At 42.0% G+C, this 234,468-nt stretch overlaps 3 protein-coding genes across 17 annotated transcripts; 1 reads left to right on the top strand and 2 right to left on the bottom strand.

The window, feature by feature from the left end:
• Positions 1-11,648: 11,648 nt before the first annotated feature.
• Positions 11,649-55,303, bottom strand: KIAA0895 (KIAA0895 ortholog). Of its 6 annotated transcripts, XM_027828175.3 has the most exons (9): positions 54,859-55,303; positions 53,722-53,790; positions 41,945-42,026; positions 39,799-40,487; positions 26,640-26,783; positions 25,430-25,562; positions 24,024-24,329; positions 23,307-23,404; positions 11,649-11,963 (listed from the first exon to the last, which is right to left on the bottom strand). In XM_027828175.3, exons 2-9 carry the CDS (start codon positions 53,734-53,736, stop codon positions 11,802-11,804), a joined length of 1,629 nt encoding a protein of 542 aa, XP_027683976.1. In that variant the 5' UTR covers positions 53,737-53,790; positions 54,859-55,303; the 3' UTR covers positions 11,649-11,801. The 6 variants fall into 6 exon arrangements, with proteins under 6 accessions (XP_027683976.1, XP_043396538.1, XP_043396539.1 ...); XM_043540603.1 differs by lacking the exon at positions 41,945-42,026 and having other exon boundaries at positions 54,859-55,302; XM_043540604.1 differs by lacking the exon at positions 53,722-53,790 and having other exon boundaries at positions 54,859-55,302.
• A 16,001-nt stretch (positions 55,304-71,304) lies between these two features.
• On the bottom strand, positions 71,305-234,176 carry AOAH (acyloxyacyl hydrolase). Of its 6 annotated transcripts, none has more exons than XM_037890054.2 (22): positions 233,975-234,131; positions 233,025-233,176; positions 217,183-217,278; positions 209,548-209,614; positions 207,841-207,940; positions 193,514-193,573; positions 184,796-184,866; positions 183,055-183,115; positions 182,501-182,571; positions 180,336-180,384; positions 179,402-179,450; positions 178,096-178,190; positions 166,262-166,353; positions 162,649-162,731; positions 154,038-154,074; positions 151,661-151,735; positions 143,634-143,806; positions 141,481-141,539; positions 141,336-141,395; positions 138,636-138,732; positions 132,188-132,264; positions 71,305-71,673 (listed from the first exon to the last, which is right to left on the bottom strand). In XM_037890054.2, the coding sequence occupies exons 2-22, from the start codon at positions 233,173-233,175 to the stop codon at positions 71,626-71,628; spliced, it is 1,671 nt and encodes a 556-aa protein (XP_037745982.1). In that variant the 5' UTR covers position 233,176; positions 233,975-234,131; the 3' UTR covers positions 71,305-71,625. The 6 variants fall into 6 exon arrangements, with proteins under 6 accessions (XP_037745982.1, XP_007065951.2, XP_007065952.2 ...); XM_007065889.4 differs by lacking the exon at positions 71,305-71,673 and adding an exon at positions 121,382-121,976 and having other exon boundaries at positions 233,975-234,176; XM_007065890.4 differs by lacking the exons at positions 71,305-71,673; positions 233,975-234,131 and adding exons at positions 121,382-121,976; positions 233,635-233,806.
• On the top strand, positions 74,810-117,614 carry ANLN (anillin actin binding protein). 5 transcript variants are annotated; one of them, XM_037890051.2, is made up of 25 exons: positions 74,897-75,195; positions 83,023-83,176; positions 83,760-84,056; positions 84,514-84,854; positions 85,616-85,835; positions 87,466-87,659; positions 87,794-87,901; positions 88,490-88,610; positions 89,622-89,738; positions 90,269-90,504; positions 92,319-92,470; positions 93,119-93,266; positions 94,566-94,701; positions 95,100-95,282; positions 98,621-98,747; positions 100,374-100,422; positions 100,504-100,563; positions 103,176-103,214; positions 103,574-103,595; positions 104,330-104,442; positions 106,083-106,136; positions 109,120-109,206; positions 112,408-112,515; positions 114,814-114,986; positions 115,434-117,614. In XM_037890051.2, the coding sequence occupies exons 1-25, from the start codon at positions 75,178-75,180 to the stop codon at positions 115,555-115,557; spliced, it is 3,381 nt and encodes a 1,126-aa protein (XP_037745979.1). In that variant the 5' UTR covers positions 74,897-75,177; the 3' UTR covers positions 115,558-117,614. The 5 variants fall into 5 exon arrangements, with proteins under 5 accessions (XP_037745980.1, XP_043396534.1, XP_037745979.1 ...); XM_037890052.2 differs by lacking the exon at positions 106,083-106,136 and having other exon boundaries at positions 74,810-75,195; XM_037890053.2 differs by lacking the exon at positions 89,622-89,738.
• Positions 234,177-234,468: the final 292 nt, after the last annotated feature.

The raw sequence follows: 234,468 nt of genomic DNA, 5'->3' as shown, positions 1-234,468 counted from the left end.
TGAAGTGTGCGGCAGTTTGGGGAAAATTTGTTTCCCTCGCCTGTCTTGTGGCGAGAGGACTTCAGTCAACAGGCTGTCAATCCAGTGGCTGGAGCCAAGCACGACATTTGCACATATGCACAATTCTCAAAGTAATTATTGAAAAGCAAGAGACACAAAGCCAACCAGGATATGAAAGAGCAAATCAGCATTTACCAAAGGAATGTGTTGAGTTTGAAAGGAGCCGTAGCCCTGCCAAATGGCCTGCTAAGGTGCACTCTGTTCTAGGCTCTAACAGATGATCCAGAACATTTTCACGATGAATTAAAAGAAAAGGTTTATAACATTGTGCTATGGAGAAAAAATAAATCACAGCTTTATATCTGAGTGGGTTATTATAGGCGAGTGCTTAAAAGCAAAATACATCAATCTCCCCACACTACTTTATTTCCAAAAGCCAGTACAATGAAAGTCTGAACGCTTAGTTAGGAGTAACTGAGTGATACCACTCACACATACACATTGTTATTTTGCAGAAACAATCATTTTGAACAGATTTTCTTAAATTTAAAAAAAAAAAAAGGAAACTGGAATAAAATAACCCTGTTTGGACCTGATTCTGAACTCACACTGCTATAAATCCTGGGCTAACGCCATTGAAGACCATGAGAGGTATGTCTGCCCTTCCCGCAGGCCCCGTTGGCCCGGAGTGGCGAACCATGGCCAGCAGGAGCCGCAATCAGCCAAACCTGTGGACGCGGCAGGTAAACAAACCGGCCCAACCCGCCAGGGGCTTTCCCTGAACAAGCGGTGCCCCTAGTTTGGGAACCACTTCTGTAGTTTAACCATTTTCTAAATGCTTCACAGAGCAAGAGATTTAATATATAGTTTACATTTATATCACATCTTCCATTCATAGACATCCTGGTTCTGGAAACCCTGAGCATCTGCTAAACTTTCAGCACAGGGATAATCCCACTGACTTCTCATGTGCTTAAGTGCATGCATGAATGTTTACAGGATTGGGGCCATAGATCTCAAAGAATTTTACAAAGATATGTCCTTTGATTCCCATTTTCACACATACAGAGAAACTGAGGCACAGTGACTTGCCCAAAGTCACAAAGTGAGTAACCAGCAGAGCTTGGAATAGCATCCAGGAGGTTTGCTAATGCCTAGTGCTGCATGGACCTGATTCTGGGATCTTTACTCATGGTGAGTGGCATCTAATTCCTCCAGTAATCCCACTGAAATCAGCTGATCACTTGCAGAGTCAGGTATTACTCAACATGAGTAAGGGTGGCAGAATCCAGGCCTGTATGAACAACCTATCATCAGAAAAAGATTCATAGAGTTTTTCCTGCTTTTTTTTAGTTCCTAATATTTTCCTCCTGTAAAAACGGCTGGAGACTGAATTAACCTTTTAGCTAATGAAATAAAAGCTAAATAAGCCAGATCCCCAGCTGGTGTGAACAGTGGAGCTATGTAGATATGTAGCTATGAAAGTCAATGAAGCTATGTAGATTTATACCAGCTGAGGATCTGGCCTAGCGTGTTGATGGCAGCCTTTAAACGGTGGTGGGTACAATCAGAAAAGTGGCTATAAAATGGCATGGGGGAATCTCTAGAGATTGCTGGCAGAGCAGGTTAATAACTCTAGCTGAATATTAGCCTTCCTGCTGTACAGGTGCTCTGGGGAAGGTTGGTGAAGCAGGGATGAAGGCTGCAGGCCAGTGAGGTTCCCCAGGAGAAAGGCAGGAAACTGCACAGAGTAGCTGTTTGGTAAGCAGAAAGAGGAGCTTTGGAGCAAGAAGTCTACAGTGTGGAGGAAACAGCCCTGATGCTTTTGATTCCTGGCTATGTAGAGTAAGTGAATTTAACCTCTGTGTGAGGGGGAGTGTAAGGCATAGGCCCCTATTATGTCCCATTGGGACTCACGGAGATATAAATGGTGCATAGGCCTCTTGCTTGCCCTGTGCACAAGGGACTGTAGCAGCCATTAAGGGGAGTTTGCTCCGTTTCTTGTATATGGTGCTCTCTGAACATGGTGAAGGGGGGACATTAATAGCTCTTGTTTGGAGTGGGGGCCTTGGGATGTTTTGCTTTCCAACACTCTCACAGCCTGCTCTCATGTCGTTATCCTCTCGATAGTGTCTCCATCATGTTTTACTTCGCTTTCAAGCCAAACCAAATCCTGCAAATGCAGCCGGCTGTTTCCAACTCACGCTGTGCTCCTTCCCTCTGCATTCCTCTCCACCAGAAACTCCGAGGAGAAAAGCAAAACTTAGGCAGCTTTTGTGTGTGTGTGTGCGCCTAAAGCAGAAGCAAAAGTAGTTCACCTTTCCATAGCCATGTTCGCTCCGCAGTGCTGACAGTAACACAAACTTGGGCCTGTCAGCAAACTTAGTAGATGGGATTCAGCCAGTGCAGAGAGGGGCTGGAACATGATGGCATCTTTACAAGCCACTTTTTATATTACAGGTCCGTCCAAGCTACAAACTTGACTCAAGATCTGGGTTTTGAACACGTACACCCCAACACCTATTCAGGATGTTTAGATCTGGGGTGGGAGCGTTTGAGCTCTTAGGGATACACAGGTCAGATAAGACATTCAGATCTGGAGCCAGGTGTAGATTCTGAATCCATCCAGCCTTAGGGGGTGTTTTGTGGATCTGGGTTTGGTTGGAGCCTATCACTAATTGTTAATAATTATAACCACACACTAATTCAGTTAGTGTCTGAGATGCTGTGCTTTCCAAGTGACCAGCTCATATGACTCTGCGTTTTACCCTTTCAAAGGAGGCACTATTCTCAGAGCAAGTTGTGAAAACTGACAAGGCTGCTTACTATATACGTAAATCTAGAGTAACTCCGGAGCCACTCTGCATTTACACCAGCAAGTGAGGTCACAAGTGACTGGAATTAGTCACACCAATGTAAATACAGAGTAAGAGATAAAGTTGGTCTACACTTTTCTTCCATGCTCAGGAAACACAATCCATGTAGTGGTGAGACCAAGATTCTCAAGGTCTCTGTTCACTTTTAATTGAACAAATGAAAGCAAGATTTTTTTTTTTAAGGCAGCTATGAAAATGACCCATCTAGAGTAAAGGTATGTGGATAGCTATAGCTCAGAGCTATTCACCTCAGTTAATTCTATCTGACACCAACCATTAGATAGGGGGCCTAGTAAAGTTGTCTATCTTGCAGGCAAGTTTGCTTTGTGTTAGACACTAGTATTTTCCTTTTGGTTCCACTTTAGTGTGTGTCTATTTTTTTGTGAACCTAGTTTATACCCAGCTTCAGATCAGTTAAGAAGAATTTCACTAGATAAGACTGAATTAGTGAGATGTTTAGTTCTCTATAGTATCATTTCTCTCCATCTCCTTCCCCTGCACCACATACCCAAATTGACAGACTTCTTAGAACACACAGGACTAAATCCTCCTTGATTTCTTCAGCTGCCTTGTCCTGTTGACTTCAGGATCTGGCCTATGCTGTGTACCAACTACCTGGTTACCAGCTTGTACAATTAGGAGAGTGTGTATAATATGCGTCAACTGGTCGGAGGACTTCAGTGACTTATTTAACAACACAGTGTTCTAAATGGTCTGCAGAAATAGTCTGGCTCTGCGCAGAATGTTTCCTGAAAGGTCTCTGAGGCCAATATAGCCTAAAAGAGTGAATGCCAAAAAGTGATTAAATGGGTAATTCTGTCCCAGAGATGGGTTTCATCAAGCTGATTGAGTGATCAGTGGCTAGGGGTGAATCATACCTAGACAAAGATCTAATGTTAATCTATCAAGCATATCCTCACTCTCTCAAACATAACATCAGATTTAGTGTCCTTTCAAGAGGCTTGACCATGGAACTGGCCTTCTGATTATGTGATGTACTGCTATGTGGCAGATTCAGGTTTGATACCGACCATCACCTGGGCAGGGGATATGGGAGGGATGCAAATATTTACTAAATAAATCAAAAGTAGCCCGATGGATTTTAAGGCTCTTGTGGGCAACGTGTATATTTCCCCCTTGAGAGAAATGAAATATTTTTGATCTATGTATCTCGTAGGACTTGAATGACAGTGCAAGAGAGTGAAATTCTCCATGCAGAGAATAGGTAAAGTGTGGCTAGTGCAAACTCCTCCACAGTACTGAAACTTTAAAACTAATGTTTTTTGGTCACTGCCAACCTTACTATATACTACATCAAAAAATAGCCTGTGTTAAAAGACCATTAAAGTTGTAAAGTCAAGCACTCAAAAATAGTAAGCGATCATGTTAATTAAGACTGTATCCTCATGCGTAGTCACAAGGGGGGCAAATTGATGTTGCATGGGCAACCTTAATGTTGGTATTTCCTGCCTTTGGAATACTTAACTTTTGGGTCATCAGCACAAACCTCTACCACTGCTAGCTGGCAGAAGTAGCAGGTATTCATCCTGAATGTGGACATGTCACTACAGGAGCATGAGACATACACGTTACCAGTGGGTCTCCCAGCTTTGTGGGGCGGATGTGAGGATATGTATGCTGTGTCTTTAGATCTGTAGCAGGAAGCCAGGCCAGAGGGGCCTAAGGAAGGTTCTAGGCAGAAGCTCTGCAGTGACACTGAGTAAGTGCAGCTTTAGGGACAATTTCCCATCTTCTAACCATGTTCCTTGTTCAGTATTAGAAGAAAGTGACTCTGATTCTCGTTCTCATGACAGTTGGCAGCAAAGATGGAGATTAGTGCAAGGAGGGGTGGGGGAAGGAGACTTAAGAAGGGCTGGAAATGGATGGAGGGTAGAAAGATAGACGGGGGACAGGGAGAAAAGGGTGTAGCGAGGGGTTGGGAGATGTGGAGGTGTAACTGAGGGCAAGAAATGAGGATTGGAGGTAGGATATAGCTTCAAGGTAATACGGAGTGTAGAGTGGGAAGATGAAAAGAGATGAGATTGCAAAGGAAGAGGGGGAGGACAGATGAATTTAAGAGACAGCGGCAGGAGGGAAGATTAGCAAAGAACAGGTGGGGCAGGACAAGAGACTGGGAGGGGAGGACATGGGAAGTGGGCAGGAGAATGGAAGCTGAGCTGGATGGAGTGGGGCAGAATGACAGGGGTGTCTAGGGCAGAGAACCAGGTGTGTCTCCCATTGCACTCATGGTAGGACACCCACAACATGTTTCCACTGACGAATCAGAGACCTACTGGGGTTGGAACAGCTTCCTTCCTAAAAGCTCCAGAATCAGAAGGCAGGGCAAAAACCAAGGTGATTTAAAAACACACAAACCCCAACATGGTATTAAGCCAGTTTTAAGCCGGCGTTTTGGATCTGGCTCATAATTTTGGAATACTGGGGATTAGCAATCCTGCAGGGGCATGGAAGTGAGCATGTTTCTGGGGGCAGGGGTGGCAAAAGATTGGGAATGAAGAAGTGCAGCACATGGTGTGACAGGAGGGTAGCAGGGAGAAAGGAAGGGAGGGAAGAGAAAAGAGTGAGGCACAGGGAGTGAGCAGAAACAGGGGTCCTGATAATTCACTTCAGAAATCTAATTGCCCTAACTGCAGTGGAAATTTGGCTACAGCAGGCAGCATGGAATTACCTGAATTGGAATCAGGCCAGGACATTGGGGCAGTATTCCTAATCTTGTGACAGGGATCTCAAATAACCACCAGTGACAGACTTCAGTTATACGTCTCCTCAGAGAGATGGCACCTCGCTCCAACAGTGTGCCCAAGATCATGCTGGGGAATTGATACAGTACTGACTTGGAGAAGAGCGCCATCTGCTGAACCGCTAGCATCGATTCCTGCATCACTCGTCTTTTTCTTGCTGTTTTCCTATTCAGACAGATCCTTATGCAGCCTGATCCTGCATGCATCATTCCTATGATGGCTTGTTCTCTCACTGTATCATCACAATGGTGCCAGGGACCTCTGTATTTTCATCCCAAATGCTTTGAAGAGCCTGCAGATCCCCTGGACATTTGGGACACCATCTAGTTACAAATAATAGATTAAAAAGAACCCTTTAATTTGGTATTACCATTTTATGAAAAGTGACAATTTTTAAACTCCAACTTACTTTTCAACTCTTTATGCCATTCGTGTACTCTTTTTTGCCTTTCTCTAAGTTTAGGCAATGAATGTCTGTTTCACTTCTGTTTAGATTTTTGTTTGTAGCCTTCCATTATGGGTGTTTTGTTTTGTTTTTTCCAATGCTACAATGCACCACCTGGGACTATTTAAATCAGAACCAAACTTGGTTCAATTAACTCTTTTTTTATATATTTATTTCTTAAAAATATTCCCCTTTGTCTTTCTTTCTCTTCCTCCTTTCCCCTCCCCGCCATCCTAAACTTGGTAACGATGACCCTTCAAATATCTTTTGCAAGAGGCTAACTGAGTTAGTCTTGTGACGTGATCCACTTCAATCCAGTATCATGCCAAATATGTGGCAATGAGTATTTACTGTGTTTACATTATAATATAAAGTGTCCACTTAATTAGCAGGGTTTTTTTTTGCATTCTGTGATTTTTGATGTTTCAATTCTCTTTGGTTTGCCTTAAAAATATTGATACTATTTGTATGGTTTTTTGCAGTGCTACTAATCTGTGAAGGTCTCCTCCTTATAGCAGGTCCAACCTGTAGAGCTGCTTAGATTAGGTTCAATGGGCAAGATTTTTAAAAGTAACTAGTGATTCTTGGATGCCTTGGTATTTACGTGTTCAGACTGAGACATCTTACAGGGACCTTGTCTGGCTCTGGCCGGGCAGCGCGGTTGCCAAACTTGCTGCTCAGAGCAGCACAGTAAGGGGCAGAGGGTCCCGGGGGGCAGTCAGGGGACAGGGAGCAGGGAGCGGTAGGATGGGGCAGAGGTTCTGGGGGGCGGGGGCAGAGAACGGGGCTGGGGTTAGATAGGGAGGTCCCACGGGGTGGTTATGGGCGGGGGTCCCGGGAGGGGGCGGTCAGGGGACAAGGAGCGGGGGGGGGGCTTCTGAGGGGAGCAGTCAGGGGGTGGGAAGTGGGATGGAGTGGATAGGGGGCGGGGGGCCAGGTTGTTTGGGGAGGCACAGCCTTCCCTACCCAGCCCTCCATACAGTTTCACACCCCGATGTGGACCTTGGGCCAAAAAGTTTGCCCACCCCTGCTCTAAGGTGTCCAGTGTGGTGTAAATGCTCCTTAGAGGGATCCTAGAGTCTTCCCCCTTATGCCTTTCCTCCTTCATGTCACTTTGGACCTTGTTCTCCTCTCACATACGTACCCCAGCTTCACACTGACTTCATCTGAGTTACTCCTGATTTACACAATTTTATGTGAGTGGAGGATCAGGCTCTTTGTTTTTATTTTTAAACTTGCTGGCTGTCCCCCTGTACCACTCAGCTCCGTGATTGCTATCCCCTCTCACAAGCTAAACAGGATTGGGCCAGCTCAGTACTTGGATTGGAGACCTCCCCAAGCAAACCCGACGTGTTCCAGAAAGTGGTGGCGGTGTTGATTCAATAGGGGACACACTACTCTTAAGAGTTCCCACTGAACCAAGACCCCAGCCAGCTAAAAGCTATTTCCTGTATAAGGCATTTTCCATACAAGCTGTTTGCATACCCAGAGCTGTTTCTGTTATTGACAAAGGGGGTGGGAGGGACTGCAGTGCTGCCTGCAAAAAATAATTAGTATAAATTTAGGGCTGGTCAAAAATTTTCCATCAGAATAGTTTTTTCAAGGGAAAACTGGGTTGTCAAGTAAATGAAATTTTTGGTGAAAAGTGTCTGCGATGGGCTTTTTGTCTATATATTTAGAATTTCGACATTGTAGTGCCTCATGGGTGTTGTAGTTTGCCTCTCCAGAGCAACATTGGTCCTTCAGTGCGGAGAAGTTTGCATTGCCGCTGCCCATGCTGTATCTGTTGTGTGAATGAAGAATGATCGTTTATAAAGCTGCCTAACTGATGACTTGCACCAACACAACTCAAATGCTGTAAAAGAGATCTAAGGTATGTTCTTGTCGTACGTCTGCCACTGCAGTGGGTCTAATGAATTTCAGATTGGTACTGAGAGCAAATGGGAAACGTTCCATCAGCTATGTTCTATCACCCTGAATTAGAGTTGGTAACGTATACACGGCTATTTCATGAGAGTACAGTACGGAGGAGAGAGAGGGAGGAGAAACCTCAACTACAACTCCCGTGAGACAGAGTGGCAGCATTTGGCAACTGAAGTTATGGAGAAAAACTCTTGGGTTTCAATTTTTGCCAAAAAGTCAGAATTTTCCATGGAAAATTTTGATAACTTTTTTTATTATTCATTTTTGCCAAAATTGTTCACAGTCTAAAAAAAAAAAATCTGACTTGCTCTAGAGCTAACAGGGCAGTGAACCCCACAACTCTTTCACATCCTAACTTGTGTGTTTACATTTGAAACATTTTTTTGCATCAAAGGTCTTAAAAGTGATTTTAAGTTAAAGAGGTGTGACTTTTCTGATGAAGATCAGGCTCTGAGTGGTGGTGGTGAGGGGGGCGGGGGAGATGGAAGCGCACGTGGGACACTTTGGTGGTATTCTTCACTTTTCAACTTAAACAATTACTAAAGACCAGAAGTCTGTTTTCACATTAGAGACATTGTGAGACTTTCTGATCATGTGAGTTTCTATGCCGTATCATCCACATACTTTATTACAGAACTTCAATACTATGACAATAACAAGGTCCATCACAATAAAAATTTCAAAAAGTTTACAAAACTACCATTACAAATCTGAAACACTGTTACAAAAGAGGCAGGACGAGTTCGGTGCTGAAAAATAGAGGTTGACATTTGTGCCTGCTTCAGTACGACTGTTATGCTGAGACATCCATGCTGACACTTCTAGAATCTAAGCTTGTACTGGAGTAGACCTAGTCGCATAATGGAGAATGGTAGAAGTGGAATGGCAGCAACTTCCGTGGGGAAAATAAACCCCAGGTCTCTTAAAGAAGAAAAATAAGCCCCTGGAGTTCACATCTGCAAACCCACAGAGCGGTAATGGAGTATCAACAGGCAGTTGAGAAGGGGCTGTAACCATCATATTCTGTAGTAAGGCAACACATAAATGTAATGTTTTCAGGGACACCATTATTGTAAATATAAAACGCAAGATTATTCTCATGACTACTATTGGGTTGCTTACGCATATGTTTGTATTGACTACAGAAGTGACTGGAGAAATGCAGGGGGTATTTCAGTTAAGAAAAGTTCACCTCTAACGTATGGCCCTTTCGCAAAGAACGGGACATATGGAACTCTTCTTCAACACGGTGGGCCAAATTCATCCCTGGTGTAATTCCACAGACCTCAATCCAATTACCCCCAAGGATACATTTTTACCTGGAATTTTCACATTCAACCTTTGACATGTGAAAAGTCTGATCTGCACTTCTGCTGCTCACAGCAAAATAGCTGAGCTGACACATTCTGAATGTCTGGGTGCATTACCGGACACTGACGTGCAAATATTTCCAGCAGCTTGATGCAATTGTACAGCACCTCCCCAGGTCGCCTGAAGGGCTTTGAAACAAAGCTAGGCAGGCAAGGCTAAGACTGATATTTTGGGGGCAGAAGGGAAGATTCACCCACTAGAATTCAGAGATTAAGAGTCTGAAGCTGTTAAACAATACAAAATTAAGGCTATTCTGAGGTTCTTGGTCCATGTTTTATAAAACACTCAGATCAGCAAATTTGCTCATTGAATTCGTGGAGCAGTTCAAATGTTTTTCTTTTCTTTTTTTTTCAAGCAGGCAGCCACCATGGCACACACACGTAATAGTACCTTAAAGGCAGCTGGTTTTATGGGTTATTCAAAAACTTCAAAACCTCTAGGCTAGGTGAGATCCCCACTGGTCACAAAATGTGGTGGTTAAACTTTAAATCTGGAATGGACACCATCGTACTTGGTGTAAAGTCAGAGGCTTTGGGAGTTATTCCATTCCTTAATCAAAAGCCACTAAGTTCCACACAACTGGATGCCAGGGGCTGGATTGTCATTCAGCCGGATGCAGCCATGCTGGGGAGTAAGACCTCCCTACCCCCAAGGTGTGTCCGCATTAATGTTCCACATATCGCAGGCAGCTCCTGCTGTACAGGAGGAGGGGAAGATTGTGGCCAGTATTCCCTCTGCAAAGCAGGCCATTTTGGCTCCAGTTCTCTTCCCCCACCTGACGACCCACTGACCAGCAGAGCTGAGCCAGCGTGGGGGTGGGAAAGCAAGCTGAACCCTTTTCACGGCGGCAGTACGCTGCTCCTGTCCCCACTCCCCACAGGCGCAAGGGAAGGAATTGTGAGTCTGGGACTCTTCCAGAGGCACAAGGGACTAACAGCTGCGTTTAGCCTTGGTAAAATGATCTGAACTAAAAGTAAGCCCAATACTTTAGGTGCAAAGCTCAATTCAGCATGTGCTGTGGAGCCACGATTCGCGCTTTTCTAATACCCTGGACTCAGAAAATGTGGTCTCTGTAGTGAACAACCCTCTTGCCTTGCCTAAGTTATCCCTTTGAATAGATGACCCTACACTGAGGTGTTTTCGCTACTTGTTTTGTATGGCACCCACATTTAAAACAGAGCTCAGGATGCTTCAGATGCACCAGAGCTCTTCAGTTGCTTTGAATAGTGGAATAGGGCACTTGTGAATTTTGTCATTCCCCCCGGCCCCCATTAAAGTTCCCAATCTGGCAGTGAGCTCCATGAGGGCTGAGCTCCTTGCAGCATTAGGGCCGAAACCACTCCAAGTAACCAAACACACACAGGGTTCAGGTGCTAGAGCGAAGGGGTGCTTTTGCTTTTTGAAATGAAATATGGCTCCGTATCTGGATTAATTACGTACGTTAGTCAGAAAACTCAGTTCAGCCCAGTCCTTCTTCCGAACCACTAGCACATTTGATTTGCTAAACCTGCTAACTGGGTCCTTAAGGGCAAAAAAAGGCCCTTTCCTGCAACTCCTCCTCTTGAAACCTGTACTGTACAAGCCAGAGGAGGACAGTCACTTCAGGGAAAGGCATATAGACAATGCTGCAACAGTATATCCCCTCTTGGGATTAAGAGGGCAACTTTCTAGCCTGTTTACACCCATTTAAACAGCAACCTCAGCTGCTGCTATTTGACACATGAAGTGTGGAAATCACTTCTTTCTAACATATCCAGACTACAGCACTGTTGTGCAAGGGAGAGCGTCTGTGCATTGTGACCTTACAATGAGGGAAGCAGTATACAATGGGGTAGAGTTAAGAAGATGGTGGCATAGTCTACAGCAGTTCCGCAATTTTGCTGCTGTGGGGGTTTGTTGCGAAGGCCGTGACCAGAAATGAGGCCAATGCGAGTGAGCCAAGGGGAAAAATTACAAAACACAGACTTTAGAAAGAATAAAAAGCAGTATATCATAAAAGCAAGACATTTCAAACGATCCTCCTCAGTGTACAGAACATTTAAGGGACAATGGGACTGACCAGTTACAAGGGAAGTCCTAAATGATAGTCACTCCATAATTTAATTTGGAAGAGGCACCAAACCTTTTAAAAAAAAAAAACAAAAAAACCCACCAATATATATTATGGGAGTGAGGAAAGAATCTCAAAGAACTCTTTTTTTCCCCTCTTTTTTCCTTCAAATAAACATTTCTGAATCGATAGTCTGAGGTTTGTATTTTTTTCTTTAAAAAAAAAAAAAATTAACAAATCTGAATAGTCAAGATTTTTGCCAGACAACAAAACAAAAGTTGATTCATTCTAGTTTTGCAAGCTGTGGTGAAGTCTAGTTCTGTATAACCAGCTGCATACAGAATAGATTTCAGGTAAAAGAGACTGACTGACTGTTACACTATGAGATCCTGGAGCTCTTGGTCAGTCAGCTCATTCACCTCCATGATCTTTTCCAAGTGTTCCATGTATCTGACATGGTCTTGCAAGAAGTGTGGTACTCTCACGTTCTCGATCACCGCAAATTCCTTCAAGTGATCCACATCCTCGTAAGAGACCTAGAGGAGAGGACAGGGGGTTAAGTCAAAGCTGTACCCATTTTGCAAACTGACATGTCTAAAACACCCAATTTAATTCCCCTCCCATAAGTGACAAAAGGATTCCAGGGCACAGGTGTTTTAAAGCAGCTTGTCAGAATCCTTCTCTCGAAGGGATGGTAGGGTCTGGCTTTATGCATGGTCCAATAAAGTGTGCATTAGAACATGAGCCCGGGGAATTACTAAATCCTTTCGAAGGAGGCCTGGTTCTGCTTCCACTGAAGTCAATGAACAGACTCTCAGGGCATGTCTATGTTACAAAATTAAGTCGACTTAAGTTAGGTCGACCTACAGCCACCACAGTAATTAAATCGACCATTTGTGTCCACATTATGCTCCTTCTGTCAGCGGTGTGTGTCCTCACCACAAACGCTTGCACTGACTTAAGTGGGGCATTTCGGGGCACTGACAGCCAAAGCCCCCTACCGCTCCAAGGCCAACAGCTGTCAAAGGCAGCAGCAGACAATGTAAGTAACGCAGTGTCTGCATGGACACTGCATCAACTTAACTATATCGACCTAAGCGCTAAGCCTCTAGCAGAGGTGGAGTTGTTAGGTTGGCATAGTGGGGAAGTTAAATCAGCAGGAGGAACACTGTAGTGTAGATGCTTACACAGTCTACTTGGTCTGTAGTGTAGACCAGGTCTTAGTGACGTCAATGGGAGCAGGACTGGCGGCTGTTAAGGATGAATGAACTGGTCCGCAAAAACTGATTTCCTTCCCATCCACAAGGATGGCCTTTCTTCTTCTTTTTTGACATTCCTGTTGTACGTGCCAGCAGACAACCAGTTCCTTACACTGGGGCAGATTTCTCCTTGCAAACCTTACATGCTCTGGAGCTTTCCTGACAGAGATGCACAGTGCAATTGGGTCAGGGGTGCTCTGACACAGAAGCCACCATGTGAGCAAGATGTGAAAGACAGAATGAGCTTGCGCACATGAAGGATCAGAGCTGTTGCAGGCCTCTTAGGTGACGGGGAAGGGATGGAAAATCTGCTCTTACACATGTTCACATGCAAGGGGAGGGGCAAGCCCGATGGGAGATGTGAGGAGGGAAGGGGGGCTGTTGTGGCCAAGGTTTGGGAAACTACAAAGGGATATGAAAGGCTCTGTGGATGTATGCAGACTGCAGGGATGGGAGGAGTCCTCATATGGTTCATAAAAGTTTTGGGGAAGCAGCCAAACTGTCAGTGCTAACATGACCCAAGCTTCCAAAGCTTTAGTTTCACCCCCAATAATTCATTTGTGCTTGTGCAAAGTGAAACAAAAATGTGTCATTCTAGTCGGAGGGCTGCCACCTCTGAGTTACAAAATATCTGGGACATACAGGATGATTTGGGGCCCACAAAACTGGACAGCTAGCAGTGTGTACTTAGCTGTCTTAGGAAATCAGTATCTCCAAAAAGGAATGATACTCGGAAAACTTGCATAGGTGGCAACCCAATTAGTAAGTAATTTGTTACAAATTATGATTGCAGTATTGGCAATCTAAGCATTCCAAAATGATGAGTAAGGTCTCAACAATCATGAGATTGTTACAAAAATAATAAATTATGGGTTTATTTTCTTAGCCTTTTGAGCCTTCAGAGTGCAGGTGGATGATTTTCAAGCATTTCTCCGCTACCATACAGACTATATAGTTACTTTTTAAATGACAGCTGAGATTCTCACATCATTACTACACTCCAGGAGCTGGGGCTTTAAGAAAAACTCCCAATATCCCAAGACTCCTGATAAAATTGTGAGAGTTGGCAGCACTATGATTGAATCGTGCAGGGAGGAAGAGTGGAGGAGTGCTGGCTTGGGTGTTAGCTACAAGAGCCATTCCCCCAGCAATGTCCAGTGTGATTGGACCTGCACTGTTCTGCCACAGGCAGGCCTGAGGCATGGATGTTTCTACTAACTGGCACGCCACATTTCTCTGAGGCTGTGTTGTGCCAGATCCTCTTCCCTAGAAGTCTCTTAAGTACAAGGCTGTAATCCTGCTCTGCTCCTGCATGGGGATGGGGAATGCTCTCATGAGTACTTTTGCAAGCTCTTACCCTACACAACTGCCTGCTTCTCTTTGCTAATCGATAGGGCCCTACCAATTCATGGTCCATTTTGATCAATTTCACGGTCATAGGATTTTAAAAATCGTAAATTTCATGATTTCAGCTATTTAAATCTGAAATTTCAGGGTGCTGTAATTGTAGGGGTCCTGACCCAAAAAAAAGTTTTGGGGGGTCACAAGGTTATTGTAGGGGGGGACTGCAGTACTGCTACCCTTGCTTTTACACTGCTGCTGGCCATGGCGCTGCCTTCAGAGCTGGGCAGTTGGAGAGCGGTGGCTGCTGGCCTGGAGCCCAGCTCTAAAGGCAGAGCCACGGCCAGCAGCAGCCGTGCAGAAGTAAGGCTGGCAGGATATGGTGTGGCCACCCTTACTTCTGCGCTGCTGCCTGCAGAGCTGGGCCCTCAGTCAGCAGCTGCCACTTTCTGGCCGCCCAGCTCTGCAGGCAGCAGCGCAGAAGTAAGGGTGGCCACACCATACCCTGCTAGCCTTACTTCTGCGCGGCTGCTGGTGGGTGCTTCCTTCAGAGCTGGGCGCTTGGCCAACAGCTGCCGCTTTCCAGCCACCCAGCTCTGAAGGCAGCGGAGAAGTAAGGGTAGCAATACCGTGACCCCCGTAAAATAATCTTGCGACTTCCCCCCTTCCCCCGCCCACTGCAACTCCCTTTTGGGTCAGGCCCCTCAATTTGAGAAGGGCTGGTCTCCCCCATGAAATCTGTATAGTATAGGTTAAAAGTACACTAAAAACCAGATTCATGGTCTGTGACATGTTTTTCATGACTGTGAATTTGGTAGGGCCCTACTAATCGAGCATGTGCAGTTACTAAGTTAAAAAAACAACAACTGTCTTTATAAAATTAAAACAACCTTAGAAATGAAAATGTTTCTGCAACAAGGGATTTCAGCTAGAGCTTTTTGTTCATTTTTAAATAAGGAACAAATACAGTACGTACCATTTGTTTTTACAAAATGTGGAAGGGTGGCCAGAGAGTTTTGTAATATTGCATAGGTTTCTCCCACCCCCACAATTCTCCCATATGCTATTGCAGGGCTGGAAAGAAATGTAGCTTCTCTAGGATATAGCTTTAGTCACAGTGTAACAGGCTGGCAGTGATATAGCAGATTGGGGAAAGAGTTAAAGAAAGTTCTGCTGACTCCCTGAGGCAGGTGGCTTGTCAATCCATCTATACATAAGTGGGTGGGGTGGAAAGAGAGGATGTAGGGTTTAGACTGAGCAGTCTGGAGGAAGATTAGAAGCAGCCAAGTCTGGGGAGCTGCTCTTATGTTATCGTGTCATTGTTACTTAACAACTCCACGCTCCAGGAAAGGGGTGAGATTGGACTTCATATAGTGTGCAGACTGTGTTCGTAGAGCATCTTGGGAAAGACACCTGCTTGTGCACAGATAAGTCTTCTGAGCTACAGTGGAAAAATAAATCCTGATAAAAGAGAACAAGCACAGGCTAATCCAAGTCAAATGGGAGACTTACTGTTTAAAAGGACCATAAAAAGGGAAGATCTGCATTACAGCCTGACTAGTGTAAATATGGAAACATCTAAAAAGCCAAACACTGGCTCAAGTTAACTGGCTGTGTGCAGGGAAGCTATGTGGAAAGTTGCAGGAAATGGACTCTTTCCCCTAACTCTGGGGACACGGCCCTGAGCACTGCTGTGTACAAGGTAGGACGGCTGAGGTTAGATGCCTACAAGATGTCACAAGTTGAGTGGCCCCTTTTAAGAGGAAGTGGTGTCCAGTGCACCTGTGATTCATCAGCTACCTCCCACATGAGTTTAAGTGAAGGCCTTGGGCCTGAGAGGGTTCCAGTCAGGAAAGAACCAGGTGAGAGGTGCCCGACAGCCTGAGGGTACAGCTACGCCGCAATAAAAAAACCTGCAGCGCCAAGTCTCACAGCCTGGGTCAACTGGCTCAGGCTTATAGAGCTTGGGCTGTGGGGCTAAAAACCGCAGTGTAGACGTTCAGGCTCGGACAGGAGCCTGGGTTCTGAGATTCATCCCCCTTGTGCGGTTTCAGAGCCTGGGATCCAGAAATTTTTAGTCCCACCGCCTGAGCCCAGCAAGCCCAAGTGTGACCCAGCCCAGCAGCGGCCACGCTGCAGTTCTTTTACTGCTGTGTATACATACCCTGAGAGAGCCAGGCAATCAGTAGGTGAGAGCTGCCAGAGACCAGGCAACTGAGAGGTCCCTGAAGGAAGCTTTAGGTTGTTCCTGGGGGAAGGCTAAAGACAGGGGAGCAAGAAGGGTTTGCTGGCTGGTCTTCCCAAGCCAGAGGGCTGAGGGTCCATGGGGTATTAGGGATGTTCCCTATGTGAGGATGAACTCCCAGCACAGAGGCTGTGGGGGATCCAGAAAGAGCCTGGGTGTGGTGAAGATGCTGGCGTGTGGTATGTGCTATGTTGATGGACCCAAGGATGTGGCATTTTACAGACTACACACACTGGCTGTGAGAAATGGACCATGCTTGGGACTTTGGTTGTGGATTTGAAACTATGTTTTGGCAATATTCTGCCCCCTGCCCCCCGCCCCAGGAGGGTATCAGTGAGTCAAGAAAGCTTGTGTGGAGTTACTGGGGACTCCGAAGGAGGGAGACTGAAGCAGGCGCACCTGTCATGCAGTGACCTCCCGCTGGAGAGCGCTGAAGGCAGGGCCACTCTATGAGGCCGCCCTTTCAACACCCTGCCTTCAAATTTCAACCTCCTCCCTCCACAGGACAAGGAAGTCTTTATTTTTGTTTCTTACAAAAGGTCAGATTCCTATCTGACCTGAATCTACCCAGGTGCTCAATAGCTGTGATCAAACTATGCCCCAATCAAGCTGCATTTCCCCCAGCCACTGCCATCACTAAAAATGGTATTTGGCAACATTTTAGGAGGGAAAGATATGACTCACTACATAGCTCTCTCTTAATGTACTTTCACCACTTTGTGCAAGCAAATCTATTGTACTGGGTAAAAAAAAGAGATTTTTGCTTTTGAGTTTATTTTGAGGCTGATTTTTCTGTCACGCTCGCCAGATTGCTTTCCAAAAATGTGTACTTGTGACATTTTACATTCTGACTTTAAAAATTCTTGGATTTAATGCATTTAGGAATTATGTGCAATGTACGAGCTCTATTTCTGTTGTCTAGCTTAATTTGTACATGATTATCACATTCTGGGCTGTAAGGATTCTAAGATTTAATTCCTAGCTAACCACTGCAAATCTCTAAAATGGCTACTTCTCAATATTATTTCTCTCCGGGCTTCAGCCTCTTTCATCTGTTTCTCCCCTCTGGGCAGGCCAAGCGGCTTGCACCAGCACATTAGTCTTACTCTATGCATTCCTACACACTGCTGTCTTCAAAATACCAAGTAAAATGAGAAGTAGCAAAAGAGAGGACTTTTCCTGGGATTGACAAGGCTTTCAGCACTGGGGAAGGGAAGAAGATATAGAAACTCCTCAATGAGCATCATACTAAACACATTCCCATGATAAATCAGGGATTGATTTTACAGACACATTAATTTAACTATCAATAAACTGTACAAAGCAGTTATTCCATTTTGGACCCACATAGAACTTTGTATTCATGGTAGAAAAATGCCAGAGGAAAATGCATATCTTGTGATCTGTCATCTGCTCAGAATAATCCGTACATTTGCTGCAATAAGCCATGAGAACATTTTCTGATTTGCAGTGAGAATTTCCCAAGTGGATGGCAATCTTCACTATGATTGGATCCTTTACTTTTCCAAGCTCTTTCAGCAAAGCTTAATATTCTTTTTGGAACATCAATATCCTCTTTTCTTTTTTTTTTAAGTTGGTCTCATCATAACACTTCTTTATCATTTGTCAAATTCCAGTGGGAGCTTTCTGTTCATATCTGAAGGCAGAATTTGACTTTCTAAGAATAGCCACTGCTCTTACATGCCTCAGACTTAGTTTTCTTGCAAAAGATACATGTAACGAAATGTATTAAAACTATATTAAAAACCCACATTAAAAGAACACTAAAGTTGCAAATGCCAGAATGAAGGGCGTCTGTGTAACTGTACTTTGGCCCTCTTGTGTGCATACATTATGATACACTCTAATAATAATTGCATGCTCCCATGCTATGTTTTCCACAGGACCTCTGCCTCTTTCAGTGCACAGGATAGGGACAGTGCTTACTGATTCAAGATTTCTTTTAATCCTCCTCATCACTCCATGTGTAGTAGCCACAGACTACATTTATTGCACACCATATAAACCCTGCACCAACACAAAATTATTAATTTCCTCAAGGGCTTTTTTATTACATTTAATCAGTGTTATATCTCAGTGTTTCACAAACAATAATGAATTTATCTTCACAAGATCCCTGTGACATAAGGTGGTGGTACTGCCATTTTACAGATGGAGAAAAGGCACAGAGATTAAAGCCAAAATTGTCAAATGTGTTGACAAATTTTTGGTGCCCAATTTGAGGAATCTAGTGCTTGATTTTTTTTTTCCAGAGTACTTAGCATTTTTATAGCAGTTTATATGTTCAAAGCACAGCTTCCACTGACTTCATTTGCAGCTGGACGTGCTCAGTTCTTCTGCAAATCAGACCTCAGGATCTCTAGTTGGGCACCCAGAAAATGAGGAACACACAGTTAGTGATCGTGTGTGAAAAGTTTGGCTTAAAAGACTTGCATAGCATCATATATGAGTTCTATGGCAGAGACATGGATAGAATCTAATTTTCCAGGGTAGCATTCAGCTGCCTTAACCATGAGACTCTCCTTTCTTTTCCTGCAACTCCCTGCCTCATTCATTACACACCTTCCAACAGCAAATGTGGGAGGGGTCCTCCAGGAACACTACAGCTTCACACATACACCAACTCCTTTCATTCCCTGAGCCTAACCCATCCTGTGCACTATATGAGGCTGGGTCCCGTGAGAAAAATAGTATGTGATTATGTAATTGTATCCAAATGCATGCACACAAGGGGTTGCACAGGAAACCTTAATTCTGGCAGCTCCTAACTTTTTGAGCACTTGATTTTGAAACCTTATTGTTCTTTTAAAGTAGTTTTTATTCTATGTAATTTCCTAAAGTTTTAATAAAACAAAACTGCAAAATCAGAATTTAGATCATATAGAATTACGTGGGTCATTGGCATGGGACCTTTGGATCCACAGCCCAGATTTTCACCACTTTAATAGAGTATGTGGTAGCAGAAGTCGGCTATTATCCTCTATGTGGACCAGCCACTAGACACATAGGACCCTAAATAATTTTGAGAATCTGGGCCTAACTTCCACTGAAATCAATGAAATGTGGGAGCCTGTGGTGGGGCGGTGCCCCACCCCCATGCCAGATTGGGCTTCAACAGGCCAGAGCAGCTGTGCAAGGCGGCAGCCAATCAGGGAGGGCCTGTTAGAGCCAATCAGGGCTAGGCTAGGTCCTATATAAAGGCTGCCAGGAAGGGAACAGGCAGTCTCTCCCAGGCTTTCAGAGGGTGAAGTTTTGTCTCCTGTGTGAGGGCACTCGCACTCCTCCTGCCTGGTATCTGCCGGTCTGTGAACCCTGAGAAAAAGGGCCTAGCCGGTGCAAAGGGGCTGAAGGGGAAATGGCCCAGGGAGAGAGACTGACAAAAGGAGAGAAGGAGGGCAGGCAGGAAGGCTGCTGCCAAAGGGTCCCTGGGTTGGGACCCAGGGTAGAGGGTGGGCCTAGGTCCCCCCCACTTGCACTTCCACCTGGCTGTTAGGAGTGGCCATCATAGACTGCACCAGACCCCTGCCAAAAGGGGTTAGACTTTGGGGTGTAGTTGGCTATTGTGGCTGGGGCAAAGAGAAGGACTGCTGATAACACCAAACCCCAGGAAGGAGGTGAGACCAGAGCAGGGGGCACTGCTGGAGGGCAGTGTCCTGAAGAGGATGCTGGGAGCAATGTGGGTCGATGGGATTAGCTGGGATGCTAATCTAGGGTGAGAGACGGACGGGCCACCACTGGTGAGGGTGCTCTGCATGAACTGAGCTAATTCCCAGAGTGAACAGCAGGAGGTGCTGCGGTGGTGAGTCCCAACCCTGTCACAGAACCTAAATATCTTTGAGGGTCTGGGCCACAGTTTGCAAGTGGGTTTCACACCTATTTGCTGACAGCAGAGGAATGCTGAACTCGGGACTCCTGGGTTCAGGTCTAGGTTCTGAAGGGGAGTGTGTTCAAAATGGTTATAGATCTTTCAGCCCCCACCCCCCAATGCCCCATTCCTCCTATCCCCCTCTGCTTGTCTTCCCTCACCCTTTTCCATTCAAGCTAGTCTACTTCCTCCAACTCTTCTTTGTTGCCTGGGTGCCAATAAGCGGAACACTGAGTGCAAAGGGAAAATAGTAGCGCTGCTCTCAGTTCCAGTGCCTGATGCCACAGTGGCCCCTGGCAACCAGAAGGAGTGATTGCAGGAAAACACCCTGGTCAGCCCCAGCAATGCTATGACAGCGCATGCTCAGCTGCAGCCTTACCAATACCCACAATTTGATTATTTTAAAGACCCAGCTACTGGAGTCCGCTTATTACCTGAAAAATCTCAGTTTTCATTAAAATAAAAATACGTTTCTAGCCCAAAGAAAACCACTAACCTTAAATAATCCAACACCAGAAGACAAAAGGAACAAAATTTATTATTTTAAACATCTCATCATTTTTAAGCCAATGTCCTGATTTTTGAGGGGCTTGACTTGTGGATATTTTTTTTTGTTAAACACTGAGGGTTAGTAGTACTGCAGTCATTCTGCAGGGATGGCACATGATCAGTTCGCCTGGCACACAGGAACTCTGGGGATTGAAGTCCACAGAAAGAACCTTCAGAAAATAATGCTGCCAGCCTCTAAAACACATCTGTTGAGTATGTGTGAACTGTGATTTTTTTTTTCCAGAGGCTTATAACTTAACAGGGAAATCACAAAGGCATCAAAAAGCACATCCTTGATACCAGAGTGACTTCCTGTCAAATTTCACATCTCTGCTCCAAACCATGGAAGCACGGCAGCTGTAAGAATTTTTTAATATGGGCAAAACAACATATTTTCCCCTAACCAACAGCTGACCTGTTTTGATGGAAACTTTCCCAAAAAAGTCAGCCTAAGGTAGACCCTCACTGTGGACAATTTTAGCCCAAATGGTAAGGTCCAGCAGTTAGAAACAACTGAAAATAGATTCTTATCATGGAAAATGTTAGACAACCTTGACTACAGATATTGCTACCACGGACACCTATAAATAAAGTCCATTTGTCACATGTCCACCCAATGTGACACATTATTTATATAGCTTAATATAATATGGATCAAATGTAACTCCAGTGGATTTGGCCCATTGTGTATTTCTGAAATGGTTTGCAAACAAGAAAGCCAAACCACTTGGTAACATCTATATGTCAATGACTTCTCTGTTATAGTTTCCTTGTTGGTTGTATACTACTAACCACATCTGCTTTCTCTCCATATAAAGTACTTCCCTATAATTTTCTCTGGAGGGCAGGAAGCAATTTATGACCTGAGTCAAATATTCCTGACCATGCTTCTGAAATGGAGCAAAGGCCTTGGGTAGACCAAGGTCATTCACTGGCTCTCCTAGACATCAGTCCCTGACGTTTCCAGCCCCTTCAAATACGAGGAATTCGTTCTAGCCTTCCTGAAGCTATGTAGAGAATGAGGTAACATCAAATTAAGTTTTCAAGTGCACAGCAAGAAGCCTGCCAGCGGTTATCACTGAAACTGTGGTGAAACCACTACATGGAAATATTACCAGTGTGCCCCACTACTGCAGGGTCCAGACAATGGACCACATGGCTAGCGGCAGCTAAGAGAGAGGAACCTTGCTTGCAGAGGACTCTGCTTAAAGTGGAACTCAGTAGATTTTGTGGGAAAGTCTGTTTTAGTGGTTTCTGCAAAACTTGTACATTGAGGCAATTTCTACAATTTCATGTAATTCCTCCCCCTGCCCGCCCCCAGCTGACACCCAAAGGGCCAACGCATTGGTCTGTATGTCTACAGTGCATCTGGGAGCAAGCCTCCCAGACCAGGTAGACAGATTCATGCTAACACGCTGAACGTAGCAGTGTGGACGTTGCTGCATGGCCAGACACTTGAGCTCGCCACCTGAGCTCTGGCCAGGGGGCCAGGTGGGTCCTGAATGTGGCTGGGGCTCTAGGTGCTAATATAATACAAGCAATAATAGCACCCATTTATAGATAACTTCTGTGTCTCAGTATGCTCATGTCTACACTGCAGCTGGAAATGAGCCTTCTAGCCCAGGTAGACTGATCTAAGCTAGCTTTACGTGAGCTAATGAACTAAAAATAGCGGTGTGGATGCTGTGACACCAGCAGATGCTCAGTATAGCCGCCCCCCCAGCTCAGACCCAGGCAGTTGGGTGGGCTTAAGAGCCCAAGTTTCCACTGGTGCTGCAACACTCATACTGCTCTTTTTAGCACGGTAGCTTGAACCCCGCTAGTGCAGTCTGTCTAGCCAGGATGGGGGGCTCGCTCCCAGCTGGAGTGTAGACTTACCCAGAGATGTTAAGTGACTTGCCAAGTTGGGAGCAGAGCCCAGGATTCCTGACCCTGTGTCCTCCTTCAGCTACTAGATCACACTTCCTACTCTCATCTGAAAGTCAAATCTCACATTGGGGTTATGAACTGGTGGCTACTTCCCTGTATGTGCAGTTAACGCTGCAACTGGGCTAAAGGAAACTTCTGTCTGCAAATACGTTACCTGCCATTGTTACAAACACCTAAGATAAAAATGATTTCAAGAGAGAGAGAGACATTATTTCTTTTTTATTTCATTTGTGTACTTTGTAGATTTGACAGCACTTTGTGTAAGTCTGCCCATTGCTCCTGTTGTTGCAGTGCAAAAGGCCCATGCAAACAGGGAGGAGAAAAACATTTTTAAAAAACAGAGAAATGTGACTGTAAAACCACAATCTGTCAGGTATAGGGTGGTAGGAACCTGACAGGAAGGTATAGGTCCTGAAAGTACTTCTGACTTACTATTTGAAATTGACTATATTTCAAGTTGGTAGTGTCTCTTTACTATAATGTACAGTGATGTCTGATTTTACACACAGTGGAGATTCAAAATCAAGGTGATGCAAAGGGCACAGCACATTTTAAGACAACACCTACAGGAAGTGATCCTATCATGTTCATGCAATTTAACAACTATTTAGGAAAGTGCTTATTAAAATGATACTACTATTGCTTCTGTTCGGAGATCGATTCCACTCACCTTTCCAAGAGCCATCAGCAAGTGGAAATCGATAGACTCCCTGTATCTTAGGATTTGGAGGATGCCATCCAAGTATACCTGATCCTTACTGAAGCAGCCTAAAGGAATCAGAGTCATGGTATTGTTTTCACAATTTTTCAAAGCAATGCATTTGCCAAAAGTAATTGTACCCAAAATTACTTTACTTCCTGCCATAGGTATTTTTGTCCCAGGACTTGCAAAATTTACCTGACACCCATTGGCTAAAGGATTAAGCCTACTTGAAAGACACTAAGCAAAGGCACCGACCGTTAGGCAGACTGGCTTACTGGGAATCTCACCGTGTAAGGCAGGGAGCTGAGCAGCTTTAAAACCCCGGGTCACATAAATTTGCAGCACTATCATAACAAGCTCTGCCCAGGGCATAAAAAACAAGGGAGGGCAAACTGTGAACCTAAAGGTCTTGACAGTGCCTTCTTTAACATCCATTAAAAATTCCTTTACCAAATCACTTTGAAAGTAGTGGGGAAAAATACTGTTTTTCATCTCAATCATTGTTTTAAATGAAGGATCCTTGCCACTTTATAGAATCCATTTTAGAAAACAAAGAGTTTAACTTTTCCACAATCCTTTGCATAAATCCTATCACCTGCCACCAGAGCTGCAGAGGCCCCTTATTTTGAGCACAGCTTTTAGAGAATGAGGATGGAATGTGCTCAAGCTACACAGGAAACCAACCTGGCTGGGAAGTATCAGTCCACCCTCTCTTGGCTCGTACACAGTAATCCCACCTAGTGTTGGGGTCCTTGACAAATCTCCCCACATCCTGGAAGAGTTGACTGAAGGACATTTGGCTAGCTTGATAGACAGTGTAGTAGAGAAGGGCAGCCCTCCATAGAAAGGGGTCTTTTCGGAACAGGACACTGTGAATACTCGCCAGGCCTTCTTCAGTAGGGTTGATTGGCTTTAACCCAAGCTTTTTACGTCCATTCCAATTGCACCAAGGCTGGCTGTTGTTGTTAATACCTCGAAAATAATGAGTTCCTAAAAGGAAAGAAGCAGAGAGCTTAGAACAGTAACAACCAGTGTCTCAAATAATAGTACAATAGCTACCACAGGAGCTAACTAAGTTTAGGACCCAACTTCAGGATTCTCACCTATTGGGACAATGGGGGACTGGGAAAGGAGGTAACTTTGGCCTTGATAACTGTGGAGAACGTAATCAATGGTAATTAAACGAGTGGAATCACAATCATCTAAGTGCCAACAGTGTAGGGTGTCCACTGGGTGATTCCAGCAGAGATTTTCAAAAGGATCTACGGGATTTAGAAGCAAAAAACCCATTGAACATTGGTGGAACTTTATGCTCCTAAATCCCTACAGGGAGATTTTTCAGAAGCGTCTAACCCACCCACATTTCTCTAGTGTAGAGAAGGCCTTGCTGTGGATGGGAAGTGGTGAGAACAGAGGAGGGAAGATTCAACATGCACTAGTATTTCTTTCCCCTTGAGGCTGATCATAGAGCATTACTGCAGTTGTAGAGGAGGCTGTTGCCCTGGAATAAGAGAGTAGTTATACCAGTGGTGCAGGGCATTCACAGGCATAAAACCTAAAAGAGTAACTTGGTCAAAGCCATTGGATTTCATCTGGGTTTGGTCTACTAAACTGGGGCAGGTTCACCCAAAACCTAGAAAAAGTTTGAGAAACTTTCTGCTATCCTGAGCTAAATGTTTGTAACTATTCTATGTTATAGAGGTTTTTATACCATGCTCATCACTGTAGTGTCTGAGTGCCCTTCCAGCAGTGCATTAAGCAATATGACTACTACACATATGTTGTATTGTTTGTTCTCTCATCCTCTCCCCAGATAACTCAAAAAGGGGGATTTGCACAGATTTGGGGTTCACTGGCAACATTTCTCACATCTACATCTCTCAAGGTACTAGTTGGGTGTTTTAGTTCTGCTGTATACTACAATTATAAATAGTCCTTTCTTATGCTTTACCACGTCTACGTAACAGGAGCCAGAACTCCTTTTGGGTTTGTACAACGCCTAGCACATTGTCCGTGTTACTGAAAACAAGTAATAAATAGGAATGCACATATTCACTCTGGCATGAAGAATTCAAAACATGTGTCCATACCTATTTCATGCCTCAGCATCCCTTCTAGCCAGTGCTCACGTGCAGTGGAAACATTGATAGTCAGAGTTGGGCGGCCATTCACCACTGTCATTGAGGCACGAGAAAGCAGGTCCTCAGTGAGATGAACTACAATCTAAGGAGAAAGGAAAGCCTGAGGCATAAAAAAGTTCTTTTCCTTTCCCGCTTTTTGCCGCTTCTATTCTCCCTCTCACTCCCCCAGCGCTCTGTCTGGACTCGGTCATATGCTGCTCAAGGCTCTTCCCAACAAGAGGCAAATTACCCGTGTTAAGGTTTTGTGTCTCTAGAAAGGTTCTGTTCCCCTGTGCCTGTGTGAAGCCTCACTGACTTCAGTGGGACTTCGCATGAATATAAGGGTTCAGACATGCAAATTAGATGGCAGAATTGGAACCTAACTGTCCTAGAGGGGAAACAGTGAAACTGACTGAACAAAAAGTGCGGTCAAATGCGCGAAGTTAACAGACTAAGAAAAGAGAAAATAAATTCTCTTTTAAGTCATTTATTGGAAACTTGTATATTACTAGTAGCAATAGAAGGTAAATTTAAAAAAAAACAACCTTGACAAACAGGTACTTGTTTGTCAGAGGTTTTTTTTTTTAATTATAATTATATATACCAATGAGGTCTATCCGGTAAAATTCAAAATCCAGCACAGCTCTCCTGTTTAAACCTAATTCAGCATAAATGTATACAACAGGAATAAGAAATATAGGAAGCAGCAAAAAAAAGCTTTGCAATATAAGATGACTGCAAATTAGAGGAGTTTGTGCTGTGATACGGCATTAGAAAAACTCAGCGCAGGTTAGGGCAGACATACACAGTAGTGACTAAATGGGGATGTGCTACGCTACAACTAACTGAAAGGATAAGGGAGGAGAGTTGTTATGTCAGGTTCACCTCCAAGTAATAGAATGAAATTAAGAATGGGAACACATAATTCAAATAGCAGGAAAGCTTCCTGATGTACTCTATTCCACAGTGTAATAATCTCCCAAGAGAAGTAGTTGGAAGCCACATTGTTTAGATCATTTAAAACTAGAATGGACAAACCCATTAGAAAATATATTGTAAGGAACAAGTCTATATTGACAAGGGATGCACTACTAGATAACCTTATAGGTCTTTTCAATCTCTAATTTCTGATTCTGTGATTAAAGGGGAAGCTTTTTCATTGATCCTGTGTGCATCCTACCTCACCAAGGCAGCCTTCTTTCACCATGTACTTCCTGACATGATTCCAAATGCGACTTTTTGGTAGCAGGCTGCCTCCAGTAGCCTGCTCAAACTTTTCATAGCTTCCATATTTCTGCAATGTCCGTTCCATAATATTGACAGACTGTAAAAGACAAAAGCATAGCAGACATAAGTGCAATAAGATTCCAGATGCAGACTAGCAATTGTATTACCTCTGTAGCTATGGGACAAATGTTTGTTTGTTCCCTTTCACTCTTACGGGATGCATTACTGAACTCCTGTAGTTACATATAAGCTATTACCCTCAGTAATCAACTTCTGTCATCTTCAGAGTCACGTATGAATGCAAATTATAGAAACATAATATATGAATGCAAATCATAGAAACATTAAGAAAAAGTTGCAGGAACCTGGTTTACTAGTCTTAGACCACCATGCCCCACACACCTAGTATTAGCTCAGTAAATGGCAACCAATTCCCTCTATGACTTTGGGAAAAGTCACTTAAACCCAGATACTCAATGGGAGTTAGGCACCTAAATACCTTTGAGGATCTGGGCCTCTTTGTCTCAATGTCCCCATCTGTAAACCAGAGATGAAAATACATCCTTCCCTACTCACAGGGATGTTCTGAGGGTTAAGGAGTTAGCACTTCTCTCATTCAATGTACAAATGTGAAGCATTATTACAATCTCTCTGTTTATTTTTTGGTATTTTTTAACTTAGAAGTGCTGAATCATGACAGAGCATTCCTGATGATGACTGATATTTTAACCCCTCTGTACAATGGATGCATGTGTTTGGAGAGATGAAATGTGAAGGACTGGGAAATCTGTTCACAGTTTTCCCATTTAAATATAGAACTATTTTTTCTTACAAGCACAAGAAAGGAGGCAAGAACACTTGGCACACAAACTGATATTAAGTGTATTTATCTGGAAATGCTTACACTTTGTTGCTGAAAACAGAACTGAATATATCTAGCACTGCACAGTGTTCAGCCCTGTATGATGGGAACTGAGGTTACTGTGGCTGAAGATCTTATAGGAGAGATGGGGATAGCCCAATTTATTTTCAAATATGTCATTTAGTGCACTCCAAAGACAATAAAATACTTATAAGGATCAATTTTATGATATCCAGAGATATGTCAACTTTAGTAGGAATGCTTTAGCAGTAGCAAAGCAGGGAAGAGAACTCCTTCAGAGACAGGATGACGGAGGAGAATTAAATTTGTTGGGAGAATTTTTACAAAGAGCTCCCAGGAACTCCATCCAGCATATCACTGCCAGTATTGCCAACCACAAATGTTAAAAAATCATGAAATTGACTTAACAATCATGAGATTTTTAAAAATGGTTTGAGTTCTTTTTATTTCCCTGCTGATTTTTGAGCCTTTAGGGTTCGTTTGGGTCACATTTTCAAGCTTTTCTCTACAACCATCAGACCTAGAAATCTCCTTTTTTTTAAAAAAAAAGCTGAGATTCTCATATGTTCACAAGACTCCCAGAGCTGGAGCTTTCAGACAAACATGAAATATGAGACTTGCTATAAAACTATGAGAGGTGACAATGTTGCACTGGACTGTTTATAGAAAGCTACCCGTCTAAGATGATGTGACATCATTTCAAATATATTCCTCCAATATTTCTTGTTGCTCCCTTATTTCAGGCCTGATCCTAGTGCCCTCAAATACAGGTAATATGAATGGGATTTCCGGGTCTGCACCATTTTACAGGACTTGGCCTTGAGTAAGTATCACTGAGGCTAGGATTAGACTGCAGTCACTGGGCGTGATTGTAGTTTGTATAGACATACCCCAAGCTAGCTTTAATCTAACTTACTCAGGTCCCAGAGTAGTGAAGTGTAGCAGTGCACACTTCAACGTGGGCTAGCCCCGCAAGTAATTACCCATGCTTTCAACTGACGTGCATGCTGCCACAGCTTCACTGTTCCATGACCTGAGCTAGCTAGATTAAAGCTAGCTTGGGTATGTTGACTCGAGCTGCAATCTTGAAGTGTAGACATAGCCTTAGTTTCTTGCAAAAATGAGATTTTAATGTTTTAATTATGAGAACTGCATCTGCAAACTGTGTTGCTGGTTATAGGTCTGCTCCTTCAAGATGCTGGAACCTCCCTGAAGAATAGCTGAATGTCTTCTGTTCACACTGAAGTTAGGAGGAACTCAGCACCTTCCCTTGGGGAGAGGATCAAAGCGAGAAGGAACCATACTTTACCAATGTTAGTCACATTGCTAAGCCTTAGTGTATTACTGGAAGGTGCCCAGATGCTACAATGATAAGGGCACTATAAGAACCTATATAAAATAGATTAGAACAGGACTGAGCCTTACCACATGAATACTGCAAATATACCACTAATAATAATGGGAAACTCAAGACTTTTTTTAAAATGCTCTGACTCCCAGTACACTGAGCTAATAAGGTGACCATGCACACCATTTGCGACTAGATTGTTCTGATATTTGGGGAACTTGGTGGGTAGACTTACTGTCCACAAAATATGATTAATTTAGAAACTTACACAGGTACAGATAGTCTTGTTTTGTTTTAACTAAAACTGAGCAATGCCAAACAATCATCATTGGAACACACTATAATGTTATACATGAGACACTCTTTAAGTATTGTAGCTCTTGGCTGAACAAGAGAGAGATTCTCTGAATGCTGAACAAATATTCCACACCATTTCCGATATTTTCCTATGATGAAGCTTAGAATGCTGCCTCTCACACTTATTACAGTATCCGAAGGGCCTCCTGTAAGATCTGAAGGCTCTAGTCAACTATGGCTATCAGCAGCATAGTTTACTAAATTTAGCTCTAACGAAGCCATTCTTTTATTTCTATACAAAATAATAGAAATATTTTTTGTATAGGTTCAGGGGCAAAGGATATATCTGTGTATTATGTGTACAGTAATTAGCATGACCTTTCCTCCCTAACAGACATCAGCGCCTGATTTGCCAAATCAAGTTATTTACTGAACTGTTTTATAAGTGACGTGAGTGGAGTGAATAATAATCTGGACAGCATAGGAGTACGTGAGATAAAAAGGAAGTTTTCATTATCGTTGGAGCAACCTGGCCAGATCCTCAGGTACATGCAGCTACGTTGTGCAGCACTGCCAGCACAATCCGTCCCCAAGGTCAGAGTATCTGGCCTTGGAAAGCTCACTCCAGTATAAGCAGGATCTTTAGTGCTTTAAAGCCATGTAGAGGCTTTTACACCATCCCCAACTCCCTCCTGCTGCTGGAGCAGAGCAAAGTGGCCAGAAGGCCCCATACCATATTAATGGCCCATACAAGCTGCAGTTTCAGCCCACTGAGGCCATCTGCAGCTGGCACACATTAGAGAAACCCTCAGCTGTTCTAACTTACATTGGATAACTGGCCCTGCTCTGGACAGTCCCAGGATCAGGGGACTGCAAAGGTGAGCCTTAAGTCACCGTTGCCCTCCCCTTCAGACAAGAGACCCCTGGATCTGGCCAATAACCAGCAATAGAACACTTAGAGTTTTCTCCTGTGCCCCCTTCAGCCAATGGGATTTCTGTCATTGATTTCAGTGGGAACTGGATCAGGTCCCATTACCAACAAACACACCAGTGAGTAGCAGTAGTTCATGTGTTTTAATTTTTAAAAAGATTTTCTTGTAAAACCTGAGGTGATTATATATGTGTGTGTGAGCATATATACAGCATAAAATCATGCATACGTCTCAGGTTTATGATGGCATCACAAACCACTTTACTTTGGCTCTTGTGGTTACTGAGATGTTGTTCGACCCCTGGAATGTGTGTGTAGAGCTGTACAGTTCAGTGCTCAACAGAGGGTGAAGCTTCTCTTTTGAAATGATGGTATGGAAAATAAATCCTACAGATAGGAAAACCATGAAGCTATGGAAACACTGCCTCAGCTGTAGTAAACTGGAGTAACTCTGACTTCAACGGAGTTACACCAGTTTGCACCAAATGAGGATAATTTTGAACATTCAAATAAAGTTTAGTTAGTTCTGTTGTTTTCACTCGTATGTTCATTGGCTTATTTGAGAGGTATAGGACTGAGTGACGAGAACTATGACTGGATGTGTGTACCAAAAGTCTGATCCAAAACCTACTGAAGTCAGTGGGAATCTTTTCAGTGATTTCTGTGGAGTTTGGATCAGACCTATATAGATGCCCAGTTGTGAGTGGGTCTAACGGGTAAGCGAAGTTTAGAGGAATTGCCCTACATTAATAACTGAGTTATTTCTCTTGCAACAGATCAGGTCAATTCACCTTATTTAAAAATGACCTCAGACAGATTATGTGCTAGTTTGTTTTTAAGGGAGGAATATGAGTTCCTTAAAGGTGGAATAATTTGCTTGCTTCTCACAGACCAAATCTTTATTATTAGACCCTATTCTTCCTGGGTAAAACCCTTGTGCGGAAGGGCAAGCACAAGGCCTATACATCAATGAAGTAGAGCGATCACCTTTTCAGAAGGCAAAAGCAGGACACAAGCAGGAGCCCCCTGCTCCACCTCTTTCCCCTGAGGGCCTGCCCTGTGGCCAGCCCAGAAGCTGGAGTCAGGCCATGGTAAGAGGAGCCTGGGCCACTGTGGGGAGCCTCGGACCCTCCACCAGCCCTGGGTGGGGGGAACACAGTGTCTGAGAGCAGCTCCTGGCCCATGTCCCCCACCAGATGTACTGCCCACGGCAGGTGGAGGGTTCAGGGCTCCCCACAGCAGCCCAGGGTCCCTGGGTGTCTCTTACCATTGCCAAGCTGGCCACAGGGGAGGGGCTTAGGGGTTGAAAGAAGAAGCAGGGGTGGGACATCGTGGAAAGGGGGGGCTAAGGCTCACCTCAGCACTCCCCCCACTGGGAAGAGGCTGGCACTTAGGGTTGCCAACTTTCTAATTGCAGAAAACCGAACTCGCTTGTCCCGCCCCTTCCCAGAGCCCCGCCCCTACCTCACCCCTGCTCACTCCATCCTCCCTCCCTCCCTCCGTCACTCACTCTCCCCTTGCTCACTCGCTCATTTTCACCGGGCTGGGGCGGGTGGTTGGGGTGTAGGAGGGGGTGAGGGCTCCATCTGGGAGTGCCGGCTCTGGGGTGGGGCCGCGGATGAGGGGTTTGGGGTGCGGGAAGGGGCTCCAGGCTGGAGCCAAGGGGTTTGGAGTGTGGGAGGGGGCTCCAGGTTGGGTCAGGGGATTGGGGTGGAGGAGGGGGTGAGTTCTGGGAGTGTGGGCTTTGAGGTGGGGCCAGGGATGAGGGGTTTAGAGAGCAGGAGGGGGCTCCAGGCTGAAGCAAGGGATTGGGGTGTGGGAGGGGGTATGGGCTCTGGGCTGGAGGTGCGGGTTCCGGGGTGGGGCCAGAAATGAGGGATGCAAGATGAGGGAGGGGGCTCCGGGCTGGGGCAGGGGGCTGAGTGAGGGAGGGGGTGAGGGCTCCAGCTGGGGGTGCAGGTTCCAGGGTGGGGCTGGGAATGAGGGGTTTGGGGTGCAGGAGGGGGCTCTGTGCTGGGGCCAAGGGGTTTGGAGTGCGGGAAGGGGCTCCGGACTGGGGCAGGGGGTTGGGGTGTGGGAGAGGGTGTGGGGTGCGGATGGTGCTGAATTCAGATGGCTCCCAGGAAGCAGCGACATGTCTCTCTAGCTCATATGTGGAAGGGCGGCCAAAGGGCTCTGCGTGCTTCCCCTGCCCGCGAGTGCTACTCCCACAGCTCCCATTGACCATGGTTCCTGGCCAATGGGAGCCTGTGGAGCCCCTATGGATGCCTAGAAGCCAGAGGGACATGCCGGCCACTTCCCAGGGGCCGCGCAGAGCTGGACCGGGAGCCTGCCTGCCCCGCTGGCACAGCAGCCAATTGGACGTTTAGCGGCCCGCCAGGATCCCTTTGCGACTGGGTGTTCCGGTCGAAAATTGCTGGCTGTTAGCAATTCTCAGGATCAGGGGATAAAAGCAAAAAAGAAATCTAATACTCCTGAGGGCATTCTGCACCAAAAAATTAAAAATTCTGCACACAATATTTTAAAATTCTGCAAAGTTTATTTGTCAAATAAATGTGGAGGCGCAAGGATGACCCTTCCCCAGAAACACCCCAGGGCCCTGCCCCTCCATGCCAGGTGCACCAGGTGTGTGCAGGCAGGCACAGCAAGGGAGGATCCAAGTGTGGAGGGGCTCAGTGTGGGGGGATCCAGGTGTGGGTTGAGAGGGTTCTGTGTGGGGCAATCTGGGTGTGGGCAGCTCAGTGGTGGATCCGGGTGCAGGGATGGGTGGGTCTGGATACACAGGGGCTTGTTAGGGGGTTCTGGGTGCAATGGTAATGGGACTCAGCAGGGGAGTCCAGGTGAAGATGGCTGGGGCTCAGTGGGGGGGTCTGGGTGTGGGGGGATAGAGCTTGGCAGGGGGGTTTGGGTTTGGGGAGCTCAGTGAGGGGGTCCAGATGCTGGGGAAGTGGGGTTCAGTGGAATGGGATCCAGGTGAAGCTGGTTGGCGATCGGTGGGGGGATCTGGGTGCAGGTGGATCATTGGGGGGCCCAGGTGCGGGGAGGGGGGAGGCTCAGTGGGAGAGTTTCAGTATGAGGGGGTCTGGATGCACAAGGGATGGGTGGATGGGGGAGCAGCTACCTGTACAGTGATCCCTCCCCTTGCAACTGAGGAGTGATGGGTGCAGGAAGCACGGAAGGGGAGAGTTTGCAGAGCTTCCTACAGCCAGGGGAGAAATCTGGATACCGTGCAGGGGAAGAGGGAGTCCCATCCTCCCCAGCACAGCCAGGACTCTGAGCTGAGCCTGGCGCAGGGTAGGAGCCACCAGCTGAGTCTTCCCCAGTCCCACTCCCCGCCCCACAGTGATTTTCCTCTCTGCTGGCTGCCCCAAGCACCCGAAACATCCTGCTGGGGAGGGTCACGTGACCACTCTTGTGGTTTCCCTTTGCTTCCCCGTCAGAAAGTCATTTTTCTGCAGGGAAGCAAAGAAATATATGGGGGACATAGATTCTGTGCATGTACAGTGGTGCAGAATTCCCCCAGGAGTAACCTAAGCAACATTTCATTCTTAGTTTATAGTCCAGTTTGTTTATTAGTCAGAGAACCTGTGTGCTTTTTCCAAGTTTTTTTAAAGGCTGAATTATCAACTTGTTCTAGCCATCTTCTGATATTCATTTTAAATAGATGTTTTCCTGTCACTGTGTAGATTCTGATATGTACTCTCATGCTTGTATACATCACTTATAAGAAAAATAAGTTTCCTACCTAGTTACAGGAGTGCAGTTTACTTTCACTGAATAACCTGAATAATTCAGTATAACAGTTCTTCAGTTTCTCTTATAGTGTACCAGATCTTTTAAGATATTCATGTTACCTATTAGTTGCTATATATATCTGGATTCACTGACCAATCAATTTAATTTCACTCTTTCATTTAAACAGAATGTCTCCTTTAGTATTTTATCCTTTGGCATAGACTTCTCTTCACTGCCTTTGAAACAAGGACATTCAAGGAAGTCTGTAGGGGAAGCACCTAATATGCTAAGAACTGGGCACTTATTTATCGTCTCTGAGGCTCAAATCCCTTTGAACATGCCATAGATATCTGCATTCACAATGAAACTTAATTGACCAATAGTCTCTTATTCTGATTCCCAGCCCTCTTTTCTTCTCTCTTTCTTGTCCCCACATCTATTCAATTCCACCTCTTAAAAATGAATAGTGGATAGGTTTTACCAAAATGTATTAAGATGCTGAAAATAAGAATTTAAATGAAATTTAACAGACAGTTCTGATAGGAGAAATTACTGCACTAATTGATCAGTAAAGGCCCAACTCTCCCATCCTTACTCACACTGAATGAACTCCCTGCAGATTATAGTACTACTCAGCATAAGGGTAGCAGAATCTGTCCCTGTGCGTAAAAGCCAGTTCTCATAAATGCCAATGAGAGCTTCTCAACTGAGAGTAGATCAGGCCCTAAAACTTTCTGTCACAACTATGTTAAACTTCATAATTTAACCACAACAATAATACATTAATTATATAATAATCAGTAATAGTTTAAGCAAGAATGAACAATAGGGAGTGTTCCAGGCTAGGATCCTGCCACACCTTGAAGGGGTTGTTAGTCATGAGGCCAAAGGCAGAGCAATTCAACTCCCCAAGAAGCCGTAATATGTTGTATCAGCAAGATCCATGTATCTTTTTATCCTTGTAAGTCTAAAGTTACTCTGTGCAATTATTTATTATGACACTGCCTTTAAAAAGCTCTTAAATAATTTGATCAAAACTGTAATAAATCCTTTGTGAAAAAAGTTTCATATTTTCAATTCTGTAAATAGAAAAAAATGTTAAAATCATTCCTTTAAAAGTCAAGTCAAAGTGCTTCACACACATTGCTAAAATTGGCCTCTCTACACTCTTGTGGGGACTCGGGGAGGTAATAAATGTCCCTATTTACTAGCTGGGAAACTGATGCACAGATAGGTTACGGCCAACATTTTCAGAAGTTGCCGCTGGTTTTGAGAGCCTCAGTTTTTGGAAGTCCAATTTAAGATACCTCAGGCAGGACTCTCAGAAAGTACTGAACACCCACAACTCCCACTGACCTCACTTGTAGTTGTGGGTGCCCTGCACTTTCAAGCCCTAGAAGTCTCAAGACGAGCACACCAAGAATGGAGGCAAACAAATTAGTAGCCACTTTGGAAAATTTGGTGGTAAGTAACTAGCTCAAAGTCACACAGCAACTCAGTAACAGAGTCAGGAATGAAATCCAGGAATCCTGACTCCTGTCCCCTACTTCGATCACTCAATTTATCTTAAATAAAAATAAAAACTTTACAAAAATCTTTATTTTACATGTTTCAAGTGGCTTCCTACTCCCAAGGCTTTCCCCAATTCCTTTTTTTCTCCTCTTTTTCCACCCTAGCCACCACTTGAGGACCTTCTTTTTCATTTAATTTTTACTAGATGCTGAGTCGGAAGCAGCATGTGGCATTAGCATCATCTCTGTTGTTGGGGTGTGGAAGTGGGAGTAAGAAGGCAGTCCTCCCGCATGCTAAGGGCTGCTGAGAGATGGGTCCCAGCAATGGCTTCAACATACTGTTTCTGTCAGAACCACGTATCTCATCAGGGCTTCAGAGAGATGCTTCAAACACGAAGGGCAACGGTTCAACTTTTTTTAAAAATTAAATGAAAAAACAGCTCTCATTGGTGGGGACTAAGCCTTGTTAAGAAACAGAGATGAATAAGGAGGAGGGAGAGCTGGAAGGAATCTTAAGAGCGAAGTTGGGCAAAAGGAGTGGCAAAGATGACGAGAATAAGAACTAATCTCTAAAGCTAGGGAAGGGATGGTATCTGAAAAGAGCACGATAAATTAGAGTGATGACAAAGGGATTGAGAAGAGATTTGAGGATGTGAATGAAAATATATGTAATGCCTGGCGCTGAGTAAGTTTGTTCACAACATGAAAGCTCATAGATAAAGGAAAATAAAGAGGTTCAGTAAATGCAATTACAGGTAATCTTTAGTAGATAATCCTGCATTTTGACATGGTTTAGAGAGGAATGTTGATACTACCTGTGATGCAGTTTAGCAATAGAAGCAGCTCTGACATATGGCACTGTCCCAGAAGAATGCTCTGCCATTTAACTAATCAGAATGCAGTATTTTCTAATACTACTTCATTATAAATAGCAGTGAGGAAATTTCTTTAGAACACTGAACACAAATGAAGCTCTTGGTGACAGGAAACTCCGATCACTAATGCTAGGCTAGGAGTCTCTGTAAACCAGTGGATAGAGCACTGGCCTCAGAGTCAGGAGACCTGGGTGCTATTGCTTGTTGTGTGACCTTGAGCAAGTCACTGAACCCCTCTGTACCTCTATTCCCTATCTGAAAATGGGGTTTGTGATACTTACTAGCCATTGTAAAGTGCTTTGAAACCTATGGATCAAAAGCACTATGTAAATATTAGGTCCTCATTCCTGTGAAGAGGTGGACAGAATCCTTTGAGGATCATGAGATGAACCCTTCTTAGCTAGATGAATTCGACTCCAATGGAGAATAACCTATTAAAATATGTAAAAGTGTTGGGATAGATTGAGGACACTAACAGCAGCCTAAGCCATCCACAGTGCAAATACAACCATTTTTATGCTCTCGCCTGATCCAATTATAATAAACATGGTTGAACTGTGTTCATGACACAGCCATGTGTCAACTGAGTTTGTGTGTCCACAACTATTACACTATCTGTGCAGTCTGAGGAAAACCTGGGCAGTTATCCCAGTGCCAAAGTAAGGTACAGAGAGCCTGAGCATAGGCAGTACCTGCAAAGATGGGACAATGCACTGTTCTTCTGCACAGAGCTGAAAGAAAGGAAAACTAGCCAAACCAGTTACAAAGACATAGTCAGGGGATCAAGTCAGCAGTGTTACATTCCAGGAAGCCAATCATGGGTAAGTTGTTAGAAATTTATTTGGATTCTCTTGTAGAAAGAAAGCTCTTCCAGAATAATTATGGTAACCAATCAAAGCCTGAGAATGTTGCAAAAACATTGAGGCCTATGTCCTGTTATAGGGAAAATGCTTTATGTACTGTATATAGCAGTGTTTGACTACAAACTACTTGACATACTGGGTACTGTTTGTTAACTAGTTCCAAGAGTTGAACTGTCTCTTCAGAATGTATCAGTCACTATAAAAGGCTATAGAGTGTTCCCCCTTCTCTTCCCAAATTCTTTTTTCAGTTCAGACTTTCAGTTCACACTGAAGTGAGGCAACAACTTATATGGCCCACATCTTAGCAAGAATATACAAGTTACTGATTGTCATTTTGGATAATATGTTGGTTCATCTGGACAAAATCTGTAAGAGTCTAAATTCAAATCTGCAGGAAGATGAGGTTTTCTACAGTTAATGAAAAAAAATAGTGCCATCTGCTGAGATTGGTATTATTTGAGTTATGACTACTGATATTTTGTTTATTTTAAGTCCAGAATCTGTTTATTCAATCCTTAACAAGTCAGACTTTGAGATGTTATTTCTTATAATTTCAATCACTTAAAATAATGAATTTGATCAGCCACTTGCAGCTCTATCTGGGAAGAGAAGTTTTCCCTTGTTACGTGCCTGACTAAAGAGAAAACATCAGAAATATCAGAGTTCACTGGACAGAAGACAAACGTGCTGCATTACTTTTATATTATGATATTAAAAATTGTGATTCTCTGCATTTAATTCTAAAGTAGAAAAGCTTAAAGTGACACACCAGACCTAAAATCAGACAGCATATTGCTGAGGAACCATTCACTATTAGAAAAGGCATGCATTCATTATTACAGTGTTTTGGTTTACTGAAATAGGCTGAAAGAAATCAAACCTTTAAACAGATATTTCACAGGTTTTTGTATATGCGATCTTCACATAAAATCTTTTTAAGGTCTCATTTTTTAAAAAAATTCCAACATACCAGGCTGAATTGTTTGTTTTTTCATATCACTAGCTGTTTTTTAATTTAAGTGCAATCTGCAAAATTCAGTTTAACAATAAAACTATTGAATTAGTTATAGACGGAAAAGAGGACCTGAATTTAAAATCATCTATTTTTTTAATGCTTCTAAAATTATCCAAAGAGCAAAAGGACATTTGTTTAAAAAAAAAAAAAAAAAAAGACAGAAAGAGAAAATAAAAACCAAATACATATGCTCCTCAATAGAGGATTTTTTTGCCACTTTTTAGGACAGAGTAGATAAATTATAAATTCTGTTTTTCATAATGGTAATAATAAAACCAACCTAGTGGGTTATATTAATATATATATTTTAATATAAATCTGCAAACTACACATTTGAATATCATAAGATAGCTATGTGAATCATGAAAAAATGGATCTCTGAGCATGTCAGTGGCCATAAAATTCTCCCTAAAGCAGATGTTAGAATCATGGGTGCTTGTTTTTTTGTTTTAAATTTTTGCACTGAGCTTCTTTGTTGTTTTGAAGTGAAATAATTTGCCTTTTCATGCTCACAAAACCAGAACCTACTACACAATGACAGGGCTTGTAACTAGGGCATCACTTACAATATTGGATTCTTTGTTAAACACATTTTCCAAACACCCTTTATTCCCTAGGCTAGTCAAGGACCGTACCAAAAAAGCACTAGTGGAAAGAGGGTCACTTCTGAAACTGGGTAGATAAGCACTGACTGTGTCTTATTTTGTTTACAGTTAAAATAGTTTAAAATAAAAATAAAAACATTTTGAGCCTGAGAATACATAGGTAGGAAGCCACATTACTAAAACAAATGGAAAACTCTGCAGATTTGTGAACAGACAAACAACATCATCCCAGTAACCCACAATAATCCACACTGAAATTAGGCCATGTATCATAGGAAAACTGATTTATGCAGCTTTACCTGTCCCTGGAACAGAATTTCAGTCACAGTCAAGGGCATGGGCACTGATTTGCTGCCTGACTGAGCCGGATACAATGTGAAAATCCTTCCAAAGCAAATTAAACCAAATGAAATCAACACATGCTTATCCAATAATCGTGACCTTAAGACAAGCAATAATGAATGTATGATTGCCCCCTAAATCCCTGTGTCATCAAGAGGACTGGCAGGTTTTCTAGGCTCTTTCTCTCCGGCGCCCCCTTGAAACATATACAAAAAAAGCCTACTTTATTCACTGTATTTTTCTTGGATTAGATCCCATGTAATTACTATGTGGTCCCTTTCATGCTTTAAAATAATGTCTCTTAGAGCCACAAAATGTTATAGTAAAACCTTTATCCATAGAGCAAACTACTCAAAGAAAACAAGAAATAAAGAAAGACATCTAGTAATTAACAGTTTGTGGACAAATCCTTATAGATTATGATAGTATGTTTTAGGTGCTTTAGTCCTGAAAAAGATTTTTAAAATCAAATCACGTTCAAAGTGAAAAGGCTGCTATAATACAGATGTGCATTCAGTACTTCTAATGTAGCATATAATTTGTATTCTGTCAGATGCCGTATTTTCATACTCTATTTTAATGTAGCCTGTTATGAGATAATGAAGACTGTTCTCACCTCAGCAAACAAAACCAAATGCTGTCTTTATAAGTGGGAAAAGGTACTACAAAGAGGAGTGAACAAAGAACATGTGTAACAATAACTATACCTGTTTAAGAAACTTGTTGGATGCTTGGCTGTGCTTAGCTAACACATTTGGCAATGCAGGATTTGCGTATTCAAATTGAGGATTATAGGTAAAATCAGACTTGAAGAATTTAATCTTCTCTTTTTCCACATTGGAAGGCTTGATAGCAGTTAGTATACAGAGTTTTCGGCCAGAGACATCTACCTCTTTACCATGGCTTTTTGACAATTGAGGATGCTTTGGCTTTGGTAGACTAGAAAAATAATGTCTCTTAGCCTTGCTTTTGGGTCGAGGTGGCAGTCCTATGCTGTTCCCTGCAACAGAAATACTGTGTGTAAACTTTACACTGCTGGACACTGGGCTAGCGATAAAGACGGATGGCTGCCTCTTCATGCAATACCAGCCACTGCTGAGCAAAGGTAGTGGGACTTTGATCTTGCGGTGCTCGTTGCTTCGCGAGGTAGTAGAAGACTTGGTGGACTTTCTGTTCCTCTTGTGGTGGGCAGATGACAGCTTTTGAGAGTGGTGTTTTTTCTCCTCTTTGCTTTGCAGAAGGACATTGTAGCTACTGGTTCCTGTTGTGAAAATATCCTTAAGGATTCCAGAGGACAGGTGCTGAAGACTGCTTTCATTCTTAATGATCAGCTTATGTTCTTCTGAATTTAAGACTGATTTTTTAGAGAGCTCTTGCTCAGGCCAGTGAAGTTTTTCTGCATTTAAAAAAAAGAAGAAAATAGAAAGCTAGAACAAATCTGACTGTTCTGTGATGACACAATAAACAATACACAATTCTTAGGACCTAACAGAATAACAAGTATGAAACAGAATCTGAATACAAAGTAACTTTTTACATGACTACAACTACCTTAAGACAATCTTGATTTTAAGATAAAAGGAAACGCTTTTAGCTACACACAGCCATATGGCTGCTGTCTGCTTTTCACTGTGGTATGTAGCTACATGTACCCTACATGTCACTGCCAGTGTAGACAAGACCTTAGACACAGTTCCTCAGGGACTCCTCTTTTGTGCCGGAGCGGAAAATAATGTGTAAAGTCCTTTAAGAGTGTGATTTATTCTCCCACATGCATCTAGTCTGCGCTGCAAGACACTGAATAGTAGGGGCAGAACCACAGATCTCATCTACCTGCTACTCTCAGCCCAGTTGCTCCTGGTATGAGAAAGCCACAAGTGTCCAGGCTCTAATGCAAGCAGCCCTAATGTTACCACACAATGGAATGAGGGATACCTTAGTACTCCCTTCTCCTCTGAGCTGCTGTGTTATCTAGCCTATAAATAAGCCCCTTCATTTTCAGTTTAAACTGATTTTGACTGAAAAAATCCCACGTTTTAAAAAAAGTATTATTTGTTTTTTTCTGATTTTCACCCTATTTTTGTATCATTCAAATATATAAAAAATAACTTGTTTTAGTAGGAAAATACAATACATTGCGTGAGATATATGTATTACGATAACACATTAGTCTGTATGTATATGCAAAGCTACCTGCTGAAGTATGGCTACATGTATTAGTCTGGAAGATACATACAATAAACAAACAGGCATGCACGCAAGCTCTGAAGTGCATGCACCTCTGAACGTACTGATGAATCTCACACCCATCACATACACATTTCAAGCTGTTAACAGATAATGGTTTAAATATTTGACACACTAAAATGAGAAGAAAAGAAAAATCTGTAGCAGAATACCTTTCAGAACACAAGGAAGTATTAGAAATTAAAAAAAAAAAAACAGGAGAAAAGGGTGAAGTTAAGTGTATGTGCTGCAAATGGTGTGGCCCAATTATTAAATGCAAATATTTATAGGCTGATAGTTCTAAGTCTACAGCAGTAAACTGTTTATTCAAATTAACATTTTTATTTGGGGCTTAGATATGCATTGCTTTTTAAACTCAGAGGTGGCATTGTGTTTTTAGTTCTGTTTTAGTTCTGCAGCAAACCACACTGAATTCCATTAATCAAAGAATTAATCTACTGAATACTTTTTTTCCCTATCCTTCTGTCCACCAAAATAAACCCCAATATTTACCCAGAAAAAATATTAAGATTTTTCCACCAATTTTCACCTGTTTTTATTGTTGTAGTAATAAACACCAATAAATTCCTGGCAAAAATTAAAATAGCCAAAAATGAAGGGCCCTACCTATAAAGAAACTGTCCCTCTCCAGAAAACTCCCCAGAATAAGGTCCCAGAGAAGTGAGGAATATCTAGGATGTGCCAGCCCCTGCGAACAAATTTCAACATGACAAAAATGGTAGGATATATTCAGGTATTTAGTATATTTCCCCAAACTCACATTTTTAGTTGCCGGGGGTTTATCAGCTAACACTTAAAACCCTCCATTAATTAAGACTATTAAGAAAAGAGAGCAATTAGTACCAAAGCCATTTCTAAGGAACTTAACCCCATATTTTCAAAACATCTACTCAAAGCTGTATAATATCAACACTCAGCCGGGTTTAAAAAAATGTGCTTTAAAGTATAAAAATGATGAACTAAACTAAATTCAACAGGCAAATAAAGTTCCTTAAGGTCTGCGTAGCAAAGAAGTGTGGCCTCCCTCTGAGATTGACAGTAAGGGAGGCCCACACACCCCTTGATGGGCGGAACCAGGAAGTCCATGCCAGAAGCAGAGAGGCGGGACAAGAATAGGAAGCATAAAAGGAGGGCCCTGTAATGCAGTTGAGTGGGAATTGCTGAGGGAGATAGACATGTTGTGTTTGCTGCTGGAGCCTGAGTGAGATCTCTGTGCAGGAGGCCCCTTATCTACCCGAACAGTCAGGCATGTCTGATGCTGAGGAGCTGCTGGGACTGCTACTTGCAGTGTACCCTGGGGAGATGGAGGATGACCCTTGAATGCAGATATGCCTGATGGGGAGTACAGGAAGCAGCCATGGGGAACTAGACCACTGTCTGGCAATGGTGCTGCTGGAGACATAGTCACTGTTTTGTGGGTGGAATCCTTGCTGACTCAGTGACAGAACACTCTGTCCTGGGCTGGGACATGGTGGTGTTGGGTGGGCCTGTATCCCCCCTGAAAGCCCACCCCTGGGGTGGAGGGCAGTACTCCCTATCTTTAGGCTGGGAGGCCTGCATTCCTCAGACACCACAGACTCTGCTTGGTGCTTGTCCCTTGCTGGAGCCCCTAGACTGGTTGGTGCTTGCCCCTTGTGTGGGTCCCTTGACTGCTTGGTGCTCACCCCTGCCTGAGGGCTAGAGTATTAGACTGCAAGGTGCCTTGCCCTGCCCAAGCGCCTGGGCCCCTGAACGGTCCCTCACTACTTTACTGTCCTTGAGGGTGGGAACTCTAAACTGGGGCTCTGCCTCAACCTATGGGCTTAGGCCCTGAAATCATTTGCTGCTCTCCCTTGCCTGAGGTTGAGCCCAAGAGACTGCTAATCCCTGGCCCCTCCCCCCCTTTGATAGACTGCTACTCCAGGGGATGACAGCAAGAGGTGTGGCCTCCCTCAGGGATTGACTGTGAGAGACAGCCACACACCCCTACAGGCCTACCGACAGTGTTAAATCCACTTTTGCAAAGCCAGTCCCTTGTTCCCCTGCTGGGCTGTGTGGTAGGGCAGCTCTAATGGCTTGGAGCCCTGCTGGCTTCAACTCTGCAGCTGGTTCCTTCCCCTGCAACATCCCTCAGGGAGGAGGGAATCTCTACAGTGCCAAGCAGTGGCACATAAAAGTTAATACAGTCTCCATCCATATGTAGCATCTGTGCTGATTCCTCATGGAGTTAGTGGAAGAATGATGTGCATTTCACTGGCCGTATCTACTCCTCCCAAGCAGATCCTCAGCACTACAGTTGGGCTTCTGCAGGGCCTAAGGGACTAAGAGGGTAGGGTTGCCAATTTTGGTTAGACATATTCCTTGAGGTTTATCACATGACAGACAATAGAACATTAACAAAGGGATCATTAAATCCCTCCCAGGTAACTGAATCAATAGTTTAATTCCAGCTTTGTTTTCCTAGTAAAATTAGACTTGGCTCTCAGAACAAATGAGACCAAAAACACCATACCACTATGTAAGTTTTCATGCTTTATGAATTCATTTTCATTTTTCACACTGTACAAACTCATGTTGTTCAGTGCTACTGGGGATACTGGTGCAAGCAGTAAACTGATCAAGATACTGTGGTCTCACATTTTGCATGAATGTATGCATCTAGAAATGGGGAAAATACCACACATCTTGGAGCGTCCTTCCAACACTGAAAGGATGGAGTTAGAAGTACAGTAGAACTTCAGAGTTACGAACTCCAGAGTTACAAATTGACTGATCAACCATGCACCTATTTGGAACCAGAAGTACACAATCAGGCAGCATCAGAGCCAAAAATAATAATAAAGCAAATACAGTACTGTGTTAAACATAAATTACTAAAAAAGAAAGGGAAAGTTTAAAATTTTTTTGACAAGGTAAGAAAACTGTTTCTGTTTCAATTAAATGAAGATGGTTAAAAGCAGTATTTTTCTTCTGCCTAGCAAAGTTTCAAGGCTGTATTAAGTCAATGTTCACTTGTAAACTTTTGAAAGAACAACCACAATGTTTTGTTCTGAGTTAAGAACACTTCAGAGTTATGAACAACCTCCATTCCTGAAGTGTTCGTAACTCCTGAGGCTCTACTGTATTTTCCCTGCTCTGACAAGCAGATATTATGTAAGATTAGTTTTGCTTTATGGTCAATTTGAGAGACTTCCTTTAGGCTCGGCACAGAGATGGCTTCAGGGCATTACAGTTCAAGTTTAATAAAATCAGTTTAATTAACGCAGGACAGATTGCTTACCTAGCTTATTTTGCTTTGGCGTATACTGTAGTGGTGTGCAAAATCACAATTCCCAGCATAAAGAAAACAATATCAAGTATCTGTCCCACAGAGTATGGTGCAGTCAGGATACTCTCCAGTGGGTTAAAGTTCACAAGCCACATTAGTATACATATATTGCTACACAATGAAAGGTCCTTTTGGCAACAAGAAAAGGATTGCTCTCATCTCTTTCTTGGGGAGAGGGTGAAAGGAGGAAGGTAGGGAAACCTACCTTCAGGCATTTATTAAATCTAACAATGTGAGGCTCTTTGCCTTTAAGAAAGGTGGATGCTTGAAAACTTGCCCTTTAACAAGTGACCTCAACCTAGTCTCTAAATGTTGGAGTGCCAATCTGATTGCCGGATCATGTGAAATCTTACACAAAATTTTGGGCACACAGTTTTGGTTGTGCATGCAAAACTGGAAGTGTATATTTACTGACCACCTTTGAAAATTTAGCCACAGTATTTACAAAACAATTAAATTCCAGCTATCTAACAGTGGAAATTTGTCACCTTTACTATGAACCTAACCAAAACAGTGTTGAGGTAGAGAAGGGTTTTCTATTGCTACAATGTAAGCAATTCTTTGGAACTGAAGAAGCATGTCACAAGCATATCTAAGAAATGATAAAAGTGAAATAGAAGTAAAATGCAAAAAAAACCCAGTCCAAAATAAAATACAATCCCAGAGATTCTTGCATAGGGTGACCACATCGCAAGTGTGAAAAATCGAGACGCTTTTATTTTCAGGGGCATAGTTGCCTATAGAAGACAAAGCCCCTAATACCAGGACAGTTCTGATGATGATAATAGGATGTCTGGTCACCCTACCGTTGCATCAATCTAATATCATGTACCTATTTGGGGATGCACGTGCCAATGGAGCTTTTGGGTCGAAGTACTACTGTCATGGCAATCCATGAATGGATCACGCAATTATCTGCCAATCTCTGCATGACACAGGGCAGCAGCAGCAGCAGCAAACAATCCGAATCCTGTTGTGACTATCATGCATATGTGGGTGTTGCGGTCTGGCCTGTAGATTCCCAGATCCACGCAGCTCAAATATATGGTAAATGTTCCACCAACTGCCACCTCCAAATCTGTAGTTAGATTTAAATGTGCATTCTGCAAGAAAAAGCCTTACAACCATCTGCCAAACACCGTATGGGCTCTTTAAACGTTCTCCAACCTAAATTTACACAGAATATGACCAGGATTAATATTGCGTGAGACACATTTGTGTTGGAAGATAAGGGTCAATGGATGAGCCAAAAGATTTGAATAATTATAACAGATATTATTTTCCATAGATTATACAAAGGTCAAAAATCGTGTAACTGTTGTGCTGAATCCTCTGATACTGTAATCTTCACTACTTTATTTTCCAAAATAAAGTGGAAGGGACTGACATTCTGAGACATAATGGCAAAGTATCCTTGAAAAAGTGTTGTGAAAATTCAATTGTTTTGGCATATAATCAATTAAACTGGTGACTGATAATGATTAAAACATTTATGATATTTTACTTGCCCTGGGCCAGTGACAGGTGTATATAAATCTGATTTTTATCAGTGACCTCTCACCTCGGTTGTGCCATGTCACTGCCAACCTGTGGCACTGTATATTTTTGGTGTCATGACACAACTGAATGGTAGGCATGAGACCAGCCTGTCAGTTCACTGCTATACATGCAAACAGGCCTCAAAATGGTACAGTCCTTCTTGCAAAATAAATGATTGATTTGCTGTTTTTTCACATTGTTTTCAACAATGATACAAAGAAAAGCATATCCATTTTACTTCAGAAGTCCGAAATATCAAAAGATGATGCTAAACAATACTCTCATATACCTGAATTTATTCCGCTTGAAACACATTAATGTTTTGAAATGTCATTATGATTGTTTTAAGACATGGCTACAATGTCCCTTGAAGACCTCCATGTGGAAGCAGGATTATATCTGTCCCAAACGGTCAAACAAAATTCTTAATGGCACTAAAAGCCTCTCGAGGATTGTTCCCAAATCCACAGGATGTTCTTAAGTGCTAATCTTAGAGCCTTCACCAGATGTGCAGCCATACATGCAGTAGGCCTGGTTTCCCGCTTACTTACACCAGTGTGCATTAGAGTAGCTCAACTGAAATCTCTGAAGTAGATGAGAGGAGACTCAGGTGCAATAATCTTATCTTCTGCCTAATGCCTCTACATCTGCAGAGGCTGACACACTTCAGTTGCTCCATCTAAGAGATAGAACATTATTTGGGCCTGAAATGTCCTTCACTGCAGCAAATATCAGAAAAGTCAGTTTTGCAGATCTGTTAGACTGACTGAGGACATGGTGCACAGCCATATTTGCTCTATATTTTGTGTGAGCAGTGCCATTAGGTGTGCAAACAAAAATGTACAAGCTACACACAAAACACTGTCCTTGACCCATATGCTCCCAAATCTAATACACTGCAATGGGAGTTTTTTCCATACAGGGCAGTATCAGATCTTAAAGGAAAACTGTCCACTTGAAATCTAGTATACTTTTTAATGTTAGATACAAGTAGTTGCAGGCCCTCTACCACCCCCCAAATCCTTCTGCCAATTGTTACAACCACTTCTTCTTTTTTTTTTTTTAATTTCCCTCCCCTATTACTGCATTACTACACAATTAACAGGGAAAACTGACAGGGAAACAATGAAAGTGATTTGAAACATTGCTATCAAATGCACACAGTGAGTAAACTAATGTTATTTTCCTCTTTTTTTTTTTTTTCATTTTTAGTTAGCCTAAGAACTACAAGTAGCAAAATAGGCCAAATAAATTTAGACAATGATTTTTTCCTTAGTTTGATGGTGTCCCTTTTAAGTGCACAGTTTATATATACACCATTAAAGACATCCCTCTTTCTTTTCCTGACTGCTAAGAGGGAACCTTCCATTAGGGCTGCCACCCTACCAGGTCTTACCCAGAACAGTCTGGTTTTTGGCTTCTGTGTTTGGGTGCCATTTAGGGTTGCCTGGTGTCCAATTTTTGACAGGATAGTTCAGTCAAAAAGGGGACTTGGCAACCCTAAATGGCACCTGAATGAAAAGTTTGGTTACCGCGGGGTGGCGGAAAGGCGCCAGGTCATTAACCCACAGTAGCCACTGCTCAGCCGGAGCTGCCTCCTACCTGCAGGCAGGCTCTTTCAGATGACCCAGCAAGTGATGGGAAGAAGAGCGACTTATGGGGGCAGGGCCTTGGGGAAAGATGCTGAGCATGAGCAGCGCCTTGAGGGAAGAGGCAGAGCAGAGCGTGGCCTTGGGGGAAGAGGCGGGGCAGGGCCTTGGGGCTCCAGTTACCAATGATTGGAAAGGTGGCAACCCTACCTTCCACCTTCTTGATTGCTAGGAAGGACTGGGAGCCCCCTCCCCTATTTGATTCTGAGATCTTGTCCACACTTACAGTGCTGCTGTAGCATTTAGTAAAGATGCTACCTGCGATGATGGGAGAGCTTCCCCTATCAGTGTAGGTACTCCACCTCTCTGAGAGATGGTAGCTATGTTGACAAGAGAAGCCCTCCTGTTGCCATGGCACAGTCTACACCGGGAGTTCATTTAATATAACTGCAGGATTACTATTGAGATCAGTGTGAGTTTTGGGTTTAAAAAATTATATGTAGCATATGGCTGTGATACTTTGGGGTTCAATCCAAGCCAGTAGGGCAGAGGTGGGCAAACTATGGCCTGTGGGCCATTTCTGGCCCGTGGGACCGTCTTGCCCAGCCCCTGAGCTCCTGGTCAGGGAGGCGAGCCCCCGGCCCTTCCCCTGCTTTCCCTCCCCCCAGCAGTTACACCGCCGCGTGGGCAGTGCTCTGGCCCGCCGCTCCTGTCAGGCAGTGTGGTGGCGTGGCTGGCTCCAGCATGGTAAGGGGGCGGGGAGCAGGGGGGTTGGCTAAGGGGCAAAGGGTCCCAAAGGGCAGTCAGGGGACAGGGAGCACAGGGCAGTTGGATGGGGCGGAAGTTCTGGGGGAGGGGGGCAGTCCGGGAATGGGGAGCAGGGGGAGTTGTATAGGAGGTGGGGTCCTGGGGGGTGGTTGGGGGCGCGGGTGTGGATAGGGGTCATGGCAGTCAGGGGACAGGGAGGGGGGGGAGGGGGCGGGGTCCTGGGGGGGCGGTTAGGAGCGGGGTGTCCTGGGAGGGGGCGGTCAGGGGTCAAGGAGCAGGGGGGTTGGATGGGTCGGAGGTTCTGAGGGGGTCGGGAAGTGGGAAGGGGTGGATTTCTGACTTAATTTTATTTATTTCAATTTATACAACAGAAAATAAAAGTAAAAAGAGCACCTGTTCCAGACTCTGGGCAGCTCTGATGACCTCTCTAAAACTATGTGATATACACACAGGTTCTCTCAGTTGATCCCACTACATAATACCCAGCAACTGCAACTGTATCACAAAAACACAATACCTCTGACAAAAAAATCATTAGAGTTCCTTAAAACCACATTATCCCAGTTTGGCTTTCTCCATATCTTTTGCTCCCCTCTGCAACACACACACAGAAGCTGCGAACACTGAGGCCCTACCCAAGTGTGCAGTCCCTTTCTAACACCTGTGGATTAGCTTGTACACTGACTAGGTAGTTTTCTCCTTATTCCCCTTTTCCTGCAATTAAATATGAAATACTTTCTGCAATATTATGGCTGAGTTCTTAACACTCACAAGTCAGGAAATTGTCAGGATTCCTACAGCAGCTAAAGCTCAGGCACACTGAAAGTTCATAGAACAGCATGAAAACCAACACCATACACTGTACAGCAATAGAAAATATAAGGGACTTGATTCTGATTTCTCTTACAATGGTTTTATACTACTATAACTCCATTTACTTAAGTGGAGTTACATCTGATCTATGCCACTGCAAAAGGAGACTCAGGCCCAAGACTGGGGATGAGTTGTGGTTGTTGTGGGAGCCATAATTCTGCCTTTTGTTATTTGTGTATGTGGAACCGCATCAAAATGTTGTATTAACATATATTTTGCATTTATAAACTGCATTTATTTTAGCCTATGCCTAGCTTCAGATCATGTAGAAACACAGTGGCAGCAAATATTTGTTGGAGGTTATTAAAATTATTACTATAGATTTAAATTTCATATAATTTCTTACTGAAATTATTTGCTTTCAGCATCTAGAAACTGGCATGTTAATACCATTATTTATTACATTGTAACTAAGCGCCTGATCTGAAGTTCATTGAAGGGTTTTTTTTTTTCCATTGACTTCAGTGGGCTTGTGATCAGCACTTAGGATCAAATCCTGGCCCAGTGTACAGCTTAAAGATTGAACACCATACCAGGGATCTCTAAAAAGGTTTGGTGGAAGAAAACTTCTCCCACGTAGGCCACTTGTGGTCATTCTTGCACCCCCCAAGGACTGGGTAATTCCCAAGGCTCTTAAATCTTGCTCTGCAGGTGGAGACAATGGAGTGAATGGTTTGATGGATCTTTGTAGTCGCAAATCTCCCTGGCCGTTCCATTTCCTGCTCTCAGCACATAGGGAGCCCCTGTGGAGTTAGGCTGCATAGCACACAAGGAGAGTGGCCTTTGCTGCATTAGGGGCAAATCCTGTCCCTCTCACTGTACTGATTTTGGGGAGAATCTTTGCACGGAGGTCCTCAGAAAGATTTCTTCCCCAGCCCACCCCCCCGTGTGTTTAATTGTGGGAAGGTAAAGATATGGCTGTGATTTTTTAGTTTTGTGGCTGTCATTTTAGAGCATGACTCTCAATAAGTTACCCTAATATGATTTTTTTTTTCTATTCAATAACAGCGACCACACACAATAACATCATGTGTTTGGCTATTTTGCAGGAAGGCCAAGTAGTTTACAGCATTTCATGTACAAAATAATAAAGTAGCAAAAGTCTAAAATGGAAAGTTGTAGGGAAGATATCTCACTAATTTCTTTAGGACTGATGTCCTCCCTCTGACTCATCCCACAAATTTGCAGTTATGTTTTTTTGGGTATTTTTAAACTTGTAAACAATTCAGTATTTGTCATGAATATTTAATAGATGGTACATGCTCTGACTGTATTGAAGACTCAAGCTAATGTGCATTGTTTGTGCAGATGGCTGCAGAATCAAAATTCTGATGGTTATGCAATATCATAAATGTGTATGTGCACCAGATTCTTATTTAGCGCAAATGACAAAGGCCAGTGCTTTTGAAGCCTCAGCTTCAGACTCCTAAACCCTCTTTCACTGTGGTGCTAAGTGACCATGGTTTGCAGCACAGTGACAACAAAAAAATCCTGTCTGGCCAGCCTTTTCTTATAATGATAAACATATTCCAGCTGACTCATTATTTAAAAATTATATTGCAGTAGCAACCAGTCTCTGCAGTAAGCAAGGAGGCGACCGATCCAAGGATGGGTGCAATAAACAAAGTGTGTTTGGCTCTGTAAAAGCACATATGAAGGCACAGGATGTGAGTCACTGCCCTAGGGCAAGTATAAGGCCTCTCTGGGGAACAGCCCCAGTACTAGGGAACCCTGTGCAAAGCATAGAGTGACCTGGTGCCCCCCACTATAGAGAGCATTCTGAGGTGGAACAGCGATGTATTGGGTGAGTATGGCTAAGGCAGACCTGCATTCTGGTGATTCTGTATCCGTGCAAAAGCTTACAGGGGCTGCTGAAACAGGGTCGTATCTACACAGGGTCCGTGCAGGACTCTGGTTGACCATGAATAGGGTAGGCTTCAGCCACCTCCACTTATTCCCTGTCCTGGTGATGAAGCTGGTCCATGGTCCCTACCTGAAGAATTTACAATCTACAGAGACTTCATATGTATAGGTGCATATATAGTACATATGACACGGGTGGCGGTGGGGGAAGTATGTTAGAATGATTGGATTGCAAAGTAAAGAACTCAAAAGATGCCTGTGCAACCTTAATTCAGCCTCCGTGTGCATCTGCATTATTATACAGTCTTTATAAATGTGAATTATGTGTATAATTATGGGTATTTAGTCAATATTTCTTTTTACACTCCTCATTCAGTAAGCCTCAGGAATTATTTAATGCACACCATCCTAACCCTGCACTTAATACCAAATTATCCATTTCCTCCTAGGCATTTCTATAGTGCTCTCACAATGGTAGTATCCGGGTGCTTACAGACATTAATGAATTTCCCTTCACAATACTACTGTGAGATTAGATGGTGGTATTATCCCCATTTTACAGCTGGGGAACTGTGTCACAGAGAAATTAAAGCCAAAATTGTCAAGTGTCCACTAATTTTGGGTGCACAATCTGAGACACCTAGGACCACATTTTTCAGATACTTAGCATTTTTAGACAACTTTAAAAGTTTCCAAGACACTCTCATGTCTGCTAAGTCTCTATCTGTGTGAAGTGAGATTTTTCAGAGGCTCATAACGTGGGTCTTACAATGGGAAAGTGTCGGGAAACCTCAGCCATATAGGCGGTGTGACCAGCTCTGCCATTGACTGAAAATGGTTTTTAATTGTACAGCTTGTCAGTAAGCTCAATAAAAAGAATAATAGCTAATTTTCATGCCATCCCAATAGCTCATACATTAAAACAGATAATTGCCTATCTACAGGGTCTACTCTGTTTTATGAAATGCCTGCAAAATTAAATTTTAGAAGTCAACACTGGTTGTAAGATTCTTTAAAAATTCCACTTAACATTTGTATCTTGCAACCTAATATCTGCTATTCAAAGTGTATTTTTTATATTAAAACTATAAATTTAGCTGAAAGGGTAAGTTTCAGCCCACTGGCTTCAACTGGGTTCCAAGAATGATTACTCTGGGTAAGAACCAATGGTCCATCTGGTCCAGCATTAGTGGCCAGTGCCAGATGCTTCAGAGGAAATGAACAGAATAGGGCGATTTATCGAGCGTTATTCAGACTCAACTTCTGGCACTCATAGGCAGAGCATCAGATTGCATCCCTGAAATCTTGGCTAATAGCCATTGATGGACCTATTCTCCATGAACTCATCTAGTTCTTTTTTAAACTCATATATACTTTTGCCTTGACAACATCCCTTGACAATGAATTCCACAGGTTGACTGTGCGTTGTATGAAGTACTTTCTTTTGTTTTAAACCTACTGGCCTAGGTTTTGGGAGACCCCTGAGACTTGTTATGTGTGAAAGGGTAAATAACACCTCTTTATTCACTTTCTCCCCACCATTCCTGAGTTTATAGACCTCTATGTATACCCCTTAGTGATCTCTTTTTTAAGTTGAACAGTTCCAGACTTTTAAATCTCTCCTCATATGGAGGCTGTTCCACTCCCGTAATCGTTTTTATTTCCCTTCTCTATAGTTTCTCCTATTCTAATATATCTTTTGGAGATGGGTGCCCAGAACTGCACATAGTATTCAACGTGTGAGCATACCATGGATTTATATAGTGGCAGTATGATATATTCTGTCCTATTATCTATCCCTTTCCAAATGGTTCTTAACATTCTGTTAGCTGTTGTGACTGCTGCTGCACATTATGCAGAAGTTTTCAGAGAACAACCCACAATGACTCCAAGATCTCTTTCTTAAGTGGCAACAGCTAATTTAGACCCCATCATTTGGATTATGTTTTTCCCATGTGCATTGCTTTGCATTTAACAACACTGAATTTCATCTGCCATTTTCTTGCCCAGTCACCCAGTTTTGTGAGATTCCTTTGTAACCCTTTGCAGTCAGCTTTGAATTTAACTATCTTGAGTAATTTTATATCACCTGCAAACTTTGTCACTTCACTTTTTACCCATTTTTCCAGATCATTTATGATATTATTCAGATTCAGTAGCAGAATCAGAACCCAAAATTAATACCTTCACGGTTAACTATAATTTAAGATTATTATTATTACTGTACATTTCTAGGGGAGACTTCATCTACTCTCCCCTCTAGTTCTTATTTCTGTTCCTTTAACTTCCCCAAGTACTGACATTTTCACCATCACTCAACTGACAGTGCCACTACCAATCTGAAGCCATACACATTTTAAAAGCCGATAAAGCTACTCAGGTTAATGCTAATTAAAAGCAATCCTAATAATGAGCATAACGATGTCTTGTGACAGTGCACTTACAATCAGCTCCATCATGCCCCCTCATTGCTGGACAGGCTTCCCAGTGGTGGGCTGTATTGGCCAGAAGCACTTTAAGAAATTATGTACAAAAATCTTTTAACAAAGGAATTGTATGGGGAAAAACAAAACAAAACTGGTTTCAAGCTACAGGAAGTTAATGGGATATCCCTGTAGTTTAAAAGTAATTATATACAGTACTGTACATATATTTATTCCTATATCATGCATTTATTATGTAGTGGTACTTTTTAATTGGTATTTATAGTCTATGCTGCTTTCTCTATTATTGTTGTTGTTATATGGTAACTTTGCACAGTTCTCTAAGCATATTAGTGGCAAAGGGGTAGGAAAGATACTGAAGAAATAATTGTCAATACTTTTCACTACTATTATTTTATGCTTTATTTACTTTTGTTACCTCTCTTTTGTGTTTTCATTAAAATGCTGTAGTTACATTTAAATTCTACAACTTCTTAGGATCGAAGGGTGCCTCATAATCAAAATTATTAGCATTCTTGTTTAGTGTTTTATTTGATTTTTATATTGCCTCTTTTGTTCTCTCCTTTTTTCATTAAATTTAAGCTGTTTAGGTATGCAGTACTCCAAGTCACCTTGTCAATGAACACCTGGGAAGCGAGGGGCTTATAAACTAAGTGAGGTCATTTAGTATTTTATTTGGTTGCCATTTTACTGTTTTTTTTTCTGTTTTGATATCATTTTTATTGATGTTGCTAGGAAATGTTTGTATTTTTGCAAGGCTGTGCCCTAGAACATATATCAGCAGGTGGGAGATGGCCACTTCATGAACAAAATTATGAGTCATTTAATATTTAATTCGTGATTTGGTTTTTTTACTATGGCTTTATTCCAATGTGATCGTTATTCATTATAATCATTATAACAGTGCAGCATCCCAACTTCATCAGGGGACAGAAGACACCTCAGAAACGAAATATTATCAGTTTAATAATTTAATGGGGAGGGGGGTATTTAAAGTCCATTTTATGCCATTTTTTTTTTCATTTTACTGCTTAAACTGTTGCTTTCCTGCTGTAGCTGGCAACTGCAGGAATAGGATGGGAAGGGAAGGATTGAAATCGAATGGTAATAATGATAATAATGAATAGTAATACTCACCAGTGACACGGATGGATTCAAGCATCATTCCTCTTGCAGTCTGTGTGTGTCTACCTCTCCTGCCCTAACACCCTAAATGTGCCCCCTCTGCATGGAGAGCTGTGAGACACAGGCAAGGAGCAGGGTGGAGATAGTATCTCCTTTTCTTTATCCACAGGCTGGTGAAAGGGGGAGGCAGGGGAGGAGAGGGCTGAGGTGGCTGCAGCAGTGGGGAGGGTGCAGGGCTCTGTGCAGCCTGTCCCCCACCCAGACCTAGCAGCAGCTGCTACCTCCCCTACTCCCTGCTTCAGGGACCGCAGGAAAAGGGCTGGCTAGGCTCTGTTGCCAGGACACCCGCCAGCCTTCCATGGCACGGCACAGCCCTAGGGCGAGAAGGACGGAACAACAAAACGCAGCACCCGCGCAAAGAGGCAGACAATGCGGTTTTCTGCATGGAGACTACAAGTCCCAGCATGCAATGCGCTACAACGGTTCCCAGCAGTCCTATGCACAGCCGGGAGCAAGGTGGAGCATTGCATCCTGGGATTTGTAGTCTGGGAGGGAGGTTAAGCAGCGTTGCCAACCCCAGATATGAGGCAGAGTTATGTATGCCATAGCCGGCGTGGAGATCTTGCACAGTGGACTGTGGCTGACACCTCTCCGTGCCATTGTAGGCAGAGTTGGGCCAGTACGCCTACTTTTTATTTTTCCAGTTTGATCTCTTGTAATTTTACTCTAGTTGATGTAAATGCAAGTACTGGACCAAATTCAGCAATGAAATAAATTATAGTGTAAGTTACACCTCGGGTATAATGTAGGAAAATGGATATAAGTGCCCCAGTAATGTGACTTGTGCCAGTTTAACATTCAGTGCATGTGCAAACTGAGTGTGGCTTATACCACTATGAGTTCTCTGGGGCCCGAATTGAATCTTAGCATAAGCAGTGTCAACTCTCACTGAAGTTACTGCAAGTATCCACTTACACTAGGGCTGCATTTGGCATCTGAGAGTTTAGGTGATGCTGTGGATGCAATTCAAAGCAGGGAGGTTGTTTGCATTTCTTGCTATGACACCCATCCATCCCTTGACATGTAAGTTACCCAAATTTTAAATATCCACTAAATGTCAAATAGCAGCAAATTACACTGCCTTGACACATACGTTTGTTTGACCAACTAACATACATTTGTTCTGGGAGGTTTTTGGTTTTTTTCAGACTTCAGAATATTACAGAGATAAATATTTTTGAATCCAACTCTGTTGGAATACACTTGGTACAGTAATACATTTTGATTTTTCTAAATGGTCAGCACTTTGTTGACACTTTCAGTCCCTGTTTTCCAATTATGTACAATGTCCAGTATTTGAATTAACCATTTAACAAAAATATACAACATACTGTATATAACTTTTTTCGTATAAATCATAATAATACAAAGTCATGACATCTGATTGTATTAGGATGTAACAGAAAATGAATGTCCATAAGCCCCAATTCTACAGAAGTTAAAAATCTCATTCTGAGTCCTACCTGATAATGTTTCATGGAGCTCCATGAATCCTCCTACTGGATATCTTTAAATATAGAATACAATGGCTGAGTAACTGGGCTCTCCCCACATAATGCTCATCATATAGATTTTTATCTTCTTTCTATCCCTGTTTATAGGCCATGAATCTAGATAGCAATATGTCACCCATCCATTTTTGGTAGTTTTCTAAATGCTTGAAGCCCCCAGGCTATGTACAAGGAACCTAAGGAGAACAATAGGATACAAAAGCAATGTTTAAAAACTAGGCTTCAGATTGTACTACAATACAAGCAGTCACAGTTCAAAAAAAATGGCCTTATGCTTTTCATTATCATCACCACAGCTTCATATGTACTCAAAAGCAGGGGTATTAAACTCATTCTGTGAAGAGGGCTAAATGACATTTTCAGAATCTATACTAATGTGAGAGCTAGTACTGAAATACAATTATACATAGTTGAAGGCTGACAGACTTTAGGTCATTTTTAACTTGAATTCTAGGAGTAGAAAGGATTTGCACTCTGTCCAAAGCAAATCTAAGCTTAACCTATAAACAAATGGATCTAATCTGTATATTTATAATAAATCTTGATAACACTGGAGTATCCAAACCCACAGGCTTCACTACAAGTTAAAAAATCATAGGAAATTAATAAACACGTTGTTTAAATATAGATAGACCAAGCTATCTGTGGTAGGATAGAATCTGTTCACAAGCCAGTTATCTCTTCACATGATATCTGGCAGTTATAATAAAAACAGCAAATCAGTTCAAGCAATGCAAATAATCAGAATAAGAGAATAAATTGATTGGTGTTCACCAGTGCACTCAGGTAACATGCTAATTTAGCACATCTTCCATGTGGTGTTTGCTGGTGGAGCTCCTACACAGCCACGTCAAAAGTTTAGAGCCGTCCTCCCCCTCGCAGAACCCTGAGGGCCAGGGGGAGCAGAGAAGCAGACCTTGCCTTCTCTTCATCAAGGGTGAACTTCCATGGGTGCAGCAGCCCCCACTGGCATGGGTACAGTTTTCAGCAAATACCAGTGCAATGTGTACCCACTAAGGAATCTAGCCCACTCTCAGGAGATATGAATGAGTTCTGGATGTAGTCAGCCAAGTGCTAAGCTTGCTAAGCTTGAGTCAGGTTCATTTTGGAGAAGAACACAGGTCCTGCAAGTGGTAAGATAAAGCCCTCAGTGGTAGGTAGTGGATATCTGTCTGATAAAGTAACTTCATTAACTGTCTGCAGACTGATGTAGACTCAGAGTTTCCTGATTTTTCTCTGTTTTACTGTGAAGTTGGGGATGAAGGGAGAGTCCTGAATTGGTTCAGTGGATCCTGAAGGTAGCTTAGATCCTAGAGGTAGCTTAATTCAGTGGAGTCTTGGGGCCATAGCCCAGAGTCACTGGAAGCCAGAGCATTTGAAAAAATTAAATAGTTGCAGTTCACCTTCCTCCCCCAACTCCCACTAGACATCTTCCTATCCTTTTTTGGCTACCTGCCATCCACTTTTCCATGGTTGTTACCTCTCCCTCATGTCTCATTTCTCTCACATTCACACTCACTCTTGCATTCAGTCATCTCAGTGTAAACAGAATGAAGGACTACATAGGGTCCCAGTGGTTTCCGGAGGTGGGGAGCCCCTGAGAATTCAGTGCCAGTTTTCCTGTTGATAACAGGAGGTGGGAAGTGGGGAAAGCTGCTCAAGGAAATTTTCCCTGGCAGCAATAGCAAGCAGCAGTGAGGAAGCAGGGTGCTCAGTCAAGTGCCTGGATCACCTCTGGAGTGGCACTGATTGTATTCTGTGCAGTGTCTATTGAGCAGGGGGGTCATTGCTGCACATGAGCTCACCCTAGAGGGAAATCTGGCTCACGTAGTCATAACAAGAATCTAGTGCATTTAAAAAGGTACCTGAAACCTGGTACAGCACCGCAAAAAGACTCTGCTCTCCCTGGAAAGTCAGTACAGTTGGAGAGTGGGTAAAACACTGCAGGGCTCCCCTACTTCCACAGAAAAGACAAGTCTAGATAAACCGGGGATGCAGCTAGCATCTGTTTGGGAGGATGGATGTTACTGTGGGGAAGGGTGGGGAAGTCTTGTACTCTGGGGGCTGATGTTTGGGATCAGATGATAGTTTCCTAGAGTATGAATATATTAAATAGCAGGATTCCTGAAAACAAACAAATCTAAATCCCAATTTCAACCTATTCACCCATTGTTAGGAGATAGAATGAAAACTAAGATGGGAACAGAACCTGGGATTTAAAATCTGCACTTCAACATTGCATTCATTCCAGAGATAATTTCACTTTCTTTGGTCAGAAATATAATTATTTGACCTACTTGCATATAGAAAAATATCCTTACAGGAGTATTATTGTCTGTATGTGTATGATCCAGAAGAACAGAAAGATATTATGTGGTTCCCTACTCTTTAGCAATTTAAGTAATGCTGCCAAATCACAAGCTGTTTTATTTTTTAAAAATAATCTCTGCTTTATTTTGTTCCTCTCGCTGTGTTGGTCCCTGTGTTCGGGCTAATTTCTGTCATCCATGAGATCCTACTCTGTTCAGAAAGATTAGTACAGACCCAGGGTAGCTGAAATAAAAAGTTCACATTATTTGGCCCAGACTCAGAGCAGTCGCAGTGGAAGGGTCATCCCCCATTATCTGGTTTAGTGGTTCTGCTAACTGCTTGACTAGTTTCTGACCAAACAACTTCACTAACAATCTGCCTCTAATTGATTCTCTTGTCTGTTGCACCTTTTCTAGAACCTTCTCCTAAAGTCTCTATGACATCGCTGTCTGACTGGATTCTAAAGTTCTCCCTGTAAACAGTGACTATGCGACGTGTTTAGAGAGGCCCAAATCACCTTACTTGTGCAAACCGCCCTATTCAATGGGACTACACCTTTAAGGCAAGCAGGTACTGTCCAGATTTTTCTGAAAGAGTAAGACCTGATGCAGGGCCTAATTAGCCTGAATTCAGGAGCTAAATTCAGTGCTGGTGTATGCGAAGGAACTGCATACAGCCAGCACAGCCTGGAGTTAGTGGCACAGCCCGAGAGCAATCTGGTAGTAAAGCTGTTTCCTGATGGAATCATGAGGGATGGTGGCACTGGAAATACTTCCTGCCCCACCTGATTGTGAATCCCTGGAATGTGGCAGCCATTAGTCATACAAAATTCACCTTCCTACATCTTCAAGAGTGGATCTCATCCAGGGACGAGTTTAATTGACTGAAGAATTTGGATTTATGTCTTTTTCCTTCCCATTGAACTTAGATCACTAAGTTTTACCAACTCTGGACCAAATCCTGAAGTCCTTCCTTGGTTTTTGTTCAGTCTTTACTCAGGCAAAACTCTCACGGAAGGCGGAGGTAGTTTTCATTAAGTAAAAACAGAGATAAGAGTTCAGGATTTGGGACTAAAGAAACCTCTATTCTTTTCATTTATCATACGGATTTCCCCAGTGCTCTTCAATCTTGTTGGAGAGCAATAGTTCAAATCCCATTTTGGCTACTTTTAACAAATCAGATATTTTAAAGAGGAAGGGATTTTGTAATAGATGACCAAGAAGAGCCCCTGAAGCTTTCTTTGCATGTGGATCTCAGTGCTCTCGTAGAGCTTGGTCTTGCACTATGGAAGCTTTGCATTGACTTCAGAGGCCACTGCCTCAAGCAACTCTGGCAGGAAGGGTCAGCTGCCTCTGCAGCTTTGTCTCATTTACGGGGAGCCAGTCACCAGGGTCAGGATCTGCCCTTTGTCTAGCCTGGCCAGGGTTGTCTCCTCACCAGTCCTGTGGAGTTCCTCAAGGTCAGGCAGTACAGCCTGGGAGCTCTGACCTTTTCAATGAAGGCCCTCCAAGGCGGGGTATCCCCCTTTCACAGGGTCTCAGAGGCAGGTGCGGCAAGGGCAAGTGTTCAGCATTCAAACATAAGCTCAGAGGGAGAGAGAGAACCAAGACAGTGCAACACTCAAGCTTTGTTTCCTGCTCCACATATATATTCCTCTTTAATCTAGCACTTTTTGAAAGTAGACTTCCTTAAGAGTCTGGATATTACTCTATACATAAGCCTACATACTATAGCACCCCCCTGTTGGGAATCTATCTTTCATAATAGGAAGCCCTGGTAGCAAGACAGTAGTGTGGAGCTACAGGGCCTCTGCATAAGTAACACTGGCCTCCTGTGGATCCCCCCAGATCTTCAGGGCTTTTGGACCAGACTTGTAGAAGGACAAGCAGCCCCTCTCCTCCCCTCACCCAAAACAGCACCACCAAAATGATGAGAATCCTCTGAGGGAATCTTTTTGGTGTTTTCTTCCTTTGGGTTTTACTGCAGGAGGCGGTGATCCTGCCCATAGTCCATGGATTATATACTACTGCATTTGTATTACACCCACACATTCTATAACACTGTATTTGTATTAGACCCATACAATACATAACACTGCATTTATGTTAATATTAGTATTTTATGTATTATTTTCAGAGGCTTTTGCGCCTCATCGATGTGCATGCCAAAATCTCCGTTCCATGTCCCTTTAGTTATAGTTAATCTACTCAATAATATTTATAAAAGCAGGGCTGAAATGTTTGGGATATTTAGTCATCTCTTGCAATGCCTTCTTGTGTTTATCTGAGTAGCTTAATACTGCAGCAGAGATGGCTATGTTAATAAAGTCTCTGCAATGTAGTATGTGAAAAATATTTTCTACATTATATTTAGATTAGATTTGCTCACAGCACGGTAGCAGTTTACCCTCTTACACAGCCTCTTGTTAATTTCAGCAGTGCTTATATATTTTAATGTAAAAATAGATTTCCAGTTGCAAAACGTTTTAAATAGTCTTAAAATCCATTAGTTGTTTAAGTCATGCCCTCTAGTGTAAACATGTTGTTATTGCATAAACGATTTCTGGGGTCACTGCACCCACTTGTTAGAGTACAAAATGCAAAAGAAATGGTAGAGAAAGCAAGGTCATAAGCCAATATTCTATCCATAAGATGCAGTTTTTAGGCCATGATTCAGCAAAGCTGTTAAGCTCATGCTTGTGTGCTTGGTATTCAGCAGAGCACTTAAGCACATGTTTATTGTGTACTGTCAAACAGTAATTCAACATGACAAGAATCAGTCCTTGGCAGCAATAGAGTACTGAAAATTATTAGCTTTTGAATTTACTGCATGTTGCGTCACCAAATTGTAATTGGTTTAATTTTTTTATCAAAACAAATTTTCAATTAAAAATAGCTTTTCAAATAAAATCTTCCAGGTTTTAAAGAGTTATTGTCTCAGTTTTTCAAAAACTCCTTCCAAAATACAAAATATGATACTATGTTATGTGGGATATAATTAATGATGTGATTTTGTCATTTATTGAGTCATTTCACATAACCAGCAACCACCGTTTTGTGCACATTTGAAGCCAGATCCTCAGTTAGCATAAATAAGCACAATTCCATTGAAATACTTCCATTTTTGCCATCTGGCCGTTGGTCTTTGTCAGGAGTTTTGTGTCAGCAAAATGTCTCAGCTGTATTGAATGGCAAAAGATAGAAGAGAAAGTATTTAATAAATTAGACACAAATGAAAGCGGTCTTTGTCTTCTCCCCCTCCTCTGTCTTTCTACATCAATGATGAAGTCAGAAGACTCAATTCAGAGAGGTCCTGGGAAACCTTCTATGATTTTGTGATACAATATTACACTGAAAAGATTAAGAATGGGGCAAGGTTTTCAAATTCCAGGGAAATGTTTCTTAACCTACATGGCCCTGGAAAGATGCAAAGTTGGATTGCTCAGACAATGTTTTTCTTCAGCAGATTTCAGTTTTGAAAGCCTGCTGTTGAGTTGCATGTAAAGTACATTTCAGCAATTTGGGATGGTGCTCCAACAATGACAGAGAATTTGAAAAGTATATATCTTTTTGGTTTCCTTACCTTAGGTTAAATGTTTCAGCCCCTACTCCTCTAGAGCAGGGGTCTCAAACACGTGGCCCACAGAGTTATTTCCTGCGGCCTGCCATAGCTCCCCCACCCCCCAAGTGTACCACGTCCTGCTCCTCCGCCTACCTCCCAGTGCTTCCTGCCGCCAAACAGCTGTTTGCTGGCACTTAGGGCTTTCCAGTAGGGAGGGGTGGGAACGTGTTGCACTCAGGGAAGGAGGCAGAGAAGAGGCCGGGGATGGGGCGGGGATTTGGGGAAGGGGTTGGAATAGGGGCAGGAAGGTGGCGGAGTTGGGGCGGGGACTTTGGGGAAGGGGTTGGAATGGGGGTGAGGAAGGGGTGGGAAGAGGTGGGGCAGGGGCGGGGCTTTGTGGAAGGGGTGGGGTGGGGGCAAGGCCAGGGGCAGAGGGAGCGGCTTTTGTATCTTTGTATGCAAAGGTGTCAGTGATATGGCCCTCGGCCAATGTACTAGTCCTTCTGTGGCCCTCGTGGTGATTTGAGTTTGAGATCCCTGCTCTAGAGTAACTGGGTGGGTATTAAACTAATATCAAAACAGGAGGGTAAAAAGAGGGAAGATATGAGCACTCAGCACAAAATCGAGATGTTGAGAACAAAATTAATCAGGGACTCAAAAGGAAGAAAAAAAATTCTTGGATTGCTTATACCCAAAATTTAGGAGTCTGGGTAACAAGCAAAAAGAATTGGAATTGCTCATTTATGAGCATAAATTTGATCTAGCTGGTATTACTGAAACTTGGTGGGATGATTCATACTATTGGACTGCAACAATAAATGGTTATAATCTATTTAGGAAGGATCGAGGGAACAAAAGCAGAGAGGGAGTGGCACTCTGTCAAAAATAGCATTACCTGTTTCTGAGTCACTGGTAACTCAGAAGACAATGATCTCGAATGCTTATGGATCAATATCCTAACAGATAAAGCACAAGTTGGGGTATGAGGTGGTGTCTGCTACAGATCATTAAACCGCACAAGGGAACAGGATGAATGTCACCTTATACACCTATCTATAATATGTATGATAATATAATATGGCAAAATTTTATGATGAGAGTAGTCAACCATTGGAAAAATTTGCCAGCGGCTGTGGTGGATTTTCCATCACTGACAATTTTTAAGTCAAGATTGGATATTTTTCTAACAGATACGCTCCAGGAATTATTTTGGGGAAGCTTAATGGCCTGTACTATGTACAGGAGGTGAGACTAGTTGACCACAATTGCCCCTTACTAACTGTGGCATGTAACCTGTCATTTAAATCAGCTTATGTACCAGATGACTAGAGGATAGTTAATGTGATACCAATTTTTTAAAAAAGCTCCGGAGGCAATCTTGACAATTACAGGCTGGTAAACCTAACTTCAGTACCAGGCAAATTTGTTGAAACTGTAGTAAAGAACAGAATTATCAGACACGCAGAGGAACACAATTTGTTGAGGAAGAGTCAACATGGCTTTTGTAAAGAGATATCATGCCTCACAAATCTATTAGAATTCTCTGAGGGGGTCAACAAACATATGGACAAAGGTGATCCAATGGACATAGTATACTTGGACTTGCAGAAGGCCCTTGACAAGGTCTCTCACCAAAGATAAGCAAAGTAAGCAGTCATGGGATAAGAGGGAGAGTCCTCTCCTGGATCAGTAACTTGTTAAAAGACAGGAAACAAAAGGTAGGAATAAATTTTTTCAAGAAAAAAAAAGTTTTCAGAATAGAGAGAGGTAAATAGTGGGGTCCTCCAGGTATCTGTACTGGGACCAGTACTGTTCAACATATTCATATATGATCTGGAAAAATGGGTAAACAGTGAGGTGGCAAAATTTGCAGAAGATGCAATATTACTCAAGATAGTTAAATCTGAAGGAGCTGAGTGCAAAGAGTTACAAAGGAATCACACAAAACTGGGTGACTGGGCAAGAAAGTGGCAGATGAAACTCAGTGTTGAGAAATGCAAAGTAATGCACACTGGAAAATATAATCCCAACTATACATACAAAATGATGGGATCTAAATTAGCTGTTACCATTCAAGAAAGAGATCTTTGAGCAGAGGTGCTGACTTTGTGATTTCCCCAGGGGTACTCGACTCCCACTCTGCGCCAGGCCCACCACCCCCTTCACCCAGGCCCTCAACCCCACCCACCTCTTCCTGCTCTTGCTCCACCCCAGGCCCCACCCCCACCCGCCTCTTCCCGCCCCTGTTCCACTCCACCCTTTCCTCCAAGCTGCCACCCCTTTCTTCCCCCTCCCCCCGCCTCTTCCTGCTCGCAGTCCTTCCCCTCCCCTCCCAGTGTCTCCTGCACTCTGCAGAACAGCTGATCAAGGTGAGTGGGAGGCGCAGGGAGGAAAGGGAGGAGCTGATCAGTGGGCCCGCTGGCAGGCAGGAGGCGCTGGGGGTGGGGGTGGAGCTGATCTTCAGGACTGCCAGTAGCTGCTGAACACCACACTCGTGGAGTTAGTGACTATGTCTTAGAGTCATTGTGGATAGTTCTGTGAAAACATCTGCTCAATGCACAACGGCAGTCAAAAAAGCTAACAATGTTCGGAAACATTTGGAAAGGGATAGATAATAAGACAGAAAATATCATAATGCTACTATATAAATTCATGGTACACCCCCCTCTTGAATACTATGTGCAATTCTCACCCCATCTCAAAAGGCAAGGTTGGGGGGAGCAGCTCTCGGCCCCTGGAAGGGGCAGGGCTGGGGGCAGACTCCTCCAGCCGGCCCTTCAGCGCTGCCCGGCCCGCACTGGCTGGGGCTCCGGCGGCGATTTAAAGGGCCCGGGGCTCCGGCTGCTGCCGGGAGCCCCGTGCCCTTTTAAATGACCAGGCTCCGGGGCAGCTGCCCCTTTTGCCATCCTCCACCCCCCCCCTTCCCCCCCGCATCAGCGGCCCTGCTGGTATGGTCCTTAAAGCGCTGCCACAGCAGCGCTTTAACATCGGCTGTGTACCGGCCCCTACCAGCGGCCGCTTTCTTACCGGTACGCTGTACCGGCCCATACCGGCTTACTTTCACCTCTGACTATTAACCAAGGTCATCGGGGTGCACACCCATGCTCTAAGTGTTCCTAGCCTCTAATTTCCAGAAACTGGGAGTGGACGACAGGGGATGGATCACTCGATGACTGCCTGTTCTGTTCATTCCCTCTGAAGCATCTAGCACTGGCCACTGTCGGAAGACAGGATACTGGACTAGATGGACATTGCTCTGACCCAGTATGGCCATTCTTATGTTCTTTGGGCCTTGGAATCTATTAATCTTGGTCCTGCCACTTCCTTACACCTAAATTGTCTTTCTGAAGGTTTTTCTGGAATCTAGCCTGTCTGACAAGAGGCTCTTTTTGTTGGTGGAATGCATTATTTTTGTCTCCTTCCATGTTACACTACCTCTTATTCTATTTTGTCTTCTGATTTCTTCTTTTCCTTTTTCTCTTCCTGTTCTTCCACTTCCTTCTTCTTATCTCCTCAGAGGTATTCACAATTCTCCATTCTTCATCATCTCCTCTTATTCCCCACCACACAACCTTCTGTTGTTTTTATCTTCCAGCCTCTGTTTCCTCACCACTTTCTCCTAACCATTCTTAGTGTTAGATGATGCATCTGACCTCTAACCATAGCAGTGCTCATCTATCTAGATGCTTATATGGCCCCCATCTACGCAGACTATCAGCATTTATGTGGTGCTTATAATGCAGGGGCAGGCAAACTTTTTGGCCTGAGGGCTGCATCAGGTTTCAAAAATTGTATGGAGAGCCAGTTAGGGGAGGGGGGCTTGGCCCTGCTCCACCCCGTCTCCCCCTCCCCACTTCTCGCCTCCTGATAGCCTCCCCCTGGGGACTCCTGCCCCATCCAACCCCCCCTCATTCCCTGACGGCCCTCCCGGGACCCCTGCCCCATCCAACCACCCTTTCTCCCTGTCCCCTGACTGCCCCCGGAATCCCTGCCCCTGACTGCCCCCTGCCGCCCCATCCAATCCCCCCTCTCCTCCCTGACTGCCCTCCTAGGATCCCTGCCCCCATTCAATCACCCCCCGACCACCACCCTGAACTCTCCTGCCCTCTATCCAACCCGCCCTGTCCCCTTACCACGCAGCACAGAGCACCAGGTCAGGCCAGGATCTGCAGTTGCGCTGCCCTAGGAGCTCAGAGCCCCGCCTCGCCGGCGGTGCAGTGAGCTTAGGCTGCAGGGCAGGGGGAACAGCGGGGGAGGGGTTGGGGACGAGTCTCCTGGGCCAGGGGCTCGGGGGCTGGGCAGGAGGGTCTTGCGGGCCGGATGTGGCCTGCGGGCCATAGTTTGCCCACCTCTGTTCTAATGTGTAATATGAGTGGTGCTACCAGTGATACTTGATGAGATAGCTTTGCCAGAGGCCAGGAGTTTGGGGATGGGGGTATAAACCTATGTGGTCCCCTAGGTGCAGTCCCAAAGTCTAAAATGAACTCTGTGCATTTTACCAATTTTGAAAATGCAATATATTTTTCCTTTTTTGCAAAGATCAGATTGAAAGAGTATTTTATTCTTTTGATACTCATCAGGCTGGACTAATAAATGGATGCTGAGTTTCAAATCGTAAAACAAAGTCTCAACAATACTGAACATTATATTGCAAGAGTTAGGGACCTCATGTTCTCTTACTGTGGTTGTGCTGATCACATATCTCCCACTAAGGTTAATGAGAATTATTTCTGTGCTCCGAGCATAGATAGTTTAAAGCCGTGCAATGTGTGAACTTGCACAGGTTGCTTATTCACATTCCCTCACCGTTGTCATAAGTAAATTTCCTTTCTGCCAAATTTGCCAATATATAATGCCGAGATGATTTTCACATATATTCAGAAAAGTTGTATGATCAGCTCTGGTTCTGCAGAGAGAACAGGTCCTAAGGCCTTGGCTACACTGGTGGTGGCATGGAGGGCAGGCCTAAACTACAGTGAAAAGCAGACTACCTCCAAATCTCAATATCTAGCTACATGCAGCAGTTGAAGGTTCTGGCAGGCTGTAAGGAAAGGCTCTAGTAGCAGGGAGCTTCTAGCAAGGGTGAAAGTAAGGAGGTACGAGCCGGTACGGTGTACCGGTAAAATGTGGCCGCCGGTACCGGCCGCTACCGCCTTACTTTAAAGCACTGACATGGCAGTGCTTTAAGTACCCTTAAAGGAGCTTTTGCGCCCCCCCCCCCCATTGGTGGCCCTGTCTTTTCTTCATTATTTGAAGACTGTTCAGCCACGTTGCTGAGGTATAACCATCTTTTTTAACCTATTTTGGTTTTCTGAGCCCTATACTCTGTTGACCTACAACCTCTTTTGAGCAACTCCACTGGCACAGAAGGTTGCAAACTTGGTGATCTGGGGAATTTCCTATGGAAAGGGGATTCCTGGGATGGCATGAAAGCAATGTACTACCAGCTTGGAGACAGCAGAACTGTAGGATGATTTGGGAATAAAGTTAAGATCCCAACTGCTTTAGAAAATTGAGCCATTTATTAACATGGTTGTGAGTGATCCCCTGATACGCTCATGTTTGTAGCGTTATGAGTTAGTCTACACTGCGATTTGTATAGATCTCTCAAAATTAAACCTGTCTGTACTGGAGAGGCGGAAACCATGTTCCAGGGCAGAAGCCACACTTGGTGGAACAATCCCAAATAAACTCTGCAAAGGATCCTCCCTCTTAGCTCCCTCACCTAGGCTAAGTAACTTGCCCAATTTTGGAATAAATATCAGAGCTGGGCCCATTTAGAAGATTGTGTCTCCCAGTCCTGTGCACTAGACAATGGTCTGATTCTCCTCTGCCTTGCGCCTTGAGCAAATGTAAAACACTGGCAGATCAGAGGGGGAGTGTTTTGCACCCATTTAGCACAGATGTAAATGATGGCACAAGGTGCAATGCTGTGGAGAATTAATCTTTGTGTATTTCAGCTCCTCAGTTCCAGAAGCTGTTTCAAGCACTGTGCTGATTAGACTAGCTCTTAATGGGATTAATTGATGGCAGTTTTAATTGACAGTACTGAGAACAGCAGCCTGAGTATAAGAGCCATCTATATTAGAGCTCTCACTACAGCAGCTGACCCAGCATGAATTTTTGTGAAAATGACTTAGTGTAGACAAAATTCTACTGCATGTAAACATTATACGAAATCTTTTTGAAATGTCCTCATTACTTAGATGCAAAGGCAAATAACTTCAGTGTAAGCTTTCACTTTGAATTGTGTGTGTTGTATCTATTGTATAGAAAGGGAACTGTTCTGTACTGTTTGGAAGTAGGCAGCGGGCTAGGATTTGTCTCTCTAATGCATGGTTCCTCTAAGTTTGTCCACAGAGCTAGGAACGCACTTTGCATGCATAGTACCTCCCAATTGTCTTTGCTGGTGAACCACCATGATTGTAGACACCATCCTGTCAGCAAAGGGCAAGGTTTAGGTCCTCTTAGGATTAGAGTAGTGCTTCATAGGTGAGTAGTAGGGTTGGGTTGCACAGTCTGGCTAGCTCCACACTGTGGACCATAATAAGGCAAGGATTTTGTCTTCAGTGTTTAACGCACAAGTTAAAGTTTAACGCACCAGTATCTTTAAGGAAGAAAGCCCGAGCTAGGCAGCATTTGGCCCAAACTTTCCAAGTGAGATAAGAAGGTGCTCCACTTTATTAGTCATTAGATACATGCTTGTCCAGCTCTTTGAAAATGGAAACATTCCATATGACCTGTGCAAGTAATTTTTGTAGGGGAAATGGACAATTCGGGTATTTATTTTAATTATTTATTATCATGGTAAAAGCAAGTGACTAGTTTCTGTGTCTGGGCTGCTAGTTTTCATGACAAATTTTCAAAGCTGCAGAAAGTATTCTATATCTACTTTGCATTTTATTGTTTATTACCCACAGGATTCTCTTTCACCACTCCTAGGTGACAATTGCCAGCTGGCAAAATGGAAAATCTGATGGTCTCCCAAATTGATCTCTCAAACGAATCTTATGATATTTGGGTGCCTAACTCATGATATTTGAATCCCTGAGAGTGACAATACGTTGAGTCCAGTGCATAGTGCTGGGCATTGTTTCACCTATCCCCAAAACAGAATTCCTTGCTCTCTTTCAGTTTTTCAAATTTGTAAAAGATTATTTGATGTCTGTCTTTTGATTCCTTTTTAGGCCCTATGGAATACTAAAACTTAGTATTAATTGACTTGGAGAAAAAAGTGTGCCATTGTGATGAAACCTAGTAACTTTAGGTCCCTTGGCCACTGTTGTGCTCACAAGCCTTTCTGTAGCATTGTTCCAGAAGACTTGACCACCTTTGAAGCCTTTGACTGATAAAAAGACATCATGTTAGCAGGATGGTCTAGCGGTTCTGCCACTAGCCTGGAACTTGAGAGACCCAGGTCCAATTCCCTGCTCTGCTACAAACTCTCTGTGTAACCTTGGGCAAGTCACTTAGTCCTTCCATGCCTCAGTTCCCAATCTGTATAATGGGGATAATAGCACTTCCACCCTGTGTGTTATGAGGATAAACGCATTAAAGATTGTAAAAGATTTTGATATCTAACTATGAAAAGTGCTATGTATTATTAGCGATAACAGGTAATTTCCTTTGAGAATGCCGGTATATAAATTTTCCCAGTCACATCAGCCAAATCAAATCACGTCAATCAAATTGATAAGGCATTTATTAACTACATACTGAACAAAGAAAATAAACATATTAAGATTTCTCTAAGTCAGGGGTCTCCAAACTTTGAGACGAGGACCATATTAGATTTTTGAAGGGGCTTCGTGGGCTGAAGCGACTGTGAAAGAAATTAAATATATGCAAAATATATGCAAAATTGTTTAAAAAACAACATTACTCTATTGTGTCACTGTTGCATTAAACTCTAAATCAGGTATAAAAATTAATCAATGCAGGTACTATAAGTTGGCTCCACTTTTTGGGTCTGCTCTGCCCCGTACCTGCTCCCTTCTCCCTGTGCCTGCTAGGCATGCCTGCTCTGCTGAAGAAAATGACAAAGGACTGAAAGTTTGGCTGTACTTTGGTAAGAGAAGCTCCAGGTTCCCATTGTTGGTTGGGATTGTTTGGTTCGATTAGTGCTGTAGTTAAAATTTAACCATTATGAAATTGTTCATTTCCATCTTCTTTACTCTATTTATTGGAGATGTAATTAAGCATCTGGCTTGTATTTTTACTCTTAGGCAGGGGTCCGTGCCTGCTCGGCTGCAGCAGCAACTCTCCCCTAAGTTGGCTCCCCTTCTGGGGGGACACTGGCTCCCGGGGGCATTCACCCATCCGCACAGCTCAGCTGAGCTACCCTCCCCCACCCCCGAACCCGCGTGAGCTGCTGCCGGCGGCCCCTCCCCCTGCCTGCTCGGTGTGCCTACTCAGCTGTTCGCTTCTCCCCTGTTGGTTGGAGGGCCGGACAAATGCAAGCCCCAGGCTGGATTCGGCCCGCGGGCCATAGTTTGGAGACCCCTGCTCTAAGTGTATCTTAATTTCATTTTAAAGACTAAACTCAGGGGGTTAATTATTAACTATTTGCACCACACACAGTTGATCAAAATTGTGTACAATATACTAATGCAGCTTGACAATGTCTAAAGGGGAATGGATGGACTTGCCAAAATGATGCCAGTATTCACCACTGTCATGTAATTAGGATATGTTTTGTACAAAGTATGCCTTGTCAGGTATCATTCTAAAAGTCTTGATCTGCTAGACAACATCTTGTTGGATTGTATGTGCTATCGCTGTATGTGAAGTTAAAAGCTGTGTTTGTGTTACTGAAACATGTTGTGAGGTTGAAAGCACCCACAAGCAGCCTTTCAGGTACAACAGTAAAAAGGCTAAACAATATTAATGGCTTCTTGAGGAAATGCACACAAGCACAAGGATTACCCCAGGAACTGTGTACAATAGAAACCTCCCAGAGGTAGCACTGTACAATGGGAACTGCTTGACCCAGTGAAGGACAGTAATTCACACCGTGTAGAGTCAAGCACAGGAATTTATTATGCACAGCGCTGGCGGAGTGTCACTTTGCTTATTAGGCTCAGAGACACTGCAGAACAATTAATTACAATGGATTATATATGGTGCTCATTGGGCAGAGAGAAGCAACGGGGATGGGTTCTCCCACGCCCCTGGAGAGGTTCTAGCAGCAAGACAAGATAAGCACAATAAGCCAAAGGTCTAAAAGATTACATAATGGTTCCGTCCATGGCCCCAAATTAACATATTGTTGACACACAGGTAATTACCCCCAAACTATGTCTATTAAAGTATATAGGTTAAAGCATAATTTTGGGGTTCAGGGGAATGAGGTAGCAGCTCTCTCGGTTGACCAACAGGTACATTCCTAGAGATTTAAAGCAAAAAAGATAGTAATTAGTATTTAACAATGACAATTGTTTAGAGGTTTACCCTTGAATTTCTGTGGGCTAGGATTGGCATACATCTGTGAGGGGAGGGTGTCATAACTCATTTCAGTCATATTAGGCCTCTCCCTAACTCTGTCTAGAATCTGAGGGGTATTGTCCCACTATCTTCTCCTTGCATTAGGGAGTTAACTTTGAGGCCTTTCTTAGCGCTTCGTGTGCCTATAACTCATGATAAGGACGCCCAATTACATTTGGAGTTAAGCTGACTCCGCTCACTGACTTTAAACACACAAAGTTGTCTGTTTACCCCAGCTTTCTCTTAGCCATGTATTGTTCTTTGTTAGCTATCCCTCATTGGGCCTATATGAAAAGTTCTTATCAGAAATTGTAGTTAAGATCTTACATCCACAGCAAATGGATTTTGGCCCTTCACCCAGCTCACAGCAAAAGAGCTTTCTAGCAAGTGGGAAGAAGATATAAAAGGGGGAAAATGAGATAATGAAGGAACCTCACTCTCCCTACAACAACACACCTGGAAACACCTGAGGAACAAGGGATGAACTGTGGAAAGGAATTTCTGGCCTGTATATGAAAACCTGGAATTCTCAAGCTGCAGAGCCACGGCAGCTTGTGCCTTAAGAATCTGCAGCCTGTTTATCACTCAGGGTGAGAATTTGCTAATTCATATCCTACCTATCTAGTGTGTTAAGCTCAGTTTGTGGTTTTGTTTATTTACTAGGTAATCAGCAAACGGATCAAAGCAATCACTTAAAATCTATCCTTTTGTAGTTAATAAACTTATTTTATATTTTAATCTATACCAGTGAGCTTTGATTGGAGTTCTTGGGGAAAATCTCTACTTGGTTATCACAAGTGTGCATTGTTCTCTTTACACTGAGGGAGAGGCAGACCGGGTGTTATACTGGCCAGATTTGACTGGCCAGATTTGACTAGGGCAGGACAGTACTGCTCTGGGTTCCTCAGCTAGGAAGCAGGATGTGAATGCTGGTGAAATTGGAAGCTTGGAGGGCTTTGCAATTTGTTACAGCAGCACAGTATGAGAGGGAGCCCATGCTAGTGGGTCAGAAGGCTCAGTGGCACCCCAGTTCCAGGTGGCGCCCCGGGGGGAACCCGTCACAGTGCCCCTAGGTGCAGTATAGTGCAGTATGGTACTGTATATACATTTGAAAGAGTGCAGTGGCAGGACGGAGTGCTTGCATGGCGGTGCAGAAATACAGGCTAGAGCAGCACTGCATGATCCCACTGAGTCTGCATATGTAACAGAAGATGTAGTAAGTCAAACTGGAGCAGTTCTAAAATTGCATTCCAGGGAGCTGAAGACCTCTTGTGCATGCACCAGGTGTTTCATGGGGATGTCTGATGATACAGCCTGCTGGTTCTTGATCCATCTTCCCTTTGCTGTGATTGCTGTGGACTGCATGTTGGATGTCCTGCTTTCTATACCTCTTCTATCATTTATGGAGTCTTCTAATACTACAGCTAAAGAAATTGATCTTTTACCCCCACAAGTAGTGGCTTGTTCTTTGGGAGAAGGAAATGAAGTCTCACCCTTCTTATAGTTGTGAATGCTTGTGTGGTCATAGAGCATATTATAAGTGATATGTCTCTATGGGGGCTCCAATGCTGCTCACCTCCCATGAGCACGTTCTAACCTCTGGATTGAGAGCTGCTGCAACCCCCATTACATGTGCCAGACTAAGGCAGATTCTCATCAAATACAAAATCAGTGACCATAAGCTAGAGGAGGAGGCTGGGAGAATCGTAGCATGGGATAGGGTACATCTAAAGAGGAACGGAGAGTCTACTTTCTACTCCAACTATAGCACAGTACAAAAGACATCTCCATACATGTCATCTGAAGTGACAATGGACTTCCCATTTCAGCGCAACAAGGAAATGCTGTGCGTGACCTTGGGGAAAGATGGCAGCAGAGCTGGAATAAAGTCTGGGCATTATTGTCTAAGTATTTCAAAATCTCAGCTTTTGAAGTGTAGTAATGGCTCTTGTGGGTCTGAAGAAAAGTTTGAAAACATGAAGTGTGTTTAAGCGCAGCAGCACTAGTGGCCTGAGGCTGCAGAAAGCCTGAAACAATTGCTCTGAGAGGGAAGAGTCCATGCAACCTATCAGGGTGGCGATGCCAAGATGCTGTGCTTTGTTCAGCAGAACGCTGCTCTGACCCCAACCACTAGACAGGGCGGGTGGAGGGCAAGGGTCAGGGCTAGGGTTGCCAACGCTCCCGGTTTTGCCAGGAGTCTCCCAGAATCGGGCTCTATCTCCTGGAGGCTACGGAAGCATTCTGAGAGATGTTAGGCTGCTAAAAGTCCGGTGGCGCAGTGGGACTGAGGCAGGCTTCCTGCATGCCCTGGCCCCACACCGCTCCCGGAAGTGGTCGGCATGTCCCTGTAGCCCCTAAGGTGTCTCTGCGCACTCCTTGTGCACCCAGTAATTACTCCGCAGCTCCCGTTGGCTAGGAACTGTGGCCAATGGGAGCTGCAGCGGCAGTGCCTGCAGGCAGGGGCAGCGCGCGGAGCCCCCCTCCTACCCCCAAGTCCCAGGGTCTGCAGGGATGTGACGGCTGCTTCCGGGAGTGGTGCAGGACCAGGGCAGGCAGAGAGCCCTGCTGTGCCACCACCCGGGAGCTGCCCGAGGTAAGGGCCTCCTGGCCAGAGCCTGCACCCCACATCCCCTACCACATCCCAACCCCCTGCCCCAGCCCTGAGCCCTCTCCATCACCCAAACTCCCTCCCGGAGCCTGCACCCCTCACACCCTGCACCCAACCCCCTGCCTGAGCCCCCTCCAGCACACAAACTCCCTCCCAGAGCTTGCACCTTGCACCCCCTCCTGCACCCCAACCCCCTGCCCCAGGCTCAGTCTGGAGCCTCCTCCCGCACTGTAAAGCCCTCCGCCGGAAGCCTGCACCCCCCGCCCCGCCCTAGCCTGGTGAAAGACAGCGAGTGAGGGTGGAGGAGAGCGAGCGACAGAGGGAGGGGGCACGGAGTGCGCGGGGCAGGGACTCGGAGAAGGGGCGGGACAGAGGCAGGGCAAGGGTGTTTGGGTTTGTGTGATTGGAGCGTTGGCAACCCTGGTCCCTCACACTTCCTTCGGCTCCCCTTTGCCGGACGGCCAGTGCCTATGTCAATCACCGCTTTTAACCCGCCCCTTCCCCACTCCTCCACAAGCAAGGAGCATCGGGATTCAATCGGTGGGTTAGGTTGCGCTGAGATTTCTGAGTGTACATGCGCAAGAGGGAGGCTGGGGGTGCCCGAGCCCAGCTATCACGTGACCGCGCCTGCTGGCCCGAGGGCGGAATTGTCTCCTGCGGCGCGTGCGCCGTGGAGGCGGGCGCTGAAATTCAAAATCCGAAGAGCGGTTTGGGGTGGTGGTTTAGCCACTCCCGGGGCAGCGCGAGAGGGGACGGAGTCGGGGGTGCCGGGCGGTAGCAGCAGCAGCAGCAGCAGCAATGGACCCCTTCACCGAGGTGAGCGGCCGGTCCCTCCCCCACGGCGGGGGAGCGAAGGACCGGGCTTGGAACGGCCCCCGCGGGAGGGCAGATGGGGGCGCTGGGATGTCGGACCCCGTGGGGGGAGGGTAACGCTCAGGGCGGCGGCGGGGGGATCGGGGCGCGGGCGGTCGCTGCTGTACGCGAGCTCGGTGTGAATCGATTCTTCCCCGCCCGCTGCCCAAACCGTTGCTCTTTCAACACGCTCCTGGGCTGCGCCGTGCCCGCTGAGGGGTGGCCTTGGCAGTGTCTGTGGGGTGGGCGGCCGGTGGGGGTGAGATACCCCCCCCCCCGCGCTGCTCCCGCAGCAAAGCTGGCAGAGAACGGTAAGGTGCCACCCCCTGCTGCTGCCGAAGCTGCCCTTTCTTGCGCCGTTGGCTGCCTGATGCTTCCCGCTGTCCAGCCTGTAGAAAGTGGCTGGCTCCCGCCCGGTGTGTAGGGGTGCGCAATGGGCGGCTGGCCTGTAGCACGGGAGAGACTAGAGCAGTGGCTCTCAAACTTCTGTACTGGTGAGCCCCTTTCACAGAGCAAGCCTCTGAGTGCAACCCTCCCTTATAAATTAAAAACACTTCAGAATATATTTAACACCATTATAAATGGTGGAGGCAAAGCGGGGTTAGGGGTAGAGGATGACAGCTCCCCGGCCCCCCCGTGTAATAACCAATCAGGGGGTCTCAACCCCAGGTTTGAGAACCACTGGCCTAGAGGCCATTGGGCAGGGCGCTCCCACTTAGCGCGTCCAGCAGATGTAGCCACCCGTGTGGAATTTTTCCCTTTCCTGACTTTATCATATGGTCAAGGCTGGTCAAGGCGGCGGCTGCTTCTAGGATGATTGTTAGAAGTGGCAGTGCTTAGGTGATGTGTGGTTTCTAAATACAAAATGTGAAGTCAAGGTGAACTGAGTGAGGTTGAACAGAGTCTGAGGCTGTATGGTGGGTGCAACTGATCTAAACATGCTACTTGCAGAAAATAAAACATCTGAAGAATTGTCCTAACTCCAAAGAGATGACACTGAGGTACTAACGTGGAGCTGACTTGTGTGGCTTGTTGATATGTTGTACTGAACACTAATGGCCTTAAGAAGTCTAATTTACCCTTTTTTAACTGAAAACATTTGACTCTCTTATCAATTAGTGTATATATACATTTAAAATGAATGGAGATGATCAGATTTTCTGCTGTGATAAAATTTAAAATCTTAACTGAGACTGGTCTAAACAGCTTGTGCACTGATGTAACTGAAGCTTAAAAACGAATTCTATACTGATTTTAGTTAAGTTATTGCAGCCTCCCCCACATACACTCTTAAACTGGTTGAAGAGTATCTGAATGTTTTATTGTGATTTAATTTAAATGATTGAAGAGAACCTGCACAAAGAGGTAGCACTCATTTAATTAAACTGGAGCACAAACTGTAGCTCTGCCCTTAGTTTATGTTAAAACGGAGTCCATCTAGTTTCTATGTATGTAACGTTTGTTATATATAAACAACGTAACGTTGCTTCCTTAATTGGTAATGGGTGACCTGATGAGACTTGTATTAAATTCCTTTTCAAGTCTAAACTACTGAACTGAATTTAAAATTGTTTTGCATGGTGGGAAGTATTCCAATATGCACACAACCTTCTTGTACATAACTGAATTTTGAGAAGTACAAGCTGGAACTGTTAGGTTGTTCCTTAGAGTAAACTTTATTCAAATATTTCACAATACTAATGGGTACCTCTCTCCAGTGCTTCAAGAGAAGAAGCGTCCTTCAAGTAACAACTTTTTGGAGGAACTGATTCCACTATTTCTGGAAAGGAGTATGATATGCTAATATTGGTCAGCCTTCAAGCCTAACAGAACTGTCCTTGAACTAAAATTAAATACTAAGCAACATCTGTTTAATATTTTAGATACATGAGTTGTATAACATATCTCTTGATAAGCCTCAGGCTATGCCTACACCGCGTACCTTACAGCAGCCCTGGTACGCAGTGTAGCTGATCTTTGTCAGCAGGAGACAACTCTCCTGCTGACAAAATAAAGCCACCCCCAATGAGGGGCAGTAGCTTTGTCGGCGGGAAAGTATCTTCCGCTGACAAATCGCTGTCCACGCTGGCGCTTTTCATCAGTAAAACTTTTGTTGGCTGGGGTGTGCGGGCTTTTTTTTCTTTCCTTCAGGCTCCTGACTGACAAAAGGCTTACTGACGAAAGTGCAGTGTAGGCGTAGCCTTAGATACAAAAACTAACGCAGATCTTGACTTCTGAACGTCAGCTAACAATTTATCACTGTGTCTTGTCTACACTACAGACCTATATCGCTGTAACTACATCACTTAGGGGTGTGAAAAATCCACACCCCTGAGCGACATGGTTATGCCAACCTAACCCCCTGTGTAGATAGTACTATGTTGGCAGGAGAGCTGCTCCTGCTGACATAGCTACCACCTCTCTCCCATCAGCTTAGTGTCTTCATAAAAGTGCTACAGTGACGCAGTTACGCCTATGCAGTGTTCTAAGGCCTGGTCTACACTGGGGGGGATTGATCTAAGTTACACAACTTCAGCTATGTGAATAACTGAGTTGACATACTTAGACCTACTCACTGCGGTGCCTTCACTGCGGTGAGTCGACTGCTGCCGCTCCCCCGTCAACTCTGCCTGCGCCTCTCACGGCAGTGGAGTACAGGACTCGTTGGGAGAGCGCTTGGGGGTCGATTTATCGTGTCTAGATGCAATAAATCAACCCCTGCTGGAGGGATCCCTGCCCGCCGATCCGGCAGGTAGTACAGACATACGCTTAGTGTAGACATGCTGTCAAGGTTCCTTCCCCACTCTGAACTCTAGGGTACAGATGTGGGGACCTGCATGAAAGACCCCCTAATCTTATTCTTACCAGCTTAGGTTAAACACTGCCACCACCAAAGTGTTACACAAAGAACGGGAAGTGCCCACTTGGAAACGTCTCCCCCCTGCCCCCCCACAAATATCCCCCCAAGCACTACACCCCCTTTCCTGGGGAAGGCTTGATAAAAAACCTCACCAATTTGCATAGGTGAACTTAAGATCCAAGGGTTTGGGTCTGTGAACAATGAAAAGCAATCAGGTTCTTAAAAGAAGAATTTTAATTAAAGAAAAAGTAAAAGAATCACCTCTGTAAAATCAGGATGGTAAATATCTTACAGGGTAATCGTATTCAAAACACAGAGAATCCCTCTAGGCAAAACCTTACGTTACAAAAAGACACAAAAACAGGAATGTACATTCCATTCAGCACAACTTATTTTAACAGCCATTTAAACAAAACAGAATCTAACTAGATTGCTTACTGACTTTACAGGAGTTTTGACCTGCATTCCTGCTCTGGTCCCGGCAAAAGCGTCACACAGACAGAGAGAACCCTTTGTTTCTCCCCCCCAGCTTTGAAAGTATATTGTCTCCTCATTGGTCACTTTGGTCAGGCGCCAGCGAGGTTATCTTAGCTTCTTAACCCTTTACAGGTGAAAGGGTTAAAGGTGTTTACCCTTCCCGTTATATTTATGACACATGCCCTTAACAATGTTTGGCTGTGTAGGGGAGAAGTGGAATAACTTGGAACCCAACACCTGTATGCACCTTTAAGATATGATAATAGATCATGCATGCACTGTGTATACATTTAGTTTATTATATATTTAGGAAGTATGTTTTTATGGCAAGTACTAAAAACTGCGAACATTCTAATTAAACTTCTAGCCCTTGGCAAAACCCTTACACAACACGGTAAGACTCTTCCCCCCCCCCCCCCCATTCCCCCAAATGCCAGTGGGCTTCAAAACTAATTCTAACGGTCACTTCAAAGTGTGGCTTATTCATCAAGTGTGTGAGAGCAGAATTTGAGTTATGACTATTACTTGGAAAACTTGAGTATGCTGCAAACCAGTAAAAGTTTGAGCTCAACAATGGAGCTGCACATTCTTGTGAAATGACATCCTAGCAGCAGCAACTGAAATTTAGCTCATGCTGGGCTAACGAAACAGAATGGAATGTAGATGTGTATTTGAATTACTCTGAGTGTCCCACCTTACACATGCTATTTAACTATTCCTTTGCTGCATATTTATTACTTAGTCTCTGCATCTGAAAATTTTCTCTCACATGCATGGTTCCCTGTGCACTTCACTTTTTTTGTGGGGGAAGTGGGGTAGAGCAAGGGAACAGGGTGGAGTCCAAAACTGACATGCAATTTGTCAGTATAGGCGCTCCTGGCTTCATGTAGTTTCCCAGAGTCCTCCTTTGTTAGTTACAGAAATCAGAGTCAGTATTTCGCTTTTACACAGAACTGCTGAGATTGACATTCCATTAGTCATACAACAAGAACATAAGAATGGCCATACTGGGTCAGACCAGTGGTCCATATAGCCCGGTATCCTGTCTTCTGACATTGGCCAGTGGTAGATGCTTCAAAGGGAATGAACAGAAAACAGGGCAATTATCAAGTGCTCCATCCCCTCTCACCCAGTCCGGCCGTCAGAGGCGTGGGGACACCTGAGCATGGGATTGCATCCCTGACCATCTTGGCTAATAGTCATCGATGGACATATTCTCCATGAACTTAACTAATTCTTCTTTTGACCTCAATTTTACTTTTGGCCTTCACAACATGCCCTGGCAACGAGTTCCAGGTTGACTATCGGTGGATAAAAATCCATTATTTAAAAAAAAAACTTTTTTCTATTTAAATCGGGTTTTTTATTTAAATAGGATTTTTTTTTGATAAAATGCTTTTTTGAGGAAAACAACTTGTCTAAAGATAGTTTTAATTAAGATATATTATAACTCAAAGATATCTCATCATGTAATAGGGATTATAAATTCTAATTCTATAGTATGAGACAATATATTCACATAATGTTTAAGAAAAGTTTTGTAAATGAGTTCCAATAGTTCACGGATTAGGGACTCAATTTTATGGGGCCCCAGAGGCTTCTGTATAGATTATTTAGGTTAATCTTTCTATCTACCCAATGGGACTCAGTGCTGAGTCTAGAAGATACCATCAGAGATGCTTAGTTTTGCGGTTCTCAGACTGTGGATTTGTGTCTCCAGAGATAACATGCTTTAACAGCAAAAATGTTTTTAAATAAATAAAATAGAGGTGAGAAATAACACACCTCACCCTGTTGTCCCTCTGCAAATTTGTGTACACAGAGTCAATCCCTTAACTCTCTCTAAAAGTGTAAAGTTTCAAAAAGTTCAGTGAATAGAAGATTGTTGTGGGTGGAATAGATCTGGACAAGGAGAAGAAGTCTGGAGATAAATGTGAGAAGGGAGGGACAGGCACTAGAAACAAAAGTGAAACTGTTTGAGCAGCATATTCCAGAAGTCTTGAGGTCTTTGAGCGTAGCCTTCATTGGTTTGAGCTCTACCATACCAGTCTCTCACTAGAAGGGAAAACCTACAATGGCAGCAGGCCGTAAAAGAGACCCAGTTTGGGTCTCATCTCTCTGAGTTGTGAAGAATATGTATTAAGGTATAACAACCAACAAGAACGCACTTTTATATAGAAATCCATGATTAAATCGAGTCTTCCTGACTAGTGATTTAAATCAAATCCACCCTGTTGACTATACATTGAGTGAAGAAGTACTTTATTTTGTTAGTTTTAAACCTGCTGCTTATTAATTTCCCTGGGTATGAACCTGGTTCTTGTATTAAATGGAGGGGGTAAATAACACTTCCTTATTCACTTTCTCCACATTATTATTGATTTTTATGAACCTCTATCATATCTTCCCCCCCCGTCCCCCGCTTAATTGTCTCTATTTTCCAGGCTGAAAAATCCCAGTCTTTTTAATCTCTCCTCAGATGAAAGATGTTCCATACAACTAATCACTTTTGTTGTTGAGTTGGGGCGATCAGAACTGTACACAGTATTCAAAGTGTGGGCATATCATGCATTTATATAATGTCATTATGATATTTTCTATCTTATTATCAATCTCTTTCCTAATAGTTCCTAACATTGTTAGCTTTTTTTGACTGCCGCTGCACATTGAGCAAATGAAACTTTGTCTAAGACTCTGAAGTCTTTTAGACAGTTAAACTCTTAAATTTAAATTTGACTGCCATGCATCAGGGAGGATAATGGGTTACAACAGCTCACAGAATTTAACTACTTTGTGCCATCACCACAACACAGTGCTCAGTGCTGCCTTTTCAAAGTGAATTAGAACTTTCATAACTGAACTTTATGTCTCAAAGTGCTTAATTTAGCTCAACGGAGTTTGTCACACTTAAAAATTGATTAAATCAAGCAGTACTGTATTCCTTAAGCAATATCTGATACAAATACTTTAATTTTAAATAGTACTTGAAGGCAGAGTAACTCCAAATATCACTTGTTACAACTTCTAAACTTTCATTGAAGTGATTTATAAGTAATGAAGTAGGTCAGTACACCCAAAATGGAATGTGAACTATAACAATCAGATCAGTTGATCAGAAGAAATATCCCATATATTTGGGGACGTAACTGATATATCTTTGTTTAAATCTTTCCTCTTTTAAATGGAATACTTTTGTCAGTATAAAGACAAATTTTGTGGTTTTGTTTTTTTCTGTCTAGACATGGTAGTGCAGATCTCTTTTTTTTTTTTTAATGGCATCCTCTGCATCCATGATATCTTCAAAATGCTCTTCTTTCATCTCTCTAATTCCTACATCCCTTTGGCCATGCTCACTTCAGAACCTGTTAATGGTGCACCTCAGTCAGCTAGAAGGGTTGCTGTAGAGCAGAGGTCAGCAACCTTTCAAAAGTGGTGTGCCGAGTCTTCATGTATTCACTCTAATTTAATGTTTCGCGTGCCAGTAATACATTTTAACGTTTTTAGAAGGTCTCTTTCTATAAGTCTATAATATAACTAAACTATTGTTGTATATAAAGTAAATAAGGTTTTTTAAATGTTTAAGAAGCTTCCTTTAAAATTAAATTAAAATGCAGAGACCCGCCCCCAGACCGGTGGCCAGGACCCGGGCAGTGTGAGTGCCACTGAAAATCAGCTCGTGTGCCACAGGTTGCCTACCCCTGCTGTAGAGAATGCACATCTGCAATACAGCTGGCATGTACACCAATTTTGGCAACTTTGTTTAAAAAACAAACAAACTAGTAACCAAATACTTGGCTGTTTTTAGCAATGCTACTGTCACAGTTTAGAAGTCAATTGTCACTAATTCACTGTTAGTCACTGTCACTACTTATGAATTTCTTTATTTAGAAGGATAGTGTAATTAGTAAGCTTGCAACATCTGATAGATGTACAGTCTTTTGTTTCCATAGTGGGGAATTTTTTGCATAGGACAGTGGTCCCCAAACTTTTCAGCGTCGTGCCCCTCATGCCCCTGTCCACGTCTCCTCCACACACCTGTCCGTGGATCCTGGGGAAGGGTGGAGATACTGTGGACAGGAGTAAAGGGGCTGGGGCCATAGCTGGGGGTGGGTCTGTGGCCGGAAATGGAGCTGCGGCCAGGGGCTGAGGCTGGGGGCAGTGTCGGGAGCTGTGGCTGTGGCCAGAGCAGAGCAGAGCTGGGAGCGTAGTGGGGCTGAGTGGCGCTCTCTCCGCACTCTCTGTGGGGCCCCGCCACACGCCCTGAACGTTCCTCTGTGCCCCCCTGGCGGGCACACCTGACAGTTTGGGGACCTCTGGCGTAGGACGTTAGAAACATGTAACTGAGAACTTACTGTAAAAATTCAGGGTTTCAGTAATTTATACTTTATTAGTAACATGCGTTTCCACTAGAATACTGAAGTATGTAACAATCTGTGCCTTTCTAAATATTTTAGAAACTTCTTGAACGAACCCGTGCCAGGCGAGAGAACTTGCAGAAGAAAATGGCTGAGCGACCCACAGCAGGAATGAGGCCCTCGATACAGACAAAGAGAACTAGAGAACCTTTGTCAGAAACTAGTAACCAGTCACCTTTGTCCGGTGAAGAAGGTATCTTGAATAGGCATAGTACAGAATAAGAAACCTCTGGAAAAATCATATGGATCATTGTTTCTATGTGAAAATTCCCATTTATTTCTTTCGACGCATACTACTTCGGCTAAAAAAATACTACTTTTTAGCACCAAAGTTTAACCCTCTTCTTTCTAAACTCAGCAGTAAGGGATGCTATTGCCTGCCTTTTTAATTAGGTCCAAAATGTGACTAGCCTCTAAACTGGTGGCAAATGTCTTGCAGATGACTAAGTAACTTTAAATTAGTGCCCACTTAATAGTTCAAACTCATCACTGCTATGAAAGTCGCTCGCCTTAGTTAGTAATAGTGAAACACATTGGGGAATGCAGAGTTTAAAGGGACAATCAAGATTTGATGATGGACATAAAGACTGGCAACTATTCTCTTCTCTCTTCCCCCCCCCCCTTTTTTTTTAAACGAACTCTTACATAAGACATAGTGGAGGGCTTAAAAATTAAAAAGCTGTTTCAGAAAGATGGAGTATGTCAGTACTTTTAATTGCAGGCTGTGAAGATTATGGCTGATAACTGACTAGTTCAAATACTTTTAACTTTTACAGTGAAACCTAGTACAAAGCCATCCCCATCAAAAAGGCTGTGTTCTGACAGCATGGAGGTTCCTGTTTCTAGTGCCGAGAATAGACAGCCAGTTAATTCAACTTCCATGAAACCTCTTCCTCCTGAGATGAGGGCACAGCCACAAGCAACTGCAAATAACAGCGCTCCCTCAGTTCAGCCTGTTCCACTGCTCGTTGAAAAGGAAGAACAGAACTTGAAATCTGAAGTACCTGTAGCCCTTACAGTCAAAACACGTATGCAGAAACTGGCACAACAGCGACGTTGCTGGGATGATAATGGTATGTCCCACTTCATAGAATTTTAAAAATTAAACCATTTTGTCGTGACAGTGGTGTAAGCAAGCACTAGAAAAAAATTTTCTCAGTGACTGTTCGTGACACAGGATTTCTTTACAAAAAAATATAAAAGTCAGGAATTTAATGTTAATACTGTAGGAAAAGAAATGGGTGTCCAAAAAAATGAGAAATCATTGAGAATACACCTTCTGTACACTCTCTAATAAACCTCATCTGATTTTTACATCATTGTTAAAATTGGTGTAATCAGGTTTTAGAAATTTAACATTTCTTGGGTTCTAGTGAAATAATCTGCTATTGTCTTTGCAAAATAACCTAACTCGTTAACAATTGTAATTGAGTTGCTTAGGAACTCTATTTTTACAAAAGGTTGACTTTTTCTAGTGTCTTATGTTTCAAAAAGTGTGTGTAGCTCTTAACTACCTGTCTTAATTTTCAGATTCATCTGAAAGTTCTCGCCTATCTCCCCTCCTATCAAAAGAACAGGCCGTTTCCCCACCCAAACAGCCATCTCTCACGAGTGATACCCCAGTGGGGAGAAAAGGCCGTTTAGCTAACCTTGCTGCTACAATTGGTTCCTGGGAAAATGATCTAAGTCATCCATCTGCAAAGCAAAACAATACACAAGAACAGCCTGGCACTACTTGTTTATCCAAATTGTCCACTACAAGTGAAGCATCTGCTCGAATCAATAGTGGCAGTGTAAAGCAGGAAGCTGCATCCTGTTCTCAAAGGGCTGTTGAGGTATCTGTAAATAAACCAGCAACCTCTAAGATATCGGTGAGTGATCAAATTTAACAACTAACCTGATGTCTTTTTTTGTGGGATGGATGTTAACCCTTACATGTCTAATCTGAATGTTAGTGACAAATGATCATGACCATTTTAAAATGAGTAGCCTTTATTTCTTGCTTTATTATTTCAATCTTAATACCATTGATCATCTGACACTTAAATGGTATCATAAGCTTCTCTTTTCATTGCAAAAATTAAGATGGGCCATATGAGCAAGAGAGGGGAGCGATGGCTTCCAAATGTATGTGAATTGCACTTCTTTTTAGCCACCAATGGGGATTTGTAAGAGTGGCACACTCCTTGAGTAAATTTGACAGGCAGGAATTATGCGGGTATGGCTTTTAGAAATCAATTGTTCATGTGGCTAATTGCGACTCTCAACTGTAAATGTAGACATTTTTATAAAATGCAACTCAGACATCTGAAAGTAGTAGCATCTGTTAAGAAAATTATCCCATTCATGAACTTGCCGTGTTCCACTGAACTTAGAATTAAGGCTAGATGAATAATAAATAATATGTGCAACAGGTGGCAAATTATGGTATCAAATATTGAAAAACTGATATATTTGATCTAAATGCTTTAAAGGCATCATGTAACTTGTTCTGCCTTTTCTGTTGTTCTATTGGGAAATAAGAGCTATGTGCAAAATTTCTTCATCTCGCCTTTTCTGGGTGAGTGAAGAATGTGTGGTCTTCCCATTTAACTAAGATCATATCCATATGTATATTTCTTTTCCTCTTTAGGGACCAAGTTACTTAGGAAAAGCCTCTAGAGTAACCAATCCCAATCCTAAGGAACCTGAGGTACTACAACTATTAAAAAAGAAGCCGTGCAGCCCCCAGAAAACAGAGGAACTTAAGCCAACAGTAAAACCAATCTTATCCGAGCCAGTTCAGTCCAAAGAAGAGCCAATCAAAAGAACACATGTGCAACCTGAACATAAGGATAAGCCTACAACACCAGGTAAGTGACTGTGTTTGTTTTTTAAAGCAATGAGTGATACAGTTGATTTTTAACCCTTACCTTCAGTTTTAAATTTAACTTATTGTAAATGTTTCCAACAAACTGTACTAATCTTTTTTTCCTGCGGTCCAAAACTACGTTCCAGCTAATGCTGGTCTATACCATGTAATGGTTAGCTGTTCATATTCTGAATTATGGCTTAGAATTTCTTGTAACTTTCTACTAATAGAATTCTAATCAAGCATCCTACTAGTAATTTAAGAGAACTTCCATAAATATAGCTTCCATATTCTCATCTTTTTCTGAACATAGTTCTCAGTAGAACCATTTTAAACTGTGAGCTAACTTCTTTGTAGATAAAGAAATATTTCAATCCCTTTAAAACCACGTTTCAAAATTTTGGTGTTTTTTGAGCCCTTTCTGTGGTCTGCTGAAGGAATGCTCTTTTAGGCCTTTAGCAGTTGCCACTCTGGGTTGGGATCAACATCCCTTTCCCTTCTGACCAGGGGTTTAGGCTTACAGCACTTTTGACCGTTGGGATCATAATGAATTGAATCAGTTCAAGCTGGCCTTTTATTCCCCAAGTTCTTTCTTTGTCTCCTGTGTCTTTTGAGCCAGTCCCTAACCAGTATATCCAAACCACCCCAATGGATGGTACTTTTCTGGAGCTATTAATAGTCCCAGTCACTGCAAGAATTACCCCCACTGTTTCTAGTTCTTGGCGGAGCTGCAGTAACCCTCCATTATGGAGTGGAACATAATCCCTGGCCTGCAACTATACATATTAACTTTATGGCAGTTATACAATACTTTCCAAAGACACTGCATATGGTTGTGATATGTCACACTAGCCAACTTGGTACATTTAAAGTGATTTGCAAATTATTAAATCCTATAGGTTCTTGCTGCATATGGACCAAAGAGGTGTTCGGTTGATATCTTACACGGGAGTTACAGCATGAAACTTTCATCCATTCCTCAGTTTCTAAAGATATGTGTATAATGTCTGGATTTTTATGAGAGCTCTTCTAGTGACTCTTAATGATGTGACACTAGAAGATCTGGGAAGACTGCTTGAAAGTAATCAAACAGTCTCAGCTACCTAGCTGATCAGCTTTACGAAGAAATGAGCTGGACTGGCAAACTGAACTTTATTTATTTTTAAGGATAGCTCTGCAGTTTTGCTTCACTAAGTTTCTCTTTCCAAGACTCACTTAAAGTAGAAGACAAATCTATGCTATTATACCCAACAATGCTATTTTAAAGTAAGGTAAATGCCAAACCGCTTCTCCACCTTGTATTTCTCAGCCATGTTGTACAGACTTGTGAGTGAGATCTGGTTCTGGAGAGAGTAGGTGAGGAAGCAAACCATTTTAACTATCAGCTGATGGACCTTTGTTTGCATTGAGAGACATCTCACACTCTAAACTTTGATTTGCACTGCTGTAATGTCCATTAGTCTTCTGTTTGGAGCCAGAGCAACAATTACATGCTGAGCATGTTCAAAAGATAGTGGAGTAAGATATGTAAAGCCTTCAATGTTTTGCAAGAAAGCAACTAATGTGTCTATGGTCTAAAAAATGGTAGAAGTGTATGACTCTTACAAAGTTTAAAACCACTGTTTTTGTAGGGGGATCAGGAATCAAACCCTTTCTGGAACGTTTTGGAGATCGCTTTCAAGAGAATAGCACTCAAAGTCCTGCTACAACTACTACTGGATACAGAACACCCATTATTACCCCAAACACAAAGACAATCCAGGAAAGACTTTTCAAACAGAATGAAACATCCTCCACTGCCAGTCTAGCACAACAGCTCAAGCAGGTATGGTTTGCTAAATTTTAATAGCTTACTTCAGGAATGTTTCTTAATGCTCTAAAACTGCCTAGGGATTAAAAAACAACAAATAGCTACAGCCTACAGTATGTTCTTGTATAACATATTTCTCTTCTGCTTAGGAACGTGAAAAAGAACTTGCTTGTATTCGTGGCCGGTTTGACAAGGGCAGTCTGTGGAGTGCTGAGAGAGGTGAAAATTCAAAAAGCAAACATCCAGAAACTAAAATGGTAATATATGTCGGAGTGTATTTTTGACGTGCCCATCTATAAATTGTCAGGGAACCCAGAACATATGGATAAGCATGTAAATGTACAATAATCTATATTAATCTTTGCTTGCTACAAAATCTTAACTTTTTTTTAAAATACTTGAAAGGAACAACTTATAGTGTATCTACTCTTGAGTATATTTATATCTGCCAATATTTTAAAGGAGAATTTCACTTATTTATTACTGAAATTCTAATAATATCTCAACAGTAGGTTTGCCTCACCTTCAAGGTGCTATTTTGCAATGTTAAAAATTTGCCATTCTGGATATATAGTGGTGTGTTTTTTTTTTTTGTTTGTTTTTTTTTTTTTTAAATAAAATACTTCTCTCCATGGAATCTGACTTGCTGGGTCATTGCATCTGAGTAGGAGCCTCATAGCTGTAACTTTTATTTTCTAGTCTTTGAAAATAAGACTATTTTTATAAAATTTGTTTTGAATAAGTAATAAGGTTGTGCCTCGAATGTTCAAATATCATTTAGTTTTACAAGCCACAAGTTACAGTACATTCTGAGACTGACTTTAGTGTAATTTTTTCTTATTCAGGAAAGCCAAGCTCAAGCTAGTTCAAAACAGCTCGCTAGTTCAGATGCTACTTCGTTTGTAGCAGCAGAAAAGACCACAGCATCTGAGATATCAGTAAAATCTCTGCCCTCAGAATCTTCAGGTGAGAACAGTCCTCCTTGAGTTGATATGATTAATACTGGTGTAAAGGGTTTTGTGTTCATACTTTGTTATGAACGTTTGGGACTCACAGCACTGGTTACAACTGGGCATAGTGTATAGGCATACCACTTCCCCATGTGCTGCCAATGCATCTTGATTCTGACACGTAACATCATTGCACTTCCAGTCCTAGGCGTCTTTAACAGACTGTCAACCAGGTAATAGCATTTATGATATAGGCAGATGTGAACTAAAATCACAAAAACTGACATTAAAATATTAATCTGACTTTTGTATGTAGGGAGTGGAGACAATATATGTGAGTGCTGTAACTACCCACACTGGAATAATAAAACTGGGGAGCAACTCAATTGAGTGTAAGACTTCCTTCCTGACTTCTGAGAAGCGTCCCCTTTCCTTCAATGTGATAGGCATCATGAAGCAGCCAAGTGTCTATCACCGTAGGGGAGGAGGAGTAGCAGCAAGAGTGGGCTCCCTGAATCCAGCAGGATCTGGGAGGCTTATAGGACACTCCACCAAATACTTAACATTCAGGGAATGAGAACCTAGGTGCCCTGCCCCATAGAGGAAAAAGGGACAGAGTTCCCCTTTAACACCCTTGTGCGTAGAGATGCTAGGCTGGCTCTGCATGCCCAAACACAGCTGTTGAGGGCCAGGTGATCTTCTGCCCCAGTTTTTTTTGTAGTGGGGTGGCTCCTGTGTCTTCCTTCGGAGCAGAGTGGCAGTCTGTCAGTACTGTTCCCATCCAAGTGTCTCTCCATTCAGGGAGTGGGGGAAAGAGTCTTCCCCAGTGTCCCATGATGTTCAAAATATTTCAGATTTAAAATTTTAAAAACAAAACAAAAAAGACTTATAGTAATATTTTGTGGATTATTCTTTTCTTCCACTTGTAGGTTTATGGACTTTTTAAGAATTAGAAATCAGACACAGTGGATAGTTCTGACCATACCTGTAGAAATTTTACCTTATTCCTTTTTTTTAAACTTCCCAGACACTTCAAAATGTGAAGAGACTGAAAAACTCAGTCCTCTGAAGACCACGTTGCTAAAGAATCCACTAAAAGTAGTATCTGTCTCAAAGCTTGAGCAACTTACAGAGAAAGAGAATGGTTTGTAACACTTCATTAGCTAGTCCTAAATGAGCTTGTTCACTATTATTTTGTCCAACAAAACATCAATTTCCCGCAAATTAAGTGGGCTTCTAGTTCAGCAAGTGTCTTTTGCTATCAAAGCATATATTTGAGATCAAATTCATATGAACATTACTGGGTTTCTTTAATTATTTTATTGTAATTGGAAAATAGAAATATATTGTGATATTCAGACTTCAAAGGAACACAAGAAGGCTGGTGTGTGAACTTATTGCAATGAAAAAATAACTGGTCCTACAGTGATGAAACACTCATTTAATTTTAAGACCTCAATTCAAAGTTGGGATTTGTTCGCTAAGTGCACCTTTAACTGATTTCAAGTGCCAATACTTTATGAAGTTATAGAAAGAAGCCAGCAGAGAACCACTTGGAAAATATTATTGCATCTTCTATTTAATTACTTCCTCCTCTTTTTTTAATAAAGATAAGTGCTTTAAATGTACTACAGGATATGCTCATAAGTAATCTTGGGATCTCTGACTTTTCAGATGCAGTATGTGAAATTGAGATGAGTGTGAATGATGAAATGAATAGCTCAAAGGTAATAAATGACATCTTTGATGAAGTTCTTCAAGAGGATGGGCCAGACATAGAAAAACTTAAAAAAGAAATGAGTATGAACCTGGAAGCTGAGAGTGATGATGAGCAGGAAGAGTCACTGAATATTTCATCAATGTCTCTGCTAACTCCGTTAGCAGAGTCTGTTGGTGTTGTAAGTCCAGAGGTAAGAACAGATATTAAATACAGGGATCTACAATTTGACTGTACACCAAAAATGTTATTTCATAAATGTTTGTATTATGTATTGTAGTCCCTGAACAAATATGAATAAAATGTGAGACTTTTCTATTAAATCAGTGAAATACTTACATTCTTGTCCTCCACATTCTCACCAAAATCCCTCCAGTTTAAGCCACTGTGCCTAAACATTTGTTAAAATAGCATGCAATCCTGTTTAACCTCTTTTCATAAGAGAAGCATCATATGCCTTGGGCAGTATGACTATCCCCACTTATTCCATGACCTAATCACTGATGCAGAATTTTTTTTCACAGGGTTTGCTTCCTACTTTTAACACTCCCAAAGCAGCTCTGTGAGATCTCCTCGAAACAAACAGCGTCAGCTTGAAAGTTTAACTCGGGTACCTGCTATTCACTGCTGATAGTGCGAAGGCAAGGGGAAAATAGTAGTTATCCTCCTCTTTCCCTCTTTCTATTTTAGCATACTTCACCCATGATAAACTGTGCTCTGTGGCTTGAAAGAGGTGCACACCAGCTTCTTTATTTTTCCTATGACTGTCAGTTAGAAAGAACTGCAGTTTTCCCTGGTACTTGCCCTTCTGTGGTGGTGTGTGGTTGCAGGGAGGAGAGTCAACTAAATCACTCTGGCAACATTGTAGCAACTGTCTGCAACCCCTCCCCAGTTTAACAGCTGTTGTTTTATTTGTGAAGTGGCTGCATTTCAGTAATATAAAGCTTTCCTTTTACTTCTTAACTTTCATTTCTTCATAACGATCAACTTTCTAGAAATGGAACAGCTGAAAGATTATTCATGTTACTTCTTGTTTTCTAAAGAAATCATAGGGCTTTGCCGGTCAGAGATGGTGGGGACAAAACTATATGTAATCTACTTTTTTTTTTTTTTTCCATCTGCACTTCATACTGAACCCTGGACTTCCTCAAACTTTCATCTAGTGAAATCACTGTGTAGTGGTGGAAGAATCATAAGAAACATTTTGGCAAATCTTCCTGCTATGTGATTCTGGGGTTATAGCTTACAAGATAGTTGCAGCTTGGTGTTTGCTTACATAACAAAAATGCTAAAGAAAGATTAAACTCTTATTTTATATAGGGTTTAAAAGTACAACTAGAAAAGGAACATTTTGACTCACTGCTTCCAAGAAGTTATTGTTAAATCACATTACTAGTCAAATACTTGCCTTTCCTTGGAGATGATGTTTCTATCTTGAAGTCTTTACTTAGCCAGAACTCCCATTAATGTCAGTGGGAACACTTGCTGCATAAGGATTGCTGACTCTCGTTCTTGGCCATCAGTCAGAATCTAGTAAATTTGTTTCTGGTCCTAGATACAGTGCTGTCTCTTAGAATAAAATATAACAGAACTAATTATGCAATAAGATACTTCATCATCTTCCCTTAAGATATTTTAAGGGTTTGTGTTTCCTGCTAGTGGATCTCAACTTAATGTCAAGCTGACAGCATCGTGTTCTTAAAGACTAACTACGTTCAAGTTTCAACCCACCTGTCAAAGTACCTAAAGGGGAAGGCAAGGAACAATCAATTAAACTGTCATTGTATATCCTAAGAGTATTTGCAAAGTACAGTATAAATAGTTCTTCTGACTTTTTTATGGAAATGTAAATATAGGCAAGAGGTTGCTTACTCAAAGGGAATGTCTGGGAAGAGTAAATAAGGGTGGAGAGAGAAGTAGAGGTGGTGGGAGCAGAATAAGCCACATTTAACTGGCTAGTTATTTATGATGCATACCTCCTTCTCTTCCCTCCCCCCTCCCCCCAAGGTTTTTGTTTCCCCTAATAGGTCAGTTGCTGAAAGCAGCAGTATAAGTGATGAAAGTCCAAAGTCTGGCAAATTCCAAAGGACACGCGTCCCTAGAGCAGAATCTGGAGACAGTATTGGCTCCTTGTCAGAAGATCACAACCTTCTATATAGGTAACAAATTTTCAGAGGCTTTGGCTTAAACATGCAAATCAAGTCACTGTGGAAATATTTGGCTTTATTAAACTGGGTACCCCCTGGAGAGGGGAAAGACAAGCTTGAAAAAGCTTCAGTCTTTTGGCCCCCAACAACAGACTATTTCAGTGGTGTAGCTGTGACAGGTCTTCATCAAGAATTTCTCTCACTTTCATAGAGTTTAAGGCTAATAGTGTAGGCCATTAAATTCACCCAGATACATCTGTTAAGACTCTAGTTAGACCAAAACATTTCAGTCCTCAGGGAAATTAAACTGTGTGCCAAAAGTAGAGAACAGGGGAAAGCCAGATGCCACCAATGCCAGAGGCCCCTGCAATGGCAGTGAACTGATAAGGTGAAATGCCCAGATGATCCCAGCTGGCAATTCAGCGTTCACCAAAGGCTTCTTCTCTACATCTTTATTTAAAAAAAAAAAAAAAAAAGTCATCTTTATATTGCCACAACCTTAGTCTGGACAGGAGGTCGCAATAAAATTGCTCCCATCTAAATGTGTTGACTTGGGCATTCTTCAGAATGTGTGGGCCAAAGCATCAATGCTTTAATGTAAAAAGCTGTGCTGGACCCTAAAATGTTAAATGTATCTAACACTTGATTTCTTTTAAAAAGCATTGATGCTTATCGATCTCAAAGATTTAAAGAAACAGATCGTCCTTCAATAAAGCAAGTGATTGTTCGCAAAGAAGATGTTGCTTCAAAACTAGAAGTAAAAAGGAATGGAACTTCTAATCAAGTTAATATTAAACAGAAAATGCAGGTATGTGTAACTTTAAAAAGAAACAAAAAACACCTAGTCTCCCATTTACTGCTTTCTTGTGGGTGTTTTTTGTTTTTTGTTTTTGTTCTGTATGTGCCACAGGCAATAAATGTTGCGTAGACTGGCAAAATTAAGGTATTTTGTCCAAATTTAGGACTCTTTTATATTAGACAGGACAAATGTAGCATCATTTCATATGTGCTAAGTACTTTTGGTTCTGTATAAATTTTAATGGAAGCTGTTGTGTGAGGCCATTACCTGTGAGCCAATAGTCTGGAGCAGGGGTGGGCAAACTTTTTGGCCCGAGGGCCACATCGGGGTTGTGAAACTGTATGGAGGGCCGGGTAGGGAAGGCTGTGCCTCCCCAAACAGCCTGGGCCCCGCCTCCTTCCACTTCCCGCCCCCTGACTGCCCCCCTCAGAACCCATCCAACCCAAACCCCCCCCCCCCCCCCCCCCCCGGCTCCTTGTCCCCTGACCGCCCCCTCCTGAGACCGACAGCCCCGTCCCCTGACCGCCCTCCCTGCCCACTGACAGCCAGCCCCCACCCCTCGGACTCCCATGCCTATCCAACCCCCTCCCTCCTCCCCCCCCCCCCCCCCCCCCAAACCTCCTGCTCCTTATCCAACCTCCCCACCCCCTTACCATGCTGCTCAGAGCAGCAAGAGTTCGCAGCTCTGCCGCCTGGCTGAAGCCAGCCATGCCACTGTGCTGCCTGGCAGGAGCGGCAGGCCAGAGCGCTGGCGGTGCAGTGAGCTGAGGCTGCGGGCTAGCCACCCCAGCTGGGAACTCAAGGGCTGGGCAGGATGGTCCCGTGGGCCATAATTTGCCCACCTCTGGTCTGGAGAGAACATCTCTTTTATTGGGCACTCTTGCTTGTTCTCACTAATCTACAATACTGCCATTTCCAGGTTTATGTTGGAATTGTAACTGTAGCTTTAATCAGGCTGTGTTCTGACCTTACTCCCTTGCCTACAAATCCATCTGTATCTCTCTCTACCATGTATCTCCTAACTTTTCGTGAGCAGCCCTATTGAAGGTGGTAACTCCTTCTAGAACATTCTCCACTTGTTGCCTTGTCACATCTGTACTGTTGTCAGCAATGGTGGAAGGGAAGAGAAACCCTTGAGAGTAAAACTTCATACTGTAAGATTTATAGTTTGTCTAGCTACGTTTCTACAGATTGGAGGAAAACATTTAAAGAAAATGCTGTTCTGAAGGCTTTCCTCTTGGATATTAGCTCAAAGAGTAAAATTCTTTTGTAACTTCGCTTTTTTTTTTTTAATTATGGGACTGTTAGGAGCTGAATAATGAGATCAGTTTGCAGCAGACTGTGATTCATCAGGCCAGCCAAGCTCTGAACTGCTGTATTGATGAGGAACATGGAAAGGGGTCACAGGAAGAAGCTGAAGCAGAGAGACTTCTCCTTCTTGCAAGTATGTCTTAAAGAATGGCTAAAATTCAGACTCATCCTTTAAATTACGGAACAATTTCGGAATGGTTGAAGTTTTCAAGTTAACAGGCCCAGGAAAATCCAGTTCAGATGGCAGTCTGTTGTTCTCTCTAGTTATTAGGGATTAGTTATAATCCCTCTTCTGAAAGGAAGAAGTGATTAGGTGGGTAAAGGTCACTTGCCCCTCCATTCCCCCACACCCTTCTGTCAGTCCACTATACTTTCTTGCACAATTTCCTCTTGCATATTGGCACTCTGTCCTCAGAAACACTTCATAATGGTACACTTACCCAATAAAGGAATTGATAGCAAATCAATTAGCTACACCCTCTCTCCACTTTTTTTTCCCCTTGTTCCAATTTAAATAATCTCTCTTTACAGCTGAAAAGAGAAAAGCTTTGCTTGAAGAGCTCAACAAATTGAAGAATGAAGGACCTCAGGGCAAAAAAAATAAAGCTGCTTCTACGCCCCGTGAATTTGCTCCGTCCAGGGGATCTGTTACTCTTTCAGAAATGCGACTACCTCTGAAAGCAGACTTTGTTTGCAGTACAGTTCAGAAACCAGGTAAGGTGCTTAGGTGTAACTTAGAAAATATATTTAGTCTGCTTTGCTTGCATTTTAATCATTGATTGTTGGTGTTTCCCACAAATGCCATGGTATTTGAAAAGGAGATTGTAGTGACTGTAATACGAACCTGGTTTTAGCTAAAACTTTATTCTAAGTTCTCTTAACAGCACCTGTCATAGTATCTGAGCACCTCTCAGGAAACAGCCTGACTGCCTTGAAGTAGGGAGGAAAAAATGAGACCTCTGGCCTATTTTGGATATTGTAGTTCTCATTGCATCACCTTTTCTCACCAATTTTTTAAAAGCTAACGTAAGTGACTTAAAAAACCTAAAATGTCCCATGGATGCTCGTCCATGGGGATGTCTACACTGCATAGTAAACCCAAGTCTGTGGGACCCATGCCTGCGGATTGTTCTTTCCAAGCTTTCTCTTGAGGGTCCATGCTGTGTTGCTACATGAGCCTCATATGCATGCTTACACATCCATACTGCGCTGTGCAGACGTGATTCAAGACACTGATTCTGGGGATGTATCCCAGGATTCTTACAACCATAGTTATCTGTAATTGCTCTAGGGCTTGGTTCATGGTGTTTTGTGGGAGAAGTTGTCTGTCCATCCCACAGAACTTGACTGGAAGTGCTCTTAGCCCACCAACACATCCAACTGAGCCATTTTTGTGTCTGCGCAATCACTGTAACTGGGGTCAGCAACATGGATTCAGCACTGATGGAAGAACTTCTCCCGCTTGCATTTTCACTACTATTTCAGCATCAGGTAGAGGATTTGTGAGATGCTAGTGGACATTTCAGAAGTGGTATTTGTCCTATTGTAGGCACGTCTCTGATGGGGGATAAAGACTCTGAAATCAGGGCCTTTGGAAGCATAAGATTTGCTCTAGCTGCGCTACATGTGTCACTGCTGAGTCATCTTAAGACCACAACTCTCCTTTTTGTCTTCCTGGGGTTGTGGCAGAAATATTCCTACGATCAGCGAACAAAAATTCCCAGACCCTCTATAATAAAAGCAGGGATTTAGTATTAAGGAAATGCTATAACACTGATTTCTCACAGGAATAAAGAGGCAATATTATTGAGTACCCAGCTGCTTAGTCTTTGGATGGATTGCTTTCATAGTGTGGTTTCTCAGAGAATAATTTTTGTTCTGAGATGCGGTAATGCCTGGAAATGATTCATAGGAGAAGAAAATCCTGAATGAAACCTGTTGTCAAGCCCTTTACAATAGGTAGAAGTTGCAGATTTAGGTGATCCACTAGCAGTTGGTAAAAATGTGGCAAAAAACCCTTGTCATCAACCTTGAATTTCAGAAAACCTTGATTCTCTTTAGCCGGCTGCCTGCACTGTATTCTTCCAGTGAGGTGCGAATAATATCGTAAAATAAGCCTATTTGGGCCCTGATCATGCAAATTAATTTGACTGCCTATGTGGAATAAATAGGTCCTTAATTAGTATAAATTGATGCATCCAGAACTAGTATAGTGAAAATCCTCTGAACTTCAAGCTGTTCTTATCAATTGACCAAGGAAATGTAAAAGTAAGCTTCCTCCTTTTTGATACGGTACCTCATAACTCACTAAAAATGTTCAAGAAATTCTGACTTCCTCTAAGTCCTGGTGTTTGAAAGAAAGATCTGATCCTGTAGTTTTCCCTGATGTTTTGAGGGGAAACCTTGGATTTTAGTTCTCTACTTTCTGTGCTGTTTAAACTTGCTGTATGAATTTCTGGACTAATAGCTAATATTAGCCTTGTATCAATGTGGATGTTGAGTTATGAGGTTTTTTGTTTTAAATTTGCTCAGTGCATGTTTAACCTAGGGTTGCTGAGGAACAGGAATAGTTACGTTTCAAATTAAATACTCTTTCTGAAAAGTAGTCCTCTGTCTGCTTGGTGTGTCTAAATCAAATGAGTTGAGAAGAGTTAAGATCTGAATTTGTTAAACATGGATCTGAAGGGGCAATATTTCATCTAGCCAAGCTAACTAAAATTGTATCTGCTTAATAACTTTTTGAAGGTTTTTGCGGCAAACACTTGAAAAATTCCTGTGCCCTGTGGTGGTTAAATCTGACCATTTGCAAGCTTGCATTAACCAGCACGCTTTATCCAATGTCAGTGATTTATGTAATACCACCAGAAACTTCAGTGGTTTCTAATGTGTTAACCACTTTTTGCAGCACTAAATTGTGAGGACAAGATTTGGTTTAGTAACTCTTATTGACTGCATGCGATAGCTGTATATCTTTAAACAGCCTGTTTTTACATATATGAATCAAAAAATCTAAAATGTGAATTCTGTTAACGTTCTCCAATGTGAATCTTGGCAGTGGGGATGCACATGTATCTGATGTGATACTTGCTTTCTATCCCCATGTGTTACAAACATACTGCTGTATTTTGTTCCCTTTTTAGCGATTCTGTCAACGGTGTTATATAAATTGGCCAAAACCATTTTTCATTTTGCATCTCATTTGCAGTCAGGTCGCTATGTATTCCACAAATGTGGAATTTGCCATAATTGTGCTTCAAAATCTCAGCTTTCATTTTTTTGGTGGAAGTGTTCTGCTTTTATTGTTGAAGAGAACCTCAAATGTGAACAGTGTAAGCCATTGTCTGTCTGAGTCTAAGTTCCTGAACCAATGCCTGAGAGAACTGTTCCAGTCATCTCATTTTGGGTCCCATGGACTCTAAGCAGCTGTGGAGCTTGGTGTTTTTCTAAGATGCCACAGAACTCAGCACTTTTGCTGTAGTGTTTGTTTGCAACCAGATACCCAGGATTCTTGTTTTGCCTCCTTGCCCTGCTCAGAGATGCCTGCAGCTGCCTCTTACTCTGTACCTTTCCCTGCAAGGGGGAATTAATGAGATGACAGTATATACTCCTTCATTGTTCTACAGATGTAGGCAGGAAGGAGAGGGTTAATGAGCCAGGGAGCATAGGAAGCTGGTATGCAGACTGGGTAGTCAGGCTGTTAAGAGAACAGAGCAGCAGCAGAGGCCTGTAGAGCTAAGATGAGGAACTGCTGAATTTTGACTACAAGCTCCCCTCCATTCTCTGGCATGTAATGGGTCCGGGTAAGACCTAGATGAAGTACCCAGACCACATCTTAACTGATGAAGCCTGGAGAGCTGGACTGCCTGAACGTAGTGAAGAAGAATTAATCGCAATTTAATTCATCAGGTATTTTTGACTGAAATATCTATGGAAGGTGGGAATGAAGGGTATTTTCACGGCCACGCAATAAGCTAACTTTGTAGAATTTGGGGTCCTTGTTCCATGGGGTGCACTGACCCTGCTTACAGTGATCATCTCAAATCTGTCCACAGAAGCAGCAAACTACTACTACATAATATTGTTGAGATCAGGAGCAGAAAACATGGTAGCAACTCCCGTAGCAAGCACCGCAAATTCCCTAAATGGAGATGCTTTTACTTTTACTACAACGTTTACTCTGTAAGTACCAAAAAAACAGTTTCAGAACTCAACTAGCTGGCTTTTGAAGAAAAGCGTACCTGAGAATCTTGTCTAAACTAATTTAAAATGTTAACCTTTCTGTAAGGGTATTATATTCTACAAACATTCACAGGTCTTGTGGCATGAGTATTTTCTTCTAGAAATATTTGGAACAAACATTTTTTCCGTAAAGAACAATTTAATGAATGGATTGTTTTTCTCCCGTCATCTTTTGGATACCTGCAATGGCTGATTAGTCACTATCTCTGAGAGAGTTTTCTGCTGGTTGTAATGACTGACATTCTACTAGGCCATTTTTGGTTTTTGTTGTCTCTGACGACAACACTGTTTTGGACTAAAATTTAACTACGTACCTGTCAAATGTTAGAGGAATAGCTGGCTTAAAGGTATTCTTTACAATAATGTGAGTTTAGTTGGATGATTTAAGATGGGATATATGCTATTTTAAACAGTAGACTTGGAATGATAAAAATTTTTGTGGTAAATGTCATCTTCATTATTCATGCACAAACAAAGAAATGCTGCTTGAGAACTTATTAGTTTGATTTAAGCATATTTATTTTGTGTATATTATTTTGACATGTGATGTTGATGATTTGTTTTAATTGTTATATAGCTTTGACTTTTTGAATCTCAACGTCTGTCATTAAATTGTCCGATCTCTTCCCCTCGCATAATTTCCTTGAATTGAAAACTGACTGAAAAAAATACTTAAACATCAATATCCTTCTAAATTCTGCCAACCCTATTAAAAGTGAATATAATATAAAATTTTAAACCTTGGAAAGTGAGGAGCCATGCAAGGCACTGAAACCTATTTTGAGGTGATGGTAAAGGTAACTACTCTGAAAGGTAGAAGTCTATGTAACTTTTGGTCTGGAGAGATGAATCTGCATTCTGGACATACTCTTGTCCTGCTGTAGGCGGGACACTGTTTGGAGGGAGTGTTTACAACCTAATGTAGTACACACATTACATAAAAACCCTTATCTTATGAACTAGTTGAGGATTGAGAGTTCATAAAATTGAACATCTCAAAATAACAGAAGGTGTGGTGCATAAATTGCAGCACAGTGCATTGCGTCACTTTCTTGTACTTCAAACCACTGCAAAGAGATTTCCAATGCACCGAAGGCTTCAGAATGTGAAGGAATATCAACTTGTTCTTTAACATCACTTAATCTTTTTTCCATTTGGGGGGAAAATGATCATATAATCGAGGTTCTATCGTATTTCACTTTCTTTTGCTTGTGACATCTGGAATCTATCTCAAGATAGCAGTGTATTAGTCTCAAATATTCTAATGTTTCATGTGCTGGAACGCTTTGTTTGTTGAAAACAGGTTTGTAGCAGAGATGGAAAAGACTTGACAGACCACCATGCGTGCCTGGAAGAGCCGTGCTATGGTGTACTGATAAAGAATATCTGCTATTACATTTTATCTTAGATTCACACCCAACACTTTTGACTACTATAGATGTTGCTTTCAGAATAACTAGTTACTGTGAACCCCTCTTCTGTTTTGAGGGGATAACTAACTTTTTTAAAACACTACTGGCATTATTAATGCTTTTAACTATAGTCTACTCTCTTTCTTTATTTTAGGCAAGATGTGTCCAATGACTTTGAAATAAATGTTGAAGTTTACCATTTGGTATGTACTTGTCTTTTTATTAAAAGGCCACTTGGGGGAGCCAGGCACTCTCCATTTCTCAAATGCTTTCTTGTCTTACAGGTACAGAGGAAAGAAGGCACAGGCACTACTGATAAGAGGAAAAAGGCAAATAAGTCAAAGGTAAACACAAGAACTGACACACTAATTCAATAAGAAAGGTACACTAGAAGCAATATAAAGCAAGGAGAGAAGAACTGAGCTACAGTCTGTTTTTAATATTGAAAATATTGAAAGCGGATGCAATTTCCTCTTACTGATTTGGTTACTGGAAAGTTTTCTTCGTTCACAAAAAATCTATATACTTTACCTTTCATCACTTTACCTTTTCTTTTGATCAGTCTGTTTAATGTACTATCTCTCTAAATGTCTTTTTATATTTGAAGTCCTTCAACTGAGTAGAATTGAGACTTGGCCATTTTCATGTGGCACTTAACTACGTCAGGTCTGAAAGTTCGTTGTTTTTCTCTTCTAGCAGTTTTGCAAAGTGGCACGCTTTCCAAGCTTTCATCTAGTACAAGACACTTTTGCCTCTTTGGTAATGATTCTTAGTGTGCTCGTTCCCTTCTCTACTGCCTCACGCTCCCAAACATGTAAACTGTGTGCCAGTGCCCTGTACTGCAGCCAGATGGTTAAAGCCCTGCAAATCTGCAGATATCTGCTTTACATCCGCAGATATCTGCATCCGTGGACCATTTTTGTGGATTGTGGATAGATGTGGATCTAAATTTTGTATCTGCACGAGGCTCTACAGATTGGTCAATGGAAATGTATTAAGCACCTAAAATTAGAAAAAGAATGTTGCCCATGTAGTCATTGGGATAAAGTAAGCAAATGCTATTTTAACAAGATTATCATTTTTTAAAGCAAATTGAAGCTAGTATAGAGTGCAAGCACTAATTACAGGTCTATGCACAGGACTATGACAAGTTACAGTATTTAATAAGAATAATGAGTTAATTTCCCTATTCTTTCAGTAAGTAGAGACACAAATTTTGGCCACTCCTGAAAGCCTATGAGTTTGTTTTTGTTTGTGGGTTTTTTGTTTAAATTTAAAATATTTGCTCTTTTCATATTTAGTAAAATACATACTTCTGTGAGTTAACCTTTTGGTATTTTGAAAATGTGTGTATTGGGGAAAGGGCAGCAGTATATCACTACTATAATGGAACAAAGATTGAAACCTTAACTGTGGTGTTTTTCTATGACTAAACATTGGCAAAGATTACTATAGACTTTCCAGGACAAATGAGACTGGACTTTGTGTGGCTTAAAAAAAAAAATGCTTAAAAAAAGGTTAACTATTTTTTGGGCGGGGGAGCAGGGGACTTTGAACGCTCTAATTTAAAACAAAGAACCAAAAGTTTGTCTCTTCCCCCATCATCCCCGCCTGCCTATGTAAATTAGGCTCCTACAGGACATAGAAGGCTTGCTTGGGCTTAGCTCCTGCAAATGTTGGCCTTTGGATTTCCTTTTCCTTCAACCTTCCACTTCTTTTCCCATATAAAGATGATCTTGAGACCTCTTGTGTGCACTCTTCTCTCCCGCCCCCAACCTACGCTGTGGTAATCTTCAACTGTACAGATCCAGGGTTGGAGGTGTGAAGTACATCCATTCAAAGTACCCAATAGTGCTGGAACTCCTTAGCTCTCACTTCTGCTGAGGAAATTGGTTGCAGCTGGGAGAGGATGAATGGTCATCACAGAACCAAGATCTTACTTTTTAAGATCAGTTTTTGCTCATTGAAGGATTTTCATTGTGTTCATAACTGACTGATTAAAAACATTTTGAGTGTCTTGCCACTTGCCACAGACATCTTGAGCGGAAGGGACTGTCTGATTCTCTCTCCCTTGTCCAGCTGATGCAAGCCTGAGAATCTGAGATCCTGGGTCCACTCCCTCCTATGTGCTGTAGTTTCTGGGGTGCTTCAAAGTTTGCCAGGAACCAGCCTTCTTAGAAGCACTGCATTGATTTGTTAGCTGGAACTGCAGTTTTTCTGTTGTCTAGGGAAGGGAGAACCAGGACCATTCAGTAGGTACTTTTCAGAGCTCAATGAAAGTTTGCAGGGGTCAAGTCATCTAGAAAACTTTCTCCGTTCCAGCCCCCTGGCAATCGGTCTACTGTATCTGCTTTTGATGACAAATTATCTCTTGTGTATCTTTTCCCATCAGTTGCAAGGATGGACTTGTCTTATTCTTAATTACTGTTCATGTATTTTTCTCTTAAACTAAACAAAGCTCCAGGTAATATATTTATGTTCATTTGATAAGTTATAACTTGACACTTGTCAATACACAAGAACACAAACATTAGGCACTCATTTAGTTACAATATATGCATTATTTGATTCTCATTTCAATTAACTGCTAAACTTACTAGAGTAACAGATGCAAGTTGAGCTGCTAAATACACCAAAGATTTGCACGTGAATAGAAGGCTTGGATATTCGTTTTAAAACACCTTCTGTCCAGACCCAATTAATGTAAATGTATGTTTTCTACCTCTTGATCTGTGTATTTTATTACATGCATCAGTGGAATTATTCAACCTTGGGTCTTGGGTATAGGAAAACAAACCTGGCTGACTCAGGACAAGAGTTAATCACTGGTCAGAATTGCTTTAGACCATAAAACTTGAATGGCATTTTTATCATACATATTAAAACTATACTTGGTTTTAACTACAATGTGCAATCTGAAATGTACTTGGCTTTCATGCTGTCTTGTTTTTCGTAGGTTATTACTCCAAAGAGATTATTGACATCTATTACTACTGTAAGTACTGGTGTAATACTCTAATGACTTCTGGAAATTAAATTGCCTTTTCTAAAAGCCATGTTCACACATGCTGAACAACATTGTTTCCCTACTTCAGACAGCTTGTATCTTCTTTCACTTGAAACTCGAAACTACCTAGCTTTCTATCAAGCCTTTTCAGCACATAACCATGTGCTAGTGAGCATTCTAAATACATTAAAAAGGATAAAATTAGTACATATGCTTTATTTTTAAGAGATCTAGAATTTCAAGTGCAGTGTTTGACTTAAGACTGGTCTTAATTTATACAAAGCAAGCTTCTAAAATCTGTTGATTTCTCTATTTTCTTTCCCTAATGAATCTTTCTGTCTTTCCAGAAAAGCACCCTTCTTACACCAGGTAAGCAAAACCTAACCTTTTTGTACCAAAGGGAATGTCTATAATGCGGGGTAGCGAAAGCAATAATAATCTCTCAACAGGATTGTTTTGTACTTAATCCCAAGCTAAATTCTCAATTGGTGTGAGTCATGAAGCTCTGTTAGTTTACACCAGCTGAGAATCTGGCCCCAGGTTTACATGTAAATTATTGCTGTGAATAGCTGAATTTTACTGTACAACTCCAAAACTAACATCTAGCATCAAATATTTATAGCATCCATTTTTTACCTGGAAAAGTGTGTTTTAAGTAGTTATTCTATTTTTAATCCATATATTGGCTCTGTTGCTTTCAACAGATGCAATATCGCATAACACAATTTTGTAACAGTCTTGTTTGTTGGAGACTAACTCTGAGAACCAATGATAAGAATGGATTTCAAAGTATCATCAATGTGCATTTCATTGGCACTTCTCACATGTCTCTAGTCCTAACTTTGAGGAAATAATCTCTGCTGTATGGCTTCTGCCCAACTCTGCATAAATGCCCCGTGTCTCTGCCTTTCGCAGGGATGAGGCACAGCCCATTCATGCAGAATCAGGGGAGAAGTTGCTAGCAGAAAAATCATCCTTCCCTTTCCATTCTTTCCATCTCTTACTTAATATTGTAGTGTATGAGCCCAGCAACACCTCATAATTTTGCATGTGTTATGTTGTCTTAACCTTTTTCTTTTTATTATTTTTTTAACTCATCACAGTCATGGCTAGTCCAGGTGGCCCCAATGCTGTGCGCACTAGTAACTTTGTACTTGTTGGATCTCACAAGATTTCACTGTCTTCAATAGGGAACTCCAAATTTACTTTGGACAAGGTAATGGAACCTATTTTTCACTACTACTTCAAATATATCCGCGTGCTACTGTGAAAGAATGGAATTTTGCCTGGCCTTGTGTTTCTAGGCAATATTGCTCCTTAAAAATAAAATCATTTAAAAATCTTCAGACAATACCACAGGTAGTTTTTAGAGGACTGAAGTACAGGTTTGCAATACAAAAAAATCTAATATTTGGCACTGAGAACCACGGTTACTAGGGCTAAATGTAAGATACAATAGCATATGGCCACCAGTGCATTGGTATCCATTCTAGATCAGCGAAATTTATCAGAAGTAAGCTCATTCATGCAGGTCTTTAAGAATGCTCTATAAACAGCCAATTCTAAAAATATGTTATAACCTGAGAAATAAACCACTTAACTGTTCGATTATTGTCAGAAGATACATTATCTGAATTCCTCTGCACTGAATTTCATTTGGAGTTGACTTAAACAAAAAAAACCACAACAACATTCTTGCCATGTAACTGATACTCCTGACTATATTTATCTTATGCAGATTGAATTCAGGTACTAATTAAAACTTTTGTTAGCCTCCATGTTCTTCATGATGATGGATTTTTAAAAAATGGAGAGCTGTTTTCTGTAGAGCTTGTCTTGTGTAAATATGCCTTTGTCACAGTTGCATTCCACATAAGTGAGTGACTCTAGAATTTGTAAACACTAACTGCATAACAAAGAGAAAAAACAGACCCTTTACAATGTAAATACCTGTTAAACAATTTTATTACTATATGCCAAGAGCTGGTCTAGTCTGTTACTTTTTTATATTTGTGCAAGTTAACTCTTGTTACTTCAAGAATTCTCCAATAAACTTTGAAGTGTCATGCTGAAGTCTGGTAGAGAAGGATTGGACTTAGTGCAATTCAATTCTGGAGTAAGGTATCTTTATAGACCATGACAGGCTAGGGATTTGCAAACAAGCTCCAGATGCCAATTCTGATCCCCTTTGATGCTTCCTTTAATTCTTTATTTAAAAAAAATTAAAAAAATTTTTGTTTCTTTTTTGATTTGGGCCTCTTGTGGGAATTGTTCTTGGATTATTAAGCACTTGATTTGATTATTGGAGTCTTCTGGTTCTTTGGGAAATAGTGTCTTTTTTACCTTTGTGCTCAGTGCTTCATGTTTGAGTATTCTCCTTTTTTGGATGGGAAAAGTAAATTATAAAAGCCATGATGATCATCTGATAGTGTTTGAATGAATTTATGGGCCAAGCTGGGAAATACAGATTTTTTTCCTAGAAATCCTTCTAGGAATATCATTTTAAGATATTTAGTTTCTCAATACCATAAATGCATATTGTTATACAGGAAGAGTGGAGATCTGACACTGCTTACAATCATGTGACTTTTTTTTTTTTTTAAAGCTTTAGCTATGTCCTGCCCCTCAACTGCACTGAACTGCTTTTTAATTTGCTTTATACTTCCCCTTATGGGGGCTTAGATGACCACCACAGTGGTGTTGCAAATGCTTCTGCTCTAATATCTTATAACGCAAGACTGAATGCAGAGAGAGGAATGAAACATTCTCAAATGTAGTTTTATGCTGCTTTTAAAAAAAAACCAACAACTTCATTTCACACCTAGTCACATTCAGCATATTTCTTTTTTTCCCCAGATAAATTATGGAGGGAAGGAAAGAGAGCTACTGGGCTTTATGTTCCAGGACAAGGTTGCTATGTTTACTTGCTTGTGACTAAAACTTAAGACACTCTTTTCCTAGTGCATGTTGCTCATGTCTGTTGCTCTTCTGCAGTAGTTAGAAGTTGAAATCTTTCTAGAAGGACACTTACAAAGATTCTCCTAATAAACTTAGCAAATTGGCAAGTGAAATATAATACAACTGGGTCATTTAAAAAGAAATCTCTGCAGTGTTAGTCTGTCCAGCATGCTAGAACTCAAATTTGTTTAAATGCCACCAAAGCTTCCAAATTTAAACCGTGTTGGTTTTTTTGTTTACAAACTAATGCTGTCAAGTGATCCTACTTCCATTTTTCCACACAATTCCATCAAAGGGTTAAGGTTAACTGTTATACTTCTAGGATAGAAGGGATCAGAAAACACAAAACACTTAGCATCCCACAAATTCTATGGCTTTTTCTCTAAATACTTTTCTCCTACTGTTAAACAGTCTCCACATATGTGTTAGCCTGCTTGGCAAGCTTTTAGGTAACTTCAGACACCTCAGCAGGTGCTTGCATCTTAGTCTAGTTCCCCTGAGGTACTCTCCCACACTTTGAGGTGTATGGGGAAAGGGGTCCCTTCCTGTCCTGGCATTGTCTCTTAAACCCTCAAGTATTTGTGGAGAAGTGGCTTATCTTGAGCCACTCTCTTTTTTTTTTTCTTTCCTTTTTGCTTGGTTTAGCTTAATAGGGTCTATAAGGAAAAACAGTGGATTCCTACAGTCAACATGCCAATATCCATGTCCATATATAGTATTCATAAACTACAGAGAAGCTCCAAGTCCATCAGTGTTAATGGTAGTCCCAGGCTAGGTTACCAAAGGTCATGGACTAGAGTTTTCTCTTCATGCAGTTGTCCAGCACATCTACCTCTCATTCAAGGAAACTTCAAAACTGAAGGAAACTTTGTCAAGAGAAGCATATTTCTCCCACACAAGAGGAGGTCTCCAAGAACCCTTCCACACACAAAATAGCTGGCAGTAATCCCCAACTCTTCTTAGTCACTTGATAAATCTGTGTCAACTTGTTAGTCACATGATCAAGAGCCTTCATTAGCTACCATGCAGCTATATTTAATAACTTTCCTATCATTTACAAAGTAGTTTGTAACTATGATCCTCCCTGGAAATGAGAGGGGAAATAAGGGAGCCAGACTAACTTGCTTAAACTAACTTTTTTAAAGTGGATTTTACTGTAGTTTGATTGAATATAAGTAACTTTCTCTTGGCACATAGTAAACTATGTGGACTTCTTTTGTTGTAAGCAAAAATCCAGCATTAGTCCTTTTTCTCTCCAAACTATAATAGTCTTGCTTTTTTAATTTCTTTGGTACCTGAAGACTTCCTATCTTCTGGTGCTCAAGATACATTTGCCAAGGTTTCTCTATTCCTTTACCTAGTGCAAGAATAAAACCACACACTTCACCTGGGATAGTCTAGTACTCTAAAAATGGGCAGATCTCTTGCCTCTGCAGATGTGCTTTATGTATCTGGGCTAAACATACTTACTACCTAAAAGCTTTTCAATTCAAAGAGTGCTAACATTTCTGACGACTGATAAGTCATCTTATTTAGGGAATTTTCTCCTTGATATTGTACATACCCTTAAGCGATAAATATGGAGGGCCTGATCTTGTTCCCATAGAAGTCACTGACAAAATTTCTATCAATTGTGATGGATGGCATTGGTTCTGTTTGATGCTTCTTCACTCGATATACACATCAAGTCATCTCAAGGAGAAGGGACTCTTCTTCATGTATAGTAGTGAGCACACTGGTGTTTCAATATTGGTGTATCTGCTGGAAGCATGGGCTCTTTTTGCTTTTGGACATTGCATGGCTACAGTGGATCTCATCAGTAACATGAAAAACAAACCCAACATTATGCTTCAAAATAACACTTAGATTCTGAGTTACCAAATCATTCCGATCCTGTGGAGATTCTGTGAACCTCTCACCTTTTATATCACGAAGTTTTTCCCTACTGAAACAGTTTCTACAAGGCAAAATTGAGGTTTAACAGTTGGCTTGTTATAAACACTCCATCTGTCCCTGAAGTGGAGACCTCTGAATGATTTGGGAAGATGATAGAATTTAGGTATGAATGAGTCTTCACACTTGCATGGAATTGTTTCAAGGCATGTATGTTCTGTTCAACAGCTTTAGCATTCTAATTACCCTTTAGTGACACAGAACCTACTTATGCCCTAGTTTACCTTGGTAATGTTTTAATAGGTTTATACAAACAACTGTTTAAAATCTGTTTTGTCTCATGGCTTAACTGTAATTAATACTCTAACCAAGGTTTTTAGGTTTTAGCTAAAAAGCACTATTGGTAGATATATTGTCTTGTGGTCATGTTTTCCGCTTTACTCGGGGCTGGGTGTGTGTGCGCGTGGGTGGGTGGGTTAAATACATTTGTAAGCAAAGGAGAGTTCAAATGGTATCCAAGTGCCTCCTAATACTGAGTACAGTAGATTACGTGCACATAGCCAAACCTTGAAAAATGAATATTTCTAGATGGCTATACAAATAGCATCCTGCTCATACCCTAGAAAAGTAAAATTTTGGGTTTGTCTACACTGAGAAGTTAATTCAGATTAAGGTAGGATGTGAATTTAAAGTGGAGTAGCTATTCCTGATTAACTCCTTGCGCAGACTTTGGGAGTGTATTGATTTTATTTGGAATATGGCACTCTTATTCCAGATAAGAGCATCCACACGTGGAGTTCATCAGGAATAGCTCCTTGTGTAGATAAGCCCTTATAAGTGGAGTCAGAAGATCAATAACACTTTTGACAGCAAGTGGCTGTTAGCCCTGGTATTTAGGGATCTCTGGCCACTCTTCCAATGACAGATGTCAAAACCATTCGTTGCTAATCTCTTGCTGTTGCTGATTTGTTTGTACTGGGAACAAAGCTGTTAAGATGCATCAAAATTAAATAACTAAGTTAAGGGGCTTGGTTTTTTGCAGGTTCCCTTTTTGTCTCCTTTGGAAGGCCACATACATCTAAAACTAAAATGTCAAGTAGACTCCTGTGTGGAGGAAAAGGGATTTTTGGTAAGTAACTTGCTCATTGTTTGCTAAATCACCCTGACTTCCATTAAGTAAAACAAACACATTTTATTTTCTGGGCAGTAACCAAACCAGGCTTAATAAATGCTCAGGTGGAAATGATTCCACGCTACCCGTATCTTCTGATTTAAAGTAAAGTTTCTAAGACTGGTTTAAGATATCTTATTTGCCTAGTTAAAAAGCAGAGCCTATTGAATCTGCAAAGTTGTCTTAGGCTGAAATCGCTTGGTATCAATATTGCCTTTTGATGGACTAATTTTTTTTATTTTTTTTTATTTTTTTTTAAGTCTAATTGTCTGTTTTGTATGGTTGTGGCCAGACCTTTTATTGTCATCATGCCCTTCCATTAACCTCCCTTTGAAGGAGCTAATCTGGCTAGTAAATGACAGTGACATTGGGTGAGATTCTAGAGGCTGCCAGAGGCTTTTTTTCTGACAACTTGGACTCTTTTTGACCTATTAAAAGCAAATCGTATGTAATAGAATGTATTCTGTTTTGTGAACAAGCAAAACTTCTTTTAATGTACTCATTATGCTCTCCTTCTAGCTTTTGGCTCATAGCAGGCAAGTTACTCTCGTTGTATCAGAAACAAATTGTTTAAAATCAACATCTGTAAAACCAAACCTTAATTAATCTGGCCTTGGTTGTTTAAATGTAGCTGCCATTCCAGCCTAGTGAAATGCATTACTGCAGTTGTAGCCAGCAGATGGCACTAAATGTGTTGTAAAAATGCCTTTGCAAAACAAGTGTCTACTATAATTTGATTAATTCCTAGTCCAAGATCTGTCTTCCTTTCCTCTCTATATAGATGAAATTGGAGCTTACATTCTACCTCTTGGAATCCCCTTCATTATTTTGATCTGCAAATTGTTGCATGCTTCGTTATCGATGCCCCCACTTTCCTTAACAGCCTCTTTTTGGGTCAGCATTAAACTTCTATTTTCATGCAGTTAAATGGACTGCTATACTATGCTAAGCACAAACCATAATATTTATGTTTTCACTATAGTCTTAAAAGCCTTCTAGAGTGGGCTCTTTTACACTGGCTTCCTGTACTATTGAAATGTGTTGCCTTCTGAATTGCCTAGAAAAGGGTGTATAATGTGATACAGGAAAACTGCTAATCTTGCCAAGAGAAGTAAATGCTCTGCATAAACTAAAGAAATATAGGAGTGTAGGCTAGCCCAGTATCTTGTCTTCTAACAGTGGCCAATGCCAGGTGCTTCAGAGGGAATGAACAGAACATGTAATCATCAAGTGATCCATCCCTTGTTGCCCATTCTTGGCTTCTGGCAGAGGCTAGGGACACCATCCCTCCCCATCCTGGCTAAATAGCCATTGATGGACCTATCCTCCATGAACTTATCTAGTTCTTTTTTGAACCCTGTTATAGTCTTGGCCTTCACAACATCCTCTGGCAAGGAGTTCCATAGGTTGTATGAGCATTGTGTGAAAAAATACTTTTTTGTTTGTTTTAAACCTGCTGCCTATTAAGTTCATTTGGTGACCCCTAGTTCTTGTGTTATGAGGAGAAAATAACACTTATTTACTTTCTCCACACCAGTCATGATTTTCTAGACCCCCTTTTCATCTGTTTTCCAAGCTGAAAAGTCAGTCTTAATCTCTCCTCATATGGAAGCTGTTCAATACCTCTAGCCATATTTGTTACCCTTTTCTGTACCTTTTCCAATTCCAATATACCTCTTTTTTGAAGTAGGGCAACCAGATCTGCACACAGTGTTCAAGATGTGAGCATACCGTGAATTTATATAGAGGCAATATGATATTTTCTGTCTTACTATCTATCCCTTGCCTAATGATTCCCGACATTGTTAGCTTTTTTGACTGTCATTGCATGTTGAGTGGATGTTTTCAGAGAACCATCCATAATGACTCCACGATCTTTCTTGAGTGGTAACAACTAATCTAGACCCTATCATTTTGTATGTATAGTCGGGATTATGTTTTCCAATGGGGATTACTTTGCATTTATCAACATTGTATTTCATCTGCCATTTTGTTGCCCAGTCATCCAGTTTTACAGATCCCTTTGTAATTCTTGGCAGTCTGCTTGGGACTTAACTATCTTCAGTAGTTTTGTAATATCTGAAAATCCCCCTCCAACTTCTTATTTAAGCTTACTTGACTCCTCACTCAGCTTATCATAACATGGTCAAATTCTACATAACTATGTGATCACTTAACGTTTTTAATGACTCCTATATTGCACTCTTACAATAGCATTTTGCTGAACCAGTTCTGCCAGTGTCTGTTCTAGGTCAGTGGTTTTCAACCTTTTTTCGTTTTGTGGACCCCTAAAAAATTTTTGAATGGAGATGTGAACCCCTTAATTTTAGACTAATCTGTGGACCCTCAGAAGTCCACGGACCAGAGGTTGAAAACCACTATTCTATCCAACGCTTGAAATGCTTGCAATTCAGTGCTAGAAAAACTTTTTAATAAATAAAATGATCATCTTTTAAACTAACTTCTTAACTTTTTTTTGTTTTTTGAAATATTGGGGGTAGCAGCACTCTAAATCTAGGATTAACTTCTAGATTGCAGGTGTGTGTTAAAAAATAAAAAAGCTCAATACGCACATCAACAGCTTTTTCACACAAAAAAGCTTAATGGATGTGAGGTCTGTGGAAGGCAACCTGGTGTCACATCATGGTCATTACAAATGCCAGCTCTTAGCAGTGAATCGGATCTTGTGAAAAGCCGTATACGAGAATTAAGTATTCTGGGAAGACAAAGCATGTTTTAATATTGAGGCGAGGGATGGGAGGAAATGTCACATGTATAGTGAATTCTAAGTGCTGGTGGTGGCCAATACTATCCTCTGGTTCCTAAATGCATAGGGACACCATGACACTGCCAGATTTCGAAAGCTCAGCATGCTGGGTGCTGAACTCTTGAAAATCTACCCTACTGTGTCTAAAGGCAAGATCTAGCCTCTGATTTACTACAGCGTTGACTATACACAAATTTAATATACTAATATCATTAAAGTGGTATGCTCCCTTCCTGCCCCCCCACCCCCCAAAAAAACCCCCCAAACAAACGACACAGTGGTCGACATAAAGGTGCTTATAGCAGTATGATTAACCAACATAGTTTAAACCAGGATAAACTGGTGTGTAGAACATGTCTAAGTCACACAGGTCACTTAATTTTTCTTTTTAGACAATGTTTGAAGATGTTAGTGGATTTGGGGCTTGGCATCGGCGCTGGTGTGTGCTTTTTGGAAACTGCATCTCTTATTGGACGTATCCAGATGATGAAAAGCGAAAGGTAATGTAGTTTATGATCCACCTATTATATTGCTTAATGTGGGGATTCTTAATCTGAAATATTTCACAGTATCTGTTTTCCTGCATTCATTTTTTACTGATGCAGAGTTAGTCCGTAGAAACCTAAGCTCTTAAAGCTTTTTGGGGTGGGGTGTGCAAGATAACTCTTCTCTCAATTTGATTAACTTCTGTATAACCCAGGACAAAAACCGAGAGGCAGATCCTAAAGTTGGTAGCAGTTTCCATGGTAGTGGGGCAGCAGGTCCTCATTTTCTCTATTTAATTTTCCAGATTTAAAGCTTTTTCTGTTAGTGAGCTTGTCTGATGATTGATGTGTCTTGTTGTTCAATTTAAGAGGTGATGTAACACCCCTGACAACTCTAATAAGCAAGTTTCATTTAAATGATATATGTGGATTACTTCACAAGTTTGTCAGGAAGAACAGCATCCTTAGTCTGGCAAACCCCGTCCATAAAGCTTACTTTTAAGCAGTATGCTTTACCATAGTAGGGGCCCAACTGTATTTATAGCATGATTTACTGCCTATGGAGTTTACCAAACCATGTTACAACTATGGCTTGTAGTCTTGCAGCTCCTTAATGGGGTTGAGTGTATGGTGCTTAAGCACACACCTTGTAGACAGTTTTGAGTTACTCTTTAGCTAATGGCCCAAATCAGAAGAGTTCATCTCTCATTGATTTGGACCCCTCTTGGCTCCTCAGTCTGGTTCTACGTGTGTGTGTGTAAATGTTTTCAACTCCTGAGGGCTCCCTTCAAGGTGGTTTTTTGACTCACTTAGGCAGTTTACCATTAAAAGACTAATTTATTGTCAAAGTACAAATTTCCTCTTAAAATTCTGGGTCAAACACTGGATCTCTTGGGCTTTCTATGCCAGTTCACATGCATAGATATAGCATCTCCCTGTTAGCTGAAGACAGTGCACTGGCCAGCTTTGCCATAATGAATCATGTACTCTTCCTCCCTGCTGGCTGGGAGAGATTATACTGTGTTTTACAGCCTGAAAGATGACTTGGATAGGAAAGTTCTCCAGACCTTGCTGTCTAAGGAGCTTTGGGATTGCTTCCCAAACTTCCTTGTATCAAGTCTTCCAGGTTGTATCATTGCCTCTTTCTAAAAACTGTGGGCAGGGCAGCTATGGTAATAGGTAACATTATTAACAGCATGTAAATTCTTTTTTTTTTTTTTTTTTTGTTGAGTCACTGTTCTTCCTACTGGCCTGTACACAAGATCTTGTGTATACCATGGCAAGAACCCCTACATTCGGTGGCATAGTTAACTTATTCTTATCTCAAAGTGTTTCATTCCCAATCAGAACTATGGCTCCTATAACATTAAAATTTGTCAATGATTACTTTAAACCATAGGTCGTCTTAGGTTGGCCTTTCTAAGAAAACCTCCGTAGTTGTTTCAGTAGCCCAGCTCAGAACCTTCTTCCCCATGTGTCAAGGGAAATCCCTTATGCGGCTCATCTGCTCAGCTTGTGAGCCCTACCCTTCTTGTTCTCGTGGCTCCCTAGCTGCAAGCCGAGACTATAGCTCTGCCTCTGTGGAACAGTGCAGGGATCATACAATGTAATACAACTAACTTTCCTTATACCAAATCCTGTGGCTATAGAATCATGCTGTACACTAAAATGAATGGTGCAGTTTACATCTCAGTGCTACTATTTCAGGCTTTCAGTAGATTTGGGCAACCATCACTGCATCAGCTTTGGTTCATACTTCCAAAGCTATCTTTGTGACTAATGACTAGGTTTGGAAGGATTTGATTTTTGTTGATAAATGTCAATTTCACAGTATACACACACAAACCAACAATTTTTTTCCATAGATGATGGTGATTTAAATTTACAGATAGGTGAAGTAAGAAAAGTGCTTCTTGAGAATGTAGTTTGATTTAAGGATATTTCTTTTGTATATTTTGACATGTGATGTTGACAATTGTAATTCAATAATTGTCTGACTCTTCCCCGCCCACCCCCCCATTATGTCATTCAGCTCTGAAAATTTAAATAGATGCTGGCGCATAGTTCTGTAGTAAGTATTGAATTCTGCAGCCATGTAGTACATAGCAGGGTAGGGCTTGCTTATTCCACTGTAATATCTGCAGTCTCCCACTCCAGATATGGCTGTTTCAACTTTTGGGTGAAGTGAACCCTGTTCATGTATGGGTGGAAAATCTGTTCTGGGTGCACGTCATAGGATACCTATTGGCAAACAGTATTATGTAGAATTACAAACCCTGTTTGCTATAACCTGACTTTTCCACTAACTTTCAGCATCCTATGGGCCGGATAAACTTGGCTAACTGCACTAATCGTCAGATTGAACCAGCCAACCGAGAGTTCTGTGCCCGACCCAACACTTTTGAGCTAATCACTGTCCGACCTCAGAGGGAAGAAGATAGAGAGACTCTGGTCAGCCAATGTAAAGACACTCTCTGTGTTACCAAGTAAGTGAATAAATATGAGCTGTAACCTTTCTGCAGCGTATTAGGATTGATATTAACAGGCTATGATGTTGTTGATCTTCAGAATTTGAATAGGACCATTAGCAACTGCCATGTTAAGACACTGAGTGGGTTAATCTTGAGCCATTTTGTTTAGTTCTGTTTTGCAGTTCTGCTCACATCCAGTCTTGTGAGAATGAGGAACCACAGCTCTCATTTTGAGAGCAGTATTAGTGTCCTATAGTTTGTCTGACAGCACTTTGTGTGGCGGACAAGTGTGTTTGTTTTGGTTTGGTTTTTTTCCCCCCTTCATTTTTTCTGAGCTCTGAGTCTTGATTGGTTGGAGGACTAACAGGACTTTTTCGGAAGGCTGGTTGGCCTTAGTGACTTGGATGGAGAGTGGGAAGGATGTAGCAACAGATCTTAATTTTTTTTTTTTTTTTTTTAAAGGAACTGGTTATCCGCTGATACTAAAGAAGAGCGTAACCTTTGGATGCAAAAACTCAACCAAGTTCTTGTTGACCTTCGTATGTGGCAGCCTGATGCATGCTATAAACCTATTGGAAAGCCTTGAAACGATGAGGAAAATTGCCATGAGATTTTATGTACAAGAAAACAAACACAAATTATATTATAAATCCTTTTATATGTAGGATTGTCTAAGGTCCTCTGGGTTACTTATTATACTTTATGCTTTAAATCTGGAAGAGTACGTGCCATTCGTTATACAGGACTATATTATGCAGTATTTGTATTTCTCTATTAGAATTTTAACTGATCTTTTTTTTCCCTAACATTTATGAGTGTGATAGGAAGCAATTAAGTTCTTTGAATGTGCTAAATATTATTATAAACCTCCACTTCTTGGAAATCTATACAGCTTAGTATGTTCTCTTAAAATATCAGTTTATTCTGAAACAGCTAAATCAGGACTTTTGTTTTACAAGAAATTTCTGATTTCCTGTGATAAACCTAAGTGTACTAGTTAACTGTATTTTCCTTAAGGGAACAGTGACTCCTCAGAGTACACGCAGTTTACTAGGTAGAGTGCTGAAGCAGGAACGAACTTCAATGCTTTGAGGTTTTCAGTAGTTCTTCCTTAGGCATAAAAGTTGCCAGTTTTGTGCACTTTACAGCGCGCAGTATAAACTTTCGCTTGTGGAAACTACTTGTGAGCAGAACAAAAAATGTACAGATACATCCATAACTGTTTCTTACATTCTTAATCTTGTCTGCCATTTCTTATACAAACCAGTTTATGGACAAGTGCATGGCACACGCTATGTGGTTTACAGGAGTTGAATTATGTATGCGGTATGTTGCACATTTTCATAGAAATAAAATGTCTTGAATATTTTACTAGGGTTTTATAAATTTAGTTTCAAACTGCCCAAATGTTTGGTTCCGGAATCTCATGATTTGTACAGACTATAATTCTCACTATTCTGCATTTGAGCACCAGGAAAATATATTGTAAAATTGTCTTTGAGTTTTAAAAAAAAAAAAAAAAAAAAAAAAAAGCTGCTATATACCAACTAATACTTTTCTGGCCATAAGTAATACCATAGAGTTGGCTGTAAGTGCAGGTAAAACGCACTGTACTTCAGGCCATCAGTAAAATGGCAGAACTACTCAGTTAAAGTCCAAATATGCAATGTTCATAAGCTTTCCACTGGGCTTAGTGTAAAGTACTATAGCACGACTGCGAGTGCAGTAGTGTACTTTTAAATTGCTATGAACTGTTAAATTTTCACACTTGAAACACTAAATTCTGTCAACCATACCTCTTTCATCCTGTCATTTTGTACTATTGCTCTTGAATCTAGTTTTTTTTTGTGTCTTTAAATATTTCAGAATGATGTATTAAGATTTATTTTATTCCCTTTATGTAAAGAATAAAAACACTGAGTAAGCTTCTCAGAAATGGGTCGCCTACAGTAATAGAAGTAAACTTTGGATTGGAGGGGGGAGAAGAGTGGCTCTGAAGGAAGTAGATAACATTTCAGGGCTTCTAGTCCATATACAGATGGTGGATTGGGTTGTGCTCAGTGGAGGGGGAAGACTGACTGACTCATATATAGAAAAGAAGATGCATTGTTAATGTCTGGCTCATACCATACTAAGTCTGTAGTGATCTGACAATTGTCTGGTCTGTTTGTTACATTCACTCCAGTTCAGAGGTCAAGTAATCATGCTACAGACCTCTACCCTCCTGGCAACTTCATCAAAGACCAAGTGTTGGGTATGGAGACTAGCGGTGGTCCAACCTGGTCAGGACTGAAGCATGTTGGCAGGGCAGCATGAAGCTTGTACTTCCACTGTCTAAAGTCCTCTATCCAGATAGGTGCATAAACTTGGAGACTATGCTCTATCTTCTTTCACAAGCGAACAGCAGGAAAATGGCAAAGAAAGTCTCTTGGCCACCAGTGATGGACACACTCAAAACATAAGCAATGCTCAAAGCAGCGTCAAGGGAGACCTCTCAAGTTGAGGGTAATGGAGCTGATGACATATGAAATGTAGGTACTTCAGAATTTAATGTGAGTTACAGAAAACTGCCCTCCCTGCTTTTTTTTATCAGGCCTGTCTATGTGAATTTAAATTTTATTGAAATGAAGACTTTGGACACTATTTTGAACTTCTGACCACTTCATTTGCATGCTGTTCACAAGCAATCTCTTTTTGAACTGCAAGCAGTCCAAATTCCTGAGCAGCTTAAAACCCTTCTATTGCCAACATAATTCCTGCACAGTGATGGGTATATTTGATATCTTGCAACTCCAAAACTAGAAATGGGATCTTTGTCCCAACAGAAAGCCAGGGACTCCCATCCTTCTATAGCTAGCTTCCAGCCCTAATAAAACAGCAAGAGATTGGATCCAAAATTTTATGTGTATAAAGTGTTTTTAAAACTTTGGAAAACTGAGATCTATAGAGTAGGTCTTAAAGCTAAAGCTCCCTTTGTACAGTACTGGTGGAAGGATAAAAGAATAGTGCATTTCTAAATTTTAGTTTGTAAATACATGGTGCACTCAGATCCCATCACAGGCTGATGTGAGAAATACAATTCAGTGGGGCGATTGAGTCATGTAGGCTTGCAGTGAGCAGAAACATGCTTCATTAGTTTATCAGTGAGCAGTTGTTTAAATTTTCAGTGGTTATATTTCAGTGACTTTTCTCTTTAATCCTCTTAAATGTGAACTATAAAAGCTATTGGAGGGGCTTGAAAGCGACTAATTTTTTAAAAAAAGGAATTATTGTATTTTAACTAAATTTGTTCCCATGTGCTTTGAATCTGGGCTGCTGACTGTAGCACCTCAGTGAGTGTAACGAGGAAAAAGTGGTTTAAATGGGAACCGATATTTTAATTTTTTTTAATGGTATTAAGTGTTTGAATTATAAGCCTCTGTAAATCACCAGACAGGAAAGAGATTATTAGAGTGAAATGCTGGCTTCCAACAGAAGGTGCTAGGTCATGTCCCACAGGAAATGCGCCTTGACTCCAAACTATTCTCAAACATCAGAGGACAAAAGTGTTTTTGATTTGCTTTCTTCCCACCAGCTAAGTTTGCAACTCAAAGCAGGGGTAGGGGAGGAATAAAAAGACCTGACATGAAGGAACTGTAGCTGGCTGGTGCTTGAGGGCAAGGTTTTCTAGGCATAAGCAAGAGAGCCCCAGTGTTTAGCCTGGATTAGATTTAAGGGACTTGTATATAGCTCAGATGGGTGGCATGTGACTCCTGCACTTGGGGAGGCTGGGCTGGAGTGCTGGAAGTAGGGGGGACCCATTAGTGCTTGGACCATACCCCTACTCCCTGTTCAGCCTCCTGCCCTGGAGGTTCCCCATTCCTGCTTGCCCCCTGAGGCCTGCCCATTGCTCATGCCCCTTCTGACACTCCCCAAAGGTGCCCTGCCTGCCACCTGTACCTCTTCACCCCCTCCCTGAGGGGCTGTCCTGCCCCTTTCTCTCCACCCCATCCCCTTGCAGTCCCATTTCTCCCCCCCACCCCCTCAGCCTTTCAAGGAGTGAAAAGGTATGAGAGGAGGGAGGGGAAGAGGTGCAGTGTGAGTGGGGCCATGGGAGAAGAGCAGGATGTGGGAGCAAGGCCTTGGGGAATGGAGTGTGGGTGGGGCCAAAGGGAGGTGTGCTGCATCCTGTTTGGGGAGGCTTAGCCTCCTCTGGCCTATTATACCCATGATTGCTTGTTAGAGAAGCTTCTATTCCCTTTAGAAACCTAAAACTAACACATCTGTGGGCTGCATGTGGCCCAATTACAACACTGCTGGGGTCCAGCTGTGTGCTCAAAAGTTTCCCACTCTGGTCTGGCCGGGAGTGGGAGACAGCACCACACAGCCATAGGTAGACTAAGGTTTTGTGGGGCCCTGGGCCAGAGCAAGGGGGAGGGGGGGGGCCTCCACAAAACCTTCTGCCTATGGCCCTGCCCGTGGCCCCTGCCCCTGTTCCACTCACAGTCCTCCCCCATTCCACCCCTCCCATCCATTTGCACCTTTCTACCCCTGCACTGTGGCCCCGAGACCAGAGAAGGTTTTGTGGGGCCCAGGGCCGTAGCAAGGGTGAGAGTTGTCGTCCCGCTGCCCCGAGGCTGGGAGACAGCTCCTCAAGTCCCAGGGCCACAGCTGCAGTTTGGGCGCTGGGCTTCCCCTGGCACTCCTGCTGGGGAGCAGGTCAGGGCACACCTTTTTCCAGACATGGGCCCCATTAGCTAATCCACCAATGCATGCAGTCCTGCTGGAGCTTTCCTTCCAGCAGCGAAGGTGAAGCAGCCCCCTGTGGCAGGGGAAGAGCTCAGCAGTCCAATGTAAGGGGCTCTGCTGGGTAAGTGGGTCCTGAGGGAGCCTCACCTGGGCAAGCCCTGCTCCTGCTCCAACCTGTCTGATCGTGTTTCTTCCGAGGGGCCAGTGTGATCCCTGGCAGACACAGTCACCTCCCAGTGGGGCGTGGGAGAGTGGGTTTGGAGGGGGAGCTGTGGGCAGTGAGGGGGTAAGGGGCACTGGGCGGTTTATGTTGGGGGCTTGGCCATGAGAGGGCTGGGTGGGGTGGTGTTGTGCAGGGTGCTGTGCAGTTGGGGTCTGTAGAGGGGTCTCTGGGCAGGGGCCCCAGGCATAGGGAATCGGGGTGGGGGTGTTGTGCAGGAGGTCAGTGTGGTATGTGGCATGGGCCTGCCCTTGAGAGAAAGGGGCATGCTAGCAGCACAGGGCTGGGTGGGCCAGTTTGTGTCTGGTACAGGTCTCAACCTGCAGTCCACACTGGTAAATAGGTTGCGAACCACTCTGTATGTTTAACCTTGTAAATAACTTTCCTTCTAGTTAATTCAAGGATTGGCTACAAGTGTTTAAGATGCAATTGACCTGGGGTAAGTGACTGGTCCTTTGGGACTGGGAGTACACCAAAAATCACAACGATATTAAAGGACCATCCATCATAAAGGCAGGCTTGCCTAGGTGATAAGCTAGATAAGGAGCCTGTCTGTGACTCATGCATTAGGCTGTTTAGTGTCTGATGAGTTTACCCTACATACTTGGTTTGGTGAAATCTAAGTATAGAATCCACAGCCAATTTGGGGTTTGTGCCCTGCCAGCTTGACAGCTCACTTAACAGCAGTGGACACAGTAGTTACAACTCACCCCCAGCTTACCTGCAGTACTGAGCAGCCTTACCACACACTGACTTCAATACGAGTTAAGTGCACTCAGAAGCTTGCAGGCTTAGGCCATATTACCTACGATTTGTATTGCAGTAGCATCTGGGAGCCTCCGTTATGGACCAGGACCCCATTGTGCTAAGCACTGTACAAAACAGAGAACAAAGACTGTCCCTGCCCCAGAGAGCTTACAATCTGATCACAGGCTGTATTCTTTAACGCTTTGACTACATTATATGGACTGAGGTATGCTCGTTTAACAGATTTTTTCCTACTGGCTAGCATTGCTCATGTATAGATTGGCATAAAGAATGGAATAAGGGGCATGAACTCTTCTTCATTAGGGCTGTTTTATGCAAAGTCTAACTTTGTAACTTTTTGTTTAAAAAGGCAGGTGATTGCTACCTTTACCTGCTTGCCGTGAGGTCACTGCTACCAACGGATCCAACCCTCCATCACTTTTATATATAGAGTCCTAACCTGAGCTGACCCCTTCTTAGCTTCAAAAGCTTCCTCATGTGAGTAAAGGCTGCAGGCTGGCCCCAGTATTTTCGTGTGACTTTGACAACTCACAAACAGTGTAAATAATACTACTTTTTTCAGAGTTTAAGTATATCTTTTTTCCAAATGCATAACGGGTTGTCAAGGTGGACCCTACATACTATCAATGGGGGCAGGGGAAACACCTCTGCCCAATCAGATTGACTTAGTGCTGCCAGGCAAATCAAAATTCTGTTTCATAGTCCTCCATGGCACATTTTTAATAAGCAAATAGCAGTTTTAATAATAGATTGACACAGCCACACCAACCGTTACATACAATTTATGGCAACATCAATGAGTTTTTGTTTGATCGGATTAACCATTCAAAGTCATCCACAGGGAGATCACCAAAGAAATCTGACGTAGGCTTCTTCAATTTAGTAGAGGCAGAGAAAGCCCTGTTGTGAATTTGCAAATTGAGGTGGTTAAATAGTCCTGTGGGCAAACATCCATTGATTCATTTTCATGACTCTATACATAAGCAAAGGTAAAGCCTAGCTTACTCACATATGTGGCTTTGCAGATGAGATGCAACACTTTTTGGAAAGATGGCTCTTACGTCATCTGGCCAAAAGAGGCTGGCTTTGTTTCTTTTCCTTGCAGCCTGGAAGACACTAGTAAGAATAGACAGTGCTGCATGGCTCAGGCAGTGTTGAACTCAGTGTCCCCCTTGATCTTTGAACACATCTTCAATCTGTTTATTGAAGGGATTCTCCTTTCCAAGCACATGGGGCCATTCGCTTAGTGCCTTCTGCCAGATAATGCGTGCCCCCAGGGCTGAAGTAATCTGCAAACAGTTTACACAAATACTGTCAGTTTCTTATTTTTATTTGTGTTACCATAGTGCCTCGGAGCACTCAGCATGGAGCAGTACTTCATTGTGCAAGGTGCTGTACAAACAGAACAAAAAGACAGACCCTGCCCCCAAGAGCATTCACTTTGATGGGCAGAATCCTGCTTTCCTTACACCTGCGGGTCAGTTCCACTTAGACAGTGAGCAGGTGCAATATTTTCTTTTTGTGAGGAAGTAAAGCAAATCTGGAGTAGAAGAGAAGAGATGGTATTACTGGGGCAAGGTCATTCAGTCCAACTCCTAGGCAGAGCAAGGAGCTGGACGGAAGTGTTGTTCCTGGTATGAGATCTAAGATGCAGTTGACCTGAGGAAAGTGACTTGTCCTTGTAATTGGAAGCAAGCTGGCCGCATGTTTAGCTGGTAGCCTTTATTTTTGCAGGTTTTTCTAAGCTTAGATTAAACAAGCACTTGAATGAAACTGTCTTGTTCAGGCCACTCATCAGAGAAGGAAAGTAATCTTGGCTGCTTGTACCTGTAGAGAGCTCTATGCAGCAGCTACTTAAAATTCATTTTTAGATGTGCTTTCAGATTATTATGAGGTATGAAAAAATGAGTAAATTGGCTGCAAGTCTTAAGCAGAGAACCACAGAAGTGTAGGACTGGAAGGGACATCACTAGGTCATCTAGTCCACTCTGCTGCATTCAAGACAGCATATTCTGTTGCAGGCTACAGCCTCATATGGCTGCTGCCTTCTCGGCGAGCTGCTATTTCAAACAAACAAACTGGGCCTGATTTTTCAGAGGTAGTGAACACTCTTAAAGGAGCTTTTCAAAAGCACCTGCAGGATTTAAAGCAAAAATCTGTTGAAAGTCAAAGGCCTTTGTGTGCCTGAATGGGTCAGGTGCTTTTGCAAATCCCTCTTACCCCCCCTCGAAGTCAATGGGAACTGCAGGTGCTCAGCCCCTCTGAAAATGAGACCCATTAGTTCGAAGTTCAAATCAAACCAGCAAGTGCTACTTCACGAGTGGTGCTGGTTGATTGCCAGTCCCTTTGCATGAAGACAGCATTGACTGGTTACATATGTCTTAATTAGTCCCTTCATTAGCAGAGTGACTGTCTTCCCACAGTGGCTGCTTAAACACTGTAGAAGGGCAAGAGGGTGATTTGATAAACAGTGTAACTTCAGTGCAAAAAAAACCACTCCTAAAGAAAAACAAAACAAACAAACTCTATTTCAGTCTGACTCTTCTGTAACAAAAGTTCTTTCATATGCAGTTAATGCTTTTTTTTAAAAAAAACTGTAATTTCTGACCTACAATTCTACCTCTTCATTTTGATTATACGGTTGCTTTACTTTCATCTCAGAAGATTCACTGTTGCATTGATTATAATTACAAGACTAAAATAGGACTAACAAAGTCATTGCATTAAATATGAAGGGGAGATGATGGGACCAAATTGCTTTTCCAACACAGATGTTTCAGAGTAGGCTCAAAATCCAAATGCTTTGGAGATTTTTGTTTTGTTTTAAAAATTCCTTATGTGTGAAAGGCACTTTTAATGATGGCCCAGAAGACTGAAGTCCATTTCTTCACAGAACAGGTGAACAGAGGCTAGCATGAGTGTCTCTATTTTGCTTTACCTGATGATTGGGGGAATCTGTACAATTTATGGATTCTGTGAGAAACTGAACTCTGTGTACATGGTTTTACCAAGCTGCAAACTTCATTTTAACTGCAAAGGCTAGTTACCTTCGCTGTTGCCTCTTTACCTCCGCGGTGGACTGAAATTCTGAGAGGTACAGGGCTGACAACAGAGGGTCATTAACCCAGGCTGGTCCTCTGTTCTACATCCACCATCCTGGGCAACAGATTGGCTCCCACTGAGGATACTGATTTATCAGGGGAAAGGAAACTTGGCACCTGCTAGTGGTTTGTGATCACCTGTTAAGGCTGCTCCTTGAGTCACCTACCCAAGAGATTGAAAGAGCCATGGGAAGGTTGGGCAGGAGAGGAGAAGGGGATGGAGCAGATGAGGTCAAAAGAGACAAGCTGCGAAAAGAAGGCTCAGTTGTTCAGAACACAAATGATGGCTCCCCTGACTCCAGCGCAATGAATGGTCTGGGGTGGTGAGGAAACTGAGACAGGGCAATGAGGGTAGGTTATTTTTGTGTGAATCTGTTGGTGTCTTGTGCTATTAAAGGGAGAGCAATAATGTGTTAAACCCAGGATTCTCAAACTGGGGGTTGTGAGGTTAATACAGGGCTGTCAGCCTCCAGCCCGAGTCCTGCTTTGCCTCCAGCATTTATAATGCTGTTATAAATTAAAAACACTTTTTAAAAAATATATTTAAGGGGGGGAGGGATGTCACACTCAGAGGCTTTCTATGTGAAAGGGGTCACCAGTTTGTTAAACATAGGCCACATAGAGACTTTGCACAGGATTCTACCTTATCCGAGGCCGCAGGAGCAGGTAAAACCAGAAGGTTCACAACTGCAGGTGGAGTTTTGGGAGAGGTTATGTTTAAGCTGTCGAGGTGGGTAGTAGTCTGAGGGCTGTGACCTGGTGCCAGAGATTGGGCAGTGGGCCTTGTGGTCTAAGCTCCCAGCAGGGTATGTCAGATAGAAGATCTACACCCCATGAATGTGCCTAGGGAACCCATGGCAGTCACTGGACTTTGTTCAGTCTCGAGAAACTTAAAACATATGGGATCTGGTGTCTGAGGCCTGGTCTACACTGGGGGGAATCGATCTAAGTTACGCAACTTCAACTACATGAATAACATAGCTGAAGTCGATGTTCTTAGACCTACTCACCGCAGCGTCTTCACTGCGGCCGCTCCCCCATCGACTCTAGCGGTGGTGGAGTACAGGAGTCGACGGGAGAGCGCTCGGGGGTCGATTTATCATGTCTAGACTAGACGTGATAAATCGACCCCCCGCTGGATCGTTTGCTGCCTGCTGATCCGGTGGGTAGTATAGACGTACCCTAAGTCCCCTCACAGCAGTCTAGTGAGTGGCCAAGATGTGGCACTCAACTGATCTGACCTCGTGGTAGCAATGACCTTCAACTCTGACCAAAAAGGCCACTTTGGGGATGAGAATCGCCAGCACTGGGTCATTCTTGGTTTTCTTCAAAGCCAACAAGCGTACCAATTCTAGCAGTGGGTTGTGGACATTTGTCTGTACCTAAATCAAATGGTTAAAAAGATCACCAGCTGCATTTCGCATGTGCTACTATGTACCTGCCAGAGACCCAGAAGGGTCAGATGTCAGCCAGGAACCTACAACTGCAGTGACCTGCTACTAACCTTTTGCAGACCATTACTCTGTTTTTTAGAAAAGTATACTATCTGATTTCAATGGGGAGCTATACCAATTTACACCAGTGGGGATCTGGCCATGCATGTTTTGTTTTTGTTTTTTTTTGGTTGAGCTGCTGCAAGCTGGGGCAGGGTACGTTTCCCTTTAATTTTAATTACATAACTTGTCCACATGTCATTTTAGCTTTGTCTTTCTAATACAAATGGATTTTGTCATGACTTAAGGGAGACTCTAATCACCCTAAAGCTGTGTTTTCCTGCCTGTACATAATCATTAGGAATCCTCTAGAACATCTCATACAGGCTATGATTGTGACTCAGGGCTTAGAATTTTTTTTTTGTAGGTTCATGAAACAAGTAACGGTTTTGTTTTTATAGGAGCCTGTTGAAATGCATAGTCGTGTCATATGTACAAAGTAATCAGCTTCTTTTAAAACAACTGTTGCCCTTAAAGCTATGTAGGCCTTGCAATGACTTTTAGTGGGATTGTTGTAGTAAAACAGGATTCTGGGAGCTTAAAGGAAAATAATTGTATTTACTGTCTGTTTTAAAAAGCAAAACCGTTCTCTCTCTCAAAAAAAATTAATAATAAAAATAATAATAATTAAAAATAAATACACCCCGATGTAACTTCCCTGAAGGAATGAATCACAAGACAACATTAAGGGTGGGATTTTCAAAACCACTTAGCCTTGGCCTGACTGTGCCCACTGCAGTAGGAGCAGAGATAGGCCACAGCTGAGTGCTTTTCACAATCTCACCCTCTCTAGTTCCCACTTCAACATTTGGAAAAATATATTAGCAACTTATGTAAAGTCTCTATAAGAGTGATTTACTTTCTTAATAGGTGGATCCCAAATGAAAAACTTGGGCACTTGAATTAGGGTGTGCATTTCCACACTTGCTTGAAAGCGGCATTTAGGCCCTTTCAGGGAGTGAAAATTCTGTACCTCAAAGTAGCACCCTGGAACCCCCATATTTACCCGTATGATCTGATTATGATATGTTAGGTACAACGCATGCCTTGTGAGGTATCATTTTAAAAGTCTTGATCTGTTGAACCTTAATATCCTGTTGGATTGTACTGTTGTATCATTGTAGGTGAAGTTAGGAAGTATTGCTATATGTGCTACTGTAATATGTTGCAAGGTTGGGAAATGCCCACAGCCAGCCTTTCAGTTGCAAAAAAGGAGGGCCCAGACATTGTTAATGGCCCATCAAGAAGAATCCACTATCCCTGAGACTTCTCAGAGAAGGTACATATTCCATGGGGCTGGGCGGACTAACCCACATCACACCAAGGATCTTTCTAGCCTCTGGAAGAAGAGTGGCAGTGAGATCATCACTTGACCTTTCTTCCCCCCCATCTCAACATCTGGAAGATCGTCTGGAAGATAAAGACGTTGACTTAGGGAGATTGGTCCCAGGCTGGAAGGATGACAGTTTGGTTCAAGTCTTGCTTAGTCTAAGTTAGATTGTGAATTTATTTTTATTTCCTAGGTAACCAACTCTGTGCTCTCTATGCCTGCTACTTATATAATCACTTACAATCTATCTTTCTGTAGTTAATAAATCTGTTTTATTTTACCTAAAACGTTTGTAATTTGAGCTGACATTCCCCTAGCACTTCAATCAATCAAAAACCAAGGCTGGTGCATGTCCACTTTCCTATGAAGAGGTGATGAACTTATTAATGAGTTTGCACTGTCCAAGGGGTCCTTGAGCAGCGCAAGACGTTTCGGTTCTGAGGTGGGGCATTGGTTGAAGCCTCTCTGTTTATGGCTCATGAATGGCTGGGAGATCATTCTTGTAACTCAGTTGGGTGTGTCCCTGCTTGTGGATGGCTGTGTAAGTGCAGTGCCTGTCAGAGGCTTGTAGCTTGATATTAGCACCACAGTGTGAGGGGCAGCCTAGGGTTTGGAGGGCTCAGTGGTCCCACAGTCCAGGTTGTATTCTGAGGACCCTGTCACACAGGGGTCTGTGGCAGGAATCTGTGTGGCGGTAGCAGTGGCTACAACTGGCTGTGTCTGTATCTTGCTCCTACCTCAGCAGCCCCTTCCGCTGCCCCTCAGTCCTCCCTCTGTCTTCTTTGCTGGCACCAGCCTGATCTCTGCTTGGAGGTGCTGGGGAAGGGTTGAATCGCCACTGGGGTTCCGTGGACTCATCTCACTTCCTGCTACCCGGGTCTGGGGATTGTCCCAGATCATCCTGCTGCTGGGGAGCCAGCCAGCTCAGCATCAAGCTGGCCCTGGCTCCTCTGGAGCTGGCGCTTCACCTGCCAAGCTGGGCAGTGTACAGGAGTGGCTCAGTTTCGGGGGAGGGGGGAAGACTGAGCCCTCATTAGCCCTAGCTACCTGTTGCCTGTGCTAATCACATGGTTAACTGTTTGCAGGATTGGTGCCTACATTTGAAAATTGGGCCTAGGTTGTCAGGAGAAGGATGACCGTTTGGCTATCACACAGAACCAAGAGCTAAGAAATCTGGGCGCCTCCCCTCACCAGCTCTGCTTCAGCCTTATCGTTAGAGCTAGTTGGAACACTTTTGCCTAAAGAGCTGATTTGTGCTAGGTGCTGTACAAAGACAGGATTCCGGCTCCAAAGCACTTATCATCTAAGAAGACACATGAGATACGTAAGAGCTGAAGGGGAGAGAGCCAGGTGTGTTTAAAAGATGATGATTATAAGGACATACAGTACTGTGAGCCCCATTTCTGATCTGTGTCCTCTTTTTCCTTTGCATTGGGTGGCCCCTGAGCAGATCTACCAGACTGGGCTGGGCAGGCGTCAGATGTGGGAGAACGTAGACACCTAAGGGATTTAGACACCTACAAGGTTAGGCCACAGTTGAGTTGGGGTTTGATGATTTAAATTTTGGCCATAGGCACCTTAACCATGAGATCTTCAATGATCTAAAAATCAAAACAGAGTCCTACAAAAAGTGGACACTAGGTCAAATTACAAAGGATGAATATAAACAAACAACACAAGTATGTAGGGACAAAACGAGCTCAAACTAGCCAGAGCCATAAAGGCTAACAAGAAAACATTCTACAAATACATTAGGAGCAAGACCAAGGACAGGACCAAGACTTCCCGCCTCCTGCCCCCCCCCCCATATCCTGATGCCTCTCTACCTCCCTGCCCCCTGACAGGCCCCCCCCCCGGGACTCCCATCCCCTATTCAACCCCCACTGCTCTTTGTCCCCTGACAACCTCCACCCCATCCAACGGCTCCCTGTTCCCTGACAGGCCCCCGGAACTGCCTGCCCCTTATCCAATCCCCCTGCTCCCCGCCCCCTTACCATGCCGCTCAGAGCGGCAGGACTGGCAGCCATGCCGCAGTGCTTCCCGGCAGGAGCAGCGGACCACAGTGCTGGCAGCGCAGCGAGCTGAGGCTGTGCAGGTGCGGGGACAGCAGGGGAACGGCTGGGGACTAGCCTCCTGGACCAGGAGCTCAAGGGCTGGGCAGGACAGTCCCGCGGGCCGTCGTTTGCCCACCTCTGTTCTAGATAATTAGTCCTGCTACAAGTGCAGGAGACTGGACTAGATGGCCTCTAGAGTTCTATGAAAGCGGATCAGGTCCCTGGAAAATGAGAGAAAAAGAAGCTGCCAAGCCCTCCTCATCATGCTAACAGCAGGAGCACTAGACTTTAAGAGCTGCAAAAGGCTAATGGGAGAGGTGAGAGAAATAATCCAACCAGAAGTCTAAACTCACATGGCCAGATCCTGGTCCCTGTTAATAGCTACTTTCTAATGTCACAGTGGCACAAAGCAGATTTACAGCTGTCCCCTAAGTGGCCAGCTGACAACTCCCCTTGCAGATGAGAATCACCTAGAGTGAGCTACAGCAGCTGCATGCCACTATGTCATCTTCACAGCATAGGGAGTGTGGGCAGGAGAAAAGGGGCCTGGAGCACTGATGCACTCCGGCAATCCGTGGATGCTACTATTGGCCCTTTGGCAGCCATTGAAGTTAGTTGTAACTTGGCGCAACCTCTGCTGAGCCTCAGGATAAGAAGGCATAAAGGTGATGTAATACCACCTTTGCTCTGCCCTGAAGCCCCAGGTTCTGCTCTTTGCACAGCTCAATCAGATCCAAGGCTTTGGACTGTAATTTGTTATTTCAGTGCTGTTGCCAACTAAAAAACAACAGGCCTATTAACCTCCAATAGTTCACCAAGCTTTGCAAATGTTTCATTCAAAAAGTCCTGCAGTGAAAACTGAGCCCATTCCAAGCTTTCCCCACTACATTAGGCTCTGAGATGGTACTTGTTTGTGACAAGCTATTTGTACTTTTAGCCAAGCAAGAATGTCTGCTGCAAAGGAGACTCACTTCTAGCAGGAGTCTGTTTTAACTTGGAAAGAGAGATGCTTGTCTATTGCCTCAGCTGTCTATTACGGATATAAAAAATAGATGAGGCCTGTAATATCTAATACAACTTTAACACTCTCACAGCCCTCACTGCATGGCCAACAGCAACATTTGAAAATATTGGGCTGTATTACAACTAGGGATGGACTGGTGTTCAAATCCCCCACCCCCCTGTAGGGTACTTCACATATATTCTGTCGTTAACCAGGGCCACCATACTGAATGCCATCACAGTAGGCAGTAATGCCCTTGAAAGCAACACTCCTAGCAGTGGCTTTGCCATAGTGTCCCGTCAACTTTATCGGACACAGAAACATCACCATCACCAAAATAACCCTCAGTTCCTTCAGGCAGTGACCAAAATTCAACATGCTGCCACAACCAGTCTGGAGAGTAGGTCAGACATTCCAATAGCTGATCTGCCTATGGTTCAAGGGCATGTGTTTCTAATATAGGAAGGAGTGCAAATGTTTCTAAACTCATAAATCCATCTCTAAAGGATGTGATGATTAATAGCAGCCACTGTTTTTACTGCTGTCTTGCACACCTCACATATATGAGAGTTTCAGCACAAAACTAAATGACACAAAGATTGCTGGGCTGATTCCATTTTTAATGTGAAGCCCAATAAACTTTTCACCTGTTCTGTGCATTTTAATGTCTTGTTATAGCCAAGTATGTAACCTTTTGCTCTACTGTCTTAGATGAGCTAAGCTTTAAAAACATGGGAAATTGAACTGTCCTGTGAGAACTGATAAAATGCACAAAGCCAATAACTCCAGCATGAGCCACTCCTGTGCTGAGTCATGGCCTGGGCTTTAATGGATAAGCTGAACTACAAAGTTCAGGTTTTGAATCTCCCTTTGTAGTAGTCCACAATGTAATTAGCCAGCAAAGCCACATGACAAAAGTACTGTTCAAAACAATCCCTCTGGATACTAACCAGCCCTTTATGATGATATTAGGACCTTGGGACTATGGCTTGATTTTACCTAATTCCGTCTAATAAAATAATCACAATAATATTTTACATCTATATAGCCTTTCATCCTTAAGGGTCCCAAATCCCTTTACAAAACCTATGGGATGAATCCAGAGGCCTTTACTCAGTTTGTACCTGGGGCCAGATTTTTAAAGGTAGTTAGGCAATACTCCTAGTAGGTGCCTAACTCCCATGCAAAGCCATGGGAGATAGGCACCTAAATACCTTTAAAAATCTGGCAGTTGGTCCTTACTGAAGCAAATTCCTATAGAGACAAGTGGAATTTGGCCTGAGTTAAGGACCAAATATAAGCTAAGGAAAGACCACAGAACTTGGCCCCATATAGGGCAGGACCCTAAGGCCACTGTACAGAACGGCAGTCTTGCCACTGACAAGGGGCAATTCAGAACTATTCACTCACACCAGAGGAGATGGCTGCTAACAGTTAATATTCATGCCAGGCAGTGACTGCTGGGAGATCTGCCATGGCCTGTTGCAGCTGCAGCACTGGAAGTGTTTGTGCACTGTGGCAGCTAGTCCTACTCGGGAGCAATGTTGGAAATATTTGCTGATATTTTACTTCTTGTGGACTTTTGAAAGCCAAGAAACCAGCAAAGAGAAAGTTGTTCTAGATCATTTTTTTTAAATGCCAAACTATGCTCTCTTGGAGCAGTTTACAGATATGGAATAAGACAATGCCATGTGGCCAGCTCCTGGATGTCAAACACGAAATGAGGTGGAAGGCTTCTTGTGCCCCTCCACATTGTGCATCCATGAGGCAGTGGAGTGCAAACTGGCCCTAACTGAGTAGCTTAATATACTAGGGCCTGAGCCTGCAAAATTTCATGTACATGCTTAACTTGAAGCATGTGGGTAGTAGTGAAGCACACGTGTAAGGGTATGTCTTCACTGTAGCTGGGAGGTGTAATTCCTAGCTCAGGTAAACATACACGCATGAGCTGTGCTTGAGCTACTGCACTAAAATAGCAGTGTCCATGGTAGCATGGGCGTTGGCTCAGGCTAGGTGCCTGAGTACGTACCCCGCGGTCAGGCGGGCTTGTACTCAGCTGGCTAATTTGAGCCTCTGCCTGTGGTGCCATACACACTTTTAGTGTGCTATCTCTACACCTCCCAGCTGCTGTGTACACAGACGCAGACTTTGCCTCAATGAACAACATACAAGTGAAGGAAAGCAGCAAATTGAGAGTGAAGGTTTCCAACTACAGCATACGACACAGTACAACTGAAATGGAACTATTCGGGGGCATTATGCAGGCACATGGCACTCTGAACTACATGGGAAAGCAGGGAAACTTTGGCCAAGGACGCAAGTATCTTTAATGCAGAGCAGAACCAACCTCAGTTTATAATCTGTCCTCCAAACACAAGGGAACGCAATGTACTCATCTTAGAAGGATGAAGGGCTGACAGTCCCTCCTGAGATTTGAACTTGTGGTTCCAGGGAGTTTGAAGCATGAGTCTTTGAAAACCGAAAAAACTTTGCCCCTTTTTTCCCACATTTTTTTTTACCTGATTAGGATGGAATCCATCAGCAGGTTCTATCAGCTGCCAGCTTTCTCCTCCTAGTTTGCGCCACTCATCATCAACTGTAAATCACATCATCACAAAGGATTAAACACACACACACACATCACATCCCCTTCATGCCACATCAGAGAGAGTATTTTTAGCAGACAACTGCTGTGCATAAAGATTATGCTAATTTATGAAATAGTGCCAGAACCAATACCGCATTCAATCCCCTTTCTGTAGGGTAGTATTTAAGCCTTTATTTTTTTTATCCATTGTATTTATACAGGGAAGTTCTTTGAACATAAATGATTGTAAAACAATTAACTTTGCCTTCCAACTAAGAATGCTGCTGCAGTGAGTGACACTATGAAATATTTAACACTCCCTCATTTTACATCAGCAGCATCTTCAGCAAGGCCAAAAATAAAGACACTTCTGCTTGGAAAAAGAGATTGTACCAGTAGACAGTTGGGTTGATGTCTTCAGGAACAGAATGTCATTTTCAGTTACTTTTCTTGCGAGTGGCCCTTTTCAACTCTGACAAAATAATCTTTCTGAATTATATAAGCACTGCATTCAAGGCAAATGGTGCTGTTCTGTAAGCCCCAGAGCCATGGAAGGAATAAAAAGCTTCCTTCCTTGAAAAGGGTTGAATGGCGATCATGCATCGGACCAGTGGAAATGGCCTTAGCTAACTCCTAATTCAATAATTTATTTTATAATGATGGAGTGAGAATTTTTAATGGTATTACGCACATATTCCATCATGAGAGAACATGCTCTCTTCCTCCATCTCCCTTTTGAAAACAGCATTTCTGCTTTGCTAAACAACCTGCCCTAGAATCACTGCTGTTGCACCTGGGGCCCGATTCAGATTTTTTCAAACACTGATCTATTTGTAGAATCAGACCCACAATATTGATTTAAACAGACAAAGAATAAGTGATGCAAAACAGATAGATTTTTAAAAAACCATATTGCTTATTAGTAACACACCATACACTCTGGATCTTCCTTGTACATTACACACACACACACACAAAAAAATCATGGCACTCCAAGTCCTTCTTAAAATTAGGCGATTATATTATTTAAAAAAAATTGCTCATGAGATACACACTGCATTTTCATAAGGGATCTGGGATACATTAGTGATACAATATTACTCAGCCATACTGCAATACTATATACTTTAATCCAGGACACGTGATCTAAAGTAAGACAACACTGAGCTGTCACAGTTACAATTATTTTCGGTCCTCACATAGACAAGAAGGAATAGGAGAGCAAGGATGCAAAGGTATAATGCAAAGGGATGATGCCTTTTGGTTTGTATTCCTGTTAGTATCTTTTTTTATGCATTAAGGATCTTGTAAAAATTTCCTTTGGGAGGCATAAGCATGGACCAATCCTACGAAGCGTAATAGTGTGAGGATTTTGGATTGAAGGTACCATTTCATTTTGGGATTCAAGTTAGTGTTTGAGCATGTTTTATTCTTTTCCTTGGCAAGGAAGGGAGTTCACCTGTATTTACATCAAAGTGGGTAGGGGAGAGATTGTGCTTCAGCCACGTATCTCATGTTCTCAAACGTCTTCAGAAGCTATTGGACAGGTTCTCAACTGGTGTAAACCAGTGCCGTGCCACTAATCTCCATGGAGCGGTGCTGATTTACACCAGCTGAGAATCTGCTCTGATATATTTAATGGCTACATTTAGCATCTCTAGCCAATGATGCAGCAATAGGCTTTGTAACTCATTGGACCATTACACACACACACACATCCCTCCGGTGGCGGTGCTACATGGCTGTATCACACTCTCTGGCCCTGCACCAAGCACAGCTCAACCAGACCATTGGTTCTGGGACAAGATTTGTAGGCTACACTAGTGTTTAAGTGGCAGACTCTGCCTGCCCTTGCCAGGTTGCACAGCAGCGAGAGAGGATGCAGGGAGCCCTCGCATTCCCTTGCACACTAGTTCATGGAGCAAATAGAATTGCACGAGCATGGTGCAGGGGAGTGTTGGTGCTACACACCCCAAAGGCATCACAGACAGATGCCATTAATGTGTGTCCAGATCTGCAGGGCTCCCTCCCAGGACCTGTGAAGCTGAGAAGCTCAGTGAGCTTCATCTCACAGAGTTTCCTGGCAATTTTGTCTGCCCTCTCTCCACAGGACAGGATCATCCAGCCCTTAATAATTTTCACTTCACTTTTTTTTTCTATTCCTACTTTAAATAAGCCTATGGACCAATTTCTGACTGATAGTTGCCCCTGCCAGAAAAGCCACAATGACAATACTGGCTGGAAGTTGTACTTCACTGTCTGTCTATTGCACAACCCATGCACAGCCCCTGGAATCCTGGCTCTGCTGTCACACAGGGGCATCCCATTGTTTCAAAACCACTGGCTTCTGATCCCAAAGTGGATCCTGAGTCCCAGTGCTTGTTCTTTTTTAAATAAACTTATTCTTGGTTTTACTATAAGTTCATCTCAGTGCAATATATTAAAGGGTGAATCTTCAGCTGACATAACAGACTGGTATATACGCTGTCTCTTGGAAACAGCAGACTTGGTCGTCTCTGAGAGTGTCCATTGACAGGGGCTGGGTACTGTAGGGGAACGCATTTTAAGGAGGTTTGGGGATTGGAGCACACCTGAGCTTAACCTGCAAGGCAGAGTAAAGGCAGGCAGACCTTCTGAGGAGACAGTCTGGGAGCCTAACAGCAGGGAGTGTGTGGCATTCTGTACCTCAAAGCAACCCCCATATTCATCCCTGTCATATAATTATGATACATTTCATACAAAGCATATTATCTAAGATATCATACAAAAACTCATGATCTGCTGAAACGCATTGTTCTGTCCAAATACGCATATCGTTAGTGTGTCTGAAGTTATGAGATTTTTGCTCTCTGGTTGTTACTGAAATATGTTGTAAGTTTGAGAGTCTCTACTGCTAGTTCCCAGCAACAACAAGGGTGGTGACCCACTCCCACTCCCAGTATTAAGTGACCATTAATCAGCAGAAGAGTTGTAAACAAGGGATTTGCAATGCTGTAGGAGGGCTATGCAAGCATCACACAATGGGGGATTGCTCAACTCTGTGACTCAGCAAAGCTCACCAGGACATGTCAGGATTGGTGTTTTCCAGGCACATGGACTGAGGATATAAAATAGGGGACAGTAGCATCATACTTTGGCCTTTCTCTCCCCCACCTACACTGGAAGCAACAAGAACACTGGGAAGACAAAGACACGAACTGAGGAGACTGTTCTCAAGCTTAAAGGGGAAGCCTGTTTGTTAAGACCTGTAACATCTAGTGGGGGAAGAAAATTGCTTGATCCAAATATTGCCTAGTCTAATAAGGTTTAAGATTTAGATTGTGAGCTTACCTTTTATTTTCTTTGGTAATTATCTCTGACCTTTTGTGACTACCACTTATAGTCACTTAAAATTGAACTTTCTGTAGTTAATAAATCTGTTTTATATTTTACCTAAAACAGTGTGCTTTGATTGAAGTGCTTGGGAAATCTCAGCTCAGTTTACAAAAGCTAGTGTGTGCCCTCTCCACAGTGAGAGACAGGCGGACTGGGTAATAAACGTACACAGGTCAGGCTTCTGGCCAGGGCAAGATGGTTTATTCTGGGGGTACAACGCTGGGGGCTTGGGAGATTTGCTGGTGTCTTTTGCCGTGTGATTCGTGGGTGGCTCAGGGAGCATTCATGCATTCTAGCTGGGTGTGGGGCTCCACATGCTATTGTACTGAGTGATAGCAGTGCCTGGAGGGGTTTGCTGCTTGTCACAAGCAAAGCATTGTGAGAGAAAGCCCAGGCTGGATAGTTAAGGGGGCACCCCAGCCCCAGGTTGTAGCCCGGGGATCCCATCACATAGTTTAGCTCCAACAAGCCCCTTTCTCGATGGAGCATGGGGGTAACAAGGTGACTCACAGTCCTGAATTCCCTGAGAAAGCATCACGGTATGTCTACACTGCAATCAGAGGTGTGATAGCAGTGTGTGTAGAATACCTGAGCTAGCGTGAACAACAATAGCAGTGAAGCTGTCCCAGAATCAACTGGTTAAAATCATCCTTGAGATGTGGAAAATATTGTTAGTTTTTATACAGTTAGTAGTATATTTAGAGGTGCATGTGTCTTATTAACTCTATTTTCTCCTAGAGCTCCAGGAAAAAATCACAGCCCGTGGTTCACCCTATCTGTGATTTGGGGGGGCGTGTCATAAATATAAAGGGAAGGGTAACCACCTTTCTGTGTATGGTGCTATAAAATCCCTCCTGGCCAGATGCAAAACCTTTTCACCTGTAAAGGGTTAAGAAGCTAAGGTAACCTAGCTGGCACCTGACCCAAAATGACCAATGAAGAGACAAAATACTTTCAGATCTGGGGGGAACAAAGGGTCTGTCTGTCTGTGTGACGCTTTTGCCAGGAATAGATCAGGAATGCAGCCTCACAACCCCTGTTAGTTAGTAAGTAAGTAATCTAGCTAGAAATGCGTTAGATTTCCTTTTGTTTAATGGCTGGTAAAATAAGCTGTGCTGGATGGAATGTATATTCCTGTTTTTGTGTCTTTTTGTAACTTAAGGTTTTGCCTAGAGGGATTCTCTATGTTTTGAATCCGATTACCCGGTAAGGTATTTACCATCCTGATTTTACAGAGGTGATTCTTTTAACTTTTCTTTAATTAAAATTCTTCTTTTAAGAACCTGATTGCTTTTTCATTGTTCTTAAGATCCAAGGGTTTGGGTCTGTGTTCACCTGTACAAATGGGTGAGGATTCTTATCAAGCCCTCCTCAGGAAAGGGGGTGTAGGGCTTGGGGGGATATTTTGGGGAAGATGTCTCCAAGTGGGCTCTTCCCCTGGTCTTTGTGTAAGACGCTTGGTGGTGGCAGCATACGGTTCAAGGACAAGGCAAAGTTTGTACCTTGGGGAAGTTTTTAACCTAAGCTGGTAAGAATAAGCTTAAGGGGTCTTTTATGCAGGTCCCCACATCAGTACCCTAGAGCTCAGAGTGGGGAAGGAACCTTGACAAAATCCAACCTAGAAAATCTGGTGTACCATAGTATAAACAACAATATTTTTTTATTAGAATCATCTGGCCCAGCAGCCAACTCCATGGAGGTTTTTGGGGGGTTAAAAATGATTGTGTTGGTTTTTAATAAAGCATTACATCAGGGTATTTTAAAAACAAAAATGCTATTTCTGCAATATGTAACCACAATAGAGGAGAAATATTAAACTGAGAGGGAAAGTCAGTGGGGAGGGCAGAGGACTGGAAAGCTGGAAAACTTCAGTTTCCTTGCCAGCCTTATAGTACCTCTAATCACTGGAGGAATTTTGGCCTTAAAGTTGAGGGGGGAGAAGCAGCTACTTGTACACACGCCTCTTGCTGCTGCTGCCCCTCTTGCCCCTTTGGTGCTCCCCTCGAGTTCTCCCTGATCCCAACAGAAGAGGAATGCCTCCTTCTCCCCCATCCATCCTGTATTTACGCCCAGGCCTCCAACAGCTTTTGAGAGCTTGGGTAAATGCTTACTTTTTCTGAGCCTTAGTTTCTTCATTATTAAAACAAATGTGCAGAGACTCAGCTTGAAGAACCTCTGTTACTATTATTAGATATGTACAAAAATGAAAAATGGGCATCTATCCAAGGGTTGAGATGCAAATGCCATACATTACAAAATTCGATCACTTGCAGAGCACCAAACTTCCCTCTCCCCCACGCGTCTGATTCCTTTCCAAAGCTCACCTCCGTGGCAGCCTGCATACATAGATGTGTCCTGCAGCATGCCCTGCAGGTCAATAGACTAGGAATACTTCGGACCTGGGGTAGAAGCCTGCTCCTGGACTGAGGGATCCTCACAGAGAATGCTCTCTCAGCACCCAGTTAATGGTTAATAACCTGCCTGCCTGCTGTACCTCACAGATGTGTTGTAAGGCTTAATTTATTATTGTGTGTAAAACCCTTTGAGATGTTTGGATTAAAAGTGCTCCTTACTCTAAGTACAATTCTAGCTGTTCCGAGTGCTGCAGGCTGAATGCTCTTTCCCCTGTGTGAGGCCTCTCAGGTTCCTGTGAGTTTCATAATGCCCCTGTATTTTATACCCCCGCAGCACACACATCCAAGATCCTGCATTCCTTGGAAACTTATGAATGCCCCTTCTTCATCAGCCAGGGGGCCTGCAGTTGAGCAACATGGGGCACTCTATCTCAGGGGCCATGTGCGCTGTCTATCCTAGAGACAGTGGAACTGGGATGGGAAACTAAGAAGAGTCTCCTCATGTGACCATCAGCCCTATCACTAGGTCCATGTTGGCTGAATGACTGTGCTGCTATTTTCACTGTACAGCACTAAAAATAAGAAGCATATTAAAGCTGTTTGTCTCATTCTTATCTAATTGCTTGTTGAATAGTACAAAATGCAACTTACTTTTCTCCAGTGGGAAATCCATGTAGAAAACATCAAAATTGTCAAACATCTCAGATCTTGCTATTTCTTTCAGGACATTGGAAAGCTGTAAAGCTCTCTGGAAAAAAAACCAAGGAATTAATGAGATTTTCACGGCCACTGAAACCACTTCACTTGGGTTCAGCTTTTGTAACCAATGTGTGGGGAGCAGCCGTCTGGGCTTTTCAGCTCCCTGAGAGGGGAGCTAGGATGGGAGGCAGCCGGGCTCTAGCTGGAGCCCACCACCAGCCCTGGGTTTTCTTGCCAATTTTGGAGCTGTGACATTGACAGCAATGATAGCCGACAGCCAATGTAAGTAACACAGTGTCTACATGAACACTGCGTCGCCGTAACTACATCGACATAAACCCTATGCCTCTTGTGGAGGTGGAGTTATGATGTCGGTGTGGTAGGGCGCTTACATCGGCGGGAGCAAGGCAGTAGTGTGTACACTGACATAGTTAAGTCAACAGAAGCTGCCTTAAGTTGACATCACTCTGCAGTGTAGACCAGGGCTTAGAACTCTCGTTTTGGAGGCCCTTTTCATCGCTCCTACAGTTTGCAGAGAATTGAAATTCCTTATATAGGCAAAGTTCTCTCCTTCCCTGTACACTGCCCCTTTTCAGTACTTACATGCCATATCCCTGACCAGATTCTGATCTCCCTTGCTGCAGGGTAAATCCAGAGTAACTCCATTGACTTCAGTGGACTCCAACTAACTCATGTATCTCCAATGTGATTTCTACCACCGTAATGGAGATCAGAATCTCATCATTTAATGTGTGCAGTTTAGGTAAGAACGTACAAAGTTATTTTCAGACAAGAGCTCAGAATGGTGACCTGCAGACACATGAATAGCTCCTGGACAACAGATATGTACTGAAGAGTTTGTATTGTCTTATAAAAAGGCGCAGGCTCCGATCCTGCAAAGACTTCGGTGTGTTCTTAACTACATGCATTGACGATCCATGGTACTACTCACAGAACGTACAGGTAAAGGCACGTGTGCAAGTCTTTGTAAAATTGGGGCCATAATTATTGTCTAGTGCATAGATTTTTTTTGCATGACTGCAGGGGAGAGAACCTCAAATATATTTGTACATTTAGAGCAGGCGTCTCAAACTCCCGGCCCGTGGAACCTCCCCAGTGTGGCCCGTGGGACTCTAGCAGTTTTGGGGCTGGGTCTCTCCCTTGGCCCCCTCTGCTGCCCCTGGGCGCTCCCCCGCCCCAGGCGATTTACAATGGCCTGGGGCCCCGGCAGCACAATGGAGGTGAGCGGCATCTGCCTGTTAGCTCCACCTGTCTACCGACCCCTCCCTGTGACCCTGGGGTGGGGCGGGGCAGGGCTGTACCTGCGTGGCGCTGCCCCCGCCTCAAGCACCCCTGTGGCCAATGGGAAGCTGCAGAGACGGTGCCTGGGGGCAGCAGTGTGTGGGGGCCCCCTGGACTGCCCCGCATTAGACCCCCAAGTAAGTGCCACACCCTCTGACCCCCTTCCAGAGCTACCCCCTCCCCACATACCCCCAAACTCCCTCCCCGAACCTGCACTCCCTCCCCACACACCCCAGCCCCCAAACTCCCTCCCAGAGCCTGCACTCCTCCCCTTCCCACACCCCCCTCCCGCCCCCAAACTCCCTCCTCCTCCCTCCCAGAGCCTGCAACCCCATCCCCTCCTACTGCACCCCCACCCCCTGCCCCAGCCCAGAGCCTGTACCCAGCACCCAAACTCCCTCCCAGAGCCCAACCTCTCACCCCTTCTGCACCCAAACACCGTCCCAGAGCCTGCACCCGAGTCTCCTAACCCAGACCTCCTCCCCCAGCCAAACTCCCTCCCAGAGCCTTAGAAAGGTGGAGGGAGGAGTTTTGGGGGAGGCAGAGTTTTGGGGGGGCGGGTTCTGGGTGGCATGAATGACATTATTGGACCGCTGGGAGGATCTGAGGACTGGCACTGGCCCTAAGCAAAATTGAGTTTGAGACCCTTGATTTAGAGAAAGTAAGTGGATAACATTTTGTGGCCCTCAGACGATTCATTTGCCAGTTGTAGGGTCAGGTTTCTAGGATAATTTATAGAGAAACCTGCATTGGCAACATTGTGTAGCCCTGCCCATTAAGGTACTTTGGGCCAAATCCAGTTTTCAGGCACTCCTTGCTCAGGTAAATTGGCACTTAAGTCAGTGGGATTTGCCTGAGTAACGACCTTACAATTTGGTCCTTTAGAACTTTCCGCAATGCCAGTTAACTCAGCTCCTGCTCCCACTGAAAGAAATTCAGTTGGATTTTGTAGTCACAGTTACTTGTCCTCTTTGCCCTGTTCGCTCACATGGGTTCCAAGCAGGCCTCTTTTCTTTTTATTAAATAAGCTCTCTTCTTAAAGAACAAGAGGTTACAATATATATATTTGTGTCATAGTGCAATGGGTAAATCATGTCCCATGTGAATAAGTCTGGGGCATAATCAGGACTAGAATCCAAATCTGAATTCCATAACTTAACCCCAGATCCCAGACCTGAAGAGCCCTGAACTTCAGAGGTGTTTGAAATCCAGACCCTCGTTTTCTGGGCTTGCCTCCATCTCTATGAAAATAAAAATACTGACATCTTTCATTTGGGACCCTATCCAAAAACACTCCCTTTAAAAAGGGGATGACCAAAGAAATTATTAAACTGTCCTTTTTAGACATACCTCTGAGGTGAGGTTCCTGAGGGTTTCATTTGAAGACATCCACCCATTGCAGGGACTGATCTGTGTGATCAAACAAAATACTGTTTCAGTGATAGATAAGACAGGAAAAAAAGAGATATTTAACCAGTTGAAGAGGAAAACTTACCTGAAGACAACTTAGGAATGCATACACTTGTTCATATGTGATATCTTTATTTAGCTGACCTGAAAAAAAGAAGTGTTTAGCTTTTCATATTTTAAGTCAAATTTTCTTCTTTGAAACCCTCTACTGTACCTGGTTACCAAGTTTTATACCATGTAGGCTAAGAGGAACTGAAAGTTTGTAGATCTAGGCATCAAATCCTGCTCACTTTACTTGCATGGGTAATCCCACTAGTAGAACGACTCACACTGGTAAGGGGAATAGAAGCTTATTGTCCACCGTCAGGATTCAAGTAATTCCCGCTAAAGTCAACAAGAGTTACTCATATCCTGCAAGACCCAGGATTTTGCCCCGGGTACGGCGACAGCAGCAGTAGCATGAACTTTCCGCCATGCCAGTGACCTCAGCCACATTGTTCAGGAACTGTTTTCATTCTCCCACACACCTACACCTCCCCCTCCTTCTACAGACAATTCAACCTCCATGCAAGCGTAGTCATATAATAGCCTGTTCAAATCTCCAGGGTGAATGACTGATGCTTTATCCACTAATGCTTCTTTCGCTCTCCAAACAAATGTAGCCATTTCAAACCCAAAAGGAAGATTGAAGGCGACTGGGTATGCACTGTTTTCACATTTACCATAGAAAGGTTATTTTTAAAAGGCAGAAACAATTTGCCTGTCATAGAAGGAAATGTATACATCTGCGTGGGTGAGCGAATTCAAACACTAACTTAAACGCCAGGCAGACTTCCTCTGACATTCATCGTGCCACACATTGGCCCTGTGTGCTCTGTGAACCGTAGGCTTTTTTTGGCTGCTTACTTCTCTGGTAGTCACTCACTAATTAAACTGATACCAAAATGTGGAGATTGTTCACTCTGTGGTGGGGTAGGAAAATGGGTTCTTTTCAGGGTTAGAGTAGCACATGCTATATAAGACAGACAACCTTCTCAGGCTGTAATGACAGTGCCAGTAATTAACAGGATGAACCTAGGAGAGAGCGAAATCACAGAAGCTTTGAAGAGCTCTAATACCCATAGATTGGCAAAATCAGTTGCAGGTATATTACACTGGTTTAACAGTATGATCAACTCTTCCTCTATGGACTGGACCCAGCGACTACAACAGCCTTCAACTTATACTCAGAGCTAAGGCAATTACTCCTTTAGATCTAGTGATAGGGGTGTGTGCCTTAAACCCTTGGTGCAAATAGTCCCAGAGTTGATCCCTGGATGATTGATTGTGTGCATTCACAGTTCCTTACACAGGCTTTGGAGGAGAGTATGCTAAACAGTTTTGCACTCTCATTCTCGCTCTTTGTACAAAACCTTTACATTTCTTATTAACTTTGGGTAGGTGAACCCCAAAAAGCACATCCCAAGCAACATAACTTGTCTGCACATACAAAAAATTGTGAATTCCAGGGAGTTTCCCACTGGCCCATACATGAGCAGCCCTTCATGGCAATGCCCCCTTCTTTGCTTGGCATAATATCAAGGCAATAAACAGGGTGTGCATTTATTAATTATTATTATTATTAGTAGTAGTAGTAATATTACCATAGTGTGTAGAGCCCCAGTCATGGCCCAGGACCCTACTGTGCTAGGTGCTGTACAAACACAGAACAAAAATACAGGCCCCAAAGAGCTTACCATGGTCATGGGTGCAGCCTCACATGTGTTCTGAAATGAGAGGCTTCCAAGAACTGACCCAAAGTGCCTTATTACAATTCTATGTTTAAAAAAAGCCCAAGCACATTCTTGTTAATGTTGTGAACTTTGGGGTTGCACAGCTCCACTTTCACTGGGAGCTATTGGGCATGACTTTGTTTTTGCAAAATTTCATCGGCTGGGGTTTGTTCTGCAAAACCTAGACATGGGGTTGTTCAAATCTGAGTCCAATTTTATCTAAACATCTAAAATTTGGGTGTGGACAGATGTTCACGTAAATGACTCTGTTTAGCTCCAGGAACAACCTCCCCAAAAACAATGATCAGCCAGTTAGACAGCAGTTTTGGATGAACCGGGACAAATCCAACCCTGGTGTAATACCACTGAGTTCAGGGGCTCACCATTCCTAAAACCATCTTGTAATGTACATCAGTGGAGTTCAAGATTCATGCCTAGGAAATTGAAAACAAGGTCAGATATTTACCAAGAGGATGGTATCTGCTATGTAAATGATCCCACAGAAAGCGACCTTCTACCAAGCCTGTTAAAATCACATGGCTGCCTTTAGGAAGTTGAGAGTTTAGATACTGCAGCATCTGCATGACATTGGCGTGCATTTGGTTGGGTGTAGTCATGTGAGCCACTGTGTCAGGTCTCCTATATATGAAAGAATAGGAAAAAAGGTCAGATAGTTTACTGATTAATGTGCTCACACACAAAAAGACAGTGTTTAGCATGAAACAGCAGTGTTATTAGTCAGTGCTTCTCCATTTTGTAATAGCTGATTAAAATGGAATGAAAACAATGTTCTTTGGTTTGGTATCACTTATTTCCACAGTCACAAGTCATGTAAAAAACCCTCAACACAACAAAAAACAAGCAAGTGCATGCTTTTTAATAAGCACACAGAGTGGCCTCCCTATATAAAAGGACCCAACACCTGATTCTCTTCTCTCTTGCACTCATTTTGTTGTGAGATAACTCTACTGATTTCAACTGAGTTAATTTTTATGTACCCAGTGAGAGGGGAATTAGGATTATAGGGCAGACTAGATTATTGTAAGTGATTCCTTCTGGCCTTAAAATCCACAAACCTATACCATATCATCCAGTACCTTGATTCTAGTGGGATTATAATTTTGCCTGGGGAACACCAAGGAACATCAAAGTGCTGTAGGAAATGGTATTTGTGATTCAGCCGGGCATTTTATCCTCTAAATCAGTACTGAACCAGTACCCAGACATGGTGAGAGCAACACTAATTTTCTACCTTAAGGTATAATTTTTTGGATGAGACACAAAACCAAGGTCCTGTCTCTTGTGGTCATTAAAGATTCCATGTCACTTTCCAAGAAAACAGCGATAGTAAATACAGTGATGTACTTGTAAAATTCCAGTTTGGGTATCTACACACAACTGTGCTAAATTTCCCCCTGAAGTTTCATTTGGAGAAGATATTCTTCACTTACTGTTCTAAATTTTTCCATTGTTTTGCTGTGTTTTGTTAAACAGCTGCTGTGTTTCACCCCAGAAGCGGATGAAATGATTCTTGAGTATATAAATCACTTAGGATGAAAGATGTGATGTAAATTTAAGATAGTGTTATGACAGTTGCATTGGATAACAACAGATGTTTTCCAAACTAGTGTGTACATCTCACATTCAATACATTGTTGTCTGGGTATAACAGACAGACATCATGTATAGCTGAGGCTTTCAAATCTTGTATGTCTTTTACCAGTGCTCCAAGGGAGAGCGGATACTGCGGATGTAGCAAATGTAGGAAATTAGATGTAGGAGCAGCTGACATTTCATTTTCCACAGAATAATTGCGCAGGCACATTGTTAAAATACTGCGCTTGTCAGTGAGACACAGCAACAAGACTTAGGTTTTCATTGATCGGGAGTCTCGGTCATTAGTGAGAGCAGATTTATATTTCCCTTATTACATTCAGCAGGAAACCGCTTTGGAAAAACTCTTTAATGCAAAATAAATTTGAATTAAAAAGTGGGCTGCCTAGAGAACATCCCTCTTTTATATGATTTAAATAACTGGTTTATTATATCCAAAACTTCCTGATACACACACACACACACACGCGTACACACTCCTGTTACTTGTGCTCCACTGACTCGAGAGATAACAGGCCAGTTTTAAGAACACGGCTCTGCGGCGCACATACAGTCCTCATGTCTGTGGCTAAGATGTCCCCAGACCATGCAACTTGTGGTGTTCTGCTGTGAAAGAGAGGGTGTTAGGAACCGGAGGGCTACCCACGCCCCTGCTACATGGCTAGGAGCCTAGGCCCCTGGGGCACCTTGCGTGGAAGTGCACAGGGAACAGGTCATAGACAATCTATGGGAGGAGCCTCCTGCATGGATGCTTCAGCTCTCTCTCTCCACCACTCTGTTTATGCTAAAGAATCCATGGGGCTGAAACAGATGCCATCGAGTCACCTCATTGAGTCCCTCCTCCTTATCTACCCACATCTGCCCAGTACTCAGTATGGCTATTTGAGGTGGATGCTGGGTAAGGACATTACCATAGACACCTATTTTTACTGTCAAAAACAAAATATTGTATTCACAGTTCATAGAATCATAGAATATCAGGGTTGGAAGGGACCTCAGGAGGTCATCTAGTCCAAGCCCCTGCTCAAAGCAGGACCAACCCCCAACTAAATCATCCCAGCCAGGGCTTTGTCAAGCCTGACCTTAAAAACCTCTAAGGAAGGAGATTCCACCACCTCTCTAGGTAACGCATTCCAATGCTTCACCATCCTCCTAGTGAAAAAGTTTTTCCTAATATCCAACCTAAACCTCCCCCACTGCAACTTGAGACCATTACTCCTCGTTCTGTCATCTGCTACTACTGAGAACAGTCTAGAGCCATCCTCTTTGAAACCCCCTTTCAGGTAGTTGAAAGCAGCTATCAAATCCCCCCTCATTCTTCTCTTCTGGAGACTAAACAATCCCAGTTCCCTCAGCCTCTCCTCATAAGTCATGTGTTCCAGCCCTCTAATCATTTTTGTTGCCCTCCACTGGATGCTTTCCAATTTTTCCACAACCTTCTTGTAGTGTGGGACCCAAAACTGGACACAATACTCCAGATGTGGCCTCACCAATGTTGAATAGAGGGGAACGATCACGTCCCTCAATCTGCTGGCAATGCCCCTACTTATACATCCCAAAATGCCATTGGCCTTCTTGGCAACAAGGGCACACTGTTGACTCATATCCAGCTTCTCGTCCACTGTAACCCCTAGGTCCTTTTCTGCAGAACTGCTGCCGAGCCATTCGGTCCCTAGTCTGTAGCGGTGCATGGGATTCTTCCATCCTAAGAGCAGGATGGAGTTGGCCCAATCCTTTTGGCCCAATCCTGTCATTTGTCTAGGTCCCTCTGTATCCTATCCCTACCCTCCAGCGTCTCTACCACTCCTCCCAGTTTAGTGTCATCTGCAAACTTGATGGTCCATGCCATGCTCCAGATCATTAATGAAGATATTGAAGAAAGCTGGCCCCAGGACCGACCCTTGGGGCACTCCGCTTGATACCGGCTGCCAACTAGACATGGAACCATTGATCACTATCCGTTGAGCCCGATGATCTAGCCAGCTTTCTATCCATCTTATAGTCCATTCATCCAGCCCATACTACTTTAACTTGCTGGCAAGAATACTGTGGGAGACCGTATCAGTTTGGCTCTCAAAAGTCATTTCAAAATGGAAGTTTAAGATACTGTGGTTAAAATTCAGAATGTGTATGTGTGTGCTGCCATGCACAATATGGAACAAAATCTTATTGAATACAAACTACTGGGAAATAGTACTAAATGGACCATATGCTGTATGGGGTGAATGAGCTTAGGTTTACACTGCTACTCTGAACTTGGAGTTAAATTGTCTTAAAGTCATTCATGAAAGTCTAATACTATTGCTTTCTATTAGTGCTGGCTGAATGCTGTAAAACAGTTCCCATTAATATTCATATTTAATTTAAAATGAATGTATTTCAGCCATGCGTGTGTCCTTTTTGCTTTTGCTCTCCACAAATGTTCATGCAATCAGTGTGGAGAGCAAAAGCAAAAAGGACACACGCATGGAAGTGATTCTAAAGTCACATGTTCAAGAATTCACAGAAAGCAGATTTGAGCATTGTGCACCTAAGTATTCATATTGGAAGTGCTCAAGCCATGAAGCAGACACAATCCCATGAGACTTGTCTGACCAATCACAACAAAACACAGCTCGAAAATTGACTACCTGCAGAGAACTTTTTATAATTTAGCCATAGTGTTAAAAATATTGTGCCAGGTTCTTAGATGATGTGAACTGGTGTGGCTTCACTGAAGTCACTGAAGCTATACAGATTTAAATTGAGGATTTGGACTAGTCAGTACAAAAAAGTTAAGTGCTTTCAATTAATGAACGAATTACCACCACCTGGGGATTTAACTCACATCATGTATTGCTACATCTGTTTTCATTATCATGCCTGTCCTCTTTTTTCTCCTTGTGGGCTTGGGGACAGGTTACAGTACTAGCAGTCAGGAGACCTGGATTCCATCCAGACTTTGTTCTTGGGCAAGTCACTAAGGGTATGCCCAGGGGTGAAAGTAAGTTAGAGGACTTACCGGTACACCAGAGTCCTGAGCAGGGGGCGTGGCCTCAACCAGAAGAGGCAGGGCCTTAAATCCCCAGGCCCTTTAAATCTTGATTTAAAGGGCCAGGGCTCCAGCTGCAGTAGTGGCGGCTAGGAGCCTTGGGCCCTTTAAATCCAGTCTGGAGCCCCGCCGCCGCTACCCCAGGGCTTCGGCAGCAGGGCTCAGGCGGGGATTTAAAGGGCCGGGACGGTAGTGGCGGCTGGAGCCCCGGGGCCCTTTAAATCCCCGACGGAGCCTGGCCGCCGCTACCCCAGGGCTCGGGCAGCAGGGCTCAGGTGGGGATTTAAAGGCCCCCGGAGGGGGGAGTGACAGCTGGAGCTCCGGGGCCCTTTAAATCCCCACCAGAGCCCCACCGCCACTACCCAGGGCTCTGGCAGCAGGGCACAGGTGGAGATTTAAAGGGCCGGGGCGGTAGCAGCGGCTGGAGCTCCGGGGCCCTTTAAATTCCCGCTGCAGCCCCGCCGCCGCTACCCCAGAGCTTTAAATTGCTGTCTGGGAAAGCTGGTCCTGGTACGGCGCACAGGCTCTTACTGGTACGCCGTACCGGGGCGTACCGGCTTACTTTCACCTCTGGGTATGCCTATATAGCAAAGAAAAACCCATGGCTGGCCCGTGCCAGCTGACTCAGGCTCATGGGCCTTGGACTGTGGGGCTGTTTCATTGCTGTGTAGATTTCTAGGCTAGGGTGGACAGGGCTGGCTCTAGGTTTTTTGCCACCCCCCCTCCCCCAACACACACAAAAAAAGGGTGTTTGAAACAAAAACAAACCAAAAAGATGTCTTACAGACATTTCCATTTCAGTCTTTGCAGCAGTTGCTTCCAGGCTCGTCAGAGAACACTAAGGATGGATGCACTGTCAACACATCGTCAAAGAACATCAGCACAGTTCTTGGACACAGTACTCTGCAATAGCTTCCTATCATGTCAATCCATAACACTAAGATATTCAGAAACTGATTTCCGTCACAGTACATTGTGTCAATTCAGCAAATATTAATGTGTGGATGTTTGACAAAATGCTACTTCGTGTCAATCTACTCTAAGGGGCTCTTACATTATTAGGGCCATATATTACCCTTAGAGCTACACACAGACTTCTCATTGTTATCCTAACACACACACACACAGTTTAAAAGTTTGCATACTAACAAGTTTTTGTCTGATAACTGACAAGATGGAATTCCTTGCTTGGGGTGTGGTGCTTTAGCCCTTATATTCATCAGAGTACTACAGGACTGGGCCTTCCTCAGAAGGCCAGATCAGGCCTATGCACCACTTAAATACTCGAAACAGGATTTCAGTGGGACATCAACAGCTCACAGGCCTTGGGCTGGTCCTGTATACTGGGGTAAATTTCACCCATAGTTCTGAGATGCCCCAGTCCTGCAAACACTTACGTAAGTGAATACATTTACACATGACTAGTCCCATTCAAGTTTATGGGAGTGCTCACGAGCATAAAGCATTTTAAGAACTGGGGACAGTTGGTAGTGGAGCCAGTAATGGCAGCATTGTGATATGAAATGTTAATCTATTCCCATCATACATCTCAGCTGTCCTTCATTTTAGACAGTGGATTACCTCCATTTCATACTCGTTTGCTATCATTTCAGTTGTAATGTCTTTAGACCATAAATACAGAATCATGAAAGAGGTTGTAGAAATGGTTTATTATATAAAACTGAATGAATGCATTTAATAATTCCACAGCATTTTAAGCTTCTTGCACTACTTATTTTCTCTCTTTTTTTTTCCCCCCCATTTTGGGTCTTTGAGCCTCATTGTGTCCCACTTTTGCACCACAGCAGGCAGAGAGATATAATCTCCATTTGTCTTTATTTTTCTAACCCCCACAATTGGACACCACAATGTGGGTACTAGAGGGAAAGTAGTGCATGTGCTGCCAATTTTATTGTCTTTCTCCTCTACAAATGCCTCTATTACTCACTGCCCAGCTCCCCACATGGGAGGAAATATTGGCATTTTAGCCGTGCTTTGGCTAAGAATTGTTCCTGCACGGTATACAGCCGTATTTATCTCTTCTGAAGAGAGAAATGTAGGATTAGGCTGGAAGGTCTTTATTACTGCAGATTAAAGCTGCCTTAAAAGACATTTTTATTTGTCTAGACTTTTGTTTAAAGTCATACCCAGTAGATGCTCTGCATTCAGTAGAGCCTCTGTGGATGCCTCAAAACAAGTTTCACTGTATATAGAGACATCTTGAAAACCAATCCATGGTTTCCTTTCCACTCAGTTCGATTTGTGTGAGAAGTGAATTTCTGCATAAGGCAGCAGCATCTTCCCTTCACAGAAAGAGTAACAAGAACGACTGTATTCTTATAACCCTGTGCTTTTGATCCCAGTAATGTTTTTGGTGGGAAACAGACAGCACATAATATTTCACCACACAAAAGCACCACTGTCATGTGATGAAGGCTGGGATAAAAATTTTGAAATGTTTATTTTGAATACATATTCATAATCAATATTAATAATCTATATGAAAAATCTATGCAAATGGGGGAGGCAAAGAGAAATAATTTTGGGGAAGAGAAATAATTTTGTAAAATAATAAAAAATTATGTGAGAGACAGGAAAACAGAGGGGTTACCTGAATTAGAGAAAGAAATATTGCAGAGTAAAGGAAATTCATAGATTCTAAGGCCAGAAGGGACCAGTGTGATCATATGGTCTGATTTCCTGCATGACGGATACTAGCATTTGTATGGCTTCCAGGATTAGATTGATGTCTAAGCTATTGCATGAAGACGCATAAAACCTGATATTTCATTTGTGTAATGATATTATGATTACATATTACCATGAAAAGGTAGTATGTATTTGTCATTGTCATGTCTTGTCTATTACTGTGAACTTCATTATAGCCTGCTTCTGTTCCAAAGCTTTAGACATATTACTGAGCCACTGGGTAATGTAATGGCTTTATTTTCTAATTAATAGCTCAGTACTAGGTTCTACTGTTATATAGAAGATTCTTGCCTCATTGAATGCACTCGTTGGGCAGTGTTGGCTTAATAAGCAGCTCTTCAATATTTTTTTTTTCAGTTTTCAGCCTGTGGTCTGTGGCCTTATTTATTGCACACTATTCAAACTGTGCTCTATGAATTTCCTCATGGCTTCCTTATGGTGCACATCACTACAATATCTGTGTGCTTCACAGACATTCATGAATTTATTTGCACAACAACCCTGTGAAATGAATAAGTATTATTGTCCCCATTTTACATATGGGGAACTGAGGCACAGAGAGATTAAGATCCAAAGTATACAGTAATTCGGGTGCTGAATTTGAGGTACCTGGGACCTGATTTTTCAGAGTACTTTATATATTCAAAATACAGCTTGTACTGACTTTAGGTAAGATGCCTGTACACGGCTTCTTGTTTTAAAATCTGATTTTCACTCATGCTTTGTTCCTACTGCTAAATAATACTTTGTTTTAAGAATGCCGTTCAGAGGCTCCTGAAAGGAAGAAACGCAAGTGTCCAGTTGGAGCTGTAGCATGCTAATGATTGAATGACACAGTGTAGTGTCCCCAGGTCTGGGTTAAGAGTGGCAGAATCATCTGATTTCACCTAGACACACGTAAGGGAAAGAGGCCTATCTGTGAGGTGATGCACTCTGAGAGATGCGAAAGGGAACACAGCAGCAGCTAGCCCTGTAGCTGTGACTAATATTTTTCAGCACAGATAAAAAAGAGCACTGCTAACAACCAAAGCAAATTTTAATTGAATAAAGTAATAAGATTGAAATGTCTCGCTAGCGAAAAGGCCTCCAAGCCATATATGTGGTAATATAAATGGTATTTTAGTTTCTTGACGCCTTACCCATTGCAGACATCATTCCCAATTGAAGCATAGATAACTATGGCAGGATTGTCCAACAGTTGATTCCTAGCCAAGCTAAAAAATATAAAAAATAAATAAGTAGCAATATTAATGGAGAAGACCATTTTCATACAGTAGTTTGAATTACACACTATGCTTGTTAGAGCATATTGCACATTGTGAAGTATTTCTTTTAGATTTAGGCTATATTTGAATAATTCTAAATCTGTTTTTATTATAGTCCTATATTTTGGTAATTTCATTTTTTTTCATAATTACCTTTCCCCCTGATATATTTATTTTCAGTTCTTTACTAGCTGCTATTCCATCTTCTTTGCATCAATCAGAATCTAAATCAAGCACTCTCCTTTCAGGTAAAACCATGACCAAAGCATTTTAATTAGAAATTGGACAAGGAGGGCATGTTTCACTCTGGATTAGGTTTACACTAAGGCTTTGGGTTCAAGATCAAATCAGGATATGGTTTCGGCAGCAAATTTGCTGACCTCTTGAGAGCTAAACTCTCAAGACTACCGCCCAAGAGGGAGGAAATCTAATTAAATCAGCTAATTTCATGATTATCAAACAATTTCCAACATTCAGGGTGGAAGGAAATCTGACACAAATTTAAGTGGAACTGGAAAATAGGCCCCTTCTGGCTTTGGAGCTGACCTGGAAACCCATAGGGGTAAGTTCAGATCCAGACATTTGAACTGGAAACCACCTCACCCCCAAATTCAAAGAGGATCAGATTCCAGTGACTGATTAGCAGAGGGTCATCTCAGACTGAACATACATGTTCCCATTGGGGGATCTAGCCAATGCCCAGGACCTGAAACCATGGCATTTCATGAATTCACATTTTTCTACAAACGTGCCATTATATTAGAAGATCAGTTCAAAAGTCTCTTGTTCTATTTTCATTGCTCTATAAAGTATATGCTTTGAGTCATAGTTCATGAAGACACTGCTTTTCTTCCTATGTACTGCACTGATAGCTGACATCAGCTGGAATGCTCTTGCTCATCACCCCTATATTTGAAAGGGCTGGGGGCAGAATGTGGTTGCTTAAGGCCCTTGACTCTGGGACTTTCTCTTCCTGTTGATCCAACACAGGCAGAGTTCATTCACCTTCAGGGTACAGTGTAAGGCCCATCTAGTCAGTAAAAGCTAAACTGGGCTGGCCTTGCCTGGATGCAGAAATATGGGGAACAACGTGCAGGGGCTTTCCTTACTTTGTCCCCACTGTGTAGGGGCCAGCCACATGTGGCTAGGAATCAGAGCCACTGCTCTGTGCTAGGTTTCTGCCTTCCTGAAAGGGGTGGCAATGGGCCAGCCCATGGCAGAGCAGGCTAGGTGCAGAGAAACACACATTGAACCTATTGAAAGACTGTCACAGAAATAAGTGATGCATCAAAACTTCACAGCAAAGGTTAAGCCTAGCTTAATGCAGTCAAACTTTTTCCTCTTTAAAAACAAGCTGCCAGAGAAAAGTGAAAAAATATTTACAATTATCAACGAGAAGACAAAGCTACATTTGAAAGCAGCTGCCAGACACACAGGAGTGTAGACAAGTAGCCACAGCCAAGAGGAAGTGCTAAGCGCATTCATGGAGGGAAAGGAATGGAGTCATTGGTGGCTGGGGATGCTCAAGGAGACAGACATGTTTCTCCTGCTGGTGAAGTGGCCCAATAGCACAGAAACACTTGTTTCTCCAATGACTCAGCACTTCCTCCTGTTGTGCATTACGGGCACAAGAGCAAAGAGTGAGGATCTATTACAGGAAAATCCTAAGGATCAGTTTTGATTGGTTGAGGCGTGGGAGCCACAATGTACCTCCCTCTATTAACTCTGGGTGTGACAACTCAAACCAAACCTACTACTCATCTAAATTCAGACTTGGGGTTGTTGCTTGTTCATCCTCAGCCACTCAGCTTTATCAGTCTAAACTTCAGAAGTTACAGTCACAGAATAAGGCAAAGGGCCTGTTTAACAATTAATTTATGCTGATGTAAATCAAGAGTAACTCAATTGAAGTCAATGGAGTTACATCAGTGTAACTGATGTATGGGCCTGATCCAGACCTCTTTGAAGTCAGTGGAAAGACTCCCATTGACTTCCAGTGGGCTTTGGTCCAGGCCCTAAGTATGAGGCAATTCAATCAAATGTTTTTATTTCAATTACTTATTCTTCATGATGCAGAAGAAATAGGCAGCTTTCCAAAATATGGTAGGTCATTAAATCTATAGTTTAAGACTTACAGCACTGCCAGCCAGTATATTCACTGCACAGTTTTGTTTTGATTTATTTTTGGAAGGTAGAATTCTAATTAACTACTGTACCTGCATCCAGGATACAAATCCCATTAAGTGCTTACCTTTTCATTAAATCCAGAAGATTTTTTGAAGAACCACCTACACGATCAACCACAGTGGGAGAAAGAGAAATAGGGTAACACCATTAAAATTACAGATCTCTAGAGTGAATTTGTTTTTTAGGGATGTAGCACACATGCCCTTTCTTTTGGGTTCTATTTATTGAATAAAAATCTTTCCGTGGACCCCTTTTCCTCCACCTGCACAAAACAGTGCCAGCAACTGACCACCACTATAAACATGCTTCCAATGGTACTTTATATAATAGTGAAGGATCCGATTCAAAATCCTGGATTAAAATACTTCTGAACTTTGGGGTAAATTTGAATCTGGATTTGAATCTAGACTTGACTGCTTTGCCCACACAGTCATCTCCAGTAAACCACCCATCCTTGTTTGTGAACAGTCAAACTGCTTCTAACTTTCCCTATAAATTGAGAAGTGAATCATTCTAACAATTTAATAAAAATTAATGGCACATGTCTTGGTAACCTTATGAGTGACAAGCATATGCAAAATGGGACTATGCCAACAACACCTTTCACAACATACGGTGCAGCTGTGAATTTCAGTAGCATTTCACCCAACCGGTAAGATGCAATGGAGACTTCACTTAGACTTTAAATCAGGAAAATATCCCTGTTCTGAAAAGCACTTAAGCACATGCATAACTTTAAGCAAGTGCTTAACAACAAAGCTTATGTTTAAATACTTTCCTGAATCAAGGCCTTACTCATGTCCACAATCCCATCATTCCACACTGACAAAGTCATTTCTGTCTCTCTGTGGCCTATAAAGTAGTGACAGCAAGATGGTAGCTGTGGCTATTTTGAAGGTAAAGAACAATAATGGTAGCAAGCCGATGACAGTAAAATCCTTCTTTAATTTAATGGACAAAAGCCTGCACTTCAGAGAGGTATCCTCAGTTGTGTGTTTTCTTTAACCAGCTGGACTCTATAACAATCTATAATTGATTGATGATTTATTAAAAAACTCTATTAATCATGTATTAAACCTGTATAAGCAATTTATAAATGTAACCTTAATATAAAGTGACATTTTCTTTCCTTTCTTTTTAATATCAGAGGTGGATATTTTTAACTTGCTGTATACCAGTTTGATGTATTGCAATTAGGTCACTAATGGCTACTCATTAGATAGGTATTTTGATCAGTACACACCAGATTATGCGGGAAATGAAAAGGGGCACTGCTGAAATGTGCTGGAAGAGTCAGGTTCCAAGTTGTGCCAGCGTTCAGCACTGGGCTGCTCGGCTGCAAATGTCTTATTGCTTAATGAACTTTTTGCTCCCTCAAGACAATAAAGCAATTTAAAAAGTTAGGGTGCAAAGAAAAAGGCTCCAGGTTTCTTCAAATGCATCCAGGTGAACTACTATTCCCCAGACAGCTGAGATGAAGGTAACATTTTAAACTTCTAACTGTATTCCAGGCTGCAGTGAAATACCTGGTGCTTTAATGTTCAGTGGGCCAGAGTATACGTTAACAGGTACAGTACTTGAGCTTTTCAGGTCAAAGGCAAAAAAACACCAATACACCAGATCATAGCACAAAATAATATATGGAATATATGATAAATGGTGATTTGAAAAACTGAAACAATCCCAGCATTAATAAATAAGGGTAGGTTCAGAACTCTTAACAATAATTAGGGATATAGGGGAAATGTCTTCAGAAGCAAATAGTCTTTTCTGTATGCAGATACTGAAGTTATTAACCTACCTGGAATATATATGTATACACACATAGTATATGCTTTATAATACAGTGACTGTTACACTGTAGTTACATAGCAAATACAGTGTAACTACCCCACAGTATGCCAACATTTTTATGGCTGACTTAGAACAACGCTTCCTCAGCTCTCGTCCCCTAACGCCCTTACTCTACTTGCGCTGTATTGATGACATCTTCATCATCTGGACCCATGGAAAAGAAGCCCTTGAGGAATTCCACCATGATTTCAACAATTTCCATCCCACCATCAACCTCAGCCTGGTCCAGTCCACACAAGAGATCCACTTCCTGGACACTACAGTGCTAATAAACGATGGTCACATCAACACCACCCTATACCGGAAACCTACTGACCGCTATTCCTACCTACATGCCTCCAGCTTTCACCCTGACCACACCACACAATCCATTGTCTACAGCCAAGCTCTGCGATACAACCGCATTTGCTCGAACCCCTCAGACAAAGACAAACACCTATAAGATCTCTATCAAGCATTCTTACAACTACAATACCCACCTGCGGAAGTGAAGAAACAGATTGATAGAGCCAGAAGAGTTCCCAGAAGTCACCTACTACAGGACAGGCCTAACAAAGAAAATAACAGAACGCCACTAGCCGTCACCTTCAGCCCCCAACTAAAACCCCTCCAACGCATTATTAAGGATCTACAACCTATCCTGAAGGATGACCCAACACTCTCACAAATCTTGGGAGACAGGCCAGTCCTTGCTTACAGACAGCCCCCCAACCTGAAGCGAATACCACATACCACACAACAGAACCACTAACCCAGGAACCTATCCTTGCAATAAAGCCCGTTGCCAACTGTGCCCACATATCTATTCAGGGGACACCATCACAGGGCCTAATAACATCAGCCACACTATCAGAGGCTCGTTAACCTGCACATCTACCAATGTGATATATGCCATCATGTGCCAGCAATGTCCCTCTGCCATGTACATTGGTCAAACTGGACAGTCTCTACGCAAAAGAATAAATGGACACAAATCAGATGTCAAGAATTATAACATTCATAAACCAGTCGGAGAACACTTCAATCTCTCTGGTCACGCGATTACAGACATGAAAGTTGCGATATTACAACAGAAAAACTTCAAAACCAGACTCCAGCGAGAGACTGTTGAATTGGAATTCATTTGCAAATTGGATACAATTAACTTAGGCTTGAATAGAGACTGGGAGTGGCTAAGTCATTATGCAAGATAACCTATTTCCCCTTGTTTTTTCCTACCTACACTCCCCACCCCTTCCTCAGACGTTCTTGTTAAACCCTGGATTTGTGCTGGAAATGGCCCACCTTGATTATCATACACATTGTAAGGAGAGTGATCACTTTAGGTAAGCTATTACCAACAGGAGAGTGGGTTTGTGTGTGTGGGAAAAAGGGGGGGGGGAGAAAACCTGGATTACCAACAGGAGAGTGGGTTTGTGTGTGTGGGAAAAAGGGGGGGGGGGGAGAAAACCTGGATTTGTGCTGGAAATGGCCCACCTTGATTATCATACACATTGTAAGGAGAGTGATCACTTTAGATAAGCTATTACCAGCAGGAGAGTGGGGTGGGGGGAGAGAAAACCTTTTGTAGTGATAATCACCCATTTTTTCATGGTTTGTATGTATAAGAACATCTTCTGTATTTTCCACAGTATGCATCCGATGAAGTGAGCTGTAGCTCACGAAAGCTTGTGCTCAAATAAATTGGTTAGGTGCCACTAAGTACTAAGGTGCCACAAGTACTCCTTTTCTTTTTGCGAATACAGACTAACACGGCTGTTACTCTGAAACCTACACCATGATTATGTTTTTAACTGCTAAGTATTACCTGTTCATATATTCAAAATCCACTGAAATCAGTGGGAGTGTTTCCATTGATTTAAGTGGGCTTTGGATCAGGCCCATTCTGGAAGTTTAATTACATTACTAAACTGCTTTTTATCACCCATTTGATTTCATACTTGAGTGATTTATTTTTAGAACTCAGATACATTAACTATATTGTATTTACACTATAATCACTCAGTCATGCAATTAATCTTTCAGTTATATGACTTTAGTAGTCATTACTGATAATAAAAACTACAACCATAGCATAGTTACACTCAATACATTATAAAATGCATGTAAATACACTAGGGCTGTCCATTAATCACAGTTAACTCATGGGATTAACTCAAAAAATTAATCACGATTAAAAAAATCAATCATGATTAATCGCAGTTTTAATTGCACTGTTAAACAACAGAATACCAATTGAAATGTTAAATATTTTGGATGTTTTTCTACATTTTCATATATATTGTATTCTGTGTTGTAATTGAAATCAAAGTGTATATTATTTTTTATTATAAATATTTTCATTTTTCAATTCAACTCATATGAGTACTGTAGTGCAATCTCTTTGTCATGAAAGTGCAACTTACAAATGTAGGTTTGTTTTTGTTACATAACTGCACTCGAACAAAACAAAGTAAAATTTCAGAGCTTACAAGTCCACTCAGTCCTACTTCTTCTTCAGCCAGTTGCTAAGACAAACAAGTTTCTTTACATTTACAGGAGATAATGCTGCCCTCTTCTTATTTACAATGTCACCAGAAAGTGAAAACGGGCATTTGCACGGCACTTTTGTAGCTGGCATTGCAAGGGATTTACATGCCAGATAGGCTAAACATTTGTATGCCCCTTCATGCTTTGGCCACCATTCCAGAGGACATGCTTCTATGCTGATGACACCCATTAAAAATAATGCATTAATTAAATTTGTGACTCAACTCCTTGGGGGAGAATTGTATATCCCCTGCTCTGTTTTACCCGCATTCCGCCATATATTTCATGTTATAGCAGTCTCGGATGATGACCCAGCACACGTTCATTTTAAGAACACTTTCACTGCAGATTTGAAAAATGCAAAGAGGGAACCAATGTGAGATTTCTAAAGATAGCTACAGCACTTGATCCAAGGTTTAAGAATCTGAAGTGCCTTCCAAAATCTGAGAGGGACGAGGTGTGGAGCATGCTTTCAGAAGTCTTAAAAGAGCAACACTCAAATGCGGAAACTACACAACCCAAACCCCAAAAAAGAAAATCAACCTTCTGCTGGTGGCATCTGACTCAGATAATGAAAATGAACATGCGTCGGTCTGCACTGCTTTGGATCGTTATCAAGCAGAACCCGTCATCAGCATGGATGCATGTCCCCTGGAATGGTGGGTGAAGCATGAAGGGACATATGAATCTTTAGTGCATCTGACACGTAAATATCTTGCGATGCCAGCTACAACAGTGCCATGAGAATGCCTGTTTTCATTTTAGGTGGCATTGTAAACAAGAAGCAGGCAGCATTATCTCCTACAAATGTAAACAAACTTGTTTGTCTGAATGATTGGCTGAACAAGAAGTCGGACTGAGTGAACTTGCAGACTCTAAAAATTTTACACTGTTTTATTTTTGAATGCAGATTTTTTTGTACATAATTCTACATTTGTAAGTTAAACTTTCATGATAAAGAGATTCCACTACAGTGCTTGTATTAGGTGAATTGAAAAATACTATTTCTTTTGTTTTGTTTTTACAGTGCAAATACTTGTAATCAAAAATAAATATAAAGTGAGCACTGTACACTATATTCTGTGTTGTAATTGAAATCAATAGATTTGAAAATGTAGAAAACATCCAAAAATATTTCAATAAATGGTATTCTATTATTAACAGTGCAATTAATCGAAATTAACTTTTTAAATCGCTTGACAGCCCCAATATACACACACAATGATGTCTGCGTGACAGAGAGAGGTGGGTGAATACTGCAAAACAAAATTCTGTAACTATTCGATGATTCTTAAGGGAATCCACTTTGACTGTGTTCATGTCCCTCTCATGTTCATCTTTGTGAATATTATAGTAAAATAAATTCACTAGCAGAAATGTTCACTAAAACAAGCAAATATTGCAGAACATACACAAAAAGTAAATTTCCAATTCATAATTGTGAGTATCTGTACTGGAAACCTGATCCTAAGAATTGCACTAATCCAACCAGGAAACAAAAATATGCCATGTGACCTACTGATCCACTTAAAACAGCTTGAATTTAGGACTTCATCTACTGAATAAGTATGATGAACTGGTTGTGAATAAACTGTGCTCCAAAAATTATTTCCAGAAGTTATTCAACAAATAATTCTGAGGAGCAAATAAATTAGATTTTTAAACTGTTTACAGATCACTTGCAAACTGAAAAGAGAAACGAAATTGCTAGAGAAAATTATTAGTTATGAATTATTAACCTAGCTCACATATTAACCATGTTGGAAAGCCACTGGTGAGCTATGTGCATCATCCCAAATGAGTGCAGAGAAAGCCTTTATACCATACCATCATGTATTCTGTATATACCACATATGTTACAGATAAACTATTTTAGGAGTATTCTGGAGCACTTTTATAGTTTCTAGTGTGACTATTTTTGTATCTCTCCATATGTAAAGCCAAGTGCCTCAGAGACCATGAGTCCAACCATGCAGGGCTCAGATGGAGCCATAATAATCTTCACAAATAACTTACAAGGGTTCTTCTGTCCCTTAAGGCTGTCACACATGTAACAGTTGTTATCTCAGACCTCTCCATGGATATAAATGTTTACTAGGTCACCTTGGGAAATTGGGACTCTCCAGTTTACAATGGCACTGAAATCCCATTTCTGGCTTTATAGGCTAGTGCACTTTAGAGGAAGCTGTGACATCATTATGTTTAGGAAAGCTGTTACGGGCCATGCCCTCAGCCTTTCCTGGCTCCCTTTGCACTGTGGCCCGGGATGCTGCTGTGGAACATTTCTCCACTGTGCACATAGATGTGGACTGCCTCACTGCAGATGCTTCACGGTTTTTCACCCCCACACAGCAAAACCACAGCATTCACAATGCATTTAACACCCCACCTATGCAGATGGGGCACAGGATTTTGCCAGCCTGCAGTGATCAGCATTCCTGCATGTTGTAAAATGAACAAACATAGGAAACGAAACCTCAAAACTTTCCACTAACCCTATCAACACCAAGAAAATAAACTGTCCTTTAAATACCTAAAACTTTACTTATGCAACAATTCCTCAGCTGAATTTTGATAGACGTGTTTTTAAATGGCTGATTTTTTGTTTTTCTCTCTCTGCTTCACTTTTAATCTCCAAAGTCTGAATTTTAAAGGAAAACCCATCAAAGTCAGTAAGTAAAAATACTGATCTCCCATCGACTGAGTCTGGGCCCTCTGAAAGCTCTTACCTGGAGCAGCCCTTCTTTTATTTGTTTTCATAGTGACACTAGGAATATGAAGAAAAGATGACACACAGCTTTCTATGAGGCATATGATAAAAAAAACCCTTGTCTAAGTGTTAGGGGCTTGATTCCACACAGTGCCACATGAGTCCTGGAGATGCTAAGCGCTTTCATTTCCCAGTGGCTTCACTGGGAGCTGAGCAAGCTCAGCACATTGCAGGACTGGTCCTATGATAGAAGAAATGGATTTCTGCATTGTGAATTTCTTGCATCTTCTTTCTTTTCATGTTTCCAGTAGTAGGAAGCATTATTTTAGGCAGGTAGGTTTAGTTCTCCCAGATGGGACCACTGTCAGTTCAGTGATCAGTTTTTAGCCTTACCAGTGTTGACAGTGTCCATTTAAATTTTCCTATTTGGGGAAAATATTACACCATATGAGGAAATACTTTACAATACTCTGTCATGGGGGTGATTAAGAGAAGACACTAAGGGAAGTCATCATGGGACTTTTCTATTGCTTGTAATTTTTGTCCTCCTAAATTTTCCTCTCAGTTTTCTTGAGAGAATTTGCCCTGGCACAATCTCACCTCATTTTATACCCTGCAGGTTTCTGCAACAGGAGTGTAAAATATCTATGTGAAATGAAAAGAAAGAGAGATGGGGAGCTCATCAAGATGTATATAAAAAAAGAAGAGAGGCCAGAGAAAGAGAGGGAAATTGAACATATAGCTGCTATAGACAGGTGCACAGATTATAAAACCAGAAGGGACTATTGTGATAATCTTGCCTGACAATTTTCATTTCCCCAGGGGACCAAGGGGATTTGAACCTGGGCCCTCTGACCCTGTGAGTGCCAATCCCCTAGGCCACCAGAACACCTTAAATAGCTCTAGTATGTACACACTATACAAAAGTCTGACCTGTACTCTACAACAGCCTTCCGGGAATAAAGAGTTGTATTGCATAGAGAACATCTAATCTCCCAAACATCCCTGTACAATGTATTCCAACCATGTCAGACACTACCCATTCTGTAATCAGGACTCATAACATGGTGGCTTTCTGTATCACACAAGCAGTTTTGATTTTGTATGGCTTTTAATTCTATCACTGATGTAGAATGGCCATGTGAGGTGGGGGAGGAAATATTTTAACTTTCAATCCAGCAACAATTTCTAAAATTCGTAATTCTGGAGGCACAGAACCTCAGTGCAAACTTCAGTGTTAAGAACTAAACTTTTTTAATTTTAGAAAAAATATTTAGACAGAGAAAAATGAATTCCAGTTTAGAGTTACAGTGAAATGCATCAATTATTAGTCAGGCAGAAGTCATTCATTAGTCATAGAGGAGATGAAAGAGATCAAGCATAAATCAGTTCTTATTCAGAATCAATAGAGAGACTGAACTGAAGAGAAAAAACACTGTGTTAAATAGATCCTGTTCTCTACTTCTCCACAATTCATGCATGCAGTTATGTAGCATTTTTCTGAATGGTGTTCCTGAGCTGTACCCATTAATTCAACATCAAGATCAAACTTTCATCTGTGGAAAAAATGAGGTTATAGTACCATTTTTGGAAATATTCTGGTAGTCTCTGTGATTACAGCGGTTTCTTCTGCGTAAACGTAGATACAGAGAGTCTGTCCAGCCTCTGAAACACATTAACAAAAGGTACTCAACTCATATGGTACAAATGAAACCATGGCTAGCTTTAAAGAAAAGGGCTGTCAGATTACATATTAAAAATAGATTAAAATATACAATATGTTCTCTGAACAGTTTTAGATCCCAATTCTGCATACACTAACTACTGGTGTTAGTATTTACTACCAAGTATAATACTTTTTATCAATAGTAGTCCCACCGAAGTCAATGGGACTACCAAGTGTTTGCAGGATTGAACCATTATTTTGCATTATTTGGCATGTTTTGTTTGCTATGCCATTAAGCACATCCCTCATAGTTTAATTTTGGAATTTTGGCATAATTTAAGCCAATGGAGTACGGTAATTTTGACAAGTTGATTATTAAAATTCTAGGAAGAGATTCAAATTAACATTTTGAGGAAGATTTGTCAGAGTTGTATGCAAGCTGGATGCATACAGCAATTTAGAAAGGCAGGATAAGGCAATCAGCAGGTTAATGAGGGTAAGGGAAAACCAAGTAGCCAGAGGAAGCAGCCCGTAGGTGAGAAAAAGGTAAAACTGCCTTTGCCAGGTTTAAATTGCACTGGCTATTTCTGAGGATTTTCATTTAAACTCTTCTCTGACATAAATGACCAGGAAAGCTTTTCTGTGTGGCACAGTAGGGTCCCAAGCCTGAAACTGCCAAACAAGGCATTAGCATCCTTTAGATTTAATTCTCTGAAGAACAGGGAGACTCAGTGGTTTTGAAAATTCAGAAATCAATTTTAGATCCAAACCTGACATTCCTTTGTTTTTCTGCCTCCTCTTTTTACAGTTAATAATTTTCTATTAAATATAATGATTTAAGTGGAAATCTAGATATCCCTCAAAAGCTCTCTCTAGGCTGACAGGAGCTTTCAAATTGTCCATATTTCTAGTTGTGTTTATACTGATTCTTCAGATAATTGCTTCACCAACCTTTATGCTGGATGGCATTTACCAAAGCAATACTACTGACACGCAAGGATTTTGGCTTCTTGTTATAGTTGTGGAACAGTAAATAAGAGTGAGGAAGTATTGGCAGGACATTCATTTCCTCGTGTTTTAAATCTTGGACCGACTGATTTGAAAGACAGATTGTATTTGATTAATTTTTCCGTTTCCTTTGTACCGCAGAGAAAAATGTAAAAATCCCTGTAAAGGAGAACAGCTTTAAGGAAAGCTGATAAAAAGATCGCTCTCTAGAACCCTTGTTGATACTTGTTGATCCCTACTGGGGCTGTTGAAGTTGTGTTTGAACTCAGATGTAGAGGAATTTGGGGTAAAGGATGGCAAACACAATGCAGATAAATGTAAAGCCATAACAAGTCTTGAAACCAAGAATGAAAAAACAAAATATTACCTACTTTGAAATGTGATAATGCTGATCATTAACTGTGAAAGAAGCTATAGAAGTAACACATTAAATCTCTACAGCCTTCAGCATGAGGTGGAAAGCAAAGCAAAGAGGATGCGTTGGTCAAAGAATGCAATATTTAGTTAATCAATATAAATAATAAATGCTTCATAGAAAACAGCATAATATCCCAGTTTTTTAATTCAGTTTACATAGGATTTTAGCTAGCTTTGCTTCAGTCCTGCTTTTACGTATTCCAGATATATATTGGCCCAATTATTTTAAAGTAGATATGTAAATTAAAAACATGGGAGTAAACCATGACACTCAGAATCCAAGTGTATATATGCTAACCCCTAGGGCTACGTCTTTTCTCCAAGTCCCTAGTTTTGTAAATGGACCACTCAGAGCAACAAAAATAACTCTACTCACAGGACTGCAGGCTCGGAACTTGATATTTATTTAATTACACCACAACAAAGTGGTGACAAAAAACCCCGCATACTGACTAAACCGGAAATAAGAGGGTGTGGGAGTGGAGCAGGACTCCATCCCATAATAATTTAGACATAATTAACTCTATCATGACCACTTTACTACATGCACCCTGAGCAGCCTCTTTAGGGCAGTGGTTCTCAATCAGGGATACGTGTACCCCTGGGGGATACACAGAGGTCTTCCATGTCATCTAGATATATGCCTAATTTTACACAGGCTACATAAAAAGCACTAGCAAAGTCAGTACAAACTAAAATTTCATACAGACAATGACTTGTTTATAGTTCTCTATATATGTACATTGAAATGTAAGTACAATATTTATATTCCAATTGATTTATTTTATAATTATATGGGAAAAATGAGAAAGTAAGCCATTTTTCAGTAATAGTGTGCTGTGACACTTGTATTTTTGTCTGATTTTGTAAGCAAGTAGCTTTTAAATGAGGTGAAACTTGGGGGTACAGAAGTCTGGAAAGATTGAGAGTCAATGCTCTAGGGCAGTGGTGGGCAACCTGCAACCTGTCAGCTCCCATTGTCTGGGAACGGCGAATCGCGGACACTGGGAGCTGCGGGTGGCCATGCCTGTGGACAGTCAATGTAAGCAAACTGTCTCACGGCCCGCCCGCGGATTACCCTGATGGGCCGCAGATTGCCCACCACTGCTCTAGGGCAGGAAGCAGTAGTGGAGCTGCTCTGTGTCCATAACGCTATCCCCTCTGCACTCCATACCACTTAGCCTATTCGAGCTGGTCAAAAAATGGAAAAAATTTCAGGAAAAATGTTGACGATTTGAAATTGTTTCCATTTCACTGGTATCAAAATGGAGCAATTTTTCATTTGCATTTATTAATTTTTTGTGAAATACTTTTTCTAAATCATTTGCATTTTCCTTCTTTTCTTCCTCTTGTTGCCCCCATTCCTCAACTTTTTGCCATTCAGTGCAATAAAGTGAATGAGGTCAAGGGCTTCCCTCTCCCACATCCCCACTTTTTCATTTCTCTACTTTTCCAAACATCTCCAACTTTGTAAAAGTTACAGAGCGGCAGCGTTAGTGTTTCATTTTCCTTTTTCACTGTAACTTTTTCAAAGGTGAGGACTTCCAAAAGTTGCAGAGTGGAAAAAGGGGAAAAGAAAAATGAAAAAGTGAAACACTCGCTAAAAATGCAGACATCATTCATTCAGTGGCAAAAAGGAAATAGGAAGGGGAAAAAGTACAAATCCAAAAAAATCCACATTTAAAATTTTTGGAATTAAATTTTGGGGAGGGGCAGTATACCAAGAGCTTCATGTTAAAGTTTCTGGTTTTGAAAAAAGGAAAATTTAATCTTTTTTTTTTTCCAAATAAATTATGTTGACCATCTCTAGAGACTGCACAGAGGGCAAGCAAAGTTGAAGGAGTAGGTGAGGCAGGTCTGAGAGCCCACACATTAGTGAAAATGTTTGAGAGGAGAGAAAGTGTGGGGGAAAATCTTTTGAGACAAGCATGATTTTAGGAAGAGCAGAGGCAGAGCATGCCAGCACTTTTATTTTTCCATTCAAACATTGGATTTTTCTCCCATCATCTTTGCTTGGTTTCTCCTCCCCTGTCTTTCTTTTCTTTTCTTTTTTCCCCATCAAGGCTTGCTGAAACTTGGCTTAGTCCTTACCCTATGAACTTACCCAATTGTGGAGTTCAGAAATCCAGTGGTCCCTGAGAAATGGGGCCAGTCAAGCTCATTGGTAAGAGCCACTGGGAGATCAGAAAATGATTTCTGAAAGGAAATTTAAAAGCAATTAAGATGGTTTTGCTTTCCCAAATAAAATCCCACCCACAGAATCAAACAACATTCTCAGTTTGGAGCATCAGCCAATTAGGGATAATACCATACGTTTATATAGTGGTTACACTTAAAAAGTTGCTACTTATTTCTGAGATATTTCCTATCCCTAACATGGAGAATGAGAGTAGAACCAATAAACGCTTTCAGACTAGTAGAAATATTTTAAATGCATACCTTGTAATATCAACTGTGATTCTGAAGGACCCCACAGTGCTTCACAAACTACAGCATATACAATACTTACAGCACCACTGGAATGGTAGATATCGGCTTGCAGCATTAACTTCTGCACCCATCTCATGGACCCTTTGTCTGTGGGCAAAGGAGCCAATGGCTGCAAGGTTCCTAAGGGCCCATGCTATGGGGGAGATGGGTTGCCAGGCATAACTACCTAAGGGATCATGTTCCTCAGGGCTGAAGCCTTCTTTTCTCCCTGATCCCTAGGATCTTTGGGAAGGGTAGGGTAAAAACACATGCCGTTTTAGAAACTTCACAAAGTGAATCTGGGTTTCCTGGGCCTCAGTCAATCTCCTCCAGGTTTTACCACAGACATTTTTATTTTTATTTTTTTTATTCACAGAGTTTGGAAGGAATCATCCCCATGGCAAGACAGATGTGACTGGGGATCCCTCTGCTACGGGGAGAATCCAGGGATGGGGAAGGGAGTCAGGGGAGGGCACATGAATGGAAGGAGAGCAGGGAGCCGGGTATAAACCCTCCTAGCAGCAGGAAGAGCTGCTAGTAAGAACTTTCATGAAAACAGATACAGCCTTTATGTTTTCCTAGCCTCTGCTCTTATTTATCTCTGTAATACGTTTTAGGATACAGTTTCTATGAAAGACACTATGGGGATGAAAGCTCTATTGTACATTCAATAAATGGCACTCTATTCTTTTCCATTTCGATTTGTGAAAGCGTTAAAAAAATCACAAAAGGGAAGAAAAATAGCCTGGAGAAATCACCCCATCTCATCCTTGTGAGAAGACAGAGTAAATGTTCAGCTTTTAGCAATCTGAGGTACACTTTCAGAGACAAAAGCACAAGTCCTTTGTGCTCATGCTGAAAAACTGTTGATGAAAAACTGTTTATAAACAAAGGAAGGTCAAAGCATAAAGTAAGGAAACCTACATGCTGCTGTAATGCATTTAATTTATTGACTTCATTTTCTTTTTAAGCAATTGTGTTTTTCTAAAAACCTTCACAACTATACACAACCAGCATGTGGATAATTCTTTCCAGATGTGAACAATGAACAATAGAAGAGCTAAATCCTGCAATCCTTACAGGTTTTGATTCTTAGAGGCGGGGATGGGGGAAGGGGAGACTGCAAGTCACATCATATTTGACCTACTTACAGTAAATCTGCTTTAGCTACCAAGGTGAAAACAGTTCTGGCTTGATAACCCTTCATCTCACTCTTAAGAAAAACACTGGGGACAATTTTCAAATCTGTCTGCTTCCAATTCTATATTTGTGTGTGCAAGAGGCACTTACTGAAGATGCACAAGTACTCTGCACAAGAGAAGGAGTTTAAGCACACAATTTGGATGGTCACTTTTGAAATTTTGGCCCAAAATATGTTTATTATAAGAGAGGAAGTGAAATGCTTAAAATAAAATCAGTAAATATAAAATAATGTTTAAGATCCCTTATCAATTACAGAATACACATGTAAGGCTTAAAAAAGATGATGAAATGTATTTTAAAACAAAAGCATCTAAAGCCACTTCTTTCTTTAGGACCTGCCAACACTGGGCTGGGAACCGTTGTCAGGGAACAAGTTTTATAGTATGATTTTAAACTGGTTCTCAGGCTAATTTAGGTTAAATATAGTATAGCCAGCACCTAGCCATGTTGAAACTGACTTGGAAACCATGTATTAGCTTAGAACTATGTTCCAACCTAAAACTGTATTCCAGTTTAGCAGAGACCCTGATCCATCAAAGTACTTAAGGCCAGACTTTTAAAGATATTTAAGCATGGGAAGATGCAGACTGGTGCCTAGCAGGATTTTCAAAAGTGCCTAGGGCCTATCTGCATCTTTAGGTGCCTAAATGCCTTTAAAAATCTGGCCCTCAAGCTCTACAGGGATGTCGTTTAGAAAGCATGTTGTAACCTAAAAAGATAATTCTAGCTTAACCTACCATGCAAACATGTCCCAGTCTAGAAGGGGGCCCTAGCTGAGTTCTACATTAGAATGGTATCCAAGCATGGCCTAGGTTAAACACCATATTCTAGACTATCCTGGTTTGGAAATGATGTTGCACCCTAGGAACCAGTCTTTAGCAGAAAATTATGAGAAGGACGTTCCAGCCTAGTTTTGAAACTGTATTCTAGCATCAAATGTTATTCCAGCTAAGTCTAGTTATGAAGCAGTATTCTAGCCTAGGAATCATTTTCTGGCGATGTCTTAGACTAGTATACTAGACTATAGCCTCGCCTGGTTTGGAAATCATGTGCTAGCTTGAAGAGTCACAATTCTACCGTATAGGGCAGTCAAAACAATGGGTGATTGTGTGCACAGTTACCAAGCTATGCTGAAATCAAGTGAGCCTGAACGAAAGAACCTTCCCCTCAGTGTAGGGGAATATTTTACAAAAGGGAGTTGGGCACCTAATCCTCATCTGAGCCTATGAAAATTTCCCCCATCTACAAAACCATTTAACATACTAAACATGATGACTGAGATTTCCAAAGCCACCTAAGGGATTTGGTCTGGGATACATAGTTCCCATTCAATTTAATGGGAATTGCTTCCTTCATTTTAATGGGAACTAGGTGTCCAAGTCCCCATGGCAGCTTTGAAAATCTCAGGCTGTGTTTCTTTTCTAACAGCATAAATAAGTAATTATTAAAACTGCAGACCGTCTTTCTTTACCTCTTTAACATTCCTAATTTGCAACACTGCAGGCTTAAAATTAGCAAAATAAAAATCCAATTTCTCAGTAAAACAGTATCCTGAGGACCAAAACGTTTGCTTACAGAAAATAGCATGAACTTTCCAGGAGATGAGACTGAAGCTAAAGCATGGATGGTTCTGTACCGAAATACTGAATTTCGGCAATCACAGCGCCTGATCCAGCTCCCATTGAAATGGCCAGATTCCCATTAACTTCAGTGGTGCAGGAGCAAGCCTGTAGTGCACCGTTTTTAGACTATGCTTTCTTCATGAGCTATGCATCTAAAAAGTGAGGAAAATATTTCTTGCTTGAAGGCAGATGAGACATGAATATGAAACCAACTATTTCATTTAAAGACCAGAACCACTCTGCTCTTGGGTAAACAGATATTTATTGCATCACAGCTAGATTAAGGATTTATTTTGCTCTTGCTACAGCATGAAATCAAAACCTACTGAGTTCAGGAACATTTATCTAAAATTCAACTTCCTAGAAGAAGTGTCACCAGCATTTCAGAACAGGACGGTATAGAGCCTTTACCTTCAAAAGAATCACCTTTCAAATGAGATTTAGAGGTAATCTCCTATCCTAGACACATTATAATAGGAAAGTGCTGCATTTTGTAAGTCAATTCTAAGCAGATGGCCAGAGCAGCCGGAGGGCAATATCCTTTGCTAGACACGAGAGTCTTTTTTTAAACATGAGTTGTTCAGAAAAGCCCTCCACATAAAAAAATCTACAGTACTTTTCCACTTTGGTTAACCCCTATAAAGACACATATCTCTGTGCGATAAACTTTGTATTTCAATGTCAGCGAGACAGATCACCCATGCCGAATGTTTCTATGCGGGGGGGAGGAGGGGGGAATTAATACAGTACAAAATATGCTAGACCCAAGACCCACTGATGGGAGTGAAGCTGAACCTGAGTTGTATCAACCTTCCTTGCCCTGTCAAAGATCTTCCATGTGATCTCTGTATGTTTGAGGCTCTGGTGATTTAAGGGTGGTGTGTGTGGACTGATAATTAGGGCCCTACCAAATTCAGAGTCCATTTTGGTCAATTTCACAATCATAGGATTTAAAAAATTATAAATTTCATTATTTCAGCTATTTAAATCTGAAATTTCATGGTATTGTAATTGTAGGGGTCCTGACTCAAAAAGGAGTTGTGGGGGGGTCGCAAGGTTATTGTAGGTGGGGATTGCGGTACTGCTACCACTACTTCTGCACTGTTTCTGGTGGTGGCGCTGCCTTCGGAGCTGGGCAGCTGGAAAGTAGCAGCTCTGCCTTCATATAGAAGTAAGGATGGCATGGTATGGCATTGCCCTTCTGCACTGCTGCTGGTGGGGCGCTGCCTTCAGAGCTGGGTGCCTGGCCAACAGCCGCTGCTCTCCGGCCGCCCAGCTCTGAAGGCAATGCAGAAATAAGGGTGGCAATACCAGGACCCCCTAAAATAACCTTGTGACCCCCTGCAACTCCCTTTTGGGTCAGGCCCCCCAGTTTGAAAAACACTGGTCTCCCCCATGAAATCTGTATAGTAAAGAGTAAAAGCACACAAATGACCAAATTTCATGGGGGAAGACCAGATTTCATGGTCTGTGATGCGTTTTTCATGGTCGTGAATTTGGTAGGGCCCTACTGATAAGGCACAGAGCCACTCATCTGCTGCAAAACACATGAAGACTTACTCACTAATACTCTCAGCATCAATTCTTATATATTGTTGCTCCTTGTATTCAAATCCCTCAGAGCAGGCATTTGGTGAGGGGGTTTTAGGTCAATGGACCAAGAGAGAATAGTGGAAGCCTTAATGCTCCTGACTGTCTCAGGATAGACAGGTTTTACCTGTTGTGACCAGGACCCCAGTGGGGGCCAGCTAGGGTGACCAGACAGCAAGTGTAAAAAATCGGGATGGGGTGGGGGGTAATAGGTGCCTATATAAGAAAAAGCCCCCCAAATCAGGACTGTCCCTATAAAATCGGGACATCTGGTCACCCTAGGGCCAGCTGAGGTTACTCAATTAAGGTGAACTGCAAAGAAAAGGGGCAGACAATCCCCCCAAAAGTTGGTGGATATTCCAAGACTTAGATTTACCAACCACCATAAAACAGCTTTTTTATTACCTCACTGGTTGCCCAGAAGCCAACAACACAGTTTCCCTGAAGAAAGCCAGCCTCAGGTCTTCATCCAGGTACCCAAGTCAAATAGGATGAAGATTTCTGAAAATCTTATTTCATCATATAAAAGAAGAGGTTCTACCAATCCCAAAGGATCGGACGCATGACCTCCCAGGTTAATGAATATTCCAGATCTTACCCAAATACACGCTACAGCCAATTCTTACTATCTAAACTAAAATTTATTAAAAAAGAAAAGGGAGACAGTATGGTTAAAAGATTAATATACATACAGACATGAGTTCAATACTTGAGGTTCAGATTCATTGCAGAGATGGTGAGCTTTGTAGCTGCAAAGAGTTCCTTTAGAATTTAGTTCCTAGGTTATAGCCCAATGTCCAATATCATATTCAGGCTGTACCAGTTTAACTGGGATCTCATCTTGTGGCTTAAGCTTCCCCTGATGAAGCTTAAGCAAATCTAAGATATCAGGATCAGGACCCAACTCTCTTTTACACAATTTTCTAGCCTCCACTTGACCATAGAGTCCTGGGTAAACAATAGGCTTCTGATGTAATCTTCTGTTTCCTGAACACCACCAGTAATTAGTTACACAAATTAACATAGGGCAATTTATCCATTTGGCAGTTTATCACAAACTTTAAAGAGACATATAGACAATAACATTATTTCACGCAAGATTCATCTAAATGTTAATATTCCCTTTTGATCTCTGAATTAGTAGCTATAATGACAAAACAGGAACTGTTTGTTGACATCAGTGGTTCTCAAAGCCAGTCAGCTGCTTGTTCAGGGAAAGCCCCTGGCGCGCTCAACTGGTTTGTTTACCTGCTGCGTCCGCAGGTTCGGCCGATTGCAGTTCCCACTGGCCACGGTTCGCAGCTCCAAGCCAATGGGGGCTGCGGGAAGGGCGGCCAGCACGTCCCTTGGCCCGCCCCGCTTCCCGCGGCCCCCATTGGCCTGGAGCGGCAAACCGTGGCCAGTGGGAGCCGCGATCGGCCGAACCTGCAGACGCGGCAGGTAAACAAACCAGTCCAGCGCGCCAGGGGCTTTCCTGAACAAGCGGAGGACCAGCTTTGAGAACCACTGGTTTACATGGCTAGCATTTATGATGCACACAATTAGTATCACTTCTAATTTCTAACAATATAGGTTTGCATTTCAAAGTTCTAGCCTATCAACCATGAATGGCCCTAATTACCATTTGCATACCTTTCTAACATGACTTTAAAGGTTGGCTCTAGGTCATCCAGCCTGCAAGCTGCTTAACCTTTTCTGGCCATGGATTATATTTTGTATAAGATTTGCTGCAATTATATAGCAGTGGTAGCAATAATGCTTTGCATGATTATATTTTAATGAGACAACATCACATCTGTGGACATTTGGTCATCTGAGGACTGGAGCAGAAGAGGTCATACTCCCATCTGCTTGTAGTTTTCAAACCACTGTCCCTTCCTACCACATAATACAGTGGAATCCCTACAGATTTTTTGCCACCTGCACTCAGTTCTGGGAATTTTCCTGTGGAAAGGCATGATATGGGCCAGAGAGTGTAAGTGTCTGTCCTGACTTTCATTTTACTGGGCCAAAATTTTGAAAATGGGATGCCTGATTGTAGGTATCTAAAATCCATATTTAGACATCCATGGGATGATTTATCAGAGGCGTGGAGTAACCCGCCGTTTGCATGGAACTTGGTGAGGCTGTGGATGCTCAACACCTCTGAATAAAAAACCAGATCTCTTCTGTAAGTGCCTAAATATAGATTTATCTAACTAAATTTAATCACCCACGTTTGAAAGTCTGGGTCTCATTGATGCTGATGATTGTTCAATTATCCAAAATGATAACCTGAGACTTCTTAAGTAAGGAGATTGATCACTTATTCTATAATCCTCCCCTGGTTCAACCTGACTTCCACTGCATGGCAGAGCAGGAACAGCCAGCATAACGAAGCACAAAAGACATTCCTCAGAGTCTCTTTACTAAACTCCCGAAGTCTCTCCTGGAAAATTCTTGCCTAATCTAATTCGCTTTCAAACAGCAGTTAATAGTCTCCCGCGGTGTGGTGCTGATGAACTGAAGGGTGCATGGAATTGCTGTAGACTGTCAACTTCACCCTTTAATAAATCTGAAAAGGCAGCATATTCATTTCCTACTCTCCACAAGATTTAAATACTCCAGAAAAAAACATTTCCTTTTTGAACTTTCATCTTTGAGTCATTTTGGGAGGCAATGAATGCTGGGAAAAACTGGTCAGTAATTCACTTTTCCAAGTATTTATTCACAGGAGGGTTGGAGGAATCAAAGCAAAGTGTATTGTAGTAAATTAACAGTAGCTATGTGACATGGGGAGCTAAGTGGTGCAGTAGGTTAATGCACTAATCTTTTCCCCACTGGAGGCCTAAATTCATGTTCTTGCTGTAGTCTCAATTAAGGATGATTTTGGATGTGACTACCCTACTCTCTCTGTGTTCACAACCCAAAACCACATTTGTGATTAGCAATTCCTGCTCTAGAAAGGCTTAGAATTGGAAGAGCAGAGAACTTTTAAGTTAAATTTTAAGCAGGCCAACAAAGCCCAGTAGGTAAAGAAGTGCACTACTTGAACTCACTGGCATTGGCTCAAGATAATGCTAATAGCCTTTCCTTTTCCCATGCACCAAAATTCACCCCAATTTAACCACTCATTTATGTTGTCAGAAAAAACTCACATGCAGTGTAGTAAATCTTTTCACAAACAAAGTGGTCAAGTGATAAGAGACGTTGCTCTTTGGCTTTAATCTATACTCTCTGCCTAACTAAAAACTAGCTTCTTTAAAAGAAAGAAAAATTAACAATTTTCCTGTACAAATTCATATTCAACTAGAATTGTATTTAAACATGTACATGAAGTATATTTAACAATAATATTTAGCACTATATATCTTCAAAGTGCTTGAGAAACAATTAATTTTCACAACCCCCTTGCAAGGTAGGAAAATTGTTGTTACCCCCATTTTACAGATGGAAACAGTGAGACACAGAAATTAGATGAGAATAAGAGAATCAGTGTCAGAGACAGGATTAGCCCTCAGGGATTCACTGCTCCCAATCCTGTGCTCAGACCACTAGACTACAATGTTCATTCTCATGATGAACTACAAATCAAATCAAATGTAATTATTGCAACTGTTTGAGCAAAGATGTTTAACTACTTTTAGCACTCCATGCTCCATATAATTCTACATTAATGTTTAACTGTCCTATTTTCCCAGGTTGGTAGGAGAGCTTGCGTAGTGCACAGTAAAAAATAATTTGATTCTGTTATCCTGAGTCTCATGGAGCCATTATACCTGTGCAACATGAGGGAAAGTGAGTATAAAATCATACCAAGGCAGAATGGTAGAATTTTACACTCATTTTGCACTGGCATAAATAACTGCATGAGGTGCAGGGCAACAGAGAATCAAGTTCTATGTGCACAAATCAGCATGTTCAAACTTTTAAAAGTTTGATTGGAGAGCTTGGATACTGGTACCAACAAAAGGACACACAAGCCTAAAAACAAGGGATAGCATATGAGGAAGTCACAGTCTAGTGACCGGCTCATACTACCAGCTAATGGGGCTGCTCCCATGTTTTGTCTGTTGAAGGTCTTAGGTTCTATCCCTATGCATTACGCATGGTGTCTACGTCTGAGGTTTTATATTTTTACACAAGAATTTCTTTCAAATTCCACCATTCAATGATCTCATAAGTTCTCCTTTTAAAAAGATAATATGGCAAGTGAATATAGTGCTCATGAAAGGTGTCAGCTGGACAAACACAAAGGCTTCTATTTGTCACCACTCTCCTGTTGATGCGCCTTAACCCTGACCGAGAGACACCACTTCTAGGAATAAAAGGATAGCACAATCTCCATGTGCATTCTGTCCTGGAGCTCTCTAATGAGCCTGTCAATGGGGGTTCTGCTGGGGGTTTTTGTCTACCAGGTGCTGCATTGAGAAGATCAGTTCATTTCATATACTGGCCACTGAACAGCTATCAGACAGTAACAACATTCAATCCCAGCCCAGCTGGACTGTATTCAAACCACTGATTTAGAAGTGAAAGCTTCTATATCCCGTTATCAACCCCCTGACCCATCTAGTCAGGGGAGGATTTAAGTGTGAATCATTGAGTTGTAAGCCCAGTACTCTGAGAAGGCCAATGCCCAGCCAAAATCAGAAAGCAGTACTGGGTCAGACTAGAGCACGACAACAACAGTAGGAGGTGCACCTCACAGTGGGTTGCTGCCAGCTGCTGCCTGCTCCTAGGAGACTAATATTAGCACCAGCGGAGGGCATGAGAACAAGAGGCATTCAGCTCCCTAATACAAATCATTCACAGAGGCCACTTTGTGACCCAAGGGAATAGGGGAGGAAGGGAAAGCAGCAGGCAGAGTGCCTTCTAACTAAGAAGAGGTAGGACATGCAGCCATATTAGCAGGTACATATGACGCCACTATGGATACAGCAGGCCCCTCCCTTCAGTCCCTCAAGTCATGACTAGCAAATGAGTTGAGAGACAGGGAATTGTGGGGACACTGGTCGCACCTGGGCAACTGAGGCATGTTACTGAGCTAGGAAGAGTGTAGACTGGCTGGCAACTGTCTGAGAAACGAGGGGAAGGGCACGCCACTGGCACCAGAGAGAAGGAGAGACTGACAGGGATGAAACGGAAGGTACAAGGGAATCCGTTTGATTCTGGTGGGAGCAGACCTGCTTTGCCTGGGCACAAGGCAAGAACCAGTCAGTCCGTGATGGGCTGGACTGGACGGGACTGCACTACTTGAGTAGGAGGAAAGTTAATGAATCTTTCAGGGCTTGGGGAGACTAAGAGGAAGAGCCTGATAGGGATTGCATCATCCGGGCTGGGAAGAGACAGAGAGGGAGAGAGAGAGGGGAAATGTCTGTTTCAGGAATGAGGTGGCTGGAACATCTCTCTAGGAGAGACTGAAATTTTGAGGAAGCCCCACAATTTTAGTGCCTCTGAGGCTCAGCTAGCTTTAATCCACCCCTGCATCCAATCCTCCAACAAGTAGTTTTTTAAATCAGAAGAAGGTATTGGATTAATCTGAACTATGCTAGGTTTAAACCTATGCTAACAAGAAACTGCGTAAGCCTGACACATCTTAAAACAGATGCTGTAAACCAATTTTTGTTGCATTTCGTACAGAAAATAAGAGTATGAAAGGTTATGGGGCCAAGTTTCAGCCTAGAGAAATTGTTTCTAGAAAAGTTCTAAAATTTGAACATCAGTGATTTGTAATAGAAATGCTGACAGTCTAAAACTGTAGCTTGAATGCATCATTTTGTTATTGTATTGTTATTGTCGTCGTCGTCATCATCATCATCACCACTATTATTACTATATTTATTAGACAAGATAATCTCAATTATCATTACCACTAATTTGTTATGTTCCATCATCAGCTCTGTCATCAATGTCATTCCTATAATCATCTCTCAAACTACTAATGAAGAAAAACAACTGCTAATCTAGAAAATTTAAATCAGTTTGGCTTTGCAAATGAAAGATGGAAAACGCATAAAATTCTGATAGAAATCTGCATGCCTCCGGTAATGCGGCAATTATTGGGACTGAATATTTTCTTTAAAAATGGCACATTTTCCATGTTCCTCTTCCTCTGGGGCCAGTGTGAGTTTAGCAAGCTACAGAAAAATTCAGTCTCTTTGGCTAACTTGTGTCACTTCTGAGCAAACCCTCTGCTACTGACCCAATTGCAGTGCCGATATACTCCAGAGGGATTAATATACAGCTCTTCTCAAGCAGAGGGTCAAGTCTGTGCAACACAAGGGACCCTGTTCAGGGAAGAATAAAAAGGAGGAATGGGGCATCTTGGAGGATTCCTCTTCACCAACAAATGGAAATTTTTAAAGTGACTTACTCCCCTTGCCTTTTTATTCCACCTCAGTGAATGGCACTGCAATATCTGCATCCTTAGCATAATTTATATTCAGGCTTTTTTCCATTTGAAAAACATGGAGCTCATGCTGAGATATGACGCAAATGAAGAGCCATCTTTATGCTAATGATAGAGTACCCTGGACAATCTCTTTCCTTTAAGACTAGTGTAATGAGTCCTACTGACTTCATTGAGTCTGCTTATGTAAATAGTATTTAATGTAGGAAAGGATTCCAAAACTGGGCCCACTGATAGCAAACCAACATTCTCCTTTTGTTCAAGGCTTGCGTTTATAAAGCCAAATGTCCTGGGTTCTATCTCCCGCGCAATAGTGGAACTTTGGGACCAAATTCTTTGCTGACCTAACTCCACTCATGTCAAAGAAGTCATGGCAGCAAAGAATTTTCCCCTTTATCATTATCTTATAAATTTGGTGGGTTTTTGTTTTTTGTTTTTTTTAAAAGAACCCCTTGGCAGTGTTTTGGCATAGTTTGGGATGTTTCGCCTTCCTAAGACTCTCCAGAATTCATTCCAATGGAGCTTTCCTCCAAAAATGTGATGGATTTCCAAAACAAAGGGCATTTTGCACCTGTTCTCTTTTGGCACCCTGTATAATAGGAGAGAAGGCAAATATCAATCCGAGGCTGGCGCTGTTTCAAGGATCAGAACAGAATTCCTTACCAGAGACATCTGTGCTGCTGTCATCCATTCAGGAGGGATGTGAAAATGAGCTCCAGCTGAATCTCCCACCAGAATGATCCCCTTGGACTCTGCATCTAATAAGTACATTTCATTAATAGTTTTTAAATGCCCTTGGCCTCGAATCTCTGTATAAAAAACAACAAGATTAAGAAAAAAAAGACATGGCACTGGTAGATTCAGTGTGTAAAATGGAAGTAGGGCATTGGCCAGTATTTGTATTTGAAATGTGTTCATTTCAGATCCTAGAATGGGAGATTTTCACTCCATCGGCACCAAAAGCCTGCCTAAACAGATGTGCCAACAATCTAAGAAAAACAAGTAGGCATGCTGTATGAATAAGAGAGAGAACTTCTTGCTTAATGAGAAAGAATCCCTTAAGATTTTATTCACATTGTTATTTTAACACAGGCTCTGCTGTGAAGCTAACATTCATTTTTTCTACCGATGGAATATTTATTAAAAATACTTAAAATCAAACATTTAGGGAAATCAGAATACTCAGGGAATTGGTAATGACTCATATTAAGAGTAGATTTGTGAGTCAGGGGCTCTCAAGGTAATTTCATTGGAATAATCTGGCTTTTTAATAATTGATGTTACTTAGCACTCAGGTGGTACTTTCCGTCTAAAATGACAAAGAGCTTTGCAGAGGAGCTTTTCACCTTTAAGTCACTAATTTAGTGTGAGTCAATGTAAGTTTGAAAGTTGTTATTATGGTTTCTTAATATTAGCATATTATAATACTGGTGTATCTATCTATCTATCTATGGCCTGAGTTGTTAGTGTCAGTCCATTTCCTAGTGAATAGATAGCCATACCAGGAAAAATATCATCACTACAACTGGCACCATTATTGGCATTTCCTACAGAGTGATGGACTGGATGTGCATAGAAACTAAACCGTCCTCTCACTCCTAGAGGGAGTCCCTACAAGTTCAGCTTGAGGCACATTGGCAGGATGAAGAGGTCTCTTCTGCTGCTGCCTTCGCTGTACCTGGTCTATGAATAAAAAAATCAAATTCCAATTCTCTCAGCTGGGTATCTTTCAACTCTAAAGTCACTTTTTAAATCATTTTTCTAAATTTATATTGATATTATAACAGCACATGCCCTTTGAGTTTTCTCCTCACATTAAAGCAAAGAGTGAATTTGCCATTTTTGTCATTATAAAGAAACTGTGATAACTGTCATCTTTTCTCTGGATTTACAATGACCATGACTATTTGTATAAAAACATATGTAACATAAATATTGCATTAGCTTTGTATTAAATTTAATGATTTACCTTTACAGAATTTTTTCTCATATGGAATTCCATCTTTTGGATCTACACCCTGTTAGAGGAGAAAAGGGAAGAGAAGTCTATTTGATACCTGCAAAGTGACAGCACAAATCAAATAATAAGACTATCATTTGGATTATTAGCTTTTCAGAACTTCACATCATAATAACGTTGTTTTTTAATTCCGTGGATGTTTATTCATGACCTTAACTCTCTTATAACTAAGTTTTTTGTCTGGGAATTCCCTTTTTTTTAAATAGAGATCATGAGGAAGTTTAAAGTTCTTGCTATGTCACTGGAGTTTGGTGTTAAATCCAATGTAAATTTAAAAAGCATAATGTTTGAGAGATCGCAAACGTCATGCTGTTTTGATTTACACTGGATTTGATGTCTCTTGCAAATGCTGCACGAATAAAAGTGATATTTTTTCCATATTCGCCAGTAGATAATTTAATTTCCCAATGGTCTCCAGCTAAGCCTATGGAAGCACTATTATAACTTCCGTGAATTCTCTTTTGGACATTGCACTCACAGACCTTCATAAGGTGCCTCAAACTTTGGCAAAACAACCACCCCCACAACACCTCAAAACGAAACACCAGACTGGGAAACACTTGCATATTTGGGTTTTATTGTTACAAACCTGAAGTATGGTGAGGTTTCCTGCCTAAGGGTCATGTTTCAGAATGTTCTGGATGTCTCTCTACACCCACCCACCCACCCGCAGTGGTGTCCTTTATTCAGAAGGATATTCTGCAAGTAGACCCAGTGACTTCAGTGGTATTACTTCCGATATCACAATCTGGTATGCAAATGAAAATAGTCTAAACACTTACAGACTAATTGTAAAATAGGGGGGTGGATGGGTGGAAGGGAAGAAGAAGAGAAGGGAGGGGGAATCAGGAAGAAATTTCAAGATTTAACATCATTTACTTACCCATATACCATTACAGTTAGAATCTCTTTCCACATCCCAGTTATCTGGGCTAATATAGAATTACAAAAAGAGATATGGCATTAAAAATAATAAAATAAGGTTAACGGTAAAATGCTTTGTGCTTTTCAAGGAAACCAGCCTCCTTGGTCCATATTCTATAAGAGCATAATGTCAGACCATGTGCTTCTTGGAGGTCATCAAACAGTCAGCATTTTAAAGGAAATAATTAGAAATTTCAACTTGTATATAAGTTTTTCTTTTCAGAATTTAAGAGAAGTGAAATTCCCCCCAAAATACATTGGTGATTTAGAGCCCAATTCTGCAAAGTGCTGAGTAATTCTAACCCAGGGTACATCTACCATGGAGCTGGAGGGGGCATTTCCAGCTTGGGTAGCGATACCCACAGTAGAATGGTAAAAATAGCTGCGTAGCTCCAGCTGCATGGGCACCAAGATCAAAGAACTGAAAGGGACCTCGAGAGGTCTAGTCCAGTCCCCTGCACTCATGACAGGATTACAAAGTATTATCTAGAGCATTCTTAACAGGTGTTTGTCTAACCTGCTCTTAAAAATCTCCAATGATGGCGATTTCACAACCTCTCTAGGCAATTTATTCCAGTGCTTCTAGCTGCCCCAGGTATAATCCCATCTGAAACTGTAGGTACATATTTGGAGTGGCTAGCCCATTCTGATGCCCATGGACACGGTCACTACACTGTTATTTTTAGTGTGGCTATCTTGATCAGAGATATAACAAGTCTACCTGAGCTGAAAATTACCCCTCCAGCTCCAGTGTAGACATAGCACAAGTGTTTGCAGTCTCCACCTACCCTTTTCCCTCCTAGTTCACCACTATTTCAGATCTCATCAAATATCATTGAGGGCTTTGACTTCAGCAAGCTTTGGATCAGGCCCATCATGTAGTACAACTGGCTCGTGCTCACTTTACATTGTGGCCTTATCTAAAGTTTCTCCTGTGTTCACTGTGGTTTTAGAAGATTGTTTCTGCTAACACAGTTGTGCTGCTCAGTGTGAGTGGAACATAATTCTGCTAAGCCTGTATTTTTAAACTATTCAGGACTTGGCTACTACAAGATTTTACAAATAGTTCTGAACTATGCCCTGTTGATGCTTGGTGGCACAATCATGTGAGCAGAAACCTTTTTTTAAATGATTTTGTAGCATGGGGTAAAGTAAGGGGCAGAGAGGGCCTTTGTCAGAGGCACACAGTTCTCCACTCAGCATGTGCATATAAGTCCCACTGATGCTACTGGGAGTTATTTACCTAATATAGGATAAAATATCACTTACACTGAATTTATGGCAATGTTAGTGAGACTTGAATCTGGCACTGTATCTAACCAGTCATCTATATGTGGAATTTCCACCCACTTCAGTAGGAGCTGCACATGTGGATAGAGGGTTGTATATGACTCCCAAATACACATGATATTGGACCGTTTCTTCTTGCAGTAGGCCCATTTCTGCTTCTGCTTCAGGAGGCCCATTTCAGCGGGAACCCTGCATGTGCATCTGAGGGCAGAACATCGCACAGTGTGTGTATGTGTTTCCTCCTTGCATCAAGGTATTAATATGCCCTACTGTATGTAGTTTCCATTGCTCTTCTGTAATACTTTCTGTACCAGCATATAAGTATATTCAGCTTCTAGTGAATAATGAGTAAATAGGAGCTAGCTTTGAAGATCAAAAAGGGTCAAAAGGGCCTACTCTGCAGTGGTGCAGAGCACCTGCAACCACCAGTGAAGTCTGGGAGGAAGTGATGAGAAGCAGTGTAGCCTACTAGATTAGGACTCAAGAAACTGGGATCTATTCCTGGCTCTGCCACCTACTTGCTATATAACACTGATTAAGATCAGTTCACCTCTCTGTGCTTCTCTTTGCCCTCCCCTCTCATCCTCTGTCTGTCTTTTCTATTTAGACTGTAAGCTCTGTGTGTCTGTACAGCACCTACCACCATTATGTCTCATCTTGATTGGGTCATCTAGGCTCTATCAGAATACAAATTAATAGATGATGATGATGATGATAATAGTAATAAAATAAATAATAAATAATAATAATAATGCATACACTTTCAAGATTTGACCAAACATTGTAACATATTTCTTTTTAACATGAGTATCTAAAAATAATTAACGGAATTACCGTCTACCAGGGTACACTACTGCTTTTCGTTCATTGCAGTCTCTGCCTCTCCAGTGATATCCCCTCAATGTCTAAAAGACGAGAGGCACAAATAGGATGTTCTTGTTATTCTTTCTTTTTTAATTTCAAATATCTAAAATGACAGTGTAACTCAAGGTGCAGGAATAAAGCCTAGTAAATGGGTTTTATTCCAAATTCCCAACACTAAGCTTTAATACATGACACTGTGCTAATTTTGATGCAGAAATAAGACAAGCTGCCAATTTTAATTTTTTTAAATGGTTTTGCTTCACCATCTATTAATTCAATAAACATACTACTCAGTGGCAGAGCAGTTTGCTTCTGCAGACAATGCAGCTATCTCCAAAAATGGCATAAATGAATGATTTCTTTCCCTTTCCCCCAAAAGAATATTACTTTCTATAATAAAAACTGCTCTCACTCGACTCCTGTGCTCTCCCATGAAAGAAAAAAGTTTTGTAGAAGCTAGCAGGAACTTCAGAGAGATTCTTGTCAATAGGGGATTATCCCACCAAAAGAGAAGCTTTACTTACTGGGAAAGCACTAAATTTATCTCCATCCAAGTCTTCAAAAGGTAACTTATTTTTTATGACACTGTAAAAAACACCACAATACTTTGTTTCAGAAACAAAAATACAGTACAGAGATGAAAATATACACGCTGTTTGTTAATATATTATTAATTTCTCATTCCATGTTCAAGCACAAGGATCTGCATTTCAGGGTATTGATTTCAGTCACTCTGTTCTCCGTTCAATGGAGTTACACCTGCATGACAGCAGAATCTAGCACTAAATTCCTAAAATAAAATAGCAAATCAAATCTCTAGTAAAATTAGCCTAATACTTTCTGAATTATGTAAAGTGACAGCATATTGAACCCCATGGATCCTGTAGTTCTTCCACACATTATGACATCTGTCCTTGGCTAGGGAAAGCAGATCAGCATCTGTCTTCAGTGGTGAAACAAGCACTCTCATGTGTTGCTTAGCAGGTGGTGTTCTTGGAATGACATGCTAAGAATCCTCTCCTTGGGAGGCTAAGCATATGACCTTCAAAGAGTTTCCAACCTCTTGGACACATGAGAGCTGCTGAATCAGGGTAAAAAAACTAAGCTGGTGCTCCTGGGCTAGGTGGTTTCAAATTACATTAGCATCAGGCACTGAGAACCAATGGAGATAGGTTATGCACATTTGTATTTGTACTTGTCACCCTGGTTCTCTGTGCACTCAGTGCTTTGAAAGTACAGCCTGCTTTAGGCTAGTTCAGTCTCTGTGACTCGTGTCAGTTGAAAGGAAATGGCACAGATCCACAACAAGTTCGAAGAGGAAAACACATTCTGCCACGTATTGCGGGGGAGGGAATTGAACATCGTTGATCTGGCCCATATTTTATAGTGTGTATGTACATTTTGGCTCCCACTACCACTATTTGACTCACGGAGCTAAATCTTCTAGTCTCCCTGCTCATAATACTTCTAGCCTTGACTTAATGGATTTTACAGACTCTCTAGAAATTTTCTGCACAGATTACCCCAACTCCTACTATTGATATTTGAGGTTCACTCACAAGAGTGGAATTTTACTGAACTAATTGGGCTGGGAAATAGGGTCATTCTAAAAATGCTTCACGTGTTCCTCCTCCAACCCATAAATTCTCTGCTCCAACAGATGCTCTCTGAAAACAGTAGCCCATTTGATGCCCAGTCCTACATTCCTTTATTGAGACGCGAGCTTTAATATATGTGTAATTGAGCATTTTCCCTGTGCACTTCTTATCTTGTGCCTTTTAGAATTATACAGATGCTACTTCCTGTGATCAAAGGAGAGCATATTTCTCTCCAGTGGGACAGGAAGCATAATAACTGGGTGAGTGACCAATATTGACAAGTCTCTTGGAGACAGGAAATCTGAGAGGAAAAGTGGTACTAGATGATAACCTGGCTTGCAGATATGGAATCTCTGGGTGGGAAGATGCCAACTTACTCCCAGTTTGGGATAGGGCCTACATGTCCTCCTATCACCACTGTCATTATACTTTTGTTTTCAATATTAAAAATATTCAAATTCATTTCCAGCATCTTCTTCTAGGAGCAAAATGTACCTTAACTGCTGTACTTTCTAAAGAATGTTTCTGATGGAAAACAATGTTGTCATCTTTAGGAGGAGTACAAAGCCCTTTTAAATCTGAAGGGTTTTTTTTTTATTTATTAAAAGGAACAAGTGCCCCAGATATTACGATTTCTGTCATTAAGGACTGGAAATATCATACATACTATTTAATCTTCTCACACAGCTTGACCAGAAGGGGAAGTGCACATATACTTGAAAAACCAGCTGTGTTTTTCTAGGAAAAGAGAACAGTGCATTAGTTCATATAGCTCACATACTTTCCACCTGCTTGTGTAAAGTTTGTCACAAAATTAAAGGGGATGAACAATTTCCTGGGGGAAAATGGTCATTTACCAGGATTCTTCACTTTAATAAAGTCAATGTTTTATAAACCATCTGCATCTTGCAAGAGAACAGAAAAAGTGACAATGATACTTACCATGAATTGTGGAAGTGTTCATTGAACATAAATCTTGTTCCTGAATGCTCAATGGGAGTTTTGGGTGAGCAAGGGATGCAGGCTCAGGCTCAAAAGGAGGATAATTTAAGGAGCTGGATGTGTACATAGTGCATCCGTTGATTTTTAATGGGATTCCTACTTAGAAAACCCCAGGCAGGGCCATGTTTACCGCCTGTAGAAAATTATGCTCCAAGGTAAATCCTTTTTACAATACATGACCTTCATTGGTGACAAACCAAATGTGGAGGATACAGAGTAATCCTAATATCCCAGAACAAAGTAGCACTTACTGGTACATGCTTAAGTCAAAGAAATGCTCACATAATGTAACTGGGGCATTAATTTAATGCACATGTGGCTAGTATGACCTACCATATGTTCAAATGGACTATAAATATGAAGGGCTAAAAATTCTTTTGTCAGTGCACAGCCTGAGTAACTGGGCTGTGGGCTAAGGAGGTTTGTAGGGTGTACGTATGAACAGCTTGAACAGCATCTTTTCCTCAGGCCATGGAGGATTATTATTATTATGTTCAATACTATAATGCCTAGGAGCCCTAGTCATGGACTAGGACCCCCCTTGTGTTAGGCATTGTAAAAACACAGAACACAAAAACAGTCACTGCACCAAAGAGTTTACAATCTAAGTATAAAACAAGAGACAACAGATGGACAGACAGACAGATGGGGGAATACAAAGAAACAATATTGGTCAGCATGGCAATCACAGTCACAGATCCACCAGTCCCACCCTACTTTAACCCCACTCTTTAATTTAGCTCCCATGGTGCTGTGCTCTGCAGCATGCAAGAAGACTCAGATCTCCTGTGTGGGCTCCCTGCATCCTAACTCCCAATACTGTACCAATGCACCAGTTCTGCTGTGTTTAGGACTCAACATGCTCCCGGTGGCAGGGATTAGGGTGGAAGGAAGCAGATTTGCTCAGGCAACAACACATGATTAGAAGTTAACCACATGTCTTGAGTACATATTGAGTGGCCAGCTACCATCAGTATCTGATATTCAAGAAATTCTTGAATTGACTATACATCAATGCTAGGAGCCTGGGTTACAAACGAGAGAAATTGGAATAGCTTATTTATGAGCATAATTCAATCTAGTTGGTATTACTGAAACCTGGTGGGATGATTCGCACTATTGGAATGTTAAAATCAATGGTTATGACTTATTTAAGGAGAACTAAGTAGACAAAAGGGAGGGGGAGTGACACTCTATGTCAAAATGGTATTACTTGTTTCCGAGTCACCGACAACTTGGAAGAAAATTATCTTGAATGCTTCTGGATCAATGTCCTAACAGATAAAGCACAAGATTGGGTATTAGCTGATGTCTGCTACACATCATCAAATCACACTAGAGAACAGGATGACTGCCTTCTTACGCACCTATTTATAATGTCTAGGAAAAAAAGCTGTGTGATCATGGTGGACTTCAATTTGAATGACATATGCTGCCAGAACTAAAACATCCTTGTAATTTCTGATTATAGATGACAATTTCCTAACTCCAAAAGTGTTGCAGCCAACACAGGGGAATGCTTTATTAGATCTGTCCTAACAGTCAAAGAAAAACTGATCACAGAACTAAAACTTAATGGTAGCTTAGGTACAAGTTATCATGACTTGGTTACATTTACAATGTCCAAGCAGAATAAAGTTCAGATCAGTAATATATATACTTGATGCTTTAATAGGACTAATTTCACAAATCTGAAAACAATTATGAGCCAAATTGGGTAGGAGGAAGATAACTGGATAATTGGGAATTATTTAAGAACACTTTACTAGATGCCCCAAAAGCCACAATCTCACATTTGATGAAGAAGGCTGTGCTGGTTAAAAAAACACAACAATCTGGTATAGAGGGGAAGTGAAGGCATCTATTTATATCGTTCTCAAATGTGGGATTGTGGCTTTTGGGGCATCTTCTATCTATCTATTTATATCTCAAATGGAAGAAAGGGGAAGTTGATAGTAATGAATATAAATCAGAAATTAGGAATTGTAGAAAATTGATAAGGGACACAAGGAGAAATCTATGGCCAGCAGAACTAAGAATAACAAGAATGAGTTTTTTAAATATATGAGAAATAAAAAGACTCCTGACAATGGTATTGGTCCATTACTAGATGGAAATGGTAAAATTATCAATAATAATGCAGAAATAGCAGAAGTGTTCATAAAATATTTCTGTTCTATATTTGGAGAAAAAACAGACAGTCTCATCAGATGGTGATAGCACTCTTTCAATCCCACTACCATCTCTGTGGGATGTTCAACAGAAGCTGCTAAAGTTAGACATTTTAAAATCAATAAGTCCAGATAACTTGGATGCAAGAGTTTTAATAGAGCTGGCTGAATTATTAATGGTGTTTTTCAATTAGTCTTGCAGCACTGGGGAAGTTCCAGACGACTGGAAGAAAGCTAATAGAGAAAGTAATGACTCAGAGAAAGACTTAGGGGTTGTGGTGGATAATCAGCTGAATATGAGCTCCCAATGTGATTCTGTGACCATAAGAGCTAATGCATTTTGGGATGCATAAACAGGGGAATCTTGAGTAGGGATAGAGAGGTTACTTTACTTCTATTTTTGGCACTGGTGTGACACTGGTGGCACTGCTGGAATACTATGTCCAGTTCTGGTGCCAACAATTCAAGGTGCTAATTGGAGAAGGTTCAGAGAAGAGCCATGAAAATGATTAAAGTATTAGAAAACAAGCCTGATAGTGATAGACTCAAAGAGCTTCTCTATTTAACAAAGAGAAGGTTACTGGGTGACTTGATCACAGTCTAAGTAGCCACATGCGGAATAAATATTTAATAATAGGCTCTTCAGCACAATCCAAATGTCAGGAAATTGAAGCTAGATAAATTCAGAATGGACATAGGGTGTAAATTTTTAACAGTGAGGGTAATTAACCATTGGAACAATTTACCAAGGATCATGGTAGATTCACCCTCACTGACAATTTTTAAATCAAAATTGGATGTTTTTCTAAAAGACGTACTCTGGCATGTGTTATGCAGGAGGTCAGACTAGCTTATCACAGATAGTCCTTTCTGGGCTTGGAATCTATGAATAGGTGTAAATATCACACAATAAAGGGACACTTTAACATGCTATACACACACCCAACACACACCCCAAGTAGCTTGTGCAATTGTTTTAAACAACTTTGGAGGTGTGTATATGCTGTAGTTAGTTTTGTAAAAATATAATTTGCACAAATATATCTGACTTTTTAAATGACTCCCCCCGCCATGTAAATCTAATCCAAATGAGGAATACAAAAGCAACAGGAGAGATTGTAAAATATTTTTTAGCACCTTAAGCTTCACTCAAGCTGTCAGCTTTTCAGTTTCAGCCTAAGGGCTAGTCTACGCTGGCAACAGCAGCACTTCAACGTGGCTTGTGTAGTCGTGGCACAGCGCTCTTAAAAACCCCACCTCCACGAGGGGCGTAGCTACCAGCACTGGGAGCATGGCTACCAGCACTGGTGCACTGTCTACACTGGTGCTTTACGGTGCTGAAACTTGCTGCGCTCGGGGAGAGGGGAGGGTGTTTTTTCACACCCCTGAGCGAGAAAATTGCAGCGCTGTAAAGCGCCAGTGTAAACAAGCCCTAAGTCACGATGTTCTGCAGCGTGCAAAAGCCTTTGATGTCAACGCAGCCACATCTGAAGCCTCTTTGGAAAGACAATCTGGTGCTTTAGATAAATTACAGTCAAATTTAAGTCCAACCATAGCTGTAAGTAGAACAGAAACTTTCCTCCCCTCCCTTCGGTTTCTCATTTTAAAACAGCTTCAGATAGAGGCCACATTAACTTCAAAGATTTCACATACACAGCAGACATCCCAGCTTGGGCAGAAGCAGCTGAGGTGATGGTTGCATTGAAGACTTTAAAGACACAAGAAAGAGATTATAGCTAGTCCTTCTATGTGTACACAGTACGTCTCCTCCCCTTGCGTAGCACACGTGCAGGCCAGCTAACAAATGCAGTATTTCACTCAGGGGACTGCAGGGATACTTTCATCTCTGTGTCCCAAGCGGGTAGAAGAAGATAGCTAAACCCCCACAATCCCAACCCCAACATCCACATACTGGCCCACAGTACAGGGTTGGTGAACTAAGGGGAGCAGACTGCACCATCCTACAGCCTACACACACCCTGTGTACACACGGGAACGCTCTCTGGCTCCCTTTGGGGCAATGCTGCTCCCCCTGCTCTCTATACAGGGCTGTGCTTAAAGAAACAGGTTATGATTTGAAATGATCTTCTATTCAGACATTTTTGAGTCGGTCAGGCAATTTTCTGACAAATCTGCCTATCTGCTGGGTCAACTGCCATTTTGGGAAGCACACTCGATGCAGCATTTTACAGAGACCACACACATACACACACTGTGCTCTCTGAAGAGTGATCTTACCTTTTGTTTTCTTCTCGTTGTTACCCTTAATCTAAAATAAAACTCGATCAGACTGAAAGTGTATGGTGGCACTTTTTTGTATGGAGAGTCAAAAAAGATCATTAAACCCTTGGAAATTATATTAATTTTAATTAATTTGTAGCTTTAAAATATGTTTCAATAAGGATAGCTGTGAGGTAATTGCTAGCAGTATGCTAGGATTAACTACAGGATGGACCTAACCAATTTATTTTTATTCAATTTTGATTTGGGACCATGTAGTTTGTCTGTCTTAAACAATTCATGCCCATTATTCATTGAACAGTGAATGGGAGAACTAGTATTTTGAGGAATAACTGAAGGATTGTTCATCCTGTCTCAGGGCCATCATCTGCCTAGCCCTGTTGTGATAAATGAGCCTATAAATTTACCCTAATTGTGAGCTCAACTGTGAAAAGTGAGTGAATATTCATAAAATGTCACAATAACCTATAACACCAAAATGTTGATGGGAAAAGGTCCAAACAGGAGACAGAAAGAATGAATGAATTCAAACAAAAAGGCCAACTGGTATAACTCATGGAAACAAAGAGACATGGGACCGAAAAATCAATGGACCAAAATTGGTGCGTTAGAAATTAGGCTTAATTGGTGAACAAAATGAGAGGGTGAACTGCTCTGTCCATCATTCCCTCTTGGCACTCTTAAAAGAAAAGATGATTTTGTGAGGAAAGGAAGAAGAATTTTGTCCATTAACAGCTACTGACTGGGAGATGGGCGAACCAGCAGGAGCGAGCTTTACCATCATGGCTACCACCACCACCGTCTCCTGGAATCCAGTCACCGTTGGGCTGTCTTCTTCCTAATCCTGAGACATGTGCTGACCAGAGTAGGCCAGAGAGAGGGATCCAGATGACATCATCACCTCCACTGGCTGCAGCTAAATCCTGACAACCACCTGGGATGTGAGACTTTTTGACTCCCTTTATGCACCACTACAGACTAGGGACCGAATGGGTAGGCAGCAGTTCTGCAGTTCTAGGGGTTACAGAGGACAAGAAGCTGGATATGAGTCAGCAGTGTGCCCTTGTTGCCAAAAAGGCCAATGGCATTTTGGGATGTATACGTAGGGGCATTGCCAGCAGATTGAGGGACGTGATCGTTCCCCTCTATTCGACATTGGTGAGGCCTCATCTAGAGTACTGTGTCCAGTTTTCAGCCCCACACTACAAGAAGGATGTGGAAAAATTGGAAAGAGTCCAGTGGAGGGCAACAAAAATGATTAGGGGACTGGAACACATGACTTATGAGGAGAGGCTGAGGGAACTGGGATTGTTTAGTCTGCGGAAGAGAAGAATGAGGGTGGGTGGTGGGAGGGTGGTGAAACACTGGAATGTGTTACCTAGGGAGGTGGTGGAATCTCCTTCCTTAGATATTTTTAAGGTCAGGCTTGACAAAGCCCTGGCTGGGATGATTTATTTGGGGATTGGTCCTGCTTTGAGCAGGGGGTTGGACTAGATGACCTCCTGAGGTCCCTTCCAACACTGATATTCTATGATTCTATGATTCTCCTCAGTGTGTCCTTTTCATTCCCCACCTTATTTCTTCTCATTCCTATCCCTCTCCTTTTTCCTTCCAACTACTAAGAGTCTGGCTTTGCCAGCCAAGATTGCATATTTTCCAACACTGTTGTAAGCCTGTGACCAGAGAGGCAGACAAAAACAATGCCCCAAACAGTCCAATGCTGGCCCAGATTGCCAGGTTTTGGAGTGGCTAATAAGACTGTGTTCCATGCACGTGTTTCTTGAGCAGTGAAATTGCGAGAAAGAGTCAACACCAGAGACAGAAACTGTGTTTTCTATGTTTGCTGTTCTTTTCTCTCCCCTCGTTTGTGTGTGTGTGTGTCTTGTTTTGTCTTTTAGGAAATGGGATTGGGCTTTAACAGCAGCCACAGCAACAATGGCTCCAGTCCCTCTCAACTAACCTTTTCTCTCCTCCTCAACCTGCCCCTCAAGGACAGCTATCATCCTCTTTAATATCATGTAAAAGACTGTCAAAAAATTCTCTCCAGCTAAAGGGAATGTGAGCAAGGGATGTTGTTAAAGTGAAAGCCTTGCTTAGTACTTTACATTTCAAATGCTTTAACTCTTTTCGCTTGTGTCTTTAACATAAGGTTAAAATGTTTTTTCCCCAGGACACTAAGCAGGCTGAGGTCTCTGCATTACTAAACCCCAAACCTTATACAGTTTAGATTTCTCCGGTGATGGAAAAAAGTAGAAACTTCATGCAATTTGCGAGGAAATATTTGACCATCACTAACATGATATTCAATGGTAAGAATAAGGAGCATGGTCCTGTTGTTGCTGCTCCACATGAGCTGAAACCCTTATTTACAGTGTATTGTTTATTGCCTTGGTATCACAGTTTGGCAGTAGCCCAAAGGCTAATTAGGAATCTCAATTTTCATGACTGTGAGGAGCATCACAGTGAGGATTCAGGAAGAAACAATATCAATAATTTCTTTGCAAACAGCAAAAAATGTTTGCTCAGTAATCAAATGCCTGAAGAAAATTGGAAGCCAACTCCATGGCTTACTTGACTCATAAACCTGAAGGCATAGCCAGCTACCAGCAAAAAAGTTGCTCTTCCTTTCACTGCTACCAATTAGAGGTGGGTGCAAGGCTCAAAATGTGAGGTTTCCAACTCCAGTGTTTAAGGCTGGCTGGAGCCAGGCCTTTACTTTGGTTCAGCCCACCATAAACATGTTTGGATTTCAAAGAACCCCGAAACGCAGGGGTGTTCAGATCCAGGGTTTTGGTTCAGGCTTATCTCTAATAGCCAAAGGTCTGCACATGCAGAAAAGGTTGGAGTGATGGTGGGTCAGGAAGAAAAGTGTAACTGCAACACAGACAGGGCTGGAGCAGCAGCAGATCTGGAGACCCAGCTGGAGGAAGAGCCCTGGACAGAACTGACAGGCTCTGGAAACTTCTGCTTCTGTAAAGAATCTAAATAGGATTTGAACCAAAGAGTCTGACATCTGGCTACTGAAGCAGACTTCTAAGCTCTGAAGGGTCATGGTGTTTTATGTTTATTATCTGGATTCCTGCCCCCCTTACACTCTCATGAGGGCCCTATGGGGTTCAATGAGGTACTTGTGTGAGTGAGCACTATTCAACACGAGTGAGGCTGGCAGCACAGTGTTGTGCATAAACAAACACAAACAACATAGTAATAAATAATAATGAGGCATAATGCTGCTGTAAACACTTAGATGAGGATTTGAGCATGGGCACTGAGTCTGAGTTCAGGGAGCTTCTTGAACCATTATCAGGTTGGCAGGCTTAATAAAATTAATTAGAGCTCAGCAGGCTTTTATTCATATAATTCTAGCTTTTTTTATTCCCCCATTTCCTCTTTTTAAAAAAATGCTATGTATTAAGGATGGATGAATCATCCAAGAGTTAAGCTAGCACCAACTGTGTGCCAGTATGGTACTGCACCTCAGCTGATGTGTAAATCTGCTATACCTATTATGGCTTGAGAGGACCTAAACTCTTTTACTTTTCATTATAGTTTTGGTCTTGCTGGCTCTATCTTTTATTTTCCCATACAGTCTCTCTGCATTTGTTTTTCATTCTGCAGTATTTTCCACCTATTTTTACACTAGACATTCTCTTTGCTCCTTCTTTATTCCTGTATTCAGTCTCACCTAACCACAGTGCAGAACTAATAAATTCTGAACTCTGAGTCAGCATTTCAAATCTATGAGGTTCAAACGGTTTTGAAATGCATCCGATGAAGTGAGCTGTAGCTCACGAAAGCTTATGCTCAAATAAATTGGTTAGTCTCTAAGGTGCCACAAGTCCTCCTTTTCTTTTTGCGAATACAAACTAACATGGCTGCTACTCTGAAATTTGAAATTATGCAAACTGAGGCCACCTATCCCTGATAAACGCAGTCACAACATGAAATACCTTTTGTTTCTTATTTCTTACCAGAACTTTGGAATTCCTGACAATCCTGTTTGCTTTCCTTACAGCCTTATTCAGCCCCATCTAAAACAGCAAGAGAAAAACAAAATATATCAATTTTGCATTACCTATATATTTTTCCCCAAATATTTTCTCTCTTCTGTCATTAATCATGGCACAAAAATGAAGGATGGATCTACAAATAAATCATTCACTACTTTTTATTGGACTAATAATCAATTATCTAATCACCGTGTATGAAACTCCAGTTGCAAGAGTTCATTTATTTTGCTTCAGGGCACTATTTATTTTCTTAGATGAAGTCCAGCTCAGTTTAAGATTTTTGATTCAGATCTCAGCTATGCTGAATTAGTGACAGTGGACAAAATTCCACAACTCTTACAGAAGCGCAATCTATTTGTTCTATACAAGATGGCCAGAAATAGGATGTAAGGATGCAAGACCCACCCAGCCTCCAGAAAACAAGAGGTTAACTTCAGTTCAGATTTGCCATCTGTCATAGCTCTGTAGTGTTCCCTGTCGGTTGAATGTGGCACTTTCAGTACTCTTAGCCTCAGTTTCCCTCTCAGAGGTGGTTCCCCTTTTTATACCAATAAAATAAAAACCAGCAGGATCTTATTAAAGAGAAAAAGGCAAAATACCACATTTACTGTGAATACAGAAAGAATCCTAGTAAGCAGTTAGTTATAGCTATAACATTCCATTCAATCTCATATTCATTCATGTACACACACACACACAGGTCCTGCAAGTTTGTTATCATAGTTACCAGCCTTAGAGTTGCTCATGCCAAGCCACTGGCCAGGTGGCCTGGACATGAGGAGAGAGCAGGGCCTCGTCAGATGCACATCCGATGCTCCTGGAAGTTGGTTTGCAGAATCAGACCCCAAAGTTCTCACTTTCTAGAGTCCATTTTTATAGGAATTTCTTCCTATGCCAGTCTATGAGAATTGCTTCATCATGCTGTTGCTGAATCAATCAGCAGATGGCACATTCCTGACAGCTCTGTGCTGCTAGATGTTATCTTGTTCTTTGGTTCTCCCATTCTTGAGGCTGTTGGGTGGATTCCAGTCTGCCCTCCGGGGGTCCTCTGGTTATTTCCACTTGACGCCTTCTTCAGCCGATGGACACTGGATTCTTAGGCTGGCACCTCCCTGATCATTCAGTTATTATCCACACCAAGCATCCATCCACATACATCCTCTATCTCTATTTTAATCACAATTGTTAATACAACAAAAGGGCGGGGAGTCTCTGGGTGCTGTTTCTGTTGTTACAGAGTATTGCTTTGAGTCTCTCTCTGTGTGAAATGCTTTGAGAACAGACTCTGTCTTAGAATATACTAACGCAATTAGCAGCTTGCAAGTTTCACACATAGAGGGAGAGAAACAGTACCAAAAACCCAGAGACCTCTTAATTAGTAATACCCTGGAATTTAAACCATGAGGAATCAAACTCATTTGTGATTTTAATACAGAACTTCTTTAATATGATCCAACATCCTCAGCTCTCCACACACCCATTTGTGCTGGAGATGTGGCTTAGCTCTCTGGCCTAGTCACAACAAACACAACCCCCTCTGGGGTACCAAAGTTGAAACTAAAAAGTCTCTACCAAACAAAAAGGTCCCTCTGCCCTTTGGGGCTTCTCTTTAACGCACCCATGGGGCACTGTTCCCAGCCTGTTTCTGGGCTCGGTGCCTCGTGTCCTTCCTGGCTCTGGGTCCCCAGGCTGGCTCCGGGTCCCCAGGCTGGCTCCCTTGGAATATCCTTTTCCTTGCAAACCCTGGCTCAGGGCTTTCCACAGGAGCTGGTGGTTCCAACTCACGGGATGCCTCTTCCATCATAGAATCATAGAATATCAGGGTTGGAAGGGACCTCAGGAGGTCATCTAGTCCAACCCCCTGCTCAAAGCAGGACCAATCCCCAGTTTTTGCCCCAGATCCCTAAATGGCCCCCTCAAGGATTGAACTCACAATCCTGGGTTTAGCAGGCCAATGCTCAAACCACTGAGCTATCTCTCCCCCCCTCCCGCTTCCCAGAGAACTTCCCACTTCTTCTCCCCTTATTCTCAGGGAGCAGGTGGGAAGAGTGTCTCTCTCCCTCTCTCCCCCCTTAGACCTGATTCACCCAGACTCTCCTTCTTTGGGTCTCTTCCCCCCCACCCCCTTCCTACTCTATGCCCTCTGTAAAGGTGCCCTCTGTAAAGCCCTCTTAATTGGCCAAAATGGAGAGTGCTGATAAAACACAGGTGCACCGGCTCAGCTCCCTCTTAAAGGGCCAGTGTCACCCTGTGACAAAATCCACTTGCACATGTTCTAATGAAGCATTCTGTAGGTGTCCAAAAGACAGTAAATTTACTTACACAGGGAAGTATAGCAGAACAGGGGGACAGATTGGCCAAAAAGAGGGCATGTCAAGGAGAAAAGCCTCTCCTGCATTTGTACAAGTGGGTCAAAAGCAACTACACTAATATCCCTTACACTTGGCAGCAGCACACAAAGACCTACATAGCCACCCCCAATTGCAGTGGAAGTGTCACTCTTTGGAATAAGAAATGTTACTGGGCCATCTATCCAACCAATCCCATTCACAAGGGAATTCACATGCATCAGGCACCATGAACATGAATGACAGCAGTAATACTAGAGACCTGTTCATATTGCAGTAGGAGGTAATCTATGCAGTGCTCTGTGAAGGTCAAATCCACAGCAACCACTGGCTCTCACAGCCAGGATCTGCCAAATATTCAGCAATACCATTAGGAGTCAGCGGGTACTCTGGATACAAGAGGAAACAGCAAGGGGGCCTAGTTTTTATCAATGTCTAGGTTCTTATCAGCAGCTCCACTAATCTGTAACACCTGCTGTGTGTAGTGTGTCACAGAGATCTGTGAGTAGGCATCTGCAAGACACATTGTGCAGCAAAGCTGGCTTGTCAAGCCTGCACTCTGACACTTCACTTGGGACTACACCTAAGATTAGGGCTTGATACTGAGAGTCACTAGGAGCTCATTGCCTCTTTGGATCAGGCCCTTGTTTTGCTTGTTCAGACTTGCAGAATCCAATATCTGGTGTGCACCATTGACCACAACTAATTTACACTTGCAGTTTCATTTTACACTTATTTTGTGCTTCTCTTATAGAATTTGTCCAGATGCGTTTTCTTATTTTGGTTAAATTGCGCCAAAATCTTCAGTCCAGATAGACTGGCCTGAGAAAAGTGCAGAAGGAAGTGGGTAGTGGAACAGCTGAGAAACTGCTTTGCAGCCACTCTCACTGCACAAAAGTACGCTGGCCTCAGACAGTAGATCTTTCAGCCCTGCTCCCAACCCCACACCAGCCCCTTGCATGAATGCTGAAGCACAGAGAGCCACTGTGGAGTAGACCTCTGCACCTTACTATGGTGTGAAACCCTCCCTTCCCCTGCCCCACTATACAACCTTTGAGAATTCTTTCCCTATCCTTGTACAGAAGAATCACACTGGTTCCTTTGCCAAAGGACCCTTCACTGTCAAGGAGGTGGGGGATCCTCCCTTAGTTACACTCAGATATCCCTACTGATTGTGTTGACTGGGTGTAATTGAGACTAGAACCTAAGCCACTGTAGCTAAGCTATTGGGGAACTGTTCTCCCCTCTGTTATAAATAATATTAATCCGATTGATGCAGGATACTGAGGGGAGGTATCTCCGTTAGTGAATGACAGTGTACTCTGGAACATATTTACACTCTCTTTCCTTTATGTATGAAAATGTTAATTTTTTACCTATTAAAATGTCAATACATTAAAAAGCTTCAGTAGAGGGAAAAGGGTAGCTCTATGGATGTGAGAAAGATCTTCCAAGTTTATATTTCACCGAAGTCAGAGACCCCTGTAATTGGGGTTCAGTTTTGTAAGGTGCTGAGTGCCTCTGGAGATGGACTCTGCAGATTGCTTGCAGGACAGGGCCCAGAACTTAAGACAAATCTGTGAACTTTCATAAGAGCAACATCTTAATACCCACCCTTTATACAGCTTACTTTTTAAATAATACTCTTCCACAACAGTGACGATGAATCCCATGTGTTGTTCTGCTTTTATTAGGCCATCTTTTATAACCAGTCATATCAGTCGGGGGCACATTCTCCTGATTCCCTCAGCCTTTGTCATTCGCGTTTGGAATTTAGGAGCTGAGAATATGCCCAACTAACCTTGCTATGGAAGGAATCCCTGCCTTCTTTCTGTGAATTATAAGAATCAGTGAACTAAGAAATCAATTAATGTTGAACAGTTTTCAAACTGAAAGGAAAATTATACGGTCAGATCACAACTGTGTGAGTGCTTTGCTGCTGATCAAAATGGTTAGTCAGGACAAATTCTCCTTTTGACTATGACCTATCAATCCCTCTTATAATCCGCCATAAGAACATAATTGCTAGCTTTAAATCCACTAGGCTTGAAGGCTCAGTAGAAAAGTTCAGTGCAAGTTTATATTTATCTGGATGGAGTTATAGATATCCAATGTGGGGAAAAGCATACTTTGTCGAGCCCGCAGATTTAAAATATTAGAAAAAACAAGTGATGTTGCCATACTGAGTGGCTGGGATGCCAGTTTGGATTTTTAAGCAGCATATACTTGCATTTCAAGAAACTACCATCAACATTTTTGCTGGAGATAAAATTCAGTTTGTCATTATACTTGATGTAGATACTGATCAAAGCAAAATTAATCAACTCAGAAATTTAAGGGTCAAAAATAAAAGGCAAACAATATGAGGAATAATGAAGTATAAGAATAACTAGTAGAAGAGTCTCTCTCAAAGCAAAGGTTGTTCTTTATGTACATTTTTATATGCAACATTATTCTGCCTACAGCATGAGCACTATGGTGCTTTTATTCTAAGACAATCTTTAAAAAATATTGGTTTGTAGCATATAACAAGTACACGAGAGGTGCCAATAAGGAGCCAAGATAATGTAGCCCAGTTTCTTCCCATTGGCCTCAATACATACATGCATCTCCCATTTGCAATAGTTATCTTGAATAAATATTGTCACTAGAGTGCACCCAATTTTTTTCAGCAGATTTCAGCTTGTTAATCCCCTGACCCTCATTTTATATGGGAAAAACTGTCTTTCCACAAAATGCTAAGTCCAGTTGTCCTCTGTCTACTCTGATTAGGGAGAGTCGAGGATAGGCTCCATGTTTATGGCGATGGCAAGAGTTTCTCTCTTATTCCCCTCTAGCATCCAGAGGACAACAGATTTTTAGCTTAATGGTCTTGTCCTATCCTTGGCTCAGAGCTCTATTTTGGAACTGTCCCTGTAGGCTACCCAGCCCATGCAATCTCCCTTGCTGTAACTCAGCCAGAGAGTAACCTCTGCTGCTACACAGAAGAAGCACTGTGTGCCTGGGATGCTATTTGGTAGCTGATTGGTGAACTCAGACTCCTTCCCTGGGGAGGGAAGAACACTGGGTGCCCACATAGCCCTCCAGAGTAGGTCCGGCTCCATCCACGTTGATGAATGTGTCCCTGGCTGCACAGCCTAGGGTTGCCGCAATGCTACTGAGGGCTCCATGCAACAGAAGAGAGTCAAGGAAAGGTTGGGCACTTTCATTTACCTGGCTCTTTGACTGCTGTCTTTTAAAGATTATACAGCCACATTTATGACTAGTACAACATGCTACAGGCATTACTGTGCCAGTCTGCATGCCTCTTCAGAGCCACTCACAACACAGAAAGACAGAAAGGAGAGCACAGAATCCTGCAAGAGGAAGCAGTGCATGCTATTACGAAAATGAAGCCTGGGAAAGCCCTGGGGGTAGGCATGGCAATAGATAACGGTCCAACAGAATTGTTAAAAGAGGTTGGTGACAACAGAATTGTTTTCATGTGGAAAATTTGCAAAGATGGATGGATGGATGAGAACAACAACTGGATAACGGGAATCTTTCTACTCTTACCAAAGAAAGGAGACATAACATGGTGTAGTAACAATCATCTCCCTGATATTGCTTGAGACAAGTTCTGCTCTACATAATCCAGGATTGCCTGAAGCAAATGATAGAAGTAGAACTACCACCACAACAAGCTGGTTTCAGAGAGGGATGAGGCACGTGTGATCAAATCACAAACATCAGTCACATCATTGAAAAACGCAGGGCGTACAATGCAGTTTCACAGACTACTCAAAAAGGGTTTGATACTGTCTGACATGACCATCTTTGGAGGACACTGGCAGACGTGGGGATTCCAAAGCCCCTAAATGAACTCATTGCAAGTCAATAACATCAACAACAGACTCTGGTGTGAATAGCAGCAGGTGATAGTGAGTGGTTTTCAACCAGGCAGGGTGTGAGACAAGGGTGTATCCTGTCCCCAAGACTTTTCAGTGTGCATGCAGAATTTATTATGAGACAAGCCCTGGAAGGAGCTGGGATTTTCATTGGTGGACACCTCTTAACTGACCTCAGATATGCTGAAGACACAAAACTCTTCGCTACAGCCACTGATGCAATATGATTAAATGAATGTTGGAATCTGTACAAACAGATAGTGAGAAATATGGACTATTCCTGAATATGACAAGAATTAAAGGCATGTACATTGAGATGACTAATAAAACCAGGATGCAAGCAGACATCATGATTAACCAACAAGCTATAAAGGTAACAGAATTCAATTATCTCAGCTCATACATATCCAATCAAGGATACTGTTCCAAAGAAATTGGAAGAAAACTAGGAATGGCTCACTCAGCCATGGACCTCTCTTACCAAAGTTTGGAAAAACCCTGGCCTCTCAAAATCTATGAAGGGTCAGCTAGTGAAAAGCATATTTTTTTCCATAGTGACTTATGGATGTGAATCATGGAAAATGAATGCTGCTGACAAAAAGATAATTGAAGTCACTGTGATGTGGTACTGCCAAAGACTCTGCATATGTCCTGGACAGAAAAGATGATGAATGGTTAGGTCAGAAATATTACTGGAGAGAATCAGACTCTGCTTTCGGAAATCAACAAAATTTGGTCACACCAGGAATAGAGACTGAAATAACTTTGAGAAAAGTTATCCTGGAAGGAATGGTGGCAGGTCATTGTAGAAGGGGATGACCAGCAAGGAGATAGATAGATGGTATGCGGCAGACCACTGAGAGGTCAGCTGACTGTTTGAAGCTAGCAATGGACTGAGAAGGCTTCTGAAAATTCTGCTATGATGTCACCAACATTTAGACATAAATAAATGGATTTTACTTACTTATTTACATTGTCATGTTTTCTACCAGCCTTAATGATAGAATCATAGAAGTGTGGACCTTGAGAGGTCATCTAGTCCAGCCCCGCTGTGCTGGCACAGGACCAAGCATGCCTAGACAATCTTTGTCAGATGTTTTTATAACCAATCTTAAAAAACTCCAGTGACGGGGATTCCACAACCTCTCTTGGAGCATTGTGCATGTGATTTTTTCCTTCCTAAGTATTGTGCTTTGTGCTTGTGTCTTTACTGAATTTCATCTAGTTGAATTCAGACCAATTCTCCAATTTGTCAAGGTCATTTTGAATTCTAATCTTGTCCTCCAAAGTGTTAGCAATCCCTCCCAACTCCGTGTCATCCTCATATTCTCCACTCCACTATTTCAGTCATTGATGAAAACAGTGAACAGTACTGGACCCAAGACAGACCCCTGTGGGATCCCACTAGATACATCCCCCCAATTTCATAGTGAACATTGATAATTACTCTTTCAGTACAGTCTTTCAACCAGTTTTGCATTCACCTTATAGTATTTTAATCTAGATCTCATTTCCTTAGTTTGCTTATGAGAATATCATGTGGATCTGTATCCAAAGCCTTACTAAAACCAAGATATATCATGTCTACAGCTTCCTCCACCTACTAGGCCAGTAACCCTGTCAAAGAAGGAAATCAGGTAGATTTGGCATGCTTAGTTCTTGACAAATCCATCTGGCTATTACTTACGGCCCTATTATCCCTCTAGGGGCTCACAAATTGATTATTTAACCATTTGTTCCAGTATCTTTCCAGGTATTGAAATTAGGCTGACTGACTATAAGTCCAATTAGTTCCCTTTTTTAAAGATAGGTATTATGTTTGCCCTTATCCAGTCCTCTGAGACCTCACCTGTCCGCCACAACATCTTGAAGATAATCACTAACAGATCCAAGATTGCTTCAGCTAGTTCCTGAAGCACACTAGGATGAATTTCAGCAGACCTTGCTGACTTGAATACATATAGCTTATCTAAATATTCTTTCATCTTTTCTTTCCCTATTCTGGCTTGAGTTCCTTTCCCCTTGTTATTAATATTAATTGTGTTAGGTATCTGGTCACAATTAACTTTTTTAGTGAAGACTGAAGTAAAATAGACATTAAACACCTGAGCCTTCTTGATGCCATCTGTTATTCTCTATCCTTCCCCACTAAGTAGAGGACCTACACTTTCCTTGGTCTTTCCCTTACTCCTAATGTATTTATAGAAACTCTTCTGATTGCCTTTTATGTCCCTTAGGCGTAATTCATTTTGTGCCCTGGCCTTTAGATTCATTCATAATGATCCCCTGTATCCTTTTTTTAAAAAAAATCAGAACCTTTAATCCTTTCTCATTCATAACCCTTGTTAACAAGCTCTCTTTTCTAGTATGGTACATATTTATTAAATATATCATTTTCTCTTCTCACTCAGGATCAATCCCTCAATTTTCATCTTCTTTTGAGAAACTCCTTTTGCCATCAATAAGTAGAGAAAGGAAAAGATTGGAAACCTTGATGAACAACACTTGCAGATGTTGGATTCACTCTTTCTATCTCTCATTCCTTACTCTTGCATTGTGCATCTTAGTTGTGGGCACAAGCAGCAGTAGGAGAGAAGGCTTTTTTGCTTCAGGCTATGTTTTTCAGAAACACATTTCTTATTAACATGGTCTACTCTGATATCACATACAACAACAGTACGGTCAGAAGGGAAGGCTGAATGTTCTGTTCTGCAATCTCACATGGGTTTGAAATATAGCAGGGCTGATTCCACTTTTTATCTTTTGGAGGGAGTTACATTGAGTTACATGCATTTAAAGCACATGGATCTTTTGGAGGAGACCATGGTTTTGTGTTTTCTGGATTAAAGGTCTGTGGCACTTTTTTGTAAGAGCAGAGGATTGCCATGGTGTCCTTTCCTTTTCTTGCCCTATGCACTTTTGCTGTATTATGTAGCATGCCATATACAAGTCGCCTTCCTAAGTACCGCCCTCTCACCTGAGAAGAGTCTACACTTCAGTGTGACTGGATGTTTAATATTTGTGAAGTGCTTTGGGATTCTGCTTGAGGGAAGCTGCTGTGTACATATTATATATATACACATATATATACACACACAAACATATAGCTGCTGCGTACATATTATATATATACACATATATACACACAGAAACAGATATGTGTGTGTGTGTGTGCGCTCTTTGTTAACTCCATACTTATGGTAGTAATGACAGCTATCAACAAAAGTGGAGAAGCACCTGGGAAACGAACTACTATTTTCTTTGTGGTTTTTGCATTTCATTTATTTCTAATAAGTTGTAGCTAAGTGAGGTGGAGCGGGAATGTGTTACTGCTCAAACTGTATACTCTCTGTTAGGCTTCACCCAGAGTTCAGAGGCATTCAGATCAAGGGGCTTGGATCAGTCCCACCCCTAACTATAACGATTCACACTTACACCTGAAAAGATAGGTGAACAAGTTAAGAGTAAAGAAGATTTTTTGGGGCATTTTTGTTTTGCTTTGTGTTTAATATTTGCTTCTTTCATATATATTTGATTTCCTCTTAGCATATCAAGTCTGAAAATCTGAGAACAAGCCACAAACTGAGTGAGAATGCCCTCGCCAGAAGCTAGGATACATACATAAAAGTTCTCTCACCACTTGAGTGATTTGTATTGTTAGTGATTTGGGTAGTCTGGAAAACTGAATCAGGTACAATCCAGAATTTCTCTGGCACACAGAAGCAGGGTATACGCAAGTGTCTGAGGTTGTCTGAAACAATCAAACACTACAGCTTGTAAAGTAACCTGTTTCCATTAATTTCTTTGTTCTTATCTATCCTTTGCATCAGGTCCCTGTTTCACTTATGTATCAGCATGCCAATGGGCCACAGAGTTTCAGTTCCAATACAAATGACAGGCTAGGTTGTTGGTCTCATTCACCTGGCAAAAAATTCTGTTAAGTCGGAATCACTTAACTCCCTTCAATATTATTGAGATTTCTGGCAAATCAATCTGTGTCACTGAGAGAAGGAGTAATAATTATAGTATACAGATCAGAAGTGTAAGGCAAGTCTACTCTAGAAACTTTTGTTGGTACAATAATGTCAGTTAGGGGTGTGATTTTTTTTGCAATGTTTCTATACTGGCAGAAGTCCTAGTATAAATACTATTATACTGGCATAGAAGTGCTTTTCATAGAATATCTTATTTCACTGGGAGAATTGGTACTAGCTATACATTCAAAAGCACTTTTATGCTAGTATAAGTTGCATCTACAGTAGGAAGGTTTCTGGTACAACTATACTGGCAAACCTTTTCTAGTATTGCCTATACTTAATTCTCAGAGACCAAGAACCCTGACAAGCTATGCTGGATAAAGACACTGAGCTGTAGTGGATGCAGACATGAAACATTTTAAAAGCAGTGCTGGAAAGCAGAGTCCCTCACAACATACTACTAAGCTTTGTTTTACACCATCACCTGATTCCTAGGTATGTAAGCTGTATGAACTTAGAATGGCTAACTCATCAGTAAGTGGGTGTAGGTAAGTCTACACTACAGCTTACATATTTCCTCCCACTTTGATCCATATTGCTTTCACCATGTCAAAAGAGAATAATAGATACCAGATCCGAAGAGCCCATTCTCCTCACAGGCCTCACAATACAGATTTGCTACGGGACTTCTAAAGTATTCTCTGAAGTGTACAATAATGAATGCGTGGGCATGGAGTCCTCTTGTTTTCACAGCATATAACCAAGATAAGGAGATAGGCTGAGATTTCCAAAAGCCAGCACGGGGCTTTAGACAGTCATTTCCTATTTTAATAAGGACTCAGTGTCAACATCCCTTGAGCAGCTTTGAAAAGCACGCCACCTTCCCCTTCCCTCTCCCCCAGTTCCACTACATAGAGTAAATGGGTAGCTCCCCCACACAATCGCTCCATGGCCATCCACCCACACCGAGTTGGTTCCACTGTTTTGGAACATTCTACAGCTCCTGCTGTGCTAAGTGAATTTCATGCTTCATGACGAGAGCAGTATTTTTAATCATAAGTATCTGAGTCTCCTACAATAATCAGGGAGCATTAATGACTATAGCACAAAATTTAATTGATGTTAATTTGTTAGAACAGTGACTCTTATTTGCTGAGTACATTTGCCCTTGGTACAGCAACATGCTCATTTATAAACATCAACATTACCGTTAACACTAATTGTAAAATATTGATTGAAAAAATTGTTAAACATCAAAGTGCCATTAATATTTGTTGTCATAAAGACAATTAAAACAAAAAATTATGCTGTCCTATAAAGAAAAGCAACTACATATTTATTGCATTCACTTTGCCAGTACAAATATTGCACTAACTCTGGGAAAGCGTGCATCCAAATGCATAAATGATGTACCTGAAAATCAGTAGAGTTGAACGAAACAGTCATTAGTATTAAAATCTTGTTCAAACACTTGGCAGGGAATTTAGCCAACATTTGCACGTTCATATAACTGAAATGATCAATCAAACTACAAACTGAAGGAGCAAATGTGAAGTAAACTGGGTTTTATGCATCTGAATCCCTGAACTGCATATTAAAGTTTTCACCCACTATTCTTACTTGTCACAGAATTACCGTGGGCAATTTATCAGCCAATAGAGCATGGTTTCTAAATGAAACACCTTCCCCTCCTCCATTCGTAGTTTCTTGGGGTGTCCAAATAGTTAAAGATTCAGGGGAAAAGTTGGGGAGGAAAAACCTCTGTTAATTGATCTGCCTGGCTGGTGATGAGAGACAAATGAAGCCTGTCAGAAAGAGTAATAAGCAAACGCTGATGAGCCGGAGAAGATTTGCACGAGCCCCAAAATAACACTGGGCTGGGCCAAATCTTGACTTTTAAGAAAAGTTTCCAGCCGTTTTGTTTGCTGATTTATTCTGAAAAATGTAATCAATGTGAACAGCTCTCTAGGGTTGGAAGAGGCAGGCAGAAGGGTTCCAGTTCTGCTGTAGGAGACTGGTGGGGGTGAACCAAACATCAAATACACAGAAACACAGGATGAAGTCTTGGCCTTATTGAAGTCAATGGGAGGATTGCCATTGACTTCAATGGGTCAGATTTCGTCTCCACACACTTATTTATACAAAGAGTCAGTTAAATTTGGGTGTATCCCCAAATCACCTCACTAACCCCTCCCAGAGTTCTTAGGCTGACTCTCTGCATAGCAGTATGATAATGGTGGACTGGAATAAATTATTTTAAGTGGAGGGAGTGGCAAAATATACTGTGGCCATCTTGGCTTGTTAAAATTTTTAGTCTTCTCTGAGGATGGAACTAACCCAACTGCTGCTGGCTCAGGGGTAGATACAGTCTTTAGGTACAGCCCTAGGGTATACAGTGCACTAGCCCAGGAAGCACTGTGCTTTCAGAGACACTTCTCTGCTCTCTTTAGGCACAGTTCACTCCTGCTTTCCCCTTGTTCTAGAGGGTAGGTGTTTGCTGCTGACCTAGGTCCAAGGTAGTCTTGCGCGTGCAGAGGTCCGAGGGAAGTTCTTGCTCCTCCTTTCTCCCCCGTATAGGCACACCATTCAGATCAAAATCTAGTCCACTAGAAAAACTATTGCCCCGGCACCTTCCGGAAGGGGAGCTGCCTTTCTGCCTTCCCCCCAATGCTGCTAGGAGCGCATAGAGGATGCACTACGTAGTCCCTCCACATACCCCTACCCACGGCTCCTGGAATACACGAGACAGACAGACAGACAGACAGACAGAAAGAAAGAAAGAAAGAAAGAAAGAAGCAGGGCTAAACTGCTGCTGCAGCACTATTCCTACCCCTGCAGCTACTGACACCACCATTGCTGCTGTGAGTGCTGGGGAGGGGTAAGCCCAGTGAGCCAGGAGATACTGGGGCAGGTGCCGGGGTGGAAGCAGCGGTGGATTTATTTGTGGAGAAGAGTATGTGACTGGTGGATTTTTGGAGGAAGGCAGGAGGAGTATAGGATTGATGCAGTTTGTGGAAAGGTGGAAGGGGTATTTCACTCAAAGAACAAGTTGCCAGGTGAGTCAGAATATTATTGAGGGAACCACTTGGTTAAAGTCTTGGCAGCACAGCACCGGAGCTGAGAGAGGTTGCCCCCCACCCCTCTATTGTGTTTAGCATCTCTCACACCACCTGTAGAATTGCCATTGCTGTAGCTGCTATGTGTTGGTGGTGGGGTGGGGGGAAGTTAGTACATGTATGCAATGCACACATAGTGTAAAGTGAAACTTATTGTCATGCTCAGTGGTTGGCACTAATGAAGTCAGAGAAGTGGGAAGTCAGTTATTTTCCCTCTTCTAAACAGCAACGGAATTTAAACCAGCTCGCTTCTTATGGACGTGATTCAAAGCCCACTGAAGCCAACAGAAAGGCTCCGATTGACTTCAGTGGGTATTCGATCAGAGACCACACACAACATTTTACTCAGATTTAGATTTCTGAATTCTGTCCCAGGTTCTATAGATTTTCAGAAATGGGTGCCTAAATATATGGATTGATTTTCAAATGGGCTGAGCAACCCAATATATCTCACAGATGACAATGGAACATGGGCATGCTTCGCACCTTTGAAAAATCAAACCATTTTTATTTAGGTGCTTAAATATGCATGTAAGTACCTAACTTTGGGCATCTATGTTTGAAAGTTTGGATTTGTGTATGTGCGTATTAGTTTTTTACTTGAAAAACTGGATGTTTACTTGTATATAACATGGAATCCAGAATTTTACTCATTCTAGGGCAAATGCACTCACACACAATGGTGCAGGAGAATTTACCTCTAAGATTCCCATTGTGATAAATGGAGACTGAGAGCCATGCATCTGGTACTACAGACAGCAGGATCACACATAGTCAAAAAACAATTAAGATGTACCATGTACCCTTTATTCTACTGAAAGCTTTCTTGAACTGTCCACATTTAAAGTGTTTCTGCTTGCAATTCAGTGCATGAAGATTGCAAACTTCATTCTTTCTATTGTACAATTCAAGTTTAGCAGACCTCTACACTGTAATTTCAGAAATCCAAGCATAACTTACCTCAGGAGGAGGGTACAAGTGACAAAACGGTTGTCCTGCATTCTGTTTACACAGCTTAATGGAATGGCATACCACATCAGCATTCATTTTATACTTTAACCTACAGGGAAATGGTGCACAACAAAGACCATTAAGCTCTCCTGGGTATTAGGAAATATAAACTGCTTCAATGGAAGGGTGAGTATCCAGAATACTAAGACCCTTAACTCATTTTATTATCATCTTTAAGCTCAGTTCAGTGTAGCTACCTGAACATAATTATTTTCTCCCATTGCATTTTACTCAGCATTTAAAACCAGATTCTAGGGCTAAGAAGCCCTGAGCTTTATATACTGCCCCTGAATCAAATATACTATAACTGTACTCATTTTTAAGCAACCATACACGTGACAAAGATTTAAAGGACTCCTCGTTGTTGTTTTTTAAAAGGATAAAGTTAATCCAGATGCAATTTGGCTAGTACAAATTTTCAACCCCTGACAACAAAATAACTAGAAATCCTTCAAACCTCTAGTCAGATACAAGTGCCAAGATTGTTTCCTTCTTTTGGGACAAACCTCTGGATTTATAGAGAATTAAATCAAGATGTTTGATTACTGAACTACTTAGCTCTGTAGCATGGTCTCCGGGCTAGATTTTTTTTTAAAAAAAGCCCCAAGGAAGTAGAAAGTAAAGCAAACATTCATTTAATTAATCTTGCAAAGAGAACTTGCAAAGAGGAATAAATGATCTACTTTTATTTTTAAAGGAATTTAAATTAGTTTGTGGGGCTCCCAAGTGCTCAAATCAAGGTCAGGGGCTGGAAGCAAGTAGAGGATGACAGTTAGAAAGCCCATTAAGGCATAAAAGGAAGCTAGGGAACAAGCGATTAAAATATTATGACCCTTTAGATGATCTCCCCCACACACCACTGGTTCAAGAAATTTCTTCCACAGCCAAATGGACTGAATTTCAAAAGGTAACAGAGACAGGTGGACCTGATTTGAGATTTACAGATGTAAAGATCTATAAAAATGCTTAGTAGTAGGAGCTAGCGATAGCATTTATTAATTCATTCAGGGACAGCTTTATGGGACCAGAGCATAGGCGATCTGGCCTAGCAGGCACAGCCAGGCTGAGGTCTGCTCACCAGGAACAGTAGTTGCCAGGCAGGAGCTGGAGGAAGCACAAGCAAGCAGGTTCCATAAGCAAGAGTCAGGGTCAGAGTCAAACTGGACTAGGAGACAGGAGATCAAGCAAAATCTGGTGTCGCAGCAGGCCAAAGTCTGTATGGTTGCCCAGACAACTTTCCTGGGGTTAAATAGAGTGCTTGGCCAATCAGAGGTTCCTCAGAGTATCGCCACTCTGAGTCTTTTGGGTGGCACTTCCTGTGGCGCCTATTCTCCATTGTGCTCCCTGGCTGTGCCGCTGCATGGCCCCCAGGGGCGCTGTGGGACTATCAGCCATCGCAGTCTCTGCAGACCCGGTTTTAGTCCCTGGGTCCTTACAACAGCTAACTTCAGTCTACTGCCCAAACTACCTAATCGAGTGTCTCTCTGGAACACCATATATATAAAAAAGAGTTATTCTCACTCTCATACTAATGGAACTTGAAGAGTGAAACCCCCACAATTCACACTGACAATACATCAGTACATTAAAAACCAAAAACAATCCCTTAAAACAAGCAAACTTTAGATGAAAAATTACAGTTTAATTAGTACTTACAGTTTAGTTAGTTCTGGTCCATAAAGCTCAGCTACCAAGTAACAGATGCCTTGCAAGTTCAGTATTTCTGGAAAACATACATTTTTGAAACAATGGAACATAATTAAAGATAGTTTTACAAACCCATGAAACACAGCTGGACTTGCTTTGTCAAGGTAAATATCAGGTTATTTTAGAGAAAGGCATGTGCTCAGTCAGTGGTTTCAGCACATGACTGTGAACCAGAAAATTCTTCTAACCAAGGCTCTGATTCTTTGTGTGTCAGTAGGTGAGTCATACAGAACTATTGTGAGAATTAATGTTTGTTAAGTGCAATGATGAATAGCATAATGTAAGCGCTAAGAATTATCATAATATTTATTAAAGAGCATCTTCTAAGCAGTTTAAGGACAAAGCACTTGTTATCTTATATTGTAACTCAAAAAGAAAGCAAAACAGATAAATCAATGTGCAGAAAATGATGTATGAGTTCATATTACTGCTGGAATTACTTAATGTCTTCAAGTATTTATGCAGGTAAAAAACTCGTATCTTTAGTATAGAAATAATTTTGCAATGAATAACAGAAGGAGTAATTATAGTTTAGCAAATAGCTATCGTGTTCCTTTTTTCCTTTCATCTTTCACATTACTATGGCCTTTCTAAATACTTACTAAAATCTCATTCTTTTAAGTTGAACAAATAAGGATACACATCGAAATACGGTTTATAAAAAAAATCTTTAACAACATATTTACTGAAAAAGACAAGTACTTGGACTATCATATATTAGCCTTGAGGGAAAAGCGATGCACTGCTATGAGAGAAACTTGAGTTTGAATCCAGTTATAATCCAATACTAGGGTCTGATCTTGTAGTTCTGTGGAGGAATGGGAGTATTTCCTGCATATAATTGGACTCAGGCCTGATTCAGCAAAGCACTTGAACATATTGTTAAATGCATCTCTGTTCAGTACAGCACTTAAGCATGTGGCTAACTTTAACCAAGTGCTTAAGAGATGTGCTGAACAGGGATGTACTACTCAATTGGGGCTGTAATGCCTACCAGTCTCCTGTATCTTGTAATCAACAACTGGATATCAGTTTTTGCTTATTAATAAGCAGTGAAGCATGACTCATAGCCAGACATTAAAATAAAGGTGCATTTACTCAGATATGTATATGGTAAATGTGGCAAAATACATAAGCAAGAATAAAGCCCACAACTCCTAGGACTCCAGAAAGTAGCTATGTTCAAGTCTCCAGTCACCTCCCCCTTAAACACTGTTCCGCAAACTCCTATGTATCTCTCTCCTGTCGGTCTTAATGTGCCCAAATAAACACTTAGGATCCACCAATCAAAGTAGCTATCTTTCCTCACCCAATCAGATTTATCAGAACCAACATCCAGCTGGAGTGATCTATTCTGAGGTTCTTCCCCAGACAAAAAGTATTTCCTTCCAAAACACCGCTAGGTTTTAAGACAACACTGGATCTGACTCTCCTCTCACTCCCACCAGAGTAAATCAGGAATAATTCCACTGATGTGAACAGAGTGACATCAGTGTAAAACCTGCATAAGTGAAGGGAGAGCCAGGCCCCAAAGGTTTAACAATGTAGCTGTGAGTACATAAATTAAATACCCAACTACCTCTTAATGATAAGGTGCTGATGATAGCTGCAGGAGCTACTGCAGCTTACCCTTCTTATCCCATGTTAAATATTGTATTTCAATCAAGTTATTAGACTCATTTATTTGCCTCCTTTGCCACATAATTTCTTTTGATTGGATTTTTATAATCAATCTGCTGGTTAAAAATGGGTCTCCTGACCAGTATTAGATTTTGCTATTACCCTCCTGAAAGGGCACATGCAGTGGATAAACACAATCCCATGTCTGCTACCATCACTGATTAAAATACCCTTGGTAAAGCTAGCCAGCAAGCCAGCTGGCTCTTTGAAGTGTCCTGTAAGAGAAAATAGCTGGCTTCCCCAACATCTCCCATGGCGGACAAAAGCTGACAGCATCATCTAATGTTTCCCGTTGAGGAGACAAGCCAGCAGGTTTGTACAATGTCTCTTGCCCAAGAAGAGATAACTGGTTGGTTCAGTCTCACTAGCAGCTAGGGGAGGGGTTGGTTTGGCTTGCCATCAACTCTAGAAAGTAGACATTGGGGAGCTGGCTAGCTAGAGCCGTTTCTATGCACAGAATTCCTTATGAGCATAAGAAGCTCAGCATATAAATATCCAATGGCATAACAAAACAAATAATGACTGGCTCCAAGGGGAATAGCAATAACATAAAACTGTTCTATCTCGGGGCCTCTCCTTTTGTCCCTCCAGGCCCACGAACATGATACAGTTCTGTGGTGACTTAGAATCCTACTTTTGACGTCTCTGACTCAAAAAATATTTCCAACACACCTCTGAACAACATACTAACCCACAGAACCTTCCTACCAACCCTACAAAAAGAAGGATTCTGCGTGGACTCGTCCTGAAGGTTGAAACAACAGACTGGATTTCTACATAGATTGCTTCCGTCAACGTGCACAGGCTGAAATTGTGGAAAAGCAGCATCACTTGTCCCATAACCTCAGCCATGCTGAACACAATGCCATCAACAGACTCAGGAACAACTCTGACAACATAATAAAAAAGACTGACAAAGGAGGTGCTGTCGTCATCATGAATAAGTTGGGATATGAACAAGAGGCTGCTAGGCAGCTCTCTAACTCCACATTCTACAGGCCATTATCCTCTGATCCCACTGAGGATTTCCAAAAGAAACTACACCATCTGCTCAAGAAACTCCCTGAAAAAGCACAGGAACAGATCTGTGCAGACACATGCCTAGAACCCCGACCAGGGGTATTCTATTTGCTACCCAAGATCCATAAACCTGGAAATCCTGGATGCCCCAGCATCTCAGGCATTGGCACCCTGACAGCAGGATTGTCTGGCTATGTGGACTCTCTCCTCAGGCCCTACGCTACCAGCACTCCCAGCTATCTTCGAGACACCACTGACTTCCTGAGGAAACTACAGTCCATCGGTGATCTTCCAGAAAACACCATCCTGGCCACTATGGATGTAGAAGCCCTCTACATCAACATTCCACACAAAGATGGACTACAAGCTGTCAGGAACAGTATCCCTGATAATGTCATGGCAAACCTGGTGGCTGACCTTTGTCCTCACCCTCACCTTTGTCCTCACCCATAACTATTTCACATTTGGGGACAATATATACCCCTTCAAGTCAGCGGCACTGCTATGGGTACCCGCATGGCCCCACACTATGCCAACATTTTTATGGCTGACTTAGAACAACGCTTCCTTAGCTCTCGTCCCCTAATGCCCCTACTCTACTTGCACTACATTGATGACATCTTCATCGTCTGGACGCATGGAAAAGAAGCCCTTGAGGAATTCCACTATGATTTCAACAATTTCCATCCCATCATCAACCTCAGCCTAGACTAATCCACAAAGCGTTCCATTTCCTGGACACTACCGTGCTAATAAGCGATGGTCACATAAACAACACCCTATACCAGAAATCTACTGACTGCTATACTTACCTACATGCCTCCAGCTTCCATCCAGGGCACACCACACGATCCATTGTCTACAGCCAAGCTCTAAGATATAAGCGCATTTGCTCCAATCCCTCAGACAGAGACAAACACCTACAAGATCTCCATCAGGCATTCTTAAAACTACAATATCCACCTGCTGAAGTGAAAAAACAGATGGACAGAGCCAGAAGAGTACCCAGAAGTCACCTACTACAGGACAGCCCCTGTCATAAATATAAAGGGAAGGGGTTAAGAAGCTCTGATACAGTACTATAAAATCCTCTTACCTGTAATGGGTTAAGAAGCTCAAGTAAACTGGCTAGCACCTGACCAATAAGGGGACAAGATACTTTCAAATTGGGGGTGTGGGAAGGCTTTGTCTGTCTGTCTGTGTGATGCCTCTGCTGGGGACAGATCAAGAAAGCAAGCAATCCAACTCCTACAGAGTTAGTAAGTAATCTAGCTAGAAAATGTGCTAGATTTTCTTTTGTTTTTGGCTTGTGAAATTTGCTGTGCTGGAGGGAATGTATGTTCCTGTTTTTGTGTCTTTTTGTAACTTAAGGTTTTGCCTAGAGGGATTCTCTATGTTTTGAATCTGACTGCCTGTGAGATTATTTTCCATTCTAATCTTACAGAGTGTTTCTTTTATCTTTTTTTGTTCTTCTAATAAAGTTCTGTTTTTTTAAGAATCTGATTGGGTTTTTAGGGTCCTAAAAACCCAAGGCTGGTCTGTGCTCATCTTGTTTATTCCCAAGTCTCCCCAGGAAAGGGGATGCAAGGCTTGGTGGGATATTTGCGGGGGGGGGGGGGGGGGGGGAGACGTCTCCAAGTGGTCTCTTCCCTAATTCTTTGTTAAATCGCTTGGTGGTGGTAGCATACTGAATCCCAGATACGAGGAATTTTGTGTCTTGGGGAAGTTTTAACCTAAGCTGGTAGAAATAAGCTTAGGGGGTCTTTCATGCTGGTCCCCACATCTGTGCCCCAGAGTTCAGAGTGGGGAAGGAAACCCTGACAGGCCCAACAAAGAAAATAACAGAACACCACTAGCTGTCACCTTCAGCCCCCAGCTAAAACCTCTCCAGCACATCATCAAAGATCTACAACCTATCCTGAAAAATGATCCCTCACTCTCACAGATCTTGGGAGACAGACCAGTCCTCGCTTACAGACAGCCCCCCAACCTGAAGCAAATACTCTCCAGCAATCACACACCACACAACAAAAACACTAACCCAGGAACCTATCCTTGCAAGAAAGCCCGATGCCAACTCTGTCCACATATTTATTCAAGTGACACCATCATAGGACCTAATCACATTAGCCACACCATCAGGGGCTCGTTCTCCTGCACATCTACCAATGTGATATATGCCATCATGTGCCAGCAATGCCCCTCTGCCATGTACATTGGCCAAACCGGACAGTCTCTAAGCAAAAGAATAAATGGACACAAATCTGATATCAGGAATCATAACATTCAAAAACTGGGAGGAGAACACTTCAACCTATCTGGCCACTCAGTAACAGATTTAAAGGTGGCAATTTTGCAACAGAAAAGCTTCAAAAACAGACTCCAGTGAGAAACTGCTGAGCTTGAATTAATATGCAAACTAGATACCATTAACCTGGGTTTGAATAGAGACTGGGAGTGGCTGGGCCATTACACATATTGAATCTATTTCCCCATGTTAAGTATCCTCACACCTTCTTGTCAACTGTCTAAATGGGCCATCTTGATTATCACTACAAAAGTTTTTTTCTCCTGCTGATAATAGCTCATCTTAATTAATTAGCCTCTTCCTCGCCATCTTTTCATGTTCTCTGTATATATATATGTATAATCTCTTCTTATTATATGTTCCATTCTATGCTTCCAATGAAGTGGGCTGAAGCCCACGAAAGCTTATGCTCAAATAAATTTGTTAGTCTCTAACGTGCCACAAGTACTCCTGTTCTTTTTTTAGGGTAAATATAGTCTTCTTGGATTGTACATATTACATTTAGCATTTGGCTTCTGGCAATATACCACAACCTCTGACCAATATTTGATAATTATGTCTTCAGAGTCAGTCAGTATTTGTACTTACACATATCTCCTGCTGTGTTGTATGCACACAGATACAAAGAGAAGAATACACATAAGTCTTTTTTATAGAAACAAGCCTTGCTAAGGGAAAGAGGTTCAAGTAAAAAATGTTTATTTTAAGAGGGTGAAGAATATTGACCTTAAAGGAAGTTAGATTAGGCCAACAGAAACCCAAACTCCCTTTAGTTCCTCTGAAAACCGAATTGTTGTATATTAGCTTTGTTTTTGTTATTCATGAGGCTCTTCAGGCATATCTATAATAACAGAATTGCTCCTTCAGCTTAAATGGTACCTTTTTCTTCAACAGCGCTGCTCCCTGAGTGCATTCAAAATAATATCTATTTACTTGAGTGATAAAAGTAAGTTTTACTGCTTTTTACTCTTGTTAGCTCTGCAGAGCCTATACATCTAGGAGAGAGAGAGGGCTTGATTGCATTCTGACTCATGCATCATCCATAGAATTGTTAACAAATTTCTAGTCCCAGGTCAAACGTTTCCCTCAAGGAATAGCAATAGCATCCATGTGCCTCACTGAAGATAATGAGGTTGCACAGATGTAACTTGAAGGGATGATGGGGTTATATACATACAGAGGAGGGCAGAATTTGGCCTGTAGAATTTTTACACTTACAGTGATGTATAAACCAGAAAGAATGCAACTTGACCTTCAGAGTAGAGGGCAAGTTTACAGGTCTGGCAGTTAAAAATAAATTTCATCACTTGTACACTGAACAAATTTGAAATAGATTCACTGTGTGAAAATAAACATAGAACCATAGTGTGTCATCTTTACAGAGCCTTTTTTTTAAAGAAGAAAACCATAGTTTTACAGCAATATTAGGGTTTATAATTGAAGCTCTATCGTTATCTGCCTGTGATGTCAAAAATGAAAACATGTCTCATGTAACAGGAACTGACTGACCATCATTCGACTCAGCGAATGACCTCTAGCAAACCCTTCTCCACACCTTAGAAAGCATAGAATTATTATTCTACATGCATCCTCCATGAAACTAGGGACTAAAGAGAAAGATATTAGTTTTTCAGAGATGGAATTAATAAGATACTGTATGAAAAAACTCTTTAATGAAAAATCCTAAACTGTCTTTTTAAATTCATGAAGTTAGAGACAGCTTCAGATTCATAGATTCCAAGGCCAGAGGGGACCATTGTGATCATCTGATCTGCCCTTCGGTATAACACAAGCCAGAGAACTTCCCCAAAATCATTCCTAGAGCAGATCTGTTAGAAAAACATCCAATCTTGATTTAAAAATTGTCAGTAACGGAGAATCTACCGTGACCCTTGAGAGGTAGCTCTCCTGCTTGCCTTTTGTGAACAGCACCTCTCCTCCTTCTCCCCCTTGGCAGCACAGCACCTGCCTGACCTCGTTCAGGCCTTGGCTGCCCATGATACGCCATCTGCATGCTGCGGATTGTGTTACTGTTGCACAAGTGCAGCCCCTGGGTTACGTTTTGGACGGGTGAGTGAGGTACGGTTCCCTACCAGCACTATGGCATATATCTAGTCCATTTTAAAAAGTTACTTTAAAGTAATTGAATGTCTTACACCTGCCCTTTAGTCCCTCTGCCAGTTTTTGTGACTTTACAACAGTTTATAACAGTTTCTTATTTCTGAAAGTGTTTTCATCTTCCCAGTTGCTATGTAAAGACTCGCACAAATGTCACGGGAAACTGACTGAATATACAGTGAAACTGGCTATTCTTAAAGTGCTGACAAATATACAAAGTAAACAAACTGAGGGTATTATATGCAAGTATCTTTGGGGTGAAATTCTGGCTCCACTAAAGTCAGTGGGAGTGGTCACTGACTTTAGTGAGCTACAATTTCACCTTTGATGTCTTTCACATACACTATTCGTAGATTTTGTAACAGTAGTGGGTAAAACATTTTCAGATTCAAATGAATTTTTAATTAACAGTGAAATACAGTGGTACCAGCATAACATATAGTGTATTTGATATTTACCAGGTAGATAGTTGCAGACTCTCTCTATTGCTGCTTTTGCTGTACAGTTGTGAAACATTGCAAGCTGTTCAATTACTGATACCACAAGCACACATCCTGCAAACAAGCAAAAACAAAGAGATCACTATCTCATACATATGACAGGATTAAATAGAGTGTGAATATAGCCAAGTGGACATGAACCATTGGGTGTTTTGTTTTTTGAGATGTTCCACGGATGATAATATTTCTGGAAAAAAAAAACCCACTTTATTTCTAACTTTTATTAAAACAGTGCTACTTATCAAGCCAGAGGTTGGATGCAATTGGTAGATGAATGCACAAAACAGCCTGAATTTTATATAGCCATATTTAGATCTGGTCAAGTCGCCCATCAAAGCTGACATTTCAAAATTTGTTTTAATTCTGAATCAGAAGAAAACCAGAAATTTCCTGGAACAAAATCTTTCTGAAAAAAAAATTCATTCCAATAAAATCAAGATGTTTTGTTCAAACTTTGATTTTTGTACGTTATATCATAATTTATCATATAAAATAAATTTCTAAAAAATTCACTTTGAAATAAAATATCAAAATGCTTTTTTATCCAAAAAATTTTAAGTTAATTTTTTCAAAAATCTACATGTTCCAGCAGAAAGTTAAGATTTCTACAAAATGGTATTTTCCAATACAAAAATATTTTGTTAGCCACATTGGTGAGAAACACTGTACAAACAAACTAATTTCTAGGTTTGATTCTTGTCCCTAGTGTGAACCCACCTGCAACTAAGAAACAAACTGAGGAAGGAAAAAAAATAGTCTAGTGATCCAACACTATTCCAACAGACAGTATTGTAATCAGCATCTTGGCACTTTGCACATAGCTGGCAATCACATGCCCAAGGTTGATTCACAGTGACTTAACTGTTACATCTTCACAGCATGCACCTGGACAGAAATAGGCAAAAGCTGAAGGAAAAAAAACTCCTGCATGACTGTAGATTAGAAATCACCAACCACAAATATAACACATCAAACAAAACACTCCGTTGACAACATGGCATAGTCCTGCACAGGATCTCCATGGGAGTCAATGGAGGTTCTACACACAGAGGACTTGCAAGAGCAGGCCCCAAGACAGCAAAATAAACATTTGCTAAGGCCGAAATATTTCCTAAATTCACCATGCTCCCTTTATGTGGTTGTATAGGGGTCACTTTCTGAGCTCTGGTAAGCTCAGGGACTGCTCGCTGCTGCTCTAGGCTTGTGCAAGTAGGAACACAGCCTTGCCTCCATTGCACCAGACAGCAGAGAAAGGCTGGTGCACCAGGGGAAATGGCAAGGAAGGAGGGAAGAGGATCTATTTAATCCCAACAGAGCACATTTCAGTCTCCTTGTGTGCAAGGGGAAGCACTAGAGAGCTGTGCCTTTGAGAGGTCCAGTGTCTCTGGTGCTCCTCGAGGAGTGGCTCCACATTGGCCCCTGCACAGAGCTGTTGCTCAAAAGCCAAACATAGCTCCATATAAAACTGTGGTACCTGTCATTGGATCTCCCTTCAGTGAGGCTAGGGGGTGAATGATCTGCAATTTTATAAAGGAGTCATGTTAGATGATGCAAAGTCTTAATAGGCAGCAGGTTTAAAACAAACAAAAGGAAGTATTTCTTCACACAACACAGAGTCAATCTGTGGAACTCCTTGCCAGAGGATGTTGTGAAGGCCAAGACTATAACAGGGTTCATAAAAGAACTAGATAAGTTCATGGAGGATAGGTCCATCAATGGCTATTAGCCAAAATAGGCAGGGATGGTAACCCTAGCCTCTGTTTGCCAGAAGCTGGGAATGGGCGACAGGGGATGGATCACTCGATGATTCCCTATTCTGTTCATTCCCTCTGAAGCACTTGGCATTGGCCACTGTCGGAACCCAGGATACTGGGCTAGATGGACCTTTGGTCTGACCCAGTATGGCCGTTCTTATGTTCTTATGTCTTGACCAAAATAATCAGCAGACCCTTCCTTGACTGCGAAGTTCAAGTCAGGCTTAGGCTATGACTCCCCTGAAACTGGGGCTGTGATCTGCAGCTCATGTAGCTGTACCCTTGCTAGCTTTAATCTAATTAGCTCACTAGAAATAGCAGTGAGGACATGCTGGCCCTGGCTGGACAAGAAAGTACGTACCCAGCAAGGGAGGAGGGTTTGTACAGCGTTTGCTGATGCCATCGTGTCCTCACTGCTATTTTCCCATGAGCTAGCTAGATTAAAGCTCTCATGGGTATGTCTACATGAGCTGCAAATTACATCCCTGGTTGCAGTGCAGACAGACTTAGAGAGTGTACCTGTGTAGTGACAATCAGTAGCACAGGCTGTGTGTATTCTAGGAGCTAGAGAGCTGGAGAGAATTCTAAGATCTACTTGTTTCCAGCAGCCCAAATAAAGAATTCCCTTTGTATTCAATACAGCTGAGTCCTGTCTCTTTTCTCCCACCAGGGACTACTGAGGAGACTCAGATCTCAGGTTTTTGTTTGACACAAAATAGAGATGCAAAATTCAAATACTGATACAGATCCAACCTTTCCCAAAGCTCAGAGCTATTAACATTCAGGCTTTTGGTCAGGCCTATATCTAGTAAGGGGCAGATAAATTCTCTATTGATGACCCTGCCACAATGTGCTAATAAACCAAACAAGGTGTTATTTTCCAACATAAGGCTGCAATATTCTTCATGGGCCAGGTTATGAGTTGGAAACTGGTGGAGAAAACATACCACCACTGGAAATTATTAGGCCCAATCTCTTTATTGAGAGTTTTTATTACAAGGTAATATAATTCTATATAGAGAAAAGCAAACTTTATATTTTATAGGAAGTAATTCAAGGACACCAATGGGAATAGCAGGGAGCTCACCATCTCATAGTAGACATAAAAAACCCTGCTTCACTATACTTAAGATCATTAAACAAAACCCTCAACAGGACTCCTTCACAGATGTAATTTAGAAGGCATGCTAATTATAAGAATGGATACTTACACAAAACAGAGAATAAATTGAGACAGACACCAAGGAAGAAAGACAGCAGCACATTTCAAGGAATTAGCACTTAATCAAAAAAAAATCAGTTCATAATGAGGAAAATATCCCAAATAATAAAGACCTTACCAACAAAATCAGAGACCCAACGTCAATGCCCAAAGCAGACATACCGTACATCCTATACCCACCGTGGAAACCCTGCTAGGAACATATCCAGGAGGGACTTCTATATACCTAAGGCCCCCACCACTGTATGTCTGAGCACCTTACAAATATTAGCAAATTTACACTCCCAACCCCTATTGCTTTTACAGAGATTAAATAACTTGCTCATACTTACATAGGAAATATGTGGTAAGGCTAAGAAGTAAACTTGTCTCTTGAGTACCAGTCCAGTGCTTTAACCACAGGACTACCCCTCTTTTCACAGCCCTCAGTCTAAAGAGTTTACAGTCTCAAAGACAGGAGTAGAAAGATGAGATGCACTAGCCAAACGAGAGGCAGGATCTGGCTTTGATATTTCTAAAAAGTAGTAGTTATTATTTTTCATTTTTATTGTGTGTGGGCCTTACTGAAGAAGTGACTCTTCAGGGAAGATCTGAATGAAGATGGGACACTGGCTGGGAGAAGTGGGTTCGGAACGTCATGCATTGCATTCATGGCAGCCTGGAAAAAGTGCAAAGATGGGAGTGGGAGAAGAAAACTATGGGGGCATCGAGGTCAACACTGTTGGCAAAGCAAAAGGCATGAGGGGAGAATGTGACAGGAGACAAGAGCCAAATGTAGGCTCAGGCAGAAATGAGCACAGCCTGGAATTCAGGGCAAAATGTTCAAACTGATGCCCTGGCAAGGAGAACCTGATGAAGTGGTTCAAACAAGGGAGTGAGAGGATCTATTGGCAAATTCCAAGGCTGGTCACATTCACAGAGAAAAGACATATTCTCCCCTACACCCCCCCCCCCCCCCCCCCCGGGGCCCAATGTAGGTAAAATTTGCAGAGATTTTCATTTAGATTTTGAACATCTACTTCCTCAAGCTGAGCAACCTGTCACTTTGAGCAGCTGAAGGTTATAAAGACTGCAGCACAGAAAAAATAATGTTCCATTTGTCTTTGTGATATAACAGAGAACTCCGCATTTTCACTGCTCTGTCACCACGTAAGCCCCTGATAGCATTCCCTCTGTATCTCCTGTACACGATATATTCATTTCTCAATTAAGACAGCAATAAAGCGCACATCTGCTTTTCTTTCAAAGCACTGTACTGTAGCCATTTATAGCAGGGATGAAGTTTCAGTCATAGCCATGGTTACAATCCTGTCAGTCCTTGTGGAAGTCTTCTTCCTACCTCAAGCATCTTCTTGCACTCTATCAGGCAGGAAGGAACTATTTGCTGTTGTGGTTAGGGATCCATATAGCTGCCATTTAATGTAACCAGTCAGTGTGATACCATACGCTCATTGATGATGTGATTATATGTTGTAATCATAGCATGTTTGCAGTCATGCAGAAAGGGGAGGATGTACATCCTGTGTCATGTCACTTCTTTTCTGGTCTTCACAGCTGTACTGTAGTATCCAAAAACTGAACTAAGTATTATATTCACTTCATATTTCAGATGCAGCAGCATGTCAATAAGATGCATGCAAGAATGTTAATTACATTGTTACATGGATGCATGTCCAGATTGCATTCTGATATACTACAGAAAGATTTATTTCAGTGTAAAACTAAGACTGATAGAAAACAAATCAACATAATGATTCATCCTTTCCTTCCCAAAGCCCTAGAAAAGAATGACACATGGTGAAGTTATAAATATTCCCCAAGTGGATTTTGGGAAGTTCAGGGTGGAATTCTGATCTCTTTAAATTATAAGACACTCAAGGCAGGGACTGTGCCTTAGTGCACACTGATCATACCATAATCATAATGATACAATCCATTTTTCTCCAGGCATATACTAGTAACATCAGCAGTGTTCACTTTTGCTACAGCCTTTTTTAAAAAACACTTCACAATAAGTAGACAAATCATCAGCTCCTCACACAGAAATATTAGCAAATCTTCATAAGACATTTATGGTCAGTACTCTGTTGGCTAAAAATGGAAAATCATTAGGTAGATAAAAAGGAAATGAGGGGGGGGGGAAAGAAAAAGTCAACTGCCTTTGAAAACCTGGTGAAATCTCACTGCTTTAATCACTTCTGCTGATGTCAGAGAATATTTTCAGAGAGTATATAAGCTTTTTAATACCGTGGGCTCAGTGGAAAAGCAAGTTAACCAGTTTCAGATCTAGAAATACCTGTTTATAGCTTTTTTAATTCAGCAAATTGATATTTGATTTATTTTTCATATTGTGGGAGGCACATATGAAGCAAGTTTAATTGGTTCCACAATTGAAGTTAAAAACTTGCATTTATGTTGTAGTTGTGTGGGATTTTCTTTATAAATAAGATTCAAGAAATGGACTGTTCCATGGTACTTGATAATAGGTTTCAATGCCTTGACAGGTTGAAGAATGTTTTCTCTAGGAGAAATGCATTGGTATTATAATGCTTACTAGCCATTAGAAACTAGACTCTGGTATTAATAAAATACCTGCCTCTTTTAGAGATAGTTTGTCCCATTTGCTGTTAATTTATGAGGAGATAAGAGGAAACCATAACCATTTTACTCAGCAGCAGTAATCTGAAAATTCACATGTCAAGGAGCACTTTTCCCCATGTATTTGAAAATAGTGTTTAATAATAAAATGACATTACCAATAGACTAGAAAAAATCATACCCTTATAATAAAACCAGAGCAAGAGAGATTCATTTCTTGGCCATGCAGTCTCTAGCAATCTCAGCAGACTGTTTAACTTAATCCACTTCTGCAGCAACATACAAAAGAAACTATCATTAGAATTATATCTATGGCTGCTGTGAAAGTGTCAAGGCACACAGAGTTGCCTCTTTAGTTTTCAGGTTTCCAATTTCAGATAAGTTTTTGTAAAGCCAAGACTTTATCAAATGGATTCTCTGGCACTCTGCATGAACCTACAGACCTTCAGGTTACTGACTGAGAATAGCCTGTCATCCTTTACTTTGATCTAGGGTTCTAGACAATGGAGTTTTTCCTCACCCCTCCACCCTTACTGAACTCCTAGTTAGGCAAACCGCCCCTCTGAAAAGTGCAGTTCAGACAGGAAATGAGAGAAAGTTTCCAGGCAGATTGCTTCCAGCATTGCACAAACTCTGTGGGCGAGATTGTGGCTAGCCCTTTCACAAACACACATGGTGGTGAGGAAACAACTAGCTTCCCCTTTTAGGCCGCTAACGATGCTTCCCCTGTTATGCAGCTCACCCAAGCTGAGGTAGCACAAGTCTCTGTACTTGGGCTGGGGTGTAGATGGAGGGGCTACCCAAAATGGCAGTCCCCGCGCTCAGAGGAGTGTCAGGGCTGCGACTAATTTGTTTCCACTGGGAGCAACGCACTGAAAAGGCAGCGGGGAGTGGAAGGAGCTATGGCTCTGCCTTTCCAGCCCCAAGGAGCCAGCCAGTTGTGCAGCAGAGAGAATGTTGTACCCCATAAAGGGGTGTTGCAAATTATTCTCTGCCCCTCGTGCTACTGGGATGCACAAGGAGGCACTCTCTCTAAAGCGGTGCCGAGTTGTGAGAGGGGGGTGGCAGTCTGTGCAGAAGAGTACCTACATAATGAACACCATTTGGCGGAAAGGCACAATATTCGGTCTTCAGGGGTATCTTTTTGAAACTTGGACTATAGGGCAGTGTCTCGAGAATGGGATGAACTCCACTCCAACAGAGAACTCCACCCTTCCCCTTGAACATGAGTAATCATTCCTAGTCCTCCCTCCTCCAGAAGCAGTGCAAGGTGTAACAGTGTGTACTGTTTGCCCTGCATGTGTCTACTTGCATTGACTTCATGACTTCATTTACATATTGTCTTCCCACCCTACTGAGCAAACCCAAATAGAAAGACTTACTGCATGGGAAAGTCACTGCTGCACAGGCAGCTGGCATAAAACAGTTTTGTTAGTAAGTTGTGTCTTTCCCTTGTGTGTTTAAATAAGACATATGCTGCTGCAGAAGGAAGTCAGGAAACTCTGATCACTCCATATTAACACTGTAATAGCTGAACTGGTGAGATGTGGAGGTACCATTTGCTACCCAGGTGCACTGAATGTTCAGGAGCCAAGCTAACACTGGCTGACTCCCCTCACAGTTGCTCAGAATCAGCCGCAGAGGGGAGGGCTATTTCTTCTCTAAGGGATAGATTTTTGCTCAGTAATCGATGGGGTCAGGAGCGAAGCACCCTGCAGAGAAGAACTGATTGCTGGCTCCATTTCTTGCTTTCTCCACCCCACTTCCAAAGATCCTAAGCCTAGCCCTGCAGAGCTCCCGTGGAACAGCATCCCCAATCGCCAGTGGGCACAAGCCTGCAGCAGTCCATTCTTCCTGCTTTCCACTTTGGGTAGAGATTGTTTTTGCCTAAGGTGCCACAAGTACTCCTTTTCTTTTTGCGAATACAGACTAACACGGCTGCTACTCTGAAACACAAGACAGCATCTGATCCTATTTCCCCATGTTAAGTATCCTCACACCTTCTTGTCAACTATCTAAATGGGCCATCTTGATTATCACTACAAAAGTTTTTTTCTCCTGCTGATAATAGCTCATCTTAATTAATTAGCCTCTTACTCCACCTTTTCATGTTCTTGGTATGTGTGTGTGTGTGTGTGTGTGTATATATATATAATAGATATATAATTTTCTTACTATATGTTCCATTCTATGCATCCGATGAAGTGGGCTGTAGCCCACAAAAACTTATGCTCAAATAAATTTGTTAGTCTCTAAGGTGCCACAAGTACTCCTGTTCTTTTTGCGGATACAGACTAACACAGCTGCTACTCTGAAACCCATCTGATCCTAGTTATTAAAGAACATCCTCCATAAAATGAGTTCAAGTTCAATGGAAAATAAAGACAGATCTAAATATACAGCAAAACCTCCTGATTTCTATCTGTAAAAGAGTGACCCTTATAAAAATGAATATCCATTCCCAAATGTTGTATATATCTTAAATGTTTCCTATTGATATCAAGAACGAAGATTTTCTGAAGCACACTGAGCACTTCTCCCATTTCATGCAGTTGTCTGGCCCCTACCACCTTGCCTTCCCATACACCTGCATTTGGACGAGGAGTCTGGTTGTCTTGACCTCTCCTATGTTTACTGGTATTTTTATCTTCTTCAGCTGAATAGATTGGTAAATTAGCTAAGAGCTGGGGCTGATAATATATGGTTTCAACAGGCACAACATTGTTCTAAGTCAATATCCCTTAATCTATTGTATTTCACAGTTAATACAATACTTGTCCAAGTTTCAGAAAACTCTGTTACAAAAGGAGCCTTAGGATATGGAGGAAAATCAGGAAACAGAGTTAATAAAAAATGTCTTGGCTATCTCAGTTGGAGTCCTTAGGGATGATTAATACAGCATAGAGTGTATAGCCAGAGAGGGCTCTGAGACATTTCTGGAACTGTACTTCTGAAGAGAATTTGTTGTATTTTGACTTGCTTCAACATCCTGGGCTAAAATTATCCCAGAAGCAAAAAAAAAAAAAAAAAAAGAGAGAGAGAGAGAGAGGAAACGTGATCTAATGGTGAAGGCACTTGAACTGATTTTCAGGTGAAAGTGAAGTCAATGGAGATGTGACAATTTACACCAGTGGAGGATCTGCCCATGGAGTTGTGAGTCTTGGAGTCTATTCTGTCAGAGACTTCCTGCGTGACTTTGGACAAGCCAATTCCCAAGGCCTGAGTTTCCCCATCTGTAAACAGGCTCAGTGTTTGTAAAGTGCAATGAAATCCTTGAAGGCAATTATAAAATTATTATTTTATAGGGCTTGTTCACTTTCCCCCCTACCTGCTTCCTGATAAGCACACATGCAGATGCATGCTATTCTATAGAAGACAGTACATCTGAATTTCCATGTGGCCAAATGTGCATTTCCCCCCACAATTCCTCCAACTCTGCATCACTCACTGTACAATGGATTTATATGGGCCTTGTATGTCAAAAACCTCACCTACCAGGCTACCCGGAGGTTTTATGGCTTTTGAAGAAAAAGTACAAAGAGACCTGAGTTTGGGAGGTTCTGAAGGACAAAATTCAGATTTTAGTTTTCCATATCGTATAGGCATAATATGTAAATACATTTGATAGAGACACTGATGTGATTGTAATTTTAGGTACCCACTTTTAAAAATGTTCGCATAAACTATACATTTCCCCCTAAATTTGTTGTGTTACGCAACATATTTTGCATGTTAAATACATATGGCAATACACAAATTTTATTTAGAATATCACCAAATTTGTCAATTTTCATTATATTTGAGCTATGCTGCATAATGTAATGTAGTGCATTACCATACATTTAAAATATTAATATCAATATATTGATATTTTAAGTGTATTGCATCTCAGTAGATGGCATAAAAACCTAGGAACATCACATGTGTCACTTTTCTTGTTTACCACAGTCACTCTGAGCATCATGCAATAGCAGGGACAGAACTCTAATCTTACTGCTCAAAAAACAAAGGTCTGTATTTATTATTCTCTCTTCTAGATACCATACAGGGGCCATGATATAGATGCGGAAAGTTCTGATTCCACCCAGTAGAGGTCAGTGGTACCTATCCACATTGGCAAAATAGATGCCTGGTGCTACACAAGGTATATCTGAAAGATAATCATTTAGCAAAATATATAACAAGCATTTCCAATGGACTTTCCTCGTTGATATTGTTTAATATAAAAATGTGTGTGTGTGTGTAATGTAAGAAGTGATGTTCTCTATTCCTCTTTTCTCTGACACCCCAATTATGGAAAGCTTCCCTCTTCAGAAAGGTGCTTAAGCACATGCTTAAAGTTAAGCATGTGCTTAAATCCCACTGAAGTCTGAATTGGCGTCAGAAAGGTTTGATCACATCTTTACTTCCAGTTTGTCCTCAGTCTAATGAGAAAAAACCTACCACAGTAATTATTGATGCAGTAACACCTAGAAGCCCCAGTTGTTCTAGGTACCGTATATATACAAACATACCAAAAAGATGGTCCTTTCCCCAAAAAGCTTACAATTTTAACATATTATATGCACAAAAGTAAAGAGATTCAAATGTAGGACTCCCCAAACCACCGAAATGTGTTCACTGAGTACATGCAATACTTCTGATGACTCTATAAGGAGAAAAGATATATATACACAAGCATTTGGTGGCTGAGTTACACCTATTATGTGAATCATAAACAACTTTTCATCACCATATCATTCAAATGGGCCAAAAAAGAATGTTACTAAAGGTGCAAGGGGGAAAAAAAACCAAACTTACCTTTGGGCTAAGAACAAGTACAAGGAATTTCAACCCCAAGGGTGATGGGTAAAATGTTCAAAAGCACCAAAATGTATGTAAGTATGCTACATACATTCTTTACAGCACTCATTGTTATATGTATGATTTATGGTCACTGTCTTTCGATGAGATTCCTAAGTGCCTGAGTCACTTTTTAAAATGGGACTTAGGTGCTTTTGAAAATGTTACCCTATATTTCTTGAAATTTCTCTGAAAATAGAGGCTTAGAATGAAAATATCTATTCAACTGTTGGTATAGTATCACTACCATAGTGCTATATATATGCCTGGGATTCATATATCCATATCTCAACCAAAGGGAAAAATATATAGCAAACATTTAACATTCACTACTGGGTATGGGCCAAATCCTGCTCACTTTCATCTGTGTAAATCAAGAGTAACTTCAATTAAGTGAATGGCTTCACTCTGCATTTACACTGGTTTACGTGAGATCAGATCTGAATCTAGCCTAGACTGTCAGCCTAAAATGAATTATGGTTTTACACTGATGCCAAAGTATGACATTTTACAGCACTCATTGGTCTATACATTATGTTTTATAGCACACTGCTTCCCTAGACAATATCTACACAGCCATTTTGTTTCAGCATTATTATTAAAAGCCTCTCACTGTGTTAGGTATGTGCCACTGTATTAAATTATCAGGAACTGCAAACAACATTGATCTGAGATTTGGAATTTACTACTCTACAGTAAGAGATAGGGTGGGTGAGGTAATCTTTTTAATATCCTGGGACCGACACAGCTACAGTTACACTGCATACGCTACAGTAAATTATTCAGTCCTGCATCCACGCCATAAAAAGCACAGCTAGACAGTTTTAAAAGTTGGATATCACACAAACTATCAGGGCTGCAAATTAACGCTTTATAACACAGGAGAGCCTGGAATTATGGGTTGGGTTTTTTCTCTGCTTTTCTGAAGTTGTTATTGTTATTATTAAAAATATACATGGTTTTAATATGGTGCCTACCGCATCTTCCCCCCTGCCCCCAGAAGTTAGGTTCTTACAGATGAATGTGAGAGGTGGTCCAAGGAAGTTGATGAGAAGAATGAAGCAGAATTACATTGGCCCTGGTAAAGCTAAAATTGGCCTGTGTGGCTGCTGACCCATGCAATATCGGTCAGCTAGAGAAGATTAAAAGAGCTGCTGCCCAAACATATTGTGCTGTCTCTGACTAATAGCCTCATTCCACAGGGCAGCCAAAGGGGAGCTGCGAAGGGGGCTGTGCAAGCTGAAGTTTTAAAAAAAATAAAATGTGCAATTAGCAAGAAGTGCCCGGCAACTGCAACATGCAGTCTCATCCTTACAAGAGACTCCACAGATCGTTTGCACAGATCCCCCTACAGCGCTCTCTGGCAACAGAGGAGAGAACAGAAGCTTATTTTAAAAATCACTAGCAATGTAAAAATATACAACAGAGATGCAAAAGAAGAAATGACAAGAGACAGAGAATGTGATGTTCGACGTGGCCAACAATAATACCAGGTATTCAAACTGTGGTTAGCAAATATTAACTATTTATTTCCCACCACAGATGGGGAAAATGGAGACATAAGAGGTTAAAGGCCACACTCTCAGCTGTGCGTGTAGTAACTTGCTCGACAAGTTGTCTCATTGAAAGCAGAGGGCTACTCTTGTCAAAAAGTACACATGAATGTTAATAAGGGTTTACAAATCTGGTCCTAACCGGCTTTTTGAGGCCACACAACAAGATAGTGGCAAAGCCAGACTCAGAACTCAAGGGCTCCTAACTCACCTATCCTGCATGCAGAGCCCTAGGTCTGGGCCTCTATAGGGAAAAGCAGCTGTTTCCCTATAGCTGTAATTTAAATATATAAAATAGGCAGCAGTTTAAACCCTTCTTATCTGTCATGTGCAACACAAAGAAGAGCAGAAGGAGTCCCTAAATTGTTTGTAATGTCTTTATTTTAAAATACAGCATCATAAAAGTCCTCTTTTACATAGGACTACATTGAAATTGTGAGGATAGTTTTCATTTTCATAAGTATATTCCCAAAAAGCCTTCTGTAGATTGAGGAACAGAATTTTTAAACTAGTCTGGCATGTGATTGTGTGTGCAAAATGCACACACAATTATATGTATTATTTTTGTGCTATTATTAGGACTGGATGAAAGTTAACTGTCAAAACTGATTATTGATGGAAAATTCAGTTTTCAAAAAAATTAATTGTTTTGAGAAAAATGCCTGCACTCTGCAGAACATTTTGATTTTTTATTGAAAAATCAGACATTTGAAAACAAATATTTTGACCAAAACCCAAAATATTGATTTCAATATCCTGTCTTGGTTCCTCATGGGAGTTGTATCTTGGTTTCCTCTGCCTCTGACCTCCTCCATGGGCTTCTGAGGTAAACAACATCTCCCATGATGCACTGTGGCCACTTCCCCTCACCATGAGGGGAGAATACAGTGCATCATGGGAGATACAGTCTGACCTCAGAGCCTGGACTACAGAGGAGACCAGATGCATGAAACACCTGAATTACAACTCCTATAGGGTACCATAGCAGCATTCCTGAAACAAAATCTTTTGATTTTCAGTTTCACTGAAAAGTCAAACTGTTTAGTGGAAAATTTCAACAATTATCTTTTCCCCCAGTTTCCACAGAAATTTTTCACAAGGCTCATTTTCCAACCAACTAGTTATTACCACGGTTACACATGTAAATCAGGTAAATTGCACACACAGGTGCACTGAACTGTCCATTCAAATGAGCAGTTGCCCAATTCACTTATCCAAAGGATGTAACTGTCTTGGAAAGTTAACCACCAGTTGGACAGCTAACCTGTCTGAAAGTCTGCTACTCAAAGAAAATCTTCCTATATATTTTACAGTGGGCATTTGCACTGGAGAGTTTGCCATTTCCTGTTAAAAATACTGCTTCATCTTATATCAACATATGATGTATATGAAAATGGGAGTCCTGTATGATTCTTCAATCTCTCTCACTCCTGTCCAAAACAGAGAATTCAGTTAATAAGTCTGTGGCTTAGGGAAGCTGTTGAAGAGGAGTCAGAAATGATGTCCACACTTCCCTAAGATAGATAGATAGATAGATAGATAGATAAAAAAGAATCCTATCTTCCTTGCTTTTAAGCAGGTTAGTTTTATTGACTTAGGGACTGATTCTTCTCTCACACCACTTTAACTCCAGGCACTTCTGTGCAGTTACTCCTGCTTTACACCAGTGTAAGTGTAAAAAATCAGATCCTCAGAGCTTTGTTGATTAAAGGGAAGAAACATAAATGGCTTGTCATTGTTTTCAAAATTAATACAGAAAGCGGGTAATAAGAAGTTAAACCACAGGCATTGCAGTCTGGGATAACCAATGGTTGTGTGTGTACGAAATTACAAAGCCTCTCTTGCAGGCCCCCTGCACTTACATTTTTAATGATCTTAACAGCACCAATTTAGCTTGCAGAGTTTTCAGGGGCATGACAATCTGTTTTGGTCATGAGTCAAATTCTGGTGTCATATAGATGGTTTCAGCACAATTAGTGATTTTCTCTACATCAAGAAGAGTGATCTGGATTCTCTCTCTCTATGCACAAAGTGTAGGGGCAGAGTTTTGAGGGTCTCTTCAAAGAGGGAAGAGATATTAGATGGAGGGTCAATGATGTTAGGGATGGGATGAAAGTAGAATTTACTTCCCTTGTATTCCAGTGCCTTATGCAGCCAGCTAAGATTCAGATGCTTACCATGGTGATGGATGTGGTATTCAAAGATAGATAAGATAGATAATGGCCTTGTGCAAAAATTAAAGGGACACAAACTTTTACAAAAATCACATATTGTAAGCAAACTAAATCCCTTACCCATGTTAAAACCTGAATTATTAAAACTGAAGGAATTTAAAAAATACAATTTACTTTTCACTGTTTGTATTGTTTGTTTACCATTTACACTGCTGTCTCCTTGGACAGTAAATAGCAATTAATTCCATTTTGCTATGTTTACAGTTCGTTTCACTTTCAGGTTCCCCATGCTTCAGTGATTGGGTTACAGACACTGCAGGGCAACATTTATTTGTTGAAAAACAATTATTCCTATTACACATTTTTAATTCATGGAAAAGTTTTCTACTCATCTTAAGTTTTGCAAAAGCTTGTTTTTACAAAGCCTGCATTTAATTCTCCGTTTCCGAATCATAAAAGTAATTTTATAGCCTCAAAATAGAGGATTCTTCCTTGTACACACAGAAACATAACAAAACTTGTATAAACAGTGTGAAAACTGATATGTGAATCCTATGGGAACTAATTCAGTGAAAACTGAATTATCTAGAGAGGGACAAAAAAGTGTCTCTTTGGTCACAAAGCAAATTGATGTTTGTTTTGTCACTATATGTCAATTAAAATAAATCAATAAAAGCTGCACTCCCTACTTTAGTTGATTCTCCTGCCTACTGCACTTTAACCACAGATGTCAGAAATGCTCCGAGATGACTCTGACATTAGTACTTTTATCAGATTCGCTACACCTTGGGAGTAAATTGACCAAGTCCATGTTGGGTGAACATCACTCCACCCTCATAAAGCCCAAATCATCTCATATTTGGTTAAGTGCATGGACCCTGGGTGTGTGCATTTAAATCACATCTCAACCTCCATGGCTACTGGTTCAGCATGCAAGTTGGAAAAGGAGCTGCAAACCTCCATGCCATTTATACAGGTAGTTAGGACCACTGAATCCATGTATCTCAAGGCTTCTTCCTTAACACTTCTCAATGCTTCCCTTTGCGCTGGCCTTTCAGACCAGAGCAGACACATCCTCCGAAGCAGGTAAATGCTTAAGTGATGCAAAAAGCCTTGCACAGGCCCTTCACATTAGATGAATTTCACCCTGAACACCAGGAATATATTGTCAAACCCAAAGAAGCACTCACAGAGCTCTGTGTCCCAAACCTAAATGTATTTCTTAAGAAGATTTTGCCATGCAAAACCAACTGAGATGAAACTTCTGTTTTTTGAGGGTGTCTTGGGGGAGGGGAAGGGAAGTTCATCTGTACAATAAAATAAAACATAGTAACATACATTCAAAACAGCCACAATAAATATTAAAAACAATCACATCCTGTTTTCGGTTCTCTAGCTACTAGGTGTGAAAGCCAGTATCACCAATACTTCCTGCAGACCAAGGGTATGAATTCTATCAAACAGCAGCTCCAAACCCCATGTTAGCCTTGAGAGTCTTAAAACAGTTATTATTTGGGCTAAGATTACTGGTGGTTTGCAGCAGCGGCAGCTGTTGAAACAGATAAAGGATGATTTATTACGTGCACAGCTAGCCTCTGTTTACCAGTGTAATAACAAATGAACGAACAAAGCAAGCAAACAAAACCTGAATACATACCAAGACAGGTGTGTCCATTGTCACTCCCACCAGAGACCAAAGTTGGTTGGGCTCTACCAGAGAGAGGTGAGGTTGAGATGTCCTTCAGTGGAAGCATGAGGAGGAAAAGGGAGAAGAATAGAGGGGGAAACGCCTGCCAGGACCCCCTCATCCTAGAGAAAGGAAGAAAGAACGAACTGTAATATAGGAAGAGTACTCAGGGACACACATACCCCTAATACTCAGGGAGAGAATGGCACACCTGCTTCTCAGTCATAATCTGACAGAAAGAAACTCACACACCCTCCCTGCTACACAGGGAGCGTCTCTTTCACCCCCAGCTGCTCTTTTGGTGCTCAGGGAGAATCTCACACACACATATATTTCCCCCCCCCTCCCCCCACACCCCTCACTGGTACTCAGGGAGGGTCTCTTCCTCCAATCCCCAATTACTAATATTCACAGACAGTTGCACAGCCTCTCACTAGTATCCAGGGGTCTCTCCTCCCTCATAAGTACCTAGAGAGGCTCCCCCTCCCTCACTAGTACTCACACAACATCCCCCCTCTCACCAGGAACTTAGAGAAAATCAGTAGGACTGTACCCCCTCCTCCCCACAGCTCCCCCACACCTGTATTATCCCTTTCTCTTTCCCTCCTTTTCCTTCCCTGCTGGCCCTGGAACAGAAGGGGGCCCGTATGCACTGCTGTGGCTCTGGGCTCTTCAGCCACTTGCAGCAAGGGCAGCAGCAGCGGATGACTAACTGATCATAAAACCACAGCAAGTGCTGGAGCCGCTCGGCATTAATAAGGCAAGACACTCCCCGGTACAGCTAGTGTGGCAAAAACAAAACACAAAAGAAAAAAGCCCAGAAAAAAATAATACCTAACCCAAACTCTTCCAGTAATATCTCAGCCTGGGCCTTCCACTTTCAGATAGAAATAATGAATATTAATAATAGAAGAAAATACCCTCTGAGTTGGTGACACACTCCCTGCAAACAGCTCAGTCTTCTGTTTTCTTCTTCCCTTTTTCTTAACAAGTGTAGTTTGATCACTGTGGGGGGTGGCAATTAGGCTGTAGGGTTCCCAGACCAGTGTTTTACTTGTGTCATTCTGCTGAAGTCTAATCATGAGGAAAGAAAAGAAGCCAAGCCAAGTTGCCAACATAATGGGAACAAAGGGGATGCAGGGAGCTGACTGGTTCAAAGCAGACTTGGACATCTCTATTCTCATCAGTATTTTCAAAGTTTGTTTACATCCCCCACCAGTGTCTGAGGGTTAAAAAGCCAGATACACTTACTACTTGGACCATCTAAGCAACTGAAGGTTTGCTGCCTGTTTTTCAAATAAGGTTTGAAACAAAAATTGAAGTAAAGTCCACCTCTGCCTGCAGCAGAAATGAATAGTGAAATGATAACTTAAAATGGCGTAATGGCAGAGATGGAATGAGCCCAAATGTCTTA

This window comes from Chelonia mydas, chromosome 2 (genome assembly GCF_015237465.2).
Source record: "Chelonia mydas isolate rCheMyd1 chromosome 2, rCheMyd1.pri.v2, whole genome shotgun sequence".
In the NCBI taxonomy this organism is placed as follows: Eukaryota; Metazoa; Chordata; order Testudines; family Cheloniidae; genus Chelonia; species Chelonia mydas.
The sequence above is the reverse complement of the archived record's forward strand: the minus strand, read 5'-3'. Positions and strand labels throughout refer to the sequence as shown.

What these genes read in the sequence shown, in the direction of transcription:
- ANLN (XM_043540599.1), top strand. An exon ending in CAGCAACCTCTAAGATATCG is followed by an intron (nt 84,855 to 85,615) that starts GTGAGTGATCAA and finishes TTTCCTCTTTAG; the next exon opens with GGACCAAGTTACTTAGGAAA. An exon ending in TCTGCCCTCAGAATCTTCAG is followed by an intron (nt 88,611 to 89,621) that starts GTGAGAACAGTC and finishes TAAACTTCCCAG; the next exon opens with ACACTTCAAAATGTGAAGAG.
- AOAH (XM_007065889.4), bottom strand. Translation starts at nt 233,175, where the DNA reads ATGAGGGGGTCCTGGCAGGCGTTTCCCCCTCTATTCTTCTCCCTTTTC. An exon ending in TGAGAAAAAATTCTGTAAAG is followed by an intron (nt 178,191 to 179,401) that starts GTAAATCATTAA and finishes TGTACTTATTAG; the next exon opens with ATGCAGAGTCCAAGGGGATC. An exon ending in ATGGATTCCATCCTAATCAG is followed by an intron (nt 121,977 to 132,187) that starts GTAAAAAAAAAT and finishes AACTGTTTGCAG; the next exon opens with ATTACTTCAGCCCTGGGGGC.
- KIAA0895 (XM_027828175.3), bottom strand. An exon ending in AAGAAGGCTGCCTTGGTGAG is followed by an intron (nt 25,563 to 26,639) that starts GTAGGATGCACA and finishes CTTTCTCCTTAG; the next exon opens with ATTGTAGTTCATCTCACTGA. An exon ending in GACTGATACTTCCCAGCCAG is followed by an intron (nt 23,405 to 24,023) that starts GTTGGTTTCCTG and finishes TGATTCCTTTAG; the next exon opens with GCTGCTTCAGTAAGGATCAG.